The sequence below is a fragment of the Manis javanica genome, chromosome 12 (genome assembly GCF_040802235.1).
Source record: "Manis javanica isolate MJ-LG chromosome 12, MJ_LKY, whole genome shotgun sequence".
In the NCBI taxonomy this organism is placed as follows: domain Eukaryota; kingdom Metazoa; phylum Chordata; class Mammalia; order Pholidota; family Manidae; genus Manis; species Manis javanica.
Window position 1 is genome coordinate 55,689,382 of NC_133167.1, and position 288,358 is coordinate 55,977,739.

General features: G+C 40.0%; 1 protein-coding gene across 8 annotated transcripts; it reads right to left on the reverse strand.

Annotated features, from left to right (window-relative positions):
- Nucleotides 1–2,872: 2,872 nt before the first annotated feature.
- On the reverse strand, nt 2,873–240,825 carry OSBPL6 (oxysterol binding protein like 6). 8 transcript variants are annotated; one of them, XM_073218653.1, is made up of 25 exons: nt 240,695–240,825; nt 86,480–86,696; nt 67,438–67,530; nt 61,302–61,424; nt 58,487–58,540; nt 57,285–57,398; nt 57,004–57,174; nt 54,375–54,507; nt 48,879–48,982; nt 48,218–48,310; nt 43,856–43,930; nt 38,481–38,646; nt 35,318–35,448; nt 24,077–24,184; nt 21,801–21,938; nt 18,187–18,274; nt 17,432–17,685; nt 16,527–16,664; nt 16,106–16,169; nt 14,564–14,642; nt 13,602–13,746; nt 11,564–11,708; nt 10,229–10,355; nt 7,460–7,582; nt 2,873–6,465 (listed from the first exon to the last, which is right to left on the reverse strand). In XM_073218653.1, exons 2-25 carry the CDS (start codon nt 86,681–86,683, stop codon nt 6,357–6,359), a joined length of 2,979 nt encoding a protein of 992 aa, XP_073074754.1. In that variant the 5' UTR covers nt 86,684–86,696; nt 240,695–240,825; the 3' UTR covers nt 2,873–6,356. The 8 variants fall into 8 exon arrangements, with proteins under 8 accessions (XP_073074754.1, XP_036856250.2, XP_036856252.2 ...); XM_037000355.2 differs by having other exon boundaries at nt 86,480–86,735; XM_037000357.2 differs by lacking the exon at nt 48,218–48,310 and having other exon boundaries at nt 86,480–86,735.
- Nucleotides 240,826–288,358: the final 47,533 nt, after the last annotated feature.

Here is a 288,358-nt window from a genome sequence, read left to right on the forward strand (position 1 = left end):
TTTAGGTGTCAGAGTTTTGCTCTCCCTACTCTTCACCTCCATATTGCAGCACTGGCACTGGGACAGAAGTCACCAAAGTGACAAGATACCATGCGTGGCAGTGTGAGTCACAGGTCGCTGAGCTCTAGCAGGTTTTCATTTCTTGAACTCGACTTTCTTGCCAACTACTGACTGTTACTATGAGGAAAAACAACAAACGAAATACTGGTGTTGAAGCAGGGGGGAGGGAGAGGACTATTAGGCCAGTGGGAACTCATGGAGGTTCCCATTGAGGCAGGTGGTAGTGGGACAAAGCCCTTATGTCTCAAAGAAAAACCCAAGCAAACTCAGCCACTTAGTTAGCTAGACCTCAGCTGTTCTGACTGGTTGGGCTCTAGGCAAATGAAGCATTGTACTTTCAGCCAATCAGGAGTGAGTTGTGATATCATCAGGGGGGTGGGACTTTCTTCTCTGAGGAGGCAATATAAACCCCAGACACCACAACTCTACCTGCTTCTGGTCTTGGAACCCCTCTTACTAGCAGGAGCTCTTGCTTTTTCACTTATTAAAAGCTTTGCTGGTTGCTGTGTACTGTGGTCTGCTGGCTTCATTCTTCATCGCCTGAGACACGGATCCTGGGCAAAAACAGCATTCTGGCTGCTAACATCATCTGCCTCAAAATTCCCTGGAGACCAAGGGTGCTTGTTAATAATGCTGATCTTTGGTCCACACCCTAGATCTTGGACTCAGAACCTTTAGAGAGACGCTGGGGAACTTGCCTGTAAACATTCAATATGACAACCCGGCCCCCTGAGATCCATTCACAGCCCCCAAGGAGCATGATACCCACCCCACTTAGAGAACCTATTTTTCTTTCCCAGATTCCATTTCTTTTATTCATGCTTTCCTTTTCATTGGTATTCAGTGGTCAGTTGTGCTTATCTGACAGTCTCTGGAAACTTCTACTTTTGAGCAACAAAGCTTTGGAGGGCAGGATTTAAGAATAAGCTTTCAACTTGTAAAGCTGCCAATGGCAGAAAGTTCACTGGATTTGGGACACTTCATTTCTTTTCCAAGTTTTGGTTTAGCAACTTTATTTCCTTATGGGGAGTAAGGGCATTAAAAGAGACTGAAACCACCTCTTCGAGCACTGAAAGTTTCAAATGTTTGTGACACAAAAGTGGGCTGGGGATGCAAATAAGTAGCTCAGCACAGCTGCTTCTTTGATCACTATGATCAAAATGACATTATTTCAGTCGCATTCTGGATTCCCATGGCTTTGTCAGTGACTCGTTCATTACAAACAAGAAAAAAAACACTTCCCAAGGCTTCTTCAGTGCTGCCAAATTCACTGTTACCATTATATTGAACACCGAAAAGATGGAAATGAGTTCATTAACTTACATGGCCATTTAGATATGAAAAATACTTTTCAAATCTAAAATTTTTACTGGGCTACCAGACCTAGAACTTCTTGTACATGTTACCATTTGATGGTGGGTCCTGGAGGAAGTGGCACGGGAGTGGTTTGCAGGCATACATCTACCCACTGCACACAGTCTTCCAGAAAAATCCCACATGCAATAAACACAAGAAAATATGCAGATTTGTAAAAATAACAAAAACAGATCAATGACTGCCCAGAGGTGGAGGATGGGGGCAGGAGAGAGGGATTATGAAGGGGCAGAGGAAAGGTTTGTTGGGGGTATGTTCACTGTTGTGATTGTGCTGATGGTGCTGAGAGTGTATGTCAAAACCTATCATGTTGCACAGCTCCAATGTGTAAAGTTTTTTGTGTCAATTATACCTCAAAAAGCTTTGAAAATAAGCTTGAAACGACTGAAAAAAAGTTCCTAGCAACCATATTATTTCCTAAAGAAGTAACTGGATGAAGATAATTAAGGAAGCTGGGGAGTGGGTGCTTAAGATAAAAGATAGCTTTAGCATTATTCTCTCTCTACGAGTATTAAGCTTTTGCTTACCTAATGAACTAAAAGGAACAGGTGGAACTCAGGATTATGCATTTTCTGAAAACTCACTATTCCTCTCTCCACAACTGCCCTAATTTATATTTAGAAGGAATGAGAGAAACAAAATTTGCAGAAAATAAACATTCTTGTTTTGTTTTTTTACTACCAATCTGGACAGACCAAGGAAACTAGTAATAATTATGATGTAACTTTTAATCCATGAGTATTTAGTATTGTTCCATAGGAGGCTAAATGCAGAGGTTTCAGTATGGATGTCACCTTGTAACTATGACGACACAGTGCAAAAGAACAGACCTGTATCTGTGCCCCTCACTGTGTCAGGAACAGAAGGAAGAACATAAATCAAGGCAGATACTTGTTTGGTAAAACAAAACACTGCATAGAACTGACACATAACTGCCACCTGTGAGCTACCTTGATCATGGGGCTTCGTTTGCTTCAAATGTTGGGCATGCGGTTGATCATAGCAATTTTTAAGTAATTCATATTCTTTAGATTTTCTTCTGGAAGAATTAAAAAGCTGAACCTTTCTTAATTTGCCATTTTCTCTAATAGTGAAGTCTGCAATAAAGGTCTTATAATTCAGTCACAAATGTATAGTCTCACAATTATGTCCTAAATAAAGTCAGGCTTAACCCAATGTACAGTTTAAATGTACCAATTTTACAAAAGAAATTCAATTATAGCTCAGAAGATCTAATCCTGGTTAGATAAAGAGTTTTTCTGAATTACTGGGAGGCTTTTCGAAAAAACAAAATGAAAAAAACCAATCACATTTTAATATTAGCCTCAATTATATTTTTTCCATCTTTCCCCCAAAAGAACATTTCTATAGAACAAAATAGATTCATAATTGTTTAATTAGATATTTTGTATATCCTGAACATAACGGTTCCCATAGAAATATTTTGTACACGAACTTTATTTAGTGTGCCACATTTATAATACACTGAGCAAAGTGCAAACATTTATCACAACAGCCCCTGGTGTGGGAGCTCTGCTCCCACGAACACCTCATAGGATGACAGAGAACAAGATTAGACAAGAAGGATAATTAAAGTCCACAAGGTAGTAACAAAAATGGACATTAGATTACGAACTCTTCTCCAGTCAGTTATAACCAGAACTAAGCCAGTTTTCCTGGTTTCCTCTTTAGCTCTGGCCCCCAGCGCTCTTTGGGGCAGGATCTAATGACTGATACTAGGACTGCTGCAAGGCGTGGGCCAGAATAAGGAGCAAAAGGTTTGGAGTATCAACAATCTAGCATCCCTTATATTGAAAACCTCTTGGTTTCTTTTACCCAGAAAATACATTTGTTAATCTTTGTGTTACATATAGTTGACATGTAGTATTAAAAGGTATCTGAAATGAGGTTTATTTTTACAATTGCCTGGAAATTATGGGGTATTTTAATGTAACCCAGGGAAAATAATGAGTTAATTTAAAATATAACGGCAAAATCTGAGAGTAAATTTGCACACTAGGTGGGAGTATATGGAAGCGTAAGGCTTTCTGGCCGGCCTCTACTCAAATGCTGGTGTGTGCCATTAATCTGTTCAGTGTAGCCACATCCACAGGACCATGGTCACTTATCAATGCTTTCCTTAATGACCAGCTCAAAAAGATGAGTGTGCTTATGAATAAATCATGGAGATGGTATAAGATATACTAGAGGATCTAGGATATCCTCCATCTTAGATTATTTTAGGGAAAAACAAGCAAGTGCCCTGAAATAAAAAGATTTATATAAAATTCTAAGAAGTCAGGTCTTATCAAGAATGATCTAATATTTATTTTATCCTTTTGCTGTTTAACATAGTTTCCAGTGCCCAAAATTATGCAGATGAAAATTCCCAACAGGATAAGCCTCACAATTCTATAGCCACCATGTCAATAAAAAATAAAAGGGAATGAGGGATAAAGCCATTGTATTTATAGGAATACTCTATTGGGAGATTTGTGAATCAGGTTTATGGCAGAATTATCTAAAACTTAATTGATCACTTGGAGTCTAATCATGATGCCTAAGTCTCAAAAGAGCTTCTAAATCTGGGATGTTATAAAATGTGGTGATTTTAATTAATTTGGCACTCTTTTCATTCTCCTCTTGAAATCCTAACCAGTTTCAGGTTAGCTCTGATCAACATTTACCTACCTGATTTGAAGCTTGAACTTATCAGCTAGCAGTTTCCTTCTTCTCAATCACAACCCAAATGCTAGGTACAGACAGAAGTTGCTTCTAAGATGCTTCCTCTATAAGCTGCCTGATAGTCACTTGACGCCTCACCTTCCTACTTCTCTTCCTGCAGTACCTTTACTTTGCAGAATTCTTATCTGTAGGCTAAGAATTTTGAGACCATTCAGGGAAGTTAGTTAAGTACAGAACTATTTAAAATGGTTCTGAAAGCTTTACCAATTGTAGGAGAACAGACATCTATGAGGAAGTCAATAGAATTCTAAGTTCCAATTTAAATTAAAGGCATGTATCTCAGGATGCAGATAAAAGGACATTACGATCAATGAGCAGATAAATGGTTAACTAGGGGAAATTTCAGCTACCACAGGGAAGCTGCCTGTAGATTTAAAATGGGAATGAAAGGCATTGAGAAGCCTAGGGAAGGTGAGGCTTAAGTGGAATATTTAGATCTGGCAATGGATTAGGGAGTTTACTTGAGAATGAAACTTCATTCTAAGCCCATGCATACTGTACAGACATACTATATGGACTCAGATAAAAATAAAAGGTTTGAGGTTCAGGATAGCTAAAATACTGCTCCACCTAGTGGAAACTGAGCTTTCCCTTATGCTCTTAGCAGTTTTGGTGTAAGTGTGGATTAGCCATTAGGAATGCTTTGCTGGGGAAAAATAACACTAAAGTCAACACCTCATAACAAATGTAAAAGATCAGTAACCTTGTTATCAGTCTAAAATAACACTTCAAATCTGATGGTAAGAAGCTAAGAATAAAAACAAGAATAAAATATATGTAATTTTATAATTGTCTAGGAAAATCTCTGAGTCTTTTTTTTAACTTAGAGGCATTTATAGTCATCTACGTGCAGAAACTCAGGGATACAATGCAAGTTTCCTACAAAAGCCTCTGTATAGTGGAGAAAAGAAACAAATCTTGAAGTATGCAAAAGACATACATTTCTGTCCACCCTCCAACCTTTTCGTTGGAATGGATAAATTACTTATTTTAACTTTTGTATCTCTGCTAATAGCAAGGTAAATACTTAATATGTGGTCATGTATCATACAGAATCATGTGATGAAAATACAAAATGCGATTTTGCATAGAACTCATTTACACAATGCAAATAAGCTAGTAGCATTCTTGCTTCTGTTCCCAGAGGGATTTCACTGGTGCCGATGGGTTAGCCATAGGATAGAGGTGTGGGTTACATTGTGCTGCACTCAAAAATAGTTATGTTTATAGTAACTCCTAAGCCTACACAGAAATTCCATGTGCTTTCTGTTATTTCCTTCCAAGGTTTTAACACTGATGCCAAGTGTTCAAATCAAATGCAGATACTGCCAAATAACAGGGCACACTGTGAGGTCAGGTGGAAGAGGGATGGTTTATTATCTGGACACAGGACAGGAACTTGATGAGCAATGTGAATACAAAGATCTACTCAGCACATCTTTTCTTTCTTGCCCTTTAGATATATGATACAGTAACCAATATATCAAAGCACATGTTGCTTACTTTTTAAAAATCCATTTAAGTCAGTCTCATAATTGTTCTGATCCCAGAAAGTGAATCATGCCATGATTCGAAAGAGCTGTCCTTCACATAAACCTATGAGCACACATTAAAAAAATGATTTATTATACATCTTTGCATTTCTTAAGGCATGAGCAATGGCGTACAGATGGAACAGGTTCAGAGAAGCATCACATTTTTTTTTGACAGGCCAGCACAAGTACACCACATCAAACAGACACATTCGACGTCTGAGCTGACCGACTGCCATGGCCAAGGAGCTCCTAAGATGAGGGGATGGTGCTTCCAGAAAAAGGACCAAATACATGGTTTACATGTCATGTTGCTTTAAACTCTCTGGATCAGCTTTAAGCACCAGTTGCAGTTTTTCTTTACAAACACTTCAGACTTTGGATTCTCTGCTCCTTTTATTCTGCTTTTTGAGGAGGGTGTGGATATTTTTTAAGGAATATGGTTGCAGCAAAACAGAAAGGATCCAAAAGTGGTTAGGGGCCTTGTCTAATGCACTTTTGAAAGTCCATTACAAAGATGAATAGAAAAGCAAATGGTTGGCTTTCGGTCGACCCAGAAACCACGTGGAACTCTAAGAAACATAATTGTGCATAGTTATTTATTCATTCAGAGCATGATATGTTGGCTAGCTCTACATTCTTGGTTTACCAAAGAACAGGGCTGTCTACTTTGCTAAACCCAGGGTCCTTTCGCAGCTCCCAGTAGGTGTCATTGGAAACCCAGGCTTCTCTTTGATTGGCATCAATGACTTTTCTGTGAAAATATAAAAATCAACATTAGACACAAATCATGTCCAGGAGACCTGATAACTGGATCCTCTCCTGTAGATCAGACGTATACATATAAGCAGTACTTTGTAAGCCAGTTAGTGTCATATCTGTTTATTGATGAACTATTTTTTTAAATCAGAAACAAACTCATTTTTGTTGTTAAATGTTTGAGAGAAAAGTGGGTGGGGTCATAGTGAGAGGGGCTGAGGGCAGGAATAAATCAGTTCCAGGCAAGGCAGGAAAGTGAAGGGCCCCAAAGTACACACAACTACTGTAACTAGCAGCTTCAGGCCCCAGGCCCACAGGAATAATCTCTGCTTCACCTGTGGGGAGAAGTATGCAACCTCAGCTCTATGAGCCTCTGCAGGGTCCAAGACCAGGGTGCACTTTCAACATCTAATGGGCAAGGCTGCTCTCCCCAGGGCAGTCATGAGATGGAAACTATAAAGGATATAAGGTTATTCTGGGCTGATTTGTCCTGCGCAACAGATGGATCTGAAAAATACAGCTCAATCTGTGTGATGTATATATGATCCTGCAAATAATCCTGTAACAATCACCCACAGTCACACAACAGAGTGACCAAATCAGAACAGACCAAGCTCCGTGTGTCAGAGAGAAAATGAAATACTAATGAGTGAGGGAATGGGAACATGTTCTCACTGTCCTGAAGGGTGCAGAGGAAGGGCAAGGAACATTCTGGATGAGACCCTCACCTATTTTTTCTTGCTGTTCACGAAAAGAAAAGAGCTGTCAAGGGGAATTTATTTTTATGGTTACAGACTTTCATGAGTGAGAAATCTGATGCAGCATTTTCACTGCCAAAACAAAAGTTACCAAAATGAGTTCAATTTTTAACCACCTTTCAGTTCCTGGGACATGAAACTATCCCTCAATTTTTTTCTACCTGAAATTTCTCATTGCTCGGGGCAGCCATCCACAACTCATGAACTTGTTATGGGAAGGGACTGACTTACTTAAAAAATTTTGGTATATGTTCAAGGTTGTTTTCTTCCATATAGCGTCTTCGAGATCTCTGGAGTTCTTCTACTCGTTGCTTCTGTGCTGCTGCAGCTTCTAAATTTCCTTCTTCCAAAAATCTAAGGAAAAAAGCAGTTACTCTTTTAACATATTATCCTTTTTCTCTCTGAAAAAATCTCATTTGCATAGATTTACATTCTGGTTGCTGTGAACATAACATAGTGAACAGTACCACTCAGTTAATGTCCCCTCACCCCCACCCCAGGACACACTACCTCTGTCTGCCCACCAGTTAGCATATGTTCTGTGTATGTGAACTGAATTACTGTGTGGCAATGTAATGGTAGGAGGGCAAGGTAAGTGGTTTGACCTGGAAGACTTCTCTGTGTTGCAGTCTAAGGTCCTATAACTTGAGATTTTCAGGATGACTGGGGAGACCAGGGTTAGAACATTAAGTCCCAGGTTGTGCTCCTTTTCCATAGTCAGAAAACACTTGTTAAGGGCCATACAATGGAGGATGGTAATCGGCTGTTCCCCACCTACTTTTCAATGACATTGAGAGGGAAGGAGTTTCCCTGTTTGGTTGGAGAGAGTAAAACTGATGAAAAAAGAAAAGATAATAGTTGGGAAAATTACAAAAAGGCTATAGAAAGGAAAGAAATAGTAAGTGAACTGGAGAGGAATATTGGAAGAGAACTGAGAAAAAAAGCAGATTCAATGGTGACTTGCAAATATTTAAATTTCAAAATAAGAGCAAAGAACAGGGATTCAACATAATACATACTGTACAGGAAGTTGATTGATACATTTGAATGTCAAACAGTAAAGCTGTATATTCTAGATTGGGATTGGATATAAGAGAATGGAAGAGTAGAACATTCAGTATCAGGAACATTTTGGCAGAAAGGCAGATAAAGCCATAACTATGCTGGAAATAAAATGGTCTTGGAGGGAATCTGTACAGCACATAGAATTTTGGGAACAGTAAAATTAATTCTGTAGGAATGGACAACGTGAGTAAAGAATTACATAAGGATAATAAAAAAATAAGAATTAGAAGATATTAAAGGTACTATTTGTTGGGTACATCTCATACCATGTGGGATCAAAACCCATTTCGGGTCAACTCCAAACGCTAGACTCAAAGCATTTCTGGGTTCTCCTGTAACTTACCCTCTTATTCTTTAGCTTAAAAGATAATGCATGTTACATAGTAGTGGAAACAATGGAATAAAAACACTGAGTGAGACTATCTACTGTTAAAAGAACATATGGGATGTGAACAGTTCCCAGGAATGTGTTGTTTTAATTTGTCTGATTTTTCTCAAAATATTCAAATTCAGTTAGACAATATCCATCATATCATTAATAAGTTTTCACAAATGCCTAGGGTGCCTAACTGGTTTTCTTGGTTTCACTGGATATGGCTGGTAATTGTAGGTCTGCTTTGGTTATGTAGCTGTATTCCTATTATGTTAATGTGTGCATGCAATTTAATTAGTAATTTAAAACCTATACACGCTTATGTTACACTGCAAGAAGATATGTCAAAGAAATAATCAATCTTCCCATGTTTTCTTCTGTCTGCTACTTCTATAGCTTCTCTTCTTCCTTCATAATTACAACCCCTAAGTAGAATTCGTGCCTCATATAGAAATTACCGAGTATCATAATTCCTCCAGGTGGTAAAGATACCTCAAGACAAATGCTGGGCATAGAAGCCACAGGGCATAAATCTGCAAAGAAGTAAAAAGCTAACCTTTTCAAACAATATTGCTTCTCTCTCACTTACCAACTTTACATTTCCCTGTATGGCCCCAGAAGATGACTGGTTAGCCAGAGATGGGTAAGATTCCTCAAGGGAGGAACAACCTAAGACAGGCACAGTTGCAGGGGGGCCATCAGGTGAGAAATTGGGGATCAACAGAGGTGAGGCTTAGAACCTCACCCCCCCTGTTTTGAGAGAAATCTTCTGCATCCGTGGATGTTTTGCTGCCCTTGTCTAGCTTGGATTAATACTTAGTCTACAGGCACACACCTGATCATCTACATTTGCCCTCTTACAGCACTAAACTATGTTCTCTACCTTTATCTTGCATCTACCTACCACTTCAGCATTTTATTAAAAATAATAATAATAATAAGGGAGAAATGTGGGATTCACATATAAATCAAGTAAAAAAATCAAACAAATAATCATAATTGACCTGATTGTTTATAGTTCATGATGTGTGATCAAAACTGAAAGTTTCTGTGATGACTGCCCTTGCACTGTTCACCATGTAAAAACTTGTTCATTATGCTTCAGAAGATTGGAGACTGTTGAGAATTAGGCTTGGGGTTGATTAATGATTGTGCATTGAGTCCCCTATACAGAATTTTATTGTTGTTAATAACCATATGATCAATAAATATGAGAGATGCCCTCTCAAAAAAAAAAGAAAAAACACTGAGTGAGGAGTGATTCTGTATTTAGTGGAGAGAGTCCTTGAATTTGCAGACATTGGGTAGATTTTGGGCTGGGGCCGCGGGGGAAGGCAGAAACTTTTTGTAAAAAAACATCTGTGTTATCTTCTGCAGGGAACATTTGTTGAGCTAATTTTCTATTATGGTCATCCTCTGAATACTGTTCTACCCTGGGGTGGTCTCAAATATTGCTGAGTGAAGAAGGGACTGACAAATGATTCAGTGAATAAATAAGTGATGGTGTCTGTAGTGCTATGCCATGATCTAGTGTCCATTTCAAATGCCTTTGCCATGCTTACCTCTGATCTGGCCGGAATCGGGCATCCGTCGGTGGAAGGAGATCTTTTAGTACAGGATCTAACTCGTTGAGCTCAATGGCAAACCTTGTGAAGCCATAGTAGAGCTCATAGTTGGTTGGCATGGAACCTGGAATGAGGCCAAAGAACCACTGAGAGGCAAAGAGGTTTAAGGAATGTGCAGAAGTTGACTTAACCCAGGTGCTATACTATATTAATACTATACTAATACCCATACTAACAACCAATTCATAGCTATAAACATTAGATTATGACTTTTTTTTAAATGAATGAAATTGGTTATTTTTTGCTAGATGGGTAACTTTATGTTGATTATCAGAACTGACAGATTCATATACTTCATAAAATTAGCCTTTAAAATAAAACTTGGCACATATTAGTATAGTCTTTACTGGCTAAACTATGCCATAACTTTTCTCTCAAATATTTAATTGTTAACTAAATGCCAGGGTGAGTAACTATGAACATTAAGATTTCATCAGAAACATAATTTACTTTCTTTTAGAAAAGAAAATGATGCAGATCTAAATTAATATTTATCTTGGTGCATTTAAACAGAACTCAAAGACAGGATCTTTGTATACTTTGCTCACTGATGTATTCCAAGCTCAGAGCAAAGCCTGCTGCAGAGTTAGTGCTCAATAAATAAATGCTGAATGAATGAACAAATCACTCTACTAGCAGGAAATTTAAATACTCATTGAGGTCTCTTAGGAAACCAACAGCTAAGTTTAAAGTTCAGCCTTAACTGACAAAATTCCAATGAACAGAAATGCCATGTGGAGATTTGTTCTATTTATTCTTGATATTCAATTACATGCTAGTGTACTACCAGAACGCTCTTGAAGTCTTTTATTAAATGTTAACATACAGCAGCTTCTTGCTGCTTCAGTGAAAAGATCACTTATTTCAGTGAATCATTGAATTTGAGGTTTGCAGGCTCTCTTTTGTTTTATTAAAGCAGAGAGTAAATAACGAGAGTAAGGATTTAAGTTTGTATAAATCAGTTATCTAAACTCTTTAATAAATACACCTAGGTTTTAAAGGTAGCCATTGCACTTAGAGTAGCTTTACATGAGGTTCAACCTGACCACAGGTCAGATTTGGCCTAAATTTTACAACTCTTTATTATCAAACATTGGGACTTATATAATTTATATGTTAAGTATAAAGGAAACTATACTTGCCTTCTGCATCTGTATTTTTAATTTCACTATTAAAGATAACAGAAGGTGAATTGCATACGATGGTCTCTCATTCCTTTCCTTCTGTCACTCCTGGCACTGTGTGGAGGCAACACACTCATGCCCATCTCACCTGGCCTCCAGATGCACTTTGCAGAAGGGGCCACACCACAGTAGAGCCCTTCATGCCACTTTCCAAACAGCCGGTGCACCACCTTCCCCTCCTGGTCCATCACAACTCCCTGGACTTCATTCACATTAGAGTTCCAGTAATTCACCTGGAAACACCAAACCCCAATTAAAACACACAATCTCTTTAATAACACCAACCCATATTATTTCTGTATGTATGGAAAATGAACTTCGGAATTCCTCAATCGAACCGTTGTCAGAAGTCTATCTCAAAATGTTTTATATGGGAATGGGGGCTTTCTAAGTGTCAGTTGGTTTAACTTTTAAGAAAGGGATGACCTCCACTCCCTGCTATCGCATGGAAGCACAACACAGAGAAGGCTCAGATCCCATCCTAATAGTGTAACTATTCTTAATTAATTACTACTTAATTAGTAATTATCATTAATTTATAGGTTAGTAATTTCTTCCTTAGATCCTCCTGTCTCAAATTTTCCTTTTACTTATGGATTTTTAATGAACTTCAATGGGCAATAGTGTAGAAGTAGTTTGTGAAATAATTTTCACATTATTTGTCAATGGCTAGATTTGATCGCGAAGACCCTGCTCTGACACTCTTCCAACCGTGCTCCTCCCGGGGGGTGAGAAGTCTGGGCCAGATGCCCTGTCCAATGGCGCTAAGCTTACTTCATGGCCTGCAGAGGCTTTGCCTTGGACTCATCCACCCAAGGGCAGGCCACCCACCAGTGTGTGAATCCTTAGGCCGATGGGGTGGCATGAGGTGCTGTTTGAGGTGGGTGGGGACGTGACTTGGATGTGTGGGCTGGGCTGCCTATGTGTGCGTGTGTGAGGCCCCGTGATGTGCATCACAGAGGAAGAAGTGGGGAGAAAGCACGAAGGTCGTGGGCCAGGACTGGCTTTCCTGCAGGGCCAGGTTTCAGCTCAGAGTTCTGAAGCATTCAAGCTGGCCATGCGAATTGTGTTATAAAAGGTGTATTTGTCTAAGTGAAAGGACAGCACATATTTGACAGTTTGTAGGCTTGATTTACATATTTTAAATATTTACACATTCGTACAAACTGCCATTTGTACTCTTGCCCTGAGCTCTGCAAGTATTAGGAGCGGGCCTGAATCGAAGCTTCTATCAAGCTCAATGTACACCTCTGCTGTCATTGCCCAGTCAGAGCAAATAATGGTCCTGGCTCTTCAGTTTTGAGCCACTAGGTGAGATTATAAGAAAAAATGAAAAAAGAAAAACATCTTGAGTTCAATTAAAGATATTCAATTAAAACTAACAATCTTTCAGTATGGCTTAGAAGGATTTAAGTAAGTACAGAAAATTTTGAGTTTAAGACTCCAATATCTTACCTGTTTCTACCGCATTAGAATGAGATCAGGAGTAGAATAGATAGAGGGGAGGTTTGTGTATCGTGATGCATTCTTTAGCACACGTAAACAGACGTGGGGATGATACTGTGCTCCACGTCAGACAGAGGCTGAGGGAGAATGCTGTTCTGTGCGCATTTCTCTCTCTGACATCTTTTCTTGTTAATAAAAGGTAATGCTTTTTGTTGAACTTATTTGGGTTAAATAATGGCAGAGTTAGATAAGCCTGTAGTGACTGGGAGCTATCATCTGCATGCATCCTCAGAAAAGAACAACTGCACTATAATTAGCTCCCTGAAAGAAGATCACTTGAATATGTTGCAATCAAGCAGGAATAGAAATAGAAATAGAAACCAGAAGACTTGTTATAGGCAAGAAGTGTTTTCTGGAATTTTCCTTAATGAACTACTGACTGGCTGCTTAAAAAGGAAACTCTTTAATTTTTTTTCTGCTTTCAGAGGTTGCCTTTTCTGACCTCCACACATTCAGAAGTCTGCATGCCTTAGTAACTCCTCCAGTTGGTTCTGTTTTTTATCCAATATGTCCCTAAGGATCAACAATACAGGACAGACTCACTTGCTGCTGTTTAAGGCAATGGTTTCATGTCTTCCTTAGGAAGCAATTTTTCATTACCATTGTGAGATATCACTTACCTTGATAAATGTGAGTTTGCAAATGCAAACACTGCTTTTAGTATTTCTAATGGTTATTTCTCCATAATGCTCTATCCATCTCCTCCCACTGAGAATGTTGTGTATGCATGTGGTGACTTTATTCCACACGTAGAAATCTCCATACCTAGTGAAGAATACAGTACTGATTAAAAACAATTAAGGTCACAAATATTTATTATTGTTTCTACCAATGAGAATATTCTTGGGCCAAAGTTTCCTTTTCCCTCATTTTCCTCTCTTTGTTGAAAGTTCCTATGTGGCCAAGGACATTTATGACATGATTCATTCCTTTAAGGAAGATTTCAGTGCTTTCTATGGGCCATGTGCTAAAGCTTCCAAGTTGAATAGAGGCCACTGCTTTCTTTCCTGGAGCCAAGCTGGAGCCTTTCGTAGGGGTAAACGTATCAACAAATATTTAAAATAAAGTATGATGAGTAAGTGTTATGAGAACATAGAAGGGGAGTCCTTGGTCTTTAGATCAGCCTGGAATATGGGTCAATGTCAAGGACGACCTGCTAGAGGAGGCTGGGTTTGGCTTAAGTGTGGAAGATGGATAGGAGGTCACTGCAGTGTGGGGAAGAGCACGAATAGTCCCTGGATCTATGATGAACTTAAAAGTGAAATTATAATTTGCATGGAAAAGAAGTGGGTAAAAAGAGACTCTTTCATATAAAATGCAAACTCATACAGTGACTGGGACAGACAGGTACCTGATGTGGATGGATGAATGCAGGATGTGAAGAGATAAACAAGAATCTTTGATACATATGTGTTAAAGTTCTCATTAGCTTTTGTGGGAGTCCATTTTCAAACTTTGGTTAAGTTAACAGAAGCCTTAGCATACAGGGGAATGTATGCTTGGCACTTTCTAGAGTTTCAAATACCCAATTCTGATTTGCAAATGCTGATAAGAGACCAGGAAGATGATGAGAGCAACCTACTTTGGAAGCATGACATTCAGGGTTCCAACAGGCAGGATTTCCATCGACTTCCCCCAGAACTTGTTTTTCCATCTGATATCTAAATGATGTAGGCAGAGGACAAGAACTATATACTCCACATCTAAGCATTTATTCTTTAAAAACTGTTTGTATTGCACTTTACATTTTACAAAGAATTTTGGTAGCAATACTGATTCTATAATAGGCATTTGACACATTAGATGAACAAGTATGGCTCAAGTGAAAAGATTAACTGTGAACTAAAAAAAAAATCCACTATCTATTTTTCTCTATAATACATGTGCCACACTTGTTTTCAACTAATAAAACTGTGAAAAGTCAGGAATGACATGTATGTGTGTGTGCGTATTCATATACACATGTACACAGACTCTACTATGCTTTAATATCTAGATGAAAGTTGTTCTATGTTTTAACTAAGTGGTGAAAACAGTTAACATATGCATTAAAAAAAGTGTGTAGTAAAAATAATTGCAGTATGACAATACCACTGATTTACATACACATTTATTTGAAGAGTTATATGATTTGGGAGGACAGTAAGAAAACAAAATCTCTAAATATAGATAGGGTAAGATTTATAAGAAAGTGGGATTAACTTAATGAACATGTTCCTACAGTGGTTATTAGGATATAGCCCAGCACCCAGTGCTTTATCTCACATAATGACTATGGTTTCTGTGTGGATGCTCAGGTTTACCTGTGCATTTATAATAACCACCTGGTTCCATTTTGATGAACTAAGGGAATTTAGGGCTGTCCATGAAATTTCTGACTCTCTGATATGACCAAGAAATTAATTACTCTGCAATAAGGTCCAGTCACAGTGCTCTATCATGCTGTGTGCTTGCAGGTTGAGGAAGTACATATGAGAAGAGTCTTTTTGTGAGTGATGAAGCACCCTTCCAAACAAGAAGGAACAATTTATACTTAATAGTCAAATACACAAATATATATTTTTCTTTCTTAAGGGATTTTGAAAACCTTTATTTTGGCAAGTCTGTAACATTCTGACTGAATAATGGGCGGGCAATGATTAAGTAGAGACTTTAATCCAAACCCCTGAGCCTCAGTGGGTTAAAGACCGGAAATCACTGCAATGTTTACATATCTAATCAGACTGTGACTACAGATGACATCCATGGAGCCTGCTTTTGGGGGTTGAGATCTCTTTGCACACCCTCAAGAAGCTAGAAGGCAGCAGCTCTAACCTCCACGTTACATGAGGTACGTACGTATCTGAGGCACAACGGGCTAGTGATAGCCCTGAGCCCGCAGTCAGCAACGCTCTGCTGTCCCACAGGGCTTTGCTTCTTAGGTAAACAGCCTCATCTCCTGGATGATACGGTTTCATACTTAAACCAGGAAATATAATTTCTCAAACTGCACTCCACACCAATTACTAACATTCTCTGAATTACAAAGGTAAACATCTAACCTGAGTACAGTGTACCTTTGCACACTCGAAACTCTTTCATCAGCTCATCAATTGGACTTTTAGGTTATAATTGAAATACACACCTTGCCAAAACACAAAATTCTTGGATTCACAGTGACAGGCAGAAATGGGTGGATGATGGCTAACCTAGTAATTAAAAACAAAGGAGGCAATGTCATCAGTGTTAAAACTTCCATAAGTGGTCATTTTATTACAACATATATTGGCTACTCCCTAGTACCAACTAGTCAACTCATCCATCTCTATTAGTAAATTATTCTCAAAATGTATAAGTAAATTATTGAATCTTTAACTTTTGAGACTTCAGAGTTAAACACAGAAAATTTATATATTTAGACGGGGCAACTTTATAGATAAGTCAAGTGAGTCTTCTGTTAAAATTTTATATTCTTCTCCAGAGGTTTTATCAAAAAGCTGTTTTCATGGTCAATGTCTTCCCTACAGTGTCTACATAGAAACTTCACTGAGTCTACTGGGACTTACCTGTTCTGAGAAAAATCGGAATCCCTTGTCCTCTCTAATGCATTCATAAGTCTCCCCAAGGACAGGGTTGAATGGCTTACTTCCTGCTCTGAAATAGGTGGAGCAATATCCTGAAACTGCAAATGCAGCAATAAGAACCTGTTAAAACATTTAAGAAAGGAAAATAATATAGGAGAGACTACTTCCAGGTCTGTTTGTCCCTTACTCCTCTAGGTTTTACACACCCCTGCCAAACAGGTGCTGATTTGATGGTATTTCCATTTTCTATTACTTGCACAGACTCTTTATAAACTCATGGTGAAAACAAAGTGAAAATGAAGCTAACATCCTCCCCTGGGAACTAGCAGGCAACTGAGGCCAGTATTTTTCAGTCATCTGTCTCCCAATTTCCTGACCATCATAGAGTCCAAAGGTTCTGAAATGCAGCTTATAGGTTACATCATTTGTGTAACTTAGCTCCATGTGCAGGAGGGCTGGGGCTACTGGTGCTTTTCAGAGGGCAGATCAAGTTTTGCACGGTCCTATGGAGAAGGTAGCGGTGTGGGAAAAGCACAAACAGGAGTTACTGTCTGAGACCTACGTTCCTAAACAAACGGGCTCTCCTGGTATCCAGGAAAAACAGACAAAGCAAATCCAGGCAAGTCTTAAACCTGTAAGGAGGGCAAGACCCTTACATCTTAAGTTAGAAACACTCGGAACTGAGGATAAGCCACAAAGCATGTCTTCCGGCAGGGGTATCTGGAACTTCCTGGCCCTGCCCAATTTCTGCAGATGGACTGATTCCTCTCTTACCTACACAGTGAGAATGTTATGCCAAGACCAAGTGTGCCATCATAATGAATTCTGCCTTAGCCTGGGTCTGGGGTGGACAAGTCCCCGAAGGCTGCTGCTCTGTTATTTATTACCATGCGCTCATGCGGGTTGTCGGTTTCTGATGCCTTGTCCAGAAGCTCACTGTATTCCATCTCCTCACACAGATGCTGTAGGGTGTTGAGTGGTTCATTTAGCTCCACAGGCATGGAGACTTTAGAGAGGTCTTTACCAATGTTGTTTCTTAAGATATTCCACAGGTTAATGTTACTGGTGTCGGGACACGGAGCTGGCAGACACGTGCGACGTCCATTTCGGAAAGCCCCTCCTGTAAGCTCCCCATTCAAGACTGGAAGAGGGAGAAAGACGAGAATCACAATAAAGGATACTTTGCTTTTTTGATTTCATAAAACCCAGGAGGGAAATAGCCCTTTCAAATAATTCTGATTGTGCTTCATTTCTTAAGCCTTCATTATACTCTCTCATGAGTGAATGGAATTATTTTCAATACAAGGGTTGCTAATAAGTGCACAAATGTCAGTGTATAGTTTTTTAAACAAGATGTCAAATACACTCAAATATTACTCAGGATTGTACAAATCAAATTTTTAAAAATTAAACATATTTAGTATGAAGGAATCAAACTTTTGGTTTAAGCAAGAAGTAAAACTTCACTTAATCATCTACCTAACAGATTTGTCAACCATTTACCTCAGCAGATTAAACAAACATAACATTTATTAAACAATCAGTTGTAAAAGGAATCAATGAGCGGAAAAGGATTAACTGATTCACCAGTGTTCTAATTTGGGTGTTGACAGAATAACCTGGAAGCTCAAAGGATGCATACTTTGCCGAGAAATGTTGTCTGCAACGCTGGTGTTGTCTTCAGATATATTATCACTCACATCACTGATGTAAGACTCATCATCTGAAGCCTAAGGAGGCAGAAAGAATTCTTATTCAGTCTTAAAAGTTCAGAAAAATCAAATGAGTAAAAACAACAAATTATTGCCTAAATGAGAAGCACAGGTCATGGTGAAAAATATGTGCACGAAATACTTGAGGGTCTCCCATGAGCCAGAAGATAGGACTATTCGAAAGCAGCCCTTACCTCTCAGTAGCTCCTTGTCTTAGCTGGGCTGGGAGGCTGGTGCAGGCCAGTACGTAACCACAAGTATTTCCGAATAGTATATACAGTAAGGATGTGCAAACAAGTAGGCTCTATCCCTCCCGCTGGAGGAGTCGGGAGAGGTTGCCTGGAGGAAAGTACTTGGGCTGAATGTTGGAGAAGTTGTCAGAGGGGGAGAAGCACAGGAGGAAGGGAGAGTGTGCAAAGGTAGAACCCCGAGGGGCACCTTCGTTCTAGGGATGCCATGGAGTTGACGGGCTGTGACAGAGTGTGGGGTGAACAGAAGAGGATCCCAATGTGAAGGATTTTTCATATCAACATTAACGTTTCACATATAATCCTGTGAGGATGCAAGGGAATGATACTTAGTTTTCAGGAAGATACTTGGCTGCTTGCCCTAGGGAGGTCAGATAATAGGGTACTACACAAACCTGGGTAAGAACTACTGCCAGCTTAGATTAAGATGGCCACAAGGAGGATCTGGAGGTAAAGCTGCTTTAAGAGCCATGTCTGAAGTGTAATGGACAAAATATGGCAGGATATTTGGGAGTGGGGCAAGTAGGGGCAGGAAGAAATCAACAATTAATCCACTTTCTACGTGAAAAAAAACACAGAACTAAAATGAAACTAAAGGTAGCATGAGAATAAAGTTAAGGGGCAACATATACACTAAAGAGAGTGAGAAATGAAGTGAGAAGAGGGATATGAAAGGTCAGGGGAGAGGAGGAAATGGGAGCTCTGAAATGTAGCTTGTACAGCCAGGACAGGCTTCTCAGAAGGTGACTTCTGAGCGGACTGAAGCAAGTGAGGGCTCTGAACATGACGCTCTTGGGGAGAAGTGCTCCAGCCAGCGGAACAGCACATGCAGAAGCCCGATCTCTCCCGGCTGCTGCAGTGCAGAACATGCAGCTTGAACCTACTCTGTGGCTGTGGCAGGGAGTCACACATGTCACTGAAGTAACCCAGTGGGTTAGCCAAGTCTGTTGATGTGAAGACTCGAGGAGCCTTCTGAGATCTCATCCCAAGGGAATTCAGAAACTCGGATGGAGGAGGCTGACTCTGTGGCAAAGTCTTAGCCGAAGTGAGGAACAACTCTGAGACTGTCACAGCGTCTGCCCCCTGGGTGTAGCTCCTGGTCTACCGTCCTCAAATGCTTAAGACTGAAGGACCAAATCATTCGATGCTGGCTTAGAGCCCAGATAACATAATGAAGTTTGACTGTGACCTGACTTAAGGACAAGAAAGGACTGATCATCAGGGAAATTTTAAGTAAAAACAGTCATTTAGGAAGACCTGTAAGATTCAGGAACAAGCAAGAGGTGGGCATTTCAGTTTTTCTAATGTAGGTCATAGCACAGTCACTCTCCTTGTTTCAGTAAGGGTCATGGAGTGTCTCTAGCTAATTGACAACTCCAATAATCAGTCTGTTGGGCCCTGGAAGGCTCCAGGAGAATAGAGGTTGCAAAGGGCTGCAGCTGAGAGCACAGATCAGATTCTAAGGGTCTTTGATACCTAAGGAGTTAAGAAATTATCCTAAGGACTCTGGGGAATAGGGACATGATGAGATTTGCATTTCAGAAAAATGAATCAGGCTATCCAGTGGAAAATGGATTAGAGGTGCAAGAAGGGAAGCAGGAAAACCAGTTACAGGAATTGACACTAGGTGCATTCTTCCCCAGGGGTGGCAGCACTGTTTTGCTTGGACTTGTGCAGTAACCTGCTTCACATCCTCTTTGTTTCTGAATTGCCAGTGTCTGCTGCAGGTGGCACCTGGATATTCAGTTGGGGGTGTCCCCCAAACTCCAAACCTGGACATAAGGAAATCTGGCTGTTCTCAGAGAAATGAACTCTAAAGCCATCAGATGATTGGTCAGAGCCCAGACAGCATAGTGAAGTTTGACTGTAACCTGACTGCAAGGAAGGCCTGGTTAGTAATGGGAGCTCGGAAATGGGAGAGTCAGAAAAGAAAATGCTGGAAGCATATCTCCAGCGTGGTAGTTTCCCTGGGTTAGCAGAGTGGCTCACAGACAAAAATACCCTGTCCTTGTGGCAGAGTATTCCTATAATGGAGATACTACATTCTGGCCTTCCCAACCTTTAGTTCATTCAATTCACTTCTTTTGCTACCATTCCTTGCTCTCCCAAGAGCTCCCTAACTCAAAAGTAGTCTTCCTGTGCAGATTTGCCATCTGCCAGCATCCATTATCATGAATAGTTAAAATAGTATTTGGGCTTATGAATAGGAGTCTCAGTGACTCTGATGATGTATTACTTGAGATCTGACTGGTAGGTGCACGGCTTGGGGTGTTAACAAACTCAGAACCTGACGCAAGAATTCTATCTGACCCTCCCCCCATTCTAAAAGTGATGGGCTCACTATTCTTTCTCTATTCCACTTATTTTTATTTCTAAAAATCACTCATCAAAAACAACTACGACTATTTGTCAGGATATCTCCTTCTAATCTATTTTCTATGCATATGGAAATAAATTTTATCAACTATTTAATTTCCTTCTTTGTAAAAAATGCAGTACAGATTTGTAATCTCAAATGACAAAATTCCTAATCAACTGTGTGGGAAAGAGTTTTAGCTACTTCTCCCATCCAAAATAATAATAATCATTATAAAATAAAAAGTTAAAGTGTACCTGACTAAAATTCAGTAAAAGAATTAATTTCTACAACCTAAGGAAGATACAACCAGAGTCTATGACCTTGCCAAGCCTCACAAGCATAAAGAACAATCTAAAATATATTGTACACTTGCAATTAATATAATGTTGTATGTCAATTACCTCTGCAAAAACTCAAACCAAACCAAGCCAAAAGCTTTTATGGTAGCCACTGCTGGCCTCCAAAAGCCTTATTACCCAACTTGATAATGAAGCCAGCATCCTTCTAAGCTCAAATTCATGTTTCAGGTAAAGAGTGTGTGTGTGTGTGTGTGTGTGTGTGTGTGTGTGTGTGTGTGTGCGCACATAAATGGTGATCTCCTAATTCTCTCATTCATTCCATACTCATTAGCTAGTCTTTCTATGAATAACTCTGTTACCAACTTTTTGATTACCCTGAAATATGAATTATACAAGAGAGTCAAAATAATGCTTAATTATTTTCTTCCACTAATCAAATTTAAGAGTAATAAGCTAGAGCCCAGAAGTGTTAAGTGACCAGTAAAATGGTAGCCAATAGAGTTTGCATGTTTTCAGCTTTGCTACAATTTGGACACCATCCTATGACGTCAAAAAAAAAAGTTCCATGGTCTTATTACTTTCTTTAACCCAAACTTACAGTCAGAAGCAGTGGGGATTGACCAGTCGAAGAACCTTACCTCATTCTCTGACGAGCTTGCAGAGAGGAGCACCTCCTGGGCATCGAAGAACTCAGAGACAGACTCTGACATGGAGAGGCGGCTCTCATTGGCTACTTGCTGTGACACGGGGAGATTGACATGTATTTGCTCACCAGCCTACAGAAGAGAGAAGCATATGGTGTAGTAATTTTTCCCTGTGAGAAAAGCTATTTGTTAAAATTTGACTGTGATGTGCCAGCCAGATTTCTAGAGAAATTCACAGCATAGGTTAAAAGAGTGGTGACCACAAGTAATTTTGTCTTGCAATGCATAAGTTCCTCCTAATACGTCTAAAGAATCCAAAGGCACACATAAGAAGACAAATCCTACCATTTGCAACAACATGGATGGAGCTGGAGAGTATTATGCTCAGTGAAATAAGCCAGGTGGAGAAAGACAAGTGCCAAACGATTTCCTCATTTGTGGAGTATAACAATGAAGCAAAACTGAAGAAACAAAACAGCAGCAGACTCACAGACTCCAAGAAGGGACTAGAGGTTACCAAAGGGGAGGGGTGGGAAGGGAGGGAGAAGGGGACTAAGGGGCATTATGATTAGCATACATAATGCAGGGGGAAATTGTAGCACAGGGAAGACAGTGTAGCACAGAGAAGACAAGTGGTGACTCTGTGGCATCTTACCACGCTGATGGACAGTGACTTACATGGGGAATGGGGGGGGACTTGATAATATGGGTGAATGTAATAACCATAGTGTTGTTCATGTGAAACCTTTATAAGATTGTATTTCAGTGATAGCTTATTTAAAAAAAAAAAAGAATCCAAAGGCATAGTTGAAAGGTATTGGTGTCATGACTTAATTTTAAATCTATGCTGTTTTGTATTAAGTGGAATTTAACAGATGGAGCCCCTACTAATACCCTCAATTGACTGTGGAGACAAGTTCATTCTCATATACTTACACTGTCAGTCATATTCTAACAAGTACACTAAACCTCAAGAATTATTTGTAGAAACTATTAAAGATATGCTAAGGAAAAAATCTACAAAACAATTTTTTGAGACAGAATATACAAGTCATTTTTCCAATTTTAATTTTACCCAATGAAATATATGACTAGAGTACTGAACTTTACTTCAAACTGTATTTTTGTTCATTAAGTGCAGTTTTATTCAGTAAATACTGTTTTCAATGAGGCTATTTAAGCTTCAACCAGAAAATATGTAAGAAAACTGTAATATATATATCCTAGTGCACATTTCAGGTTAAAAAGAAGACTCCAACTGGGACTGTTAACTGATTTTTGAGTGACAAAGTTTTAAAAATATTTCCAGATTCTGGGCATAAGTGTCATCAGAGATCAGGGAACCCACGGAGGGGAACCCACACAGCATGAACTGCATAATCACAGAGAAGCTGTCTTGGGATGGTATTTCCTAAGCAATTAGATGGTATAACCGTTGTACCCATAGGTTTCTAGTAAAATGTATATTTTTGTGCAAATATGACCTTAGTATTAGTTAAAACTTTCACCTTGCTACATGTACCACTGTATATAAAGTTCTAATATCACTGTTGAAAAGTGTAAATTCTCATGGTCAGAATAGTTTTATAAAGGGTTACAAGCAGAATTACAGGCTTAAGTCTAGCCCAAATACTAAATGTTCTTCTACCCTCTTACTATTTCTTCAAAAATTCTTCTGAAAAATGGAATAAGAGCACTACTTCAGAGGATCATTGGGAATGTCAAGTGAGATAACACATGGCAAGTGGTTAGCATGCTTAGCACAGAGTAAGCATTTACTTGACACATCGGGTACTAATTATTATCATCAGTAGCAGCTATAGCAGCAACATTCGTGGTATCTTGGCAAGGTCAGGGGACTTCTAAGATAAAGCTTTCAAAACAAACTTTAAGAAATCTTTCATTTAGCACCTTCTCAGCTAAAAATGTTTTTTTTCCCAGCATTTCATGGGCCATTTGATGATAATGAACATATTTAATGAAGACTGAGACTGACACAGAAGATTCACAAGCTGAAGTAGATATATGAACTTAATATTCAGTGCTATCAGGTGAACACAGGAATAAATTAAACACTGATCACCAAGAATAAATGATGTCAAGCTCATGTACATCCTTCACACTGAAGAACACTGGAGTGTCAGTAATACAAATCTTTATGCAGGGAATCTTATTAACAGTGAAAGAACTGTATAAAAATACCCCAAACAATACAGTAGATTTAGATGCAAAAAATTAAGTACTCTCCATCTATTAAAGCTAAGTCTTACCTCATCAGGGCTAGGGATAATATTTACACTGACAACCTGATCACAAATGATAGATTCTGAATGTATTCTGTTCAACCGACTCCTTAGTTCAGCATTCTGGTTGAGCGCCTTAAAATACAAAAATTGCACATGTAATTTCCAATTAATAAGCAAGCATAAAACAGAACAAGCACACAGGTACTCTTTAGACAACAAAGTCTATGATGTTCTTAGCTATAACTTTTGGAGTTATCATAGGCCAGATCCTATTGGTAAGAAGGAAATAGGCTCAGAATTAAGGTATTCATTTTTTTTTTTGTAAAATAAGACTACTACTTAAAGGTTAGTGCATTTAAAGAGTTCACAGATTTCATAAAAATGATTCATGGTGTTTTTCTCCCTTAGAGTAAGGCTCATTACATCCAAGTCCAATCTACCACCACATACATATTACATTTTACAGCTTTGGATGAAAATTATTGATTCTTTCAATTTTTGTTGTGGTTTCTAAAATTTGGGAGTTGTTTCAAAGCCAGATACTTATTTAAAACTTTTTTTTTGGAAATGAATGACCAATGAACTGGCTTTAATTTATGGAATTATATTTTATTGCAGGGAAAGAAAATAGTTCTATTTTCATTTTCTAAGAGCACACAATTAATAGATACGATAGTGCAGCAGAACTAACTCAAATGCAGATCAAAAGGTGCCTTCACTGGCAGTGCAGACACTGAGAAGCATAGTAAAGAACACAGCCCTGGAAGGCAACTAACTCTAAGTCATCTGCAACATACTGCTTTCAACGTACCTTAAGTTCCCACCAGCAAAATACTATCTATTATATAACAAGGGTTAGTATATGCAGTGAGAAGAGAATAGCTCCATAACCGTCATCTCCCCACCCAGGCCCTGTGGATGAAGCCACATGCCTTACATCTATGCATGGGAACATGTTCCACATACATAAGACCCATGTAGCTATCTGAGGTGACATCAAGTCTCAAGTAAGAGACCTGTGTGAGGTCAAGACCCAGTGAAAAACTGGACAGCTCCTTTCCTTCCTATTAAAATCAGCAATTAGAAGATGGAGGTGGATGCTTTTAGAGAACAGAAGATAAATGCCACCAGAACTTAAGAGGGCATCTGCCCTGGGAATGGGCATTCTGCTTTTCTTCATATGGAGTCAATGAGTATAGTAAACAAAACACATACGCAAATTTAATATCATAATGATAACTCTGTATTAAAATGCCCAGGATAAACTACACACTTGCATTGAGTTCTGCATAGTCCTTGAGCATGGAGCATAGAACAGCTTCTCCTTTCTACGCTCCATGCTCAAGGTTTCTCCATTCAACCCAGCTTGTAAAATATCTGTAAAATATAACACCCTTGGTCTGGTGGGCTGTCAAGAATTGATGGATTAAAGGTGGACATAGATCCTACAGTCATTACATTTGTGGATAAGAGGTATGTGTCTAGCTTTCCAAGAAAACAGGATGTGTTAGACTGAAGGTGATTACTTTTTTAGCACACAAACCATATGCTTCAAAGAAAGAATCTTAGTATCTTTACATTCTACAAAGGCGCTGGGGATCATTTTTCCTGGAGGAAAACCTCAAATACTTGGAATGTGAGACAAAAACAGTGTCTTACTCCTATGCTTTATTCCTACTATACATATATTCATTGTATCATTCTCTCTCTGCCCTCCAGTATACTGAAAGTTGTCCTAGTAAATTATTTGCAACCAGATATATTTCACCGTCTTATAAGGGGGGCTCTGGTATATTGTTTGATGGTTTTAATTGCAGAATCACAGCCTTGACCTGACCATTTCATGCAAAGCTCAACTACAAGTTTCTTCTGAGTGACTGCTCCTTCTATTACTGAACAGTTCATCAAACAACTCCCACAAAATCTAGCGCCAGGACAAATAATGGTTTTCCTCAGAGTAGGAGTTTTAAACACAGGCTTGCCACTTACAAGGAAAGTTGTACTGTTGTTTGCTCCAGATATTTTAAAGAGTTAAATTCTCATTTAAGCTCTCATCTTGTCCAATATTCATTAAATGTGGTCCTGCCTACAGCTGAATGTGAAGGCGTAAGAAGGAACGTCTACCGTGAGTATCAGCAGGGAATTAGCTAAACATTAGAAGGAGCATTCTGTTAATTAATATATATGCAGTGGTGGAAAGAAAGTTGTTACACAGTGCAAAAAATTTGGAAATAAGTACTCTTCCGACTCTGGCAAGCCCGATGGCAGGAAGGGCGAGCAGACAGCTGATGGAGCAGCAGTCCGCAGCTAGCCGTCCTGCCTGCCAGCCCCTCCTTTTGCCTTGATCACAGGCTGCCTTTGAACTTGGCTGCAACCGAGTGCCATGAGCTTGGGGTGCGGCACTCTCAGGACCATTACTTCCCGCCCTGACACTCGACTGTTTTCTCTGTGATGGTATAAAAACCGTGCGAATTTTGAGGGATACAGGTATTTTCAGTGACATGATGCTACTGGTGGTCATTAAGGCAGAAGAGCCCAGATGATGGCAGAAACGATGCCCGGGCCACACCCAAGGAGGAGGAACAACGGAGAAGCAAGGGAAAAGGAGGTAGGCCGGCAGCTGCGTGTGCCAGACAAAAGCGGGGGCAGCTATGGAGAACCTGTCAGAACCTCAGCGCTCTCTGTCCATGGCACACAGGGCCAGCGGCCCGACAGGGCGGAGGCGCCTCGAGGCTCGGGAGCTCTGCCGAGCTTCTTCACCAGGCAGGTTCTGGGCTCAGCCTCATGACTTGTCTTGTTAGTGAGCTGGGACTGCAAAAACTCTCGACAAAGATGCTCATTTCCCCACCCCTCATATCCATTTCCAACTAATATATCCGAGAAACACACCATTCCTTCCCAATCTATAAAAGAAGTCAGTTCTTATCTTGAGGTTCTGAGCCAGAATCAATTGTCCAAATCCCTGTCTCCTTGGCTGTAACTACCACCCATCCACCTTGGCAGACAACGGGTGAGGATTCACCCCAGACCGGGGGAGACTCTGGCATAAACATCTCCCGAATGCCGCTGTGGGTTCTGGTGGGGAACATGGAGCCTGATGGAGGAGGACAGGAGACACACGGCGGGGCGGGGCCGCCAAGGCTCAAACCCTGTGGCCGCCGCAAGACTGGCCCGAAGGGGTGAGAAAACGAGTATGGGCCCGTCATAACGAGAGCTTTCAAGAACCAAATCCTGAGTATCTCTTTAAAAAAATCACTGTTTTTAAAATAAATATATATTATTATATATTTGGGAAATGTAAAAAGTAGAAAAATATTTAAGAAAATTTGTACCTTACTGCCCGATCAACCAACTGCTGGTAGCTTGGTATATTTCTAGATTTTTTCCTACACATTTTCACATTATTTAATGGGTATGTATTCTATGTAAAGTACCTAGGCTGCCACTTATTCTTTGAACATAAACATTTTTTTTTATGTTGTAAATTTTTCAGAAATACTATTTTAATAGCTGTATAATAAGCAATTATTTTCTATTATTGGGCACTTACGGTGCTACTGATATTTACCAGAATAAATAATACTGCGGTGAATGCTTATGTGCATAATGGTTTCCTACTTCCTAAGCATTACTTCCTTAGACCAGACCTATAAACCATGGACCAAAGGGTCAAAGGATAAAGTCTTAAGGTTGTAATAAGTATTGCTAAATTATGTCCCAAATGACATCAACTTAAACTTACTGGATTGTTTTAAAAAAAAAGATATAAAGGCTTCTATGAAGAACTATTTTCATACACATCAAATCTGGACAAGTTTCAGGGAACTTTGGAATTCAGAAATAAATACTCTTGGAATTTTTTTTTCCAGATTCATCCTTTATTCTATTAATATGGCATATTACATTGATTGACATATGTTTGATTGACATATATATATTGAACCAACCTTGCATTCCAAGGGTAAATCCCACTTGGGCATGCTGTATAATACGTTTTATATGTTGCTGGATTAGATTAACTCGTATTTTGTTAAGGAGTTTTCATCTATATTTATGAGGGATATTGGCCTGTAGTTATCTTTTTTTGTGATATTTTTGTCTGGTTTTGGTATCAGAGTAATATACTGTCCTCACAGAATGAGTTGGGAAGTATTCTCTTCACTTCTGTTTTTGGAAGAGTTTGTGAAAGACTGGTGTTCATTATTCTTCAAACATTTGGTAGAATTTGCCAGTGAGGTACTCTTGGAATTTTTATCCTAATAAAGATCCAAGAATTTGTTTTGGGTATGTGAAATGTTGTAGATAGGAAGGATGGTAAATACTATGGGATTTTAATTGTGCCTTAAGTCAATTTTTTGCTTGCATTCTAATACATACTATATTTCATTGATTTTAAGATAGATACTTCCCCCTACATTTAACACCTCTGAAGTACTGTCAGTTTAATTGACAACAGTATGTTTTTTTTTCAACTAATGAACAAAATGATGATACATCTAACAATTGATGGCCTATCGATTTAATGAAATTAGTAACTCTAGCTGGAGTACAAGGATCATATTTTTCTGCCCACATTTGTACCCCACTGCATTTAGCATAAGCTGTTCACAAATTGTGGAGCCAGAAATCAAACCAGTAACAGTGAAAAAGTATAATGTATTAAAGATAGACTCAAGTCAAATCTTTTATTATTATAGTAAGGTGAGAGGCTGAGGTTACTTTAGCCATATATACTACTTGATTTTGGTGTTTAGGGTACTACATTAGAGGGGACATGAAATTATAGCTGTTGTGAAAGAAAGTCATTGTGATATACAGAGTTGTAAGAAATACATATTTGGTCATTCAGGTGACCAAATGTTATTTCCCAAGTGTATTTGTTCTTCATCTACAGTTCCTGAAAACACTGAACTTCTAAAGGTGAAACAGTGTATTGTCATGTTAATGAGATTTCTGGACCCCCACCCAAGGGCAGGGGCTGGAGGCTGAGTCAGGCAATGGCCAATAATTTAGTCAATCGTGACTATGCAATGAAGCCCTCACAAAAACCTCTGAGAAAAATTTTTTGCTCTCTTTCCCTGCTCTGCTCCGCTCTGTTGGATCCTGCTGCTCAGTCGGAGAGAGCTTCTATGCTTTGGGAACCAAAACCCCTCACGGGCCACCGAGCCAGACCTGGAGCTCCATGAGGACAGAAGCTCCTTTATGTGGGACCTTGCCCTCTGTTGCTCTTCATCTGGCTGTTAGCTTGTATCCTTTATTAACTGGTAAATGTTAAGCGTTTTCCTTAGTTCTGTGAGCCGCTCTAGCAAATTAATCCAACCTAAGGGGGAGATCATGGGAACCTTCAATCAGTAGCCAGTGGGTCAGAAGCACAGGGAGCTGTCTGGGGCTTGCCACTGGTGTCTGGAGGGGTTAGTGGAGGGCAGTCATGTAGGATGGAACCCTTAACCTGGAAATCTGGTGCTGTCTCTAGTCAGATAGCATCAGAACTGAGTTCTCGGACATCCTGCTGGTGTTCAAGAATTTCTTAGTATTAGTATATGTGGGAAGACCCCCTCCCACATACTTACACACAGTGGAGTCGAGTCTGGGAACCCGAATGGAGTTACACTACTATTACTGCTGTGTATAACTTTGTTATTGTTATACATCTATGCAAAGAAAGACACCATTGCATTTGGCATCGGACAAGTGGGAATAACATTTGGTATCAGAGGAGTGGGACTTACAATCATTTATAAGGACAGATGCCATATAAAATGCGGTGCCCTACAGGCTTGAATCTAACATCTATGCTGCCTCTCAGATGTGAAAGTTACTTTTAAAGTTTCATGGAGGTCAAGTAACGGAATTATGTATGTCTTTGTGTACACATAGATCAGGAAAGAAATAGAACTTTAGAAGAGGAATTCATTATACTGTTAAGCCTTGCAAATTTTTACATGCCTAAGGCAGGTAACAATCTATGCTGAGCATGTAGTGAGGAATGCTAATTTCACATATTTTATGCTTTGTGCCCTCTAAAAGGATGATGGAATTTGCCAAGTTGATAAGAGCTTTATTGAAAAGCAGCATTTTAATCATTACACATATATCAAATAGACTTGTGTCAAATAAAAATATGCTTTAAAAATGTTAGACCAATTTGGGGAACTTTCCTACACTGCTGGTGGGAATGTAAATTAGTTCAACTATTGTGGAAAGCAGTATGGAGGTTCCTCAAAAAACTCAAAATAGAAATACCATTTGACCCAGGAATTCCACTCCTAGGAATTCACCCTAAGAATGCAGCAGCCCAGTTTGAAAATGACATATGCACCCTTATGTTTATCCCAGCACTATTTACAATTGCCAAGAAATGGAAGCAATCTAAGTGTCCATCAGTAGATGAATGGATAAAGAAGACGTGGTACATATACACAGTGGAATATTATTCAGCCATAAGAAGAAAACAAATCCTACCATTTGCAACAACATGGATGGAGCTAGGGGATATTATGCTCAGTGAAATAAGCCAGGCAGAAAAAGACAAGTATCAAATGATTTCACTCATCTGTGGAGTATAAGAACAAAGAAAAAAACTGAAGGAACAAAACAGCAGCAGATTCACAGAACCCAAGAATGGACTAATAGTTACCAAAGGGGAAGGGACTGGGGAGGGTGGGTGGGAAGGGAGGGACAAGGGGGAAGAAAAAGGGGCACAGGGAGGGCTGTACAACACGGAGAAGACAAGTAGTGATTCTATAGCATCTTACTATGCTGATGGACAGTGACTATAATGGGGAATGTGGAGGGGACTTGATGATGGGGGGAGTCTAGTAGACATAATGTTACTTATGTAATTGTAGATTAATGACACCAAAAAAAAATTAGACCAATTTAAGAAGGTATTGAAACATGGTGCCTCTTCTCCTGCCCTCTGAGGGGAGGCTTGGATTGGTAACTGGTAATAAGAAAAATACCTGGAGGTTTAAATGATGACATTTGAATATGGATCAAAGATGTGTTTAGGCTACCTAAAATCACTCCATAATGTGAAGTTATACTAATATAAACATACAACAATTGACTCAATTTTCTTAGCTATTTAGAATCTTGTTCATTCTCAAGTGCTGTGTTAAAAGAGGGGCAGTGAAAATAGAGTTGGCTAACCAGGATGACTCTGTCCGTGAACTGTCTTCCACCTTTGATATCTGCTTAGCTGCTAATTCCTTCTCTTGATGATACAAACAGGCTGAGATGACGGCTCAATTCCAAGGCTGACTTTCAGGCCAAACATTATTTGCTGATTAAGTCAGATTTTTCTTGGACACTCTCCTTCTTGAGACTATGAGAACTCTACTCTTGATCTCAATGGTTATCACTATCTAAATTCTTTGGCTGCTTCTCCTGAGTCTCCATCAAAGGAGCCTCTTTTTTTCTTTTTAGCTTCTTCTTTAAATATTAATGTCCTCTATGGCAGCACCATTGATTCTCTTTTATGCTCACTGAAAACACAATTTATCACCATTGGTAAAGTCACCAATATACTGGGGTATCCACATCTTTCTCTCTAGCCCAGACCTCTCTCCTATGTCCTAGGTCTGTACAGTTCACCCTTGAACAACACTTGTTTGGACTGTGTGGATCCACTTACACACAGATTTTTTTCAATAAACATATTGAAAAACTTTTTGAAGATTTTTGACAATTTAAGAAACTCACAGATAAACTGTATGGCCTAGAAATATTGAAAAATTAAGAAAAAGGTATGTCATGAATGCATAAAATATATGTAGATACCAGTCTATTTAATCATTTACTACCATAAAATCAACAGTAGGTTATTAATAGTTAAGTTTTTGAGGAGTCAAAATTATATGTGGATTTTTGACTGCACAGGGGGTCACTGCCCCAACCCTGCATTGTTCAAGGGTCACCTGTATATCCATTTGCTTGTTAGATGTCCCATAGACACCTTAGTCTCCATAAAAACCACTCATTATTTATGTCTGATAAATCAGTTCCTCCAGTATTTCCTCTCTTGAGAAAAAGAACTACCACCACTCCATTAAGTGAGTAGTTTTAGCTCTGTCTCCTTATCCCTCTCTGATACTCAGCTGATCTCTGAGCAATGCTGACTCTCCTCCTTCAGTGACCTTGAAACCTATCCCCTCCTTCTACTAATCCTGGCACTTCCTTAGTTCAGTCCTGCATTCTCTCTAATATCTTTAGAATCTTCCAACTAGTTTTACCTTCATTCCATTCATCCTCCAAACTTTACCAGAATAATCTGTCTAACGTGCAGAAATACACAGTAATATTTCCAATTTCTGGCATTATCACTTACTAGTTAAAATTCTGCAAGGTCTCCCCAGCATGGCCAAGCTAAATCTCTACTCTTTTGTGTTGTTCTTGGTGAAATGTTTCCCACCTTCTAACTAACTACTCCTAGATTATTAACTGTCCCTTGCTCACCCCATGTTTCAGCCACTGTGAATTAACTGCCACAGCTGAGCCATGGATAGTGATCCTGTAGAAAGGAGTGAACTGTCAGTCAACTTAATTGCCTTAACAGACGCAATGGTGAGTTCAGCCTCAGAGGTGATGGGCGCAGATGGCCGCTTTGGGCCACCGGGAAGGTATGGACAGACGGAGCCAAAATGCCACAATGACACACCACTGGGGCACTGACTTCTCTACTGGATGGTGCATAACTATCTTTAAAGTACCAATTTATTTGTACATATTTAGAGTATAAAATACAGTTTTTGGTTAAAACAACCAAAAAAATAAACAACCCAACAAAAATCTCTTGGGGCTCTCAGACTAGAGGCAAGTAATGTTTTGACAAGGAAATATTTAACCCAAAGGATGTGAAGTTGATCTAGTTCTGCATTATTTTACTGTTATCATGTTAGTATCAGGTCTTCCCTTGTGAGTTGCTGCTGCCTCCTCAGGCCCAATCCAAGGCTTGGGTCCTCCTGATCTGTGGCTCTGCTCACAGATCTCCTACTCTGAACAACCGGAGCCTGGGAAATCTGTACCACCCCTGCACTGCTCTGCATGGACTACAGCATCATGGTCCACTTCACTGTTTCCTTAGTAAATACTGCTCATCTCACTAATCAGATCGTGAGCTCCCTGGGAACAGGGCAAGGCTACTTTTTTACCTTGGCATTCCATACCTTGCCCTGCACCTAATATATAGTCAGCTGAATGAAATACAATGAGTAAATGAATGAACAAATGAATAACTTAAAATTTTCACTTCACCCTGTATGGCCCCGGAAGATGACTGGTTAGCCAGAGACGGGTAAGATTCCTCAAGGGAGGAACAACCTAAGACAGGCACAGTCGCAGGGGGGCCATCAGGTGAGAATTTGGGGATCAACAGAGGTGAGGCTCAGAACCTCACCCCCCCTGCTTTGAGAGAAATCTTCTGCATCCGTGGATGTCTTGCTGCCCTTGTCTAGCCTGGATTAATACTTAGTCCATAGGCACACACCTGATCATCTGATCATCTATATTTGCCTTCTTACAGCACTAAACTATGTTTTCTACCTTTATCTTGCATCTACCTACCACTTCAGCATTTTATTAAAAATAAAAATAATAATAATAATAGGAGAAATGTGGGATCAACATATAAATCAAGTACAAAAATCAAATGAATATTCATATTTGACCTGATGGTTTATAGGTCATATTGCATGATCAAAACCGAAAGTTTCTGTGATGAATGCCCTTGTACTGTTCACCATGTAAGAATTTATTCACTCTGTAAGAATTCGTTCACCATGTAAGAACTTGTTTGTTATGCTTCAGAAGATTGGAGACTGACGAGAATTAGGCTTGAGATGGATTAATGATTGTACATTGAGCATTGACCCCCCTATACTGAATTTTATTGTTGTTAACAACCATTTGATCAATAAATATGAGAGATGCCCTCTCAAAAAAAAAAAAAAAAAAAATTTTCACTTCATCATCATTTCTAATCTCATCTGATGTCCCAAGCCAGATCTCTATTTAAGATTCTCTGCCTCACCAACAAGAAAATAAAAGCAAGTCAGCAAGCCAGCAAGAAACAAAGATATTTCCTTATTTTTCTTAGTACAAGTTTGTCTTAGACCACTTAGCCCCCATCATTAAATACACATGAAGAAAACACTGCAACATTTCAGGGGACAAGAGTGTACTTGACATGTTTACAAGATGACGTTTGCACATTTACCTAACCATTATTTTGATCTTTCTGATTCATGATACTTTCAGAATAATGACTCAGAAGATCAAATAGCATGGGTTAAGTATTCAACAGATACATGACATGAGAATAGTCCAGGGCAAACCGTTACATGTGCTTAGGAATTAAGCCCTCTGCAGATGGGCACAACAGTTGCAGCTTGGAATGATGGTGCTCCCGAGTCCCCTTGTTTTTCCCTGGAAGCACTATATGCACCTTAACTGACAGTGTTACACAGTGAGCACAGAAAGTGTGGCCCAGGTAGGTAACTGCAATCAGTAACTTAACATTGAAACAACATTGAAAATAAGCTGACAGTTCAGGTACATAAAACATGGCGAGACAGTTTAAGTCTGATTTTCAGGGACTGACGCAAACTATTCAAGCAGGAGCTGATCCACATGGAAAACCACTTACCCAGGATTTGCTTGCTCCTTCACTCTGATCCAAGGCACAAGGAAGTGAACAATATTTTATGTAAACATTGAGTTCTCACACAAAATCATGCAACAATACTGAATTCACAAAGGAATTTTTTAAAGTGCACTTAGAGACTTACTGAAAATATTTCAGAGGAAGCACTCAGTGTAAAAAGTATAATTGCAGTTTTAAAGGATTTTTATCAGAAATTTCAACTTTGATTATTATTAATACGATCAATATAGTATGTACTGAATAATGTATAACACATATTGAATATATTATAATGCATGATATATATTGATATATAAGAGCCTAGCTTCAGGGAGCATAACTTTAGATATGAAGAAAATCCTAAGAGTGCCAACCAGAAAAGAAAAAAAAATAGGTAACAGTAATCAGTAGTTTTCAACAGATAAAATTTATTGAATGTGGGGGTAAATACTAAGTGTGGAAGACCCAACAGATTTTGTTCTATTAATATTTACTCCTGACATTGCAGTGTCTTGGGAGAATTTCAGATGAATGTGCCCTTTCTGTGTTGGGCTGCCTCTACCCCCATCTTTTGCCTCACTGGGTTGGGGATGGGTCAGAGTAAAACAAATCCTCTCATTTACCTGAGCCAGTGACTGTCGGAGCCGTGCCATCTGCTTTTGGCCTTTATTGTGCTCCTGCTCAGAAACCATCTGCTTCAGCTTCTCCTTCTCTATAGCTATGCTATTAAATGCAGACTTCAAAAGAGAATGCACTGGATGGGGGGTGGAGAGCAAGAAACAAAACATCAAATGGGTCTGGAAAGAATATACAGAGTTATAAACTTCTCAGCACTTTAATTCTTGCACAGACATTTTTCTGGAAGGGTTATGTTATAGTCTAATTAAAAGTCAATCTTAAAGTAGAATCTATCAGAATATTTAAACACAAAACGAATCTGGTAATTAATCAGTGTGAAAATTTCAGCATTTTATACTAGACAAGCCAACAAAGATTTCAGAAGCAGCATATAAAATATCAAAATTGATTCTAAAAAATCAGTATTTTGAAAATTAACCTATAATTCCTAGAAAAAATGGAACAAATTTTACTCTCCATAGTTGATGAGAATATCTGAGCAGTTCTGTGTACAATGAAGTCTCATGCAAACCATTTAGAACTATCCAAAATTTATTTCCCAAAAGCATGAACCCAAAAAAACAGCACTTTTATAAAACCTGCCAACATAAAAGAGGCAGCTAAATTAGAAGTTCTACATAGTTCTCTTTGAGGCAGCAAATGATTTGGTTTTAAGAATAGCACTTGCATTACTTTCTCAGCCAGGAACATGCTGATGTCAAGAGTGCTTTCAGAGTACAAACTTCCAGTTATAATAGGAATAAGGTCTGGGAATCTAATGTACAGTAGTATGATGATTATAGCTAATAATACTGCATTATACACTTGGAGGTTGCTGAAAGAGTAGATCTTAAATGTTCTTACCACAAAACATTGGCAATTATGTGACACTATGGAGGTATTAGCTAATGCTATGGTGGCAATCGTTTTGCAATATATAAGTGGATCAAATTAACACGTTGTGTACCTTGAATTTACACAATGTTACTTGGCAATTGTATCTCGATAAAGCTAGAAATAAAATAAAACAAAATAAAGCAAATTACCCTCCCCCCATTTCTGCATACCTAACATACATCAGTAGAGGCTGAGACAGTCTTTAACTATGAAACATAAAAAGGTTGCATTTCCAACTCCTATCTTTGTAAGAAAGTTTCTGTAATAAGTCGTCTTCCAAAATAGGAATTTCCTTATTTAAGAAAGGTTATTTTTAATAGAAGTTGAAGATTTTAGTGCACAACAGTGGCCTGAATTAAAAGTAAAAATGGTGGGACCACAAGGGACTCACAATTACTGTTTTATGTGCTACTTCCTGTCATCATCAATTTAACAGTAATAACTTGATAGCTGGAATACTGGCAGCTCTAAAAGTGGGCTCTCACTAACTTCAAAATCCAGAATTCTTTCTAAAGAGTTCACTCAATAGTCATAGGAAAAAAAAAAGTCATAGAAAAGTCCCTTTTTTCCCTAACTCAGTTTAAAAGAAAACATGTTGTTTTAACAGAGCTTTTAAAATTCTGTTGAAATTTGGATTTCCTAAAAGCCTCAGGATTGCAACCAAGTACACAGAGCTTTCCTGGAACTACCTTCAAATTTATTCATCTCGCCGAAGAAGCTGTGCTATACTAAACTCACACATTTGTTGTCTCATCCTACATGCTCCTACAACTTTTAGAAATAAAAGTTACTGGCTTTACTGTCCATAAATCTATGCCAGTGTATCAACAAAACAACACTGCTCTGGTCTAATGGCTCAATCAGCACCCAGCAAAGAAACGTAATAAAATGTGCTAGGGGTAAAATAGCATGTTATAGTTGGCCTTGAGGAACCAATTGAGAATTCTATAGAAGAAAAGGGGGGAGATAATTTAGCTTAACTGTTTTAGGTATGGAATTAAAGAAGTACCTATCTAATGGCATATCTTTACTGATGGTTTGTTGAGTATAAATTTTTGTTAACTTCAGCAATCCCAGAGATGCCCTTGAATGTGCCTATTTTCCTGAGCCACCAGGCTCTTGAGTATTACGGGGGGCACTTGAGATGTCCATTTAATACACATTTTCAAGAATATTTTATAGTTTATTACCAGCAGCCTGTGGGGACATATATGTGGTTAATTCACCATAAGGTGTTACTGACTGAAAACAATATAATGTGTATCTACCTCCAAAAGATCATGTATTTTAAAAGACATTGCCTGGGGAGGTATATGTCAAAAAATGAATTTCAGCGGCTGAAATTTAAATACTAGAGCAATAAGGGCAGGAGTTAATTTAAGAGCTGAGGCTTTTCCTAGTAAACACACGACAGCTCAGTGTACCTACATTCTACTATTCTGCTTATTTATTGTATCTTACACCCTGTGGCTGATGATAGTAATTGAACTTATGCAACATGCCTTATTGAACATTACACATTAAAAAAGACACTCCAAGGTGGGGTTGATTAACCCTTCCCTCAGATCTGGACTGGCCTGTGAAGCTCCGACCAGCAGAATGCAGAATTTCTGTGCCAATCCAGAGTTGGCTTTGAATAGCAATAGAATCTTCCACTCCAGTCCATTCAATTCTCTTGGAGCCCTGAGCTGCCATGGAGGGGTAGAGGGACATGACTGTACCCATCCCCTGGGTACCAGGTACATGGGTGGCACCTCTCAGCTGCCAGCCGAATACCACCGAGTGAGCCTAGTCAATGCTACATGGTGCAGAACTGCCTACCCGAGCCCTGCCTCAACTCCTGCCCACAGACTGTAAAGTACAATGAGTTTTGCTTGTTAAAAAAAAAAAAAAAGATTCACACAGAATCTATTTTTCTTTTTCCTTGCTAAGGACAACCTACAAGTATGTATTAAATGACTACAAAAAGATACTGGAAAAAAAAAAAAAAACCCCACTGAGTAGTAGTGTCTGCTGGCCTGTTTAGGATAACTATGTCTTTCTTCTTTTTACCCCTTCCATGACACCTTCTTTATTCAGTCAAACTGTAAACCTATGATGTATGCTCTCCCAGGAGGTAGGCATCATGTCCCCATGCATTTTGTGTGTAGAACTCCAACCAGAATAAAACCACTTAATTTTCCTACCATGACCCTAGACAAGGATGAGAGTAAATGGCAACCTTTCCCCAAAGAAGAGAGCTTCCGAAGGGCACATTATATTCATTGTTACCTTTCTGTGCAATGAGACAAAATTCTTCCTGAAGCTTTGTGTAATCCGTTGAGCTTTCCAGAGGGTCAGTGAGGTGGCTAGGGGGAGTCTGAAATTCAATATCTGCACAAAGGTTGGGGTTGGAGGAATGCAAGCGAACTGGAGACATGGTAGCACTGAAAGGGACCTGAGAGGGGAAGGCACCAGTTATTAAAACGCAATAGTGCACGGACCACATTCACTCATAGAAAAGATCTCTTCACTTTTTCAAAATAACAGATTCCTCTGTGATGACACACTTTGAGACACTTATTTATTCATTTATTTTGCAGGTGGTTAGGGTAGGATGGAGTCTCATTGCCTATTACTGACATAGTACTGCCACTGTTCACTGGCTTTTCACTTTTTACAGGGAGAAATGACTACAGAATGACATGAGCAAAAGGCATAATCCCAGAGAAGCTTCAGCTCTGAACTCACAGTTGGATCTAAGAAATTACTGACAGAAAATGGTAGCCTGAACTGTGACATAACTGACCTGCTCTTACAAAGTCTGGGCACTTGTGTCAGAGGGCTGTTCATGCTCATTTCTTTCTGAGCCTGGAGCAGAAGCTTACTGGACAGGTAAAAATTCTAAAGGGAATCTATACAGAAAGATTCCCTTGCTCCATGGCCATTAAATAAACAAGCTTAATAGTAAAGATAATAATGGCTTAGTGAGACTCACAATTAAATCTGAAATCGATTTATTAAAATGTTAATGAATGTGTTTATGTAAATTACTAGTTTACCTTTGTATGTTACATACATGAACATGGCTTATGAACCAGCCAGTATTGAAAAGCATTAAATAAAAAAAGTCATATTACTATAGATTTTTCCAGATGGCTAGCGGTACTTTTCCTGCTCAGGCTGGATCTGGACTAGGCTTACTGAAGGGTAAAGGCGAAGCACTTTCCCTCTCCTCCAAAGTTCTACCTGACCATTCCAAATGCTGTCAGCCAAATGCTCTTGAAAAATGAGAATACCAGTTCCTCTTGCAGATCAGATCACCGGTAACCTGCCCTAATTCTTAGTGCACAGATGTTCATTTAATTATTCCATGAATCAGACTCAGACTCCTCCACACACTGAATTTTGTATAAATTAAAGGATAATTCACACTCTCTAGCTAACAGGAATATGCTATTAGAGGAAGGAACCAGTATTTTGTCTGATGTGTATGTGTACCAGAACCACTTCCTTTGTTTTCATTTTTTGGTTTAGCTTTAAACTTCCTGACAGAAAAAAAGAATAGGAGGTAAGGAGGGAGTGGGGAAGGGGAGAGAGGGGTGGGGGAGAACGAGCACGTGTGTGCACCTGAGGATATGGAAGGAGAGCGAGAGAGAAACACAAATCTAGCCTGAGCTGCAGTTTGTGGATCTGGGTGAGGACAGCTGAGACTAGAGAGGGTCCTTTGGATGTAGCTTTGCCCTAGTAAGCAGTAATTTATCCTAGAAGACATTCAAGTATCCAAAGCTTACTGGGGAAGGAAGTGAGCATGAAGCTTACCCCCTGGATTCAGCTAAGCTAAGCCTATCCAAAGCATTTGGTATCTGGAGTTATCAAAGTAACTTTACTTCATCCTCCATGAGGACCTTGGTTATACTGGGCTGGAAGATGTCAACAGCTTGTTTATATCATCAGGATCAGAATTTCCAGCTATTCCAGAGAACAGACACAAAAGTGGCAGTTAAGCCATTTGAGAAAATGGAGTTCTTGAGTTCAATACTTTGCTGGAATCCTGTCCTGGTAACTTTTAGAACCTGGTGTGGTGATACTAATGACTGAGGTCTTTGGGAATGCCTATAAAGGGGATTTATGTGGAAGACTATTTGAAGATAGATACAGGAAAATCCTGGCCTTAACTGTGGTGATGCTCAGTCTAGGAGGGCAACTTGCTGGGAAAGTCCTAAGAGGGAGACAGAATCCACGGGAAGGTTGTGGAGATTAGGAGGTCATGGGAGAGTCTGTGACTTGAAATGCATAGATCAGGGAGTCTTCAGATTTAAGGTATGGTTTTCTGGTACAAGGAACTGGAAGAGGATTTAAGAAAAAGGAATGTGGCTGTTTGGTGATGGAAATATAAAGTGTTGAGGATCATGAAAAGTGTTTTATCTATACTCAGGTGCTCCCCGCGCTTCACCTAGGCATAGGATGAGAGGTCCCTTCCCTTCAGCAGGTGTGGAGGCTGGGGTACAGCTTGCAACAGGAGATCGGGGTGCAGTGGAGGCCCAGAGGATCAAGTAAGGACCTAGATTTGTCCCTGAGATAATGGCCATTCTATTTGAAAGTTGGAATCAGACACTAAGAAGAAAAACATAAGTTACAGATTTATATTTTGACCATAATGGAAGTTTAAATTGGCAGTTAAAAAATGATCTTGTATATAATCCACAGGGAAAGGGACTCAAAATGCTCCATTCAAACCACAATCAGACTCTTTCCTGGGAAGGTGAAAGCTAATTTTTATATACTCTGGACTAAAAGTGTTTATATTGAGATTTTTTTTGTTGTTAAAAATGTATATGGAATGGGTCATTTTAATTGAAGAATTCATGAAATGAAATTGAGAATACAAATTGAGATACATTATTACTCTAACTGCAAATTGAATCTCTCTTTAGCCTGGGGAGATATTTACTCAGATTTTTATGCATTACTTTGGTGTTATAGGATTCAAAAATTCCAGTGGCAACTAGACTCCCTGCCATTACGGTTGGAGTGGGAGCTGTCCATAGCTCTCAATGTCTGTACCCAAGCATGTAACCTCCATGCTGGATGCAGCCTTCCGCTGCTCAGGGAAGAAATCCAAGGTTCCTGTGAGACCCTGTAACAGGGAGGAAGCCTGATCCTGGAACATTCTTGTACCACTAACTGCAGTTTGGACTGGGGATGTTAGGAGGTACTTTTAACACCTGCCTATAAAGAAGTCAAAAGGGAAATGGATTGACAGTGGAATGTCTGGCACCCAAATTTAGCAATGGTTCGCTAAAACTGCATTAAACATAAATGAAATGGGAACACACAATAGCAGGTCTAAGACAGACAGCCTACACAACTCATGGAGCCAAAGTAAAGAGTCTCCTGCTGTTGTTAGTCCACATCATGGCACGGCTGTCCTCGTGAGGAGTGTGGAGGGTGCTGCCTCTCCAGGTGTGTTTCACGGGGGGGCCAGGGCTGCCCTTTCTCCAAACCCCTAATCTGTTGGGTCTGGCTGACATTGTAAGTGGGCCATTCTGGGTTCTAGTGCTGAGAATCAACCAGAGTAAATCTCTGGCACATCTCCTTGGAGTGCTCTTTTCTTTGGGAGCAATTTCCACTGCCCCAGATGCCTGAGTGGATCCACTCACTGCAGGAGAACAAGGACTAGGAGTCATTCGGAAAAATTCTAGGTAAAAGGCACACAGCAGGGTAGGCTAGGCTCAAACTGAGTGGCATAACTTTAGCATTGGGAAGAGGAGGGACTGGGAATTAAGGGGAACCACTGTACTAAGAGAAATAGTGGGGCTGAGTCATCAGTGTCAGGTGGCAGTGTGTGTATGAGGGGTCAGGGCTGCCAGCTGAGGATGCTGCTAGACTGGGCTCTATAGGTGGCCTGTGAAGTTAAAGCTGTAAATCCTAGAGGGTTTGGAGTAACCTTGCCCTCTACTTATTTCTGAACGCATTACTAAATGTTGTCAGCTTTTCTCATTAGGTACATCTAAGTTATTTCTTAACTGCTGTGGTCACAGCTACCTTGGGAAGTGGACACTAACACTTCCTCTTTTAAAAGCTTTTTCTCTTCCACTTTCAACTTAAAAAAATAAAAACCCATTCTGTTTAAGTAGGTTTTAATCCCTATTTTATTGTAGTCACTGTATGTATCTGCAATTAAAAAATGAACAGAGTAGAAACAGTCACTTCTCTGCATGCCATCTCAGAAATACCTTATTTCAAGAAACATTAATATTTTCACAAAATGATTGACCTTTCCTTGCCATACTCTCTCAAATCATCATTAGAGTTTCTGAATGTTATAAATGAAAGATTACATTTAAGAATGATTTAACTGATCTTACACGTATCTATTTTCAGAATCTGTTACCACATCAGGGTCAAGTACTTCATTTATCTGCATTTGAATCTATGAGTGAGATATACATTAGCAGTGAAATCAAGTTCAATAATTTGTCTCAAATGTTCACAAAACTGTGAATCACTTGCCTAATAAATTCCAAGTCATTAGTTCATCATAATCAAAAACGATTCTGTCTAGCCAACAATCTAGCCAAAAGCACCCAGATGTAAAGGAAGAGTCAGCGACTGACCAAAATGCAGAAAGCCAACAATCTTCACACCAGTATCCATTCTCCTACAGCACAACCAAAACCTTTTATTTTCAGCAATTCTAATCCTAAAATATATTCGATCATTAGCAAGAGCAAGACTTTTGTTTAGCCAGGAAATACTATGTAATAGCCAAAAAAACCCTAACACCCACAATTGCTATGAATTCAGTAGGCTGTATTAAAAAAAAATGTGATAGGATGTCATGATTAAGCAAATATTATGATTTACTTTTATCTGGCAAAGGATTCTTGTATTTACATATTCTATTTTATATTTTGCATTACAATTCACTGTTCTGAACACCTTCTACTCAATTTTAATTTTTAGTTATTTCCCTTATCTCAACATTTCCTCTATTCCCCTTCTATCTTATTTTCTCTTAAAAAAAAACAACAACAAACCAACCTCTAGCTATGGATTAAACACCATTCTGTGTTTTTCTCCTTCTCACATGCTAGTTTCTGATTTTCAGCTCAATATTCTTTCCAGAAAACAACTTTCCCTTGCTAAGTGTACCTTGGGTAGCCATTTAGAGATGACATCAAAATTTACCTTTCCTTTCTCATTTCTTTATTCTCACATCCTTTTCAAACAGTCATATCGCTACAAGGAAAAAAAATAATTTATGTCTGTAGTAACATGACTTTTCTTAGAAAAACAAATCAGTTACCAAAGGTTCCAATATCAGTATGGCAAAAAACAAAAACAACAAAAACAAAAAAACAGTGTAATTTAAGGAAATTCCACAGCACAGGGAGCTGTACTGTTTTACACCCTTGAGTTGACACTGTTTCTTACACTGAGAGTAGAAATAGAGAACTGGGTTGTAGTTTGCCATTGGCACCACCAATACCCGTGTGCGACTCTCGCCATGCAAGTACAGATCGAGAGCACGTGAAACCTATGCCAACACGGGAGGGGGCCATGGTTGAGGAGGCTGTGGCACCCGTAGAACTGGGGAGGTGACACCCGTACATGGTTTCTCATTCTTATTAAATGTCCACTCGAGATTGAAATCCACTCACTGTTGTAGCCACTGCTGCCGCTAGCCTCTGCCGGCGCCGAGTTGTGCTGAACTGGCCCTTCGCAGATGGCCCTTCCTGACAGTGAATGAGAGAACAGGAGGGAGGAGGACACACAGGACGGGGCAGGAAGAGGACAGGATATGGGAGACGGAAGATAAGCAGACAAGGGAAAGGAAGAGTTTTTAACTGGAGTTGACTTTTCCTAAATTGTAGCATTGAAAAGAGCTCCAAGGGGCATTCATGCTGTGAGAACAGTGCATCACTCTCACTGCATAATACCCAAATGCTTAAGTCTATTTGCTGAAAATAACCCCAGCCCAAAAGGAGATGGAAAGTTATGAACTGATGGATATCTTTAAGGTAAAATAAATGTGCATACTGTTTCATCAATGCAAAGTCAAAGGTATTCAATAAATGGAAGCAAAGAAAACATAAGTTCAGGAAAAAGTGATTAAATCAATAGTGGGCAAAGGCTGAAATGAACAGGTTGTAATGAGAGAGCCTCTTGCTGGCCAGGCAGAATTTTTTTTGGTTTGTTGTTGGGAGGAAACCATAAGGTGGGAGGGGGCCAGGAATCTTCAACTCTCCATTTATTCCCTACTATAAAGCTCTCTGGGATTCAACATTAGTGATTTTCATGTTGAATATTCTTCCAAGGAGGAAGCCAGTCCTCATAGCATAAAAAAAAAATCTCTATTTCTTCGGTGTGTTGGAAAAATGAACAATAAAACTCTGAAAGCATAGGTTTCATTTAGTGATGTGCACCTATGCATAAACCAGCAGAGGAATTCTACAGCCTTCTTTCCTTTCTCTCTTTTTGGAGGATGGGGATGAACAGTTAATGACATTTCCTTCTAACCACTCAACTCTACATCCATTTGACAGACCCCGACTTTTCAAGGTTGTAAGCAATAATTTTAATTCCAATCAACTAAGATATACTTAGAATCACATAACAGTCCAGACTGAGAAAAAAACAGCAAGACTGCTTTAGTCTTTTTTGGAACAAGATAAATATTTTAAATTCTTTTATCTCCAATTCTCTGTAAAGTCTCCAAATTACATTCACATTTTCTCTTCCATTTTCATAAATCTCCTACATACATTATATATGTTTATTACATAGTATATGTAATATGTTTTCCATGAAGTTTTCTGTACAAAACCTGTTTATGTTTAATGTAGTAAATAAAATGACGAAGAACTTATTTTCACCATTTAGTGTAATTTCAGCAACTGTGTGATCTAGAATAGCTACACAGGAATGACATCTGGTCATTTTTCTGCTACTCCATACTTCCCTATTCTTTCCAACATGTAGGGACCAATGTTTAATTCATGCTAATAATCACAGAGGAAACCTACCAGCTCTCTCTTCTGTAGCAACCCTTTTAAAGTCATTCCATTCTTGGCCTCTTCTATCTCATTGAAAACACAGCCAAACTGTTACTGCTTAAAGATGATGCTGAGACTTTTATCTGACTGAGCCAGAAATTTAAAGTTTGGGAGAGAGGAAGTCCTTTTTCTAAAAGATAATCTGCACACAGCCTTCCAGGACACATGCTGCCTTCAGCGAGTCGCACAGTGGATTATTCCTGAGGCTAGCTTTCCAGTGGCCTCTAGCAGAAATAAGGCCATACAAGTCCAAATGTAACCTTCACCTTCGAATCAAGAGAATGGTTTAAACTACATAACAATAAGCTGTCAAATGTCCAGTACAAATGTTCTTCATTTTTACTTTCCTCAGTCAGTTAAAAAATGATCTATTTTGTAATTATTTCAAAGGGACCACAACTACAGATGCTGAGTGCAAAGGTCAGTGAAACACCACGAGCACCAACACTGACTACCGTGAGCAATACCAGGCAGTCCAGGTTCCTCACACACGACCAGAGAACCAGATGCTATCAACAGAAGGGATGAAAAGTGAGCCACTCACTACAAAGCCTTCCAAGCAGGCTGCATCCAGGACCATCAGAGAAAGCTGTTCAAGGAGTGAGATAATTATAGGCTCAAGAAAAATAACTGGCATTAATAGATGGGACTCCCATGATCAAGAAACACTTAAAACCAGAGGGAAAAACCTACATATTAGGGTGGGAGAAGGTGGTGGGTATGTTTAATCCATTATCATAAAGATAAAAGCTGTGCCTTTCTGTAGGTAAAATGATGAGAGTAGTGACATTTATATTGGTCACAGATCATCATCCTTGGTTGATTGTATGGTTCCCCAGCCAAGTGTGCTTGTTGAAGAAACTGCTAAGTAACTTCCCAGTAACACAGAATGAGAACCCGGAGGGCTCCCGGAAGCCTTGTTGGTTTGCCTGAGCAGAAAAGGTCTAGCGATGCAGCCTTCACCCTAAGACAGCTTTTGTTCTACCAGTCCAAGTGGAAGTGGGGTTTCACTGGGAGTGATTAATAGCTTACTACCAGACCAGGTCTATTTATTTTCATTTGGAATTGGACTAAATATCCTACTTTTGAAAGTTTAAAGTTTCCTTGGAGTATGGGAATGAATTGATTTTAATGTTCCTCAAAAATAATTAAACTAGAATCACAGCACCATTTTGTTACTCTTTGGTAAAATAAAAACAATGCAGCATAAATAGGAATTTAAAAACAAACCACCCAAAGATGTGAACAGGAGTATGAATGAAGACTATTTTCCTGCTATTGGAACGATTTCTTCTGACGACCTTAAAACGTCTTCATAAACTCTCCACTGAAAAGCACAGCCTGTGACTGGGAGGACTATTCAGAGCTGGATTCTGTTTCCTTCAGGCGGAACTGAGCGATGGGGCGCCTATGCCAGTGGCCACGGCAGGGTTGCCACGGGCATTCTGCTCAGACTCTTTGAGGACCTGTCTATTCAAGACGGCAGCTGTGAATGGTAATCTGTTCAATGGCACACCTTCTAAAAGCAAGACTGAAGTAATATCTGCCCACAAATGCAGATGTTCCTATGATGCTGGCCTCCTTCAATTATTTTACTTCTTAATGGCCTATTTTTCCCCCAGGCTATGATAACCCTAGATACCATATGCTTTTAAAAAGCCCTGCAAAAGTAGACAATCGCAAGCTCAAAACAAACGAAGCTGCCAAAAGCAATTTTTGGTAATTTTCTTGTGAAGGTGTTTGGCACATTTATTGTTACAGCATTAATTTCTTGAATAGAAGGGAAAACCCACAAAAACATTGTGTTCACAGAGTGTGGACATTCCAAATTAAGTAACATGGATCTCTGGTGCTTATGAAAATTTATTTTCAAATACATCAGATTAGCAAGCAGAGCAACAGTTTGTTATTTATGCATTCAGAATATCATACAGTGTCAGTACAATGAGAATTAAAGAAGAATAATTGTTATTTATTCAGAAGACTTTGAAGAATTCTGAAAAGTGGTTCCTTTTACCTTTAGAGTATAAACTGATTCATAGTGTAATAAAAAACAAAAGCAAAATCTCAAGTCTGATTTTGATTGTGCAGGGCAAGAGTTCTTTTATAATATACAGCTAGGACTGGAATAGTTGAGATTGTAGTTTGAAGATATGAAAGTAGTAAGATTTATGTTATAAGAGGTTTTAGGCATTTATCATATTTTGTATCTTTGCAATGCACTAACATAAGATAATCTTACTTGAAAAATTTAAAACTACTCATTTCAAATAAATAACTTATTTAAAATAAATTTCAAGGAAATTTACCATGAGTCATTAAGATTTTAATGATTCAGATTTTAAAAGTAGTTGTTGATGGCCAAATAATATCTATTTTTGTAGAATCATAGAATTTGAGTTGAAAAGGAATTCAGAGGTTATTAACTCCATCACTTTATCCAGGAGCAAATAGAAGCCCAGGAAATTGAACAGAATGCACAAGCTTATGCCAGGAAATCACAGTGATCAGAGGAGAAGCCAGGTTTGTTAATTTCCAATCTTTTGCAACCTCCCTCCCTTTTTACTGTTAGATAAAAGTTTAGACAAAGAAAATAACACATAAAAGGTTAATTTAAGATCTAGTATATATAAATGAGTGTTCATTACATCCCATGGGACTTTTAGTGTAGACTTTCAAGGTGAATTTTTGTTAAAATACATTTTAATGGCTCAAAGGGCATACCTGAGAATGATAATACCACTTTGCAGCCATATTAAATAATTTTAACTTTACTTTTGAATTCATTTCACTTTGCCAGAATAAGCAGCATAGACTTCCCACTATTTTAGATCATATAACTCAGTTTGAAAAGCACTGCCTTTAAAGCAGTTAAGCTGCTTTAGACTTTTACCTTCCATGAACTGACATATAAAGACTACTATTTAAACAGTATATAGAAATATGAATGAAGAAAAAGGTCTGTACCTGCAGTTGTAACTTTGTATCTTTGCTGACACTTTTTGTTCTCCAACGTCTTGTGACCCGCTTGTCTTTCTTTGAAATATCTACACAGTTAGCCTACATTACACAAATAGTTAAAAGCAACAAAATATTATTAAGTTCACACAGATGATACAGAGAGCAGACGTGTTAGTAATGAGTCAGTGTGAGACACTGAAGCAAACCAGCCAAGACAGAAAGGCCTAGCTGATGCACAGTGGGCATTAAGAGCGGAGAGAGGAACTTAATCAAAAAATACATTTGTCTGATACACAAAAGGAAAACAGGAGTAAAGAGCTTAAGCATTCTTTTTTCTACATGAAAAGATGGTAATAATTCTAAGAGTATCTAAGGTATATCTTCAAAGGTATCATTTCTAATGCAACACAGACATGGAAGGGTAATTCAGATATTTATTTCTTCTTCTTAGTTTATATTTCAATATAAAATTTTTCAAAATACACATCTTCATTAACATAGTGACACCAAGATTCAAAATTACTTAAGAATAACTCCAGAATATGAACTAATCTGTGTTGTACTTACTCCTTCTTTAAATGTTACCTTATATATTCATAGAACAATCCAATAAGAAGGCTAAATTAATATCCTGAAGTCCTTTTACCAGCAGCAGTAATATGTTTACCTGCATGTCAGTAAAGTTAGGTGCTGACTGAGTTCTCTGAAGTATTTCCAAATTTTGTAGGAGTTTGCTTAGTTCCACAAGGTTTGACTGGCAGTGTGCAAGGTCTAATCAAAATCAGAAATAAAGATATGTTAGAACTGGGTAGGAGTAGTGATAATGGTAATAAAAGGGAGTCAATCCAAATTATATAATAATGATACTGGCAAATGAAAAAAAATGGACCCTTCTCTACTTTAGAACTTTAAAGCAATTATTAGATGAGTTGAAAGCCCACTCTGATAAGTTAACAGTATTAGTGCAGCACATCACTACAATCCCAGTGATATCATGTGCTTGTTGTGTGATGGTGCCGCCTGTCACACAGGCGCACACTCAAGGGCACTTCAGCAGCTCTGTGGTGTTATTATTAAGAACCATGATTTACAATACAGCTGCTTGGAGTTGGGTGGAGTCAAAGTCAAGTTCAGAAAAATAAGATGGAACACAAAGCTAAATAAACATACTCATCTATAGTTTAGCTCACCGACAATAATGAATGACTTCTTTAAAAGCTATCAGAGACATTATATTAAACAAAACCACGGTTATCAGTGTGTCCCTGGTTCAGCAACGACAGCACCAGCTGGGCATGAAACTCATTTTGTTGGAATTAATGTTTAGAATAAAGAAAAATAACTTTCAATCTTATTTTAAAATTTTGGCTGTATTTGAACAAGAGAGCATTTTTAGAAGATCTGTGTAACAAAATATCACTCTTAAAAAATTGACTTTTAGCATGTGAAATTAAATACAGTCACGATTAGTGAGTTTTCAGTAACACTCAATTAAAAAATATTGAGAACATGCCTCCCAATTGTATGATTACTTTTGTATGTGTACTGTTTATGAAGTGACTGCAATAGGGTACATCTATAAATCTGTTACATTAAATGATTGTTCCTTTTTCTAACTTAATGGAAAGAGAACTTTGTGAATGACCTCGACTGAAGGCAAAGGACCCAAAACTAGGCATCAAGAGACATCAGTTGACTTTTATGCTTCTCAGTTGCAATTCCCTCACCTGTCAAGTGGTGATAGTAATACTACCTTCCCAATTTAGAGTAGCAACTGAGATCGTAGATGAGAAAGTTCTATGCAAAGCAGAAATGGTTTTTTTGCCATATTGCTCACACTATGTATAATTGTACTGCCAGGGCTTTATCTTGGAACAAACCACACACCATTCCTCGCTACCTCTCTCATTTGAAATATGGGAGAAATAAAATCCCTGGCAGAATTTCATTGTTTGCCTAAGTGTCTGGATATATATGTAAGAATTACAAAGATTTACTCAACACAATTTGCCCAAGACAACTAAAATCTGCCTAAGACAATAAAATAAAATTTGCCAAGACAATAAAAATACTTTTTGAAAAATAAATATCTATAATTTTGTTAAATTACCATTAAATCTAATTTTGGAATCTGGGGAAAAGGAGAAATTATACCAAGAAATGGCTGCTGAGATGGTTTATAATAGTGAAAAATTTTAAATTAAAAATATCTAGCAGTTTACTTATATTCCCATCATGCCTTGTTCCAAAAAGAAACATGTCATCCAACTGTGGAATGGTTAAATCAATTGAGGTATATCGAAAGTTGTCCATTTATTATTTCATTTATGTACTAGTGCCAGGGAAGACACTGTGTACCCTGCACAGTTCTTAGCACAGGGAAAATAGCAATCAAGTAATATTAATTCAATTTACATTCTGGTTAAAAAAAAAAGCACCCAATAAACAATCTGTATGTTAAGTATTATGTACCCATTTTTAACAATGGCATATATACTGATATATAAACATGGCATATAAAATACTAAATTAACATTTTGTTTCTATGGGGAAAAAAACGCTCTCTAAGAGCCAAGCAATTCCTTTACACACTTGAGAAGCTTTGGATTGGAATGAGTCAGATCAATGAATAGCTTATCACTCTTAAGTATTAACACTATAAATCAGATATAGTATGGGTTTGAGAAGATGTTACATGATGAACTGTTGAAATACAACTAACCTCAATATTGGGACTCTCTATGAAACTGATCAGGGTAGATTTTTAAAAAGTGCTGTGGTAGCTGGGAAAGTTACTGTGGTTTGAAGTCATCAGGGCAGACTTAAAAGAGAGAGTGGAATCTTTTCTGGGACTGGAGAATTTGATGGAAAGGATTCAGCAAAACAGGAAGATGGCAGAGGGCAGAGAGGGTCCCCTAGGTTAGGCAGAACCACCTGTGCAAAGGCATGGGGTGGGAGTATCTGAACATGTTCAGGAAACAGAAAGTAAGTACAGTTGGGCCTGTGGAGAAAGCAAGGTTGAAAGGTTAGGCAGGGCCAGAAGACTGAAAGTTGGATGTTAAATTCTAAGCTAAGAAGTTTGAATTAAAGTCCTGGACCCCATGTAGGGATTTTGGGTTTTGCATGAAGGCTATTTTAAGAAATATCAGTCTTGAGGGAGCACTACATAGTGGACAAAGAGTTAACTTTGAGGTTAGTCAAACATGGGGTTGGCTGGAGTCCCAGCCTTTTCCCCAGGGCTGCTGTGTAATCTTGGGCAAATTCCTTAACCTCTGAGCGTTTCACTTTCCTCATCTGCAAAGTAGAGACAGCAGCATGCCTACATCTCATGACTGAATGCAGTGGAATAATGCCTGCCCAGTGCTGGCCCATGGATGCAAACATGTTTGAGAAGAGTAATTTCCCATGAGTCTCTGAGAGAGATGGGGCAGCAGAGCAAGGGACTGAGGGTGGGAACAGTGGTCAGGAGGCTTAGGACTGACGGGACAGTGGGTGATCGGGCCTGGGTTAGGAAAGCAGAAATGGGATTTGAGAGGAAGTGTGAGGACCAGCAAGAGGGAGCAAGTTTTCAAACAAATAGCACCACCATCAGGGCTGGATGAACAGGTTTGGGGATTACAGGTGATGCTGAAGTCTCAGGGGTGGTTATGGCTACAGCGCTGTGGAAAATGGAAGCCCAGGAGCTGGGGCCATTTTCAAGGAAGAGACTGAGAGTTGGTCTCTGACAGGCTGAGAAGAGGGTGAGAGAGGGAGTATAGAAAGAAAGGGCCAATAGCGAGGCAAAGCAATGGGAATACAGCACAGGCTGGATACAGAGATCTGAGGTTTAAAAAGAGTTTTCAGCCCGTTGGAGGAATATGGTGTCATGATTAAGCACATACTCTGGAGTCAGACCGCCACAGTCTGAACCCCAGTTCCACTGTGCTGAGCTGTGTGAGCCTGGTCAAAGTGAGCTACCTTCTCTAGGCCTAAGTGTTCTCATTTGTAAAATGCATTTGAAAGGATTAAATGAGTTAATGCATATAAAATGCCGAGAACAATGCCTGATACAGAGGAAGTGCCCACACCTATCAGCTGCCACCAGCACCATTATCATCATCAACATAGAGATTTCAGGTGAAACTATAAGCATGCCAGTCACCGCCAAAGCACAGAGCACAGTCCCCAGAATCCAGCTGGCCTTGGTTAGCCTTCTGGCTCTGCCCTGCAAGAACTTGGATAAACACAGACAAGTTACTTGACCTCTCTGAGACTGGTTTCTCTATACAAATATGGTTCATACTTCCTACCTGGCACTGTTTACATACAATCATGTATGGGAAGTACTCTCAGGTCAGCGCCTGGCCCATAAAGAGCACCCAACAAACCAAGGGTATGATTATTGAAGCTGAAAGCAGAGGACTAAATCTTGATCATCCCCACTACAAATGCTGGCCAGAGGAGAATCCAGTGAAACAGGAGAATGAGTGGGAGAAAAAGGAACACCTCGTGTAGCTGAGGGAGGAAGCTCACTAGAGAAGGTCCTGCAGGGCAGGTCAGAGGATGAGGCCTGAGAACAGGGCATAAACCAGATGGCCTCCTGCCACCTCCAGGGCTTTTCCCATTGAGCAAACAGAGCAAAGGTCAAATTACGGGAAAGAAGCTGGAGTCCATGGATAGAGAGCAGGAAGGAATGAAGCAAAGAAGATGAGCCTGTCCCCAAGAGATAATTATTGCACTAAAAGCTGAAAGGAAACAGCAAGGCAGGATGGTGGACGCAGGCAGGGCAGTCAGGATGCAGAGGAGGAGCACCCACAGGCTGGTGAAGGGTGCGCGCGTAGAACTGGGGAGCGCCCCTCCTCTCAGCCAGGCGCTTCTTGGTGTCAAAGCCATGGTCTATTCAGTTTGCTCAGATGAACAGATTTTGTCCAAAGGGTTGGTTCTCAATCTTTTCAGCGATGTAGATGGCCAGGTTAAAGGCTGTGAGCATGTGTAAGGCATAGGGGAGCCTGGGGGAGAGGCTGAAACATCTGGAACTGCTGCTGAGGAGAACATGCGGTATTCCAGGAAAGTCAGGCTTGGCCCCTTTCCCCAACCTGATGCTCATATACTCAAATTCACAGCTGTGTATTTTATGAATACATTCAAGTAAAACCTTTTTAATGGAATGTTAGCTGGACATGCCTTATGAATACAACATCTCTCTTAAAATCATATTTTCACATAAAGATTGAGCTTGGGATGTATAGAGGGCTAAGAAAAATGCTGCAGACTTTGAGTTCACATATGTGTAGAGCAAAAAAAAATGTTTTTGGTTGGGGTACCAACACCAATTGCCAAATTTTCTAAGTGAGTACATGAACCTAGTATCTACTTGCACCATATCATAAAAGAAAAAAATTTAATATTAAAAAAGTTAGGTCTGCCATCATCTCAAAATAATCTAAAAAATCAAATCAATTTAAACTTCATTAAATACTTTGTTATCCTTGTTTTTCTCATTTTTGAAGGACAAATGAGGACAAACTATCTCACAGAATGGAAATGGCCTGTGCACTCAGTTTGGATCAATATGTTCAGGCCAATGACAAGGGAGGAGAAAGTTTCCGGAGATTTCAGAGGCTCAAAGATGGCAAAGTGAGGGCACTGTGCAGAAGGTCAGAATATTTATTAACTGACCCAGAGTGCAATACCACTAACAGGTCTGCAGCTGTAGGATGCAGTACAGTTCGGTTGTTGACTGCCAGATCACCAGGAAATGTGCACTTGTTCCCTGGGTGAGACGGAGCAGCAGAGAAGGCAGCTACGGACAGGACCTCACAGACGGTCAGGAGCGAGGGCAGGGGTTGGAGGCTGCCCTGAAGGCTGCACCCACCGTGTGACTGCCCCCAGGGTTCACGCGGGAGGCTAATGAAGCCGGGAGGCAACTGGCAGTGAGAGGAGGTGAGAAGGGTGAGGCGGATGGAAGTCAGGATAAGGACAAACCAAATTAGCAGTTGTGAGGGCGCAGGGGAATGGACACGTAAGAAGCTGGGGTCATGAGTGGAGGAGGATCCGAATACATGAGTCAGGAAAAGGAAAGGTAGAGGCCATCGAGGGGTTGGGGGTGAAACTGCAGCACTCATGACTCATCCCTTCTGTTTTTTTTTTCTCATCCTGATAGCCCATCCGGGCAAGAACTGACCTTCTGCACACCTGTCCATTTCTTCCGAGTCCTGCAACCAGGCTGCCACTTTACTTTGGCCGGTTGTGCAGGTGGCAGGGAGGCTGTTGCTGCAGGGCAAAGGCGACTGCCAGGGGAAACTGTTCGCTTGCACCTGCAATGGACGAAACCGAAGTGTGGCTAAGCAGGAACAATACCCGTAAGTGCTTAAAAAATCCATGTTATCTTTGAAGCAACATTTAAAAAGGGAGGAAGAAAGGGCACACTAAAAATAGGGAAGAAGCCTCTCAGCTGACTGTGGTCTGTGCTCAGTGAAGACCAAATTCTTAAAGAATAGCAACACTCTCATTAAGCTGCTATCTCCGCCTTACAATGAAGGGGACAACAGCTGTATCTCATACTCACAAGCACTCACCAACTCAAATTCTCAATAATTTGTAATTGCTAGCAAGTTGTATCTGATACAGTATTCTCATTGCTGTACTCTTAACTCATGTCTGAAGGCCTTTCCTTCCATAATCTCTCTGTACCCTATGATTAGCTCAAGGTTTCAACAGCCACATGGGATTCCTAAATACATTAACCACCAGCAAGCAGTTTGCAATGCTTTGAATGCATACTGAAAATTATAACATGTAAAAAGGCAGTCTTGGCAAGGTATTATTATTTATAGCTGATAGGCTCTCCATTAAAGGGATTTTATGTGGAATAAAGTTGTATGAAGCATGTAGATATTAAAGTGAGAGCAGTAAACCTTCTGTGAAAAAAATTATTTCCCCAAAATCTGAGACAAATTTAAAACCCCATATTTGACTTTAATATTCTATTGCAACTGCTGTGTCTCTTCTAAATCATTATGAAGTCAATGTTGCACACACACAGCCAACCCAGACTTATTTATTACCCACACAGGGCCACAAACCAATTAACATTCAGGAGTCTTGTAATTTGATACTTAGAATGCAAACAGTGATAAGAAGCTCTTTTCACTCTTTACTGCACTTTGATAAATGTAATGGAAATCTTTCACTGAGTTCGATCTTAGAGGTACATCATTTGTAATGAGAGCAATACATTGTCTGTGAAAGCCAGAGTTGAAGAGTATTTTAACCAAGGCAAACAGTGGGGAGGATTTGGCTCAGTTCTCCATTCTGGAGTATCACCCAAGTTATTTAATAGGTAACACAAGGGATTAAAAGAATACAGCTTTTCTCAACACTGTGCCAAAGACACAGGTAGAAACTGGAAGAACCAAAGGAGTAAACATTTATATCTTTAAAATATCCATCTGGGATACATTTCTTGTTTAATTTGGACTAACTCGAGGATTCATTCTCTTCTGTGCTGAGAACACAGGTGCCCCAGAGAAACACGCGGACTGTCTCAAGCATCTTGGCTTGGGCCGCTGAGGAAGTGCCCGATGCCCTAGCCCCCTGACCTCCTGGTCGGTTCTCCTGCCTCTCATACCTGGTCAGTGTTAGGGTGAACCCAGCACCCTGCTCCTAGGAGAAAGATGATGACACAGTTCCTGGCAAGGTTCCAACACAATGAAATAAGGTTTGAGAGCTTTGGGAAATACGATTAATGGATTCAACAAAAATTCTCAGTAATTTCCATTGAAAGAGCAAAAATTCAACACAGTAGTATTTCATCTGATTTGATTAGCCTTGCAGTTACTCTCTCAATACTTTGCAAAGGAAATCTGGATATATGTATTACATATGTGCCTATATAAGAAAACAGAAACAAGCAGAATCTTCACAGAAATGTTCTTGAATCCAGCTCCTTGTGGCAGCCAGTCATTCACAGAGTCTCTGCACTCAGTATCATGAGAGGTGGGGGCAGCCCTGGGCAGTGCACTGTGGCTGTGGTTCAGGAAACTTAATTATTGAATCAAAGGCGGAAACAGCTGTCTGTCTCCCTGTTGTCTTAACCTTGATTTTTAACAGGCAACATCTCTAGATTTTCAGCAACATAGATGATGAACTCTTAATGCAGCACAAAGAACAACTTCAGCCTCCCTTATTCTGATATCTGGTGCAGTGGAAAGGGCACTGATTTTGGTAACAGAGAGGGGGATTCAGATCCTGGCTCAGCTGTTTAATGGCTATGTAACTTCTGGAGAAATTCTCTATGTCTCTGAGCTTTGGCTGTATTAGACATTAGATATGAATTAGATATAAATGCTTAATATAGTGCCTAGTCACTCAAGTGGGCTACTACTTATATTACTGCCAGCCTGCTTGCATTAACTTCACAGAGAAATTCACTGGTCTCTCTTAGGGTCATGTATATATAACAGCTTAAGGCAGGAAAGCAACTTTCATTTTCAAAATTTTGTGGTCTTCTTATTGCCACCCAGAAGGACACCAGTTTCTAGTGCTGATTAACCAAATGTTCACTCTACATCATAATATTCCTACAAAGTCATATAGAATTCAGATGTAGACCATTCACAGAAAGGAGAAGTAACTGTTAATTCTCTTGGAGATCTACATTTCCACCTAATGTATACTTATGATAAACTTTGATGCCAAATGTCACTGTTGCCGTCTGAGTGTCTTTTTGGTTTGTGAAATGTGACTCAGTTATATGTTTGCATAACTTCCCAAGCAATTTCTGGGCTGATTTTTAAATAACAAACTCATACCTTTCCATCCACAACAGAAACATTAGCAGCTGGTGAGGATTCAGCTGTGGAGGTTGAAGGAAATATGTGAAAACCAGCATCTCTAGGTGATCTCACAATTTCATTCTGCCGATACAATCGATGATGGCGTAGTTTGGAGACCCATGCATCAAACCAATCCTGGGATTTCACCTGCAACAATGAATAAGAGGAGAAGTTAATGATGAAACCAATCTCCTGTTTGAAAAAGGAAAATGATTTTCCCTGATAATGGCAGAGAAACTGCTGAAAAGTGACATGACCTTCAAGTGATAGATGTGCTCTTCTGTGTCAAGGTCTATTCTCCGTGCTTTCTTTTTAATTGACATGACCGACAGTCCAACATCGATGCTCCCATGGACCTTCCCTTTTTGAATCTGAAATCAAAAGACTAGTAAGTAGCCTGGAAGGATATATGATTTGGTGTGTTTTGTATTGAGTTTAAGGTAATCTTTAACATACATATGGGAAATGGAATGCCACACCTTCTTTACAAAGAGAAAACAGCTAAGGTTCTAAGATTAAGGTCCTTAATCTGAAGACAGTTGAAATTGCAGCAACTTCACACTAATTTCAAAAAGTAAGACTACTCATCTCTTATTCCTATTTTTGGCATAACATGTAATGTCAATTCTTCATAATTCTAGATTGCACAGCATATATCCCCTGAAAGATATCTTTAGTAGTTCCTAAAATAACTATGGTCAGTCTTTGACCTACAACCCAGAACGTCCCCAAGTAATCAGCTAGAAGACATCTGCTGGGCTGCACTGGGAAGCTGGTGCCAGAAAGCATATAGCAATCAGCTCTTCTTCCTGGCTGCCCTGGTCTGATCAAGGACACACAGCTGACTCAACGGAAGATGTGGGGACAAAACTGAATCTGAGCCCTCTATTATTTCCCCTCCACCACAGTGATAGGAAGAGGGGAGTTTTCCAGTTTTGCATGCAAACAAGTATGTTTTATATTAAAGAAAAATAATTTTGAATAATTTTAGTGTTGAGATTCCTAAGACAAAAGCATGTATGAAACAGAAATGAAATTCATAAGACAGGTTTTAAAAGGATATTGGCAAGAACAAAGGTTGCTTTAAATCTCAAAAAAGCACATAAAGCATATTTCATTGAGAGGTGCTGAAGGCAGCCTATTTGGGTTTTTTCTCTCCAAGACATAAATGGTGATTTTTATTAGTGTGTCGCTTTTAGGTTGAAGCCTTTGTTTTCAACAACACGTATCACAATTGTTAAATCTTCATGCACTGGTTTGAGATGTTTGTGTTAGCTTGAGCAGAAACATAAAACATACCTTCCATGGAACATGGAAGTTTGGTAGCTTGTTAAATCTTACAGGCACAGAAATGCACAAAGGTGGTAACTATGGCACAAGGCTTAAACAAATGCGGTATTTACTCACTTTAAGCAGAATTCTAAGTCAATCTTGGAAACATGTCCTGTGTGCTACTTACATCAAGTGGTGCCTTTGAATACTTTAACATTCCATTATCCAGGACAAAAAAACGCTGCAAGGACCAGACAATTCCCAGTTAGTGTCTGTATTCCAAATTATATAAAACATTCACAAGCGTGGGTCTGATGTTGCTTGGCATTTAGTAATCACTACATTTGATCATTCTGATGTATCTGGACTCAGTATACCTGGCCAGTCAGTTACACCAAATGGTGAGGAAATCTGAGCTTAAGTTCCATCCACACTATGAATCTTCTAGGGTCCTTTTATACATAATCCAATGGGAATGACTTAGTCTTTTCACCATGGTTTTTCTTAACAGTGGGTGAGAGGCGTGGGGAAGTCTCAAAGCCTGCGGCTAACACTTTCTGAATGAATCATATAGGGTTGTTTTTAAAAGTGGGAAATAAGAATAACCTGGGTTGGGTCACATCAATTCTCTGAAGAGTTTACCTACAGGGAAGTTTTCACCATAGAAGTAAACTCCTGCATTTCCCTGGATACTGGAAAATTCCTGAAAATGCTAATCTGTTACAGAAGTGGAACTATGAATAATGGATTCATCTGCAAAGTTTAAGCAAAATGCTTGCATTTCACTATTAGTAAAAGGGATTAAAAATTATCTCTGAACTACATTAAGGGCTAAAAAAAAAAAAGAGAGAGAGAGAAAGAGAAAGATTTTTGGTTCCTGGTCTAGTTCAAAGGAATCTAGCCATTCTTGCTCCACAAACACACAGGAATTCTCTGCTGCTGATGTCCTTTCCACAGGCAATTCACAAGGGAACAAACAGCCCTCAGGACGCCATCAAACAATGGGTCCAGTGGGCTCCTCAAGTCTCCACAAATGCAGGGAGTCTATCTGTTGCTGGAGAATGACCCTGCTGGCAAGTTTTTATGTGATACCGGAACTCCTGGCTGCCAAGGCGGCAGGTGGCCAGGCGTGGGGGCACTCCGCCCAGAGCTCACGGAAGGCCACTGGAGCCCTTTGTTACAGGTTCTGGAGGGTGATGTGAGCGCCAGGAGAAAATCTCTAAGGCTGAAAAACACTTGATGGCTCAATTGCCCTGGACTTGGGTGATCAAATGGGCTGATGCTTGAATGAATATCTGATGGCATTAGAGACTAGGAGAACCTTCTACTATTTATATAGTAAATTGTTCAAAGGCATAGTCCAGGAAGAGTTGCTCTTGAACCACAGCCAGTCTTGGTGAAACATGGACTGAGAATGTTAAAGTTAACAACTCATAAAATTTGTTTCTTTGGCCTCTTCTTTTGATTTTTTCTATTTCTGTCTACCAAAGAATTTCAGCAGGGATAAACTACAGCATGGTCATGGGGAAGACATTAGCAAGGCCATGGATTTGAGGAATTACAAAGGTGTAAGGTCAGAATGAAGGGCAAAAGGTGATTCTAAGAAGAAGCATGCCTAGTTGGCCAGAATCCAAGGGAGAACAAGGGTGGTGAGAAATTCTTGGCAATGATAGTACTATGGGTTCAGGGGAGAAAGAGGTTTCTGACAAGCAAGAGGGAACATTAGTCAGAAGTCTATTTAACCTGTTTTTATTTCACCCTCAGAGACAAGGGATAGGGGCAACATTTCCCATCTGTTAGTTTCAAGTATTTGCCTTAAACTGAAAAGATGTGTTTCTTCAAGGATGTTATAATCCATAACATCCCTGCTTTGGGCCAATGGGGAGCCACCACATGGCCATTTGGGCCAACAAATCCATAGCCCTGAGATGAAATCCGCTGGCAGATGTGGAATGTGGGTGAACCTGTTCTTCCAGTGATTTCAGAGCAGATACTGGTGGTCTAGCAAAGGGCTTATATTGAAAATGGAGGGCAGTTTTCTCTGCCTTAGCATCACAGAATTCTTGTTACTCAGCTAATTGCAATGATGTAGTACAAAATTTTTCTCCTTAACCAAAACTGGATGATGACAAAAGGATGTGGAGTCTGAGAGGAATAAACCACACACTTTAAAGGGCAGGTTTTCCATCTGCTAATATAATTCTAGGAATTTACCCCAAGGTCTTAAATAGAAATTTGTATGTAAGGATGTTCATCACAATATAATAAAAAACTAGACAGACCTTACTTATCTAAAAATAGGAAATTGGTTCAACAATGGAGGGACATATAGTGAACCCTTGAACAATGTGGGGGTTAGGGTTTCTGATACCCTGCACAGTTGAAAATCCACATATAACTTTTGATTCCCCAAAAACTTAGTTACTAATAGTCTACTTTCTGTTAACTGGAAGACTTCCCAATAACATAAACAGTTGATTAATATATATTTTGTACATTATATGTATTATATGTGGTATTCTTACAATAAAGCAAGCTGCAGAAAACATTAAGAAAATCATAAGGAAGAGAAAATACATATACAGTATGTCTGAATTTATTGAAAAAAATTCATGTATAAGAGGACTTGTACAGTTCAAATTGTGTTGTTCAAGGGTCAACTATAATATAAACCACCCAATGAAATAAGTGCATGCATTTTTAAAACACCTCATATTCTGAAGAATGTTTAATAACAACATATTCATGCTAATATAATTGAAAAAAGCAGAGTAGACAACAATATGTACAAGCTGGATTTTAAATATCACATAAAATATTTTTTCCCTGCATGCAGGTAATACTTAAATGGGTACAACAGGATGGAGTCAATATAATTAAAAGAAGGCCCTGAAAGCTAGTTAGACACACACAAGCACTCAGTTGATTTCCCACCTAATGACACAGATAAGATCCTTTCTATTGATGAAGATGATCTACAGATCCCTATGATGAAATGGTACCTTGTGCCAGCCTTTTAAAGGCCATTTTCTTTTCTTCAGCATAAAGCCTTCATGTTTGTCTGGTCTCTGGACATTAGTCTGGCCTATTTTCAGCCCTTCTATAATTTCCCAGCTGTCAGCTTCCTGAAATAAAAGAAGAAAAACAAATCACATGTTTCCCAGTGCTTGATGTCACACTGAGAGCAGACGGTTAATATAAGTTGTTTTTTGAAGCAACTCTTGATCCACAGCATTCTGGAGCCAATTCTAACATGAGATACAGCTGTATCTCATATATATAAAAATGGAAGTGAAAACGAGTGTCCAGGTAGGCCTGGGGGTATGTGCGTCCATCAGAAAGGAGATGGAGTTTGGGGCAGATGGAATTCCTCTCACTAGTAAAGTTTAAAAGGCATTTTTTCCAGATAGTTCATCTCTGGCACTTTAAGGTTTTAAAAGAAGACTGTTTTTGATGACAAATGTTCGATTCACATATGAACACGGCTTTCTGTGTGGAAATGGAAAGGCCGACGTGGTCTAAGTGGCTCATGCCCACCAGCTGAAGAGCACTGCCGTGGGTATCTTTCCCCCTCAGTGAGGCCGTGTGCATTTCAGAGAGCACCTACAACACCCTGCTCGCCACACACACACACACCGAGAAGTCCACGCTTTCGAAGACACTCATTCCGAGACACACATAGTCTTGGGAACCCATAGAAAGAACACGAGACTGCAAGGCCCGAAATCTGGGACCCCGAAGTGTACACTGTCACCCTCTGCTATTAACAGTGGATGAAATCATGATTTCCTCTTCTGAAAGACATGTTTTGTTTGTCTATGGTGTCTGCAGTTTTTAAAATGAGCTGTCAACACTTCAAAACCAGAAGATTTCAGAATCTTAACAAATCTAGATTTCTAGACTTTTGTGAAAGCCTCGAAGGTCTGGCAACATTTTGCTTTCCCTGAGGGATGGACGCCCTACTTTGGTTTGCCACACTCCCCCTTGGGCCTGCCTCCATGTTAGATACCTGGCCCTCAGCAACACCCTGGATTTTAGAATCCCTGGACCAGGTGACTTCTAAGGGCCCAAGCAGCTCTAAAGTAATACTTGGCTCTCAGATTCCTGATCTCAGGCATGTGCCACAAAAAGGTACAGAGGCAGGAACAACAAAGTTATAGCCCACGCACATTTTGCAGGGAAGCAAACTCTCTCTGTGATCTGTTCTACCGCCTTAGCTTCATGAAGCCAGACACAGCTCCACAGATCACGGCAGGCCCCTCTGAAGAACGCCCTGGCCCAAACTGACTTGGGAAGTTGCCTTCGATTCCACCAGAAACACCCTTCAACCACAGAACCAAGATTTCAACAGGATCGGCCGGTGGGTTCCACCTCAGGGCAGCCGGACTTGCTGGCTCCAGTGTCCGCGTGGTGGCTGCCCAGAACTGGAAGGGCTGGGAGGCTCGATGAAGCCCAGTGGCAAAGGTGCCACAGTTAGGTGCTGACAGTGGCTGTGGCGATGGCAAGGGGGAGGGCTGCGTATCTGTCATCCCTCCCCCTTTCCCTTTCTGCCTCCTTTCATCCTAGAAGCTGCTTGCCCTATGGCCAAGTCAAATCTATGTTTAAGTCCAAATATGTGTAAACAGGGTGGGATAGTCACAGAAAGTTATGTTTCTAGGAAATATGGCTGAACACTGCTTCTTCCTAATATCACTAAACCTAGGAGATACTCCTGGCTTATGAAAAGCCCTCTAACACCAGCATCATGCCTCTGTCCTCCCTAAGCCCAGCCCTACAACGCCCTCAAGCCTACAAGGAAAACCAATCTGAGACCAGAGTCATTTCTTCATCTTCTTGGCCATCCCTGTGGGGTCCCTTGTGATGAACTACATACTCCAAAGAAACACACCTGCCTGTGTTCACTTTGCAACACTGGAAACCCCTGAAAGGATGTGTAACAATTTCCCCTTCCTTACCTAAGAAAACAACCCAAGAAGTGATGTTCTACTTTAAGATAATTCTGTCAGAAATCATGATTGAGCTGGCCAAATTGTTAGATACAGTGATTGTTATAAAATGTTTCTGATGAGACAATTTCAGGTTCTATGCATATTTGGGGGACAAGTGCAGGTGGCATTATCATCCCGAGTAAAGAGCACGATGCTCTGGAATTCCCATTTTTCAATACTGAACTGCATGCAGTTACACAAGCAAGCGCTGCTTATGAACCATGTCAGGAGAACAGGAGAAAAGGCTGGGTTCTTATGCAATGTCCTATCTTTGGCATTCTACTCTTACCAGAAACGTTGATAAAAATTTCCTTAAAAATGATGATTTCAACAGATTTCATTTTTAAAATTTTATGTAATCAAGAAAATTAAGAATAACTATATTTATGTATGTATATATTAAATAGATTGATTAGCGCTCTCTCTGTTCTTAGGGATCAGCTGTTTTTAATGACATTTCTGTGTTAAGTAGCCCCATCATGGGCAGCATCTCTAGAAGAAAAGCATTTTTCTCTTTGACTTATTTGAAAGCTAAGGTTCATCTTTGATTTAGTCCCTGTAAGTATATGTGTATGTGAAGAATACTCTATACAACTTGTAAAAATGAAACATTTAAAAATAAGGACAAACGCTTTTTCTCATTAAACTCATTAAACAATTTGTCCCTGTGGAGCTATGGCTACTGATTTCTTTCAGAGCAGTTTTTTTCTTCTTCAGAAGTTTAACTGCAGGGGACAAAAAAGAAAGGGGGATAAGATGGGAGAGGCAAAAAATTTAAATGTATTTCTTAAACATAAATATATCAGCTCTGAACAAATAACTCCATTTACTCTGATGCAATATCACGAACTAAAAGAAATTGAAAGAAAAAATTGCAGTAGTTCATAAAGTTAAACAAGCTGTCAACTTGATAGAGGCAAAACGTAAAGCAGGAACAAACAATATTCTATTTCAATTATAAATGTTGTTGATAATATCCTAAATAAGTTATGTAAGAAAGGAAACAACTCCTCTCAGTACTTAATATTATCCATCTCGATGCTTAGTAGACTAGATCTTCCTTAAGAAAGCTAAAATTACTTTCTGAAAATTGAATAACTTCTCTTTATATTGTAATTTCAATTGATACTAATTTTCTGCTTGTTAAGCCTGCAACTTCCTAGGTTAATATAATATAAACAGACTTTACAAAATAAAAATGTTAAATATAATATAAATTCTGTTTATTATGGAAAGAGAGTCAAGGCCCTATTGTGATCACATCAGGACTCAGATATGCAAGCTTTTTTGCTATTGCAGAAATTTAAAAAATACTTTAAATCTAATAAAAATTGCTAAAACCAAAATAATGTAACAGCCCTAGTATGTTCATCTGAGACATTTCCTTAGTCAAGGATATATACTCTGTATGTGCAAATGCTGGGAGGGGTGGGATGTGAAGCTTTAGGAGGTGAAAGCACCCAGCAAAGAATTTCAACAAATCCTGTTGGGACAATGTGTACTTCAAACAACATTCTTCCATCACTACCAGTGCCCCAGAAGCCCATCTTTTCTCAAGAGGGCTGAGGATGGTGTGAGGCTATGGTATCTGGATTGGATGGGACCCTCTGATATCATAGGGCCCCAAGAGGTGTGGTATCTATTAATATAAAAACATAACAAGCAGGTGCCTCATTAGCGCAGTAGGTAGCGTGTCAGTCTCATAAAAACATAACAAACAGCAAGAGTGCCCGTCATACAGCAAGATTCAAGCAGGCAACAGCATGGGACATGGTGTGGGCACTGTGAACTGCCAGGGCCACCAGCTCCCTCCTTTACTGCAACTTCTGTTTGGCCAGGCTGGGGCCTTTGCGCCTGGGCATCAGCCTCCCTCCTCCATGGTTCTCAGCTACTGAAGGACACAAGGTACAAAGGGCTGAGGGAACAGAAAGTCCTCCTTGCTCAGGGTGAGAGCAACCCTGGTGGAGTTCATGCTCCAGGCGCACCAAGGGCTCAGGCTGAAGGTGGCCTCCAGCTGAAGCCCCTGCTTGCTGAGCACCACCCCTGCCCTAACCCTTGCCCTTCCTCCTCCTTTCTCCTGGGGGCTCCTCTCAGTAAAGCACAAGCACCTGAAACCCCATCTCAGGTTGTCCTTCTAGAGAACCTGACATAAGAAGAGTGTAAAATAAAGTAATAAATGTGGTCCATACAGAGATAGGCTACACAAGCCATTCTGGGGCTGAGGGTGGACTGGGCAGGAAGGTGATGAACAGCATTTGAAAAAAGATTCCTGTGGGTCTAACTTAACAGAAGAGTAGGAGTTTTTGCAAGGTGCAGGAAGGGCAATGGAGTGGGCAAACCAAGGAAGGAGCAGACACCCAGCAGTGGAGGGAAGAGCACGGCCAGTGCACGGGCCTGTGTGCAGGTGGCTATAGCTGGAGCATAAAGTGAGATGCCTAAGAGGCTGGCAATGGTGCTGGAAAGAGAGGACAGGCCACAGCAAGTCCTGTGTGCCCATTGCTCCTTATCTGTTGCTTTAATACGACCATCTGTCCTTTGCATTTCTATGTATCCTTTCTGAGTTCTCCAAGTTTCCCTTTCTCTATGTGCCTCTCCTGATCACAGTCAGTTTCCTTCTGCTCTGTTATACACTCCCAGCTATCTGACTCTGGGCAACTGACTTATTCTCCAAGTCTCCATTTCCTTATCAGTAAAATGAGAATAATTATCAGTACCCACTTCATCGAGTTGGGGGCTGATTAGGTGAAAGAATATATGTAACAATTCAGTGGCTGGGACAACGCAGGTGCTCAATAAATGTGAGGTGTTTTTCCCATTGCTCCTATATTTACTTACTCTCTCTCTCTCCTTTAGCTGCCTCTAAGAGAGAACTGATGTTTTCAGAGATTACTGGTTATATTTTCCAAGTAGACATTCTCTCTTTGCTATCCAAATAGAAATCAGATCACTTTTTATTCCTCATTAAATTATTTAAGTTTAATAACCAACTCCTCCTTTCTTTAGTGTAGCAGTCTTCTGATGTAATAAACTCTACAGCTTGTAATATCTTTAAGGTATAAAAAGGTACAAACATATATATTCTAAAACAATAAGGTGTATTCTTTTCCCAAAGAATTCTGCTTATTATAGGAAAAGCATAGTGGAAGGATCAGTTTATGCATATTTAGAACTTTTTTTGGAAATAAAGGGTTGTTTTTATTATTTGAATTCAAAGTCCCCATGCATTCTATTTGGAATGCCAGCTTACTGAAAATCTCAGGGAGCTGAACAAGGAATGGGGATGAATAGGATGGTGTCTCCTCAATTTTTCTTTATGATTTCTGCATTGTTAACATAAAGGGATTTAGATGTTTCCCTAGTCCAAGAAAGAGAAGGATAAAGGGAGGGAGAAAACACTGGCTTCCATGAAATGGAAAAGGTATCAATCAGTAATGTGCAGTGTTCTCCTAGGAGCTCACAGCTAGGAAGGCCAAACGTAGGAAGGAGAACGGAATGCTGAGTGTTCAGCAGTCCCTCTGCACAGGCACTATTTTACCTGCAAGTGGGGTAGAGCTTAAATATGTCTAAGTTTGAATTCCCACTCTGTTTTTAGCAGCTATTTCTGACTTCTAGCAAGTTACTAACTCTTGGTTTCCATACTTGTAAACGTAGTAAATACACTGCATAGAGTGTATTTATAAGATATTAAGAGTGTATATATAGAGTGGTTCTTAAGAATTATAGTAAATGGGATAATGTTTTTAAGCACTTTGCATAGTGCTTGGTATGCAGAGCATGGGCAATTAATAGTAGCTGTTGTTATTGTATCATCATTATTGTTAGACTCAGTAATTGTTTTCTTTTAGCTTAGCACAGAAATATTTGCTTCTCTCTCCAAAAGAGAATTATAGTAGTCCCTCTTCCTTTAACATCAAGAGAATTCTGGATTTTTCTATGTAACCCTGCAAATCCCAACAAAATATTCTTTCATCTACTCCTCCCTTAAGCAGGGAAGAAAAACTCTACGTACTGGAGGCAGAAAGATGTGGGAGATCAGCCCTAAGTGGGCATCACAGCTGCCTCAGGGGACCAGGTGTAAGAACTGGGTGCAACTCCGCTGGCCCCGGGGCAGGCATCACGCATCCGACAAAGCACCAATTCGGTCACTGACCTTGGAGAGGGGCACAGGCTCCGGTTCTAGCAGCTGCCGACTTACAGAGGGTTCGGTGCTGGAGGAAGCAGTCCTCTCCAGGACGTGGAGACTCTGAAAGTAAACGGAAGCACAGCCGGGGCTTAGACAACGCATTTCTCTTGTGGAGGGACATCGGGGAGAGATCATACAGATCGCTGTAAAATCGGTGAGCCATGCTACAAATGGCAGGTTCCTGAGGAGACCAAGGGAACATCGAGTCAGAAAAATGCCAGCAGAGGAGTTTGTTTTCCCCTCCGACAGGTCTGCTCCTGAACTGCTGCTTTCAGTGTTGAGAGAGTGTCAGAGGTCACACAAATTTAAAGAGACACAGAGTACAGCTCAACATTTTTACAACCTTATGTCAAGGGGACACTGACTATTTAGACAATTAGCCTCATATAAAAAGATTTGCTTACCTCTCTGACAGCAATAGAGAAAATGAAAGGTCTACATCAAAAAGCCCAAAACCTTAATGTCCTCCAGTCCCTAGAATTTCTTATAATCCTCATGAGATAATAATATAATAATTATAATTCTTTTTTATAATAATTCTTAAATGCACAGAGAAGAAAACTTATCAAATACGATAGACAGTAAATGTCTTTTACCATGACTGCAGAGAACCTCATAGATACACACGATGACATTCCGGTGGAAAAACAGGTGGAGCACAGGAACGGGAACTTACGCAGAACATTTGAAAAGATGTTCATCCTCAACGTCAGAAGTATTCAAAGATGAAAACCAAAATAATATGACATTTTTAATCCCAGTTTCAAGAATGTTGGGGGAAAGGGAGTATAAACTGGGAAAAATCTTTCTTAAAAAGAAGTTTTGCTATTTTATCAAAAAGTCTTTGGAAAAAGAGCAAAGTGCCCCATTGGCCCAGCAATCCCACAGCTGCCTTCACTGCAAGGATATGACCAGATTTGCATGCAAAGATGTGTGTTTACTAAAGCATTATTTTATTATAGTAAAAAAATATCTAATATATGAGAACAGTACAGACTTACAAGGAAATACCATGCAGTGATTCAAAAATGGCAATACGGATGTATGTTTATTGATATGGAAAAAATACCATCATGAAAAATCAGGCTGTAAATAGTATTACAATATGATAATGCTACTATACATATAATCAAAAATATATCCCAAAATGTTAACAGAAGCTATACAAAGGTGAAGGGGTTATAGTTGATATTTAATTTTTCTTAATATTAAAATATTTTTAATGAAAAATGTAGATACTGCTTGCATATTTGGAAAAAGTTAAGTATTTTCTATAGGTGATAAATTTGAAAGATACCAAAGAAATAACTCAAGGGAGTTAATATTTAGATATACACTGGAAATGAAATGTAGCATTTTTACTCTAGTTACAGTATTTGATTGTTGCAATAGACAAGACTGGTATTTTATTTACTTATTGAGGTCTCTATTTCTGATGTGCCACAGGAAAATGATTAGATTAATAGTTGCCCTTTTCTCCCACAGTGAAAAAAATTACACTTTGACCTAAGCCAAATTATTCTGATTTCTTTGTAAGTTTTCAAGCTTTTGGTTATTTCTATTACCCTGAAAGCAAGGTGTCTGTCTGATCACAGATATTTAAAATCCTATCTGAATGCATTTTAAGTACTTAATGAGAAAGAGAAAAATTAAGTAAAAGACATGAATTGCTCCTATATCTCCAATTTGTAAGGAAGCAGAAGAAGTAAGAAAAGTTACTTGGGGGCCAAAAATAAAGTTGGGCAGGGATTAGTAAGGATTCCTAATCTGACAGCTATAGTGTCCAACGACAGTTACAGCATTAAGTGGTACTCTGCTCTTTCCAAACCCAGATTTACTTGAATCAGCAGAGAAAAATCATAAAGGTGGTTTCATATCCCCAACCATGCCAGGGCTTCCTGTGGGAGCGTCAAAAGCAAAGGTGCCCTCTGGACTGAGAAACTGGCGGTGGGTGTTCAGACCTTCAACACACAAGATGGGAACTAAGGACCTGGCGCTTGCATTATTTGCTTGTTCATGTTCCTACTTTGGATAGGATCCTATGTAAAACACACTGGTTAAATTTGAAATTTAGATGCATTCTGGGACCATATAATTAGAAACTAAAATGAGAATTTTTGTTGTTGAAACAAAAACTTTATCACCTTCTTTTGAGACTTAATCATCTTTCCCCCCACAGTCTTTCATTTTGTTTTTTGTGTTGTAAACAGACAAAAGTAATATATGCTCATTATAAAAAATTCAACTACAACATAGAAACAGATAAAAGAAAAGGTCAAACAAGCTTCTGGAACAGTGGTTCTCAAAAGGTGGCCCATGAACCCTGGGGTTCGCAGGGAGTCTGTAGGGTGAAAACTATTTTTATCGTAACACCATGTATTAGTCTCATTCCCTCACTAACGTACATTGTAATTTTTCAGAGAATAGATGTTATTAGTATTGTAAGATGTTAAAACAGAGGCAGATGTGAGAATCCAGATGTGTTTTACTAAGCCAGAGAGATTTTTGCAAACATTTAAAACAGTTATTGTTCTTTTCACTAGAATTTGTTTTGGAAATCTTTGTTTTTCAAAATAAAAAATACCATTTAGACGGGCATGTGATGTGTTTATTCTTACTTTAAAAAAATAATAAAATTTTTAATCCATTTTGTTTTCTAATACACTAAATACAGATAGATATAACCCACATTAACAAAAGCTCTTTAAAGTCTCCAATAATTTTTAAGAGTATAAAGGGTTCCTGAGGCCAAAACATTTGAAACTGCTGTTCTAGAACTACTATTAAGCTGTTGTGCTTATACCAAAATGGAGAACTCTGACTTGAACATTAAGTTATTCTCTTTTTCATAATTCTTCTGAGGAAAAGCTTTTTTAAAAAGAGCAGACACGCTTCAAATCTCTTTACAACTACTTAATCCACCTTAGGCTAAATTATATAAACCTACTCAGAAACACTGACACATTACACAAACTATCCTGACATATCCACAAACCTATAAGAAGAAAATAAACCTTATTCCATACTCTTCAAATACAGTATGAACAAAACTTCCCTAATTGTAAATTCTATGAAGATAAACATAAAAGTAGTTTTCTAATGCATGAGTTGATTTATCTTACCAAAAAAATAAATAACCTAACAAAACCATGGAAAATAAAGACATATATAGGTGTTGCTGTATTAGAGAGATATAACATGCTTCCACACTGCCCACAACTAACAAATGACTATAATTTGAGATAATCTCCTACAGGAAAAGTTTCCAATGTATCACTTATTTAAAGAATCAAGAATTAGAATCATTTAGAAACTACATGAGTTAGTACCAGCTTTCCCTTCACCATTTAAGAATATCAACCAAAAAGTTCACTATAGTAAATATAATAAAGTGGAAGACCAGAAACTGCAGTGAACTGTGTCATTCATTCATTCATGCATTCATTCATTCAGCCATTGGTTCAATGAATCAACAAATCATTATCAAGCAACTATATTGTGCCAGGCACAGATGACAGGGTTACAGAGAACAAAACAGACAAGAGAAATTAATTGCTCCTAGAAAAAGGTCTTATCATTACCAAAGACCACATGAGACTGAACAAATTTTTTAAACCCACACATTAGCCTTGTTCACGTGGCTACTGTTTTTACTTTAATTTTTTCAGTAAAATCTCTTTGGCCTGAGCTTCTCTTTAAGGGCCTTTCTCTATCCTCATCCTTGCAGGCTGCTGGGCAATAAACCAACTCAACATACATCGTCTTCCTGCTCACTCTGACAGATAAATATGGTAAGTAAAGCAAAGCTTGGAAAGAAACTGGACTGCAGCAACTCTGTAGTCAGGAAATAAAGGATTAACTCAGGAATTTAGCCAGGGGAAGGAAACTTAATCTCCTAATTTCCAAATCAAACCACAAACATAGAAATCAATTCAGGATATTTAAAGTGTGACAGAAATTAGCTTTGTCTCTATAGATACCTGGGGATGATTAAAATGTTGCTAGGATTTTGCAGATCAGAAGGGTTAGGGACTAAACAAACTAGGCAAGAATCTGTAAAACGCCTAGGACAGTATCTGTCACAAGTAACACCGTGTTAGTTTCTTCTCCATCTCACTTCACAGAACAGCTTATATTATGGGAAAAAAGCAAGAGATTCATTCATTTCAAGCATAGTACAATACAGTACACCATCAGCTGAGTAAAAAATATCCAAACATCAAATTGTGTTGATTTGCCAAGTCCCAGAAAATCATTAAAACATTTACTAAGAAATAATAAGTGAATATTTTTATTACCACAAATGTATGTATATATTTTCACTTAAAAATTAAAGCATATATAGAAAACTACCAGTTCACATCATACCTATTATTATGAATGCAATTTCTTTAAAAAATAACATTTCATTTTGCCTCCATAATGATAATGAAGAACCAAAAGCTCTTAAACTTGCACCTTCTTATGTCTGTATATTATTAGGACCTACCTATCACTGTCTATCCAATAATAAAATACCAATCCACTATCTTAAGAATAGCCTTCAAATTTGTGGTTTTCAAAGCCAAAAGCATATCTTCGAAGTTATATGATTGCACACACAACCATTCATTATTTTTAATGAGATATCTGAGTACTTGAATGCCAAATGTTTAATATTAGCGGATATGAAGAAGAAAGTTTTCAAACTTACCATATTCAGTCTTGGACTCTAGTTAGATTGGGTTCCTTGAAGGTAGGGACCAGCTCATCTTCTTCTTGGTATCCCACCTCCTCTACCCCTAGAGCACCCCATCCAGCACACTGCAGCCAAAGATTTCTGGAATTTTCAGTGCTCTCGGGTTAATTTGCACAGAGCAGTCCCTCAGCAATCATTAACACATAATGAGGCATAAAATTGACTTATAGCTTCAACTTGGAATAAAATCACAGCTCCAGTAGGATAGAACTTTTGAAAACATTTAAAGCACTAAACTTTTCTTTTTTTTTTGCTATCATTAATGTACAATTACTTGTACAACATTATGGTTAGTAGACTCTCCCTATTATCAAGTCCCCCCCACATACCCCAATTCAGTCACTGTCCATGAGCGTAGTAAGATGATAATCATTCCTTGTCTTCTCTGCATATACTGCCTTTCCTGTGTGCCTCCCCCACTACATTATGTGTGTAAAGCACTAAACTTTTAAAACTGAAACATCTAGTGGATAAGTCAGAGGGTTCTTGTTTATTGGATTTAAAGCTACAGACCAGTCAAAGGGGAACACATCAAATCCAATGTCATTAACATCTTCAATAACAAAAAATTCTTTTCATAAAGTTTCCTTTGAGATCATAATTTGAACTATAATTTTGTATACTTTTCTTCACAAGCTGGCTATTTTCAGATTCTTCCACAGTGACTTATAAACACATGCCACATACCTTCAAGGTGTTATACACAGTGTATAAGTAGGTTAAATAAAGGGTAACAAGTTTCCTTTCAAACAGTAAAATTACAACTTAATTTCCAGGTCAGTGTTTTTTAAGAACATTTTTAACTTCACAGCAAAATTCAGAGAAAGGTACAGAGATTTCCTGCATACCGCTTGCCTAGGCTCCCACATTATCCCTATCTGCTATATCCATACATTTGTGACAACTCTTGAACCTACTCATTCCCGGTTAGTTTTTTAAGGAACTTAAGAGCGCACAGAGAAGGTGTAAGTACTACCTACTCCTTGTTTCCCCTGCTCTGAGAGAATTGATGAGTATTTAGCTTAAAACCAGGAGTCCAGAACACATATTTCACTGCAGCCCTTTATTTTGGTAGTTTGTTAGGGCAGCTCCTGCAGAGAGGAACACGACTCCCAAATGGAGAGTACACAAGAGCTGCTGGGGGTCTCTGGGTTTGTTTGGCCTGCCTTTTACTTCAATTTCATTTCAAAGAAGTAAAGGCAATGCTGGAAATGTTTTAGGCTGTGGTTGCATGTTTCTGTATAGACTCACTTTTCACATGAATTTAGGACAGTAATAAGGAGAATTGGGCCATTGTTTTCTAAATGCTAATGCCACTGAAACTGTCTGATTATCTTAGTTAGTTTTCTATTCATTAATTATATAAAATACTTCCAAAGAAAAATATCTGAAATAATTTATAAACTTCTAGACTATTTTCTTCTTCAAGCATTTGACTGTTACGCTTGCCTCTCTTCTAGTTATATCTGATTTGAATACAGCAACACTATTTCAGCAACACTAGTAACCTTCACATGAGTATTGATGATAATGGTGGTGGTGGTAGCTAACAGTAAGTGCTTTCTCTATGCCTGATTCTATGCTCTACATGGATTGTTTCATCCCATATTCACAAAAAGTCTTTGAATAACGACTATTAAATTTATTTTATGATGGACTGAACACAGAGAGGTGGAATTAATGACACAGAATCAGTAAGTTTTGGAGTTGCAATGTGAATCAAGATTTTGCCCTGCAGGCCACGCTTTTAAATACTCCCTCCCACTGAAGCTAAAGCTAATGTTAAATGACAAAAATTACCACAATTTCAAGTGGTATATTCCCTCAAGACTAACTAAACACATCAAAACCAACTTCTATCACAGCCTTCCATGGAAACAGAGAAGCAGAAATGAGTAAAACAGAAAAGATTACATCACTCCTAAACATGGTGCAACCTTAAGCTTCATTTACAGGTTCCAAGAACTAAGAGCAAGCCAGCAAAGTTTCTTCGGTGCAGCGTCGGATGCAGAGAAAAGAACACAGATTTTGCAGTTACACAGGCAAACGTACCAACCTTCAGGCTGCTATTCACCATGTAACTTGGGCGAATTGTGAACCTTTGTCCGTCTCAAGTGTATTCTATCCATAAAATGTGGATTAATGTCTACCTTAAAAGACATTGCAAGTCACAGAGTTGGCACCCAGCGTATACACAGGGCTGCCCAGGGCTGGCACACAGTAGGCATTCCAATAAAATAAATTAATGTTAGGGTAGCTAACATTTCAGTGTTAAATACTTTAAGAATAAATGTTTAAGAATTTCATGCATTCTTATTGCCATAGAAAGTTGTGCCCAGACACCCTGTAGGCATATGACAACCTTTTGAAGGTGAAGAATCCATAACTGACATGACCATGTTACCCGGTCAACCTAGCAACCACAGTTGACACCACACCTCATGACTGGAGCGCCATGGTTATTAGGAAAGCTGACACAAGGGACCCAGACATCTGCCAGCGGTAAAGCAAAGGCAGCAAATGGCAGTGAGATGCTGCATCCTCCAGAATGCCTGCAGGAGGAGAGGTGCATGGGCCTGCCTGCTATCTTCTTAATAGTTTCCTTCAAGGAATTACCATTGTTAGTTAGTTACTGAGTAGCATAAAATATTTAAGTCACCAAAGCCAGAAGGCCATGATGGAAGAGGTAGCGATTCTGCTCCGTTCTCTGTTGTAACAACTGTCTTACTCTCACTGAGAGATGGCAGAATTGCATTAATAATACATCTCCACATAAGCGCCACGAAGTGAATAAAAGGAGAAAATTTCAGAAATAGTGGCTGGAAAAATTCCACAGAGCACACCTGGGAAGCCCTGAAGGGAGAACGCCCAGCGATCACAGCCCTGACTTCCCGCACAGAAACATGGAATTCAGTAGAAACTGACAGCTACGGCCCCACACTGAATCAGTCTGCTGTTAGAAACACTGCATTGCAAGACGTGACATCAGGACTCATCAAGCGGTCCATTCACAGTGGACAGCTCCTCTGCGATCTTGACTCGTGGTAAAAGGCTTATGAGTAAAGGGTTTTTTTGTTTTTTTTTTTGAGAGGGCATCTCTCATATTTATTGATCAAATGGTTGTTAACAACAATAAAATTCAGTATGGGGGGTCAATGCTCAATGTACAATCATTAATCCATCTCAAGCCTAATTCTCGTCAGTCTCCAATCTTCTGAAGCATAACGAACAAGTTCTTACATGGTGAACGAATTCGAGTAAAGGGTTTTTTTTAATTCCCACAGTTGCCTTTAAGTAGCACTAGAACCAGAACTTACTGGTGGTCTTGCTTCTTGCCTGTACTCAACACGCACAAACACAAACGTGTAACAAAATCATCAAAACCCCAGCAACTTTGGTCATACTTCATTACGGCAACTAAAATCAAATGACAAATAACAGTGACAAATACTAAGCCACTTCAAGAGCAAAGGCTCTGGAATGTGTGAGTTAAGTGAAAAGGCAGGAGAACAGTTACTCGAAAAGAACACTAAAGTCAAGTTAATTTTTGACAAGGCTATTAATAACCCAGAACAGACACAGGTTTTCAGTATGTCATTTTGTTACCATTACAAGTAAAAAACCCAATAACCTATGTATCTATTTAACATTTACATGTACATTTGAGGCAAAATTAGTTTGTTTTGATCAGCATGGTAAACTCAGAGCCAATAATCTATGATTTGCCTATATGTACTTATCAGTATTTGCTGAATGAAAAAATGAATAAGTATTTGTTTTAAAAATAAACAAATATTTGTAATACATATAGAACCAAAGTTTCCATTCTCTGGCTAACATGCTTAAATTACTATGAGATAAATACAGGTAGTTAAGATGAATGGCTCAGCTCCTGCCTCACCATCTCAAAGGTGGTTTTAAAAACTTGCTCAAAGTGTCCCATGTGGCGTATCCTTCCTATTAAGTTAATTTTAAATCTTATATTTATGGGGTTAAAGCTTACTATTTTATTATTAAACTAGCTGACACATCATATTTACTATATTCCAAATCTGTTTTAAACCTACACATGAATGCACATTAACTCACAAAATATAACCTTAGAAAAAAATTTTTTTTTTACTATAGAAGCAATACACATTCACTGTAGAAATTTGGTGGGGAGAGGGAGCAGAGAAGAAAAAAAGAAATTAAAACCACCCACCACCAACAATAAACTCTTTCAATATCTTCTTATATTTGCTTTCAGTTTTTTAATGCATATATATATATATATATAAATACTCAATTCTTTTTTTAAAATTAAGGTGTCATTGATATACAATCTTATGCTCAGATTTCACATGAGCAACATTGTGGTTACAACATTCCCCCTATTATCAAGTCTCCACCACATACATACCCCATTACAGTCACTGTCCATCAGCACAGTAAGATGATACAGAGTCACTACTTATCTTCTCTGTGCTATACTGCCTTCCCTGTGCCCCCCTATATTATGTGTGCTAATCATAATGCCCCTTAATCCTCTTATCCCTCCCCTCCCTCCCACCCTCTCCAGTCCCTTTCCCTTTGGTAACTGTTAGTCCATTCTTGGGTTCTGTGATTCTGCTGCTGTTTTGTTCCTTCAGTTTTTGCTTTGTTCTTATACTCCACAGATGAGTGAAATCATTTGATACTTGTCTTTTTCTAACCTGGCTTATTTCACTGAGCATAATACCCTTTCCATCCATGTTGTTGCAAATGGTAGGATTTGTTTTCTTCTTATGGCTGAATAATATTCCATTGTGTATATCTACCACATCTTCTTTATCCATTCATCTACTGCTTTCCACAATGCTTGAACTAATTTACATTCCCACCAGTAGTGTGGGAGGGTTCCCCTTTCTCCACATCCTCGCCAACATTTGTTGTGAGTTGATATCTCATTGTGGTTTTAATTTGCATTTCTCTGATGGTTAGTGATGTGGAGTATCTTTTCATGTGCCTGTTGGCCATCTGAATATCTCTGGAGAAGTTTTTGTTCAGCTGCTCTGCCCATTTTTTAATTGGATTATTTGCTTTTGGTTTGTTGAGGTATGTGAGCTCTTTATATATTTTGGATATCAACCCGTTATCGGATATATCATTTATGAATATACTCTCCCATATGGTAGGATGCCTTTTTATTCTACTGATGGTGTCCTTTGCTGTATAGAAGGTTTTTAGTTTGATATCGTCACACTTGTTCATTTTTGCTTTTGTTTCCCTTGCCCGAGGAGATGCATTCAGTAAAAAGTTGCTCATGTTTATATTCAAGTTTTGCCTGTTTTTTTCTAAGAGTTTTATGGTTTCATGACTTACATTCATGTCTTTGATCCATTTTGAGTTAACTTTTGGGTATGGAGTTAGATAGTAATCCAGTTTCTTTCTCTTGCATGTAGCTGTACAGTTTTGCTGACACCAGTTATTGAAGAGGCTGTCTTTTCCCCATTGTATGTCCATGGCTTCTTTATTATATATTAGTTGGCCACATATGTGTGGGTTTATATCTGGGATTTCTATTCGATTCCATTGATCTATGGTCCTGTTCTTGTGCCAGTTCTAAATTGTCTTGATTACTTTGACTTTGTAGTAGAGCTGAAGTTGGGGAGCGTAATCCCCCACCCCACTTTATTTTTCCTTTTAAGAATTGTTTTGGCTATCCGGGGTCTTTTGTGGTTCCATATGAATTTTAGAACTCTTTGTTCTAGTTTGTTGAAGAATGCTGTTGGTATTTTGATAGGGATTGCATTGAATCTGTAGATTGCTTTAGGCAGGATGGCCATTTTGACAACATTACGTCGTTCTACCCAAGAGCATGGGATGTAGTTCCATTTATTAGTGTCCTCTATAATTTCTCTCAAGTATCTTGTAGTTTTCAGGGTATAGGTATTTCACCTCCTTGGTTAGGTTTATTCCTAGGTATTCTATTCTTTTTGATGCAATTGTGAATGGCATTTCTAATTTTTTAATACTACAAAATACTTTGATAAACATCTTTGCTCAAAAATCTTTACATGTATCTTTAGTTGTTTCCTTAGAATACATTTCTTAGAAAATTAGTTACTGGGACCTATGATATGATCTTTTAAAAGGCTTTATATACATATTGCAAAATTTCCCTCCAGAAAAGTTGAATTGATCAAAGTGCTTAGCAGTAGCACATGGCAGTGTCCATTTCCCTAAAATGGCTGTTATCACTGTTACAGAATCAGCTCTCAATTATGTTTTGAAGTCAAGGAGTCTGGCACTTGAAAGCATACAATATGCATAGGGCTTTCCTTTACCTTTGTGACAGTATTTTACTTGCAGCCTGACAGAGTTACAGTGGCGGAGGGATTGTAAAACTTTCAATTTGTCTGAGTGGAAAATCAAATAAAGCAGTTTTGTAGACTTATAGTCCTTCAGGATGATGTTTTTATAGTCCTAATGAAACACCTAAAAATGTATTCTATAAGAGCAGTGCCTTCCAAACCAAAGTGAATAAAGTCTTCCTGGGGAAGCATCTCTAAATGGCAGATTTCCAGGCTTCCTCAGCCATGTACGAATGAGATCCTTTGGGGTTCCTGATTATGCTGTGGCTTTCTTTCTCTGGTGTTCTGCCTAAGAACCAAACAAGCAAGGTTCATCTTGGGTCTAAGAGACGAATCTGCTGCTATAAAAATGCTATCCCAAACCAGCCAGCACAAAGTCACAAGAGAGAATTTCTTAAGTGAGAAGCTAATAAGGTAGGCCTAAAGTATCAAAGGGTTCTGGCAAACCCACCACTGAAAGCAGTGAACAGATTCCTTCTTGAATAGTGCCAGATTCTGAATCACTCGCGGACAATGAGCATGTGAGTGGCAGGTGGCAAATTTCTTTCCAGCGGTCTCAATTTTGGCACATTTGAAGTGGACTGAACACATGCCATAAATACTGAGTAGCAGCAACAATGATCTCCAAATGGTGGGGACAGCAAGAAAGCTGGGGGGCTGTTCACTTCGTTGCATGGGAAAAGCTAATTACAACTTTCAATGAACAGATGATCAAAACTTTTCATTCTAAAAGCAGTTTGTGTACTGAAAACACAGAGAATTCAGGAAAGCACAAAGAACATGAAATTTACCTTTGATACCAGTACTTTATGATAGTACTTATTAACATTTTGGTCTATGAATGATTTGGTTTACTGTTTTTCAGGAAAATGAGAATGTGACAAATGACTATTACCGCTGAGGGAAAAAGTAAAGAGGCAATACATAACTCAAAAATATTTGACAAATGCTGCCTATCTTAGATGTGTACAGAAGTCCCCTCCCCTGGACATTCAGCTGGTCAAGTCTTACAACAAAGCAAAAAGGTGGAGTGGCCAAGGAGAGGGGCTCCAGAATGGGCTCGCAGGGAGCAAATCCTACGGTCGTTGCTCATTAGCTGTGGGCAAGACATGGCACCACTTTATACTATAACTTAGTTCACTGCAAAAGGTGATGATTGTTCCAACCTTCCATAGTGAGGACTCATGATAGCCATTAGCTGGTGCTGTAAAATTAGATTATTCATGAAGTTTGCCTAGTATGTAGACTTTTCAGAATACCCAATTTACAAAATGCATCTAAATCACAAAAGTTGGTCATGGTGTGAATTTTTGCAAGCAAAATATTATTTTCCCATTAATATTGGTTTTAAGTCCTAAAAGTTAGGCTTGACGGGATGAGTGTAACCCCCAAAAGGCTAAATTGTAAGCAATTCAAAAATTTAAATATACCTAGCACTGAAGGCCTTATTCACCAGGATCCCTCTAGTGAGGACATTGCAGATTTTCATAGCAAGTTAGGATTTCTTCCTGAACTACGAGTTCAGTTCCAGGATCATCCTGCAAACTTTTGGACCCACTGAATTTTACACAGAGCTAAGAATCTTCTATTCAGATATTAGTAGGTTTCAAGTTATATGCATCCTTACTGATAAGACCAAAGATGATTGAAACTGGAGGTTAGGTATTAAACCAGGAATGCTTGATTTTTTTCCTCCAAAAATTAGAACATTTTTGTTGGATGGAACATTTTATTTTTCACAACTCAAACGTAGAAATAGGTTTCATATTCAGAAGATAGAGACACTATATTTCAAAGCTGTGTTTTGGTTCTTTCTATTTGAAGAAGATGCTTCATAGGTTCAACTGGAAGAGACATATTCAAATCCAATTCATGTATCTGCTGGGGATATTTTTATCTCCTTGTTTGTCCAGGAAGAAAACTCACTATGAAAGGTATACTTGAAGTATAGACACTAATGAGAAACATTTTTCCTTTCTGGTTTTCTGTGCACTTTTTCACTTACACTGAAAGTTGCATGAATAGCAGATGTTGCTAATATCAGAATGGGTGGTTATGTCACCCATGGCTGCATGAGCCCCACTGAATCACTGTTGGGGATGGCCTTCACATGTCATCAGCAGACATTAACTGAATGGGCCATGGGTGGTTTTGAAATGTATTGCTGTTGCTAACATATAGGGAACATTTTTAGATACCAGTGTTAAATGAAATATTCTACTAATTGATAAAAAAGATTAACGATGATATTGAATATATATTTTATAAAAACTGGCAGGAGACTAACAACCAGCTCCTTATGACTTATTTGTAAGATACTTTTTTCCTTTAAAAGTTCTTTATGATCTTTGTGTTTCAGCCAGCTTTAAATTATTTTAAGGAGTGGCTGATATTTTATTCTTTGATTTTTCATTAAACAAAAAAGACTGACTCATTTAAGCATTTACAATATCTAACTGCTCATTCTGATAATAGGCACTATCACCTGGTAATTATGTAGCCCAAGTCCTAAGTTCTTAGAGCAATAGTGCCTGATTTTCTGAATTGATTTGATAATGACATAAATAAAGATAATGGCTCCAAACTGAGTCCTCAGTTTAAAAAATGCAGATCCTTGGGCCTGATTCCACAACTACTGCAACTGTCTCTACAGAGTGGTCTCACTCCTGTATAATGAAAATAATTCCTAAAAAAAAAATGTAGACATAAGGGTAATTATCAAAACAAACCAACAAAATTCACTCAGCTGTTCAGAAACATAAGTAATTCTTGCTTTAAAATAAACAGTCACCTCCCACCCCCACCAGTATTTTTCACCTCTGTGCAGAATGCTCTCAAGGCTTTGCTTTTGTCTGATATCATTTCCTTCATAATCGTCAAGCCAGTTATTCCACCACACAGTCATTGTCAGCAGCAAGCAAAAGGGTCCGTGCTCCCCTAGCTTCCTGCTGCCACCTTTGGAGCCATCCTCCTCCACTCTCAAAATCCCCTCGTCTTGGGAGACTCAGCACTCCTGACTCCACTACTTTCTCTCCTCATTGTCATCTTCCACTCTCATGACTCTTCCTGCACAGCCATTGAGGCCTCTGGAACCTGAAAACAATCATCTTCTCTGTGCCAACTCTTCATTCATTTATTCATTCAAATATATTCTGAGCCATACCCTATGCAAGGTACTGTATGAGGCGCTAGGGGTACATTATTGAACAAAATAAAATATCTATTTTCAGGAAGCTTATGTGTCAGGAGCAGGGAATACAGGAAGAGGATACAGACATAAACAGATAAATCTGTAATCTGACAGGTGGTGGTTTATGCTTTGAAGACAAATACAGTGATGTGGATAATGAGTGATGAGGACATGCAGGGGAGGTCAGAAAAAGCTACCCCAAAAGAGTAGATTTGGAGAATGAGCCAAATGTGTGAGCAACGCCTGGAGGAAAAGCAAGGTAGGGTGAGGGGACAAATGCAGGCCTGAGATAATTAAGTGGAGGGGAACATGCTAGGGGATGGGATCAGAGCGGCAGGCAGAACCAGATTAGAGGGACCGTTAGACAACAGTCAGCAATTCAAATATTATTTGGAGACAGATGGGAAAGCACGGAAGGCTTGAAGCAGAGGATTGGCTTGACTAGGGTTTGAAGGAATCAGTCTGACTGCTCTGTAAAAAAAGACCTGTGTTTTGGGCAATGATAGAAGCAGGGAGACCAGTTTGAAGACTACGGCCATAGTCTGGGTGAGAAACGATGACCTGGTTGGAGAGGGAGGAGGGGGTATAAGCAGTGGTCAGATTCCAGGCACGTCCTAACGGTAGTACCAACAAGATCCCTGAAGTGTGATGTGAGAAAAAGTCAAGGATGACTCCTGGGAAGGCTTTTGGCCTCACCAGATCAAGGGACAGAGTTGAATTTTACTGAGATAAGGATGCCTGGAATGGAGGCGATTTGAGAGGGAAATTAAGAGTTCAGTTTTGGACAAGTTAAGTTTGAGACGAGATGTAAGAGATCACCCTTGGTAACTTAAATATTACTGTGGTTGACTTCCTATCTAGGATCAGGGTTGGTAATTCAAACACTTACAGGGGACAAGTAGGAAACATAAATAAGTACTGAAATACAATAAGGAGGGGTAGGGACTGTGGCTAATTAGAAAGTAAATGCTCCATCTAAAGGGGAAGCCACTCCTGAGCCCAGTCTATGATACCATTTGGAATCTGGGACCAGTGTTCCCAGATACTCCAATTTCTTAATAGAAAGAAAAATCTGGATTTTTAACAATCAACTCCTAGGGAAATGAAAGGCTAACTGCCTTATCAATGTCCTTAATTTATTAATGTACACTGCAAAAAGAAATTGTGTTTAGTCTCTAACCTAACCTCTTTCATGCAGTATCTCAAGGGACAAACATTTCTTGGCACATACTTTGAGAAATGCTGATTTATGCATAAATCCTAGATGTTTGATCAATCCACTTATTTCTCTGTTAAAAATTTTAAGGCATACATTCCTTGCAGCTTATGAGTCACAGCAGATCACACACACACACACACACAGCCAGTTTTGTTAGATGGTTTAACATCTACTATCAGCCTTGAACAAAATGTAAATGGAGCAATTACTAACATCTTCCAACCTGTTAGATACTAGGTGGCACCTTGACCCTCTTATGTTGGTAAAGAAACACGGAGTGAAATCACAGGGGTGCTGGGTCACTTCATGCCCCAACTCCTCCTGCTCCTTCACTTGCTGTCTATATAATGTCGGGTCAGGAAGGACAGCCAGTCACCGCTGTGCACCTGGCAGGTGTTCTCTGTTTGACTCATCTGTGAGGAAGGAAGAAGGGAGAGGACAAATAAACCTGGAATGGGAAATTTGTAATCAAAAGACAAGACCAATATTGCTGCAGGTCTTTAAAAAGATTCCCTAGGGTAGTTAAAATACTCAAGTGCAAGGCTTGTCTCTGAAGAACTGGAGTGTATAGTCTGTTTAAAAGAGCTCACAAGTACACTGGAGGAGAGCAGTACATGAAAAGATAAACACTATAAAATTGTCAAATATTATCATAAAGTTTTTTAAAAAGTCAGAGAAGGGACAGTATCAAATGGGTCTGAGGGATCAGTGAAATTGTCACATGAGCCAGTCCTGGGAGAACAGGGAGGTATCAGGTCCAGAGGAGGGTGGTGGGAATTCCATGCAGCAAAGATAAGGATGGAGACGGAGATAATGCAGTTTGAGGAGACATGTGCAGACAAGATTGCTTATACAGATTGTGTGGAAAATGGGACACTGAGGCTGGATCAGATCACGGTGGTCACTGGACACCAAGTAAAGAAATATGGCCTTCATCATGTAGATAACCACGAGTCCTCGAAGGGCTGTAAGCACAAATCTACCATATTAGGGCGATTCGATCTGGTGCGGCCCTAAGGGAGATGGTGAGGCAAGAGCCTGCGGCAAGGTCCCAGGTGGAGATGGTGAGAGTCTGGGCTAGGGAACAGTGGGAAGAGAAAGAAATTTTGGTATTAAGAAGGAAGAAACAGTCAGTAGGATTTTTAACCTACTGAATGTGACACAGGCAAAGGAGAATGCCATGGCTTTGACTCCGGGTCCAAGAGAGAACCATTATCCTGACAGCAAACTGGTTTATCCATACTGATTTAAGGTGACGGTGGTACATCTAAGGTAGAAACACTCACTTAATTAGTGATCTAGGACCAGAACATGGGAGACCAGCAAATAATGCACAGTAGGGTTCCACTGTATTCTCAGTTATGTGCTAGATCCTTTACCCATATGATCAAGGTAGGAGAGAAATAGGGGTGGATTTTGCAATTTGGCACCATGTGCATATAGATGGCAGTCGAATCAGGGGAATGGTAATGTTCAGTGAAGACCAATTTTTCACACTTTCTCTATGTCCCTTCACTCTGAAAACAGTCATCATACAAAAGTATGATGCATATAAAAAAAACTGCATCATATTCTATCACAGGATCACTCAAAATTTTGATTTCCACAGGTTAATACAGGATTCTCGGAAGGAAAAAAGAACTGTAATTAGTCATTATCCTTTTATCCCTTGAGGGAGATGAGCAGACATAAATAGGAGGCAGGAAGGAGCCAGAGGAGAAATTATTTGGGAGAGTTCCCACCTGCTGAGATAAGCAGGAATGAAAATAAACTCGCTCCTTAAAAAATAATAACCATCTCTTAGCTTTCTAGAATTCATTATCAATTTACAGACATGCTACTTTATTCCTATCATAAAACTTTCCATTCACAAACCAGCCGGGACTCACATGTGCCATCTTGAAATTCCCTCTGACAGACCAGGGTCCCAGTTTGCCCCTGTTTTTTTTCACACTAGCCCTGGAGCTCAGGTGCAGCATGCAGATCAACCATGTGTGGCGGACACTTCCATGGCAGTTATCAGTCTTTTTCATTTGCCACAATTCTCCAGGGTTAGCTGGGTTGATCCCTTCTTTCCCTCAGCATCCAGGATGGCCATGCTCCTTAAAGTGTCTTTCAATTCAAACGCCCATGGTGAGGAAAAAATGGAGAAGCCACAACAAAAATGGACAGAGGGGCAGGTAAAGGGTAGACTGAAACTGCAAACTTAAAAAGCAGCTCAGAATGCTGGGGTTATGTAATATAAATGTATTTTCATTCATGGTTCTCTTGACTTCTTTTACTCTATCACAGCAATGCAAGAAATACTATAACTGTGTTATCACAGCTTTTGTTCACATAACTGCTTCTTTTGAATAGAAATTAGATATTCTCCTTGAATGTTGTAAGAAAGGGACACCAATGTCAAAAATTTCCCAAAACCCATAGTTCAAATGTCTGCCTCAGAATCTGTGAAAGTTACACACATTAAGCATCTTATGATTCTTACAGAGTCCCTGTTATCTCTTGCTAGAAGTAGAGAGGGAGATCTGAGAGGGCTTATAGACTGACGGTTCCCTAAGGAACACCCTTAAAAGTACATTCCCACCATGCACAGTAGTGAATTCATATCTAGAACTCACTCTCTCCAGACCCAAGTCTATACTGTGGATTTGCAAATAACTGATGCTTATATTTCTTGAAACCAGGCAATATAACCTTGAGCTCATAATATCGGGAGGAAAACCCTGAGAGAATGTTCATTAATTGAATGTCCCCCAACAGGAAAGTTTTTATAATGAGTTAACACCACCTGTTTATTTTGAGTATCTAGTTACACAACAAAAAATCCTATCACAAGATATTATAATGGCAAATAGCAATATTTAGATAGGTACCGGGCAACACAACCACCGCTTTTGACAATGAAAATAATTCATATGACTAATCCCCACACAACTCTGGCAGAATAACCACTGAAAGTAGTAACAAAGTAACTCTGTAAACAAAAATGATTTATAGAACTGCTCAGTGGGATAGTTAAGCAACAATAAACTACTTTTTTCATTCATTTTAAACATCATCTGAGTTCCCACTGCCCTTAATTCCCTGATACTACAGTTTTATTTGTATCCTAATTCCTGAATCTGACTGTTGGCAGACTCCATAAAACACCAAACAGCAGTCAATGCATGGCAGGCCAGTGAGAGACTTGTAGGAAGAAGACCTTTGCATGTTCAGATCCCTTTCCTCCTCCACGAATGAAGACAGGAAGAGCAGAACATTCAAGTTCCTGCAGCTGGCTCCCCTCTCTAGGTACAGACAGTGCAGAGGAAACCGCAGTGCTTTTCCTAACTGCCCTTCCTGTGGTCTGCACTCTAAGAAAGGGTCCTAAATAGCATTGTCACAACATCATCCAGTAGATCTACAGAAAATGTGGGTTTTCCTGTAGAATAAAAAGCTTCACAACAAAATTTCAGATACTGTCATATCTTAATGGGGCTGTATTTGCATAACATAGTAAAATGCACTTTCTACTCTTCTCTTACCTGCCGACTGTCCCTTTGGGAGGATGTTGAAGAAGAGGCACTTCTATGGGTTGGAGTGGATGTTTTATGAGCAGGGGATATGCCCTTCTCGTCTGAACTCATAGCTGCAGGTACAGTCAGTTGTAAGCACTTAAGATCATCCCAGTTGTGTCTCAAATTCACAGACAAAGAAGTAGATGACTTTTCAGCTTCAGTCCATTTCATAAATCATGTCTGACTAGAAAAGACAGGCAAATATTGAAGGTGTCCCAAACACCTAAAAGCAAAACAAACCAAACACCTCATGTTAAATAATTAGAACACAAGTGAAAAATTATTATGTTTAGGAAAAAAATCCCTAAAATGTTAGTGACAGAAGAACTCTGACACATAAGGAAATATTATTTCTTCCTCTAAATTTTAAGATGGAGGCTAACATGTGACAAAGGTCTATCAGCAAGAAAGAAGAGACCACACACTAAAGTCATAGTCTTCCCTTATATTCTCTTTGTTTTAAAGCAGATTACAATACTATGTTCTAGACCCTCATGCCAAACTAGCAGTTTCTTTCCCCAAGTTAAATGCCCAGTGGATTATAAGAGCTAAGGCCATGTTTGTCTTCTGTTTAGTTCAGCTATGTCATGTATATATGATGGTTAGATCCAACATAAACAGTCAGCAGACACAAAAGGATTTATGCACTTAGTGCATCACATGATCCAGCCTTTAGGAAGGATTGAGGAATACACACACTAACAGTTATCTGCACCTCAAGACCAGAGCTCACCTAATATGATTCTCAACTCAACAATCAACGGGCTCTCAAGCATCTACAGACTGACAGGATTGTTTTGGAACCTGGGTAATGCTTAGTGTTGCTTCACTTACACACAACCAAGAGCCACTTCATTTTTCACTTGGATTCATAAAACAAAAACCTCCATTAGTACTCTGGCCAAAAACTTGTGCCTGAGAAAGGCATTGTTCAATTGGCAACAGAGGTTGCTAAAAAAATTTTTTTAAGGTAAGCAGGATAGTGTAAGATGAAAAGCTTACCCCACAATCCATGACCCAAAAGACTGACCACTAAAGTGAACTTTATCTTATAAGAAAACAGAAGACCAAGCTGTAGCCTCCATCTTAATGATCATATGCTTAGAAGGAAGCCCTGAGCATCTGGTAAGTACTTCAGCACAGTTTGGAAGAGAAAGCTGACGATGATGATGATCAGAAATCAATCTTTAGGCCAAAGAAAAGTGAGACCTGAACTTTGGTCCAGAGGGACAGTCAATCAAAAAATAAAAAACGGAATAAGATGTTGGAGGACACCGGCAAGGGCGACTAATGGTCTGGTGGCCAGAGGCATCCCTGAGCAAGTGGGTTGGAGCTGAGACCAGAAGGATGAGCGGGATTAGTCCAGTGCCTGGGTGTCCAGCCTGGCGTGACCAAGGAATCAGTGCTGGCCAGTATGATGAGGGCAGAGGGATGGTGACATGAAGGTCTCAGAAAGGCAGAGGCCAGTCCCTGCAGGGCCTTGTTAGCCATGCTCAGCATTTTGGATTTTATCGTAAGCCCAAGAAGCCCTCCAGGAGTGGTATAACAAGATTTGTGTGCTTGAAAGGATACTTTGGTAGCCATGAGGATAACCAAATGGGGAAACAAGAATGACGGAGGCCCAGTGAGGAAGCACAATGGACTAGAGAGGTGGTAAGCAATTCAGCACCTTGTCCTGTGGGTTGGGACAGGATGTGGAGGAGGAGGAAAAGAGAGGGGTGGGGGTGACTCTTAGGTTTCTGGCGTTCTGAGTATGGGCTGACAGAGGTCCTGAGTATGATTTCAGAAAGGAGTTTCCAGTACAAATGAGGCACTCAAATGGTGACAACTCTTAGAAAGGTAGGTCGGATGCTCACAGAACTTTAGGCTGCAGACAAATGTTAATAGATTATGCTAACGGTACAAAGTATCAAGTGATTTATATACAGACCGTGTCAACTCTGTGAGTGCAAGCAAATTTAATACAGTGCTACAGTTCTATTTTTTAAATGTGCAAGATTACGTTAATGGTTATGTGACCCCAAATGTGCTCATTAGGATTTTAATGGTCACGTGGTTATAGAGAATATTCAGTAATCAAAAGGCAAATTATCGTAAGTTGGGAAAATGGACTCTCTAGTGACTATGTCACTACCACTTATCCCAAACACTGGAAGGCTTTTCTTGAAACAAAACTAGTCTTTGAGCTAACAGAAATGTAGAGCGGTAGAGCTCTTTCCTTGGCTCAAGATCAGGTTTCATTCAGTACTGGCAAAAAGTAGTAGCGAGCTGCTACTTGATAGGTGACCATCTCATCTTTTTTGTTTCATGAAGGTTGTCTAATTAAAGTGTGAGTAAAATTTCTGAAGCCAACCTCTTGCCAGCAAACAGAAAGAAAGGGCAGTGCTCAGATCCTTGACTGGAAGTACTCTTCTCTCTGGTCCAAGATGCTGATACTTGAGCTAAAGGTATGGAGCTTCTGCGATGTATGTGCTCAAGTGGCCTCAAAGGATGAGGCTGAGACAACCAAATTCATTAAACTGTTACCCATCTGGAAGTCAGGTCAATCCAAGCTACCTCAAAGGCTAGCATTTCCTCTTTTGGATTTTTTTTTTCTTTTCTTTACTGCACTCATTAACACCAATGCTAACACCTTGATTTTCGTTTTAATTTAAAATGACATTTTCAGAGTAACTTGTCTATGATGAAAGGGTAACATTTTGGTTGAATTACAATTATGAGTATCTTGAATAATATCAAGGCTGAACTGAAGTTGAGTAAGAGAATTTAATTCATTCCAAGAATCATTTTGGGGGGTTACCATTGTTGTTTTTATTAATTTTTTAATTTTTTTAAAACAAAGCTTGCACCTACTTATTTTTTATTCCTAAAGTATAAAAATTACTGAGACACTTAAAACAATTATTTCCTTTTTATCAAAGCACACTTTCAGAAACTGCCTACAAATCTAAACCAAAGACCACAGATTTTAAAGTCAACACTAACATAATTCCTGACCTCAATGAAAAAGGTAATGTGGCTGAACATAACAGCAATATGAAAGCTGAACATCTAATTTTCCTGTCTCGTTCCCTGTTCATATCAGTGGGATCACTAAAATTGTTTCTAAGTGCAGTAACATGCATTTACACTGTGACAAAAAAATTCAGATTTATGACCCAGAGACTTAACTAAAAGCAAAAGGTGGCAGGGAAGATGTCTAGAACTCGCTATTCACAGGCATCATAAATTGTATGTGTTCAGAAAAATATCTGAAATTGGACCCTACATAACCCAGTCTAAGTTGTGATGTGATAACATACAACCCCAAAGTCTCAAGGGCTTACAAGGTTTATTTCTTACTCATTTACACATCCTTGAGAAGAGCTGCAGTCCTATTGTGTATCATTCCAGGCTGGAGGAGCAAGCCCTGAGTGGTGAAAGCAGAAAAGGTACTGCAGAACCAGGACACAGTTCTTAAAGTTTTTGCTTTTTGGTGGCACATGCCACTTTCACTCACATTTATCGGTCAAAACAAGTCACATGGCCAAATTGAGGCGAATGATGGATGAAGGGTAATGCTCCTAGAGGGAGAGGCTGTGAACACTAATATAACCTACTATATTCACCACAGGAAAAGTTCAGATGAAAATATTCAAATTGACTCTAGTTTTATCACCTAGAAATAACCCTGTTTTAACATCTTGATTCCACTTTAACCAAAGTAGGAAGATAATACCTGCAATCTACTTTATTCAATCCACAGAATATTGGTAACAGCCTTCCTTTTGGACACAGACACTTCCAAATTGCCACTCTTCAGCCCTACATACAAGGCCACCACACAGATATACCACAACACCCTGCACCATTCTTTTGTCGGGACACTTATTGTATTCAGTTTATCTGGGAACAGAGTGATTTATCATGGAGGTTCATTATAATTCTATATTCACTTTTGATCATTACAAAAATGGCCCATTTTTTTCATTTTAGTACTTTTTTGCTGTGTTTGATATCACCTGCTCTCTTTTCTGTTTCCAAGTGATTAATGAAATTTGTCCATCCTTTAACACTTAAACTTTCTGTATCATTTTGTACTATCATGTCCTTTAGTAATAATGATCATGTTGGGTTATTTCTTAAAAAAATCAAATTTTAGTGAAGTTTTTCCCATTTTCATTTAATGTTATAAATGATAGCTGATGTATCATTTTACACTTTTTTTTGGCAGAGGTGCTTCTTTGCTTCCTTTAATGCTTGATGGCTTTTCCTTTATAATCTGCCTTTCTATATAATATGGATTTTGATATGGTTTCAATGGATTTATATTTGCCATTAATTTGAAAGATATAATTCCCTTTTTAAAGTTCTACTGCTGTTTCCCATCAAGTCTCTCTCAATAATGCTGGAACCTACAGTCTGTAAGGAACAGAGCCTCCTTACTTAAGAGTAAAGAGTAGAGACAGTGAGGTGTCAAAGGAAGAAAGTGTGGCAAATTCCACTCGTTTCCTCCAAACTGGACAGACAGGTAATAGGCTCACCACAGATTAATAGTGTTCTGAGGCCATCAGTGCTCTCCTGGCAGGACAAGTAAATGGCCTTTCCTTGCCCTCTGCAGGTTTCTTCAGTCTTGGCTTCTGAACAGCATCATGGACATGTTCCAACACACCCCCAAGCATAGCCTCCCCTCCCCAAGCTGGCTTCTGGGCAGTCACTTACAAAAGTAAGGAGGCAAAAGTATACAAAGAAACAAAGTCTCTAATTATGACTGACTAATTATGACTCTACAACCACTGAATGGGAGAATATATTTGCAGATGATATATCCAACAAGTGGTTAATATACAAAACACATAAATAATTCATACAACTTAACATCAACCCCCCCCCACAAATAATCCAATTAAAATAATGGGCAGAGGACCTGAAACGACATTTTCCAAAGAAAATATATAGATGGCTAATAGATGCATGAAGACTCTAATCCCTCCCTACTCTCCTCAAGCTCTTTACTAAGTAAATGAATATGACAAACCTACAATCTTCATCACCCAGACCTCCACAGTGAATTTTAAGAGAATCTGAATGCTAACCAAGTAAACATGAAGGATGCCAAGGATAAATGGCACAAATAATCTTTTGACAAAGAGTAGATCTCTTTGTCAAAGAAAAAAAAGAAAGTGTGTGTGTATAAAACACTACAAAAAAGTATTCCTCAACAGGAGACAAAATTATTAGATGCAAGAGATAGAAGGCTTATTTGGAATGTTAATCCTAGCAAAGAGAGGAGTAGCTTTAGAGAACAACTACTTTACACTTACACTTTTTTTTTAAATGGAGTCTCTGAATAGGACATGAGACGGGCTCAAATGCAGTGAGAACTAGTAAAGGTGAAGAAATTGAGGAAACAAATAAGGATACATAATTCAAATGTAATTAAAATGATATTAACAAAACAGAATGATTCTGCAGAGAAATCTAGTCAATAGGTTAGAAAGGAAAAATTGAGGAAATCATCTTGTAAATGGAAAAAAGGGAAAGGAAAAAGTTAACAGATATGGAACCTGAATCTACAGATACTAATGGTCCTGAAGATAATAATCAAAAGAGAAACAATGTTAAAACAAAAAAACAAAAAAACAAAAGAAGACTTCAGCATGGAAAATAAAATCTTCATTAATAAAAGTAAATTTATTCTTTATCTGGCAAATAAAAAATCTTTATCCAGCAAAGTTAATAAAAAGTAAATCAAAAAAAGGTAGGTCTTCCTGAAATTGTCAAATTTAGCTCACATTCTCTGAAGCAATTCAGTAAATTAAATATAAAAAGCAGAAATAGAAGTTAATTCTAGAAAATTTTGAAAATATACTCTTCTAAGTTTGTCTTGGGTTGAAGAAAAAATCAAACTGATATTGCAGAATATTTGAAAACAGACAAAGTAGAAACCAAAAGCACTTACTCCTGTCCCTCTTCCTCCCTTCCCATTCTGTCTTTCTCTCTGGGTGATGAAGTGAATTCTCCAACTAACCCAAGGGTGAAAGACTAATGATAAAAGCAATCAAAGAAAATACAAAATAATGCAATGAAATATCACATATTTAGAAATGTAGGAAGGACAGAGCTAAAGCCATAATGAAAGGAAAATTCATGGTCTTAATCATTTCCATGACTAAACATTAACATTTATAACTTATGAAATTAGAAAGATAAATATTTATTTGAAGAAACAGTTCTTGAATTTATCAATTTCTTTATTTATTTCTACTTTTATTCTAAATATGTAGAAAAACAGGAACCACAAATATAGAAATAAGGTTATAAAAAGTATATAACCAAGTAACAGAAGATACTGAATTATGAGATAATGGTTGCAATCTATAATAAACAACTAAAGCTAATAATAGATCAATGGCAAAATATTCTATAATCATCCTATCTTAAAAATGTCATCTACAACCACTGAATGGGAGAATATATTTGCAGATGATATATCCAACAAGTGGTTAATATACAAAACACATAAATAATTCATACAACTTAACATCAACCCCCCCCCACCACGCCAGAAATAATCCAATTAAAATAATGGGCAGAGGACCTGAAAAGACATTTTCCAAAGAAATATATAGATGGCTAATAGATGCATGAAAAGACACTCAACATCACTAATAACAATGTGAATACAACCAAAACCACAATGAGGTATCACTTCACACCAATCAGAAGGGCTAACATCAAAAAGAAATAACAAGGGCTGGCAAAGATGTGGAGAAAAGGAAATCCTTGTGCACTGTTGGTGGGAATGTAAATTGGTACAACTATTATGGAAAATAGTATGAAGGTGCCTCAAAAAATTTAAAATACAAATACCATATGACCCAGTAATTCCACTTCTGGTTATTTATCCAAAGAAAATAAAGACTAATTCAAAACGATATATGCATTCCCTTATGTTTATTGCAGCATTATTTAAAATAGCCAAGATATGGAAGCAACCTAAGTGTCCACTGATAGATTAATGGATAAAGGTGTGGTACATATATACAATGGAATATTACTTAGCCATAAAAAATAACAAAATCTTGACATTTATGACAATATGGATGGACCTAGAGAGTATTATGCACAGAAGAGGATAGCAGGGCTTAGAAAGTTTATTAAATAGAACCCTCAGTTCAGTTTCTAAATCTATTTAACTTCAAAACAAGTGCAAAAAATTCTTTCATTGCTGTTGACCATTAATTTATTAATAAATCAATGAATAAACTAAGCAACAAACCAAGTATGTTACAGTATGGTACATTTCTGATGGCATACAGTACAAATTTATACAGGCTCTTCACCTGGGCTTCATGAATAGGTTTAGCACCTTCTTCAAACCCTAGAAATGATCTTAAACCTACTAGATATACATGCATTTTACTTTTCCAAGGAGATATTCAACAGCTTTGAGTAGACTATAAAAAGACTAAAACAGTACATCCTTGAAAATTCACATATCTAAAAGGACTGTTATCAGAATAAGTTAAAAAAAAATCCATGGCTGTACAAAAGCTGTATAACATATTTAATATAATGAGATCACAGAACATTTTATCTCAGTGAGACCATGTGCCATGGACATCCTTGACAAGACCATTTTGAAACCACTATGTGATAATTTTACCAGCATTGATTTTCAAAATTTGTCAGCCACTTTTTCATAAATCATTTGGTTTCTAATGCTTACTAACATGCTTTGAAGGGTAGCTTTGTGTGTCATAATTTCAATTTTTTTTATTAAGGTGTATCATTGATATACAATCTTATGCTCAGATTTTACATGAGCAACATTGTGGTTATTACTACACTCACCCTATTATCAAGTCTCCGCCATATACCCCATAACAGTCACTGTTCATCAGCATAGTAAGATGCTATAGAGTCACTACTTGTGTTCTCTGTGCTTCCCATATTGCCTTCCCATGCCTTCCCTACATTACGTATACTAATCATAATACCTGTTAATCCCCTTATCCTCACCCACCCTCCCCAACCCCTTTCCCTTTGCATAATTTCTATTTTAACAGTAAAAATAATATTGGGAAAATATGGTTCCCATGGCTGCTAATAGGTACTGACTGTCAGCAAAGTGCAGACTTTTTGGCAGTAACAGGAAATATCAAAGATTTTGCCTCTGCTTTGTGACCTTAAGCAATGATTCATAAATCCATGTTGAGTATGTGTAAACTCTTACTGAGGTACCAGTGACTTGAGCAGCAGCACATGTCCTGTTCTCTAGAGGAATTTCTGGTCAAAATGACAGTTTCTGTACTGAGCTGAAGTATGCTGAAGAGCTGGCTAAAGCAGACAAAATGGCTTAGGTTAAAAAAGTTCCTGAATTAACTGGTGCATTGCTGCTGAGAATGTAAAATGGTGCAACTGCTACAAAAAAATGGTATGGCAGTTCCTAAAAAAATTTTAAATAGAATTACCACAGTTCAGGCAACTCTAATTCTGGGTATATACCCAAAAGAACTGAAAGCAGGGACTTGGACAGATATGTGTATATGCACATATATAACAGCATTATTCATAACAACCAAAATGTGGTAGCAATCAAAGTGTCCATCAACATATAAATGGGTAAATAAATGTTGGAAATTCATACAACGGAATATTAGTTGGCCTAAAAAAAGGATGGAAATTCTGAAACATGCTACAACATGGGTGAACGTGGAAGACATAAGCTAAGTGAAATAAACCAGACGCAAGAGGACAAATATGATTCTATTACATGAAGTACCTAGAGTAGTCAAATTTATAGAGACAGAAAGTGGAAGGGTGGTTGGTTGCCAGGGTTTGTAAGGACAGAGAAATGGAGTTAGTGTTTAATAGGTACAGAGGGGCAGATTGGAAGATGAAATCTTGAGACAGAACCAGTTGTCTTAGGCTATTCAGGCTTCTATAACAAAATACTACAGAGTGGGTGATAAGCATTTATTTCTCACAGGAAGCTGATAAATCCAGGATCATGGCACAGCAGATTTGGTGTCTGGTAAGGACCTACTTCGTGGTTCATAGATGGCTGTCTTTTAGCTGTATTTTTATGCATATTTTACAACAATAAAAAAGTTCCTGTATTATCAGCTATAATGTCATTTATAACTTGTTCAATTGCATTTTATGCTCAGGTTTTATCTTCTTTATAAAATATTTCCTAAACTATTAGACAGAATTGTTACTTCAGTCGGTATCACCTCTATACTTACGCATAAATATATTACTGAACATGCACTAAACAGTGTTTGTTTGTATTGATACTGTACAATCTTTGAGGGTGGGAACTATGTCACTTTCATCGTTGTACTCTGATGTCATGGGGCCATGAATACCACTCAGATTGTTTACTGGGCTTATAATTTTAGTTAAGACTTAAGTTCTCCATTATTTCCTTTAAGTACAGTTGATTGTGCTCACAGACTGCCTGTAGACAAAAACCCTCATGTCAGTTTTTGATTTTATTATATTTACCCAAAGATAACCCAAAATAATTCAAATGACTTGCAGGCTGGAGTTCTCTACCTGTTCAGTAGTGAGCTAGACAGAGACTGTACAAAGTTCAACATTCCCAAGAGAAAACCTCTTGGCTGTCCCAAGAAAAGCCCACCCCCAGCCCAGGCTGCTAATGGTGCTCTAGAGGCCTGTGGTATTATTAGGTTCTGTTCTCCGTGGTGCTGAGTTGTACATTAGGAATGGGAATAAAGGCAGCAACATAATTCTCTCAAAACACTGCTGATGGGTGAGCCTGGCTGTGCAGAGTGGCTGCACCTGCCACCTACTTAATTTACCTATTTATCTATTACAGATATTTCATGGTCAAGAACCTTCAGCAGAATTTTTAGAAACTGTCACCACTCCAGGATAGCCATATTTATGCAGACCTTTATTCACATGAGGATGTTCATAATTCTATTTGTGTTAGGCATTTAGCTGAGTGTTGGTTTCAATTATTGCTCATTCATTGCTATAATACAGAATGAACAGCTAACAGTAACTGAGGATTTACTGTCAGGTGCCAGGTTCTTCAGCTTCAGGAGCTTATTTAATTGGGGTATGGTAAGTTTTGCACAAATCTAGTAGTAGCTTACACTGGCTTAGGAGCCAATTGTGTGCATCTCTCCTCAGCTCAGCCTTCAGAGAAGTCCCCTTGAGAATCTGCAATTGGCCATGGTGGGGGCATATATACCATACAAATCAGCACACTCTTTTTCTTTTTTTTTAAAAGCTGATTTTTAAACATCAATATACCACTATATATCCTGTATCACTTTTTACTTTTATCTTTACACAAAAAAAATTCTATGGATGGCCTGGGTTTAAAAACAATCCCAACTCTGCCATTTCCCAACTCTGTATGAAACCTCAGGCAATTTACTTAATTTCTGTGCCTCCATTTCCTCATCTAAAAAAAGGGATAATAATATTTACTTCATGACATTGTGACAAAGTAAATGCAATAATCTATGCAAAATACTAGCTATTATTAAGCATCCTCTCTGAGCCCCTCCTCCAAATGAATCTGTGAGGGGAAGGAGACTTAAGGACATATTGTGCATCCATGACAGCATCAACTTCCTCCATGAGCAAGTTCAGGACATTTAAGTCTCAAGAGTTCCATTTGAGACTTAATTGATTTATGACACTATTTTATTAACAGTCCCTATGAAGAAGTTGGCTCATTTGGCATCAAATACAAGGAGTATTTGGGGTGGTTGTGTAATGCATAATTTAACAAAAATCCACAAAATGGAAACTAGTGTGCCAGTTTATGTCTTTAAGTGGATTTTGTGGCATATCCTATTAAAAATTAGCCACATAATGAAATGGCAATATGCAATCTACCTGATAAAGAATTCAAAGTAATGGTTATAAAGATTCTTACTGAAATCAGAAGAATGGATGAATGCAGTGATAACTTCAACAAAGGGATTTAAAGAAATATTAGAAATTACCAAACCGAAGTCACAGAGACGAAGAATATAATAACTGAACTGAAAGAAGAATTATATGGGTTCAAGAGCAAACAGAATGAAGCAGAAGAACAGACGAGTGACCTGGAAGACAGGGGAGTGGAACTCACCCAAACAGAGGAACAAAAAGAACAAAGAATTTTAAAAGTAAAGATAGTGTAAGAGACCCATAGGACAATATCAAGCAGAATAATATTTGCATTATAGGGTTCACATTAGGAAAAGAGAGAGAGGAAGGGATAGAAAACTTATTTTAAGAAATGATGGATGGGCTTAGCCTCCAGAGTAAGTCTAAGCTCTCTGTATTAAACATCATTCTAAATTGGTTTCTCATTTTCATGGTCCTGGACTGCAACATCTGGCACCAACATGGGGCTCGAAAGTGAGATAGGCTTCAATTGACTTCAGACTGGTCAGAATTGAAAGGGAATTGTGCACTCCGAGGGATGACATTTTAATTGCTCATAAAACTTTGCCCACCAGATTGGATTAAAGATGGTGGCATGAGAGGTAAGACAGAGACCTCCTCCTAAAACCACATATACTATGAAAATATAATTAATACAACTAATCCTGACAGAGCAACAGGAAAGAAGACTTCACCAGACTGCATACACCTGTAGAAAAGAGCAGAACTCATGGAACAGGGTAACATACCAAAGCTGTAACTGGCAGGACCATAGCACTTCCCCCACCACAGCTCACCAGCAGGAGGAAGAGAAACAGACTGGGGAGGGAGTGCAGGCCTGGGACTTCTGAACACCTAGCCCTGAAGATGTACTATGGGAGCACGAATCTACATTGCATGGTGCTGTGGTGATTAGTGGGGTTGGAAAGCTAAGACAGGTGGAATACCAGGAGAGACTGAGATTCCAGCTGTTTGTGGAAAACAGGAATTCATATCTGGCAGATCTGGGCGGGCAGTCTGAGAGACTCCTTAACAGTGAGAGGGCTGCTAAAAGGGCAAGGATTGCAAATAGTTTACTGCTCAGAAGAAAGGACAGGTAGGCAAAATTGTCTGGGTGCACTCTGCCCAGCAGTATGGGAACATAAAACAATCTTCACACGCTCCATCCCCCTGGCTGGATATGCAGCTCCATGGCCCCCCACTGTGATATGCAGCCTGCTGTATCTTCCTCCCGGCTGGCCTGCACCTGGCTCACAAACCGGCAGCTGCTGCCCTGGTGTCAGACCAGCCAGAGGGAAGCCCCACCTATGGCAGTTACAAACACAAAGAATAGAGGCTTAAACCTGTGTGTTTGGCCCACTGGTTCTGGCAGTGGAGACAAGCATAACAGCCAGGAAACAGGAAAAATCTCTTCCGTTCCGACAGGCACCAGCAACACTCCACTGAGACCCCTGAAATTGCTCCGGGAACTGATCAGCTCCAGAGAGTAGAGCTTCTGAGCACTAGAGGGTGCCACATACAAATATGAAATGTCAAAGGAACCTGGTTCAAAGCAAAAATCTCAACACCAGAGAAAGGACCAACTGAGACTGAATTAATAAATCTTCCTGAAAGAGATTTCAAAATAAAAATCATAAACATGCTAATGGAGGTACAGAAAAATACTCAAGAACTCAGGAATGAATTTAGGATGGAGATCCAATCGTTGAAGAGCACAATGGAGGGTATTAAAAGCAGATTAGATATGGTGGAGGAGACAATAAAAGAAATAGAAACTATAGAAGAGGAATACAAAGAAGCTGAGGCACAGAGAGAAAAAAGGATCTCTAGGAGTAAAAGAATACTGAGAGAACTGTGTGACTAATCCAAATGGAACAATATTCGTATTACACGGGTACAAGAAGAAGAAGAAGAGAGAAAAATGGATAGAAAGTGTCTTTGAGGAAGTAATTGCTGAAAACTTCCCCAAACTGGGGAAGGAGTTAGTCTCTCAGGCCATGGAGGTGCACAGATCACTCAACACAAGGGACCCAGGGAAGACAACAGCAAGACATATAATTAAAATGGCAAAGATCAAGGATAAGGACAGGCTATTAAAAGCAGCCAGAGAGAGAAATAAGATCACATACAAAGGAAAACCCATCAGGCTATCATCAGACTTCTCAGCAGAAACCATACAGGCCAGAAGGGAGTGGCGTGATGTATTTAATGCAATGAAGCAGAAGGGCCTACAATCAAGATTACTTTATCTGGCAAGATTATCATTTAAATTTGAAGAAGGGATTAAACAATTAACAGATAAGTAATAGCTGAGAGAATTTAGTCCCACAAACCATCTCCAGAGTATATTTTGGAAGGACTGCTATAGATGGAAATGTTCCTAAGGTTAGATAGGTGTCACCAGATAATCAAAAGGGATAGACAAAGAGTACAGAATATGATACCTAATATATAAAGAATGGAGGAGGAAAAAAAGTGTGTGTAGGGGGGAAGAACCTTTAGATTGTGTTTGCAATAGCACACTAACTGTGTTAAGTTAGACTCTTAGATAGTAAGGAAGTTACCTTAGAACCTTTGGGAACCACGAATCTAAAGTCTGCAATGGCAATAAATACATGACTATCAATAATCACTCTAAATGTAAATGGTCTGAATGGACCAATCAAAGGACACAGAGTCACTGAATGGATGAAAAAACAAAGACACAACTATATGCTGCCTATAAGAGACTCACTTCAAACCGAAAGATACACACAGACTAAAAGGGAAGGGATGGGAAAAGATATTACATGCAACTAACAGGCAGAAAAAAGCAGGTCCTGCAGTACTTGTATCAGACAAAATAGCCTTTAGAACAAAGAAAGTCACAAGAGACAAAACAGACATTATGTAATGATAAAGTGTTCAATCCAACAAGAGGATATAACCACTTTAAATATTTATGCACCCAACACAGGGGCACCTACATATGTGAAACAAATACTAACAGAATTAAAAGGGGTAATAGAATGCAATGCATTCATTCTAGAAGACTTCAACACTCCACTTACTCTGAAGGACAGATCAACCAGACAGAAAATAAGTAAGGACACAGAGGCACTGAACAACACATTAGAACAGATGGATCTAACAGACATCTACAGAACTCTCCACCCAAAAGCAGCAGGATACACATTCTTCTCAAATGCATATAAGAAGATGCAAATGCATCTTCTCAAATGCATACTAGGCCACAAAAAGAGCCTCAGTACATTCAAAAAGATTGAAATTGTACCAACCAGCTTCTCAGAGCACAAGGGTATGAAACTAGACATAAATTCTGCAATGAAAATGAAAAAGCCTACAAACACATGGAGGCTTCACAACATGCTCCTAAATAATCAATGGGTCAATGACCAAATAAAAACAGAGATCAAGCAATATAGAGAGACAAATGACAACAATAATTCAACAACACAAAATCTATGGGACGCTGTGAAGGCAGTGCTAAGAGGGAAGTATGCTGCAATAGAGGCCTACCTCAGGAAAGAAGAACAATCCCATATAAGCAGTCTAAACTCACAAACAAACAAAACTAGGAAAAGAAGAACAAATGAGGCCCAAAGTCAGTAGAAGGAGGGACATAATAAAGATTAGAGCAGAAATAAATAAAATCAAGAAGAATAAAACAATAGAAAGAATCAATGAAAAAAGAGCTGGTTCTTTGAGAAAATAAACAAAATAGATACACCCTTAGCCAGACTTATCAAGAAAAAAAGAGAGTCTACACACATAAACAGAATCAGAAATGAGAAAGGGAAAATCACTATGGATACCACAGAAATACAAAGCATTGTTAGAGAATACTATGAAAAATTATATGCTAACAACCTGGATAACCTAGAAGAAATGGACAACTTTCTAGAAAAATACAACAGTCCAAGACTGACACACAAAGAAAAAGAAAATCTGAACAGACCAATTACTAGCAATTAAATTGAATTGGTAATCAAAAACCTACCTAAGAACAAAATTCCTGGACCAGATGGCTTCACTGCTAAATTGTTTCAAACATTTAGTGAAGCCTTAATACCCAGCCTCCTTAAAGTTTTCCAAAAAGCAGAAGATGAAGGAATACTTCCAAACTCATTCCATGAGGCCAGAATCACTCTTAATACAAAAACCAGGCACTGAAACCACAAAAACAGAAAATTACAGACCAATATCCCTGATGAACATAGATGTAGAAATACTCAACAAAATATTAGCAAACCGAATTAAAAAATACATAAAAAAGATTATCCATCATGACCTTGTAGGATTTATTCCAGAGATGCAAGGATGGTACAATATTAGAAATTCCATCAACATCATCCACCACCACAACAAAAAGGACAAAAACCATATGATCATCTCCATACATACCGAAAAAGCATTCAACAAAATTCAACATCCATTCATGATAAAAACTCTCAACAAAATGGGTATAGACGGCAAGGACCTCAACATAATAAAGGCCATATATGACAAACCCACAGCCAACATCATACTTAACAGTGAGAAGGTGAAAGCTGATCCCCAAAATCGGGAACAAGACAAGGATGCCCACTCTCCCCACTTCTATTCAACATGGTACTGGAGGTCCTAGCCATGGCAATCAGACAACACAAAGAACTAAAAGGCATACAGACTGGTAAAGAAGAAGTTAAACTGTCCCTGTTTGCAGATGACATGACATTATACGTAAAAAACCCTAAAGAATCCACTCCAGAACTACTAGATCTAATAACTGAGTTCAGCAAAGTTACAGGATACAAAATACACAGAAATCTGTGGCACTCCTATATACTAATGATGAACTAGCAGAAAGATAAATCAGGAAAACAATTCCATTCACAGGTGCGTAAAAAAGAATAAAATACCCAAGAATAAATCTAACCAAGGAAGGGAAAGACATATACTTTGAGAACTACAAGAGACTCATGAGAGAAATTAAAGATACCAATAAACAGAAACACATCCCCTGCTCATGGACAGGTAAAATTAATATTGTCAAAATCACTATCCTGCCTAAAGCAATCTACAGATTCAATGCAATCCCTTTCAAAATACCAATAGCATTCTTCAATGAAGTAGAGAAAATAATTCTAAAATTCATATGGAACCACAAAAGACCCTGAATAGCCAAAGCAATCCTGACAAGGAAGAATAAAGCTGGGGGGATTATGCTCCCTGACTTCAAGGTCTACTACAAAGCCACAGTAATCAAGACAATTTGGTATTGGCACAAGAACAGACCCAGAGACCAATGGAACAGACTAGAGAGCCCATATATAAACCAAAGTATATATGGTCAATTAATATATGATAAAGGAGTCATGGACACAGAATGGAGAAATGACAGCCTCCTCAACAACTGGTGCTGGCAAAACTGGACAGATATATGCAAGAGAATGAAATTGGATTATTATCTATCCCCATACACAAAAGTAAACTCAAAATGGATCAAAGATCTGAATGTAAGTCATGAAACCATAAAACTCTTAGAAGATAACAAGCAAAAATCTCCTGAATATAAACATGAGCAAGTTTTTTCTGAATGCATCTCCTCGAGCAAGGGAAACAAAAGAAAAAATGAACATATGGCACTACATTAAACTTTGAAGTTTCTGTACAGCAAAGGACATTATCAACAGAAAAAAAAGGCATCCTACAGTATGGGAGAATATATTTGTAAATGACATATCTGTCAAGGGGTTAACATCCAAAATACATATCAAACTCACATGCCTCAACACCCAAAAAGCAAATAACCTGATTAAAAAATAGGTGTAGAATATGAACGGACAATTCTCCAAAGAAGAAATTCAGATGGCCAACAGACACATGAAAAGATGCTCCAAATCACTAATTATCAGGGAAATGCAAATAAAAACCATAATAAGATATCGCCTAACACCAGTTAGGATGGCCAGTATTGAAAAGACTAAGAACAACTAATGCTGGTGAGGATTAGTTGGGGAACCCTCCTACACTGCTGGTGGGAATGTAAGCTAGTTGAACCATTGTGGAAACCACTATGGAGGTTCCTCAAAAAAACTAAAAATAGAAATGCCATTTGACCCGGGAATTCCACTCCTAGGAATTTACCCAAAGAATATAATTTCTCAGATTCAAAAAGACATATGCACCCCTATGTTTATTGCAGCACTATTTACAATAGCCAAGATATAGAAGCAACCTAAGCATCCATCAGTAGATGAATGGATAAAGAAGAGGTGATACATATACACAATGGAATACTACTCAGCCATAAGAAAGAAAGAAATTCTACACTTTGCAACAACATAGATGGAGCTGGAGGATATTACACTCAGTGAAATAAGCCAAGTGGAGAAAGACAAGAACCAAATAATCTTCCTCATTTGTGTAGTATAACAACGAAGCAAAACTGAAGGAACCAAACAGCAACAGACTCACAGATGCTAAGGGAGTAGTGGTTACCAAAGGGGAGGGGTGTCAGAGGATGGGTAGGGAGGGAGGGAGAAGGGGATTGAGGGGTATTATGATTGGCACACATGGTGTGGGCGAGATCATAGGGAAGACAGTGCAGCACAGAGAAGGCAAATAGTGACTCTCTTGCATCTTAGTACACTGATGATGGGCAGTGACTGCAATGGGGTATGGGAGGGACATGATAACAGGGATGAAGTAGTAACCACACTTATAAAACCTTCATAAGAGTGTATATCAGTAATACCTTAATAAAAAAAAAGAAATGATGGATGAAGACTTCTTTAAATTTGGGAAAGAAGCAGACATCCAGATCCTGGAAAATCAGGGAGTAAAAGAAATATGAACCCAAAGAGATCCACACCAAAATATTTATAATTAAAATGTCAAAACATAAAGAGAGAATCTTAAAAGAAGGAAAAGGGAAAAATAACTTGTTATGTACCAGGGAACCCCCATAGGACTATTAGCTGATTTTTCAGTAAAAACTGTTCAGGCAAGAAGGGAGAGGCATGATATATTTAAGATGATAAAAGGACAAAAATTTCCAACCAAGAATACTCTACCCAGCAATGCTATCATTCAGAAGTGAAGGAGAAATAATGTTTCCAGACAAGCAATAGGAGTTCATTAGGATGAAACAAGCCTTAGAAGAAATGCTAAAGGGGCCTCTTTAAGCAGAAAAGAGATGGCACTTAAGAAACAAAAGTACTAAAACCAAGAAAAGTATAAAAGTAAAAATCTCACTGGTAAAGATGGTTATGTAGTAAAGGTAGTGGATTAACAACTAGGAAACCTAGTATGAAGGTTAAAAGACCAAAGTAGTAAAATTATAAGTACAATAATTAGCTAAGGGAATACACAAAATAAAAAGATGTAAAATATGACATCAAAAACATAAAATAGGGTGGTGCTTAAAAATATAGAGGTTTTAAATGCATTCAAATTTAACTTGTTATTAACTTGAAATAGACTATTATATATATAGGCTGTTATACACGAACCTTCTGTTAACCACAAAGCAAAAGCCTATAGTAGTCACATAAAAGATAATGAGACAGGACTCTAAACATAACACTAAAGAAACTTATCAAAACCACAAGGGAAGATAGCAAGGGAGAGGAAAGGAACAGACAAGAACTACAAAAACCACCAGAAAATAATTAACAAATGGCAGTAAGCACATACTATCAAAAATTACTTGAAATGTAAATGGACTGAGTTCTCAAATAAAAAGAAATAGAGTGGCTGAGTGGATAAAACAAAAAGTAGGATTTATCTATATATTGCTGACAAGAGACTCACCTCAATCTTAATAATAAACAGATTGAAAGTGAAGGGATGGAGTTAGTTCATGCAAGAGAAAACCAAAAGAAAGCTGGTATTCAGAAGTGAAGGAGAAATAATGTTTTCAGACCAGGAATAGGAGTTCATTAAGACTTATACTGACAAAACAGACTTTAAAACAAAAACTAATAAAAGATAAAGAAGGGCATTTCATAATGATAAAAGGGTGAACCCAAAAAGAGGATATACTATGGAAATATTTCTGCACCTAACATAGGAGCACCTAAATATATCAAGAAAATATTAACAGATCTACAGGGAGACTGACAGCAATACAATAACAGTACAGGACTTTAATAACCCACCTACATCAATTATTAAATCATACAGATAGAAAATCAAAAAGGAAACATTAGTCTTAAATGACACATTAGAAAAGATGCACTTTCCACATATATACAGAATATTCCATCCAAAAATAGCTGAGTATAAGTGCATATGGAATGTTCTCCAGGATAGATCACAGGTTAAGCTACAAAACAGATCTAAATAAATTTAAGAAGACTGAAACCATATGAAGCATCTTTTCTGACCACAGTCGTATGACATTAGAAATCATTTGCAAGAAGAAGACTGGAAAAATTACAAATATGTGGAGATTGAACAACATGCTATGAATAACAAAAGGGCCAAAAAAAAGAAATCAAATGGAAAATAAAACTGTACCTTGAAACGAATGCAAATGGAACTACAACCCAAAATCTTTATCATGTAGAAATAGCTGTTCTAAGAGGGGAAGTTCATTGTGATAAGTCCTAAATCAAGAAACAAGAAAAATCTCAAACAATCTAAATTTACACCTAAAGTAACCAGAAAAAGAACAGAGGCCCCAAGTTCATAGGAAGAAGTTAATAATAAAGATGTGAGCAGAAATAAATGAAATAGACTAAAAAAATTAGATACTAACAGCCAGTTCTTTGAAAGGTTAAACAAAATTGACAAACCTTTACCTAGACTCACCAAAAAAAAGGAGAAAACTCAAATAAATAAAATCAAAAATGAAAGAGACATTACATCTGATACCACATACACGAAAGAACTAAAACAATATAGACAATATTATAGGAAATAGATAAATTCTTAGAAACATACAAACTTCCAAGATTGAATCATAAAGACAGAAAATCTTAATAGACCAATTATTAGTAAGGAGACTGAATCAGTAATCACAAACCTCCCACCAAACAAAAGGCCAGAATCAGATGGCATCACTGGTGAATTCTACTTAATATTCAAAGAAAACTTAATACGTATCCTTCTCAAAAACTTGAAAGGAGGGAAAACTTCCAAACTCATTTTATGAGCTGGCATTACTTTGATACCTAAACCAGAGAAGGATACCACACATACACACACACACACACACACACAAATTACAGGCCAATATCCCTGACAAACACAGATGCAAAAACCCTCAACAAAATATTAAACTGAATTCAAAAATATATTAAAAGCATCACTGACCACCACCAAGTGGGATTATTCCAGGTATGCAAGAGTGGTTCACCATCTACCAATCAATAAATGGAATAGACCACATCAACTAAATAAAGGATAAAAATCTTTTGATCATCTCAAGAAACAAAAGCACTTGAGAAAATTCAACATCCATTATGATAAAAACACTCAACAAAGTAAGTACAGAGGGGAACATATATCAACATAATGAAGGCCAGATAGGACAAAACTACAGCTAATATCATACTCAAAGGTGAAAACTAAAAGCTGTTCCTCTAAGATCAGGAACCAGAAAAGGATACCCACTCTTACCACTTTTATTCAGCATGTTATTGGAAGTCTTAGCCATGGAAATTAGGCAAGAAAAGTAAATAAAAGGCATCCAAATTGGAAAGGAAGAATTAAAATTATTACTACAATAATATAACATGACACCATAAATAGAAAAACCTGAAGAATCCACTAAAAAAACTGTTAGAACTAATAAATGAACTCAGTAAAGTCACAGGATATAAAATCAACATACAGGAGTCTATTGCATTTCTATAAACTAATAACAAACTACCAGGAAGAGAAATAAGAAAACAATCTCATTTATAATTGTACCAAAAAGAATAAAATACCTAGGAAAAAACTGAACTAAGGATGTGAAAGACTTGCACACTGAAACTATAAGACATTCATGAAAGAAATTTAAGAAGATACAAATAAATGGAAAAATACTGTGTTCATGGATTGGGAAAAAATAGTATTACCAAAACGTCCATACGACCCAAAGCAATCTACAGATTCAATACAATCCCTATCAAAATTCCAATGGCATTTTTCACAGAACTAGAATAATTCTAAAATCTGTTTGGAACCACAGAAGACCCTGAATAGCCAAAGCAACCTTCAGAAAGAACAAAGCTAGAGTTAATCACAATCACTTATTTCAAACTATATTATGAAGCTCTGGTAATAAAAGCAGTATGGCGTTGGCATTAAAAATAGACTCATAGATCAATAGAACAGAATAGAGAGCTCAGAAATAAACACATGCATTATATGGTCATTAATTTATGACAAAGGAGCCAAGAACATGCAATGGGGAAAGAACAGTCTCTTCAATAAATAGTGTCCTGATCATTCAACAAACTATTATTTGTTGTCCTGGTACAGTGTCAGACTTGCAGTACTTTATAAATTAACAAGAAAATGGGTGTCAAAAAGCCTGGGCTTGAGCCTTCCTTTTTCAGCTGATCATGAAATTTTGTGTCTCAGTGTCTTTGCTTCCCTTACACAGAGAAGATACTTCTGTGCCACTTACCTCATGGGATTTTGTGGGAAATCTAGAAAGAAAAAGAAGTACTTCAAAATACACACATAGATAACTGGGATGAAGCTGGCAGACTGAATACAGGATCTGTTTCACTCTAAAACCACTCAAAACACCAAGAAAAAGACTTTAAAAAAAAGTAAACCCAAGAAGAGTGAGAACAGGATACAACAGCAACACAATTTGGGGACTGAAAAATAGATAAGGGAGGTAAAATGATACCTAGGCCATTAGTGAGTCCTGTCACAAAGATGGTAAGTAGACATTTAAGAAACCCAGGGGAAGGCTTAAAATGTTACTTTATATTAAACTAAGATGAAAAAACTTACTTTTCCCCAAACCTAAACTTGGGAAATGCCAGAGCTAACTATTTACTACAGAGGTTCTAAAAGGTAGACCAACATGTCACTTGGAAACTAACTCTAAATGTCAATTCTTGAGCTCATCCATACAAGAGAACACACGACTGCAAGGCCCAACACTCTGCTTTGACAAGCCTGGCTCTGGGCAGCAGGGGGGAAGGGTTACCCGGTGGGCCCTGCTCGTCACTGATCTGACACCACCTCTAGGGAACAATAACATGCTGGTAGACAGAATCACTCTCAACTAACAGACCTAAAGACTTTAAAATAAAGGAATTGTGAAGGTTTTTTCTCAGAAATAAAAAAAAAATTTAAGAATTTTAAGTGATAACTAAAGCAGTGAGCATTTAGCACTTATATAAATGGACTTCTTACCTCAAAATTTGTTCTCAAAACTTCAGAAAGCTCATGAAAAACTAGTTTTACTATAAATACAGCACCTCCATTTACAAATGAAGAAAATAAAGCAAAAAGCTCTATCATGAACTAATAGGACATTGTTGTATCCTTGCAAGTAAAAAATTTCCTGGATCTGGCTTCAGAATCAGAAACAGATAATCCAGCCACTGTCTTTTGACTCAACAGGAGGTCAGCGAACATTTTACGTGAAGGGCAGAAAGAAAATATTTTAGGCTTTTTGTGAGCCATACACTCTTCTCACAGCTCCCCAACACTGCTGTTGTAGTGGAAAAGCAGCTGTTGACAATTGCACATGAATAAATATGGTTATGTTCCAATAAAACTTTATTTACAAAACCAGGCTACAAGCCAGATTTTCTTCCCAGAGGGCTATAATTTGGTGACCTCTGAACTAGAGCATGAAAGATTAGAAAGCATTTTTAGGACCAGATATTAGAAAGCACTTTCAAAGATTTTAGATTACCAATCAGTTTCTCATGGCAGATCTAAACTGCACTGCAGTTGGCAAAGCATTTACAAAGGAGATTCTATATTTAATGGCTTCTTGCCAACTTCAGATTTCTCTAGCCCCTCTAAGGTGTGAAAGAAGATACTGTATGCTTAGAAATACACTAATTGAAAAATACTAATAAAACCAAGGGTAAAGAGGATTGTTTGGATCAGAGTAAACTTTTACCTATGATACCAGTTTATTAAAAGTCCGATTTGAAAAAGATTTGCTTTTTCCACCTGAAGGATAACACCCTAAGTAGTCCAAGGATATTTAAAGAAAATGCACTATTTTTCTTTTTTTTTTGAGAGGGCATCTCTCATATTTATTGATCAAATGGTTGTTAACAAAAATAACATTCTGTACAGGGGAGTCAATGCTCAATGCACAATCATTAATCCACCCCAAACCTAATTCTCGTCAGTCTCCAATCTTCAGAAGCATAATGAAAAAGTTCTTACATGGTGAACAAATTCTTACATAGTGAATAAGTTCTTACATGGTGAAGAGTACAAGGGCAGTCATCACAGAAACTTTCAGTTTTGATCATGCATCATGAACCAATGAGGTCAAATATGAATATTCCTTTGATTTTTATATTTGACTTATAAGTGGATCCCACATTTCTCCCTTTATATTATTATTATTATTATTTTAATAAAATGCTGAAGTGGCAGGCAGATGCAAGATAAACGTAGAAAACATAGTTGAGTGTTCTAAGAGAGCAATTGTAGATGATCAGGTGTGTGCCTGTAGACTATGTGTTAATCCAGGCAAGACAAGGGCAATAAAACATCCATGGATGCAGAAGACTTCTCTCCAAACAGGGGGGATGAGGTTCTAAGTCTCACCTCTGTTGATCCCCAATTTCTCACCTGATGGCCCCCCTGTGACTGTGCCTGTCTTAGGTTGTTCCTTCCTTGAGGAATCTTACCTGTCTCTGGTTAACCAGTCATCTCCCGTGGCCATACAGGGAAATGTAAAGTTGGTAAGTGAGAGAGAAGCCATATTGTCTGAAAAGGTTAGCTTTTTACTTCTTTGCAGATTATGCCCTGTGGCTTCTATGCCCAGCACTTGTCTCAAGGTATCTTTACCACCTGGAGGAATTATGATACTCGGTAAATTCGATATGAGGCACGAATTCTATTTAAGGGTTGTAATTAAGAAGGAAGAAGAAAAGCTATAGAGGTAGCACACGGAAGAAAACATGGGAAGATTGATTATTTCTTTGACATATCTTCTTGTAGAGTAACTTAAGCATGTATAAGTTTTAAACTACTAATTAAATTGCGCACACACATTAACATAATAGGAATACAGTTACATAACCAAAGCAGATCTATAATTACCAGCCATCTTCAATGAAACCAAGAAAACCAGTTAGGCACCCTGGGCATTTGTGAAAATTTGACTATGATACGATGGATATTATCCAACTGTACTTGAACAGTCTGAGAGAAATCAGACAAATTAAAACAACCCATTCCTGGGAACTGTTCACATCCCATATGTTCTTTTAACACTAGATAGTCTGTAGTTGTAAGATTTTGGAGCGCTACAACTTGCATTTCTCCTAATTCTTGGTTGAGTTCCAACAGTATAGATCCAGTCAAATTTGTTGTTTTACTGTATACACAGGCCAGCTTAGATATCTTCTTCTTCATTCCAATGGCAAGTCCAAGAACCAGTGAGATGAATGCAGCTAAAACTGCAGCATCGCCTGGATCATTGTTGAGGTATTTGATGATCATCTTCTGGTATGACTCTTCCAGAGAGTGCTGATGATGGAAGTTCTTCTTCATATCATATGTATCGTAGTTCATTTTCTGGGTAGCCAAATTAGGCTTTGATCCTCTGTATAAACACAAACAGACCCTTTGCCCACACTTTGATATGCCCTTTATACGACTGTGTAGAACTCATTGGAGGTCACCACAGAGGAACTGCTTATTTTTTTTTAAGAGAAAGGAATATTATCAGAAAAGTGTACCTCCATCGCCAATCATCTGACACCCTTTAAGTGATCAAAATTAAGGATATTTAAAGCATGCATTAATCATTGATTTACAGTTAGTTTTATCCTATCAGGGAGTAATCCATCCTTCCTTCCTTCCTTCCTTCCTTCCTTCCTTCCTTCCTTCCTTCCTTCCTTCCTTCCTTCCTTCCTTCCTTCCTTCCTTCCTTCCTTCCTTCCTTCCTCCCTCCCTCTTTCTTTCTTCCTTCCTTTGTTCCTTCTTCTTTCTTTCTTCCTTTTTTTCTTGTTATCTTTAATCTACACTTACATGAAGAATATTATGTTTACTAGGCTCTCCCCTATACCAGGTCCCTGCTATAAACCCCTTTACAGTCACTGTCAATCAGCATAGCAAAATGTTGTAGAATCACGACTCGTCTTCTCTGTGTTGTACAGCCCTCCCCTTTCTCCCACAACCCCATATGCATGCTAATCTTAATACCCGCCTTCTTCTCCCTCACCCTTATCCCTCTCTACCCACCCATCCTCCCCAGTGCCTTTCCCTTTGGTACCTCTTAGTCCATTCTTGAGTTCTGTGATTCTGCTGCTGTCTTGTTCCTGCAGTTTTTCCTTTGTTCTTATACACCACAGATGAGTGAAATCATTTGGTATTTCTCTTTCTCTGCTTGGCTTATTTCACTGAGCATAATACCCTCCAGCTCCATCCATGTTGCTGTAATTGGTAGGATTTGCCCTCTTCTTATGGCTGAGTAGTATTCCATTGTGTATATGTACCACATCTTCTTCATTCATTCATTTACCAATGGACATTTAGGTTGCTTCCAATTCTTGGCTATTGTAAATAGTGCTGTGATAAACACAGGGGTGCATCTGTCTTTCTCAAACTTGATTGCTGCGTTCTTAGGGTAAATTCCTAGGAGTGGAATTCCTGGGCCAAATGGTAAGTCTGTTTTGAGCATTTTGATGAACCTCCATACTGCTTTCCACAATGGCTGAACTAATTTACATTCCCACCAGCTGTATAGGAGGGTTCCCCTTTCTCCACATCCTCGCCAACATTTGTTGTTTGTCTTTTCAATGGCAGCCATCCTTACTGGTGTGAGGTGATACCTCATTGTAGTTTTAATTTGCATTTCTCTGATAATTAGCAATGTGGAGCATCTTTTCATGTGTCTGTTGGCCATCTGTATTTCTTTTTTGGAGAACTGTCTGTTCAGTTCCTCTGCCCATTTTTAAATTGGATTATTTGTTTTTTGTTTGTTGAGGCGTGTGAGCTCTTTATATATTCTGGATGTCAAGCCTTTATCGGATCTGTCATTCACAAATATATTCTCCCATACTGTAGGGTTCCTTTTTGTTCTATTGATGGTGTCTTTTGTTGTACAGAAGCTTTTCAGCTTAATATAGTCCCACTTGTTCATTTTTGCTGTTGCTTTCCTAGCCAGGGGAGATATGTTCAAGGTCACTCATGTTTATATCTAAGAGGTTTTTGCCTATGTTTTCTTCCACTAGTTTAATGGTTTCATGACTTACATTCAGGTCTTTGATCCATTTTGAATTTACTCTTGTATATGGGGTTAGACAATGGTCCAGTTTCATTCTCCTACATGTAGCTGTCCAGTTTTGCCAGCACCATCTGTTGAAGAGACTGTCATTTCCCCATTGTATGTCCATGGCTCCGTTATCAAATAAATTGACCATATATGTTTGGGTTAATGTCTGGAGTCTCTAGTCTGTTCCACTGGTCTGTAGCTCTGTTCTTGTGCCAGTACCAAATTGTCTTGATTACTATGGCTTTATAGTAGAGCTTGAAGTTGGGGAGTGAGATTCCCCCCTACTTTATTCTTCTTTTTCAGGATTGCTTTGGCTATTCGGGGTCTTTGGTGTTTCCATATGAATTTTTGATTTATTTGTTTCAGTTCATTGAAGAATGTTGCTGGTAATTTGATAGAGATTGCATCAAATCTGTATATTGCTTTGGGCAGGATGGTCATTTTGATGATATTAATTCTTCCTAGCCACTAGCATGGGATGAGTTTCCATTTGTTAGTGTCCCCTTTAATTTCTCTTAAGAGTGACTTGTAGTTTTCAGAGTATAGGTCATTCACTTCTTTGGTTAGATTTATTCCTAGGTATTTTATTCTTTTTGATGCAATTGTGAATGGAATTGTTTTCCTGATTTCTCTTTCTATTGGTTCATTGTTAGTGTATAGGAAAGCCACAGATTTCTCTGTGTTAATTTCGTATCCTGCAACTTTGCTGTATTCCGATATCAGTTCTAGTAGTTTTGTAGTGGAGTCTTTAGGGTTTTTATGTACAATATCATGTCAACTGCAAATAGTGACAGTTTAACTTCTTCTTTACCAATCTGGATTAATTGTATTTCTCTGTTTTGTCTGATTGCCATAGCTAGGACCTTCAGTACTATGTTAAATAGCAGTGGGGAGAGTCAGCATCCTTATCTAGTTCCTGATCTCAGAGGAAAAGCTTTCAGCTTCTCGCTGTTCAGTATAATGTTGGCTGTGGGTTTACGATATATGGCCTTTATTATGCTGAGGTACTTGCCCTCTATTCCCATTTTGCTGAGAGTTTTTATCATGAATGGATGTTGGATTTTGTCAAATGCTTTTTCAGCATCTATGGAGATGATCATGTGGTTTTTGTCTTTCTTTTTGTTGATGTGGTGGATGATGTGGATGGATTTTCGAATGTTGTACCGTCTTTGCATCCCTGGGATGAATCCCACTTGGTCATGGTGTATGATCCTTTTGATATACTTTTGAATTCGGTTTGCTAATATTTTATTAAGTATTTTTGCATCTACATTCATCAGGGATATTGGTCTGTAATTTTCTTTTTTCGTGGGGTCTTAGCCTGGTTTTGGTATTAGGGTGATGCTGGCTTTATAGAATGAGTTTGGGAGTATTCCCTCCTCTTCTATTTTTTGGAAAACTTTAAGGAGAATGGGTATTATGTCTTCTCTGTGTGTCTGATAAAATTCCGAGGTAAATCCGTCTGGCCCGGGTGTTTTGTTCTTGGGTAGTTTTTTGATTACCGTTTCAATTTCTTTGCTCGTAATTGGTTTGTTTAGCTTTTGTGTTTCTTCCTTGGTCAGTCTTGGAAGGTTGTATTTTTCTAGGAAGTTGTCCATTTCTTCTAGGTTTTCCAGCTTGTTGGCATATAGGTTTTCATAGTAGTCTTTAATAATTCTTTATATTTCTGTGGAGTCTGTCGTGATTTTTCCGTTCTCATTTCTGATTCTGTTGATTTGTGTTGATTCTCTTTTCCTCTTAATAAGTTTGGCTAGAGGCTTATCTATTTTGTTTATTTTCTCAAAGAACCAGCTCTTGGTTTCATTGATTTTTGCTATTGTTTTATTCTTCTCAATTTTGTTTATTTCTTCTCTGATCTTTATTATGTCCCTGCTTCTGCTGACTTTAGGCCTCATTTGTTGTTCTTTTTCCAGTTTCGATAATTGTGATGTTAGACTATTCATTTGGGATTGTTCTTCCTTCTTTCAAGTGTGCCTGGATCGCTATATACTTTCCTCTTAAGACTGCTTTTGCTGCATCCCACAGAAGTTGGGGCTTTGTGTTGTTGTTGTCATTTGTTTCTATATATTCCTTGATCTCTATTTTAATTTGTTCATTGATCCATTGATTATTTAGCAGTATGTTGTTAAGCCTCCATGTGTTTGTGAGCTGTTTAGTTTTCTTTGTAGAATTTACTTCTAGTTTTATACCTTTTTGGTCTGAAAAACTGGTTGATAAAATTTCAATATTTTGGATTTTGCTGTGGCTCTTTTTGTGGGCTAGTATGTGGTCTATTCTGGAGAATGTTCCATGTGCACTTGAGAAGAATGTATATCCTGTTGTTTTTGGATGTAGAGTTCTATAGATGTCTATTAGGTCCATCTGCTCTACTGTGTTGTACTGTGCCTCTGTGTCCTTACTTATTTTCTGCCCGGTGGATCTATCCTTCGGGGGTGAGTGGTGTGTTGAAGTCTCCTAAAATGAATGCATTGCAGTCTATTTCCCCCTTTAGTTCTGTTAGTATTTGTTTCACATATGCTGGTGCTCCTGTGTTGGGTGCATATATATTTAGAATGGTTATATCTTCTTGTTGGACTGAGCCCTTTATCATTATGTAGTGTTCTTCTTTATCTCTTGTTACTTTGTTCGTTTTGAATTCTATTTTGTCTGAAATTAGTACTGCAACCCCTGCTTTCTTCTCGCTGTTGTTTGCCTGAAATATGTTTTTCCATCCCTTGACTTTGAGTCTGTACATGTCTTTGGGTTTGAGGTGAGTTTCTTTTAAGCAGCATATAGATGGGTCTTGCTTTTTTATCCATTCTATTACTCTGTGTCTTTTGATTGGTGCATTAAATCCATTTACATTTAGGTTCACTATTGAAAGATATGTACTTATTGCCATTGCAGGCTTTAAATTCGTGGTTACCAAAGGTTCAAGGTTAGCCTCTTTAGTATCTTACCACCTAACTTAGCTCACTTATTGAGCTCTTATATACACTGTGTGGAGATTCTTTTCTTCTCTCCCTTCTTATTCCTCCTCCTCCATTTTTCATATGTTGGGTGTTTTGTTCTGTGGTCTTTCTAGGAGTGCTCCCATCTAGAGCAGTCCCTGTAAGATGCCCTGTAGAGGTGGTTTGTGGGAAGCAAATTCCCTCAGCTTTTGTTTGTCTGGGAATTGTTTAATCCCGCCATCATATTCAAATGATAGTCATGCTGGATACAGTATTCTTGGTTCAAGGCCCTTTTGTTTCATTGCATGAAATATATCATACCATTCTCTTCTGGCCTGTAGGGTTTCTGTTGAGAAGTCTGATGTTAGCCTGATGGGTTTTCCTTTATAGGTGACCTTTTTCTCTCTAGCTGCCTTTAAAACTCTTTCCTTATCCTTGATCTTTGCCATTTTAATTATTATGTGTCTTGGTGTTGTCCTCCTTGGATCCTTTCTGTTGGGGGTTCTGTGTATTTCCGTGGTCTGTTCGAAAATTTCCTCCCCCAGATTGGGGAAGTTTTCAGCAATTATTTCTTCCAAGATACTTTCCATTCCCTTTTCCTCTCTCTTCTTCTTCTGATACCCCTATAATACGGATATTGTTCCTTTTGGATTGGTCACACAGTTCTCTTAATATTGTTTCATTCCTGGAAATCCTTTTGTCTCTCTCTATGTCAGCTTCTATGCGTTCCTGTTCTCTGGTTTCAATTCCATCAGTGGCCTCTTGCATCTTATCCATTCTGCTTATAAATCCTTCCAGAGTTTGTTTCATTTCTGTAATCTCCTTTCTGGCATCTGTGATCTCCCTCCGGACTTCATACCATTTCTTTTGCGTATTTCTCTGCATCTTAGTCAGCATGTTTATGATTTTTATTTGAATTCTTTGTCAGGAAGAGTGGTTAGGTCTGTCTCCTTTTCTGGTGTCTCTGTGATCTTGGTTTGCCTGTAATTTTGTCTTTTCATGGTGATAGGAATAGTTTGCAGAGCTGGGATGAGTGATGGCTGGAAGAACTTCCCTTCTTGTTGGTTTGTGGCCTTCCTCTCCCCCTTTGCGAGGCCCTTGGTTCTTGCAGGTGTGGATGTGGTCTGGATGTTGTCCTGTGTCCTCTGGTCCTTATTCTAGGAAGAGTTGTCTTTGTTATATTTTCATAGATATATGTGATTTTGGGAGGAGATTTCCACTGCTCTACTCACCCCGCCATCTTGGCTCCTCCCCGCACTATTTTTTTTAAGAAAGGAAAACTGTAACTATATTTTCAAGTTTTGTTAAGTTTCTGAAATGCAAGAAGGTCAAAAAAAGCTTTAAAAATGGGCAAAATTTTTTTAAGAGAAAGCTCTGGAGAACCAAGATGGTGGTGTGAGTAGAGTAGCGGAAATCTCCTCCCAAAACCAAATATATTTTTGAAAATACAACAAATACAACTAATCCTAAAAGAGAGACCAGAAGACACAGGAGAACAGCTAGACTACATGCACACCTGCGAGAACCCAGCGCCTCACGAAGGGGGTAGGATACAAGCCGCAGCCTGGCAGGAACGGAGGCCCCTCCCCCAGCTCCGAGCGGGAGGAGAGGAGTTGGCGCAGGGAGTGAGAGGGAGCCCAGGACTGCTAAACACCCAGCCCCAGCCATCTGGGCCAGAGCGCAGACACAGTGCATGTGTGGGGTGCTGGATACTAGGAAGCAGGACAGTAAGACCTGTGAGGGGGTCCTGCAGCCGGCGCACATGGGACAAAGAAAAGCAAGTGCTTTTTGAAAGTCTTAAAGGGACAGGGATCCCACAGCTGGATGGAAGCGCCCTATGACACTTCGCCCAGCAGCTGCGAACCTCAGGGAGCTCTGGTTGCCTGAACCCCCGCAGCACAGCTTGGAGGCCCCTCACCACAATAAACAGCCTCCTGCCTGTTCCCCCTCCGATGCAGCTCCGCCATATTGGAGCAGCAGCCTGAGGCTGGCCACACCCACAAGAACTGCAGAGCTTAATAAACTCCATAGCGGCCAGGCAAGATCAGAAGCCCTGTCTGCACACAGCTGCCCAGCACAAGCCACTAGAGGCTGCTGTTCTCCCAGGAGAGGAAGGCCATAAACTGGCAAGAAGGGACTCTCTCTTACCCAACAGACATGCCAGCTCCCCACAAATATATCTATCGCCATGAAAAGACAGAAGAAATTGATACAGACCAAGATCACAGAGGCAAACCCTGAGAAGGAGATAGACCTAACCAATCTTCCTGAAAAAGAATTAAAAATAAAGCTCATAACCACACTGATGGAGATGCAGAGAAATATGCAAGAGGTAAGCGATGAAGTCCGGAGGGAGATTACAGACGTCCAGAGGGAGATTACAGAAATGAAACAATCTCTGGAAGGATTTATAAACAGAATGGATAAGATGCAAGAGGCCATTGATGGAACAGAAATCAGAGAACAGGAACAAATAGAAGCTGATGCAGAGAGAGATAGAAGGATCTTCAGGAATGAAACAATATTAAGAGAACTGTGTGACCAAGCCAAAAGGAACAATATCCGTATTATAGGGGTACCAGAAGAAGAAGAGAGAGAAAAAGGAATAGAAAGAGTATTTGAAGAAATAATTGCTGAAAACTTCCCCAAACTGGGGGAGGAAATAATCAATCAGACCATGGAGGTATACAGAACTCCCAACAGAAAGGATCCAAGGAGAACAACACCAAGACACATAATAATTAAAATGGCAAAGATCAAGAACAAGGACAGAGTTTTAAAGGTAGCTAGAGAGAGGAAAAAGGTCACCTACAAAGGAAAACCCATCAGGCTATTATCAGACTTCTCAACAGAAACCTTACAGGCCAGAAGAGAATGGCATGATATATTTAATGCAATGAAAGAGAAGGGCCTTGAACCAAGAATACTGTATCCAGCACAACTATCATTTAAATATGAAGGAGGGATTTAACAATTCCCAAACAAGCAAAAGTTGAGGGTATTTGTCTCCCACAAACCACCTCTACAGGGCATTTTAGAGGGACTGCTCTAGATGGGAGCACTTCTAAAACTAAATAGATGTCACCAGAGAAAATAAAATCACAGCAAAGAAAGCAGACCAACCAAATACTAAGTAAAGGCAAAAAATAAAATCAACTACCCACAAAAGCAGTTAAACGAAGTACAAAAGAGCACAGAATAAAACAACCAACATATAAAGAACAGAGGAGGAGGTATAGGAAGGGAGAAAAATAAAGAATGACCAGACAGTGTCTAAAATAGCTCAATAAGTGAGTTAAGTTAGACAGTAAGACACTAAAGAAGCTAACCTTGAACCTTTGGCAACCATGAATCTAAAGCCTGCAATGGCAATAAGTAAATATCTTTCAATAATCACCCTAAATGTAAATGGACTGAATGCACCAATCAAAAGACAGAATAATAGAATGGAAAGAAAAGCGAGACCCATCTCTATGCTGCTTAGAAGAGACCTCAAACCCAAAGACTATAGGAACAAAGAAAGACTGAAGGAACAAAACAGCAGCAGAATCATAGAACCTAAGAATGGACTAATAGTTACCAAAGGGAAAGGGACTGGGGAGAAAGGGAGGGAAGGGAGGGATAAGGATGGGGAAAAAGAAAGGGGACATTACGATTAGCATGTATAATATGGGGGGGCATGGGGAGGGCTGTGCAACACAAAGACAAGTAGTGATTCTACAGCATCTTACTACACTGATGCACAGTACTGTAATGGGTTTTATGGGGGGATTTGGTGAAGGGGAGACCCTAGTAAACATAATATTCTTCATGTAATTATAGATTAATGACAACAAAATAAATTTTTAAAAAATGGGCAAGATTTGTCTAGTCCAAAAATGAGTAATGGCATAAAAGTCTAGATAGAGTACAAGAGCATTCAAGTAATAAATTCTCAACAACCACCATTTCCCCCCCAGCCTCTTCCTGGGTAAGGTGGCTTCCTCATCTTTGCAAATCTAAGCAGCACTGTACTTGATGAAGTATAAATTTTTGTGTTTCTTCATCAGTTTTTTCATTTACATCTTTTATTTTGAAAAATTTTTCAGAAAAGTTACAAACATATTACACTGAGTTCCCATATACTCTTCATCCAGGACTTCTTCCAGTTTTCAGAAGTTGACAACACAAGAGATTTTATCTTAAAGTGACAATTGAAAAAAAATCAGATGTTTGGAAATAAATTCATATGCCAAATTTGTAGTTATTGTTTGAGTAAACTGCATAGTACTTTCATTAGTGTTCTAAATATGAAAATGTAGTCAGCAAGTCACCCCTCAGTTCTCAGCCCGTGTCATCTTGAAATAGGCAAACACCCTGTCACTTTCTAGCAGGATATTCTCTTCATTTCCTTCACAGCACTTACTTCTCTCAGTAGTTATATTATTTGTTTAGTGTCTATTCCTGGAGACTTGTTCTATTTCCTGTTCTCTTTGTTATCACCCCTGGGCCCAGAATATGCCCGGTGCACACAGTAGATAGACACCCAGTAGACTTTGTTGGATGAATGATTGACGGGTGAATGAATGCCTACATGTTATAAGCAAGCGTATAGTGATATGATATAAGGCACAGGATAAAGGACACATCTATTTAAGTTGTCACTGTTTATGAAATCTCAAACCTTTAAAAGTCTACCACAAGCTATGCACAATTGAAGTTTTGTGGAGCCTATGTTTGTTCATCTCTTTGTAACCACCTCTTACTGAAGCAAAGTTAGAATTGCTACTCCCAATATATTTTGGTTCTCTGAAAGCCAAGCCCTTCAAAGTAGATATGTATTGTTGGTTCACTGCACACAGTACCTCCTGGCATTATTCATTAGATGTGGGAAATAAAGAAAAATTGTAACTCATCCTTAAAGTTAGGCTAAAGTATTATTCAGCCTTCTGTATGTCAAAATATATTTTAAGAAGATTCACAAATACCGGAGTCAAAGAATCAGGGTCAAGGAATTACCTGGTTGTAGGAAAAATAAAGAAATGACAGATAGATGGCAGGAAGGAAGAGAGGGAGGGAAGAAGAGAAAACTCTCTATGAATACCTTCATTTCTCCCAGGGTCAGACATTACAAATGTGTCGAAAAATCAAAGCACTCCAGCACCTAACCAACCAAGGGAAAAAGAAAGTCATTCCAAAATGAGCACCATCAACATCTCCATGTATGAAGTAAAGAGAAGCCAGAAGACAAACATGCTGGGGCATTTTCAGACTCTTGCTTCATTTAGAGCATTTATCTTCCTTCTGTCTCTGGATCTGCACTGTGATGAAGGGTGGTCACTAATAAATGCAATCAGTGCAGCACCAACTGCACCTCCATCCAAAAGAACTCAAATTCCACCATCACTTTCGGAGCATCTGCTGCTTATGATGTAATGAGTTGCAAATAACTCAAATGATCTGAATCTCACTGCCAAGGAACATTATCAACACTAATACTAAAAATGGAGTTGAAGGAAAAATTCATCTTTGGTCCTCATGCATAAATACTGAAAGACCAAAAATAATGATAAAATAAGATGTAAATAAAATTCTGCATTTCTTCCCTAATAAAAATAGAATAATAATTAGTAGTAGTAATGCTGAGATAATTCAACTGAAGCTATTTCATGTACTTTAAGGATAAAGCAGTAAGTTTGTAAAGTTATTTCAAACCAGATTTTCAGTAGTTTTCAGTAAAAGAGATATAAATATAAAATCAAATAATATTAAAATTCCATAAAGTTACCTTGGGAAAATCAGTACGAACTCCTATTTTTCTATTTAAAAATATATTTACTTCCTATCCTGTCCCCTGAAAAAGCCTGGAAACACTGGAATTTATAAGAATGAGCCCCACTCATGCTCAGACTATAGTTTCTAAATTCCATCGCCTAGTAAAAGGAACCATGGTTCCTTGGAAGGGCTGATTTTCAGACTGTGATAGGAAAAGTACAAAAAGTGCTTGGGACATCCTATTGTACCAAAAAGTGAGGTCAAAAAAATCTAACGGAATAGTGGTGTTTCTGGGATATTCTGTATCTTGATCTGTGTGCTGATTATACGGCAATGTTCGGTTTATGAAAATTCACTGTGATTCACTTATGCCAGGTCCTCTTTCCTGAACGTCTACACAAGAGACAACTTGAAAGGCATCCCCATGACCGAGAAGGTTTTATTTGAGTATCTGAAAAAAAAAGCAACTAGTTAAAACATAACAAATATTTTTAAAATCCATGAATTTGCAATGATACTCCAGAAAAAGGGCAACTCTTCCCCTGAAAAAGACAAAGAAACATCTTTGATCACCTTTTGAAGAAACTAAAGTACTAACTCTGAAACTGTCTATTAAAGCACTTATTTACTCTGCCTGTCCTCTATGAACTGTATTTTAGGGTTATCAAATTACTGGCTGATCAGCAAAAGCTCCTTACAAAAGAATTCTAGCTAATAAATGTAAAAGGTATGATAGGATAATGGGGGTAGAAATCATCATTTTACAATCCCTAGTGAAATAATGTATCCAGGCAATGGTTACTGATGGATAAGATCATTAGATGGAAAAAACTGGTGGAAGAAATTCACAATAGAGGGCCCAGGATGTTACCTGAGACAACCACTACAGCCACTATCCAATCTTAGCATCATTAGAAATGGGGAAACCAGACCATGTGAGCCTGCTGAAATGATGCCACCTGAAGTGCACAGCACAACAGAGGCAGAATTCTTGCCAAAAAAGCCGAATCTGAATCCATTCAAGCCTCCAGGTCTAACTTCCAGTATCCAGTAATTTGGCTGATAGAGAAAAATGTAAAATTATAACAATCAGCCACAAACCCAGCATGTGGAATGTTCTATTGCCCAAGTGCTTAGTTTCTTCAACACATAAATGACTTGAAGAAAGGAGGAATATTCTAGATAAAAGAGACTTAGGAAACCCAATAACCAAATGAAATGTATATACTACTCTGGATTTGATACAAATAAACCAACTAGAAAAAAGACAATTTTGAGAAATCTGATAGTAAAACTTGAATACAGAATGAGTAGTCAATGGTATCAAATAATCTTTTAGTTTTGCAATGGCACAATGGTTTGTAGGAAAATATGCACATCAAGAGATGTATACTGAAGAATGTAGGGTGGATATGACATGATGTCTATCTCTAGTAACTTCAGAATATAAGGGAAAAGGGATAGGTGAATCTGGATGTATGCATATGGGGGTTCACTATACTATTCTCTTTACTTTTGTGTAAGTTTGAAATTCTTCCAAATGAAAGGTATTTTTTAAAAATAGAAAAAACCCAACAAAACACAAATGAAGAAAGTTAAAATTTCCCTCTTCCCTATTATTTACATATGAAACCTGTGACATTGACAGTATACTCTTTTTTCTTCTTCATTTTTTAATTACTTCATTCCCACTTTTACTAAATACATATTTACATGACTTATTTTTCAAAGCTGGTCTAACTTTTTCAGATTTTGGCATGGCGATGTTTCTTAAACCTCACCTACCTGAATGAAAAAGACAATGTGCAGGGGTGGGCTGGTCTAGTGCGCAGCCTTTACCTCCAGACAGGATTCTTCTCTGGTCTCTTGTTCCCACTCTTTTCAACTGGGCAAAGAAGAAAGTTTGAGGTCTTTTCACTCATCTTCCCTGGAGAGAAGAGTGGGCTACCTCTCTGCTGATCCCTCAGCTCTTCAGAATTAGGTGCCTCTTGAACAGAAGAGACCACCTTCAACATGAGAGACACAAATGGAAGGAAAGCCAAGGAGAGGAAGAAAGAGGCTGTAAAAGACCACCAGCATCGCCTGTTCTCAGTGGATTTCTCTCCAGGTCCACTAGTCTCATGATCCTCAAAACAGATAAAAGGGAGTGAACATCAGCTTTCTTATCCTGCCATGGTTGACTGCTCTTTCTCCTCTTCCAGTATTCGCCTAGCCATGTTATACTGGCTGACTGGTTAGCTGATTGACTGACTGTACCTTTTCACTCCATCTTGACCTGTTTTATATATCAGTAATGGCTTCCAAACATGCCCCACCTTGTTTCTATTTTTTCAGTCCTGGTCATCCTTTTCTCAATGAGTTATGTGAAAGGGAATTCTGAGCTGATAATAGGAACACCAGGAAAAAGAAACAAAGGTGCTTTTTGAAAGCTTTTCAGAATATTCAAGCATAGAAACTAATTCCTATGACAAAAGAACAACTAAAAAAACACATTATGTTAAGGAAATGAATTGTCAATCACCTGCCATTTCCTTTTAAAGGAAAGTTTAATTTCTTTCTCATAAAGTGAAGTCACAACTCAGCAAATGTGTGGAAACAAATTTCTAGTTACTTTATTTTCATGAACTGAAACCTGAGAACAAAGGGACTCATGTACATTTCATCTTTGCATGGCCAAGTATCAAGGAATCCTAGGGAATACTGACCTACGAGACTGCATGAGCTGGAGCAAAGTAATGCAGCCAGAAGGACCTAAAATAAACCTTCAAAGCAGCCAGCCTTCTTGCATGCTTGCCTCAACATTAAAAATGGATATCCTGAGACCTGAAAGCTGCTTAAGTAACAGTCACTCCCCCATGTGAAGTTAAATGGATTGTTGGGATAAGAACCACTATTTGGGGATCAAGCCAGTTTCCGCTGCATCTGTACGCTACAGTCAAATAATAAAAGTGTGAGTTTAGCAGACAGAGAAGGACCCTACGATTTGAAATGCTTTCATGATTTAAACTCTTCATTACCATATAAAAGTTTGAATATCAAATGAACAGGAACATCATTGTGAGAAGTCCAGCTCCCAACAAAAGACAATGATCAAAAAAAATGGGGAGGTTTGTGATTAACTACAACACACTGTGTGTGAAGATACGTCTGATTCTGATGGCAAGATATCTCAATGTCAGAAGTTCTGCACATGTAGATGCCACAGCATATTGCTCACTGAATCACTATGGTGTCCAGAGTAAGGGAGTAGTAAATGTTGTCTTAAGTCCCTACAGGAGACATTAGAAAAGAAGCCAATTCAATACATCAGTTTTCTATCTCCCTAGGACCAAAACCATCAGATAAGCCATGGAACCCAGAGGTCATGGACTATCAGACTCCGAGATGACTACCTCAAGGTTTGGAAAGAATGAGTCTCACCTTATCACTATGCAAAACAGATTCTCCAAACTAAGAACAATGGACTATCTGATTTTGGGAAAACCTTCTTCTTAGGCACTTCTGGCAGGTGTTAGGCTTAACCTCAGAAAGCCATCTGGCTCATAACACGCACACTGTATATAAAATAATAAAATGTCAAAAGAGAATAAACACTAACAGAGTATTGTGTGTAAAGTACATGGGAGAGACTTCATGTAAGGAAAGGAGAAGAAATTGATGCTTAAAGCAAGGATCTGGACTGCAAACTCCTACAGGTGCCAGGTAGTGACATAAAACCTTGTGAGGCCGTTGGGTTAAGCACTTAGGGAATGGTCAAAACCAGCAAACTTTAGCCCTTGGAGAGTAAAAACCCAGATTTTTGATCTTCCAAGAGGAGACACGTATCTGATGTTTTTATGTAAAGTTTCCAGATTTCGAATGTAGGCAATGAACTCAATTAAAAAAAGCTTTTCATAAGAAAATTGAAGAATTCTAGGCAAATATAAAAAAAGAAATAAAATAAAATGTTTACAGCTTAAAAAAATTATTTTAAACTAATATTTGGCCAGTGAGCCATCAGTTTGCAAGCTCTGCTCTAAAACATAATTTTAAATAATGCATTAATAAACAGAAAGCTTCTCACATAATGATTACACTAAAGTATCAAGCCTTGGTTTTTGCTCTACCATGAGGCACCAGCCCGTGCACGGAAAGGGTAGGAATGGCATCAGAATATTGGGTAGTGTCTTCCAAATTACAGATGTCTGAACTATCTCCATCACCAACACCACCCCACAGCAAATAAGAAAGTATTTGAGTGGAAGACACACAGCTTGCAAAAGCTCCCAAAGAGGGGGTCACAGATCACAAGAAAGTGAAAAGCTTTGTGTAACTGGGAAGGATGTGTCCAAATTGTGAAGAACAAAATCACTGAGCCTAAGATCTCAAATAGCGTATGTAGAGTGGCTCTGAAAATACAAACTGCAGATATCAAAGATGACAAGGACCCCATAGTGAGTATTGCTGCTATCATATTAGTTATTTCAGTCTCATGGGCAAAAGAAAACAACTGTTTACCTGTTTACTATGAAAGACTATAAAAAATGGATGCATTTTAAGAATGCATATATGCCTGCACATGTGGGTTTGTGTGCATATGCATGCATAATGGAAGCCAGGATAACATTTTAGCTATTTTTAGGCTTAGGTCTCCGCAAGTTCATTACTCAAGAAGAGGAAGGGGAGTGTCTTATTTCCACATGATACCAGACTGCAGATAGAAAAAAGGTGACACATATTTTGGCATGTTTTTCTACTTCCTATCCTTCAAAAAGTTACAGCAGAATTTTTTATTAACATGGCTAAACAGTTGGGATTACTACATATTATTTTTAGATCTGATATACACATTTTTTTAAAAAGCCTTCCTATGATTTGATAATGTCTCACTAATCTTTTGTTATTAAGCACAGCCTAATCCAACCCTGCTTTTGATTTCAGGCTTGTACTCTCCTAACTCACCTTGTACCTGGGAGTCAGTCTCCCAAATCAGGTTCAAGGTAAAAGCTGTTCAAAGCAGTTTATCCTCAGATGACTGCAGCTTTTCTCCTGGGAACGTGGATTATCTATTGACCCCCCACCTCCCCCGCAGGGGGTTATCTGGTAAATTATAGTAGTGGCTCCTTGATTTCCTTCTCTTGCTGTTTTATAGAAGGGCAGAAGCTGAAAAAGAGAGATTACCATTATATATACAGATCCACAGAACTTTCACGAGCCTCTCTGGCAGACTGCCTAAGGCTAATCAGAAAATTCCTTCCAATTTATTTCTTGAGGGGAAAGTTCATAAGGGATAGTATCTCAGCTTTTTTATCTCCTTTGCTCAATCTTACATAATCTCTAAAATGTAACCATTGAACTTCTCAGCAAATAGTAACAGTCATAATTTACATTTTACCCAGAATTTGGAGTAAGAAAACTCTCAATTTATATAGCCAATATTTTCTAAAAGGGGACAAAGTATATTTTCCAGAAACAAATTTAACCCTCCAATTAAATGTAAACCTCCGTTTTTAAGAACAGTAAGCACCAAGTGCTTTCATCACATATGCACCTAAGTGTACAATCCCAGCGCCCTGATAAAGACCTATTAATTGTCTCCAATTTGCCTTAACAGAGTAGAACTGTGGCCGAACTCCTAGAATAATCCTCTAGCAGAAAGAGCAATTTCTCATAAAGGAAAGAAACAATATTTTATGAGAAGATAATATATGTTGAATTTAAGGGAAAAAAAAGAAAAACCTGACAAGTAATCCAAAGTACAAGCTAAATTAGTTCCTCTGTGATCCTCAACTGCAACAACAGTTTTTTTCCTTCAAGACATAAACCTCTCTAGCAGGCTTGTTTGTTCACAAGGTAGATTTAAAAATCACTTTGTAGGTTTGATTATTTTTCAAGCTTACTCTTTCACTTTGTTTTATTTTTTTCTTTTTACTTATGGAGAAGGGGAAAAAATGTGCACATACACATATTCTTAAAGGCTGCGACTCAGTGAAAGTGCAAAAGATTGATGTCTACCCAGCATCCTATGCCAGGACTGAGCCTTTAAGTATCTTCTTTCTGCAAAAAAAAAAAAAAGTTTTCTAAATCCCTCTACCCTTCAAAAAGATATTTTTAAAAATCTCTGCTATGTTGTAAGACAATTCCATACAGCCTGTAGGTCCTAAGTAAAATGTACTTGGTGACTATGATGATGACATGGAAGAACTAAGGTTAGGGTCCTTCAAGATTATTTTTGTATGCTCAGCATGATAGCTGTTTATTTTCTGCAAACACGACTCAGTGCTCTTTAATCCCATATAACTATAAGCAGACTGAATATGAACGGTCAGCCTCAGGTATTTCCCTGCACACCTTTTCCTTGCTCCGTCCTATGCTGGACTCTGCCATGCTTTGGAAAAGGAGAGAACACTAAGGAAGGAAAGCAAAGAAAAACAGGGTAAAGAGCCCCTTGCACTCCACTGCAGTTCGGATCCATCCCTTTTCCTTAGTCTTATTATTCTTCATAACTTCCTACCAGCCTGTAATGGCAAGTGGAAAAGTAAAGGAAAAGAGAGGACCACAGGTTAAAAATCAAGGTTTCCTCTTGTCTCTACTTCTACCAGTCCAGCAGCAGAGGCAAGGAAGAAGGCAGGGTGAATCTTACTAAACAGACCCAAGGAACTGCCCCTCCCTCCCACATCAGACGCTGCGCACCTGTCCGTCTCCCGCCTGTGTAGATCAGACCTTAGCCTGAGGGGCATTTTTCTACTTCACTCATCCATTCCCCATAGTCTTTGCCTATACATCTTCAAATTCCAACTCAAAACCACAACTCCCAACTCCTTCACTGATCTTCCCAGCTAGAGAAATGGCTTCTCATTGTACCTGGTACTTGGGTCAATTCTATTCTACTGGTGTGAGGCTGTCCTGTCTTACATGCTGCTTACGACTCTTACCCCCCCCACTACCAGACTGTTGACTGGGAACCAGAGACCAGACCTTAGCTCCCTGCACACAAGAAGTGTGAAGGTTAAAAACTGAAATTTACAAGGTTTCTATTTATATGTATTTTGTGAGAAATTACTCTACTGAGGCAGGGAAGGGACATGGGACACACATCATGATGAACTTCTCCTGCCTATGATTAAAAATGCTGAGATATAAACAGCATTGTAAGAACAGGAGGGGCTCCATCTTAAAGGTAAGATCCCATTTTAAAAACCGGGGATTTAGGAGGTAAGATCCCTAACATATTTTATGGTAATCAGTCAACAACTGACTCTGTCTTAAGGCGGGGCAAGTAGTCCTAAATGTTATGCTCCCAATGCTTGATGGTAACCACTATCTTGGAGAAGAACAGGATCAAGGAGTTCCTTGTGTTAAGTTTATCTTACAGAATATCTAGAGGACAGACTATGAATGGTGACACAATGCCTTTCACTGGAGAAAGGCATGAGACCACATGTCAAGCCTATGCACCCCCACCCTCCACCCTCTGTCCCCTTCTTAAAGCCTTATTATAGGACAGCATCCTAAGCCCTTAAGTGTGCCTCCTCTCTGAGGCTGCCCCCACTCCCCTTTCTTCAAGTGTGTACTTTCTGCCTTAAATAAAGACTTCTCACTGCTCAGCTTACTGCGTTTTGTCTCTGCGCTGTTCTATTAATGCAATAATGTCTTTGTCACTTTGCTATTTCATTCAATTTTCTAGACTTCTTAAGCACAAGTCTTCACTCTCTCTGTCCTACTTCAGACAAATAGGGAAGGGCTAGTGAGATCTCTGATTTAGGCTTGCAAGTTGCCGTCACCTAAGTGACCTGGACAGGATTTTAGCTGGATGATCATGCTCTTTAGTGGCCTGCCCCAAAATCTCCTTTCTTTGTCTTTGGAAAGTTCTCAGGACATAGTCTCACTCCATCCAGTGCTCTTCAGGTGCCCCAAATCCTGGGGTGGTAGAGGCTTAGTTCTCATGCCTTGAAGATTCAAGGAGACATCAGGACCCCAGGTGACTCTGGCTGTAGGTGTTAACAAGGGATTTGCCCTACACTGAGCAGTTCAATGAGCTTCCCTTTCCTCCCTGTCTTTCCTTGCTCTCTGCTGCCTGCAAGGCAACCACCATACCCTGCTACCCTAGCTTAATGAATTCCTTCCTTACTTACATTTGTCCAACCTGCTTGAGAATTCTTTCTTGTTCAGAGTCAAGAACCCTCTCTCGTCCAGGGTGAGGTTTTACCCAGTGAGCAGGGACAGACCTCCTCAGATACAGCTGCCCGACAACAGTACTACATCCATTTTTGCACAAAAGATTGTGTTTTCACACAGTGTGTATGCAATGTTTTCGATTGATTTGAGACTATAATTAGTGTTCATGTGGACATTCTCTGCAACTTTGAAAATGGCAACAACCACGATAAAGTGTAGTGCTTTTAACCTTCAGGAGGGCTGATTACTACGCATTAAAAATTCCAACTCTATCAATACATGGTTCAGATACAATCAATCACCCCCTGACAGCTACTGAAGCCAGAAACATTAGGAATATTTTTGTTAATTCAGCTTCAAAAACTTGAGTAGGGCAGAAAGATTTACATTGCCATGTTCAATTCCAAATTTCCAGGTGACTAATATATTAAGTTTTATTAAAAAATCAGTAAGTTAACCAAGGAGCAACTAAACTTTATTTTAATTAAGAAACTGTACAGGGTCTGGTTTTACCTTGTACATAAACTGCGTGTGGGACAGAAATCCAAAGGTGCTAAGATTATAAAGTTCAAGTCTGATTATTCCAAGTCCGATTACTCCTTGTGATGACACACATTGAAGATTAATTCTTAAAGCTCTTGTGAGCTCTTGTGAAGAAATAAACTCAGAAAATGGAAGAGGTTGCTTCTATTTAAAATTATAACCAAAATTGATGCTTAAAAAAAGTGTCTGGTTTTTATCAATAGACTAAAAGGAATCATAATTAACAATACCCTCTGCAGACCAAAAAGGCTCCTGACATCCTCCTCCCCGGCAATTAATAAATTTAAACGTTGGAATAAAGGCTGATTCCAACAAGGTCTCCTATGCCAACCAGCACCTGGGTAGGAGTCTCTGCTGGAGCACCTCATCAGGGGAGCTTAGAGATTTGGCAAAGGTTCTTTTGGAATGGCTCATTCAGGAAGCAAATGCTCCATTATCTCTGCAACAGAATTTTTCCTGTAAGTTGTGTGACTCATCCTCCCACAGCCTAAATTTTGCCTTTACACCATGTTCTCGTCCAGCATACTCCCCACACATTCCACTCATTTCTTACTCAAGCTCCTCAGAGCACATGAGCAATCTTACCAAAGACAAGACTATCTCATATGGCTACTCAGTTATTGCATAGAATGCAAAATGGAGACAAGGTAAAGCAAGCTCCATCACTCTGTAAATACTTAAGATTTTAAAAATAGTAGGCACAGTACAGACAACCGTAATAACCAGAAGAGTATTTACACACAGTCAGCCATCTGCATAGCAAAGCCCATGACAAAAATAGGAGATGAGATACTTTTGACTAGTAGGTCTGAGTGTTACGTGGCCCATGACTTTGGTTCAATGGCCACATCATTTCCACAAAGGACTGGTCTGCGTTAGGGTTAAACATCTTAAATTGCTTTCCCAGAAAACCATAGCCCAAGATGTGCTACAAGACCTTTCTTCATTAATATACTTTGCCTACTGTCTCCAACATATCTTAGCTGGTGAAAAGATAATTATTTTACTTTTTTCACTGGCAGCAATGTTTAGACAAGAAATTGATTTTCTCTTCCTACCCCTGACAATCCCAAGTACACTGAGGATTTCTACACAGTGTCTAATTCCCTGGAGAATACAGTTTTGGTGCTACAACCCAAGAGAGTTTATTTTATGTAAGCAGGTTGTGCTGAGGAGACTTTCTGCAGATGGAAAACACAAACTCTGCTCACTTTCACCCAGCAACTGCTGTGGCTCTCTGAGGGCAGGGCAAGTGTTACATTTCTCCAAATCCCAGACTGTTAATTTGGGAATTTCTCTAATCTCAGTAGTGCTACCATCTAGCAAAGAAGTTAAAAAGCACCAGCTGAAATCACATAACAAAGTTTTGGTATCTGCAATGAAGTACTGATTGATTCATCCACTCCACAGTAAGTCAACCATGCAGTTTTATACAAGCATTAAAATCAGACACCAAAGAAGATACAGGAATGTCACAATCACCAAAAACAAAGCTCCCTCCCTTAAGAAATTTAAGGTTTAGGCATAGACAACGGGAAAAGGTATGTGAATAATCTTTTTAAGTTACAAAAGGGGAAAATGTGCTATGGATGTTCCTGGCAAGAAAATATCACCTCTGCTTTGGAGTTTGTGCGACGGTGGGAAGCAGAGATCAGAGGAAGTTGCTCAGAAGATGGAGGGCATTTTAAAGATGAGTAGAGTAAGGCAAGAAATGGAGAAAAGCAGAGATGGATAAAGGATATTCCTACTAGTGAGGAAAAGTATGTGAAAGTCTAGCGATGGGGAAGTGTAGCCTGTAGTTCCAGTATTCAGAGTTTAGAGTACAAACAGGACGGCGAGGGAAGGAGAGGCAGGGAGGAGGTTTGGAAGAGTGCAGAAGGTCTTAAATGTGGTGAAGGACCCAGTGTCACAGCGCAGGCTACAGAGAGCAGCAGCGGGATGCAGAGGGGAGTCACGTGATCAAGCTGCAGCGAGGCTGTCCAGGAGCGCCACCTGGGGAAGGAGAGCCTAGGGGTAGGGGAGGGGTAGGGGAAGGGCAGCCCACAGGGAGGGTGGCGCTACCTGGGCGAGTGCGCGACTAGTAGGCACAAGGGAATAACTTTTATCTGACGGAAATTGATCCTATTTGGCATCACGTATTTCCTGCCCTATGAAAATAATGAGAAATAAAGTACATCCATTTTTTCCAGAAAGATGATAAAGTACTGTAAGATACGGTCAACACACTAATAAACTAAAATAATTTACTCAACACAATATATTTTTCTCAGTCTGTTATACTTATGATTAGGCCAATTCTTGCAGAGTTTTGTTTGCTTGTATCCAACTTCGTTCAAATTGACACGTATTTCTCTGAGGGCAGGGCAAGTGTTACATTTCTCCAAATCCCAAAGCCACGCACGAGGAAGGACCTGGCACCTATTAAGTGTTCGAAGAAAATTTTTCTTCCGAATCAAAAACAGTTTTGTTACTACTGACAGAAATTCAGATGACTGATTATACAGATAAGAAGAGTTCTGGTTATAGATTACTTAACAGAGTCCTCAATTTTATTATTCCCTTGACAATCTCTGTTTTATATCCAATGAACCAACAGTATTGAAACCACTCAATGCTTCAATTACTCAGTTGAAATTTATTCAAATTTTATTTAAATTTTAATTTAAAAAAGGCTCACATTTTACTGTAAAGCACTATAAATATGTTCTGGACATATCCTAATCTTCCGAAAGCAGAAGGCTATAGAGCAAGAGTCAGCACTTTCTCTGCAAAGGTAGAGATCTGCAAACATTTTAGGCTTTGTGGATTATGCAGTTTCAAACTTAATGCAACTACTTAACTCCAGCATCCTAGCAAGAAAGCAGCCCCAGGTGATACGTAAACAAATGAGCATGCCTGTATTCCAATAAATCTTTATTTTTTAAAAAATGGTGACCCACATTTGTCCCCTTGGACTGTAGTTCACTGGCTCCTGTCTAGCCCATAGCCCAGCTGTGGTGACTTTGGTGTGGTTTCATTGGTATTTGTTCCACAATGTGCATAAATCCAATGAAGTGATAAAAAATTAAAGAAAATAGGCTCCAAAGAAAATCTCCACTGCTAGTGTACCAATTAAAGGGAAAATAAAATGAAGAGGTTCTAAGGAAGTGATACATTCAAAGAGATGAGAAGTTTTGGGTAAATTACAAAGAGAATGTAGAGCTTGGTGATGTCTCTGATTACTGCTAAAAGTCCAACCTATATTCTAAGTGCAGACATGAAAATGTGACTCATGAAACCATTTCAGGAAGTGCGTCCACTAAGGCCAAAAACACTCATTAGCCAGGAGAAAACTTCAAAGAAAGCTTAAACTATTAAATAAAAATATGTTTAAGAAGTGCATGATCAACAAAATGGGTATACAGGGCAAGTACCTCAACATAATAAAGGCCATATATGACAAATCCATAGCCAACATCATATTTAACAGTGAGAAGCTGAAAGCTTTTCCTCTAAGATCAGGAACAAGACAAGGATGCCCACTCTCCCCACTATTATTCAACATAGTACTAGAGGTCCTAGCCACAGCAATCAGGCAAAACAAAGAAATACAAGGCATCCAGATTGGTAAGGAAGAAGTCAAACTGTCACTATTTGCAGATGACATGATATTGTACATAAAAATCCCTAAAGACTCCATTCCAAAACAACTAGAACTAATATCTGAATTCAGCAAAGTTGCAGGATACAAAATTAATACACAGAAATCTGTGGCTTTCCTATACACTCACAATAAACTAACAGAAAGAGAAGTCAGGAAAACAATTCCATTCACAATTGCATCAAAAAGAATAAAATACCTAGGAGTAAACCTAACCAAGGATGTAAAAGACCTATACCCTGAAAACTACAAGACACTCTTAAGAGAAATTAAAGAGGACACTAGCAAATGGAAACTCATCCTATGCTCTTGGCTAGGAAGAATTAATATCGTCAAAATAGCCATCCTGCTCAAAGCAATATACAGATTTGATGCAATCCCTATCAAAATACCATCAGCCCTCTTCAAAGAACTAGAAGAAATAGTTCCAAAATTCATATGGAACTATGAAGGATCCCTAATAGCCAAAGCACTCCTGAGAAGGAAGAATAAAGCAGGGGACATCTCACTTCCCAACTTCAAGCTCTACTACAGAGCCACAGTAATCAAGACAATTTGGTACTGGCACAAGAACAGACCCACACACCATTGGAACAGAATAGAGAGTCCAGATATTAACCCAAACATATACGGTCAATTAATACATGCTAAAGAAGCCATGGACATACAAGGGGGAAATGACAGCCTCTTCAACAGATGGTGTTGACAAAACTGGATGGCTACATGTAAGAGAATGAGACTGGATCATTGTCTAACCCCATACACAAAAGTAAATTTGAAATGAATCAAAGACCTGAATGTAAGCCATGAAATCATAGAACTCTTAGGAAAAATCATAGGCAAAAATCTCTTGGACATAAACATGAGCGACCTCTTCATTAACCTATATCCCCAGGCAAGGGAAACAAAAGCAAAAATGAACAAGTGGGACTATATCAAGCTGAAAAGCTTCTGTACAGCAAAGGACACCATCAATAGAACGAAATGACATCCTACAGTGTGGGAGAATATATTCATAAATGAAAGATCCAGTAAAGGGTTGACATCCTAAATATATACAGAGCTCACGCACCTCAACAAACAAAAAGCAAATAATCCAATTAAAAAATGGGCAGAGGAACTGAACAGACACTTCTCCAAAGAAGAAATCCAGATGGCCAACAGACACATGAAAAGATGCTCCACACCGCTACTCATCAGAGAAATGCAAATTAAAACCAAAATGAGATATCACCTCACACCAATAAGGATCACCACTATCCAAAAGACAAATAACAACAAATGTTGTTGGTAAGGATGTGAGGAAAGGGGAACCCTCCTACACTGCTGGTGGGAATGTAAATTAGTTCAACCATTGTGGAAAGCAGTATGGAGATTCCTCAAAAAACTCAAAATAGAAATACCATTTGACCCAGGAATTCCACTCCTAGGAATTTACCCTAAGAATGCAGCAATCAAGTTTGAGAAAGACAGATGCACCCCTATGTTTATCGCAGCACTATTTACAACAGCCAAGAAATGGAAGCAACCTAAGTCTTCTTCAGTAGATGAATGGATAAAGAAGATGTGGTACATATACACGATCGAATATTATTCAGCCATAAGAAGAAAACAAATCCTACCATTTGCAACAACATGGATGGAGCTAGAGGTTATTATGCTCAGTGAAATAAGCCAGGCAGAGAAAGACAAGTGTCAAATGATTTCACTCATATGTGGAGTATAAGAACAAAGAAGAAACTGAAGGAGCAAAACAGCAGCAGACTCACAGAACCCCAAAATGGACTAACACTTACCAAAGGGAAAGGGACTGGGGAGGGTGTGTGGGAAGGGAGGGAAAAGAGGGGGGCAGAAAGGGGGCATTACGATTAGCATGCATAATGTTGGGGGGTGCACAGGGAAGGCTGTACAGCACAGAGAGGACAGGTAGTGATTCTACAGCATCTTACTATGCTGATGGACAGTGACTACAATGGGGTATGTTGGGGGGACTTGGTGATGGGGTGAGTCTAGTAAACATAATGTTCCTCATGTAATTGTAGATAAATGATACCAAAATTAAAAAAAAAAAAAGAAGTGCATGTATTTTGTCAGACTATTCATGGAAGGGAAAGCCAGGCCATCTGGAAATTCATGAACATCTCAGATCATACTTCCTTCATGAATTCTGATGATCATACTGTATTTACTTGATAAAGTAGGGGGAAAAGTAAGGAAATACTCTCATCAAAGCTTAGCAATCTATACTTAAATCTATAAGAGAATTATGCAAAAACAATCTTAATTCTATTACATAAGCTTAATGATGCTGCCACTAATTTACCACTGCAAGTGACTTACTAGCTCTGAGACTTGGTGCAGTTACTTTACCTTTCTGTGTCTCAGAGTCCTCATGTGTGAAATGGGGCTCTTTCACAGAGGTGACTGAAGACTAAGCAAGTCAATGCACAGAAAATGTTCAGAACAGTCCCAGGACACAGCAAACATCCAAATGCTGTAACGGTAATGCTGCTGCTCTTTCCGAGTCTCTTCTCCCCCACCAGCCTTACAGGTACCCTCCTTTGCCTTGTCTTCTACTTGCAGCCCCCGACACACCACCCCCCTGGTGGCCCTGTCTCACTCTGTGGGCTTTAACCTACCATTTTCTAGAGAGGGCTAAATCTCTCTCTCCAATGCTGACTTCTTTGCTAGACTGCACTTCCGACTGTCTACTGGACACTTCCACTGGAATATATCATGGGCACCTGAAACTCAGTGAGTCTAAAAATCAAGTGCACTGCACTTTTCTCTGCTTGTCTTCTGTGTTAGTTAACAGCATCACTGTTTATCCTTAAACCAGGCTGGAAACTACAGTTTCTTTACCATTTCATTTGCAACCTTCCCTTTTAACTCACCCGAAGTCCTGTCACTTCTAACTCCCAAAAATCTTTCACAGACAAAACTCTTTCTGCCATCCCAGCTGTCTCTGGCCTAGATTATTTATATCTGCCTCTTGATTTCTCTGCTTCTAATCACTCTCTCCTCCACACCACCTTTCACTGTCATCAGAATCATCTTTCTTAAAACATATATTTGGCCATGTTATTCTCTATTCTCAATTTTTCTCTGTTGCTTGAAGGAATGGGATCTGTGGACCTTAAGGTGAGTTTCAAAGCACTTGGGAACCGTCTGGAATTGGATACAAAGATTTGTGAGTCTTTGATCAAAAAAGATCACTGTTTGAGAGGACAATTTTTAAACTGCTCAGCAGGGTACACTCTGCAACTAAACTGCACCTTACCACTCTCATCTTCTACTCTCTGCTTCAGATACAGCAAATACCATTTTCCTCCAAACATGCACATCGAATGCCATTTCACCTTTCTGAGCCTTTGCATGTGCTGTTCCCTCTACTTGTGATGCTCTTCTTTGCATTTTGAACACTTGAACATCCTTTAGGTCCTGGTTCAGGTCTCAAATGTCACCTCTGTGAAGCCTTGCCCCAGTGTTCAACTATGTGCAGACAACAAAAGAGATGAATAAACAGATTTCTGATGTCTGTACATCGTAACACTGGTCTGAAGTTTCTTACAGTCAAAGCTTTATTCTATACAAAATATATTGCCTTAAATACCTGGAAATACACTGTGTTTACTAAGTCTAGGGACGTACTTACAGTGTCCTTGTATTCTAATTAGCTGGGGAGTAAAGCCCATGGAGCCTAAGGGCCTGGGTTGGAATCCCGGCTCAGCCAACTGCCAGTAAGGGGACCCCAGGCAAGTTACACAGCTTTTCCTGCCTCAGTTTCATGATCTGTAAAGATGGAGACAGTAAAGTAACTACCGTTTAGGATTGCTGAGGCTTAAATGAGTTTCTATCTATAGCACTTAAAACCATGTAAATGCTTACTATTATTATAATTTATTGAAATTAGTGGCCAGAACAAGAGGTCCCAAGAGATAATCACAGAGCAAAAATAACTGACCTTGCCACTTAAACCTCAAGTTTTAGTCAGCTGAGTTAATTAGCCAGATAATACTATACAAGTTGCCCTTTTCACTCATGCTTTTATCAACTGAAGAGTGTTTCAAACCTATCTGATAAAACTCAGACTTTTCTCCTATTAACCTCCAATAGCCAAAAATTTTAGTTCAGAGTATTTCCAAGGCACACCGTGTAATAGTAATTCCTTTGAATATAACAAAAAACCCAGAGCTGCTCTTTCCTGGGCAGCAAGTCAGTGAGTCACCTCATTGCTTACGAAGTGCCCAGTATGAAGGGAAAATACTCAGAAGGGAATTGGGAAGAAAGACAAAGGAGCTCAGGGACTCGGCTGTCAAACAGACAAGCTTGTTTGCCAGAGAAGAGGGGTTTAGGCTAAAGCACTACCCACCTGGCCAGAAAACATCTGTGAAGGAAAGATCCTAACACTACGGAACCGAAGGAGGAATCAAAGCGAGCCCATGCTCTGTGACGCAGCTGTCACCTGAGTGACAGGATTATGCCGCAGCCTCGGCACTGCCTCTGTGGAAAATTTTCACCTCTCCCCGCTGGCCTCCCAAAAAGCCATTTTGATCCACACCACAAATAATGCAGTTGTGTAAAAGACAAGACTGGATGTTTTTTTTGAGGACAGTGTCCACTCCTCTCCACCTTTGTTCCCCAGAAAACCACCAAGGGATCACTTTACTCTTCATTAATAACCCTACTCAATAATCAGACCTTAAGGTAAAATACTTGAGTTAATATTTGAAATGAAGGAGAGAAGAAAGCCCAAATTCCTTATCCTAGTATTAAAGGTCCTCCATGATCTAACTCCAGCTAACTTTCCAAGACAGGTTTCTGGAAATCTTTAGCCAAACAAAATTCCTTGCAATTTCACCATACCTAGTCTTTGCCCCTTCTGTGCATTCCCTCTAACTAAAATAGTCTTCTCTTTGCATCTCCAAAGTCTAAATCCCATCCTTCCTTTAAGTTCTGTATGGATGACATGAAGCCATTATTTATGGCTCAGCCAGAACTAATTCTCCAGGTCCTTAACTTTCACATCCCTGATCAGCAATTCTTGGACTTCCCTCATATTTTTGACACATGCGTTTTTTCTTCCTAAGACGGGATGCTTTTTGAGGGCAGTGTCAGTTCCTCTCCATCTTTGTGAGCCCAACTCCTCCATGGGCTCATATGCACATGGCAGGGGCTCCTACTGTTTGCTAAAGTATGCAAGAAGTGTGCTGAAGGGTGCTAACCCTCATTGTGACTGATCACTGAAACAAAATGGACAGGAACATGCACTCAGACAAGCTTTGCAGAAGGAAGGCTTCAGTTTGAACGATATGCAATAAGACTAGACTTCTGGTGAAGCAAGTTGAGAACTGAGAATTTTAACACAATTCCTGGGGCAAAGAAACCACCATTTACATTTATCATCTAGGGATTTGCCAACGACTACTAACATCAGTGCATTAAAAGCTTCCCTCCCACTCATGTAACTGTTAAGACATTTTCAAGTTAGAGAAATCATACAATGGCTGGTCCTGTGTTTACCTACTATAGGCTAAAAAACACTGCTCGCCTTTGGGCTTTGGACAAGGAGCTCTCAAGACCTGTTTACATAGTGATAATTTCAATCATCAGGTCTAATATGCCTTAAACTCTAAGCCCAGGCAATCTGATAGTGCTCAGGCGGAAGTTCATTAGTCCTCACAGGCCACTCGGATGGCACTCAGAAACAGTTGAGGGACCGTGAAGGAGAGGCTGACTTCTCTCGGGGGGAGGCTCAGGTCGGTATGGTCTATTCAGACCACTGGACAGCTGCTCAATATATCTGGTCCTGCGTTTGCAGACGACATTTCTCTACCTTCTTAGTTCATAAATGCATTTTTATATGCATTCCTAAGTATAAGTAGTTTTTCTAAGCCCCAAATGCTGAAGAATAGATGAGTCACGTCCCAAACCCAGATGAAAGAATGCTCTTACAGGGATGCTTGGCTCAGAGTCGTGTTAGTGGGAAGTTTTCTGTTGAGTGGTCTGCCTGATAGGCCTTTCAGATCAATGACATTCAGAACAGTCAGCCTCCAGTATCACGTGGCTGGTGCCTAGAATTACTGAATGGCAACTGAATCCTTGGGGCAGGTAGCAGGAGACTGTTTTAACTTACTTGCCTTTAAAATAACTATTATATATGTTCTTTTAAAGTATAAATGTAGCCACCACATGCAAATTATGGTCAAAATAAAATTGTAACTGCTTAAAAATTAGGTAAACATTGTCAGTGGCATGAATATGAATTACACAGTGGTTTGGAATGACAGAATAGACCCTAAGCAAGCATAAGGTTTGTGTAATTTTTTTTTCTCACATATGGTTTAACTGAGTAACCTGGCTTAATTTCTCTTTGAGCCAGTCTCTTTTACCTCCTATGCTACTTTGATGGAATTATTTCAAGCTGCCCCGTTTACATAGATGGCATTGGCAGTAAAATCAGAATAAATTTTTAAATGTTGAGACAAGACAGTGAACTATGCCATCCATTACAATTTGAAACTGTTGTCCTGGAAATTCAATTTGATGTCACAGACTGATTTTTTAAAAAATGAATGGGGAAAGCAGGATAGGCTATGTATCATGTAACAGCAATTTCCTTGAAATAGTGCTTCATTTGGGCACAAGTGGAAGCACGTGGTCTCACAGAAAGAGCATGGGCCTTGGATTTAAACAGGCTTAGTTAAAATCCCAGTGATGATATTTTCTAGCTATGAATCTGGGCAGCTTACTCAGTCCAGCTGATCCCCAGTGTCCTCATCTGAAGAAATGGGGATTTGGGGCCCTAATAAAACCTAGTTCAAGTTGCTTTGGAGATTATAGATAACATTAGTACTACACACACCACAGGTGCTCAAACGGCAAACTGAACATGCAGTTTTTTAGCTACTGAACTTTCAGACTTCAGAGTCATTCTTTAGTTCTAGTGCCATACACATACAGTTTTTGTAAAAATACACAAAGATAACTGAGTAGTGTGTTTGGCTGCCAATTTACAGACTTTCAGATACAGACCAATGGATATTAGGTTAAAGTTTTTCTTTTTAAAAAGCTGAGCTCTGTGGATTATTCTAATACCCCTATATGTCATACTTTCTGTGGATTACAAACCTGCCATTGCAGGGATTACTACATGAAAAAATTACTGGAATGTTTGTATCAAATATCCAACTTTTATAAGGCTCATAGAAATAAACACCATGAATTTAAAAGTTCAAAGAACCACAACTAATATGCAGCTAGTGTGCAGCGAGTGACTAGGAGTCCTGCCTCGGGAAGCATCTAGGTTCAAAGTCCTCCTCTGCCATTGTAGCTACACGACCTTGCGAGAGGTTCAGCCTTCTCACTCTGTTCCTTGGTATCCTTACCTGTGAAACAGGCTCCTAAGAGTACCCATTTCATAGGGTTGTAATGAGGATTCTGGGCACAAAGGACATGCCCAATGTGAGCTTTCAAAGCAGCTTTGCCCAGCAGTCACACTGTACAAGTTTCTGTACTCCAATGACTCTCACGGCTATGCTTTCTGATTCTCCCTGTTCATCGCTTTCCTCACAAAAGGATGAGATCTTCCTTGATAAAAGAGCCAAATCATAGAATTTGTTGGAAAGCATTCATTGTCTGACACCTGTCCTACTTGGTGCAGAGCTGACATAAGCCCACCTCACCTCTACTGCAGGGCCCCATCACGGGCCCCCCTTACCATGGGGCAGTGCACAAACCCGTCCCACTCACGGACTGGAGGGAAGCTTCCATTGCAAATCCATTCCTAGCCTAGCTGCTGTGTCAATATGGGCCTTGCCCAACATCTTCATTTTATTCAGCAGCAACAGTATGGTAAGAGTTCGTAGCACAGAGCAGACTCTCAATTAGCATTGTGGAATGAATGCCATCATGAAACTGGCAAGATACAGAGCTGAGAGACTTGAAATATGTAAGGGTCAGAATTCAATAATTGGTTGCCACTATGCTCTGTTGTCTATTCACCCTCCTTCCTGAACTACAGACCTATTTCAGGATCTACTCAAATACTGACTGAATGCCTACATTGTACCAGGCCCTATGGGTTCACTGTCTAGAAATATAAGCAATATTTACATTGAAAAAATTAATTGCCTCCTTTCTAGGTTGTAAGGACCAGTATCTCTATACATTTTGAATGAACTTTACTGAAACCTATAAAACAATTTAGAATCCATATTTAAATTCTCTTACACTGCTGTGGGAATATAAATTGGTAAGACCACCTCAGAAAAACATTTGACAGTATTTGTTAAAGGTAATAACAGTCTGTGACACAACAATTCCACTCTTGGATGCATGCCCTAAAGAAGTGAGTGCTTATGTTCATCAAAAGACAGATCTGAGAATGTTCATAGCTTTATTTGTATTAGACCCAAACTTGAAATAATCCAAATGTCCATTAAGGACAATAATCAGAAAAGAAAAGGAATGAACTACTTATGTACGCAATAGCAAGCAACAGCCTGGATGAATCTCAACACGAAGAGGACCGTTGTTTAATTCTATTTATAAAAAGTTCAAAGTCAGGCTAAATTAAAGTACAGTAAAGGCAGTCAAAGTGGTGGTCACCATTGGGTGGGACAATCTCTGAGAGGGATGACTGAGCCTTTCAGTATGCTAGGAATGTTCTGTATCTTCTTCTGGAGGTGGTTTTGTACAAGAATATAGATATAGAAAAGTCTACATTTAAGATTTGTGTACTTTACTATACATAAGCTACACCTTATAAAAAAATAAGCAAAAAACTACATGTTAACTTTACAACATTTAGTGTTCCCCAGCCTTGGGTAATTCATTCATTCACCCATTTATCCCAATGAGCACCTACCACTATACTAAGCATTGTAAGCATGCCACACACGGTCCTCACGGTTATAGAGTTTGGATGCTAGTGGAGAAAATCACTTGTCAGGAGCCAGTCCGAGCCACCAGCCTGATGACGCAGTCCGGGCAGTCAGAGGGAAGGGACAGCACAGCGGCCTTCCCAGAGGAGCAACCCCGATATCCCTCCTGCTCAGAATACCCCTCCTAATAAATTTGCTTATTTCGGTTTCAATTCAAGATGCCCCTTCAGGGAAGAGGTCATATCCAATTCTCCCTGAAAATTTTAGGTACTGGCCCTAAAGGAAATTGGAAAACACCACTATTGTCCCTGTGACTACCCCCGATGATAGGAAAGTGAGGCCCCATGAGTATTGGATCCAAGCTTATGGGAAAAAAGATATGGGAAATTTACCTGGGTCGAGGTTCCTTTCTCCGCCCCTACTTGGCCTCCAAATAACATATTCAATGATTAATGGCAACAGGTGGATACAGACAACAAATGCTATTCTTTGGTTAGCCAGCCAGAGAAGAGCCTGGCAAACTATAAAACAAATGAGAACAGGGCATTACCTAACTCCAGATCAGAAAAATCTCCATTGTAAGTCTTACTGAAAATGGATCCAAGGCACAGTTCATAAAATTTTTCCCTGCGTGCCAAAAGGTCATCATGTTCTTTTAGAGAGGGCCTCCTTCTTTGCTACGGAGATGAAGAATGGGAGTATAGCTATGAAAGAATGAGGGCCCAACAAAAAATTATGGAACAGTGAACTTTAGATAGTCATCTGTAAGGAAACCAAGAGTCTGGCACCTACCTAACCTTTGTAAGATTTTATGGCTGCAATCACTAAGAAAAAGCTTATTTAGAAACAAGTAAACCGCTAAGACCTGCCAAATAACTTAATCTTATTCTCCAAAATCATGTAACCATGCTATGTGTCAATTAAATGATTAATATCTGTACTTTATGTAATCAAAGAGTATATATCCAAGCTGCTACTTTTCATTAAATGCCAGGCTCAGCTTTTGCTAGTGTCCGTGTCCTCATTCACTTCGGTTAGTCACCAACGCCGTCCATCCTTCAGGAATCCTGGACTCGCTGGAGTTGGACTCCGGCAATCACTTCACCGGTAGCACTATTCATCTGGCAATAAATCATATGCCACCTTCTGACATCTCATCTGTATTTTCATTCAAGTACTTGACATTTTATATTTTGCTTAAATTTATAGCTGGTCTAACTTAAAATGAAAATTCTTTGGTTGTTTCTCATCTTTCTATGCCCTTAAATGCCCCGCACACTGTCTCATACACTGCAAGCATTCAATAATTTCTTGTTTATTAACCTAGCATACTACAGAACTTCTCATGGCCTTGGGTTTCCTGGCCAATGTCCTTTTCTCCAGGTTTTCACTTTTTTTCTGCCACCTCTGAAGCCTACAAATCTGTTAAGACACTTAGGACAGTGCACAGTTATATTAACATATAGTGTACCTACCAGTAAAGTGTAGGGTGTGACTGTTATTCTAGTTTTCTTTCATTAATCTTATAACAGAATGAAATCACCCTATATAACTTCATCCTTTCATAGAATCGTATAGTCAGAATATGGAAGAGGTAGACTGGGGAAAGCACAGACATAATTGATAGACTCATGTCACTGAGGAGAAAATGATAAACCTTGCTTTGATAGCGTGTGATGCGCTGGCAAAAACTAACATAGCCCGCCGCCTTTCTGGCCCCCCTTCTTGGAGTGCTCATGGCCCTGCCAACATCATGTGTATCAACACGCCCAGAAAATACATGTGGGATGATGTGCTTATTCACTTCCCCGGTATTTTTTTCTTTAATGTGACTCTAAGAGTCACTAATGCAACAGTGCCAGGAAAAAGCAAGAATCCAATAGCTGAATGTAGTTAATAAGTTACCACTGCTCTCACAAAACGAGCAAGAACTATGGATTGCTTTAGTTTCATAATTCATTTCTCTGTGGTTTTGTTACAGACAGCAGACCTCCTGTGATTCTTAAAACTACCTGTTATCACCTGAAGTCACAAGACTCTAAGGGCTGCCTCTGGAAGTCCCAGCCTCTCTCCATGTTCGAAAGCATCATGTTGGCTTTCCTGCTAACCTGCAGCTTCCCAGCAACTGACCGCCATTTGCCCCTTGCAGGAGCTATGCCCACTTTGGAGCGGGAGCAAGATGCTTACCCACTAGCCCTGTGGTTTCCCTGACGGAGCATGCTAACTTGGCAGCTAACTCATTTCTGTTCAGTTCTTTCCCAGGCATTCAAAGGGAGAAAACAAACATGGCAGGACTGTACTTCCTGTCCTTTCCTGGGGTATCTGGCCCTGTGAGCATGATGAACTGCCCTGAGCACGGCCATCAGAAGCCATGCTCCAGGTCTTGGAGGTCAGGTTACGTGCTGAACTGTATCTCACAAAATTCCTATGTTGAAACTCCAACCCCCAATGTGACTGTATTTGGAGACGGGGACTTTAGGGAGGTAATTCAGGTTAAATGAGGTCATAAAGGTGGGTCCTAACCCGACAGGACTAGTGTCCTTACAGGAAGAAGATACTAGAGTTCTATTTCTCTGCCCCTTGCCTTCCACCCCAGGCACACAGAGAAGCCACATGGGCACACAGGGAGATCTGTGAGAAAATAAATTTCTGTTGCTTAAGCCACCCAGTCTGTGGTATTCTGTTATGGCAGCCCTAGCAGGCTAATACAGTCTGTAAATTGCTGTATGGTTAGCATTACCCCATGAAAGTCGGACAACATATATACACTAGTTCACTGGGCTCAGTGTAGTCCCTGGATCATCTGGGCACAAAAAAGCATAAGAAGGCCCATTCTTAGGATTGAGACCAGTTCTGAATAGGCAAGCCCTAGAAACCTTGGTGTGATTTGCTCTTGCCTTATTCCATACCATGTTGTTCTTCCTTTTAATTTTTAAAACACATTGTTTCTTCTGCCTGGAAAACACTTCTTTTCCTTTATCACTTAATTATTCTAATTCAACCCAACTGTCAGTGTCTCAGGGAAGCATTCTCTGATCCCGCAGATGGGGTGCATCTCTCTGTCATACAGTCTCATACATCAGTGTTTTTGCTTCAGCACTTATCACAGTTTGTAATTCAAGATTTCTGTGACTTCTTTTTATGCACATTTTTTTGTTTTTTTTATTAAGGTATCATTGATATACAATCTTATGCTCAGTTGCACATGAGCAACATTGTGGTTACTACATTCCCCACTATTATCAAGTCTGCACCATATGCCCCATTACAGTCTCTGTCCTTCAGCATAGTAAGCTTCTCTGTACTATACTTCCTTCCCCATAGGCACATGTTTTAATCATTAGATTATAAGCTTCCCAAGGCTATGCAGTGCTCAAATATCTGTAGAACAAAGTGGGGCAGGAAGGCAAAAAGGAAAGGAAAATGATAGAGGAGGAAGGAAAGCAAGAGAAAAAGAAAATGAAAGAGAAAGGTTTAAGAATGCAGCACATGGTCCTAGTCCACTTGGGCTGCTATAACAAAACACCACAGCCCAGGTGGCTTAAACACAGTTCTAGAGGCTGCAAAGTCCAAGATCAAGGTTCAGGCAGATCTGGTGTCTCAAGAGAATCCACTTCCTAGTTCACAGCTGGCCGCCTTCCCACTGTGTCCTCAGAATGTGGAAGGGGTGAGGGGTCTCTGCGGCATCTCTCATAAGGGCACTAATCCCATTCATGAGGGCTCCACCCTCATTACCTAATCACCTCCCAAAGGCCCCACTCCAAACACCATCACCTTGTAGTTAGGATTTCAATATATGAATTTAGGGAGTAACAAACATTCAATACGCTGCATACACACTTGAGTTTTGTCATATTTGAGCCAGTGGTAGGTGGGAGCATGCTGAGCTACCTCACACTTGCCACCAAAATGTTGCTATGCTTCCAAGAGCTGCCCTCAATTTTCTAAGTCAAAGCCACCAGGAAAGATTCAATGACCTCAAACATACCTGTGGGACAATTATTCAATCCTGGCACTTGAAAACAGCACGAACTAAATTAATGTGTCTTGTGCAAACTTTTTGGGCTATGCTTAGTCATTTTATACACACATACACATACACACACACTTTTTAAATGAAAACAAATAGTAAGTAAAAAAAAAAAAGCCCTCCAAAATAGTACGAATTAAAAAGCTCCATGTTCCCCCGAGTTTTCACACTCACCTTGAATTCTGCACCAATGATTCCCAACCTAAGGCCCAGGGACCCCTTGGAGATGATGCACTCATTGTGAAGACCTCACAAATTTACCCACAGAGTAAATGCTGCCTGCAGATTAAATACATTAAACCCAATTATTACCATGTTGAAAACTATGAAAGTGGGGGCTCCTCATACTCCATGTAGTTCAAAGTCCCAGAGTTTGGAAATTAGTTATAGTCCAACCTGTTTCCCACAGCACAGAGAGACAAGGTCCGCCTGTAATACGGGCCCTCATTACTCTGCCCCAAACTGTTTCCAGTTGCCTTTGGGAATTCACGGAACACGTAAAGGGCTGCAGTGCCTGATCCTGTGGCTGGAGGAATATGGTCAGCATTCATTAATCAATGTTTGTGAATTGCTGTAAGGTCTTTAAAGGAGATGATGCCTTATAAATCCATAGTACTGGTGTGGTGATCAGTTTGGGCATTTTTATGAGAAAATTATGCTTCCAATCAAGTAATTACAGAAGACTATTTTTTTCATGCCTATGGATTTTGCTTTTCCCTGGTTTAGATAATTTTCAGAATTCAAGAGTAACTAAAAGATCTTACTGAACAAAGCAACTGGCATTCACAAGTTAGAACAGTGTTAGAATAGTGTCCCATGCAGAGCGAACTGTGGGCCCCAATGAAAAGGCACCTGCCCTGGAGAGCTCCCTGAGCATCAGGTTTCTATGCCACAGGCCCCTGCCAACACCCCTCCGTCAGGCCCTGGAAACTACTAATCTTTTCACTGTCTCCATAAATATTTTGCTTTTTCCAAAATGTCAAATAGTTGGAATCTTACAAAATGTAGCCATTTCAAATTGACTTCTTCAACTTAGCAATGTGCATTTAAGGTTTCTCCATGTCTTTTCATGATCTGAGAACTCACCATTTTTTAGCACTGAATAATCTTCCACTGTCTTGATGTACCACAGTTTATTGATCCATTCACCTACTGACTGACATCTTGAGTGCTTCCAAGTTTTGTTGCTTCAAGGTTTTGACAAGATTAAGAATAAAGCTGCTATAAACATCCCTGTTTATAGGTTTTTGGGTAGACATTAAGTTTTCAACTTCTTTGGGTAAATACTAAGGAGTGTGACTGCTGGATTGTATAGAAAGAATATGTTTAGTTTGGTAAGAAACTGCCAATCTGTCTTTCGAAGTGGCCAGTACCAATCTGCATTCCCGCCAGCAATGAGTATGAGTCCCTGTTGCCCCACAGCCTTGCCGTAACCTTTGGTGCTATGGGTTTTCTGGGTTTTGGCCAGTCTAATAGGAGTGCAGTGGGATCTCATGTTGTTGCAATTGCATTCCCCTGATGGCATAGGATGTGCAGCATCTTTTCATATGCTTACTTGCTATATCTATGTTTTCTTTGGTGAGGTGTCTGTTATTAAGGTCTTTGGCCCATTTTAAAATCAGGCTGTTTGTTTTCTTTTTGTTGAGTTTTAAGAATTCTTTGTATATTTAGGATAACAGTCCATTAGCATATGTCTTTTACAAATATTGTCTCCCAGTCTGTGGCTTGTCCTCTCATTCTCTTGGCATTGTCTTTTTGCAGAGTAGAAGTTTTTAATTTTAGTGAAGGCCAGCCTCTTCCATATTTAATCCATCATACCACAGTCTTAGAGAAGGAGGGTATTAAGCTATTTTCTGTTGCAATATCAAAAGGAAACTTGTCCTTATAGCATTTCATTTTACTGATGTATATTTTAAAATATTAATATTTCCTCTTTAAAAATGAATGTTGAACAGAGAAGACAAGTAGTGATTTTACATCTTACTATGCTGATGGACAGTGACTGTAATGGGGTTTGTGCGGGGGGACTTAGGGTGGGGAGAGGATAGTAAACATAATGTTCTTCAAAAAAATATAAATAAATAAATAAATTATTTTTAGAAAAATGAATGTTGAATTTAAATAAACACAGTGACACTTCACTTATTTATCTTGATTCATGACACGCTCCCCTTGGAGACAGATTCTAAACAATAATAATAAAGTGGAGTTTCACTACCATTTTGATACTAACTTAAAAGCTGTTGAGTGCATTTTCCCAATCAAAAACGATTCTCTTTTGCAAAACACATCACAGAAAATTTAATATTCAAGCAATAAGCAATTGGGGATATTTAACATATTTACTTCATTTATTGTAGATATTCAATTTGAAAACAGACATACTTCTCACACCAGCATTTTAAACCTGTAAGGACAGAGTTTATCTAGTAAAGAAAACAACAGCAACAAAAATTACCCCTGCATTTAATTCTGACTCTCCCTATGGAGTAAGTAAAATAATTCAAATTTGCATCTCTATGGTAACACAAATACACTTAACGTTTTGCCTTAGACACTGACTGTCTCAGAACATATGCGCCTTACAGACTAACCAAGGACACTGATGCTTGGGCCTCCTGACTCCACCCTGTGTGATACAAAATACCAGTCAAAATGTCTTACATTCTCATTAAATAATAATAACAGCAGTAAAGTTAAAAGCAGCGGGAGAAATCTGACAGAAGTGATGACACAGAGCTCTCTAGACCATAAAGGAAAACCAGACCCCCTCAGGTCTGAGGGGCCTTGTTTTCACACAGCAAATTTCTTGTTTTCAGAGATAAAAAGCCATTTCCCAAGAAAAAGTTCAAAGTGAGAAAACAGTTGAAGGAGGGTCAAGCAAAGTTGAAATTTGTTCAATACAAAATTCTCCATTTGAACTTCCATAATCTGTTTTCTGATCTCTTCACTCGACATTAATCACTTCACATCAAGGCCTCCAGCCATTTCCGAACGACTGAAGCCAGTGACTAATATTTGAGCCTCACCTTCTTGAACCTCTTTTTTATTCAGACACTTTCAACTGTAGCTTTTGTGAAAAGGCAAAGGAATAGGCAGAAAAACAGACCATAAAATATTTTAAGATCCCTCTGCAGTTCTATTTTCTGTGATTTCATACTTATTTCCTTATCCCCTTCTACATAACCTTACAGTCCTTTGTTATTTACCCCATACTTTTCTAAGAATCACATTTTTCAGTACTCTTCAATTTGAAGTATTAGTATGAACTCATGAAACAGCTTATGTGAAGGCAAAATTTCCCAACTTTATTCTCTGAAAAGGCCTAGAAATAATAACTAGCCAAGTAGGAGGGTCGTGTTCATACTGTGTCTTGAAATACCATCTCCATCAAAAGGAACTAGAGCTCCTTGGAGAAATGGCCAATTCCAGGTCTGGAAACAAAAAGGTACAATGAGACTGGAACGTCTTGTCTATCAAAGACTAGGAACGTCTTGTCTATCAAAGATTAGTAGGACCATGTTACAAATAACTAGAAAGATAAATGGACAATTGATTAATACCCATATACATTAACATACACATATAAATAGTTCCAATTAGATGCCAATTAGAAGAAGCTACCCTGCCCAGAAATTTGATCATCAAATAGAATAATGACTTCAAATGGACTGAAATATATCAAATGTGTTTAAATCCATAAGCTTATGAAGGTCTTTTCAAAAAACAAAATTATTGGTCACCTTTAGAGGCACACAGCTAAACAATTCATTTTGAAAATGGTAAATAAAGGGAAAGAATCACCATTTATCCTGCTTTTCCATTACAAGCCATACCATAAGGTAAATGGGACTTGATACAGAACAGTTTCTCTTTATAGAAGCATTCCAACTAATAACTGAAGAGAACATTAGAATTAGAAGATTACAATTCTGCATCTCCTAATGAACGAATGGGATCTCAGCCATGATCATCAATGGTTGCTGATTACCAGAGACCAGTCATGTCCTTCAAAAGTTTAATATGGGGAAATGAATCATCATCCAGTATTAACTCAATGCAAACAGCAAAGGGAATGAAGTCCAAGTTTTACTTTTTATGCTAATTTTACCTTTCGATCAGGCTCGTTTCTTCCCAAACAGTTAAAAAAAACTATGAGTAATTCAGCAACATCAGTATGTGAACTTTGGGAAAGAACCTGCTTGCCAGTAAAAGGAGTTAGAGGCTCCTATCAATGAGTTCATCCTTGGGTTCACTGCTCTACTTATGAGCCTATAAATTCTTGTACATTTATTCTCTACAAGCAGAAAGTAAGAATAATTCTGCCTCTTTTTTGTGTGTGTCTATGTTGTCCTTCTGTAACCTAAAATACAGATAATTAAGTTAAAGAATTCAAAGGAAATTCCCTACAGAAGAAAAACACATTTGGATCTAATTCTGCTGTTTAGTCCTCACTGATTTTTTTAAAAATGAAATGAAATTAAATGCAAGCTCTGGGTACAGTAACTTAACCACTGTTTTTATCATTTCCCTTCTACTTAATTAGCAAAACTGAACCATTAAGTAATCCCATTAAAAATTATGAGACAGAGGTAAATGGCTTTCTGGATCTTAACAATTATCACTACTTGACCTTACAAAATCAGCACAACCTCAAATGGAATTTGATCGAGAGGCATCCAAAAACATACAGGCAGATACATGAGGGGAAATTAGTCGGGGGCCTGAGGAGTGAGGAGGCATCTCTTGTCAGCAAATGACTCAGCTGGCTATAGGCAAATTATTTCATGGTGTGGCACCTCCTCCACCACCACCCTTCTAAACAGAATCAGTTCTGCTCCTGGAGGGAATGATGGATCCTTCCCACGTAAAGAAAAACTGCTCACCCCTCTACATGAGCTTAAGCAACGCTGAGAAGAGGCTATACCCTGGTTTTCTCAAAGTCTTAACCACGGAATCATCTTTCTGTAACTATGAGATGGGGTTCTAGCTCTAGTCTCAAAACAAATACCATCTAACTCTGGCTCAAGATCAGAGCCTCACAGCACGATGCTGAATGGAAGAAGCCAGATGCAAGAATATGTACTGAGAGCTTCCACTCCTATGAAGTTCAAGCACAAACAAAACTAATCTCAAGTGGAAAAAATACCAGAACAGAACAGCAGATGGGGAGATGACTGAGAAGGGGCATGAGAGAACTTTCTAGGAGGTGGAATTGTTCCTACAGGGGGCGTAGGTCACACAGGTTTATCATCTGTCAAAACTGTACAGCTATGATTAGTGCTTTTCATAAATGTATGTATACTTTGAGAAACTATCAAAACCATCATCATCATCATGTGAGGGGTGTGCGTTGGTGAAGGTACAGATGATACACATGGCAGAATACTGATAACTGTAGTTGGGTGATGGATGGGTACATGGAGGTTCACCATACTACTTTATTTTGTACATGCTTGACATTTTCCACACCAAAGATCTTTTAAAAAGACTACAGCTTTAGTACCCTCTCTGCTACTTAACAGCTGCTGCGTCTCTGGGAAAATTTCAACCTTTCTGAAGCTCATTTTGTCCATCTCTAAACGGGAGATAATGGTCTCTGCATAGCTCACTCAAAATAACCCTGGTCTTTGCTAAGTATCAAGTGAGACAATGGATAGAAAAGCAACTGCTAAAACTGTGAAGAAGTATGTAAATATAGAAAAGTAATAATAACAAAAATTTGTAATTACTAATAGACTATGCTCCACCTTGGAGTGTTTGAAGAGACCATTGATAAACATCTTTCAACAGAAGCATGAGGTATATATATTTGTTTTTCAATAATTCCTGCTTGAAAAAAATACTGGTAGAACTGATAAACCAGAAGTGTGGATAACACATCACACCCCCTGATTTCAAACTACTATAAAGTTACAATAATCAAAAGAGTATGGTACTGACAAAAAAACAGACACACAGATGAATGGACTGAACAGAGAGCCCAGAAACAACCCGCACTTACACAGTCAACTAATTTACAACAAAGGAGACAAGAACACACAACAGAGAAAGGACAGTCTCTTGAATAAATGGTGCCTGGAAAACTGGACAACCACATGCAAAAGATGAAACTGGATCAAGTTCTTACACCATACACACACAGAAAAACTTGAAATGGATTAAAACCTAAATGTAAGACCTGAAGTCATAAAACTCCAAACAGGAAACATAGGCAGTAAACTCTTGGACATCAGCCTTAGCAATTCTTTTCTGGATATGCCTCTCCAGGCAAGGGAAGCAAAAGCAAAAATAAACAAGTGGGATTACATCAAAGTAAAAAGCTTCTGCATAACAAAGGAAATCATCCACAAAATGAAAAGGCAACCAACTGAACTGGGGAATATATTTTCAAATGATATATCTGACAAGGCGTTAATATCCAAAATTCATCAAGCCCCCTATAAGTCCACACCAAACAAACAAATAATCTGATTAAAAAATGGGTAAAGGAACTGGCATTTTTCCAGATGACATACAGATGGCCAACAGGCACACCAAGATACTCAGTTTCACTAATCATCAGGGAAATGCAACTTAAATTAAAAGCACAATGAAATAATCACCAGTCAGTATAGCTAGTATCAAAAAGTCAAGAAAAAGCAAGTATTGGCAAGGATGGGAGAAAAGGGAACCGTTGTGGGAATGTAAACTGGTACAGCCACTATGGGAAATAAAATGGAGTTTCCTCAAAAAAATTAAAAATTTAAATACCATACAATCCTATAATTCTACTTCTGAGTATTTACCCAAAGGAAAAAAAACCCAATAATACAAAAAGATATATGCACTCCTAGAACAAATACAGATGGCTAACAGGCATATGAAAAGATGCGCCATGTCACTAATCACCAGCGAAATGTACATCAAAACCACAATGAGGTATCACCTCCACCAGTTAGAATGGCTACTATTCAAAATACAAGAAATAACAGTGTTGGTGAGGATGTGGAGAAATGGGAACCCTCCTACACTGTTGGTGGGAATGGTAATTGGTGTAGCCACTGTGGAAAGCAGTATGGAGGTTCCTCAAAAAACAAACTAGAAATACCATATGACCCAGTAATTCCACTTCTAGGAATTTATACAACTATACATCTATTTTAAAATAGTTTTGATGACACAAATATTTATATTTGACTACAAAATATACTATATGATTTATTTTGCATAGCTTCCTAATGATGCAAAAATTTAGCCTTTAGAAAAAGTTTGAGTGCCTTGTGCATACATCAACTTGATTACAGAGAGAAGATGCCTAAAAGCAAAATCCAGAAGGAAGTTGGTTTAGGATTTTACATGATGGAGATAATTCACATGTTCAAAATTGAGAATTAACTATTATAAAACCTACTGAAGCTTGGCCATCCAAAATTATGTTCATGAGTTCATATAAAATCACAACATTAGGGATAAGAAACATTCGATTCTTAATGTGAATTGATTATACTCGGAAACTAGAAAGCTCTACATCTAAACATTTGGCTCCCTGATGTTAAGGCACATAAATATTCAACTCATGAAGCCCAGTGGACATATGGGCCATTCCTTAATTTTATTTTTTTTAAACTTGTCTGTTAGGCTAACTTTAGTCAGTTACAACTATCACAAAACACATTTGCACTGAGGAAATATTGCAGGTGTAATCCTACTGTGATATCTCAGACTAGTCTCCATAAACCAGGGTATCCCCTGAAAATGGGTTAGTCTGAAGTGGTGGTGAGGGTTCAAGTCTCAGAGTAAATAAGCATGCTTATGTTTAAGCAAGTGCATTCTATTTCAAAAGCATACTCACAAGAAGGTCACTTGGATAAATTCCTTTAAACTTATCTTCAAATAATAGATGTATCCACAAACTGCCTGCTTGCAATGTGCCAACATTTCTTAAGATCCAGTTCAGGGAACATGTTCCTTTCATTTCAGCTTTCAGTCCCGGCCCTTCAGCTCTGCATGAAATGACCTGGTGCACTCCTCTGCAGGCAGCTAGCTTCACATGCCATGTCCATTTCTTTCCACATAACTCCACCAAACAGCATCAGCTAACCCTGCCAACTGCTGGGTTTTAGGATGGCCTGGAGAAGACTATCTGAGCTTCTGTTTATGAAATGACTAACAAAAACATGACTAAAACTGCCTACCTCTAATTCCTTTCTTGTGGTAAGGCACATTATAAAATACTGCAGAGAAAGGGGCACTCACTTCAATAAATCAAGGCTATAAGCTAAAACCCCTACTCCAGCCATCACCCTGTTAGCAAAACCTTCACACACAATCTAATTGAAGTTAGGTTCCAAGTTTGTATTTCCGCTTACAGACTAACATCTCTGTTCCATAGAAGGGTCTTGCTGCTTTCTCTGAACACTTACTCTTTGCCTTTTTTCTCCTTTCATACATCACAGAGCTGTACAGCTTTTCTGCCATCAGAGAGGAATGTTTCCTATGCCCACAAAACCACATAGATGCCCACACGATCCAAGTCAAGGAGCTGAGCTTCTGGACTACTTATCTGGGACTCTGACTGCCCCTTCCTATGGCAGAGAAATCACAGGCATCAAGATCAAACCACAGGAGGGTGTGAACACTATGGCCTGAATGGATTCCAAGCATTCTGGACCAGATGACTTCTTCCAATGTCACTTTTAACTCTGAAGTCCTACCTTTTAGAAAGAAACACTAAAAAGCGCAAGAACAGAGGAATTAATGAGAACAGAGAGTTTGAAAGAAGCTCTGCAGAATTTCGGGCCGAACCATTCCTCTGTCATCTGGTTCCTCAAATCAGTTCACTTTGTTGAACTTGTTTCAATCCCACTTTTTCTCTAAACCGAGGCCCTGATGTCACATTATGATATGAAGGAAGGGAAGGTGAGGAGCTGGGTAATTGCTAAGCAGGGTTCAAGACAACCACTATAGTACCCAACCTCCCAATCACTGGAGAGGAACTCTTACAGACTCAGGTAGTGGGGGGCGGTGGTGCCCATACCAGGGAGGTACTTCCTTGAAAATTCTTCTAGAGAGTCCCAGAAAGTGAACATTACAAAACAGCAGACCCCAAAGCTTCTCACAATCACTGGGGGTGGGGCAGCCTGTTTAGAAATACTAATACCTGAGCTTCACCCCAATCCTACTGGTTCAGACTCTCTGGCATGGGCCTGGAAATTGCAATATTTAATAAGCTCCCCAGTGAGTGCTACGGTTTGCAAACTAGAATATTCTAGTTGCCACTACTGTCTAATCTTTCTCAGTTTTCACCTTGTGTGCCCCCAGTACAGTTGTCAAATAAAATATAGGACATCTAGTTAAATCTGAATGTCAAAGAAACAAGGAATCTTTTCATATAAGTATGTCTCAAATATTGCATTTTACACAAAAGAAATGAAGTGATAACATTCAGGGCTCCAGTCCTTTTTGGCAATCATTTCAGCAAAGGGATGGTGGCTTTACAATCCAGGAACTAGCAATCACCCACTCAGCCCCTGAATCTCCAAGTGCCCAGGGAGCATTTTTGGTACAGTAACTCATATGGCCACATGTAGTTTCAACAGAACACCAATCTTCAGCCTTAGGTATTAAGAATGCAAAGGATAAACACACAAGCATGGAAATATGAGCACTTCTTTCTGTGCAATGTCCAGCATTTCAGCAGGTGAAATTATACAACAAGTACACACCTAGAATGACTGCGGCCACTGTCACCTGTAGTCTGAGGAGGAATGGGCAGTAGAGCAGGAATACAGAAATTGTCCCCCTTTGGTACCAGTGCCTACGAGGATATTATCATTGTTACAGGAATTCAGAATTTCAATCAACATAGTTCTTCTGGGGCTTCATGGTTTCAGGCAGGAAGAGTGCGTGATCAGAAAGAACAATGGCCTTCAAAGCTGAAACCAACTGTGAGCCTTAAAAGATCTCAAAAGAGGTGCCTCAGAGGACAGATGAGATTGCCAGAATGACATATCCCGGTTTCTGGAGGCTCCGCTGAATACTGCCTCCTCTGCAGTCCTCAAGCATGAAGAGCCCCTTGCAACCTTTCTGTTCCCACGGAAAGCCCTTGCAAACAGAAATGGCACACTCATAGTTAATGAAATTTTATGCCATAGAAAAGTAAACAGAGATATTCCTCTAGTTGAGAGGAGCAGGAAGAGGGGGGAAGAAACATAGTAACTGTTGCTAAGTTTGACTTCACAATATTGACAGAGTACATGGCTAACCAAATAAAAACTTCAATAACTGGTACTAATTGAATCCTTCAAGCCCTCTTAGCGATTACAATGAGCTCTCCCACTGAAGCACAGCTGTGGCTCTTTGGACCTTCCTTTGAGTCTTACTTTTCTGTTATGTGTCACCTTCCATTCCCCAAGCCCTCCAACTCCCTTGTTTGCCTAAAAGTGAGTCCTTTGCCTGAAGCCCTGAGGCTCCTGGTGGACACAAACAGAGAATCAAACACCCACACCCCTGGACAGGAGAAAGGGACATCATCTCATATCCAGGTGCAGCCAGAGCTCAATGTGTTTATACTTTCATTTTTCATTCAGATATTTGATGAATGTTGAGTATGTGCCAGGGAGTGTGCTTAGGGTTAGGTTCAAGGGTGAACAGAACTGACACAGCTCCAGTGTGCTCAGACCCTGACAGGCCAGGGCAGGGAACAGCTGTCAGACAAATAATCTCACGAAGGCTAAGATTACATTATGAATGAGTGTACATCTATAAGATCATGAATCTGTAAACTCTGTTCAGTGATCTGAAGGTGAAAAGCAGGGGTCTGAGCATATAAGGGGGACTCTTCACTTACAGCACAGGATCTGAGAAGGCTTCTGCTCAGTGGAAGTGACTTTTAAAAGGAACCCAGAAGGAGGAGCAGGCACCATGCAGACGAGCACTGGGCCTGAGTATTTCAGGAAGCAGGAAGAGCAGGCGCAGAAGCCCAGAGGAACACAACGTGTGGCCTAGTCCTGGGTGGGGAGTGGAGATGGGGAGAAAAGCAGTGGCTTTCTAAATCACACAGCAGTGACTTTCATTCATTCTAAGTACAAAGGGAGGCTGCCAAGAGACAAGTGAAAGATTAGATTAGCGTTTTTGAAAGACCACTGTGTGTGACGGCAGGTCCCACGGAGCAAGGACAGAAGTGCGGGTTAGGAATTGTTGAGGCAGGAGAAGATGGTGGGGGGACTGAGGGAGGTGGGCACACAGTGGCATCATTCAAGATACGTTTGGAAGAAAGGGCCAACAGGAGATACCGACAAATGAGGAAATGAGAAATGAGGTGTTAAGGATGTCTCCCAATTTTCTGGCATGAGCTCCTGGGTAAACAGTGCACCATTTATAGAGATCAAGAAATCCTTGGGGAAGACACTGTAGGGGAGAATATGGATTCCATTTTGTAAACCCACAGCATATCTGAAAAGAGCACAGTCAGATTTACTAGCTTCTATGTAAGCTTTTATGCTTCTGTTTTCAAATCATTTGTAAAATGGGAACTATGGTAGAACCTACATGACTGTCATGATAAAAAAAGCTAAGGCATGTAAAACACTTGGCATAATTCCCGGCACACAGTAATCTCAATAAAGTATTACTAGTTGTGGTTATTATTTGGCCCCTGAAGTCTGAAGTATCTATTGGTGACCTCAGTGAAGATGCCCAGTAAGCAGTCAGGTAACTGGGCTCTGCTGCTAGGAACTCCCCCTACTGAGGGAGAGAGAGAAGGGTGCTCAATGTTCAGGGTTGGAGGGTGCTGTGAGATTATGAACCAAACATCTATTTAGAGGTTTATAATAGCAAGTGAAGATTTACTTCCAAATTGGCTAAAAGGTCAGTGTCTGGGTGTCAACAGCATACAGACAGCATCTGAAATGGTAGAAAATATAATAACTTGATGTAAAAGTGAGCCCTGAAGGAGAAAAACTGAGGGATCAAGAAGTGAGTCTGTGGGGAGTTCTTTAAACTCAAACACAAAACAAAGATGGAAAGGTGTAGGAAAATAGACATTAAAAAGGTCCTGTACATTTATTCCATTCCTCCAAAAAAAGAAAAATGGCAATCAATCTTAAAAGGAGAGTAACGCCTCATATATCAAAAGCATATATAAAGAAATATTTGGAAGAATATTCACAGTAAAACTATACTTGTAAAAACATCCTAAAGCAACCTAAATCAAGAACAGCAGATTAGATAAAGTATGGCACATCTATCTAAAGGAATAAATGTATAGCTATTAAATAGCTATACCAGAGGTGATTTATTGGTACATCAAAAAGTAGGCTACAAACTAGCATGCACAATATAATACTTTGTCTAAAAACTATATAATGTGGGGAAAAAACACCAACAGGGCAAACAATACCAGAAAATTAACAATAGTTAATTTTGAATAATAAGATTTCAGATGATTTTTTTCTTTCTTTGTACTTTGTTTTTCAAAATACCAGCATGAGGATCGAGGATGCTTTGAGATTACCACAATATGTTACTTGTATAAGCAGAAAATGAAATAAACCAGAGAACTTTCATCTCCTCTAAAATACCTGCCTCAGTTGCTCAACCCAAAAACTCAAGAGAAACACTGAGACTGAAGACTTGACACAAATGTCTCCATCCTCACCCTCACAGGAAAAGGAATCTGACGCTGTTGCCTGCAGACAGTGAGCTTCCTGATCCTTCCTTAATGAAACAGAACCATGTTCTCCAGCAGTGGCTGTCCTTTTTAACCCCAGAACAACTAAACTCAGGGTTACAAATTGAATTACATTCTTTGTTTACTCATCTTCAACAATATGCATCAAAAGAAAATCATAGATAAAATTCCATTTATTGCAAAAAGATAAAGCCACACAAACTTCAGTTTGTACATATTTATTTACATACCATCACATCCACAACAAAACCTAAAATGTCTTTTAAAGAAACATTTTCAGAGGACCTTCCCCACAGTACTTTTAAGAGTTATCAAGAAAAAAATGTACGTTGCCCCTCTGCTAAACCATAAATAAGTTTCATAATAAAAGGTTGAACTTTCTCTGATATAAGCAAAAAAACAGGTTCTCCTTGTATCTTGGTACTTAGTATCTGTACAATCTTGGTCAAGTTATTTGGCTTTTCTGAGTCTTGGTTTTCTCATCTAAAAGTGGGGAGAATATCTTTCCTTGCAGAAGTGTTCAGGTTTGGAGGACAACAGAGTCTGCATGGATCCAGATCTTTGTATACATCCTCCCTAAAGGACCACAGAATCAAGGAAGAGGGCAATATCCTCACAAGACCTGAGCCATTCAACACTATTATGGAACAGAATACCACAAACTTCAAATTACCTCTAATTAGAGAAATAAACAATTTCCAATAGAGCTCCTGGCGCTGCTGAAAACCAGTGGGTGTAAAGAGTGGGTCCCCCCAAAAGAGGGACAGTCCACACTCAGGCTCAGGGCCTGGTCATTCAGCAGCAGGCACATCAGGACAGAGACTACAGGGTTGCTTCTAGGAGATGGAAATACAGAGGAGTGGTACTACAGAAGGCAGGGAAGGGAGAGGGAGACATTAAGGACACTGCAACACACCGTATCTTCTCCATCCACCACCACCATCTTCCATTAAAGAAACAGTACCTCTGACAGAAATGAGAGCACCTAAGCCAGGGAAAGCAAACACCTAAGCACAGCAAAATTGCAGAACAAAACCAAATGGCTGCTGAAAACTCTAACCCAAAACCATGATATAGAGGAAAATTGTAACACCACACCCCAAACTGACAAATACCCTCACACATGCACTTGGAGAATAAAAAATCAGAAATACAAAAATTAACAGAAGTGGATAAGAACAAAAAAATGGAAGAAATGCAATGAAAGTTGATTGAATTCAACAAAGAAAATGAAGAAAAAGGATTTTTTTCCTTTGGGACTAAAGAATAAGTGACCAGGTACCCTGGAAAAAACAGGTTTCAGCTGAAATGCAGACACAGAAGAAAAGTATAAAAACAACAAAAGCAGGAAATAGTGAAAACCTGGAGATGCTTGGGAAATGGTGAGAGGCTGGGTACATGTGGCATGGGGGCAGATCACAAGATGAAGTTGACCAGAGAGATTGGAACCAGATTTATTTATTCAACAAGTATTTTTTTGGTGTCTACTGCATGCAGGGTGCGCTTGCTAGTGCCTGTGAACGGAGCTGGCTCTCACCCTGTAGGGAAGACAGAGGCAGAGGGAACCTTTAACAAGGAGAGCGATATAATCAGACTAATTTGAGAGGGATGTAACTCTAGAAGCGGAATGGAAGACTTTCTGGAGTGGGAAGACACTGAAAAGGAGGCTAATGAGGAAGCCATAATAAATAATTCGGAGATAAACGCACCATGGATTCCTGATGACCCCATATGAAGAGGACACCAAGGCTCTATTTTGGGAAGCTGGAGAACGGCTCCCTAGTGGATGGAAAGAATTTCTGCTCCATCTGGGGCATGGCATGACATGACACAGAGGGATTGGGACCTCGGGGGAGACTGGAACCTGAGGTCCTGGGGGTGGTCATCTCTGTGGTGGCAGGGGAGATGGCCCGAGGGTAATCCAGTTCTCGTGCCTCCAAGCACCACGGAACAGCTCTAGGAGCTACAATACTTAAAGTGCAGACGAGGCGGAAGGTCACTGGGAGGCAGAGCGCAGCAGAATGCGGCTAAGGGAGAAGGCGCCCAGGGGCCACAGAGGAGGAATCCCGGAAATGGTGGCTTGTCCACAGCAGACTGCATGGAGGCCGAGGGGAGTAAGGACCTAAGGCGGGAGCCTCAGATGCCCCTGCTGATCTTACTGACAAGCCGCATCAGGTGGAAGAGTGAACGACATTCATGAAGGACAAACAGGAAATGCTCTCACAGTGAAGGAAGAAAGGAGATCGAGAATGGTGACGCAAAAGGGAGGCTGCACCAAGGGAAAAACTGGGTGTGGCAAGACAGGTGAGGGCAGAAATGCCTTAGAGGATATAGTGGAGCAAGAGAAGGTGCCCGAGTCTGGATGGAGGCTAGGGTCCACGTTCAGGGTCTCTTCCAAAACTGTGAGCAAGGAATACAGGATGCGTGTAAGTGCCGCTTCAGCCAGCTTCCCAGTGGTACATGACCATTCTTTTTCTCTGAATCCCTGTAGGGTGTGTGAAATTGAGGACTAGAGTCTAAGGCGCAGCTCTGTGAGCCAGTTCTCCCGTTTACCACTATACCCCTGAACACATCATAACTCATCTGAACTCAGTTCTGCTATCAGTAAATTAGGTTTAAGAATACACCCACACCTATCTGATAGGGTTGCTGGCAGGCCCCAAAACACAGTGTGTATGTGTATGCACCGTGAAGAAAGAATAGCCCTAGGCATAAATTATTCCATACATATTTGTTTCTACCAGAGGTAGTACTTGCTCAATCTGCATGCATCCCACACCTGGTCTGACACTATTTCGTGCAAGTGTTTACCACGCCCTGACCTGGACTAAGTGCCAGCCCCCTGTTCTGGAAGGGTGTGCAACTGAATTGTTTTCTATATCCTACATCACGATATAGTGAAACCATCAAACTCAAACTTGGAGTAAATTCCCAGCTTGAGATTTTAGTAATACTCCTAGCAAAAAACAGTGTTCAACTATATACACTTTGTAACAGAGTTTTTATAATAGCAGAAGTGCATTTAGGAAGAGGTTGTCATGTTGCAGTCAAAGACAGTTTTTAAATTAAGAAGAAAACAGTAAGAAATCACGTTTCAAGTGCAGTCAGCCATTGGATCTAGAATGTGCATCTAGAAAAAAACCAACCACGACATTCCAGCCAAGCAAGGAGGCAGGCCCTCCCCACTCAGCCATCATACAGTTCTATAGACATTCAGTAGCAAGGGAAGGCGTGCTGAATTCTGTTGAATCATCAGGAAGTTGCTGCAGCCAAATCTATCATGTCATTTCACATTTGCATCCCTCTTACCCCTGAAATGGAGCATATGCTGGAAAAGTACATTTTAATATAGCTGCTACAGCCTTACCTACCATTCAGTCAAGACCTTTTTATTACAGAGATAATATTACATCTGTAACTTAGCACTTTGTAGGAGAAAAAAATAACATTTGTGGAGAAAACACATTTTTTACTACCAGAGCAGCAAATTATTTTTGCTGTTCTACACAGTACAGTAAGACTCATACATTTTAAACAACCTACCTACGTTCTTTTTTCCATTTGAGGGAAGTCTCAGTAGTTATTTAAAATTAAATTGTTAACCAGGTGTCAGAAACCATGAAATAAGCCTAAGCGGTAGTCTCCCTTGAATAGCGAACACCAGAATACTCAGAATCACATCAAACTATAAAAGCACATCAAAGTAGCACCATCTACTGAACACCTTCAACTCAAGAAAGTTATCTACTACCTTTAATACCCAAGGGGAAATGTTAGGAATGTGACAGCATGCTCTTTTTATAAAAATACATCCATTTATTCATTCATACAATACCCTGAGTCCCTATTATGTGCCAGACATGATGCCAGGAGCTGGGAGTATGGCCTTAAACCACAGACATGTCCTTGTTCTCAGGGACTAGCAGTCTAATGAGAGAGAGAGAAATTAAATAAGCAGCTAAGCATACAATTACAAGTATAAAATGCTGGAAGGGAAAGAACACAGCACTATGAGAAAAAAAATCAAGAAACAGACTTGAGAGGAAGAAAGGGCTTCTCAGAGGACCAACGCTTAAGCTAAGACTGAGGCCAAAAGGGGAAGGGACACTCCAGACAGAAGGAACAGCATGTGCAGAGCATCTGAGGCACTTAAGAGTGGGGCCTAGGAAGGACCTGAACAAAGAGCAGCAGTGGCCTTTGGGTGGAGTGCGCGAGGGAGAGGAAGGCATGAGATGACATGGTAGTTGTAGTAGAAGCCAGATAATTTGCAGCCAAATAAGGATTTGGGCTTTGTTTTGATATTCTAAGTGCAGTGGGAGGTGGTGAAAGACTTTAAACAGAAGAGAGACAGGATCAGATCTGTATTTTTAAAAGAATAAATGGAGGAGGACAAGAAAAGGGAAAGCAATGGCAATAGAGATGGGAACGCAAGAGGATGAGTTTGGGATACATTGGGAGGATGGCTAGATAGGGCTGTTCAGTGTGGGCGAGGAGTCAATGAGGGAGTGAGACCTCAGAGGTGATCCCGCGTTTCTGGCTGGAACAACGGCTGAATGAAGGTGTCTAAAACAGACAGGGACACAGCAGGAGGCACAGGCTTAGCTGGTAAGTGGGGGATCAAAAGAGTGGTTTTGACCAAAATGTTAAGAAGTTAAAGATGTCTTTGAGACCTCCACATGGAAATGTCAAGTAAGAGGACTTAACTTAAAACAGAAATGTAATGCACATACATGTCACTCTCACGACTTAGATTAGTAGCTCAGCCAGGTATGGGTTGTCCAGCCTTCTTTGAAAGAGTCATTTCACCCTCTCATTCCCCTCTGGATACAGTCCATTCCCATGCCAAAGAGCAGGCCAATGAAATAGGAATACAGGTCTTCCCCGAGAATTGTGAACAGTGTTCACTCTCAGCTATAGCTATTTATATTCTAAAGAAAGCAGAAGTCTTTGTAATAAACCAACAACACAGGATTATAGATTTAAAAATTTTCATAAATGCCATCAATTTTATATCTTTTTATATGCTAATATTAATACAATATATAAATATAGTAATATCCTTATGTAAATGTTATATAAGAAAGTACAAGTACATTTTTGAAGGTTTTATGTGTATATATATTGTGTATATTGTTTCAACTAGTAAGAAAAATCTTAAAATTACAATTTCTCACTGTTTAAGACAGAATTTAGATGATTAACTAAGTTCATCTACCATTTCTTGGATAAAAACTTAAAGTGTTTCTCAATATCCTACTCACATTTTAGACAACTGGTAGTGTTTTGAAAAGCACCACAAGCTGGTATGAAATCACTTCATCACCATGAGTCACGGTTTCAGGCTGTAAGGGACTCCTAACCCATATCTGATCCCTGGGTTGATTTCTCTTTTTTAAAAACAAATTGCTGTGATTAAAAATTCTTTTTTTACTCAAAACTTCTACGAGTCAATAACAGCAAAAAACTGCAGAAGCAGGCTTACCACGCCTGACTTCTGGCAGAGCGACATTTAACACCAGGGAGACCGCCAAATAAAAAGATGACATCATCTGCATCTGCTGATCACGGGAGTGGAGGGGGGGAATAGGAGGGGAGACAGTGAAGCCAAGAGAGATGTGGGAATTGTAATTACATTTTACTGGAAAGTAGGCTGCCGAGCTAGACAACTGCTCAAAAAAGGTTACAGTAGCCAGTGACGAGAGAGAAGGCAGCTATTCTGTGAACTATTAGAAGAGTTAAATAATATTAGTTAAGCAGTCAAGTAAAGGGCAGAGTTTTCACTGTGAAAGATTGAGTCCACTGTGACGGATTGAAACTGCTTCTGCAGTCTTTGCTGCTACATAAACTGGTAAAAGTTTTGAATGAACAAATAATTTTTAATCATAACAATTTGTTTTTTAAAAAATAAAAATCAACCCACAGATCTAACCCACATAAAAAATATAGCTTCTCAATCACACTTGCACAAGATATACTTTATAATCATCTTAAAGCCACTCTTGTCCAAGGCAATCATGTTAACTTGGAATCACTGTATGAGGCAGCTTCTTAAAAGTAACAAATTAAAACTTTAAAAATGTGGCCCATATACAATATGTGGCAATATAATTTCTAGACTAAAAAGTGTATCTGTGCTATGTATGCCTCACTGCCTTAAATATGAACTTCTACCATGAACATGCATCCATTCCATTAGCACATCAAATCAAAATAAATTAAACAATCATAAGCAATGCCATTTACATAGAACCAAAGAGAAAGAAAGGCAAAAAATGACTGTAATCTATTGTTGCCACATCATTTATTCATTGTTTGTTTCTTAAGTATTTACTATGTATTAGGAACTATGTGAGATACAATAAGGTAGTTAGTTATTGAACAAAATCAGGGCATTGTCTGAGAAGTATGAATGGGCCCAGGGGGACAATTAGAAAAGACAGTGGTATAGAAATAATAATAGCTATTATTAACATTAGCTTTTATTAGGCCATTATTATGTGATTGGTTCTCTGCTAAGCACTTTTTAGATTATTTTTGTATTGTGAGAAAATATACATCACATAAAATTTACCACCTAAGTAATTTTTAAGTGTACAGTACACTTACATTGTTTGGCAACCATTACCACCATCCACCTCCAGACCCTTTTCATGTTGTAAAACCAAAACTCGGTACCCATTAAACAACAACTCCCCATTCCCACCTCCCTCCAACCACCGACAACCACCATACTACTTAAGAATTATTATTTCGTAAGTCTAGCCAACAATATACTGCTGTTTGAATCCACATATGTTTGTGGGGTATCTTTTCAATGAAGACAACATTGGAATCAAAATAAACTGTAGTTATATGGTGTGTGTGTGGGGTCATGGGGAAGGCGGTGTAGCACAGAGAAGACAAGTAGTGACTCTGTGGCATCTTACTACACTGAGGGACAGTGACTGGAATGGGGTATGGGGGGGACTTGGTAATATGAGTGAATATAGTAGCCACAATATTTTTCATGTGAAACCTTCATAAGAGTGTATATCAATGATACCTTAATAAATATATATATATGTATATATAAATAGACAAAGTGTATTTGGATTTCTGTACAACAAAGTACTAAATCTGGATTTTTAAAAGTGAAGTATATTAAAATAATATTTTAGAGGACAAAATTTCTCCTGTTAACATTTAAATGTCAATTTAATTTTCCCTAATATTTGTAAAATGTGTAATCATGTTTTATAACTTAATATTGTAGTACCTATATAAAAATTTATTAATATCATATTTTGGATATAACACATGCAAAAACTTTTTACTCATCTGGTGTACACCAGAAACGCATGGGAAACCACTGATATAAAGGCCTGTGGTCCCATTAATGGGGATCAATGAAAGGAGGGGAGGTGAGGAATCTGTTTTTGAATATGTTAGAATCATGGAGTTGAATGTGTCATGTAGAAGGTCAAGCTGAGATATCCAAAAGGTGAAAGGACATGTAGGCTTAGAGTTCAGCCAGACACAGACTCTGTATTTAGAACTTATCTACATGGTGGCGACAGGAAGAGACATGAGAGTGGATGAGAACCACCACAACAAAGACGACAGAGGCCTACACGGAAGACAGTCTCTATATTTAGAAAGCCTAGGAGAAAGGAGATCTAGAGGAGACAGGGAGATAGGAGGAAAACCAAAATAATACAAAAAAGGGATTCCAGAGAATGAGGCTACAGTGTCAAAAGTTTCGGAAAATTAAGGAACTGAGAAAAGGCCACTCACTGGACTTGGCTTCCAGGAGATCATCGGTCCTCCGAGAGCATTTTCAGTAACAGAGAGTGTCAGAGGCCTGACTGGGGACCGACTGAAGCTTGGAGGTGGAGATGAGGCATGTGAGTGGTCCCCAGGGAGACTCAGTGGTGATGGGCATCAGAAGAAAAGAAAGGTGATGGATGGAATGGCTTGGTTGCAAGGAGAATTTGTAAAGTACTGGTTCTCAACTGGGGACAATTTTGCCCCTCAGGAGACATTTGGTAATATCTGGAAACATTTTTGGTTGTTACAACTCTAGGGTGCTACTGGCATCTGGAGAACAAGCAGGGTCGCTGCTTGACATTTTGCAACACACAGGACATCGCCTTGCAACAAAGAACTACCCAGCACAAAATGGCAGTTGAAAGTTGAGAAATTCTACTCTCAAGGATCCAAAAGATCTGAACATTTTGATAATGTGACAAGTCATCAAATTTAAGTTATAAAAAAGGAAAGGTTCATGTAATTGTACATTAATGATACCAAAATGAAAAATATATAAATAAAAAGGAAAGGTGTAATGACAAATCAGGCACTCACAAGAGTGGGAAGGTATGACTCAGAGCAGACGCAGGTGGGTAAATATTGGAAAAGAAAGGACCTTTTCAAATTGTTTGCAACAGGGAGAATGGAAGCTGAGATGATAATAAATATAGAGAATTGGAGATCAAAAGGATGAATGTGGAGAGAACTCACACCTGACAGCCTTAATCAATATATCTCCTTGGAAGAGTAGGCAGCAGGAATTCTGCAGAGATATGGGGGTTGAAGTAGGGTCTTAAGAGGGAAAAACACTTGGAACACCCCCTGTGCAGGTGGGGTCAATTAGAGACATGAAAAGCTTACCGAGTAGCCATGAAGGCCCAGTGAGACAGAAAAAAAAATCAACTCAATTTCCCAAATATCTACAAGCAAAAATGTTATCTATCCTCAAAGCAAAAGTTGAGAGAATGACATAAGGGTTTTCTGAAAGTCAGGATTGGCCAGATGAATCAGAGGACAGCAAGAGACAAGAAAAACTAGACAGCCCTGCTGAATCACCTACCAGAGGTCCAAGCTAAGATGATGCAACCAGAACCAGGTGAACTGAAAGACAGAAAGGGGCCTGGGTATCATAAGGGGACAAATACCAGGTTGGGGAGGAGAAAGAATGATGGGGAAAACAGTGACAGGAAGCCAAGGTCAAAGATGCTGATTCTGGGGTCTCAAATCTTGGAGGATAAATTGCTTCAAATTATGATGAGGTTCAAGACAAAGCCTTGCCTGTAAATGGCTGCAGACTAATTCTGACACCCAAGGAAAGCAGGGAGGAAGCAAGCTTCCTGAATTGCCCCATCCTTCATATATTCCTACCAGTGTCTGTCTTTGGAGACCACTGCCTTGTCAGTATGTCTCTGTTTAGGTGTATTAATAGCAATTTGACTAGATCCCCTTGTTATATCCCACAGCACACGGTGACATGGCCATCTGAATTTAGTGCAGACTGTGTCACCAGGGCTAGCTGGTGCACATGCAAATCAAACCCCTCCAACATTAAATTCTTCTGAGAGTTGGACATGTTGAAAGATGGTGTCATGATGGAGTAGCACTTAATATTCATTATTAAGGATGGACATCATGACCCACAGCTATCAATATTCTCTACTCTTGTAAATAAATGAATCCAACGTTACAACCAAGACAAAATTAACTTTCCTTTCTTGCCTTCTGAACTCTAACTGAATGCACTGTCTCAAGATACAAATACCATTAAACACTATTTCCTCAACTTATAATTTTTTTTCCAAGATCAAGATATAAGAAACACAGTTTGTTTCATCATTTTAGTTGCTACCTTTTATCTAGCACAAGGCACATTCCATCATGTTCTATTACCTTAAAGGGACAATTTAGTTTTTAAGGGACTGGAGCAGCTAGAAACATGGACTGAGTGGAGCAAATGACTCAGGAGAATACACAAAATGAAAATTCCACTTGTAAAAAACTAAAAGTAGCCTCACAGTTCAAACAAATGATATAAAATTAACATCCTAACATTGATATTTTAATAAATGTTCTGATTACATTCCAATATCAAAATACCCAGATATGAAACTATCATTTCTCAGAGGACTGTTGAAAGAACCCAAGGAATAGTTCTTTATACTAATGAAAAAACACTTAAAATTTTTTAAGAGAGCAATCAAGCATCTAAATATTAGGTTGCTAAGCCACAGGAATACTGATATCCTTCAAGTGCTGTGGATTTTCTCCAAAGAGAGATTGTATCAAATTATCTGTTCCAATGAAGGGGAAAAGAGGTACAAATAAGACCAAAAAAGAAATAGATAAACCCCAAGACTTTCCTATGACTAGACCCCCACTCCACAAAATATTACACAATTAAGTAATTTCAAGCAGGAGCCTCAATGCCTGGCCTTTTTGATGGACAATCTATAAGTCATAACTAGATGGTTCTTATTCTACTACATTATATTCACAGGGTTCCAGAAAAGTAACATCTAGCCAAAATTCAATTAAAGACTTACTCTGAATAGTAGCAGAGAGTATCCAGTGAGGCAGCTTTTCTAGAGCCCATCAGAGAGGTTGTATAGATATTATCTGCACATATTTGGTAAGACAAGTGGTAGGAATGAATGGGATGACTCAAAACAAGGTAGAGCAAGAAGACAAAGACCTGAGGCCAATCTGTCTGAATCACCAGGTTCTCAAGGAGCTTCTTAAATAACAGACTACCAGACCCCACCCTAAGAATCTGAGACAGAAAGTTTGGGCTGGGGTCCAAGCAAACGGGCTTTGTAACAAGCACTTGAGAGATTCCAAAGCAGGTGCTCTGTGAACCAGCTTTCAAGAAATATGACCATAGAGGATAAAAAAGAAAAATTGATATACTGGATCTTATAAAACTTTTGCTGTACAAAAGATCCCCTGAAGAAGGTGAAAGGACAAGTTATAGACTGGGAAAAAATATGTGCATATCTGCATAAACTCTGTGGATTGTACAAATGCCAATTTCTTGGTTGTCCTGTAGTTACACAAGACGTTACCTTTGGGGAAAACTGAAAGAAGGATACATGGGACATCTGTACATTTTCTGGTAACTTCCTACAAATCTATAATTATCTCAAATCAAAAAAGTAAAAAAAATAACTACCTGTCTGTCTAGCTATCTATCACACCGGTAACAAGCTGGTGGGCTATACTACCACCTGAAATATTATTTATTTAAAAGGGCTGAAGTCCAGCAGAAGCTGACAATTCACAACTTGTGAAACCTGAACTGGAAGAGGCACACTCTCCAACTCCACACTAACTCAGATGTCGTGCAAAAGTTGTTACCGCTGTCCTTGTCATGACTATTTCACTTTCTAAAGGAGAGCTCTGACATGTCCCACAGAAACTGGGTACATGATATGACTTCAGACAGACATACATTATAATTAACATTAAGAACTGTTTTGAAAATATTTCCATTTTCCTCCTATGAATATAATACTGAGCGAGCATCAGTTTTTAAGACTGTATTTGGGTAAAATTGCAATATTTCCAGAATCTCTCACCTGGCTTTAGTGCATCTCCATATCAATAGGTGTTTCCAAGGGGTGGAGAGTACCATCTCCATATCAGTAGATAATTACTAGGGCAAGCTAGGGCGTATCTGGACCAGAGAGGCTGAGTTGGGCCCCTTCTGCAGCTGGGCTGTGAGAGACTGGGAGAACAGAAATGGATGACTGCTTGTAAGAAATTAACAGGTTTCTCCCACTTTATTTCTCCCTTTGACTGACTTCAGTTTCAAAGGTATTTTGCCCTGGGATTCCCCCCCACCCCCCGGAGTTTCACTATACAATTAGCATTATTCAAAAACTAATAAGGTAAGTTATAGAGAAAAGGAGAAAAACTGGTACTAGAGAGCTATTATTGTTTTAATACACAAAGTGTACCAACAAGAGTATTTTCAGTGTCTTTAGAGCTGCTCCTACTGTGCATATTAATACTAATTGCTAGTGCTTATGAGAAAGGGACTGTGGGTGTAGTCACAGTAGGGTGAGGGCCTCCAGAAAAAGCAAGACAGGATATTCACAGTCAGAGCAATGTAACAATGTTTAAAGAAGTCCCTATCGAAACTCTGTTAAGCATTATGCAAAGTCAAGGTCACACTAATTCTCTAGGGTAAAGATACCAGACTAGGAATATAGACATCTTCAGTGAGATCAGTTTAAAGGTCAAAAGGCCAGGAGCAACTTGCCTGGAATGTTTGAGTGTTCCCCAAATAAAGAAGGGTATCTCAGCATAACCCGTGACTTCACTGTAAACAGACCTAGCAAACAGACAACAACCCAGCCCACCTTAGGGGCAGGGCAGGTGGTACAAGTCCACACCCTAAGCCCTTTATCAGTCCCCAAATCCTCAGCTGCCTATAAATCCCCTAGACAACGCACCACCCTGGGCTCTCTTGTCCCCTCCTGGTGTGAGCCAGGAGCTCTATCCTCTCACTTTATCTCTAAATAAAAGCCTCTAACCTGGCTCTTCTACCTTGAGTGTTTGTGAAGATCATTCTTCGGCTGCATGAACAAGAACCCCAGCATCACTTATATGGGAATTACTATGTGCCAGAGACCATGCTAAGCTCATCATTAGTAGGTCATCTTACTTAATACTCACAACAACCCATGAGGTAAGTATTGCTATGAAAGATGGGAAAATAAATTAAATGGCTTGTTCAGGGTCAGATCTGTTATGAAGCCAAAGCTCACACTACAACTAGGGACCACCCAACCCCCATCACCACTCCCACATGTCCTTAATTCCCAGCAGATGAGGGATCCCCTAGGGCTGCTTTGAAAATGTGAGAAAAATTATGAGCCATGGCTTCTTGATGAGGTTTTAAATCTGACACTAAACAGTATGGACCAACTAGAGTGAGCAATAATACCCATGGTAATTCCAGTTATTGTGGGTAAATTAACATCAAGAACAAAACTGCCAGAAGTGAAGGACTCCCACTCGTTGCCCACTGGGAAGCCTCATCCAATCCAGAGGAAGTGGCCATGATAAGGCCACGCAAAACTGACGGAAATGGCCTCAAGTTTCAAGAGAATAAGGCCATTTTAGAGGAAATTCATCAACGGAAGCAGATTTATCTGATTTCTAATTTCACTTTTACTATGTATTTCATTTCTGAAGCAACTGAAGGATTCCTTTTAAGTATTTTCTCATCTTTTTTTTTTACAGGGTAGGCTCTGACTCTATAAACTATCCAAAGGCTAAAGAAGCAACACTTCCATTTCTACACTCATAATATTAAATGTTTTTTGAATCAGCTGTTTTGCAAGTGAAAGAATTGTAAAAAGTGAAAAATGATAATTTATAGTTCCCAATATGAAGAAAATGAATACATTCCAGGGAGTACACCATGGACTGTTTCTTTCTAAGCCATTAGGAAATCTCTTTATATAATTATTTGTTATCCAATGTCAGTGACTATTACATGTTATCCCACAGATTTTAAAAAATCACACAAGCTGGATCATTGTGAACTGTTTCGAGCAAGAACAGCTAAACACCACCTGAGGCCCAGGACAAGGTCCCTCCTCCACTACAGACAATGGAAAAGGCCTGAGGAGGGGTGCTGTTCTTGCTATGTTTGGACGATGAATATGGGGTCCTTAATCCAGAAAAAAGTACTGGACTGAGTGGAAACTCAGTGTTCTGGGAATAAAGAACAACACCCCAAGTGATTTCAAGACAATAGAAAAACAAGCAAAATGTAACATATTATTGAAACCCTGAGATTAATGAGCTAGGTAACTCCATTAATGGTTATTACCACTGTAATGTGAAATTGGGACCGCCATATACTTTTCTTTTGAACAATCTCACCTAGGGTAAAATCTTCCTTCCAAACAATGCTCCGCACATAGCCTTCTCTGGTTCAAAGGAGGATGATCAGCGATGATCTCAGTGACTCAAATTTTCTCTGGTACCTTTCAAGTTTAGACATTTTTCATGGCACTGCTAAGACTTCCTTAGGCATTACATGCATCCACATTCCATTTATTTGACTTTTCCAAGGAACCCAATATGCCAAAGAAGATCAAATAGTGTGAAATAATAAAACCAAGGCTAAACTCCAGGTTATAAATTAAATCAAACTGTACCCACCTGTTGTGGTGAGACTGCAAACAGATTCAGTGTCCATGCGCCACTTCTCTTTCAGGAATGTTCCTCCATGGCAACGCCTCTACATTTTTTCTTGGCTATATGTGCTTCCTTGTCTGTATCTATAAAACACCCATTCATATCCTTTGCCCATTTTTCTAGTGGGTTGTTCATGCTTTTCTTGATTGATAGGACTTCTTTGTATAGTCCATGAGTCCTCTCATCTGAGTGCCTAGTGTAATGAACCCTGCACACCCATCACCTAGTTTCAAGAATGATCAGCTCATGGCCAGTCATCTTTCATCTGTAGCCCTATTTCCTCTATTCCTCCATGAATCATACTGAGGCAAATCTCAACCATCATGTAATTTCAAGAAGTCTTCTTTAGATGAACAGAATTCTTGATTTTATTACATTTTTTTGTCAATCTTTCTTTCATATTAAATGTCTGTGTCTTAAGAAATCTTCTTCTCTAAAAACAAAGTATTTAAAAAACTTAGGAAGTCTTCCTGCCCTGAAGTTTTAAAGAATTAAAGTTTTCTTTCTGGCATTTAAGATACTTTGATCCTTCTAGAGTTCATTTGATTGGTATTCAGTATGAAGTAAGGATCTATTTTCATCTTTTCTCCTAAGATAATCACTTACTCTCAGCTCCATTTATGGAACAGTTCTTCTTTGTCCTACTGATCTGGCATATACCAAGTTCTATACAGGTACAGGCATGTGTTATGGACAGAACTGTATGCTTCCAAAATTAATATGTTGGAAGTCCTAATTCCCAGTGTGACTATAATTAGATAAAGTGCCTTTTAGGAGATGATTAAAGTTAAATGAGCTCATGAGGGTGGGGCCCTAATCCAATAGGACTGGTGTGCCCCTAAGAGGAAGAGACACAGGGGACGCATGCACAGAGAAGCCATGTGAGGACGCAATAAGAAAGAAGTCACCTGCAAGCCAAGGAGGAATCAACCCCTCTGGCACTTTATCATGGATGTCCAGCCTCCAGAACTGAAAGAAAATAAATTCTGCTGTTTAAGCCACCCAGTCTGTGGTATTCAGTTATGGCTGCCCAAGAAGACTTATATATCATGTTTCTGGGCTTTTTATTTTGTTTCACTGGTCAAATTATCCATACCAGTGGCAGCACTACACTAATAACTGTCTTGATATTCAGTAGGGCAAGTCCATCCCCCTGACTCCACCCTCATAAATAGTTTTAAGGTCAAGCTCAGATTTAACGTAACCTACAAAAGAACATGTCTAAGCACTTCTCTTCAAACTTGCTGCATGTGACTGGCACCATGATGCTCCATTCTCATCAAGTTTTAGACTGCCTTATACACACATTTCACCTAGAATAAGGACCAGTAAACATGCTGGTCACAGAGGAGACACTCAGTGAAACTGTTGCTTTGGGGCTCATAATGAGAGCAGAAGTCTCTACTATTTCTGGCCACTAATAGTTTTGCTGGTAGGGAACTGAAATGCATGACTCCTCTCTACTCTTTACTGAAAAATAACAGTGCGTAGGACCCCAGCACCGGAGAATGATGGTTCACTGTTTCATTATGAAATTACAGGTATACCTCACTTTATTGCAAATTGCAGGTACTACAATTTTTACAAAGTGAAGGTCTGAGGCAATCCTGTGTTGAGCAAGTCTATTGGTACCATTTTTCTAACAGCTCTTGCTCATTTCGTGTCACATTTTGGCAACTGTCACAGCAGTTCAATTTTTTCATTATTATTATATTTCTTATGGTAATCCATGATCAGTGATCTCTGATGTTACTATTGTGGTTGTTTTGGAGAACCACAAACTGTGCCGATATAAAAGGGTGAACTTAATTAATAAACATTGATTTCTGACTGCTCTACCAACAGGCTGTTCTCATATCTCTCTCTCTCTCTCTTAGGCCTCCCCATTCCCTGAGACACAACAATATTAAAACTAGGCCAGTTAATTACCCTACAGTGGCCTCTAAGTATTCAAGTGACAGGACACTTACACATCTCTTGCTGTAAACTGAAAGTTAGAAATAACTAAGCTTAGTGAGGAGATAGGCTGAAAGCTGGCCTCTTGCACAAAACAGTGAGCCAAGTTGTGAATGCAATGGAAAAAGGTTTGAAGGAAATGAAAAGTGTTACCCCAGTCAACACACAAATGATAATGTAGCAAAACAACCTTGTTGCTGATATGGAGAAAGTATGAATGGTTTGGAGAGAAGATCAAACCAGCCACAACATTCCCTTCAGCCAAAACCTAATCCAGAGCAAGGCCCTAACTCTCTTCAATTCTATGAAGGATGAGAGAGGTGAGGAAGCTACAGAAGAAAAGTTTGAAGCCAGCAAAGACGTTGGTTCATGAGGTTTAAGGAAAGAAGCTGCCTTCATAAGATCAAAGTGCAAGGCAAACCAGCAAGTGCTGATGGAGAAGCTGCAGCAAGAAATCCAGAAGACTGGCTGAGATAATCAGTGAAGGTGGCTACACTAAACAAGTTTTCAATGTAAAAGAAATAGCCCTCTGTTGGAAGAAGATGCCATCTAGTGCTTTCCTAGCTAGAGAGGAGAAAGTCAGTGCCTGCATTCCAAGCTTCAAAGGACAGGTTGACTCTCTTGTGAGGGTCAGCCTAGCAGCTGGTGACTTTGAGTTGAAGCCCATGCTCACTGACCATTCTGAAAATTCTAGGGCGCTTAAGAATTATGCTAAATCTCCTCTGCCTCTACTCTATAAATGGAACCACAAAACCCGGATGATAGCACATCTATTCATGACATGGTTTATGAAATAGTTTAAGCCGACTGTTGAGACCTATTGCTCAAAAAAGAATTCTTTTCAAAATATTCTTCTCATTGACAATGCATCTGGTCACCCAAGAGCTCCGATGGAGATGTGCAACGAGATTATTGCTGTTTTCACACCTGCTAACACAACATCCATTCTGCAGCCCAAGGATCAAGAAGCAATTTTGAGTTTCAAGTATTTTTATTTAAGAAATACATTTTGAAAGGCTATAGCTGCCACAAATAGTGATTCTTCTGATGGAGCTGAGCAAAGCAAATTGAAAACCTGGAAAGGATTCACTACTCTGGATGCCATTAAGAACTTCTTGATTCTATGCAGAGATCAAAATATCAAAATTCACAGGAGCTGAGAAGTTGATTCCAACCCTCATGAGCAACTCAATGGAGGCAAATGCAGACGTGGTGGAAATAGCAAAAGAACTAGAATTGAAGTGGAGCTTGAAGTGGGGTCTAAACTGCTGCAATCTCATGATAAAACTTGTACAGATAAAAAGTGCTCCTTATGGATGAACAAAGAAAGTGGTTTCTTGAAATGAAATCTATTCCTGGTGAAGATGTTACGAAGATTGTTGATATGACAACAGAGGTTTTAGAATATTACATAAACTTAGTTGATTAAGCAGTGGCAGGGTTGGAAAGGACTGACTCCAATTTTGAAAGAAGTTCCACTGTGGGAACTATCAAACAGTCACATACTTTATAGACATCATTTGTACTGATGCAGCAACAACACTGTTGTCTTATTTTTAAAAATTGCCACAGCCATCCCAGACTTCAGCAACCATCACCCTGATCAGTCAGCAACCATCAACATCAGCAAGACCCTCCACCAGAAAGAAGATTACAAGTCACTGAAAGCTCAGTGGATGGTTAGCGTTTTTTAGCAACAGAAGTATTTACTAATTAAGGTATGTACTTTGTTACCTGGACATAATGCTATTGATGCCGGGGTTCTTGTTTGCGGAGCCAAAGAATGAGCTTCACAAACAGTCAAGGTAGGAGAGCAAGGTACAGGCTTTTATTTATAGATAAAGTGAAGGGACAGACCTCCCGGCTCATACCAGGAGGGGACAAGAGAGTCCGTGGTGGTGCATTGTCTAGGGGTTTTATAGGTAGTTGAGGATATTTGGGAACGTGAAAAAAGCTTAGGGGTGTGGACTTGTTAAGTGGTGTCTGAATATTTAGAATTAACTTAACACAAGCAACTTCCTCTGATGACTTCTCCTTGGGATACCAGCATCTTAGTCTGGGGGCATATGAAACAAAGCCACCTGCTCAGCCCCCAAGGTGGGCAGAGGTATTGTTTGCTAAAGAGTAAGTTAAGAATTTCTAACATCTTAACTTCTTGGGTATTAAAATGCAATCTTATCTTTAAGGTGGAATCCTCTTGCCTTTTATTGTGTTGTTTATGCCTGGGCTTACTTGCTAAATTAGTTGCCCAGTTTGCAAAATCACTTCATCAGATCTGAAGGAGGAAAGACAGCACATAGGCCTGGGCCTTTTAGTATGCTAAAGTGAACCTTACACATGATTATAAATGGTTAGCATAATAAAACATGTGCTACTCTTTTTTATCTGGGGAACATTAACTGATTTTACTGAAGAATGATTCTAGAGCTCAATGTTTAACATAGAATTTTAGCAGGGGGGGGTTTCCTTGCATGTAGTTACATTGCTCTGACTGCAAATATCTCGCCCTGCCCCCTCCGGAGGCCCTCACCCTACTCTGATTACACCGACAGTCCCTGTCTCACTATGGCACACCTAATAGACTACAGTATAGTCTAAACATAACTTTCATATGCACTGGCAAGCCAAAAAATTCATTTGACTTGCTTTATTGCAATATTCACTTCATTGCAATTGTCTGGAATGAAACCCACAATATCTCCAAAGTCTGCCTGTACATTATGAAGTCAAATTTCTCCATGTAAGAGCTAGGAACCAGTCATTCCATCAAATACTCAAGACATAAGTTTCTACTAAATGCCAGGCACCAGACTAGATGCTGGAGAGACCAAGACAAATAAAAAAATCTAAAAGACCTGCAGTCTAGAGGAGGGAGACACACATGTAAAGAAATAAAACATTTATAGAATATGCACTAGACTCAGTGGAGCACCAACAAGGGAGTAACCAACTGGGAAAATCCTAAGGCTGACTTGTGTCCCTATTCTGCTACCCAGCTCCTATGAAGGGCATTTTATAAATAACTGCTCTCTCAAACGCTTATGCTTACAAAGGGCCTTAGACAACAGGAGATTGCGCAGCAAGTTATTATTCTGCGTTTGCCCCACCTGCCCCAGATTCATTATACCAGCTTCTCTGCCCTTCTCAGGGATCAAGGAAACTGACCTCTATTGATTGCAACACCAGGGATCCTTACTCTAGGTCCAGATGGCTTTGGCTATCAGAAGACACCAGCAGGATGGAGTAGAGGTATTTGCACACCTGCATCAGCCTGTCTGCCCCATCCTACAACAGTAGCTGCAGCTCCATGGCTGGAGCGCTCACTGGGTCACAGGAAGTCTCCTCCCTTGTTCCTTCAGGCCTAGAGATGGTCTCAGCTCCCACTGTTGCTAGCTCTGGGTGCTTCACCACCAATCTGGGGGTTCCCTGAATCTTAAGTTTTTACCTCTTCAAATCACTCTTTCCTGAAATGTTCATCAGGTCATCCCTTACTTGCCAGGACTCTAACTGACACCATGGTCTTCTGGATCTACAAAGTCCAATCTCTAGAAAATATCTGAGTAAAGTTTGTATTTTCAAAGGGTTCACAACCTGGATGACAGCATCAATGTCCAACATTTACTAAATAACACCTTTGATGGTGCATTTTATCAAGCGCTAGATATGCCAGTTTTGACTATAGCAAAATTTGCATCTCTGCTGGACCTGGTTTGAATCTGCAAAAGAAAGGAGTCTTAAGAGCAGTTCTGAGTATTTCAGGAGTGAGTTACACACTTTTTTTTGGTTTAATGGGATGCAATGAACTTGTCAACTGAGGGTTCTGAGGGTAGAGACTGGCTCACTGATGTCCCCACATAGGCTTTCATCTCAGGGCAACACAATGCCTTTCTGCCCAAGTCCACATTCCACTCCTGTGAGCAGCTAACACACATGCACACTGCCATCCTCATAACAGCCATCCTGGTATACTGTAGAACTGTGTGGTTAGCAAAACCAAAAAATGGATTTTATACCAGTTTAAAATCTGTAATGGTTCTGATTCATAGAAGTAACAAGTAGAAGTGTGTCCATGATTCTGAGTGGTATTCTGATGTCAGAAAAATCACTCATGATTTGCTCAGGCTACTATGAAGAGTAAAGGAAGAAAACAATGTCAGTTCCTTAGACCAGAGTAGATCAAACATATTACACAGACAGGTTGCAGTGAAATATTTTGACTGTGTACTTTTCAGAAGTCTCCACCATTCTTTATCCCTCCCAAGATATTCACTTATTGGCTGCTGATTTTTTTTTTTTGTAAGCATAACTTTTTGGTCTTCATTCATACTCACTCTGTGCTACAGCATTTTCTTTGTGTGAACCACTGAATCATGTTTATTATTTTGATTTCCACTACTTACTTCAGTGCAACCTCTCCTCCTTCCTGCCTCTCTGCTATCCCTGCTCTCTTGACGTCTTTTCCTTCATCTTCTCCCTTCCCTGAGTTCATTGTCAGATCATGGCATAACCTTGCCTCCCCCACAACATTAGCAAAGCATCCTAAAATTGACAAGCATACTTCCAGGGCTATCCTAAGGACAGAACTCCGCTTCAGATGAGGCGCTCCACTGGGACCTGGGGTATCCTTTGGGTATTTGATTAGAAGCAAGTGAGGTTGCCCAGGCAACGACTCCAAATTGTCCTAGGATGCCTAGCAAGCATGTTTCATGCAGCCTGATGTGAAGGTCACACTAGCCAACCATGTGACAGTTAAAGGCGCAGTCTGTGCAGTCAGCCAAGGGCTCAGGGAACATCCATCAAGATGAGCTCAATAACATTTGCATAATCATAAAATTGTCAAGACTTCCAAAGCCATAAGGACACATGTAAACAGACTATTTTAAAGAGCCAAAGATACAAGCTTAGAAAAGGAATAACAATAGGTAAGTGTGCTAAAATCATTACAAAGAACACTTTAAAAACCAAACAGATGGAACCCAATTACTTAGCTCATGAAAACACGTTAGCTACTCAGTTTTCTCAAATGATTTGGGAACGGTTCTGCCCTGAGGCAAGGCAATACACTGTAGGGCTGGGAAGAAGTCACTCCCTTTTACTTTATGTAATTTCCTTAGATAAGAAGTGTAGTAATAAAAATATTATTAATCGGAATAATAACAACATTTTTTTCAAATAGCATGACCCAACAAATAACTACTAAATTAATGGTACATTTGACTAAATCTTAATAAAAATTCCACTGTAAGAGGGCAAAATACCTACAATGTAGAGAGGAAATCCATGTCCCTAAGACATGAAATGCTCTCACAAAACAGAACTACCCTTATAGAAAAATAGTAAAAGAACACCACTGGTCAATCTACCACAATATTCAAAAGGCCAACACATTACAGAGACTGAAAAACAAAGCTACAATCTAAAACAATTAGAAACCACCTTTCACATAATAAATTTTGATAAAGAATCAGAATAAATTTTTGGGAAAGTACCCTAGTAACACATTTCACAAGCCTTTAATGCATGTTCTGCTTTGATTCAAAACATTCTACATTTAAGAGTTTATCCTAAGTATGTGCCCAAATGTGTACTAAGATGTTCATCACACTATTGTTTATTATAGCAAAAAATCAGGACACAACCTATGTGCCTAGCAAGTCTCTGCAGCCATTCTAAATGATGATGTAAATACATAGTCACCAATATGGAAAAGTGATTCCAGTATTTTCTTTGGTAGGGGAAGGGGATAAAGAAAGGGAGAGGTTTATAAAGTACAATGTGAAATGTCCAATTTTGTGAAATACACATATTTTGTAAAAAAAATATATATATATATATATGTAATATATATATGTATGTATGTATACACACATAAAATAAATCACTTATAAGAATACAAATCCTAGGGAAGAAAAACTGGGTATTTAACACCAAATGCTATTTACTTCTGGATACTAGGATTATGGGTGATTTATATTTCTTGGGGAATACTCTCAATCTTTCTACTGCTATGAAGATTTACTAATTCCCATAACAACATGTAGTTTTAAAATGTTAAAAGGAATTGTAGTTAATTTTCATGCATAAAAAGATTGTTTCATTTTTTCAGCAAACTTTTGCATTAGGCCAAGATTATTAAATCTCTCTGCAATATCTGAGTCTTTATGAATTAGAATATAGAGAAGGTACTTATACATCTATGGATTTTAGGTGGATGAACAAGAAATTAAAATGAGTCACCATAAGCAAGTCAAGTAATCATGGAAGCCCAGCCAAGCATCCAGGAAAGCTTTAGCCTAGGGTTTCTCCTGATAGAACCACAGAATCAGAACTTTCTACCCTAAAAAACCAGATGGGTTGACTGAATCAATTATCCTGTTAGTATCATGCTGCAAACCATAACTGGTTGCAGACTCTGTAAGGGTGATTTCTTTAGCAGATGGTTTCCCTCCTTCCCTACTCTTTTAAGGCAGCCCACAGAAAAACAGACAAAAGCCAACAGTACAACAGAGAGCACGGGATTAAGAGTGTGTGCTCTTTCAAATGCAGAGCTCTGTGGTGGTTCACTCCAGCAGGGGTGACTTAAATGCTGAGTCTGTGACAGTCATTTGACAGTACAGATCTGAGATCAGGAAAGCCAAACGATTCATTTCTATCTGTTCTGCCAAATAGAAGTATCGAAAACTTGCTACTTCACATACCATCGATTGTGAAATCAGACCCCCTTCATATCCTAAAAAACCAGATAGGTTGACTGAATCAATTATCCTGTTAGTATCATTAATCAAAGCCACACCTTTGCAAACTCAATCTATATCTCCATAAGAATAGTATGTAGTTGACCGATGAACAGTGCTAACTTCTATTCTTAAGCTGAGGATCACCTAATATCATTGTGGGATATTTGCAAGTTTATTACTTGGGAAAGACAAGTGAAAATTTTATCACACACACACATACCCTCAACAAACAGGTTTAGACTAAATAATATTAGAATTTAACTTACCTTTCCCAAAAATCATGTTCACAGCTTCACCTGCCCTTGCAGGGTGCTTTCCTTCATTTTCACAAAACAATGACACACTTATTTACTAAAAGGCTGTATATTTACAATGTATTTCTTCCTTCAAGCAGTACTGTGTGCCTATCAGGTGTTCTCTACGGACATTTCTATCCTACACTGAAAGAATTAACAACCCTATGCCCACCCCAATGTAACCAAATGCCCCTTAAATTATTTTTATTCATATTTACATTTCTTCTTTCTTTCCTTTTTCTTTTCTTTCTTTTAAGGCATGTGCTAAGTGGCATCTCTAAGCTGTGCACAATTGGGACTTCCAGAGATTGTTTTACACTGGTTAGAATTTATACTCAATATGAATAGTTTAGGCAAAATAGCTAAGCCCCACAATGGAGGTGGAAACGAAGAGGTTCTTTACCATGGAGAGTCTTTGAGCAGCCTCTGTGGGCTGAAGAGTCAATTACTTCAGAGCTAAGCCCATAACAGAGCCAGCATTCTGGGGAAGAACTTGGCTTAATGGACACAGTTCAGTTCTCCCACAAGGCCAATTTTAGGGGATGCTTTCACTGCTTAGCGACATGCTAGCAAACTCCTATTACTGCACTTTTGACAATACAGTGTCTCAGCAACACACTAAGAATCCAAAATCAACAGGCAAATCCCACTTCAGGAGATAATCTGCAACAGAATCAGAGTCACAAGTGCAGAGGAGGCTGTGTATACACCTCAAGTGACGACACGTCTGAAAACATACTTTACTTCCAAAAGAAAAATACATTTTAATTTCTGTGTTTTCCTATGAGATATATTTTATAAACAAAAATTTGAAATTCCAATTAGAAGTCTGTTCATTTTTAAGCTTAAAAAAAAAAACGTAGAGGACATACTTCCTACTAAGCTGAGGTAGCCAATGAGCACATTAGAACTTGCCTTTTTAACCAAACGTGTTTCACATCCCAGCATTTGGTTATGCACAGGCCCAGGGTCCATCAGCACATAGCAGTTCCTGTTGGAATTGCACCAGAGCAGTGCCTCCAATCAGCTCATAGACTGGACAGCAGGGTTTCATCCTCTGTCCAACACCTCCACCCCTTTCCTAGGCACTCAAAATATAAAAGCTTTCAGAATTAACTGTATTCTCCTGTTTCTGAAATATTCAAATACTAGTTAGGAGAATGTTCTGAATTTCTTGCTTTGAAATAGAATTGCTCAGATGGCACTGAGTAGATGGTGGCGGTGGTTATTTAAAACTACCCATCCTGCTAGGATTTGTTGTCCACAGTTTAGCATATTGAAACTGACATGTCAGATGTCACTAATTGATCCTGACATGTGAGGTTTACCACTGGAACCTCTGAATATGAAACTGGTCTTGGATTTAACAGCACAGAATTCGTTCCTATTACACTTCAAAAGGAGAACCTTGATGGAAAGGGGTCCAATGGGATGGCTTTCAGCAGCAACATTTGCTGATTATAAATACTTATTTGCCTTCTTCTCAAATGCACATGGAACACTAAATAGATCATATACTAGGTCACAAAAAGAGCCTCAGTAAATTCAGAAGGACTGAAAATGTACAAACCAGCTTCTCAGACCAGAAGTGTATGAAACTAGAAATAAATTATGCAAGGAAAACAAAAAAGCCCCCAAATACATGGAGGCTTAACATGCTCCTAAATAATCAATGGATCAAAAACCAAATTAAAACTGAGATCAAGCAATATATGGAGACAAATGAAAACAATAACACTGCAAAATCTTTGGAATGCAGGGAAGGCTGTGCTAAGAGAGAAGTATATTGCAATGCTTATCTCAAGAAAGAATATATGAACAGTCTACACTCACAGTTAATGAAACTAGAAAAAGAATAATAAATGAGGCCCAAAGTCAGTAGAAGGAGGGACATAATAAAGATCAAAGCAGAAATAAATAAAATAGAGAAGACTAAAACAATAGCAAGAATCAATGAAACTAGAAGCTGGTTCTTTGAGAAAATAAGCAAAATAGATAAACCCCTAGCCAGACTTATCAAGAAAAGAAGAGTATACACACATAAACAGAATCAGAAATGAGAAAGGAAAAAATCATTAGACACCACAGAAATACAAAGAATTATTAGAGTACACTATGAAAAATTATATGATAACAAACTAGACAACCTAGAAGAAATAGAAAACTTTCCAAAAAAATACAATCTTCCAAGACTGACCCAGGAAGAAACAGAAAATCTGAACAGCAGCCAGCAACGATATTGAATTGGTAATCAAAAAACTACCTAAGAACAAAATTCCTGAACCAGATGGCTTCACCACTGAATTTTACCAAACATTTAGTGACAACTGGATACACAACCTCCTTAAAGTTTTCCAAAATGTAGAAGAGGAGGGAATACTTACGAACTCATTCTATGAGGCCAACATCACTCTAACACCAAAACCAGGTAAGCACACCAAACACAAAACAAATTACAGACAAATACCCCTGATGAATAGAGATGCAAAAATACTCAACAAAATACAGCAAACCGAATTCAAAAATACATCAAAAAGATCATCCATCATGATCAAGTAGGATTTATTCCAGGGATGCAAAGATGGTACAACATTCAAAAATCCATCAACATCATCCACCACATCAACAAAAAGAAGGACAAAAACCACATGATCATCTCCATAGATGCTGAAAAGTCATTCAACAAAATTCAACATCCCTTCATGATAAGAACTCTCAACAAAGTGGGTATAAAGGGCAAGTACCTCAACATAATAAAGGCCATATATGACAAGCCCACGGCCAACAACATTCACAGTGAAAAGCTGAAAGCTTTTCTTTTAAGATCGGAAACAAGACACAGATACTCACTCTCCCCACTGTTATTCAACATAGTACTGGAGGTCCTAGCCACAGCAATCAGACAACACAAAGAAATAAAAGGCATACAGACTGGTAAGGAAGAAGTTAAACTGTCACTGTTTGGAGATGACATGATATTGTATGTAAAAAAACCTAAGGAATCCACTCCAAAACTACTAGAACTAATAACTGAATTCAGCAAAGTTTCAGGATGCAAAATTAATACACAGAAACCTGGTGCATTCCTATATACTAATGAGGAACTAGCAGAAAGAGAAATCAGGAAAACATTCCATTAACAACTGCATCAAAAAGAATAAAATACCCAGTAATAAACCTAACCAAGGAAATGAAAGACCTGTACCCTGAAAACTATAAGACACTCATGAGAGAAATTAAAAAAGACACCAATAAATGGAAATATATCCTGTGCTCATGGATAGGAAGAATTAATATTGTCAAAATGGACATCCTGCCTAAAGCAATCTACAATTCAATGCAATACCTATCAATATACCAACAGCATTCTATAACAAACTAGAATACTTCTAAAATACAAATGAAACCACAAAAAAAACCCAAATAGCCAAAGCAATTCTGAAAAGGAAGAATAAAGCAGGGGGATTACACTCCCTGATTTCAAGCTCTACTACAAAGCCACAGTAATGAAGACAATTTGGTACTGGCAATGGAACAGAATAGAGAGCCCAGATATAAATTCAAGCTTATATGGTCAATTAATATATAATAAAGGAGCCATGGATATACAATGGGGAAATGACAGCCTCTTCAACAACTGGTGTTGGCAAAACTGGGCAGCTACATGTAAGAGAATGAAAATGGATTATTGTCTAACTCCATACACAAAAGTAAACTCAAATGGATAATAAAAGACCTGAATGTAAGTCATGAAACCATAAAACTCTTAGAAGAAAACACAGGCAAAATCTCTTGAATATAAACATGAGCAACTTCTTCCTGAACACATCTCCTCGGGCAAGGGAAACAAAAGCAAAAATGAACAAATAGGACTACATCAAGCTAAAAAGCTTCTGAACAGCAAAGGACACCATCAGTAGAACAAAAAGGCATCCTACAGTATGGAAGAATATATTCATAAATGACATATCCGAACTCACACACCTGAATTCATACACCTGAACACCCAAAAAGCAAATAACCCTATTAAAAAAAATGGGCGGAGGATATGAAGAGACAATTATCCAAAGAAGAAATTCAGATGGCCAACAGACACATGAATAGATGCTCCACATCACTAATTATCAGGGAAATGTAAATTAAAACCACAATGAGGTATCACCTCACACCAGTTAGGATGGCCAACATCGAAAAGACTAAGGACAACAAATGCTGGTGAGGATGCGGAGAAAGGGGAACCCTCCTACACTGCTGGTGGGAATGTAAACTAGTTCAACCATTGTGGAAAGCAATATGGAGGTTCCTCAAAAAGCTACAAATAGAAATACCATTAGGCCTGGAAATTTCACTCTGAGGAATTTACCCAAAGAAAACAAGTTCTCAGATTCAAAAAGACATCTGCACGCCTATGTTTATTGCAGCACTATTTACAATAGCCAAGATATGGAAGTAACCTAAGTGTCCATCAGTAGATGAATGGATAAAGAAGAAGTGGTACATACACACAATGGAATATTATTCAGCCATAAGAAAGAAACAAATCCTACCATTTGCAACAACATGGATGAAGTTAGAGGGTATTAGGCTCAGTGAAATAAGCCAGTTAAGAGAAAGACAAGTACAAAATGATTTTCCTCATTTGCAGAGTATAACAATGAATCAAAACTGAACAAAACAGTAGCAGACTCACAGACTCCAAGAAGGGACTAGCAGTTATCAAAGGGTGGGGAGTGGGGGAAGGTAGAGGGGGAGAGAAAAAGGAATTAAGGGGCACTATAATTCACAATCATAACACAGGTAGGTCACTGGGACAGTTGTACACATAAAATACAATTAATGACTCTGTAACATCTTACTACGTTAATAGACAGTGACCACAATGGAGGGGGTGAGGTCTTGATAATATGGATGAATGTTCAACCACTGTTTTGTGTATGTTAAACCATCATAAGATTGTATATCGATGATACTTTTAAAAAGTTTTAAAAAAAGAATACCGTGACAATGATGCTGTGCTCTTCATTGCATATTGTTCAGGACACACAGGACATCAGAACGTCCCAACACCGATGTTGCTTAGCCTTCATCACCTGGACAAGTTTGTTTCTACCAGTCTTCAGCAAAAAAATCACTATTTCCTTCTTTTTAATCAATGAATATTTTGTGGAAAAAAGCTAAGAGACATGCCAATACTCTGTTTTTCATGAAACTGCCACCCACCCATTGGCAACCGCTATCTTCAGCTATCACTGTGATGTTTGCCAAAGGTGATTTTTGTATTTTCTATCCTCCTTCTGCATTTATTGGTTGACATTCTCCTACAAGGAAGAATTTTTCCTTCCCAAATCCCATTTTTTTATTGATCAATATAGATTCATTGAATCTTATTTCATTTAATGGTTTATAATACACTACTATCATTTATTTTGAGGCTCCAATTTTTTTTCTCACAGATTTGATCAGTGAGAGCCCTCTGCACTTACTTTTTTTGGAAAGCAGATTTAGCAAATACAATTTCATGTATCAGGAGTTATGTTCAAGACCAAAAAACTGCTTTTCAGTCTGCTGGAACACACCTGGAAACCATTCATGAAAGTTCAGCTTTTTTTTCCTTTCTCAATACCTACTAGCTGATATTCATTCTTTATAAACAGACTTCCTCTTAGAATCAACTCTCAGGTAATTTTCAGAATGGAATACCTATATAATTCTTTATAGAAAGATGGAAGACCTACCCGGGGAAGGCAGCACATCACAGAGAAGACAAGTAGTGACTCTAATGTGTCTTACTGTGCTGATGGGCAGTGACTGCGATCGGTGTGTGGGGGGACCTGATAATATGGTGACTGTAGTAACCACAATACTGCTCAGGTGAAACCTTCATAAGATTGTTTATCAATGATACCTTAGTGTAAAAAAGATGTAAGACCTAAAAAAGAACCTTCGACACCAGGCATTTCCCTCAAACGTCTCCCAGGGTTCAGGACACTCTAGGTGATGCCATACTGACGTGAGATAATATCTGTGACATACCAGACCCAATGTAGATGCTCAGTAAATGCCAGCTTGTACCTTTTGTCTTTTTACCTGCTTCAGAACTTAACACCCATTCCTCCCACCTCCATTACTGGTCTTGTCATTCTTGTCATAGTTCCCGTCTCTCAAGTAATAATCCCCAAAGTCATCTTCAAATCGTCTCTCTCCAAACTCAACTGCTAAACTCTACCAGTGCTAGAACCCAGCCTCTAAGTCAGACTCCTGCTATTAACACTCCCTCTTTCCCTCACTTCACCATCCACACCAGATTCTTCTTCCTAAAAAGAATGGACATGGGACTCCCTAATAGAAAGGACCTCCTCTCTCCCTGCAGAATAGGATCCCCAAGCTTGGCCCTTAGGCACTACTCTGGTACTAAACCACATCTCCCTTGCATTCTACACTTACCCCCACTAACCTCCATGCCTGCAATTGCTTGTTTATTTATTAGTCTACTTAAATCCACTGCAAAGCCTCAAAACAAAGTGTGGTGTTCTGGCTCATATTGTATCTCCACTGCCCAGCTCTATGTTCAGTAAATGTTTGCTATGTTGTTAAATAAAAATACACAGTTTTCCAGTTATTAGAAGCACTACAACTGTTGTGGGTAAAACTGCAGTATTTCCAGAATGTCTCGCCTGGCCCTAGTCCATCTCCTTATCCACAGGTGCTTACAAGGGGCAGGGGAAGAGCAAGCGCACACACATGGACCAGAGAGGGCTTTTTGGGTGCTTCCCAGCCACGACGGGGAGAGACACAGGCATGGGAGAGTAGGAGTAGATGACTTCTTGTAAGCAATAAACAGGTTTCTCCCACTTTATTTTTCCCTTTGACTGATTTTAGCTTCAAAGGTTTGTTTGCCCCAGGGTGGGAACACATTTTCTCCCCCCAGAGTTAGAGCTGTGGAAAACACAGTTATCCAGTTATTAGAAGTATTACACATAAAAGAGCCAATTTTCCTGTAATTTTATTATGTATTCACATTTGAAGTAGTCACACATTTGTTTTGGATAGCAGAGTAATGAGGTTATTTGGCATAATTCAATAGTACAGGTTTAAAAATATTTTTGAAATTGACATTATTTCTATAGCTATTAAGAAACCCACTGAGCAAATGTTTATTCTCAGTCCCATTCTCAAATCCAGAAGTGCCATGGTGATTTTGTTTTAAAGGTTAGTTTTGCTTTTAAATTGGTTTTCTAAATCAAAAGTTTACTTGATGGAAAACTTTACATGTCAGCTTGAGTACAGGCTAGTCTCCAGTTATTCAATCAAACACTAACTTAGGTGTTATAAGTTATTTTGTAGATGTGATTGAAGTCCTAAGCAGTTGACTCTAAGTATGAAAGATTATCCTAGGTAATCTGGGTGGGCCTGCTTCAATCAGTTGAAAGGCCTGAAGTATGGAGCTGGGGTTTCCATGAAGAAGAAATTCCACCTGTGAACAGCAGCTTTGCCCTCCCTATGGTCACGAGTTCGAGCCTGCCTTTCTTAACCTCCTGCCCTACAGATTTTCTGTTTGCCTAGGCAGCCCCCTCAATCACATAAGCTGATTCCTGCAATAAATCTTCTCTTTCCTACTGGTCCTCTTTCTCTAATAGAACCCTGACTGGTATAGTCTACTTCCAGAATAAAGGGGGAAAGAGGATGCAACAGATAAACAGTTAAGAAGATCCAAATAAGGCTTTCACAGTGTTACTTCATTATGGAATGGGAAGTGTTCAAGTCCTGGAACATCAGATACTCCATATTCAAACATAAGTACAGATACACATAACATGCCACAGCTTCTGCCCAACTGCATTCATTATACATTCATTTGTAAAATATTTGTTGAGAAAGGCACTGGGGAGAGAACGGAGAGCCAGACAGGCATGGTGCCTGCTCTCAAGGAGCTTACAGGCAAATAGGACCATCAGGCACCAAGACAGTAATTATACAAATATTCATTTAACTCTAATTATGATGAGTGCTAAGAAATACAAGATGCTGTTGGCATTTAGTAGGAGAATCTGACCAACAGGGGAGGGCTTTTGGAAACATTACTAAGGAATGATAATGAAGCTAAGAGAAGAAGGGTAAGCAGGCAGTAGCCAGGCAAGCATAAGAGGGAGAGCACCGCAGGCCCAGGAACCATCTGCACTAAGGCCTTGCACAGGGAAGGATCTAGATAAATTCAAGTACCTGAAAGACAGCCAGTGAGTCTGATCTGTTATGAATTAGGGACACAGAGCATACATGATTCAAATGGCCCCACTAATAAAAGATACTGATTCTCAGCAATGGGTAATTACTGCATAATTTAAGACAATGACATGGTCGGATTCATGCTTTAATACTTCTCTAGCAGCCATGTATAATTTGGAAGGAGGCAAAATGGATTTGGGGAGATCATTTACAAGGCTTTTGCCAGAGTCCAGGAAGGAGACAAAGGGGGCATGGACAGGGACAGAGTGAGGGGGATAGAGAGAAATGACTGGAAGGGAACCAACAGTATATGGAGTTGCACTGGATCACTTCCCAAGTTGAGGAGCCAGGGAAGGTGGGAGAGGGCAGATTTGGGAAAGAGGATAACGGTTTGGTTTTGGACACGCACAAGTTTGCAGTTCCGGTAAGACATACACATGCCTGTGTGTAATCAGGCAGATACCTGGATTCAGAAGATAACTGGTCCAGATAAATAAATGTGGGATTTGCTGACACAGAGTCACAACTTGATAAGGTCAAACAGGGAAGAAATATAGTTTGAGAAGACCTAGAATAGAGCCTTGGGGCACAGACGTTCCAGTGGGTGGACCAAGATCCTAAGTGGAGCAATCAAGAAGAGCCATGTCCATAGAGAGCATGTTCATTTATGCAAAAAAGTGTTTCCATGAGCTACTTCAGTTCAACCTCCACATTCAAAAGGGAGCACATCTTCACTGATAAGGAAATAACCAAGTGTCAGAGTAACAAATCAGGGAAAACCAAATTGGAATGGACCTGAAAATTTTCCAGCTGAAGTATTGTATGCAATGATACTACCTCATTGATTATTGTTTGCAACAGTTATTCAGTCTTTGGGTCAAGCTGTTCTTTCCATGTCACTTCTTATTAACACTAATGGCTCGGTCCTTTATGTATAATTAGTTCAGGCAATAGTTATAAGGCTCACATTAGGACACACTGCTTTAATCTTTTGAAAATCACTATGCATCACATTACTCTTAAAGTGCCTCACTTGAAAGAAAACACTGAACTGAAAGGACACACTGATTTTTAAAAACTCTAGGAAGAGTATCCCAGCCCCCCAAAGAATCCCACAAATCAGTGCAAGCTCAGTGACTAAAAGAACAGGCTCCAGAAAAGGACACAAGTAAATTAAAATTACACTTTCTCAGCTAGGAACATTTCTTGCCTTAATCCTCCCCATTAGTACAAGTTATGTCAGAGAAAGCTCTACGACATGCTGGGGTTCAGAGGGTAATTTGTGAGGCAGGCTTCTTAGAGCTCATAAAAACAGGCCCAGCAGAGGCCCACAGATCCTAGTACACAATGCACAAGGGGAGCTAAACGAAAAGTTGGTATTTCTCCTCCTTTGCGTGCCATTACAACGCAGCCCCGAACTTATCAATAGGTCTTATGCCAAAAAGTTGGTGCTTCATGTCTATTACCTGGAACTCGAAACACATTTTTCCTTTAAAATTACGTTTTAAGTGGTAGCACAGGCCATGCGCTAAACCATAATAGAATTTAACTAGAGTTCCTAACTACAATGTATAACGATACTTTTGTGAATAAAATACATTGAGCACAGTTTAGTATTCCTAAGATGTTTCTTTCCTCAGCAATAGTTGCAGAATGGACAAAAATGTCACTCCTCCTAGCACTAGGAAAAGGACCAATGTGGCTCCAAGCTGGGAATCTGGCAGGGGGGTAACAAAGGGACAGCAGTTGGGAGTTGGGACAAGTGGCTACCATATGACAGGTCCAAATCCCAAATGAGAATGTGGGGGGCACTTCAGAGTGGGGTGGGGCAAAGATTCAAGCCCTGACAGGGCTGAAGGAGCAGAGGAGGTCCTCGGGTTAGGGACTCCCCACCAAAACGACCTCAGGTGTGGTCAGAGGCGGGAAGCAGCATGTGTGGGAAGCAACCGTGATCTGGCAGGGGCCCTGAGGGAAAAGGTGGTGCCGGGGACAGAGACAGCCTGGAAGGTGAGTTCTAGGCAGGATTCGGTATTAATCAAAGACTGAAGGTCCTTGGGCCTCCAGGACACACTGTTATTAATTATCCAAGGTCACCGAAGCCGTATCAAAAGCCAAGCAGCTGCTCCCCTATTTGTACACAGGTGGCTCCTCCAGCTGACCTTCCTAGCATTGGCCAGGTGGTTCAGGACCTCCCTGACTTCCTATCTTCATCTATCCATGTAGTCACACCCTGTTTGGACTTGGTAGCTTGGCTTCTGCTGACTGTCTTCACCCCAGGAGAGAGAGTGGTCCTCTATACATCCAGTGTACATAAGGCACATTGCATCTACACTGGTCACCCGACATCGATATGCAAACTTGAAAAGCCATCAAGTCATAACATTCAAAAGATGCCCATCAAATAATATCCTCAGGCTGAATCACCCACCTAACAGTAAAACACGTATCTGCCCTAGCTGCACAGGACGGTCAGTTGGAAAATTTGTGTTGATGTTTTTAATTTTTAAATTTGCTTACAGCTTTTAGTTTTAATACAGACTATTTTACTTTTCAGAATACATACAGCAATAATATGGACAAGGACAAAAGAGGGAAAAGGTGTTATATCTTAAAAAGCCTACTAAATTATTTAGTAGGTAAGAAAAATGGCAGCCAGGCCTATAGACCTCAGGCAGAAGCTTGGGAGATTGTTGTCTGTGAAATCTGCCCTGACCATCAGGAGAAAACCAAAGGGACTGCTGTGGTTGGGATGGGGGCAGGCTTCCTCAGGGAACTGGCCCTGTCTGTGGGGCCCTACAGCTTGGAAGCCCCACTTGAGCACTCAAGGCTTCCAAATCAGCTCCCTGGGCACTTGCTCTGAAACAGAAATAAACGATCAAGGATCACCAGACATCTCAGGAAAACCTCCAGCATGAAAGACCAAAATGAACCAGTGTAAGGGAACAACATGTAGGAAACAGAGGTTACACAAGGAACAGAAAGTATCACTATCCTTAGAGGTGCAGGGGAAGATGTACCCATAAACCAAGAAAGGAACACTAAAAAAAAAAAAAATCCAGACGTGAAACACCAAGAGAAAGGCTGGAAAATAAAGCTCAGGAAATCTCCCAGAAATGAAGACAAAAAGATGAAAAATCAAGAAATAGGAGAAAATATTTTTTTTTAAGTTAGAGAACCAGTGAATCCTGCAAGTCCAATACTCAGAGAATTCCAGAAAAAGGGAATAGAGAAAAGTAAGGGGAGAAGATAATCAACAAAACTATAGATGTTTCAGGTCTTAAGGACCTGAATTTTCCAGACTGGACTGGCCCACCAAACACCCAGAAAAAAAACGGATTTAAAAAAAGAAAATACCGCTATCAAAGAGAAAGCAAACATGGGCTATATTTAAAGGATAAAGCTTTAGAATAGCTTTGGTCTTAACAGAAACACTGTAAGCTAGGAGACAGTGGACTAATGCTTTAATCCTTTAAAGGAAAATTATTTCCAACCTAGAATTTTATACACAGTCAAACCATCAATCAAGAATAAGAATAGTGTAAAAATATTTATAGACATAAAACGTCTCGAAAACTTTACCTCAGGAAGCTAATGAAGGATGTCCTGCATTTAAAAGAATGGGAGAAAGGGGGAAATGGAAAAATTAAAAAATACTAGATTAATGAAGAAGAGGCTAGAGAGGAGAGAAAAAAGACACAGAAGTTGATTTAATCCCCAATACATCAGTAGTCACCTGAAATGTAAATGGATTAAATATACAAACTAATAGAAAATGATTTTTGGACTAATAAAGAAACTTTATGCTGCTTTCAAGGGACATCATGTAAATACAGAAAGATTGAAAGCAAAACCCTGGCTAAAGAAAGATGGATTAGCTTGCACAATATACAAAATGGACTTTATGGCAAAATCATGAATAGCAATTTTTTAAATATATCTCTTACTGATAAAGGGGTCAATCCACTAGAAAGGCAGCACAATTATAAATTGTATGCACCCAGTAATATCACTTTAAAATTTATAAGAGCAAAGATTTATAGAACTAGAAGGAGAAATTGAGAAATGTGGAATTATATTTGGAAGGTCTAACATACCTCTTTCAGAGGCAGAAAACAAGCAAATTTACAAAGAATATATACCCAAGCAATAAAATGCAGACATCTGTATCCTTTTGGCACTAGATTTGACTGTCTTTACATTGTGGGAAATGGTTCTTTATACAACACCTGTTAAATGTGTTGGAAGAGGAAAAAAATGGAAGGAGGGAGGAGAGAGAGAAAGAAAGGCAGAGGGAGAGAGAAGGAGGGAAGCCCCTGCACGACGCTAAAGATGCGAGAAGACAGATGTGCATCACTGAGCAGAGGGCGGCCCACAGGGGGGTAAAAGCCAGCAGGCTCTGGTGATGCGAATGAGTGTGCAGAGGAAATTTACACCAGGTTTCTTATGCTTTAATGTGCTTATGAATCACTCGGTGACCCCATTAAAATGCATGTTCTGATGGAGATGGTCAGGCTGGCCCCTGAGTTCCTGCATTTCTCATCTGCTCCCAGGTGATGCCAAACCTGCTGAGCCAAGAATCACAACTTGAGTAGCAAAGAATTAGACGACTGATGAAGCACTGAGGTTAAATTGATGACAAATACATAGAAAACTAAGCAAACCAAAAACAAAAGACAATTATAAACTAAAGGAAGGCAAAAATTTGGCAGAAGAAAAAACTAATCACGGTCTACTCCATGGCTCAGTGGTGAAGAGTGTTTTTATAGTCACAAGTACTGTAAATACTGAATACTGATCTATCCAAAATATAACTGCACAGAAATGAAGGAGAATGAGAAGGGTAAGTTTAAGTTGGTGGTGGGGAGGACACATTAGGAAAGAACTTAATTCTAATGGTCCACGGTAAGATATTAGTATATAATCCTAACAACTAAAAATTAATAAATTAGTAATATAGTTAACTTAGAGATACAGAGGTAAGTATCAAAATAACTAACTAAAAGGTGTGACATGTTCTTTGTGAAGAGGAGGTAAAGGCTGGAGGAGGGTAGGAACTAGTTGGCTTTGTTTTGGGTCAAACTACATAAGTAAGTGCTCAAAAAAGGAAAGAGCTCCCAGTAGCCAAAATTTCAACACTTTGAGCAACAAAGTAATATTAGAATTTAAGTATAACCTATGTAATCATGTAAATATCCATGAGTCCATACTGACATAAATACTTAAATGAGGGAGAAGGGACAGCTCTTTCTCACAGAAGACTTAATAAAAACTAATAAATAAATAGAGAAAAAGAGTATCACCATTAGGGAAACACCTCAGTTAACAGTAATTACAGTCAAGATCCACTGATGGATACTAAACATAATGTGCAAAAAGTTGAGGAGAACCAGGATATGCACTACTCTCAAACTGTCTCCCCAACCTACTTGTTAAATACGAAGGGGAAAACAGTACCGTCACAGTGGAGACACCCAGCACACACCACTCTGACCTAGTAATCCAGGTCAGCACTATCCATAAGAAGGCATACTGACATCATGCACCTCCTGATATGAAGCTTAGAGAAAGAAAATACAATGTCACCTATATGGTATTCTTGTCAAGTATTCATTACCTCCTTATAATCACCAGAAAACATCAGGTCAGCCTTAATTGAAGGGCATCCTACAAATTATTTGAGCACCACTCTTCAGAAATGTCAAGGTCACAAGTGAGAAGGAAAACCCAGAGAGCTGTCACAGACGGGAGGAAAATCGGGAGACACAGCCACTGAATGCAACATGAGATGATCCTGGATTGGGTCCTTGAATAGAAAGAGCTGCATTTTTTTAAAAAAAGGTGAAATTCAAAAAAGGTGTATAGTTTAGTTAATAGCATTAGATCAATATCATTTTAATGAACATGCCATGGTTATGCAAGATGACATTAGGGGAAGCAGGAAAAAAGTTGACCAGGAACTCTTTGTTGTACATTTGCAATTTTTCTCTAAATCTAAAGTTATTTGAAAACACAAAATTAAAACAAACAAAAAACATCTCCGTATAGTTCTGAGGCTGTAAACTAGGGACTAGAGGCCAAAGCTGGCTCACTACCTAGTTTAGTGAATAAGGTTCTACGGGAACACAGCCACATCCATTCACTTACACGTGATCTACGGCTGCTTTACTGCCACAACAACAGAGCTGAGTAGCCGCAGTAGAAACTCTATGGCCTGCTAAGTCTAAAATAATTATCATCGGGCTGTTTGTAAAAAAGGTTTGCCAACCCCTGGTAAACAGTTAAGGGTGTAGGCTGGGAGTTCAGATCCTGATAATCCATTATTAACTGTGTGACCATGAGCAAGTAACTTCTCAGTGCCTCAGTTTCTTTACTGATGAGTCTGTAAAGCAGCAATAACAGATATTGATCTAGGGCTGTATGAACTTTTAAAATGTAAGGAAATAAAATGTAATAAATGTAAAATTTAATTAATATATGCAAAAAGTGCTCAGAACAAAGTCTGCATTTTTTAAAGTGCATGTTGGAAATAAAATATGTTTAAGACCAACCTGTGAGCAGTAACAATAAGAGTATTCTACTGGACAATGCTTTGTTTCTAATAAAATTTGGATAATCATCATATTGACACACAAGTTCTCTAAACTCAACCTCTGTAATTTGGACAATATTTGTTAATCATCAAATACATGAGGAGAAAATACTCTCAATATTAGCTGGAAGTCATTATCCCTTAAATTGAACTTTCTCAAACCAGTTACTCTTTAGCTTTAGAAAGGTCTCTAAACTTTGATATCTTTTCTCAAGATTCCTTCAAAATTCTCCATCTCAATCTCTCCCCCTCTTCTCTCCCTTTCCTCGGACACACCCAGGAGCTAAAACTTCAGCCCTGAACTCCTGGGGCTCTTACAGGTGACTTCCTCTGCATACTTATGGCATCCAGATGTTCACTAACGTACCTCTGCAGGCATCTCCCAATGGCAGATGTATTCACAGCCAGGAAAACCAACTGTGGTAGGCTGAAGAATCCCCCCCCACCCAGCCCCTTCACCAAGAGACGTTCATTTCCTAATTCCCAGAACTCTAGAACTCGTAAATTTACTTTATATGGTCAAAGAGAGAATATTATTTTATATGGCAACATGATTAAGTTAAGGATATTGAGAAGAGGTGCTTATCCTGGATTATCTAGGTGGTCCTATATGTAATTACATGTGTCCTTATGAGAGAGGCAGAGAGTTTGGACACAGACAGAAAAGGAGAAGGGCACAGAACAAAGGGCAATGTAAAGATGAGACAGATCCAGGGAGGCATGGCCACAAGCCAAGGAATACCACAGAATGCTGGCAGTCTGCGAGCAGGAAGGGGCAAGGATACATTCTCCCATAGGGCCTCTGGAGGGACAGTGGCCCTGCTCACCCCATGATTCCAGCCACTGAAACTAATTCTGGACTTCTGGCTTAAAGAAGTGGGAAAGAATAAATCCACATTGTTTTAAACCACCAAATCTGTGGTAATCTGCAACAGTAGCCATAGGAAGCTAATATACCATCCCACTATGCCAGGATACACAGGCATGTAGGGCCACCTTTACAAGCAAGGACCCACCAGTTATACCACTTTCTCATTAAAAAAAACAAAATAAAAAAAAACAACCTAACACCTCTAAGGGAGAATTGGTAGAAGCTACTAAAGCCTTTGGTAACTGACTTATATCATTTTGTGATTCAACATCAATCAAATTCCCTAATTCTCCCCTCACCTTGAAAACCAAAGCAGGTATAACAACGTCAGTGAGTGTGAAGTTACACTGCTACGGTCTCGCAGTTTTTGTTCTGACTTTAAGAGGACAGCTATCAAGTAGTAACACTGACTCCCACATGCAGCTTGTGGACTCACTGCATTGCTATGCCTTACGTCGTATGCCTGATGCACAGTATTACATAATCTGTGGATTCTCACTCTCCTTTGTGTTGAGATAATATGCAATAAGTTTTTACCCATACAAGAACCTAAGAAGGATCCTTTTTTGTTTCATCTGCCTATTGGAAAACACTTTAATCCTTCAGACAAGACAGACATTAGATGCTGATTTCCTCAAAATAGCCAATAAGATAAATTCTAATTGCAGGGCATTTACATATTATATTAATAAAAGAATTGTGTGGAAAAATTAGATGCATAATTTGATTAACCAGCATATTGAACAGGCTTAAAGAGTTGAAGGTTGTATGTTGACTTAATTGTGACTAGTTTTAACAGTTTGGAATGTAACTTTAACGGATGGCAGAATTCATACTTTTTTGCTCAGCCTTTGATACTTCTACAGCCAAGAGCCAAAGGCTTCTTCAAGTGTGACAAATGATCATCCTAATTAAACGGATCAAACACAGCCTAGCTGCTTAGTGGTACAATGCACCTAAGAAGATTAAACAAACTTCTGCAAATATTCAAAGCCATCGTGTTTGTTAATGAATTTCTGATAGAAAGAATAAAACATCTTAGTATTTCAGTAAGTGACACCCTGCAATTTCTCCAAAGTGACTAACCTAAAAATGATGTGGATATATATATATTGGAAATGCCTCCTCCTACTCTGTTGCTTGCTTTTTTGCTCTCTGCAGTGGTTTTGATGAAAAGAACTTTAATACAGTCTAAGTGATCAATGTTTTCCTTTATGATGAGCACTCTTTATGTCTTTTTTTTTTTTTAATCTTTGCTTATTTTTTCTAGTAGTTTTGTTTTACCTTTTTTTTACACTGTTCTTTTACACTCTATCTGGAAAGGTTACTGGAGATCCAGGATTAATGAGAAGATCAGTCAAATTCTGGAGACTTCTTTCTTCCATGCCACTTTCATTGTCATCATCCAAGGCTTGTTCTACTACAGCCACAGTCGACACTACAGTAACCTTAAGGCCTCTGAAAATTTTTTCTTCCTCTCCATCAACCATATTTGACTCCCTCCTTTCCTGATACAGTCAGCTGCCATGTCAACCTCTCCCTTTTTAGCACTCTCAATTCCCTAATCACACACTCAACAGAAATCTCAATTTTGGCAAGTAGAAAGTAAGTGGTACAGGCCAATTGATTTTGAAGCTGCAAGGAACTGGGTTTGAAATCTTATTATACAGTTTACAGGCTGCAGGACTTTGGCAATCACTGAACATTTCTATCTTCTCATCTGTGATACTGAGAAGGCCTGGGACTGAGTATGAGGTATAAAGAAGGATTAGCTAAGACTAAGAACAACAAATGTTGGCGAGGATGTGGAGAAAGGGGAACCCTTGTACACTGCTGGTGGGAATGTAAGCTAGTTCAAGCATTGTGGAAAGCAATATGGAGATTCCTCAAAAAAACTAAAAATAAAAATATCATTTGACCCAGGAATCCCACTCCTTGGAATTTACCCAAAGAGTACAACTTCTCAGATTCAAAAACACACATGCACCCCTACATTTATTGCAGCACTTTTTATAATAGCCAAGATATAGAAGCAACCTAAGTGTCCATCAGTAGGTGAATGGATAAAGAAGAGGTGGTACATATACACAATGGAATATTATTCAGCCATAAGAAAGAAACAAATCCTACCATTTGCAACAACATGGATGGAGCTGGAGGACATTATGCTCAGTGAAATAAGCCAGGCAGAGAAGGACAAACGCCAAATGATTTCCCTCATTTGTGGAGTATAACAATGAAGCAAAACTGAAGGAACAAAATAGCAGCAGGCTCAGAGACGCCAAGAAGGAACTAGTGGTTACCAAGGAGAGGAGTGTGGGAGGGCAGGTGGGGAACGAGGGAGAAGGGGATTGAGGGGTATTATGCTTAGTACACATGGTGTGGGGGATCACGGGGAAAACAGTGTAGCACAGAGAAGGCAGATAGTGAATCTGACTCTATGGCATCTTACTACACTGATGGGCAGTGACTGCATTGGGATATGGGTGGGGACTTGATAAAAAGGGGTAAATGTAGTAATCACATTGTTTTTTCATGCAAAACCTTCATGAGAGTGTATATCAATAATACCTTAATAAAAAATAATTTTAAAAAAGACAACTGTTAAAAAATGATTACAATGTAATATGGGACTTAAAATATATAAAGTTGAACATATGATAACAATAGCACTAAGGCTGGGAGTAGAGAAGTGGAAGTGTAGCATTATAGCACACCGCAGTGTCACACTGTAAGGTTAATTAGTAACCTGACCCAAAGTGTACCTGGATTCTGCCATTCCCAAATCCTGCTTTTTCTAAATGGCTCATTCCTTCACTCAAGAAGTTTTACTAAGGAGCAATGCAATGGGCTAAAAGTTTGTTTCTGCCCTAAATTCATATGTTGAAATTCTAACTCTCAAGGGGATGGTACTAGGAGACAGGGCCTTTGGGAAATAATCAGGTAATGAGGGTGAGGTCCTCATGAATGAGACCCTCATAAAAAGGAACCCGGAGACTTCTCTCCCCCTCCTTCCACCACAGGAAGATACGAAGAGTCTGCAACTCAGAAGAGGGCCCGCACCAGAACCCAACCACAATGGCACCCTATGTCAGACGTTCAGCCTGCAGAACTGCGAGAAACATAAGCTACTCAGTCTATGGCACTCTATTACAGCAGTCCACACCGACCAAGAAAACATCTCTTAGTGACTTGACGTTAAAGTTAACATCATATCTGAAAAGGCACTATAACTGCAATAACAAACAAATATAAGAACAGCCATGCACCCTAATCTGCAGACTGACTTCCCAGGATGAAAAAGAATGCCAGTGGCCCCATCAGCATTTTCTCTACACCTGTATACATTTTTACAAATCAACCCTAATGAGTATCATGCACCAAGTCAGGATGTTTTAGCAGACAGGCATGATCAGTACAACACTGGCAACTGGCTTGGACACCTTCTCAACCTCTCAGAACCTCAGTTTCCTCGTCTACAAATGAGAGACGTAGACCAGATGATTTCTAAGATCCTTTCTGTGATTCAGGTAATGCCGGAAAGGCTAATGTGCTAGTTAAGTAACAAGATTCTTAAGAAAATATAATTACAGATACTTTGGGCATCTGTTTTTGTCATAAAATATGACCAATGTAATCCTAAATGAACCGTTATTCTGAAGGATGGTCATTCTTTCTCTCTCAAGTTGTCATTCTGATTTTATGAAAGTCAGTTGCTTACCAACTGCCATCTCCCAACAGTGCCCACCAATATTTTCTTTAGACTATCTCCAAATCAGAGAGTTGAATGTGACCTTAATTCTCAAAAAGTAGTAACATATATTTGTAAAGCATACAATTTTAGGAATATTCTCTCAAGTTCTTTGGAATTCCTAACGAAAATTCATTTTAGAAAATTCCAAGGAATTACAGAAAAAAGCATAAAAATTATCAAGGAACACCCTCTCCCCTACAACACATAGTAATACATTCTGGCACAAAACACTTTTAGATATAATATTATCATCTGAGTCACATATTTAAATTAAAACTTGGGGCAGATGTGAACTAATTTGTCAAGGACAACATTCTATCACCACCCTGAAAAAGAGATTACTGATTTCCTATCTTAACTACAATCATCATACCTATGCCAGCAGAAAAGAAAGGAAGAAAGCTACATCATGATTTGTGGGTAGTTTTTTAATGAGTTTGAAGAAACAGAATCCTACTTGCATTTAACTCGTTAAGTTATTGATTTGCAGAGATACCAAATGGCCTGTTTTAAACCAAAAAGCTCCAGCATTTCTAATTTAAAGAAATGCATTTATCCTTTGTTTATTTTCTTGTTGGCTTTGAAAAATGTCATCCCTAGACCTCGTCATTTCTGATTAACTAGCCTGCTTGAAAAGAACAATGAGGCATTCTTCTCAAAGTATTTTAAAAATATTTCTTACATAGAGAAACAAATAATTGTCAGTTGGCTATCCTATAATGGATATTTGAGAATAGAAATACAGCAATGCTTTTTATCCAAATATGTGTTTTCCTTTAAAGTTTAAAGTTAAAACTAAATGTCTTTTCTTCAGTGCTCCCTAAGATTAGAATGTAAATACAAACTAAACAAACCTAATTAGCATTCCTAATAGCAAACAATGTACAGTGTGATTTTATATGAATCAATTAAGAAAAATCATATATTCAACAACACTTCAGGAAATGCTCCCTATGTACAAGGCTCTGTGATGTGGGAGTCAAAAAGGTGACCAGACAGAACTTTCTATTTCAGTGAGAAGCCCTTCAACAGCAGGAGTTTGGGGGATTTAATGGTTCAGTCCCACTGAAGCTCCCCATGACATCTGAGCAGTCACTCAAAGGCAGCTAAAGGTTGGAGACAACATCTCAGTGAGCCAGGGACCCACAGGATACAGCCTCAAACCCAGGCAGTAAAAAAATCAGTCTGCCTTCTAAAAAGACCCAAAAAGAAACTTAGCAGCAAACACACAAGCATATCCTCAGGAGCAAATCAACAGAAACATTGCATGTGCAGAAGGGGTAATGGTTGGGCCTTGGGGATGAACAGTGGAGAGGAGGAAAAAGAATGTTGATTTCTATTTGTATAAGCAGAATTTCCACAGTAAAGCCAAAAATTAAAATGCTGCATTTACATGGAAAGCAGAGAAGCTCTCATTTGATTTTTAAAAAGTGGGTTTCATGTTTATGTTTCTTTTCATTACCATTTGGGATTAGTAATCTTAGTTCATATCTTACTATCTGCCAGAGAGTATTTATACAACGAGAATAGCAAAGCCTGAGTTAAGAAGCCAAAGTATTCAACGTTGACGACAGTGACTGCAATGGGGTGTGTGTTTTGGGGGAGGGAAGACTTGATAATATGGGTGAATGTGGTGGCCACAGTGTTGCTCATGTGAAACCTTCATAAGAGTGCGTATCAATGACACCTTAATAAAAAATAATAATAATAATGAGACAACCATGGGATCACTTACAAAAAAAAAATCCAAAGTATCCAATGGACATCCAATTTCCTCTCAGAAAGTAAATAAATTCACAAATTGTCATTAACAGGTACATAACACCAACAATGTCCTAAATGCCAAGTGAGTTAGACAAAGTTGAATTTGATGGGAATTTCTTTTTGAATATTTATCCATTAGCTGAAAAACTAAGGGCCAATTAAATTCTCTGTGACTCTACAGCTTCCATCCTAATACTCCCGGTGACATTGGGTGAGTTTTAAAATATGGGCCAGAAGAGCACACAACACTTGACACAATAACCCCCAAGTTAGGTCCTAATAGTATCTCCACATTACAGCTAAGGGAACCCCTCGGGCAAGTTACTGAACCCTCTGTGCCTCAGTGTTCTCATCTTTAAAATGGAGCTAGTAGTAGTACTAACCAATAGCATTATTGTGAGGATTTAATGGGTGAATTCAAGGAATGCACTTAAAACAATGCCTGACACACTGTAAACTGCACATACATCAGCTATTATTATTGTGTTTATATTTTCACAATAGGACATTCTTTTTACTAAGTCCTCTCATACATTGTTAATGGGAGTGAAAAATAGTTTTTAAAAAATGTCTGCAGGGCTGAGCTGTTAGAGGATACATAACAAATGCCTTAGATTGTTCACACCTTTAATCCTTAATCTGGCCATTCTAGGGAATAATCAAAGTTCTAAACAAAATCTGTATGCAAAACCACCCTTCAGACTATTTATAATGCAAGAAAACCACCTAACTGTCCAATTATAATTAAGCAAAACATGGCATGTGCATAAAATGGAATATTTTGCACCCATTAAAAATTAAGTTTAGCTATAGAGAAAAGTAAAAGGATCACTGTTGAGGGGAGGGGTGAAAAGATGGAGCACAGAGGATTTTTAGGGCAGTGAAACTACTTTGTATGATATTATGTATAATAGTGGACACGTGTAATTATACACTTGTCAAAACCCATAGAATATACAACACCAAGAGTGGGCCCATAGTGAGTAAATTATGGACTTTGGGTGATGACGATGTGTCAGTAGAGGTTCATCCACTGTAACACATGTGCCACTCAGATGCAGGGTGTTGATGGTCAAGGCTGGGCTTGTTTGGGGGAAGGAGGCATATTGGAACTCTCTGTACTTTATGGTCAATTGTGCTGTGAACCTAGAACAGCTCTAAAAAATAAAGTCTACTTTAAAAATTAAGTTTAGGGGAATAATGAATGACACAAGAAATATTCCTGATACACTGTTGGGTAAAAGAAAGCAATTTGTGAAGATCTGAAGGAATATATCCAAATGTTAAAGTTTAGCTTCTAGAAGTAGTATTTTAGGTGATTTTAAAATGTACTTTCCTGTGTTTGCAAATTTTTTACTTGTATCACTTTAAATACAGCAGAAATTTTTAGTACTTTCCTTTAAAATGTCACCCAGCTTTCCATTCAAAGTTTTTGGAAAAAAAGCACATATATTAAATAAGAAAAAAACAATCACTGAGATGAACTGACATTCCTAATACCCCTACAAATCTGAAAAATCTCACCAATTACTTAAAATCTTTTATCGCTGAGATAGCATGCATTCCTTCATTCCACAAATATTAGCACCAATCCTGAACGAGGTCCTGGGAATACAGCGGTAACCAAGTTAGACACTGAAAACTGGAAGCCAAAACAAGACAATGCTAAGGAGGAAATGTTCTCAGACTGGGATGCACTGAGGGTGTGAGGGGCATAGCTCAGAGGCATGCCGGGATGCCAGGAGGCCCCTCTGATATTCAAGCTGGCCTGGGAAAGTGAGGAGCCCGAGGCAAAGCAGGGGCAAAGGGTGTTCTAAAGAAAGAAAAGAACAGGGGCCAAGGTCCTGACATGGGAATAACCCAGGCTTATATTAAGAACAGCAAGGAGGCCAGTTTGGCTGGTCACCAGTGACAGCTGGGTCTTAACTGGTTCTTAAAAACTCTGCAGGAGGGAGCCAAGATGGCGGCGTGAGTAGAGCAGTGGAAATCTCCTCCCAAAAACACATAGAGCTATGAAAATATAACAAAGAAAAATCTTCCTAAAATAGAGACCACAGGACACAGGACAACATCCAGACCACATCCACACCTGCAAGAACCCAGCGCCTTGTGAAGGGGGTAAGATACAAGCCCCAGCCCGGCGGGACCCGAGCGCCCCTCCCCCCGGCTCCCGGCGGGTGGAGAGAAACCGGAGCAGTTTTTTTTTTGGCGAGCGCTTTTTGGAAGCCTTAGAGGGACGGGCCCCCGTTGCTGGGGAGGCGGGGTGGCGGGACCGGTGAGGAGGTGCCTGGGAACGGCGCCGGAGGACAAAGAATATCCCGCGTTTCTCCCTGCGAGACCTGGGGGCGGGTGCCTGAGACCGGTGCCTGAGGACGGAGGAGGTCGCGCGTTTTTCCCCTTTTTTTTTTTTCTCTTTTTGGCAAGCGCTTTTTGGAAGCCTTGAAGGGACGGGGACCCCAGTGCTAGGGAGGCACGGTGGCGGGACTGGTGAGCGGGTGGCTGGGACCGGCGCCTGAGGACAAAGAATATCCCCCGTTTTTCCCTGCGGGACCGGTGGGCGGGTGCCTGAGACCGGCACTTGAGGACAGAGGAAATCGCGCGTTTTTCCCCTTTTTTTTTTCTCTTTTCTGCGAGTGCTTTTTGGAAGCCTAAAAGGGACAGGGACCCCGGTGCTAGGGAGGCAGGGCGGCGGGACTGGTGAGCGGGTGCCTGGGACCGGCACCTGAGGACAAAGAATATCCCGCATTTTTCCCTGTGGGACCGGTGGGTGGGTGCCTGAGACCAGCACCTGAGGACGGAAGAAATCGCGCGTTTTTCCCCTTTTTTTTCTCTCTTTTTGCCAAGTGCTTTTTGGAAGCCTTGAAGGGACAGGGACCCCGGTGCTAGGGAGGCAGGGCGGCGGGACTGGTGAGCGGGTGGGTGGGACCAGTGCCTGAGGACCAAGAATATTGAGCGTTCCTTCCCTGCGGGACCGGTGGGTGGGTGCTTTTTGGAAGCCTTGAAAGGACAGGGACCCTGGTGCTAGGGAGACAGGGCAGCAGGACCAGTGCGCGGGTGCCTGGGAACGGCACCTGAGGAAAAAAAAAAAAAAAAATCGCGTGTTTTTTCTTTTTTTTTTCCTTTTTGTTCCCTCTCTCATTGTTGCTGTTGTTGTTTTGGTTTGGAGAGTGCTTTTTGGAAATCTTAAAGGGGCAGGACAGGTCACTTAGACCAGAAGCAGGGAATCTGGGGATCTCTGGGCACTCTAACCCCCTGGGCAGCAGGGAGCACAGAGGCCCCTTACGGAGATAAATAGTCTCCCGGCTGCTCCCCCTCCAACGGGGCTCCACCATTTTGGAGGAACAGCCCCAGCCAGGCCAAGCCCACAGCAACAGTGGAGATAAACCCCAAAGCAACTGGGCAGGAAGCAGAAGCCCTGTCTGCGCACAGCTGCCCAGCACAAGCCACTAGAGGTCGCTATTCTCCCAGGAAAAGGCTACAAACCAACAAGAAGGGAAGCTCTTCCAGCGGTCACTTGTACCAGCTCTGCAGACTATCTCTATCACCATGAAAAGGCAAAACTACAGGCAGACAAAGATCACAGAGACAACACCTGAGAAGGAGACAGACCTAACTAGTCCTCCTGAAAAAGAATTCAAAATAAAAATCATGAACATGCTGACAGAGATGCAGAAAAAAATGCAAGAGCAATGGGATGAGATGCAGAGAAAAATGCAAGAGCAGTGGGATGAGATGCAGAGAAAAATGCAAGAGCAGTGGGATGAAGTCCGGAAGGAGATCACAGATGTCAGGAAAGAGATCACAGAAGTGAAACAATCCCTGGAAGGATTTATAAGCAGAATGGATAAGATGCAAGAGGCCATTGAAGGAATAGAAGCCAGAGAACAGGAACGTATAGAAGCTGACATAGAGAGAGATAAAAGGATCTCCAGGAATGAAACAACACTAAGAGAAATATGTGACCAATACAAAAGGAAAAACATTCGTATTATAGGGATACCAGAAGAGGAAGAAAGAGGAAAAGGGATAGAAAGTGTCTTTGAAGAAATAATTGCTGAAAACTTCCCCAAACTGGGGGAGGAAATAATCGAACAGACCATGGAATTATACAGAACCCCCAACAGAAAGGATCCAAGGAGGACAACACCAAGACACATAATAATTAAAATGGCAAGGATCAAGGACAAGGAAAGAGTTTTAAAGGCAGCTAGAGAGAAAAAGGTCACCTATAAAGGAAAACCAATCAGGCTAACATCAGACTTCTCAACAGAAACCCTACAGGCCAGAAGAGAATGGCATGATATACTTAATGCAATGAAACAGAAGGGCCTTGAACCAAGGATACTGTATCCAGCACGACTATCATTTAAATATGATGGTGGGATCAAACAATTCCCAGACAAGCAAAAGCTGAGGGAATTTGCTTCCCACAAACCACCTCTACAGGGCATCCTACAGGGACTGCTCTAGATGGGAGCACCCCTAAAAAGAGCACAGAACAAAACACACAACATATGAAGAAGGGAGGAGGAGGAATAAGAAGGGAGAGAAGAAAAGACTCTCCAGACAGTGTATATAACAGCTCAATAAGCGAGCTAAGTTAGGCAGTAAGATACTAAAGAAGCTAACCTTGAACCTTTGGTAACCACGAATCTAAAGCCTGCAATGGCAATAAGTACATATCTTTCAATAGTCACCCTAAATGTAAATGGACTTAATGCACCAATCAAAAGACATAGAGTAATAGAATGGATAAAAAAGCAAGACCCATCTATATGCTGCTTACAAGAAACTCACCTTAAACCCAAAGATAAGCATAGACTAAAAGTCAAGGGATGGAAAAACATATTTCAGGCAAACAACAGTGAGAAGAAAGCAGGGGTTGCAGTACTAATATCAGACAAAATAGACTTCAAAACAAAGAAAGTAACAAGAGATAAAGAAGGCCACTACATAATGATAAAGGGCTTAGTCCAACAAGAGGATATAACCATTCTAAATATATATGCACCCAATACAGGAGCACCAGCATATGTGAAGCAAATACTAACAGAACTAAAGAGGGAAATAGACTGCAATGCATTCATTGTAGGAGACTTCAACACACCACTCACCCCAAAGGATAGATCCACCGGGCAGAAAATAAGTAAAGACACACAGGCACTGAACAACACACTAGAACAGATGGACCTAATAGACATCTATAGAACTTTACATCCAAAAGCAACAGGATATACATTCTTCTCAAGTGCACATGGAACATTCTCCAGAATAGACCACATACTAGCTCACAAAAAGAGCCTCAGTAAATTCCACAATATTGAAATTCTACCAACCAATTTTTCAGACCACAAAGGTATGAAAGTAGAAATAAATTCTACAAAGAAAACAAAAAGGCTCACAAACACATGGAGGCTTAACAACATGCTACTAAATAATCAATGGATCAATGAACAAATCAAAATAGAGATCAAGGAATATATAGAAACAAATGACAACAACAACACTAAGCCCCAACTTCTGTGGGATGCAGCGAAAGCAGTCTTAAGAGGAAAGTATATAGCAATCCAGGCACACTTGAAGAAGGAAGAACAATCCCAAATGAATAGTCTAACATCACAATTATTAAAACTGGAAAAAGAAGAACAAATGAGGCCTAAAGTCAGCAGAAGGAGGGACATAATAAAGATCAGAGAAGAAATAAACAAAATTGAGAAGAATAAAACAATAGCAAAAATCAACGAAACCAAGAGCTGGTTCTTTGAGAAAATAAACAAAATAGATAAGCCTCTAGCCCAACTTATTAAGAGAAAAAGAGAGTCAACACAAATCAACATAATCAGAAATGAGAATGGAAAAATCACGACAGACCCCACAGAAATACAAAGAATTATTAAAGACTACTATGAAAACCTATATGCCAACAAGCTGGAAAACCTAGAAGAAATGGACAACTTCCTAGAAAAATACAACCTCCCAAGACTGACCAAGGAAGAAACACAAAAGTTAAACAAACCAATTACAAGCAAAGAAATTGAAACAGTAATCAAAAAACTACCCAAGAACAAAACCCCAGGGCCGGACGGATTTACCTCGGAATTTTATCAGACACACAGAGAAGACATAATACCCATTCTCCTTAAAGTGTTCCACAAAATAGAAGAAGAGGGAATACTCCCAAACTCATTCTATGAAGCCAACATCACCCTAATACCAAAACCAGGCAAAGACCCCACCAAAAAAGAAAATTACAGACCAATATCCCTGATGAACGTAGATGCAAAAATACTCAATAAAATATTAGCAAACAGAATTCAACAGTATATCAAAAGGATCATACACCATGACCAAGTGGGGTTCATCCCAGGGATGCAAGGATGGTACAACATTCGAAAATCCATCAACATCATCCACCACATCAACAAAAAGAAAGACAAAAACCACATGATCATCTCCATAGATGCTGAAAAAGCATTTGACAAAATTCAACATCCATTCATGATAAAAACTCTCAGCAAAATGGGAATAGAGGGCAAGTACCTCAACATAATAAAGGCCATATATGATAAACCCACAGCCAGCATTATACTGAACAGCGAGAAGCTGAAAGCATTTCCACTGAGATCGGGAACCAGACAGGGATGCCCACTCTCCCCACTGTTATTTAACATAGTACTGGAGGTCCTAGCCACGGCAATCAGACAAAACAAAGAAATACAAGGAATCCAGATTGGTAAAGAAGAAGTTAAACTGTCACTATTTGCAGATGATATGATACTGTACATAAAAAACCCTAAAGACTCCACTCCAAAACTACTAGAACTGATATCGGAATACAGCAAAGTTGCAGGATACAAAATCAACACACAGAAATCTGTAGCTTTCCTATACACTAACAACGAATCAATAGAAAGAGAAATCAGGAAAACAATTCCATTCACCATTGCATCAAAAAGAATAAAATACCTAGGAATAAACCTAACCAAGGAAGTGAAAGACTTATACTCTGAAAACTACAAGTCACTCTTAAGAGAAATTAAAGGGGACACTAATAAATGGAAACTCATCCCATGCTCATGGCTAGGAAGAATTAATATCGTCAAAATGGCCATCCTGCCGAAAGCAATATACAAATTTGATGCAATCCCTCTCAAATTACCAGCAACATTCTTCAATGAATTGGAACAAATAATTCAAAAATTCATATGGAAACACCAAAGACCCCGAATAGCCAAAGCAATCCTGAAAAAGAAGAATAAAGTAGGGGGGATCTCACTCCCCAACTTCAAGCTCTACTACAAAGCCATAGTAATCAAGACAGTTTGGTACTGGCACAAGAACAGAGCCACAGACCAGTGGAACAGATTAGAGACCCCAGAAATTAACCCAAACATATATGGTCAATTAATATTTGATAAAGGAGCCATGGACATACAATGGCAAAATGACAGTCTCTTCAACAGATGGTGCTGGCAAAACTGGACAGCTACATGTAGGAGAATGAAACTGGACCATTGTCTAACCCCATATACAAAGGTAAACTCAAAATGGATCAAAGACCTGAATGTAAGTCACGAAACCATTAAACTCTTGGAAAAAAACATAGGCAAAAACCTCTTAGACATAAACATGAGTGATCTCTTCTTGAACATATCTCCCCGGGCAAGGAAAACAACAGCAAAAATGAGCAAGTGGGACTACATTAAGCTGAAAAGCTTCTGTACAGCGAAAGACACCATCAATAGAACAAAAAGGAACCCTACAGTATGGGAGAATATATTTGAAAATGACAGATCTGATAAAGGCTTGACGTCCAGAATATATAAAGAGCTCACACGCCTCAACAAACAAAAAACAAATAACCCAATTAAAAAATGGGCAGAGGAACTGAACAGACAGTTCTCCAAAAAAGAAATACAGATGGCCAAGAGACACATGAAAAGATGCTCCACATCGCTAATTATCAGAGAAATGCAAATTAAAACTACAATGAGGTATCACCTCACACCAGTAAGGATAGCTGCCATCCAAAAGACAAACAACAACAAATGTTGGCGAGGCTGTGGAGAAAGGGGAACCCTCCTACACTGCTGGTGGGAATGTAAATTAGTTCAACCATTGTGGAAAGCAGTATGGAGGTGCATCAAAATGCTCAAAACAGACCTACCATTTGACCCAGGAATTCCACTCCTAGGAATTTACCCTAAGAACGCAGCAATCAAGTTTGAGAAAGACAGATGCACTCCTATGTTTATCGCAGCACTATTTACAATAGCCAAGAATTGGAAGCAACCTAAATGTCCATCTGTAGATGAATGGATAAAGAAGATGTGGTACATATACACAATGGAATACTACTCAGCCATAAGAAGTGGAAAAATCCAACCATTTGCAGCAACATGGATGGAGCTGGAGAGTATTATGCTCAGTGAAATAAGCCAAGCGGAGAAAGAGAAATACCAAATGATTTCACTCATCTGAGGAGTATAGGAACAAAGGAAAAACTGAAGGAACAAAACAGCAGCAGAATTACAGAACCCAAAAATGGACTAACAGGTACCAAAGGGAAAGGAACTGGGGAGGATGGGTGGGCAGGGAGGGATAAGGGGGGGGAAGAAGAAGGGGAGTATTAAGATTAGCATGCATGGGGGGGAGGGAGAAAGGGGAGGGTGGGCTGCACAACACAGAGAGGACAAGTAGTGACTCTACCACATTTTGCTAAGCTGATGGACAGTAACCGTAATGTGGTTGTTAGGGGGGACCTGATATAGGGGAGAGCATAGTAAACATAGTATTCTTCAGGTAAGTGTAGATTAAAAATTTAAAAAAAAAAAAAGAAAGAAAGAAAGAAAAGGGGGATTACTCCTTAACAGGATAAAACTATTGGTAAATCAAAGATCAACGCATGCTTTAAATATCCTTAATGTTGATCACTTAAAGGGTGTCAGATGATCAGCTATGGAGGTACTCTTTTCTGATAATATTCCTTTCTCTTAATTAAAAAAAAAAAAAAAAAAGCAGTTACTGTGTGCTGACCTCCAATGAGTTCTGCACAGTGGTATAGAGGGCATGTCAAAGTGTGGGCAAAGGGTCTGTTTGTTTCTACGCAGAAGATCAAGGCCTAGCTTGGATACCCAGAAAATGAACTAAGATACGATATGAGGAGGAGCTTCCGGCATCAGCACTCTCTGGAGGACTCGTGCCGGGGGATGATCATCAAAAAGCCTCCACAGGGATCCGGACGATGCTGCGGTTGTGGCTGCATCCAGCCCACCGTCTCCTGGACTTGCCATAAGAAGGAGGAGGGAGATGTCTAGGCTGGCATGTGCATACAGTGAGACAACGAATTTGACTGGATCTGTACTGTTGGAACTCAACCAGGAGTTGGGAGGGGTGCAAGTTGTAGCACCCCAAAATCTCATGACTATAGACTATCTATGGTTAAAAGAACATATGGGATGTGAACAGATCCCAGAAATGGGCTGCTATAATTTGTCTGATGGTTCAAGTACAGTTGGAAAATATCCATCATATCATAGATAAATTTTCACAAATGCCTAGGGTGCCTAAATGGTTTTCTTGGCTTCACTGGAGATGGCTGGTAATTATAGATTTGCTTTGTTTATGTCACCGTATTCCTATTATGTTAATATGTGTGTGCAAATTAGTTAGTAGTTTAAAACCTATACATACTTAAGGTACTCTACAAGAAGATATGTCAAAGAAATAATCAATCCTCCCAAGTTTCCTTCATATGCTACATCTATAGCTTTTCTTCTTCCTTCCTAATTACAAACCTTAAATAGAATTCGTGCCTCATATCGAATTTACCGAGTATCATAATTCCTCCAGGTGGTAAAGATACCTCGAGACAAGTGCTGGGCATAGAAGCCACAGGGCATAAATCTGCAAAGAAGTAAAAAGCTAACCTTTGCAAACAATATGGCTTCTCTCTCACTTACCAACTTTACATTTCCCTGTATGGCCCCGGAAGATGACTGGTTAGCCAGAGACGGGTAAGATTCCTCAAGGGAGGAACAACCTAAGACAGGCACAGTCGCAGGGGGGCCATCAGGTGAGAATTTGGGGATCAACAGAGGTGAGGCTCAGAACCTCACCCCCCCTGCTTTGAGAGAAATCTTCTGCATCCGTGGATGTCTTGCTGCCCTTGTCTAGCCTGGATTAATACTTAGTCCATAGGCACACACCTGATCATCTGATCATCTACATTTGCCTTCTTACAGCACTAAACTATGTTTTCTACCTTTATCTTGCATCTACCTACCACTTCAGCATTTTATTAAAAATAAAAATAATAATAATAATAGGAGAAATGTGGGATCAACATATAAATCAAGTACAAAAATCAAATGAATATTCATATTTGACCTGATGGTTTATAGGTCATATTGCATGATCAAAACCGAAAGTTTCTGTGATGACTGCCCTTGTACTGTTCACCATGTAAGAATTTATTCACTCTGTAAGAATTCGTTCACCATGTAAGAACTTGTTCGTTATGCTTCAGAAGATTGGAGACTGACGAGAATTAGGCTTGAGATGGATTAATGATTGTACATTGAGCATTGACCCCCCTATACTGAATTTTATTGTTGTTAACAACCATTTGATCAATAAATATGAGAGATGCCCTCTCAAAAAAAAAAAAAAAAAAAAAAAATGACAGAGAAATTATGCAAATTCAAAAGAAGTTTCCTTACTTGCCATTCCACAGAAAAAAACTAATGGGGGCTGAGGGAGTAAAGTAATCTCCCCTACAAAATGGTATGGTATGATATGACACCTCTTTTGGTTATTATCTATTCCTTGAGAACTCCAGTCTGCAGGCTTCTTCAGCATCCATTTTTTTAATCCCTAAAGTAAATATTGACTTAAAAAGCAGCTGACCTTACAGACCAAGAAAACTAAGCTCTAAGGTCATTGGAATTTCTTAAATTTGTTGTACTCATTCTCTAAATACTATAACTGTCCTTTAAAATATATAAATAAATGGTGTTGACGGCCTAAAAAAAAAAAAAATAATAATAATAATAATAATAATAATAATAATAATAAAGAGAGAAATGTGGTATCCACACATAAATCAAGTATAAAAATCAAATGAATATTCATATTTGAACTGATTGTTTATAGTTCATAATGCATGATCAAAACCGAAAGTTTCTGTGATGACTGCCCTTGTACTGTTCACCATGTAACTTATTCACTATGTAAGAATTTGTTCTCCATGTAAGAACTTGTTCATTATGCTTCAGAAGATTGGAGACTGACGAAAATTAGGCTTGGGGTGGATTAATGATTGTGCATTGAGCATTGACTCCCCTATACAGAATTTTATTGTTGTTAACAACCATTTGATCAATAAATATGAGAGATGCCCTCTCAAAAAACAAACAAAAAAAAAAGTACAAACTTCTAATTGTAAAATAAATAAGTAACCGGGATGTAATGTATAGCATAAGGAATATAGTCAAAATATTGTAACAACTTTGTATGGTGATAGCTGGTAGCTAGAATTATCATGTATATAAATGTTGAATCACTGTGTTGTACACCTGAAACTAATGTAATACTGTGTGTCAACTACCTGTCAATAAAAATAAATAAAAATAAATAAAAATAAAAAAAAAAAAAAAAAAACAAAAAAAAACTCTGCATCCTAAAATGCTTTGGGGTTACTACACAATTGTTATCTAAAATTGGTTAAGAGTTTTCAAGCTTTGGGGCCAGACAAGCTGGGTTTGAATCCAGCTTGGTCACCACAGATGGACTGTAGCTGCCCATCTCCTCTCTGGACCATGGCTTCTGCATCTGTAGGAGGGGAGTAACAGTATCTGCTTCACAAGCATCTGCACCATGAGAGGTTAATGTACATGTACAGGAGACTGCTTGGCAGACAAAAGATGCCAACCAAATGGTAGCTAGTCTTAAAGTGCTCTTTAAGGAATTAAAAAAAAAAAAACCCTAGAAATTTCACTCTATTTGAATCACATCAACATAAATAAGCTATATCTTACCTGACCTGAGGATTTTTCAGTTATATGCCATGTCCCAGAAATTTTATTACATGTAATTTTCCCAAGAATAGCCAATGAATCCCTAGCTAAATCCTACCAGCCCTCAGGAGGCTCATAGAGAGGTGTGTTTTTCATGGCCTTTCTTCAATCCTCACTCTCCTTGGACGCTTCTGTAATATTTGTGACAGCCCACTTCTCTTCCTAGAAATTCTTCCCTCTCTTGACTCGGGATCATGATTCTCAGTCTTCTAGCTGACCATCTAACTGTTGCTCCTCTACCTGAGATGTCGTCTGTTCTTCCCATCCCCTAAGAATGTCATCAGTCCCTAAATTTTTATCCATGCCCCTCTTACCCACAAGACCCCCCTCAGATTTTCACAGCCTCCAGACGTACTCATAGCACTAAATCACATTCTTGGCATAACAATTACCTCATTACACCTCATATTATACTAAATTATGCATTATCTTCCCAGTTAGATGGGAGGGTCTTATAAGCAGGATCACAGCTTAATCATCTTTCTTTTTCCCTTAAGATCTAACAAAATCTCTTGAACCCAGTGATTGCACTAAGTAACTAAGTGGGTAGGCATATAAAATACTTTTAATAGATTACTAACGTTAAAACAGAGGCTTACAAATACTGTTGACAATTTTCTTCTCTCTCTCAAAATAGCTTTGGGTTAATAAGGCATAAGAGACATTATGACTGTATTTACATTTTACATAATAAATTTTCCAATTAATGAATATTAATAGTTTTTTCAATTAACATGCTAAAAATAATAGCTAGCACTTACGCAGCACTTACTATGTCCTGTTCTAAGAAATGTATGTGCATTAAGTTATTCTATCATCAACACAATCTTATGTTTGACACTATTTTTACAGTTCCCATTTTAAGAATGAGGTAGCTAACGCAGTGAAGAGTTAAATGACCTATTTGTACAACTGGACAAAGCCAAGCCAGGATTTGAATCCTGGCCATTTTGGCCCAATGTATGCCTATAATCCTAAACTTTACCTAAGTAGCCATTCTCTATAAAAATCTAATTTTACACAAGCACTTTTTAACTCATTTATTTTTCACAGAAGTTTGTTATTCATAAGTAATATTTTTTCTATAATATAAACAAATACATCTGCATAATTACATCAAAGCTCTGGCTACAATATACATATGCAATATACTAATGCATATTTTATAACATCAAATTTGAATTAAATATTACATTATTTTAACTTCCTTTATCCTACTTCCGTATGCTAAAAGGTGTTACTAGTGCAACATGGAATCTTCTTGATGAACTACCCTGAGAAAAGTATATTTCCACATAGATTTTTCTGTATTCTGTACTGACTTTTAAATTCAAGAAAACTAAGAATTTTCATAAAAAATGTAACATGAACTCACACTAGTGCTATTTAGCACTGGGTGTCATGGAGAACTGTAATAATGCTATAATCTTGTTGAAAATGACAATTTAATCTTTGTTGTTAGGTTTTTAAAGGTTATACTTAGCCTTATTTAATTTCTTGCCACTAGAAAATAATTTGCTATTACAAAGTCTGCTTAATTCTTGGATGTTGTTATACTTAAAGCTTTTATTAGGTTAATAAACCCAAAAATAGTAACAGAGAATTCTACTATTAAAATGTAAAGCAAATTTTAATCAACAAAATTCTTAAAATGTGATTAGCCACTGCTGGTAGGCCTAATTTCTCAGCAATTTTTAAAGAACGATTGTTTCAGTCTTTGTCTCACCAAAAGTAAGAACATCCAAGAGTGTTCAAAAGTGCAATCCTGTCGACTTCTGCCATAAAAGTAACATGCCCAAACCAGACCTTTCTGTTTTTCTTTGCTCTTTTTCATTGTGTGAAACCTATTATACAGATCTTAGACTCCAACAGCCTCACCCCTAGGTCCTTGCACTTGCTGTCCCCTCTCCCAGGAAAAGATTTATACCCAGATTTTTGTCACAACCTGCTCCTTCCCATCATTCAGGCTCAGCTCAAATGTCTCCACTTTGCAGGTCTTTTGCCTGGCTGTCTACCCAAAGGATCCACTGTTATCAGTTGTCACGTCCCCCCACAAAGTATGTTGAAGTGCTCATCCCCAACACCTCAGCACGTGACCTTATTTGGAAATAACGTTGTTGCAAGGTAGTTGATTAAGATAAGGTGATACTGGAGTAGGGTCGGCCCTTAATCCATTGACTGTCCTTATGTGAAAAGGAGACACACAGACACAGAGACACAGAAAAGAAGGTCTGGTGACAAAGGAGGCAGAAATTGGAGTTGTGATATCACAAGCCAAGGAGCGCCTAGAGCTACCAGAGGCTGCGAGGCAAGAAAGGATCCACCTTGGTTTTGGAATTGTAGCCTCCAACACCGCGAGAAATGACATTTCTATTGCTTTAAGCCACCGAGTTCGCAGTACATTGTTAGGCAGCTCTAAATTAATACACTCACCACCATCACCAACTGCCCTCTGCTTCTCTGTCATCTACTGTCTCATAGTGCTTCACAAAATCTAAAACAGCAGTGTACTTTTATTGACTGTCTCCGTTCATTAGAATGTCAATTTCATGAGCATGCAGAGGAAGGGGGGTGCTTTTCTGACCTCACAGCAAAGAGCCTGGCACATAGTAAGTGCTCAAGAAATATTTCATCAAATAAATTAATGATCCTGAGAGATGACAGGATTAAAGAATGTCAGAATGACCATTCATTTCCGATACTCTGAACAAGATGAAGCCTCCTATAATCTAATAACAAAGTTTAATAATGGATTTATCTAGCACTGAGGAGGACTTCATACCATCTTAACTATCTGGAACTACCTGAAAAATAAACCTCTTAGCAAAAGAAAAACAGCCTCAGCAAAATGAGAAGCAAGAAGCATTCCTTACATACTACTTCAAAGATGTGGCTAAAATATAATTACTTTCTGGACCAACGTTTCCCTATGTATCAGGAGAAAAAGCTCATCTCGTGCAAGGGCAGCACACACAGGGTCAGAGGTCTGATGGCTAATGGAAGGATAAAGCAAAAGATCTCCAAGAAGAGTGTCAGTTAAGGGTCGAAGGAGAAGAATTCTGGGGTAATGGGTAGAGGAGCAATGAGAGGAGTCCTACAGCCCTAGTCCCCTCTCTTGCAGGCATGAACGATAATGGGCATTCTTAGTCTTGAGTCATTAGCATCAATTTAAGAGGCTCTCTGTTGTTGGGACCTCTATGTGCAGTTTTTCAAAGAGAAGTATATAAAACATTCAAAACATTCCAGAGATTTCCATTCTTTAAAGAGTTAACATTAATTGGGGAGAAGATTCATGTTTAATAGGAATAAATGGTAACTTGTGGGCAACCCTTCTTTCCTTGAAGATACCAGAAAAATGAGGAGCCACAGAGCAGGTAAGTCCACCGTGAGGGAAGCAACCGGATGCCCAGCACAGTGGACACCTAAGCGGCTTCAGAGGCGAGAGAAACAGTAAAGGGCCTGGCCCGAGAAAAGAAGCTCCCCCTCTGCTTGGGAAGGCAAGAGGTACACAGGGGCAACCAAAGGGAGACTCACAGTGGAACAGGGAACAAGAAGCTGTGGAGCTGTAAGGGACCCATGACTGCCCGGGGGCTTCATGAGTGATCAGGTGAGAGGGGCTGGAAGAAGTATGAGGGAGAAGCAGACCCCTGGAAGCGGGAAGGGCAGCAGTCAGCAAAGGGGCCTGGGGGAGACAGAAAGCTGCTGGGCAGGGAGAGGGGACGGGAGGACAGCAGCCTTGAGACAGCCAGAGATGGGCTGGCCCTGGTGACTGACACCTGCATTACCCCAAATTGGTCAGAAATTGGAGTTTTTCTACTTAGATTTTCCACATATGATAAATTTTCAAAGAACCATCATGTTGACCATTAAAAAAAAAACCCCACTGGAACCCTCATACACTGCTGGTGGGAATGTAAGCTACTTCAACCACTGTGGAAAGCAGTATGGAGGTTCCTCAAAAAACTAAAAACAGAAATACCATTTGACCCGGGAATACCACTCCTTGGAATTTTCCCAAAGAATACAACCTCTCAGATTCAAAAAGAAACATGCACCCCTATGTTTATTGCAGCACTTTTTACAATAGCCAATATATGGAAGCAACCTAAGTGTCCATCAGTAGATGAATGGATAAAGAAGAGGTGGTACATATACACAATGGAATATTATTCAGCCATAAGAAGAAAACAAATCCTACCATTTGCAACAACATGGATGGGGCTGGAGGACATTATGCTCAGTGAAAGAAGCCAGGTGGCGAAAGACAAGTGCCAAATGATTTCCCTCATTTGCGGAGTAAAACAATGAAGCAAAACTGAAGGAACAAAATAGCAACAGACTCAGAGACTCTAAGAAGGAACTAGTGGATACCAAAGGGGAGGAGTGTGGGAGGGTGAGTGGGGAGGGAGGGAGAAGGGGATTGAGGGGTATTATGTTTAGTACATGTGGTGTGAGGGATCACAGGGAGAACAGTGTAGCACAGAGAAGGCACATAGTGGATCTGTGGCATCTTGCTGCACTGATGGACAGCATTGCGGTATGGGTGGGGACTTGATAATATGGGTAAATGAAGTAACCACATTGTTTTTTTATGTGAAAACTTCATAAGAGTGTATATCATTAATAAAAATATTTTTGGGGGGCGGAGTCAGTATGGTGGCGTGAGTACAGCAGTGGAAATCTCCTCCCCAAAACACATAGAGCTATGAAAATGTAACAAAGAAAAATCTTCCTAAAATAGAGACCAGAGGACACAGGACAACATCCAGACCACATCCACACCTGCAAGAACCCAGTGACTTGCAAAGGGGGTAAGATACAAGCCCTGGCCCAGTGGGACCCGAGCGCCCATCCCCCCGGCTTCCAGCGGGTGGAAAGAAACCGGAGCGGTTTTTTTTTTTGGTGAGTGCTTTTTGGAAGCCTTAAAGGGACAGGGACCCCACTGCTAGGGAGGCAGGGTGGTGGGATTGGTGAGCGGGAGCCTGGGACCGGCGCCTGAGAACAAAGAATATCGCGCGTTTTTCCCTACGGGACCGGTGGGCGGGTGCCTGAGACCGGCGCCTGAGGACGGAGTAAATCGTGCGTTTTTCCCCTTTTTTTTTCTCTTTTTGGTGAGTGCTTTTTGGAAGCCTTAAAGGACACGGACCCCAGTGCTAGGGAGGCAGAGCAGCGGGATGGGTGAACAGGTGCCTGGGACCGGCACCTGAGGACAAAGAATATCCCATGTTTTCCCCTGCGGGATCAGAGGGCGGGTGCCTGAGACTGGCGCCTGAGGAAAAAAAAAAAAAATCGCGTGTTTTTTCCTTATTTTTTCTTTTTTTTTTCTGTTCCCTCTCTCATTGTTGCTGTTGTTGTTTTGGTTTGGAGAGTGCTTTTTGGAAGTCTTAAAGGGGCAGGACAGGTCACTTAGACCACAGGCAGGGAATCTGGGGATCTCTGGGCACCCTAACCCCCTGGGCAACAGGGAGCACAGAGGCCCCTTACAGAGATAAATAGCCTCCCGGCTGCTCCCCCTCCAATGGGGCTCCACCATTTTGGAGGAGCAGCCCCAGCCAGGCCACGCCCACAGGAACAGCGGAGATAAACCTCACAGAAACCGGGCAGGAAGCAGAAGCACTGCCTGCGCACAGCTGCCCAGCATAAGCCACTAGAGGTCGCTATTCTCCCAGGAGAGGAAGGCCACAAACCAACAAGAAGGGAAGCTCTTCCAGCGGTCACTTGTACCAGCTCTGCAAACTATCTCTATCACCATGAAAAGGCAAAACTACAGGCAGACAAAGATCACAGAGACAACACCTGAGGAGGAGACAGACCTAACCAGTCCTCCTGAAAAAGAATTCAAAATAAAAATCATGAACATGCTGACAGAGATGCAGAGAAAAATGCAAGAGCAATGGGATGAAGTCTGGAGGGAGATCACAGATGTCAGGAAGGAGATCACAGAAGTGAAACAATCCCTGGAAGGATTTATAAGCAGAATGGATAAGATGCAAGAGGCCATTGAAGGAATAGAAGCCACAGAACAGGAACGTATAGAAGCTGACAAAGAGAGAGATAAAAGGATCTCCAGGAATGAAACAACACTAAGAGAACTATGTGACCAATCCAAAAGGAATAACATTCGTATTATAGGGATACCAGAAGAAGAAAGAGAGGAAAAGGGATAGAAAGTCTCTTTGAAGAAATAATTGCTGAAAACTTCCCCAAACTGGGGGAGAAAATAATCAAACAGACCATGGAATTACACAGAACCCCCAACAGAAAGGATCCAAGGAGGACAACACCAAGACACATAGTAATTAAAATGGCAAGGATCAAGGACAAGGAAAGAGTTTTAAAGGCAGCTAGAGAGAAAAAGGTCACCTATAAAGGAAAACCCATCAGGCTAACATCAGACTTCCCGACAGAAACCCTACAGGCCAGAAGAGAATGGCATGATATACTTAATGCAATGAAACAGAAGGGCCTTGAACCAAGGATACTGTATCCAGCATGACTATCATTTAAATATGATGGTGGGATCAAACAATTCCCAGACAAGCAAAAGCTGAGGGAATTTGCTTCCCACAAACCACCTCTACAGGGCATCCTACAGGGACTGCTCTAGATGGGAGCACCCCTAAAAAGAGCACAGAACAAAACACACAACATATGAAGAATGGAGGAGGAGGAATAAGAAGGGAGAGAAGAAAAGAATCTCCAGACAGTGTATATAACAGCTCAATAAGCGAGCTAAGTAAGGCAGTAAGATGCTAAAGAAGCTAACCTTGAACCTTTGGTAACCACGAATCTAAAGCCTGCAATGGCAATAAGTACATATATCTCAATAGTCACCCTAAATGTAAATGGACTTAATGCACCAATCAAAAGACACAGAGTAATAGAATAGATTAAAAAGCAACACCCATCTATATGCTGCTTACAAGAAACTCACCTTAAACCCAAAGACAAGCATAGACTAAAAGCCAAGGGATGGAAAATCATATTTTAGGCAAACAACAGTGAGAAGAAAGCAGGGGTTACAGTACTAATATCAGACAAAATAGACTTCAAAACAAAGAAAGTAACAAGAGATAAAGAAGGATACTACATAATGATAAAAGGCTCAGTCCAACAAGAGGATATAACCATTCTAAACATATATGCACCCAATACAGGAGCACCAGCATATGTGAAGCAAATACTAACAGAACTAAAGAGGGAAATAGACTGCAATGCATTCATTCTAGGAGACTTCAACACACCACTCACCCCAAAGGATAGATCCACCAGGCAGAAAATAAGTAAGGTCACACAGGCACTAAACAACACACTAGAACAGATGGACCTAATAGACATCTATAGAACTCTACATCCAAAAGCAACAGGATATACATTCTTCTCAAGTGCACATGGAACATTCTCCAGAATAGACCACATACTAGCTCACAAAAAGAGCCTCAGTAAATTCCAAAATATTGAAATTCTACCAACCAATTTTTCAGACCACAAAGGTATGAAACAAGAAATAAATTGTACAAAGAAAACAAAAAGGAACTCACAAACACATGGAGGCTTAACAACATGCTACTAAATAATCAATGGATCAATGAACAAATCAAAATAGAGATCAAGGAATATATAGAAACTAATGACAACAACACAAAGCCCCAACTTCTGTGGGACGCAGCGAAAGCAGTCCTAAGAGGAAAGTATATAGCAATCCAGGCACACTTGAAGAAGGAAGAACAATCCCAAATGAATAGTCTAACATCACAATTATCGAAACTGGAAAAAGAAGAACAAATGAAGCCTAAAGTCAGCAGAAGGAGGGACATAATAAAGATCAGAGAAGAAATAAACAAAATTGAGAAGAATAAAAGAATAGCAAAAATCAACGAAACCAAGAGCTGGTTCTTTGAGAAAATAAACAAAACAGATAAGCCTCTAGCCCAACTTATTAAGAGAAAAAGAGAATCAACACAAATCAACATAATCAGAAATGAGAATGGAAAAATCATGACAGACACCACAGAAATACAAAGAATTATTAAAGACTACCATGAAAACCTATATGCCAACAAGCTGGAAAACCTAGAAGAAATGGACAACTTCCTAGAAAAATAAAACCTCCCAAGACTGACCAAGGAAGAAACACAAAAGTTCAACAAACCAATTACGAGCAAGGAAATTGAAACGGTAATCAAAAAACTACCCAAGACCAAAACCCCGGGGCCGGACGGATTTACCTTGTAATTTTATCAGACACACAAAGACATAATACCCATTCTCCTTAAAGTGTTCCAAAAAATAGAAGAGGGAATACTCCCAAACTCATTCTATGAAGCCAACAGCACCCTAATACCAAAACCAGGAAAAGACCCCACCAAAAAAGAAAAATTACAGACCAATATCCCTGATGAATGTAGATGCAAAAATACTCAATAAAAAATTAGCAAACAGAATTCAACAGTATATCAAAAGGATCATACACCATGACCAAGTGGGATTCATCCCAGGGATGCAAGGATGGTACAACATTCGAAAATCCATCAACATCATCCACCACATCAACAAAAAGAAAGACAAAAAACACATGATCATCTCCATAGATGCTGAAAAAGCATTTGACAAAATTCAACATCCATTCATGATAAAAACTCTCAGCAAAATGGGAATAGAGGGCAAGTACCTCAACATAATAAAGCCCATATATGATTAACCCACAGCCAGCATTATACTGAACAGCGAGAAGCTGAAAGCATTTCCTCTGAGATCGGGATCCAGACAGGGATGCTCACTCTCCCCACTGTTTTTTAACATAGTACTGGAGGTCCTAGCCACGGCAATGAGACAAAACAAAGAAATACAAGGAATCCAGATTGGTAAAGAAGAAGTTAAACTGTCACTATTTGCAGATGATATGATACTGTACATAAAAAACCCTAAAGACTCCACTCCAAAACTACTAGAACTGATATCAGAATACAGCAAAGTTGCAGGATACAAAATTAACACACAAAAATCTGTAGCTTTCCTATACACTAACAATGAATCAATAGAAAGAGAAATCAGGAAAACAATTCCATTCACCATTGCATCAAAAAGAATAAAATACCTAGGAATAAACCTAACCAAAGAAGTGAAAGACTTATACTCTGAAAACTACAAGTCACTCTTAAGAGAAATTAAAGAGGACACGAATAAATGGAAACTCATCCCATGCTCATGGCTAGGAAGAATTAATATCGTCAAAATGGCCATCCTGCCCAAAGCAATATACAGATTTGATGCAATCCCTCTCAAATTACCAGCAACATTCTTTAATGAATTGGAACAAATAATTCAAAAATTCATATGGAAACACCAAAAAACACCAAAGACCCTGAATAGCCAAAGCAATCCTGAAAAAGAAGAATAAAGTAGGGGGGAATCTCACTCCCCAACTTCAAGCTCTACTACAAAGCCATAGTAATCAAGAAAATTTGGTACTGGCACAAGAACATAGCCACAGACCAGTGGAACAGATTAGAGACCCCAGACATTAACCCAAACAAATATGGTCAATTAATATTTGATAAAGGAGCCAAGGACATACAATGGCAAAATGACACTCTCTTCATCAGATGGTGCTGGCAAAACTGGACAGCTACATGTAGGAGAATGAAACTGGACCATTGTCTAACCCCATATACAAAGGTAAACTCAAAATGGATCAAAGACCTGAATGTAAGTCACGAAACCATTAAACTCTTGGAAAAAAACATAGGCAAAAACCTCTTAGACATAAACATGAGTGATCTCTTCTTGAACATATCTCCCTGGGCAAGGAAAACAACAGCAAAAATGAGCAAGTGGGACTACATTAAGCTGAAAAGCTTCTGTACAGCGAAAGACACCATCAATAGAACAAAAAGGAACCTTACAGTATGGGAGAATATATTTGAAAATGACAGATCCGATAAAGGCTTGACGTCTAGAATATATAAAGAGCTCACACACCTCAAAAAACAAAAAACAAATAACCCAATTAAAATATGGGCAGAAGAAGTGAACAGACAGTTCTCTAAAAAAGAAATACAGATGGCTAAGAGACACATGAAAAGATGCTCCACATCGCTAATTATCAGAGAAATGCAAATTAAAACTACAATGAGGTATCACCTCACACCAGTAAGGACAGCTGCCATCCAAAAGACAAACAACAAATAGTGGCGAGGCTGTGGAGAAAGGGGAACCCTCCTACACTGCTGGTGGGAATGTAAATTAGTTCAACCATTGTGGAAAGCAGTATGGAGGTTCATCAAAATGCTCAAAACAGACCTACCATTTGACCCAGGAATTCCACTTCTAGGAATTTACCCTAAGAACGCAGCAATCAAGTTTGAGAAAGACAGATGCAGCCCTATGTTTGTCGCAGCACTATTTACAATAAGCCAAGAATTGGAAGCAACCTAAATGTCCATCGGTAGATGAATGGATAAAGAAGATGTGGTACATATACACAATGGAATACTACTCAGCCATAAGAAGTGGAAAAATCCAACCATTTGCAGCAACATGGATGGAGCTGGAGAGTATTATGCTCAGTGAAATAAGCCAAGCGGAGAAAGAGAAATACCAAATGATTTCATTCATCTGAGGAGTATAGGAACAAAGGAAAAACTGAAGGAACAAAACAGCAGTGGAATTACAGAACCCAAAAATGGACTAACAGGTACCAAAGGGAAAGGAACTGGGGAGGATGGGTGGGCAGGGAGGGATAAGTGGGGGGAAGAAGGGGAGTATTAAGATTAGCATGCATGGGGGGGAGGGAGAAAGGGGAGGGTGGGCTGCACAACATAGAGAAGACAAGTAGTGACTCTACAACATTTTGGTAAGCTGATGGATAGTAACTGTAATGTGGTTGTTAGGGGGGACCTGATATAGGGGAGAGCATAGTAAACATAGTACTCTTCATGTAAGTGTAGATTAAAAATTAAAAAAAAAAAGAAAGAAAAGGGAGATTATTCCTTGATAGGATAAAACTATTGGTAAATCAAAGATCAACACATGCTTTAAATATCCTTAATGTTGATCACTTAAAGGGTGTCAGATGATCAGTTATGGAGGTACTCTTTTCTGATAATATTCCTTTCTCTTAATTATAAAAAAAAAAAAAAGCAGTTACTGTGTGCTGACCTCCAATGAGTTCTGCACAGTGGTATAGAGGGCATGTCAAAGTGTGGGCAAAGGGTCTGTTTGTTTCTATGCAGAAGATCAAGGCCTAGCTTGGCTACCCAGAAAATGAACTAAGATACGATATGAGGAGGAGCTTCCGGCATCAGCACTCTCTGGAGGACTCGTGCCGGGGGATGATCATCAAAAAGCCTCCACAGGGATCCGGGCGATGCTGCGGTTGTGGCTGCGTCCACCCCACCATTTCCTGGACTTGCCATTGGAATGATGAGGGAGATGTCTAGGCTGGCATGTGCATACAGTGAGACAACGAATTTGACCGGATCTGTACTGTTGGAACTCAACCAGGAGTTGGGTGGGGTGCAGGTTGTAGCACTCCAAAATCTCATGACTATAGACTATCTACGGTTATAAGAACATATGGGATGTGAACAGATCCCAGAAATGGGCTGCTTTAATTTGTCTGATTTCTCTCAGACTGTTCAAGTACAGTTGGACAATATCCATCATATCATAGACAAATTTTCACAAATGCCTAGGGTGCCTAAATGGTTTTCTTGGCTTCACTGGAGATGGATGGTAATTATAGATTTGCTTTGTTTATGTCACCGTATTCCTATTATGTTAATATGTGTGTGCAAATTAGTTAGTAGTTTAAAACCTATACATACTTAAGGTACTCTACAAGAAGATATGTCAAAGAAATAATCAATCCTCCCATGTTTTCGTCCATATGCTACCTCTATAGCTTTTCTTCTTCCTTCCTAATTACAACCCTTAAATAGAATTCGTGCCTCATATCGAATTTACCGAGTATCATAATTCCTCCAGGTGGTAAAGATACGTTGAGACAAGTGCTGGGCATAGAAGTCACAGGGCATAAATCTGCAATGAAGTAAAAAGCTAACCTTTTCAAACAATATGGCTTCTCTTTCACTTACCAACTTTACATTTCCCTGTATGGCCCCGGAAGATGACTGGTTAGCCAGAGACGGGTAAGATTCCTCAAGGGAGGAACAACCTAAGACAGGCACAGTTGCAGGGGGGCCATCAGGTGAGAAATTGGGGATCAACAGAGGTGAGGCTCAGAACCTCACCCCCCCTGCTTTGAGAGAAATCTTCTGCATCCATGGATGTTTTGCTGCCCTTGTCTAGCTTGGATTAATACTTAGTCCATAGGCACACACCTGATCATCTGATCATCTACATTTGCCCTCTTACAGCAGTAAACTATGTTTTCTACCTTTATCTTGCATCTACCTACCACTTCAGTATTTTATTAAAAATAAAAATAATAATAATAATAAAGGGAGAAATGTGGGATCAACATATAAATCAAGTACAAAAATCAAACGAATATTCATATTTTACCAGATTGTTTATAGGTCATAATGCCTGATCAAAACCGAAAGTTTCTGTTATGAATGCCCTTGTACTGTTCACCATGTAAGAACTTATTCACTATGTAAGAATTCGTTCACCATGTAAGAACTTGTTCATTATGCTTCAGAAGATTGGAGACTGACGAGAATTAGGCTTGAGATGGATTAATGATTGTACATTGAGCATTGACCCCCCTATACTGAATTTTATTGTTGTTAACAACAATTTGATCAATAAATATGAGAGATGCCCTCTCAAAAAATATATATATACATATATATTTTTAAAAGACACTGAATGTGATAAAATTATAATTTGTATTTGAGTTCCTAGTCACCTCTGAATTGTATAGCACCACAGGCAGGTTAGCATGAAATCAGTTATCACTGGGCAAGTCTACAGAAAAAAATATAGTTGTTTTGGTTTTCTTATTGTTTGGATTGTAAGTAACTGGGAATTTAATGTAATGATTAATAACCATACTTTCCTATGTACATAGGACTTAAAAGTTCCCTAAACGTTCACACATTCTAATGTGAAATGTGATCATTCCAATGATCACCCTTTTACTTTCACTATCAGATGAGGCTCCAATGTTACTTGTCCAGGGTCAGCTGCTGAACAAGTAGATAAGCTGGGAAGAGAACTTGGGTACCCATGATATTGACTCAAGGATTCTTCCTGTCAAATATATACTGCTCTCTGAAAAGACTACATTGTGATTTAAAAAAAACACCACAAGATAGCAGGCTATTTCCATGGAAGAGTGTATTGAAAAAAAGAAGTTGAATGTGAGGCAAGGAGAAGCAGCACTTCAGCAAAATACCGTATTCACATGTATTGAATATCTTAAACAAATGTAGTTAAATGGTCATTCATATCAGAGCAACCTGCTCCCAAAATTCTTTGAGAAATCAGATATACTAGATATGCAAGTTAAGGATCAAATGCATCCTGAAATTTCAACAGCCCTGGAGAGATATTGAAAGGATCTTTCAGATACTTCCACAACATCCTCCTAAAGCATTCCAGTGCCTTCTCCTGTGATATTCAGCTTCTCTAGCCTTTCCTCATCCACCTCTATTACCCTTTGCTCTTCAAATCACCCTGCTTTGACACCTAAAGATGACAGTCTACTATGCAGCTGCCACCTATTCCTCCTAGTGTCCAAATAAACTTTGTTTGAAAAAGAACATAGCTACTAAAACATCAGAACTTCCATAGAGAAAAGGAATGAGTTATTATTTACTTGATTCACTTGTTAGGATACATATTTAATCCTACCATTATGCCTACAGGTTAAAAGAAAGACTGATGTAACATTTTTTCCCCTGGTTTAATTTATCAGTCATTTCTGATACCAATTCCAAAGGAAGGGCTATGTCTATTAACTTTGCATAAATACATATTAATGATAATAATTAAGCTATTTTTTTTCTTCTCAGGAAATGTGTTTTGCAGCATATCTCTGATCTTCACCAAGCTTTCCTTTTCTTCCATATAACTCATCATTATTCATATTATTGCTCACCGAATTTATATTAACATGTAAATACTCTTCCCAAAGCTATGGCCCACTAACCATTAGCCACTAACCACTAGCCACCTCGGCTTTCTCTCTTACTATTCGATACCTTAATGTTCGGCACCCCTTTGTGGGCTCGAGGAGGGCAAAGTCGTGATGAAGCCATAACCCATGAAAGCATGAGTTTACAAGGAGACAACCATAAAAGGTTTTGGAATATTTAGAAAATGAATATTTTACTTTATAAAATGTTTATCCTGGTAAGACCAGTTAGCAGAGGGCACGGAGACACTGAGACAAGAGTAGGGCAACTGCAGACAACCAAGATATGCCAATTCTGTTCCAAAGGGCAACCCCTCCCAGTCTCCCTGCACTTTGGGCTTTTTAGACTGTCACAGTGGTAGTGGGGCTGAGTCTTCATGGCGACTACTACGCTCTTAGATCCACACAGAATGGGCCCCAAAGTTGCAAAGGAATGCTATTGCTTACAAGTAGTCAACATTCTTCATCAGGACAAGTGATCCTCAAGAAATTTTTTATTATTGAAGTATGATTGACACACAATAACATATTCATTCCAGATGTATATCATAAAGACTTGATATTTTTATACATTATAAAACTAAGTCGTTACCACCTACTATCATAGTTATTACAGTATCTTTGGCTTTATTCTCTATGCTATGCACTAAATCCCCATGACTTTTTACTTTATAACTGAAAGTTTGCTCTTGAGGAAGTTTTAAAGTTTTCTTGAATATATAATATGTTCACATTTTTAAAAATTCAAAAGGTAGTAAAGGGTATTCTAAATATGTGCATTAAGTAAATGCCCTTCCTATCACCCCCCAACCACCCAGTTTCTTCCCCCATGGCAATCACTGTTACCAGTTTCTGGTTTCACCTTCCAGAGTTGGTGTTTACAGTTACAAGCATAAACACATGTTTATAAACTAATATTCAACACCAATGGACATATACCGCTCTGCACCATGATAATTGTATCTTAGAGATCATTCTCATCAGCAAGTATAGAATGATTTCATTCTTTCAAACATCTACCTAGTTTTGTTTCTGTTCCTGATTTATTTGAACAATTCCATACTTACAGATAGGTTCTCTCTAACCCTTTAGTCATTATGGACAATGCTGCTATGGATGTCTTTGCGCAAATTTGTTTTGCAATGCAAAATATCTGCAGAAAAATTTCTTAGATATCCTGGGGTGAGAAGGTAGGTGAATTATAAATTTGAAAAATATTGCCAAAGTGCTATCTGTAGATGCTGTATCATTTTGTACCTCTACCAATAATGTGTGAGCCTGTCAGTTTCCAACCAAACACTTGCCACCATAAGGTATTAATGAATGTCAAGATATCTGTCATTTCCATGAGTTAAATCATTTCAAATTGCATTTCTCTTACCATGAGTTGGGCATAATTTCCTATTTATAAGTGCCATTTATAATTCATTTTTTATGAACTGTTCATTTCCTTTGCTCCCTTATTTATTAGATGAACACTCATCTTATTGATCCATAGGAGCTCTTTGGATATTAAGGAGTTAAACCTTATCTATGGCACATGCTATAAATAGTCTCTTCCCCCATGTAGGGATGTTTATCTTCTGCCTGTTACACAGACTATCTTTTCTTAAATGAAGTTTAATTAGTCAATCTTTTACCTTACTCCTGTATTCTTTGAGATGTTTAAGAGTTTTGGTGTTTTTTTTTTTTGTAAGCACAGAGACAGATGTCTTCCCTAATATCTGATCATTGTAAGCCTTCAGATTCACAGTTTTACTTTTTCTGTTGGCACTTTTTGAAATGAGACTGGAAGACAAGCTGGGACATAATATCTACTTCCTTGCCTGACCTTCGTTATTTCATTATCCTGAGTTCTTGTGGATTTTGCCCTCTCCTTCTCCCTTGCTTTCTTCAAGGAGTTTCACATAAACTTGATATTTGCTTGGCCTACCTTTGGAGATCATTCTATTTTCATAGTTCTTACTTCAATTTGAAGTTTTTCTGAGATCAAAAAGAATTTCATTAATGTCTTTTCATAATCAACATGCCATTCAAACTGTGCTACTTTTTCTATTTTTGGGAAATTATACAACAAAAACTGTTCAGATTGTTGCCTGATGGGGTGAGAATATGTGAAAGATTGTCTAGCTGCTACAGATAAATGGGAAGAAAGGATGTTATCTTAATTTAAAATAAATCAGACTTTTGGTTTGATCTCCAGAAATGATATGTAACAATGTTTTTTTCTTATTTTAGTGTTCTTTTAAATATCTTATTCTTCAAACTTTAGTCACTGATAATTTGTTACTTGGGGCAACACTGTATGATGTATAAAAAACATTAAGGTAATTTACTGAACTTACAGACCTTAGGCACTGGTATAGGAGATGTGAAATAAAGCTACTGCTGGAAATTGAGGCCAGGTTTATTTTAGGTTTGACTTTTGAGAAAAAGATTCTAAAAATACACCACTGTTGTTCTCCCTTCTACTTCCATACTCTTTTCGAATGATGGTTAGGTCTATCTCAGGAACTACAATGAAAATTGCCTCGATAAGATGCAAGATGAAAAAGTAAAAGTTAATGTTCTATTCCTGACTCAATCCCCTCTCTACTCAGATTTTTTCTTATATTAGCATACGGGAAGGGAATGACCAAGGAAAAGAGTCTAACACCAGATCATTTAACTTTTTCTGTCCTTCCCTGTCCATCAAGTTTAAAGACAAAGTTGCACATACGAAAATAGCAGACACCAAAAAATTTTAAGTTATGATATTTGTAATGTTTATTCCTCTCATCATATCCTCCACAACAAAGCCTTTCCTTTAAAAACCCTAAAAATTTTTTAAAATATATGTATGATTTCATTTTCTGTACCAGCCACTTAAAAAAGAGAATGATAGAAAGGAAGCTAGAAATCCCACTGTAGAGGTTGCTATTGGTTCATTTTCTCACTCACCTACCTCTAATTTAGGGAAAAGCTTGATTTCCTGTTAACCACCAACAGAAGTAAATTATTTGGCATATTATCTCTTAGCTGTATTTGCACACAGAGCTAGCACCTCACTGGACAAGTCTCTGGGCCTTAGTTTTCCCCCCTGGAAAATGGGGGAGGTCAGAACAGATTTTTTTTAAACCCTTTTCAAGTCTAACAACTTATGAATCTGAGTCATTCACACATCAGCACATCAAGCAAATATGAATATTTCCAGTTGTCTGAATGTTTTCTTCATATATTTTATAAGTTCACATTTCTTGAAAAGAAAACCATAACCCACCATCTCTAAGAAGATAATTTTTGATATGGTAATTATGAATTCTTTATATTTGTGTCTCATAACACTGGTGAAACATATTCAAATGATGATACCCATTTGTATTTAAATGTTATTTGCTTAAACTTATTTTTCAGTTAAATCTATTTACTTTTTTAAATTTATTTTAAATTTAAGAGTTAAGTTATATACTTAACCCTCTTTCTAACCAGTTATCCCTCACATAGTCTGGGATATTAAGGTATTTGGGTTGGCCTCCTTTCTAGCTCCATCAGGTTACAATTGACTTTTTGAGACACTAGCCCTGTTAGATGGAATTCCCTCACAAAAAAATTTGAAAGTAGTTTTTACTTTCAAGTTATCTGCCTAACCACTGTCAGAAAGTCATTGACTTTTCTGCTTTCCATAATTCACCACCTCATTAACAAAATTCTTACAATTTACAGATAATTAACATTTACATTATCATTTATTTTAATATAAGAATACACTCATACACAAAGTAAGTGAACACAAAGTAAAAGAACGGGTTCATATAACCTACCAGGAGCCTCGTCCTGAGGCCACTGGGACTCCATATACTCAATTCCCTGTAATACCCAAGTTGGACCTTTTAATAACCATTCATCTTTGTCTATTTTCTATTTTTCCCTTTCAAGGTCAACTCGACACTAAATCATATTCCATTCCTAACAAATCTGAATTCACCCATCCAACTATCCCTTCCCAGACCTCCTTCTCCTATGTGATAACATTAGTGATCTCCCCGACAGAAGGACACCCCATGACTTTAAAGTCTTCTGCTTTTAAAAAGCCAATAAAGTAGAACTACCTTTAAAGTAAACGTTCTTCACAAGGGTTGCCTTTTTTTCCCACAGCAGTCTCAAATCAAGGAAACATAAATCTGGAAAAAGTTTAGGAAACAAAAAAAACAATAGATACTTCATGCAATTTCTAAAACCAAGCCAGATCCACCACACACACATGCATACAAATTCAACAGTGGTTCATTTTGGTGGCTTCTGACTTGGGTAGACCCTGGAGGGCAGACATGTTTATGACCATCATTTAATATACTGCCTGACACCTAGTAGGTGTTCAAACATGCTGGCTGAGTAAGAAGAAAGGGTGTGCCTATGTCACCTTCACATAAGATCCTCAGTCATCGGTCCCCTCTCTGTGAAAGTGATCAGCCGGGCTTGGTAACTGAATGGGCAGGTGCCACACTGCCTCCAAAGGTCATGAAGACTCAGAACCACGCTACCAGTTTTAGTAACTGAGATGTACATGATATCAATTCTCCCTAAAATTTATTTTAGTTTATTGTCTTGACCAAAACTACTAAGTCCACTCCAGAATTCAAATCACGAAACACTGTATCTACTTAGGGCATGCAAGGAATGTGTAGCTGAAGTGAAGGAATAATCATTCCTGAATAACAGAGGCTTATTGAAAGAGTCCTCTACTCTCTTTATGACCTTTTTGGTACCTTCTGACTATTGATAAGCAACAAGCTTCTCTTCAGGAAGTCTTTTTGTTGTTGTTAAAGATAGTACCACATTTTCATTCAACTGCCCTAGAAAGAAAAGCCTTATGCTTGTCCCCATAGAAATGCTTTATTATAATGAAGAGACTTAATGGATTGGAAAACCTTATCTTTTTCAAGGGGAATGCACGTGCCATTATCTTGCAACATTTTAGATGGGAAACTGTACGAAAGCAAACATCGTCCCTAAAGGTTCTAGTCCCTCCATCATATCTTGAACCCATGTGAAATGGCTGTTTCATGGGATCAGTGGAAAAGGAACTTAGGCGTTTCTCTAGTTGGGCTAAATCTCCTAAGGAGAAAGGGATGTGACCGTGCACGATGCCTTCGGATCTTGCTACTTCCCAGAGGGGGGCGATAATTTTGGGAGGCCCTCGGGACTGAGTCTGAGGGGGACTGAAGGGTTCTGGCTCAGTCTGTGGGGGAGTGACGTGGTCTAGCCATGCCTAGTTGAGCAGGTCCTTCCGAGATAGTCCCCATATTTTTAGACAGGTCCCAGCTCAGGACCTCAAACAGTTTCATCATGATCACTCCAAGTCCACCTTATAATACATAGACAATCTTCTACTCTGCAGTCTCTCGTGGGAACAGTCTCAACTTGACACTGCCTCCCTACTTAACCTTCTAGCTTCCAGAAGTTACCGAGTATCCCCCGTCAAAGCTCAAATCTCTTCCCCTTCTGTCACTTACCTCAGATTCCTTCTATCTCAACAAAGAAAGTCCATTACCTTAGACAGAAAATAGCTCCTCTCTGACCTGCCCATTCCCAAAACCAAGACAGAAATCCTTTCCTTTCTAAGCCTAGCTAGATATTTTAGAGCATAGATCCCTAACTTCTCCCTGCTCCCTGTTGGCAAGACCCCTATACGACCTCAGCAAGAGCCCCCTTAAAAAACCATTATCCTCCTCACCCCGACACTCCTTCATTAAGCTCCGTCAAGCCCTTGTGGAAGCCCCAGCTCTCCATCTTCCTGATTTGTCGAAGCCCTTCTCATTATACATTCATGAGAGGTCCAGTCAAGCTCTAAGAGTCCTAGGCAAATATTATGGCCCATCCTTTGCCCCAGTAGCTTATCTCTCCAAGCAATTAGACCCCACAGTTCAGAGATGGGCCCCCTGCCTACGAGCATTAGCCGCTAGACAGCTCTTGCAGAAAGAAGCTCATAAACTGACATTCAAGGCGCCCATTATCATTCTGTCCCCACAGCACCTAAAAGATCTCTTAACCTACAAAAGTTTACAGACTCTCCCTCCCTCCAGACTCCTCACCTTACTGTCCTCTTTCCTCCAAAATCCCATTCACCCCCTTTGCCATCCATACCCGAATAATGACTTTTTCCTCCTTTACTGCTCTCTTGCTTTTTTCCTCATTCTTATTGTCTTCCCCGCCACCCCAGCCTCCTTTGTATAGAGATTCAAAGTCAGACAGACTTACACACAGCATCAAACAAAAGTTACTGCCCTCATTGCCACACCAGACTGCCCTCTGAAAAGCTGCTCTGAGCCTTTATACCTCCACTTTCCTCCCTCCACCGAAGTGTTCACTAGCAGCTACCCTTATTCTCCCTACCTCTGCTTCCTCTATGACCAAAAACAAGCCTATTGCAGGCGATAGCCAGACACCTACAAGAGATGTCCCTACTGGTCTTGTGCAATTCACTACATGAGTAACTTCCAGTACCCACAGTATTACTCCTCCCACCGTTTCATGAAATATCCCAACGGCTCATTCTCCTTATCAATCCCAGATCCCTGAGACTCTTAATGAGCTGCCAGAGTCACAGCCTCAGTTTACTATGGGGGGGGGTCCTCAACCCCCCACAGTACCCTTCATATCTCTCAAAAGTATGTTCCCTCTCATTCCCAGATCTCTCAAGTTGCATCAGATAGCAGACATTCCGAAAAAGTCATTATCCAAACTCTTGACGGCGCCTCTTCATCTTCTTATCCCCACCCCTCTTCCCATTTCTCCTACTCTTCATTACAGCTCATTCAAGACACCACCATCTTTCTCAACCACACCCTTAACACATCCAATTGCTTCTTGTGTGCATCACTACAGCGCCCACTGCTGGCCGCCGTGCCCCTTAATATTTCCAACTACTCCTTCCATGCAGAAAGACAACCCCTCTGCCCCCTGGCAGACATACCCCTATGGGAACCAGAATACGCAGATAATCTCACCATCCACCACTGTGTAAGCCCAACTCCACCCCCCTCCAGTGCACTTCACTGCCTCTCTATCTACACCCCTACCTCCAGCTCTAAGACTTTTACGCAACCGAGACACTTCTTTTAGTGTAATGGCAGTCTTTTCAACTCACTGCCTCTCAACTCCGATACACCCTGCATTCTCATCACCCTAATCCCACAGTTTACACTTTACAGCATGGCAGAATTCCTTGAGCTCCAACCTCCCTTGCCCTCGCGCACAAAAGAGCTGCTTTCCTTCCCATCATGGTCGGTATCTCTTAGATCACCTCAGCCATTGGAGCAGGGTTTTCCGGAGAAGCCTTGGGTCACTCTCTATAGGCAGTTAGAGATCTCAATGCCAAACTTGAGGGAGCCCTGCCATCCACTGCCGATTCCCTAGCCTCTCTCCAGACAGGTCACTTCACTAGCTAAAGTCACCCTTCAAAACCGGCGGGCCCTAAATCTGCTTACAGCCGAGAAGGGCGGCACCTGCGTCTTCCTCTGGGAAGAGTGCTGCTATTACATCAACGAATCCAGCATTGTAGAAACTGACATTACCAAACTCACCGACCTTGCCTCCAGTCTCCACTCTGCTTCCAATTCCAACCCATTCTCGTCAATACTAACAAACCCCCTCCTCACCTGGCTCTGGCCCATTGCAGGCCCCATAATAATCATTCGTCTCGCCTGTCTCTTCTTACCCTGTATAATAAAGTTCATCAAATCCCAAGTCGGAAAAATCTCTAATCAAGCTTTCAACCAGCTTTTACTCAGGAACTACCAGCTTCTGGCCACAGAAGATCCCTCACCCTCACGTGACCTCCTCACCACACGCTGAGATGGACCCCTCTCTCCACTGGAAACTGTTCCTGGAAACAATGGCCGCAGACGCCTGGCTCCTGACACCCATATCCTCTTGGCACCTTGGAATCAACAGGTCCTCAACCTATAGTTACAGGGAACCTTCATTGATTTCCAAACGTGAAGAAGTCCACATCTACTCGTCCTTACTGTGGGGAGTCGTATCAACCCTTTCCTCCCAATCCTCAAGCCCTCACTCCCTTCTCCGCCCCTGTTCAGCAGGAAGCAGCCAGAGAGAAAGCAACGTCCACAAACCCGTAGAGGAGAAAGCGGGGAATGAAGGGTCCCCACCAGTAAGATGGCAAACTTCCGGCTTCTCTTCGGGGTCCTCAGTTCCCGCCGGCGCCACCTGAAGCCCAATCACCTCTCGCCCCCCTCCCAATCCCAGCACCTAGCCAACAGCCAACAGCCCCGTAGAAGTGACACCTCAATCAATTCATGCCCCTTCCTATATAACCCAGCACCTTTCCCTAATAAAGCGGAACTATCCGGTGAATTGCTGCTATGTGTCGCTCCTTTCCTTTCAGTGTGTCCCAGGAAACATGAATGATCAGAGCAGCACTATGCAATTTTTTTTAACTGAAGAAAAAAAAAAGGCCATTTTTTAACTGAAAAAAAAAGGGAGACACATGTTATAGATACATAATGCAATATTGCACAGCACTGAAAGCCAATGAAGTACAGCGTGTAGAACATGGATGAGTCCTAGTGACACAATGTTGAGTGGAAAAATTAAACACAGTTTGAGACCTTTTTCCAAGATGAAAAAACAAACTTAAAAAAGTACTATAATTATTTAACCTTTGCAGTTAAAAAAAAATTCCTTTTTCAGAATTCATGCCATATCTTCCCAAAAAGAGTACAAACTCTTGAGGCAGGGACATCTTTTTATTTTTATTTGTATCTCCTAGAGTGCCTAGACAAGTACCTGAACAGATGGGTGCTCAAAAATAATTATCCATTGAATGGTTCCTGAGTGCTACCTAACTAAGGCTTTTTAATGAAATTTAAATCTTCCCCCAAGTCAAACAGTTTCTTGAATAAAGTCACATAAAACTTTTATTTTAACCTAATTCTATTTCTGCAGTGGTACTACAGACACTCAACCAAAAACATTCCATCTTGGAAGGACTTCCCCTTTCTTTTTGGAGTAAAGTTAACATAAGGGTAACACAATCTAGAGAAAAAGAAAACGTATCACGTGATCCTGTAAAAACCAACATAATCACATCGTACGACTCCATGAGACATCTGATAAGCCATGGGTTTGAAACTGAGCAATCACAAAAGTAACTCATCCACCGCATGTATAAGTGAGTTGCCAAGATCAAAACTGAAAATAGGAGCAAAAACAGTATTTTCAGGCTTTCTTAAAGCAAAGATTTTAATTTAAAATATTTTGTTTTTACTTGGAGAAAAAAAATTATTTTAAGGGGAAACACATGAAACCCAGGGGTAGAAGAGTAGAATAATATTCCGCCAATCAGGGCCTTCCTTTTAACCCAGTGAGGGCTACGCGTGTTAACTGTAGGTGATCATAGTGAAGTTACACTGCAGCTTCCCTCCGACCTTGGGAACTCTGCTCGCTCTCAGTTACTGTGAGCTCTTCTGTTTCATTTATTATTAGTCTTTGTATCTGCAATGCTGTAGCACTGGAAAGGAGTATCAACACTATGAGCTGGCAGTACCTAAAACTGTACAAATGCCTCCAAAAAAACAAAGGGGGAGAGGGAGAAAAAATACAACCAAAAGGAAAAACAAAGTTAATGATATTAAGATGGGGTATTTAAAATTTTTACATTTGAAGGAAGAATACGTTTACTAATCAGCTCTATGATATACAACTGTCCATTAGCACGCAATTTTTAAATTTAAGATGTTCAAGAAAAATTATTTTGTCATTTGGAAAAAATATCACAACTGAACATAACATACAATTTGTTAAAAACTAGTCCAGCGATTTAAAACAGAGTGAATTGTTACAGAGAAAAGGCCAATAGAACTTTGTGTCCGGGAGGAAGAAAAAATCTGGCAACCCACTGGGTTCACTTAGTTTCGTGTCATTTGCTTTACGTCCATTATGTAATGCTTTCCCCGCTTTAGGTCTCATGCGTAAGCTAGCGTTCAGATATATCACAGAACTGCCACGAAATCCGTATCTGTCATAACTTCCAAAAACATTTTAGAAGATGTCACGTAGATACGTGTAGTAGAGGCTTTTTAAAAATCTGCTGGTGTCATTACTTCTTCCAGGCTTCCTCCTCCCCAGGTCTCCCCACACCTCCTCCCCCAGCATCCCCGGCGAAACGATCTGCGGGCAGCTCTCGGCTGGATGCAGGGGAAGCACGTCTTGACTGCAATGCAAACCCTGTCCCGGTCTGAACCGGGGAAGGCAGACTCGGCCCTGGCCGGGGATGTGGACGGAGGCTGCAGAGGAGCCAGCGGCGGGTGGGCAGTGGTGCCCCGCGAGGGCAGTCCGCAGTGCACGCGCACAATAAAACCCAATGCACAACTTCCCCAGCCGCTCCTCTCGCCTCCCGGGATTCGCTGAAAGGTGCGGCGTAGGCGTTAGCTGGAGCGGACGCCGGCGCTCTCACCCGCGCGGGTTCGGTTCTCCGCTGACAATTACATCAGTCCTTCCCCCTAACCCAGCTCCAATCCCCAGAAGCCTAGGGGAGCGGGGGTGCCCGGCAGCGCGGAGGAATGCGGCCGCGAGCCGGGCAGTCGAATTCCCCGACAACGAGGGGGAAGGGAGGCGGCGAGCGGGGACTGTGACCCAGACGCCCCCTCCCACCTCGCTGCCGGGCTGCACTGGCCCCGCCGCTCTCCAGCCTCCCTGCCGCCCGGGCGATCCTGCCAGGGGAGCCCCCGGGGAGCGGGGATGCCTGGAGGGCCCAAAGCAGGGCTGCCCACCCGCGCGTGCCCGGAGCCCTCGGCCCTTCAGACGCGCACAATGCCCCCAGCCGCGGCGCGGACACCGGCGTGTCGGCTCCGTAGGTCCCTCTGCAGCGAGGACACCTACCTGGAGCGAGCAGCGGCACGGCCGACTCTGCGGCGCGAGGCGGGAGGAGGCCCGGCGGGCAGACGGGCGCGCGGGCTGGCCTGGGAGCGGAGGCGCGGGCGCCGCCTGCGCGGAGCCGCGGTCTCCAGCACCGACAGCAGTGGCGGCGGCGGTGCTGCGCCTCCAGTGGTCCGCCGCGCCGCAGCCCCTCCTCTCCCACGGGCGGGGCGCGCTGGCGGGGCGGTGCTCCAGGCTCCCCGCCCCCGGCATCCCGCACGCCCGTCTGGCGGGAGTGGAACCGCGGGTGGCGGGCGCTCCCGTGGCGCTCCCGCCCTGCCTGGGTACCCCTCCTGTACGGGGAGAGCCGAGCTTCGGAAGCGCGGGTTCCCGCTGCCTGGGCGCACCCCGGTCCGGCCCCGGTGGGAGCCCCTGGTGTCCGGAGACCACCGCGCGCAGACCCTGACCGGCATCCCCGGGCTGAGAGCCGTGAAGCGCCCTGCTTGTCCAAACCAGCGGAGGTGGGCGGGCCCGGTTCTCAAGGAGGGGCCCCGAATAGCCCCCGCGCTCGGGACCGGCAGCGCAGCGGCTCCGAGCCCCGCGGATGAGCGGATTCGGGAGGCGGCAGCCCGGTGGCCTCCCTGGAGGCTCTGCCAACGCCCCGTCTCAGGGGGCCATCAAGGCTGGTCTTAAACACACTGAACTGTGTGCGCTGCCCCCCTTCTCCCCTACCCCGTCTCTGGCACTGCGGAGCAAAACTTCCCAGGCCCAGAGAAATCCCTGGGTTTTGTGAAAGGACCAGTTGTAAAAAGCCCCACCTCACCCTTCTCACCCCTCTTGAAACTCTTCCACCCTTAAACCTTTCCCAGTTGAGGCCTTAGAGCAGATTAATCTGAAGGCAAATTTGCTGGAAAGGACGTGGTAATTTAAATATTTGCACAGATGTTTCTTCTATAAATGGTGTCTGAGGAAATGTCAAAAGTATTTCAAGACATTTCCGTCATCACTATCTTCAGGTGAAAACATTCCAAAGAACACTGAGAGCCCAGCAGAAACTATCACGGAAACAGCGCTAGAGGTCTTAGCGGGCTGCCCAGGTATCGGGGGTGGATCACCGGGGAAGGAGGGGTGCCTTCAAAAATTGAAGATATTGCTACCACGGAGGCAATTCGGGTGGCATTTCATGTTCTCTGTGCCGATAAAATCCTGATTTACTATGAAATATAGTCAATTATATGCATTCTTTTCCCACATACAACTTCTCTTAAATCTCCAATCTCACCATTTGGATTAGCTTCTTCCACCTTAGCTAGTAATGTTCTCACATTGTCCTGTCATAAAATAATAGATTCCAGACCCTGGGACGCATCGCGGTTCTGCCTTAACTCCTTCCCCTGCGAAGACAGTCTCCGCGCTTGGTGGTCACCTTTTTACTCCTTCCATCTGGGCTGCACTGACAGAAACTACCGAAACCACTCTGTCAATTAAAAAAAAATAAATAAATAAAAGGCCAAACCCCATATATAAGAAAATACAAAAATGTGAAAGGACAAGGGATAGAGCACATACGGAGTGCTTAACTTAAAGAAGTAATTCTCAAAATTTCTCAACATGTAATAACAGAAAACCGTAAACTATCGGGGAGGCAGAGAGGAGCTACCATAACCTACATCTGTCTTATGCTAAGAATGCTTGCACACTTTCCACTCTATTCCATTGTATCTCTGTGTTTTTATGACTTAAAAAATTGGTTTAAATATCAGGAAAAAAGTCTTCTACCTGACCCATTGATTCATGATCAAATGAGATGTGATGGTTCTATGCCCCATCCATTGGGGAAATGGGCAAATTAAAGAGAGCTTACATTGCATATCAAGGCAGTTTCTCTACTCCATTTGTGCATCACAATATTTTGAAAACGCAGGCTGGCATAGATATGTAAATGTGAATAACAGGCTTTTCACTGCTTATTGAGCTATGGCAGGGTTATTGTTCAGAAGTCACTAGAGAGCATTGTTTACATTAAGTGTGGATTCTTGCTGAGAATTTAGTTCACAAGTTATATGTTAGCTAAAAGGATCTCTGCTCCCTGATCCATTCCTTTTATTTGTCTCAGAGAAATACTTGTTCATGGACTTTTTCAGTAACGGAAGATAATGATATTCTTAAAATACCATGAATGCTACAATTTCATCACACACAGTGAACTGAGCCTCACATGCATCACAGTCCCCACCATCAGTTCTTTTCATACAACTCTCAAACTTCATTTTATTGCAATTTTTCTATGGGCACTATTTTAGCTGGGGTTTCTTAGGAAGGCTGAAATGCTAATGATTCATTGAAAGATTAAATCCCAAGGCATCAAGAGTGAGGGAAAGAGGACATGCAACAGGGAACAATGGGAAACAAATACATGGTGATATGTTACCAATCTGCTGCACGGACCTGAAAAGACACAGCCAGTTGCTTGGCCATGTGAACTATTTGTGGACAGGCTCTGTGGAAAACCGCACAGGAACAGTCTATCAAAGCAAGGACAGAGAAAAAATTTACCTGTAAGCTCCCTCCCATCTCCTGTCTCACATTGGCCAAAATCTACCCCACTGGTCGTTAACTTCCCCAGCTTCCAGGCTGAGTCATTTGACCCCTTTGGCAGCTACTAGGGAAACATGCCACGCTCTGCAGCCCATGGTATGTGTGCTGGATTGTTCTATAGGCAACTTGGTTATGCTGGAAACTATGGTTCCCAGAATCACCTTTCCTATGTGTTTACAGGTCTGTATTTGTCCGATGGAAAAACTGAAGTTGCTTGAGATTTGGGAGGCAAAAATGAAGCAATAGTCATTACACTCTGAAAGTGACAAAAGACAAATACCTGGATGATGGAGGGCTCTTGTTCTCTCACTCTTCCCTGCTGTGTCCTCCCCTGCCGAGTAACTGTGAGCTTGGTAGGGCTAACAGACTCTTTACAGAAACTCACCAAGGCTCACAACCTTCCACAGGCTTGTATACCAGCCCTCCCTGTGGCCCCGCTACAGCCTAGCTTCCAGATTTCCTGGCAAGTTCAGACTCCTTTGCCTGTATCAGGACTGGTCTCTGATCCTTCAAAAATCCCTTTTCAGACTCTTATTCCTCATCTCCTCCCACAAATGGGAAGGAGGTCTAATTCCTGTAATAAATTCCTTATGCAGTGTGATCATTATGGTTCAGCTTCCCTGATTGAACCCTGTCTGCTGGGGGCTTAAGCCTGGGGCTGATCTGCTTCAGGGCACTCACACTGCCAGCGGCACCTGAAGGCAGCTGAGGCAGGGCAAGTAGCTCAGAGTCCTGAAGAAATATGAGGCCAAGAGAATCTGAGAAATCTCACCCTCTAGCTGTGCCCTATACAAGTAACAAAAATATTCATAGTTTTGCTTTGTGTTTGTTCATTGAGAGTATTCAGCCTTTAAAATATTTTTATTATTACTATATTAACCTACTTTGATGAATTACCTTCATATTAAAAGTAAACAATGGCTTATTTTACCTTTGTTGAGATGTCATTTTGGCTTCCTGAGTGGAAAACAATAAACTAAATCTCAGTTGGAAAATTGTGACCAGTATCTTCCCCCAGTGATGGAAGCATCTCGAGTTTCCCATTTTTGTTATAAATTTGAACATTCCCTTTGTAGGTTTTTTTTTTAACAAATTGACCACTTTTATGGTACTAAAGGAACCCAATGAGAAAATCAAAAGGCAAATTCTTTGAAGCAATGAGTTCTAGCAGGAAGGGAGAGATGTTACCCAGTGCTTCTAGGGTAAGACTCTTTGTCCAGCTTGGTGCTGACTTTGAATTTGTGCATCCATTTTCCCCCGATTTCTACAATGCTTTCTAAAATGTACGTATATTCTTGAAACTTTCCTTACCAAGAATATTGCCGTCAAGAACTCCTAGGTTAGCTCAGAAGCCTAACCTCCAAATCCCAAACTCCATTTAGTCCTAAATCCTTTATTCCCACAACTGTCATGATCTTCCCAGATGACTTGCTGATCCAACCCAGACAATATGGTTTTATCCAATTCAGAGTCAACCTTTCATTCAGAGTGCTTATCAGAGTGGCTAAAAAGATAGAAAATTGGGATTTTTTGAGTTCATAGGTTTTAGGGTTTTTTAAAGTTTTTGGTACCTGTTTCATTCGTTGAATCCAATAAATATTTATTGAATGTTTGCTATGTGTTAGGCATTATTCTGGGTGCTTGAGATATCAATGGACCAAACATGGAGCTTACCCTCACAGAGAGTACATTCCAGCAGGGGGAGACAGACAATAAACAATAGGCCCAAGAGATAAGTAAATTAACAGTTAATTAAAAGTCGTAAGTGATACGGTAAATTTTTAAAGTTGAGCAACTTAAGAGGAATAGAGGTAGGTTGCCAAACTACAATATTAAATAAAGTGATCAGTCTGAGCTGCCCTGAGAACATAACACTTGAGCGAAGATTCGAAGGAAATGAGGAAGTCAGGCCGATGTTTTGGAGTGAGAGTTTCCCATTTCAGCCAGAGAGGCCAGCAGCTGCAGAGCCCACAGAGAAGCATGCTTGGTGTGTTTCAGGAAGGTTAAGGAGGCCACAGTGCCAGGAACAGAATGAGCAGGGGAGACTGGTGTGAGGAGAGAGAGGAAATGGGGCCCAGATCATGTAGGGCCTGTAGGCCATTGTGAAGACTCAGAATTTTATCCCCGAATGAGATGGGCGGGCATCAACCACAGGTTCATGCAGTGGAGTGAAATGATTGGACTTAATGTTTTAAAAGAGCTACTCTGCTGTTGTGTGAAAAATAGCCTCTAGGAGAGCAAGGATGGAAGCAGGGAGGCTTAAAGGTACCTCAAGGCCAGGTGGTAGAGTGCAGGTAGTAAGAAGTGGTTGAATTCAGCATACATTTTAAAGGTAGAGCCAACTGGATTTTCCTGGTGGACTGGATTGTACTTGCTGATAAACATTTGTATGAGTTTTATTGAGACATACTTTCATCATATTCTTCACTTGTTGGTGAGATTGTGGGGAGGAAATGCAGGGCCCTGCTGCCTCCAGATACCAGGGAATGCTGATCACTGGCAAAGATCCTAAGTAAGTGCTGACCATTGTAAGTGCTGATACCATTTTCTGCCCAGCAACACTGTAGTGCTCCATGACTTGAGCTTTCATAAAATACACACACATACACACACATTCAGACACACACATTTTCTTAGAAGAAATTTTATGGTTTCAGGACTTGCATTCAGGTCTTTGATCCATTTTGAATTTACTTTTGTGTATGGAGTTAGACAGTAATCCAGTTTCTTCTCTTACATGTAGCTGTCCAGTTTTGCCAACACCAGCTGTTGAAGAGGCTGTCATTTACCCATTGTATATTCATGGCTCCTTTATCATATACTAATTGTTCATACATGCATGGGTTTATACCTGGGCTCTCTGTTCTGTTCCATTGCTCTATGAGTCTGTTCTTGTACCAGTACCAAATTGTTTTGATTACTGTAGCTTTATAGTTGAGTTTGAAGTCAGGGAGTATAATCCCTCCAGCTTTGTTCTTCTTCATCAGGATTGCTTTGGCTATTTGGCGTCCTTTGTAGTTCCATATGAATTTTAGAACTATTTGTTCTAGTTCATTGAAGAATGCTGTTGGTATTTTGATAGGGATTGCACTGAATCTGTAAATTGCTTTGCCAGGATGGCCAGTTTGACTATATTAATTCTTCCTATCCACAAGCATGGGTGGATTTCTATTTATTGGTGTCTTCTTTAATTTCTTTCATGAGTGTCTTGTAGTTTTCAGAGTCAAGGTCATCCACCTCCTTGGTTAAGTTTATTCCTAGATATTTTATGTTTTTTGATGCAATTATAAATGGAGTTGTTTTACTGATTTCTCTTTCTGCTAGTTCATTGTTACTATATAGGAATGCAACAGATTTCTGTGTATTAATTTTGTATCCTGAAACTTTGCTGAACTCAGTTATTAGTTCTAGTAGTTTTTTGGTGGATTCTTTTGGGTTTTCTATATATAACATCATGTCATCTGCAAATAGTGAAAGTTAAACTTCTTCCTTTACCAATTTGGTTGGCTTTTATCACTTTGTGTTGTCTGATTGCCATGGCTAGGAACTCCAGTACTATGTGGAATAAAAGTGGTAAGAGTGAAAATCCTTGTCTTATTCCTAATCTTAGAGGAAAAGCTTTGAGCTTTTCACTATTGAGTATGATTTTGGCTGTGGGTACATGGCCTTTATTATGTTGAGGTATGTACCCTCTATACCCATTTTGTTAAGAATTTTTATCATGAATGGATGTTGAATTTTGTCAAATGATTTTTCAGCATATATTGAGATGATCGTGTAGTGTTTACACTTTTTTGTTAACGTGATGCATGATATTGAATGATTTATGAATATTGTACCATCCTTGCACCTCTGGAATAAATCCTTCTTGGTCATGATGAATGATCTTTTCATATATTTTTGGATTCAGTTTGCTAATATTTTGTTGAGGATTTTTGCATCTGTGATCATCAGGGATATTAGTCTGTAATTTTCTTTTTTTTTTTTTTGTGGTGTCTTTGTCTGGTTTTGGTATTAGAGTGATGCTGGCCTCATAGAATGAGTTTGGAAGTATTCCCTCCAAAGAAGGGATGGGTATTAGCTTTTCTTTAAGTGTTTGGTAAAATTCAGCTGTGAAGCTGTCTGGACCTGAAGTTTTGTTTTGGGGGAGTTTTTTGATTAGCAGTTTGATTTCATTTGCTGGTAACTGTTCTGTTCAGATTTTCTGTTTCTTCCTGGGTCAGTCTTGGAAGGCTGTATTTTTCTAGGAAGTTGTCCAATTCATTGGCATAATAATGAAAATTTGAATACTTCTGAAAATCTGTAATCATTTTGAGATCTTATCAAGAGGATTGGTGATCTCTGTTTCATTTAACCATCTTTCTGGAGTTCTGTCTTGCAGTTTTGTTTGGATCATATTCCTCTGTCTACTCATTTTGTTACAGTTACTGTGTTTCTTCCTTTGTATTAGATGGTTCTGCTATGCTTTCTGGCTTATAGAGTAATAGCTTTATGAAAAAGGTATCCTATGGTGCCCAGGAGCTCAAGATTCTTTACTCTCTAGTGCCTGGTTCTATTTTGTGGGGTCCCAGCTGTTGGCATGCTATGGGCAGGACCACCTTTCTGTCTGGCGTCTGTAGTGGTCTAAGTCTGGGCTGGAAGATTGCTTCAGCTGCTGCCTTTGTGACCAGCTCATGAGTCTTTGTTGAGCTTGCTGCCTGGCCTGCAGCAGTGGTGGGGCTGCAGGGTTAATGGAGTGGGCAGACCGATGTTCCTCAGCCAGATGCACATCAATGGGTTTGGACACCTGCAGGGAGGAAGAAGCTCTTGGGGCTGACTCTTCTAGGCACCTCTCTGGTTAGGCTGAAATGGAGCCAAGAAAGCTGGAAGAGTCTCCCTCTACCTGCCAGGAAGCAAAGAATGATGCTGCCACTGGACCAAGTGGGTTGGCAGTGCACAGGGAGGTGCCTCGGGGCTCTATTGCCAGCAAGGGGGATGGAACATCTGGAGCTCCTCAGAGTTCCTGAACTGTTGGGCTGAGGAAGGGCTGGGGAGGTACCCTCCACCCGTCCTTCTCCTGAAGAAGGAGTTCTGTCCAACCCTCATCACCTCTGGTTCCCCTCCCACTTCTGGCAAGTCTTTCCTCTGCTTTGGGTCTCAGGACTGGTAGAATGTACCTGCCCTCCGTACTGGCTGGAGTGTCAGCCTCCCAGAGTGTTCTGCCTGCCCCTGGGGTCCAGCGCCACTAATCACCAGAACCCAAAGTAATTTGGGCTCATGCTCTGGGAGCAGATCTCCAGGGACAAGTGTGCAGTGCTCCTGGTCTCCTACCCCTTCCCCACTCCATTCCTCTTTCCTCTGCCTGTAGGGCAGGTTGTGGGGAGGGCCTGGGTCCTGCTCATTCTCAGCTTTGCCAGTTTACCCTTTTCTGTGTGGTCTTCTCTACTTCCTCAGGTGTAGGTGATCTGTTCTACAGTCTTCAGGTCATTTTCAGGTTTAGTAGTATTTGCTGTATTTTCTTTTATGTGTTTTTGGGAGAACGTTTCTGCCTTGCTTTCCTATTCTGCCATTTTTTTCTGGAAGTCCTCCACTATTCCATCCATCCTGTTGTTTTTATCAGTAGTTTTAGACATTGCCTTGTTCCTTCCTCCTGATTAAAAACTTCATGAGGACAGCTCTTTGTCCAAAGTGTTGTGTATCATAGGTGATTGGTACACATCTAAATAGCTTAACTCAATTAATCGCTTATTCAGTGATAAATTTGTACCCAACTCATATACCTTAAATCAGCAGTTGTTTGCTGATAACCACTGGGAGGTCTTGGACTCATCAGTGCATGGCCTGAGAATCTATACACACAGAACAAATCACTGTCTGACACATAATCTGACCTAAACTTTTTCAAACGTATGTAGATCCTATTGATACTAATAAAGAACAATTTACTTAAAAGTATGGCTAAATTCATAGTAGCCATGTTTTTTCTCAATTGATCCTCTTGCCAATGAGTCCACAAAGTTTTGTCTGTCTTCTTCTAATATTATGGGTCTTTACACTGAAAGTGGTTGGGCAACACTAGATTAGGTGGCACTCCACAGTATTATACTGCCCTTGGCCTACACTGTCAATGCTGGTGTCAGGTTTAGGTCGCTAAATTTCTTTAGATTATACCATAATATCAAAATAGTTCATGAGATATAAGTATGCCTGTCTAACATACACTCTAGAGAAAATAGGCTATGTTCTAGTGGTAGGTATATGGGTAAAACCAAAGGCAGCAACAGTATGTATTGTTACATAAATCACAAATTGCATGTGGCATTATTAGGTATAATATCTCAAATTCATTTTCTCACTTTATCATGTGGCCACTTTGTGAAAAACACAGGTAACATTTTCATTTGATGTAAGAGGAAACTGAGGCACTGAGAAGTTTATGAATTGCTCATGGTCACACTGATTAATGGAAGTAATAGAACTCTGTTCTCGGTTTCAAGCATTTTTTCATTCCCTAGACAATGTACACTGCCCTGGAGACATTAGCAGGTAGATGAATGGAGGCCCACAGGACTTAGGCATAAATATTCAAAAGTTATAAATCAAGCAAACAAATTGTTTAATAAAATAAATAACTGTCCTTCCACGACAGCTATATTTCTATCATGACCTGGAAGGTATTCAGAGTTTTCAAACTATAGTTCTATCCAGATGACTTGGCAGTGCAGAAAGACATGACCCTGGCTCCTGCCTGTGTCCTGCACATCCTCTTTCCATAATTTCAGCTCTGAAGCATCCTAAGAGAGGTGTTGTGCTCACACATGAGTAAAGTACAGCTCCCACATGTCCATATTTCTCTCAAAAAGCTGCCTTTGGCACCAGGGTCCTGATTATGCAGAGCGTGGTGCAGAAGAGGGGCAGGTGCTGTGGTGGGCATACCACCCAACTGCTGCAGAGCTTGGGTCTGAAGGGAGGTGTGTGACTGGAGGAGACTGGAGAGGCCCTCTAAAGCACAGAGCCAAGAGCAATAGCACCCTCATCTGGTGTCTACTTACTTCACTGTTATAACTTCTGTGTTTCCTGAGAAGAAAAATCCATTAAACCAGCTGCCTCATAGACATAAAACCTCACAGTCTTCCTATGTTATTATTAAACTCCAATCCGTCATTAAAGAAATATAAAAATAATCAAGTGACTCTGTGTATCTCAGCTTCTAAAACAAATACTATTGCTTTAAAATGATTTAGAGAGAGGCTTTTCTCAAGATGGCAGTGTGAGTAGGGCAGCGGAAATCTCCTCCCAAAACCACATGTATTTTGAAAATACAGCAAACACAAATATTCATAAAAGAGAGACCAGAAGATATAGTACAACAGCCAGGCTACATCTATATCTGTAGGAACTCAGCATGTCACGAAAAGGGTAAGATACAAAGCTGTGACCCTGTGGGACCTGAGCACTCCCTCCACCCCAGCTCACCGGCAGAAGGGAAAGAATCAGAATGCGGAGGGAGTGGAAGCACAGGACTGCTAAATAACCAGCCCTACTAATCTGCACTGGGAGCACAGACACACATTGCATGGTGTACTGGATATTAGAGAAACGGAAAAGTAAAACCCGAGATGGAGACTGAGAGCAGGTCCCCACAGCCGGCTCCCTTGGAACAAAAGAAAAGCAGGCACTTTAAAGTCTTAAAGGGACAAGGGTTTAACAGGAGTACAAAATCGTCCTGGCACACTCAGCCCAGCATGCTGGGAAATTTAAGGAACTTCAGGTACACTGACCCCGTGGGTAGGAACGCAGCTTCAAAGGCCCTCACGGTGATAAGCAGCCTGCCATTCATTCTCCCTGCCAGCACTGCAAGCAAACTGGCTTACCTGCCATTACTGTGGACCAGCTGGGGAGCAGCCCTGCTGAGAGTCTTCTCCCAACACGCAGCTAACAGGGCCAAAACCAGAGGCTGCCTCCTGCGCACAGCTGCCCTGCACAGGCAAATGAGGGTGGCGCAAAGTCTGGAAGGCATGAAGGGGCACCATTCTCACAGAAGAACACACGCCATGTGCCTGTGACCCCTGGCAGTGCCCTAGGCCACCCCAAGGGCTGCCCCACCCACGGCAGCTCAAGGGATTAACCCAGAGACTGCTCCCTTTGTGCGGTTAACTGGCACAGGCAGCGGAGAAGGGCAAGATGAGCACCAAGCAGGAAGGGACTTTGTTTCCCAGATAACACATGCGGCATTTGCCGGTGATCACTTCTATCACCATGGAAAGGCAAAAGTACTTGGTCCAGTGAAAAATCACTCAAATGCCAGAGAGAGGGCCAGGTGAGACCAATATAAACAATCTTCCTGAAAAACAATTCAAAATAAAAGTCATAATCACACTGACAGAGCTGCAGAGAAATATACAAGAGCTAAGGGATGAAGTCCGGAGGGAGAAAACAGAAATGAAACAATCAATAGGAGGACTTAAGAGCAGACTGTATGAGGGCAAAAGACTGTTAATAGAATAGAAATCAGAGAACATGAATACAGAGAAGCTGAGACAGAGAGAGATAAAAGGATCTCTAGGGATGAAAGAATATTAAGAGAACTGTGTGACCAACCAAAATGGAACAATATTTGCATAATAGGGGTACCAGAAGAAGAAGAGAGAAAAAGGGATAGAAAGTGTCTTTGAAGAAATAATTGCTGAAAACTTCCCCAAGCTGGGGATGGAAATAGTCTTTCAGACCATGGAAGCCCACAGGTTTCCCAACACAAGGGACCCAAGGAGGACAACACCAAGACATGTAATAATTAAAATGGCAAAGATCAAAGACAAGTACAGAGTATTAAAGGCAGTCAGAGAGAGAAAAAGATCACCTACAAAGGGAAACCCATCAGGCTATAATCAGATGTCTCAACAGAAATCTTACAGGCCAGAAAAGAATGGCATGATATATTTAATGCAATGAAACAGAAGGGCCTTGAACCAAGAATACTGTATCCAGCAAGATTATCATTTAAATTTGAAGGAGGGATTAAACAATTTCCACATAAACAAAAGTTGAAGGAATTTGCCTCCCACGAATGATCTCTACAGGGTATTTAAAAGGGACTTATCGCGTCCCGCCACCTAGGGCGACGGCAGGAGAACAATCACCAAAGGCCTAGTTCGTTAGGAATCTTTATTATGGGTGTCCGAGCATCCATCTAGCGAAAGGCAAAAGCAAAAAACAACAACCACACCACTTCCTCCAGGGCAGCAGCTTATATAGCATATCCCAACCAATTAGCTGACTGATCACGCGCCAGGTTCAGTCTTATTGGAAATATGTGAAAAGCATGCTATGAGCACGAGCACGGAAATGGGGACAAGCCAATCATGGAGACTTCCTTATGCGCTGAGCTGTAGGGCCAGGAAGGGTGGTGTCTAAGAAGCAGGCGCCATCTTTAGGGCGTTGTCCAGCTAGAGTGGGGCTCAGCCTCGGCCGTAGGCCGGGCCCCCACATCTCCCCCTTTATTGTTTTATAACCAAAGGGCTGTCGGGATCATGCCTGTCTTAGGTCTTCCGGAGTCTGCAGCATTCTTACCCGTCCTCAGGCAACAGACAACTTAGGTCTGTGCCCTGTCTTAGGTTGATATGCGCAGCTCCCGATCTTACCCGTCCTTGACTACTGATCCAGCATATTAAGCCATACTCTAGGGGAGATGCCTTCCTCTAGCGCTGCCATGGCCTACAACAGGACCTTCCGTTCTCCCCGTTGCTGTTTTTGTATGGAACAGACTTTCCTTCCAACCAGGAGGAGGCCCACAATTAGCAATATTCCTATGACACCTACACCTGACCAGGCTTTGGTGGCATTTAACACAGCTTCAGCTATTTGAGCTATGGAGAGCATCTCTACCTTCTTGGAGCTAACATTCAAAATTTCTAACCGTAGCTGAGTGGTGAGCTCATTGAGCTCACTGGACCAATTTGTGGTTAACATCTTGCCTAACTGTCTGGACAAGTTGGCAGCTTTAGAATAATTATGAAAAGGAATACCAGTAATACACCCCCATATAAGAATGGATGCAGCCCACAGACAAAACCTCCCCCAAGAGGTCCAATTGTTCTTGAAGAAGGTTCATGCGTTGGTTGACCAAGGCCATCCCATTCTTAAAATGGCCGTTGATGACGTTCTGTGTTGTCATTGCCGAGGCAGTGGCCTGGGACAGACCATTCAGCGTCTCTGCTGTAGGAATGGTGATAGTGCGGTGGTGGCTGCAGCTGCAGCTCGGCTCCGCCGTCGCCTGCTGTAGGATCCACGGCAGGAGCAGAAGCAGTGCGATCATCTTGTACCTCCGCTCCGGGGTTTTCCACTCTGTGTATCAGACATCCAGGCACCCAAACGGGGTTCTGCTGGTCCTGTGGAAAAACACAAACTGAGCCTCGGGTCCAGATTATCACTGGGTCCGGGCCTTTCCATGTTCCTTCCAACACATCCTTCCACAAAACTTTAGGCATGTGTTTTGGACTGGATTGTTGGCCATGCCACTCTGCTGCACTGCGGCCATTTTTGTCCAGTGTTAAAAAGTTTAAAATGAATAATATGATGTTTAATTTGTCTCTGGGGGATCTAAAGTCTTCTCCTATTCCCCCTTTTTGTTTATATAAGGCATTCTTGAGGGTGAGGTGGGTGCGTTCCACCATACCCTGACCCTGAGGGTTGTAGGGAATGCCAGTAGTATTGCGGTAATACTCTCCATTCATAGTGCTCATCTGGGCGGTCATGGTTAATGGCAGGTATGGTAAAGGCAAATTTGGCACAATCTTCGGGGTGAAGGGGGATGGAAAAGAAACAGTCTTTGATATCCACAACTATCGTTTCCCAATCCTTAGGCAGGGCCATGGGCAGTGGCAAACCCAGTTGTATTGAGCCCATAAGCACCATCTGCTTATTTACAGCTCTAAGGTCATGTAAAACCCTCCACTTCCCTGTTTTCTTTCTTATCACAAAAATAGGTGTGTTCCAGGGGGAGGTAGAGGCCTGAATATGCTTGGCAGCAAGCTGCTCCTGTACTAAAGTGTGGGCTGCTTCCTTCTTCTCTTTAGTAAGGGGCCACTGAGGAACCTACACAGGATTCTCAGATCGCCACTGAATCTTTATTTGCTGTTCTCCTTGAGTGGCCCCGAGGAAAAACCCAGCCCGGGCCCTCCAAATCGACTGGGCGTAATGTTAGACAAAGGAATGGGCTTTTCTCGACCCGAAAAGTTCTTCCCAAGTCCACCTGTCCCAGGGTAGCCCTGTCTTTTCAGAATGCAGTTAGACTGTTCGCTGTAGAAAGTTTCCGTGGTCAATTTGAGATTCATTTGGGTTAGTACATCTCTTTCCCAGAGGGACACGGGTATGTTTAGCACGAAGGGTTGAATTATCCCCTCGTGCCCTTCTTGGTCCATCCAAGACAGTGAAGCAGCGCTACATAGGGGCGCTTGGGCTATCCCGAGTCCTCTTAAGGTTTGTGCAGCTCGATTTAAAGGCCATTCCTTCGGCCATTCATCTTCCTTTATGATACTATGGTCTGCTCCTGTGTCCAGCAATCCTGAGAAATGCCTACCTCTGATCTCTAAGGTGTGCATGGTCCTGGTTCCCAAATCCAATGTAAGACAAGCCAGCGGAGCCCCAGAAGACCCAAACCCTTGCTGTCCTCGAACAGCATTTTTATGAGCATACAAATCATGTTTGCTAGGAAGCATAAGAATTTGAGCAATGCGATCTCCTGGGCTAATAGCCATGATTCCTCGTGGGGAGGAGACCATAATTTTAACTATTCCTTCATAGTCTATATAACTCCTGGGTGTACTATTAACCCTGCTTTAGTAGTGGAGCTCTGGCCCAATAAGAGACCCACTACTCCTTTTGCCAAAGGTCCCTTAAAATCTGACTCTACAACTTGAACTCCCATCTCAAGGGTCAATACGAGTCTGGTGGCGGCACAGATGTCCACTCCTGTGCTTCCTGCTGTTGCTCTCCGTGATCCCTCAGTGCTGGGTGAACTCCCTGATCTGTCAAAGGGTGGTGAGTTCTGGGTGTCTGTTGAACCACCCCATACATTTGCGGGCCCTGAGGTGGAGGGCCCCTCCTCCCGTTTTTTGGCTCTTGAGGGGGCAGTGGTTGGCCTTCCACATCCACCACTGACCTACACTCACTGGCCCAGTGATTTCCTTTCCTACATCTCGGGCATAATCTTGGTTTAGGCCTGCTAGCAAGTTCGTTGGCTTCCTTCAACTTGGGACAATCTCTTTTCAAATGACCCATTTGTTTGCAGTAGAAACAGGCCCCAGGAGGGGTTGACCTGCCATGAGCATCTCTCAATCCCTGAGTTATGGCTGCGGCCATAACCTGTCCTTGCACCACGCTGTCATTAATGTCCCTACAAACCTTAATATAAGTACTCAGATCTTTGTTCTTCCAGGGTCGTATGGCCTCCCTACACCATTTGTTGGCCTGCTCATAGGCTAGCTGCTTCACAAGGGGCATAGCAGTATCAACATCACCAAATATGTGACAGGCTGTTTGCATCAGTCTGGCTAGAAAGTCCTCATATGGCTCATGAGATCCTTGCAACACCTTTGACAGCTGACCCTGTAGGTCACCTGTGCTTTGCAGTGTCTTCCAGGCCCTCACTGCTGCCATGGCTATATACCGCTGGGGGGAATCCTACCTGATTCTGTTGACCCAAATAAGGACCCGTGCCCATCAACATGTCTAAGTTCCATTGATGATTACCTGCTGCAGCATTACGCCGAGCTGTGTCCTGTGAAAATTCTTGCCAGGCTGTCTTAAATGTCAGGTACTGACCTCCAGAGAGGGCTGCTCTTGCTACATTGGCCCAATCATCCAGCGTCAGATTGAGAGAAGCTACTGACTCCACTAAAGAAACAGTGAAAGCTGCCTGGGGGCCATACGTTGTGGATGCTTCCTTCAGACTTTTAATGACCTTGAAATCTAGGGCTTGATGATACCTCTGTTGTGTATTAGGGTCTTCAAATACAGGGAAAGCGGCACTTCCTTGTTCTCTCAGCCACTCCCTCCACCCCCCTCTTTCTAGTCCTTGATTGCAATCACATGTACGACAACAGGGCTGTACGTGATACGGGGGCGGTTCTGCAAATGAAGCCGGAGGAAGAGGGGGGGCTGATGGCACAATTTTCAAGGATGGTTTCAGGATTGTTGAGAGGGGGGTGTCCTCCGACTCCTCTTCCTCTTTCTGTTGCCTCAGCTGCGTTAGGGAGGGATAACTGCGGGGGATAGGGCGTTCCTTCCTCTGGGCGATTCTAAGTCTCCTTATATGTTTTTCTAATTCCTCCCCTGATAGCTCCCCTTCCTCATCTGTAGATCCTCCTCGCTTGGACCCCCTCTCTGAGGTTCTAGCGGAGGATCTTTCCTCCCGGACATCTTCCAGGACTTCCTACCCCTCTCTTATAGCCTCTCTGCAGCTTGGCTTATCCTCCTTAAGGCACCCCCTGACTAGACTCCATCTAGGAATCGTCCCTACCAGGAGCCGTTCCGCTTGATCTGCTTTGCGCAGATCATTCCCTAGTCTTTCCCACAAGGGGGCAGTGATCCTTCCCTCAACCAAAAACCACTGTGCATGCTTCTCAACAGTATGTAAGAAAGCCCTCGCGGTTTTAGCCTTTAATGGAGTTCCATTAGCCCTTAGGAGTGCCCGGAGTGGTTCCTCCACCCACATCCTAGACACCTCTGAACCCATAGTGTGGAGGAAAGGAGGTTGACTCTATTCTAAGTTGAGGTTACGTGTGCCCGCGCTCGTACCCCTGAATTGAGTCTCCTTACAGCCTGAGAGTCCTCGCTAACTGGTTTTCGTCGCTTCCCGCGAACTTTAGTCTACGTCGCTTTACCTGCAAACTTTCCACAGCGCTCTTATTCTTTCGTGAGGAAACGCAGAAACATATACAGACTAAGACAGAACAAGACAAGGAACACAAAGGCTAAACACACACACCACAATTGCTTGCATTCGCACAACCTGATGTTGCTTTCACTTTGTCCCTGACCATACTCACCACTCTCCAAAATGTCAGTCACTCGTATAACTCTTCCAAAGGATGTCCACTCGGATTGCCACAGGGTGAGAAGTTCCACTCCGTCCTCGGATGCCAGGTTTTCATCCCGGGTTTCGGCACCAGCTATCGTGTCCCGCCACCTAGGGCGACGGCAGGAGAACGATCACTGAAGGCCTGGTTCGTTAGGAATCTTTATTATGGGCATCCGAGCATCCATCTAGCGAAAGGCAAAAGCAAAAAACAACAACCACACCATTTCCTCCAGGGCAGCAGCTTATACAGCATATTCGAACCAATCAGCTGACTGATCACGTGCCAGGTTCAGTTTTATTGGAAACATGTGAAAAGCATGCTATGAGTACGAGCACGGAAATGGGGACAAGCCAATCATGGAGACTTCCTTATGCACTGAGCTGTAGGGCCAGGAAGGGTGGTGTCTAGGAAGCAGGCACCATCTTTAGGGCATTGTCCAGCTAGAGTGGGGCTCAGCCTCAGCCGTAGGCCGGGCCCCCACAGGACTGATCTTGATGGAAGTACTACTAAGGCTAAATAGATGTCACCAGAAAAAGTAAAATCATAGCAAAGAAAGCAGACCAACCAAATACTAACAAAAGGCAAAAAACAAAACTAGCTATCCACAAAAGCAGTGAAGGGAAACACAGAAGAGTACAGAATACAACATTTAACATACAAAGAGTGGAGAAGGAAGAATATAAAGGGATAGAAATAAAGAAACATCAGACTCTGTTTTTTTTTTTTTTTTGAGAGGCATCTCTCATATTTATTAATCAAATGGTTGTTAACAATAATAAAATTCTGTATAGGGGGGTCAATGCTCAATGCACAATCATTAATCCATCTCAAGCCTAGTTCTCTTCAGTCTCCAATCTTCTGAAGCATAATGAACAAGTTCTTACATGGTGAACGAATTCTTACATAGTGAATAAGTTCTTACATGGTGAACAGTACAAGGGCATTCATCACAGAAACTTTCGGTTTTGATCACGCATTATGAACTATAAACAATCAGGTCAAATATGAATATTCGTTTGATTTTTATACTTGATTTATATGTGGATCCCACATTTCTCCCTTTATTATTATTATTTTTATTTTTAATAAACTGCTGAAGTGGTAGGTAGATGCAAGATAAAGGTAGAAAACATAGTTTAGTGCTGTAAGAGGGCAAATGTAGATGATCAGATGATCAGGTGTGTGCCTATGGACTAAGTATTAATCCAAGCTAGACAAGGGCAGCAAAACATCCACGGATGCAGAAGATTTCTCTCAAAGCAGGGGGGGTGAGGTTCTGAGCCTCACCTCTGTTGATCCCCAATTTCTCACCTGATGGCCCCCCTGCGACTGTGCCTGTCTTAGGTTGTTCCTCCCTTGAGGAATCTTACCCGTCTCTGGCTAACCAGTCATCTTCTGGGGCCATACAGGGAAATGTAAAGTTGGTAAGTGAGAGAGAAGCCATATTGTTTGAAAAGGTTAGCTTTTTACTTCTTTGCAGATTTATGCCCTGTGGCTTCTATGCACAGCACTTCTCTCGAGGTATCTTTACCACCTGGAGGAATTATGATACTCGGTAATTTAGATATTAGGCACGAATTCTATTTAAGGGTTGTAATTAGGAAGGAAGAAGAAAAGCTATAGAGGTAGCATATGGAAGAAAACATGGGAGGATTGATTATTTCTTTGACATATCTTCTTGTAGAGTACCTTAAGTATGTATAGGTTTTAAACTACTAACTAATTTGCACACACATATTAACATAATAGGAATACGGTGACATAAACAAAGCAAATCTATAATTACCATCCATCTCCAGTGAAGCCAAGAAAACCATTTAGGCACCCTAGGCATTTGTGAAAATTTGTCTATGATATGATGGATATTGTCCAACTGTCCTTGAACAGTCTGAGAAAAATCAGACAAATTAAAGCAGCCCATTTCTGGGTTCTGTTCACCTCCCATATGTCCTTTTAACCGTAGATAGTCTATAGTCATAAGATTTTGGAGTGCTACACCTTGCACCCCTCCCAACTCCTGGTTGAGTTCCAACAGTACAGATCCGGTCAAATTCGTTGTCTCACTGTATGCACATGCCAGCCTAGACATCTCCCTCATCATTCCAATGGCAAGTCCAGGAAATGGAGGGGTGGACGCAGCCACAACCGCAGCATCGCCCGGATCCCTGTGGAGGCTTTTTGATGATCATCCCCCGGCACGAGTCCTCCAGAGAGTGCTGATGCCGGAAGCTCCTCCTCATATCGTATCTTAGTTCATTTTCTGGGTAGCCAAGCTAGGCCTTGATCTTCTGCATAGAAACAAACAGACCCTTTGCCCACACTTTGACATGCCCTCTATACCACTGTGAAGAACTCATTGGAGGTCAGCACACAGGGACAGCTTTTTTTTTTTATTAAGAGAAAGGAATATTATCAGAAAAGAGTACCTCCATAGCTGATCATCTGACACCCTTTAAGTGATCAACATTAAGGATATTTAAAGCATGCGTTGATCTTTGATTTACCAATAGTTTTATCCTATCAAGGAGTAATCCGCCTTTTCTTTCTTTCTTTCTTTCTTTCTTTTTTTTTAAACTTTAATCTACACTTACATGAAGAGTACTATGTTTGCTATGCTCTCCCCTATATCAGGTCCCCCCTAACAACCACATTACGGTTACTGTCCATCAGCTTAGCAAAATGTTGTAGAATCCCTACTTGTCCTCTCTGTGTTGTGCAGCCCACCCTCCCCTTTCTCCCTCCCCCACCATGCATGCTAATCTTAATACCCCCCTTCTTCTTCCCACCCCCCTTATCCCTCACTGCCCACCCATCCTCCCCAGTTCCTTTCCCTTTGGTAACTGTTAGTCCATTTTTGGGTTCTGTAATTCCGCTGCTGTTTTGTTCCTTCAGTTTTTCCTTTGTTCTTATACTCCTCAGATGAGTGAAATCATTTGGTATTTCTCTTTCTCCGCTTGGCTTATTTCACTGAGCATAATACTCTCCAGCTCCATCCATGTTGCTGCAAATGGTTGGATTTTTCCACTTCTTATGGCTGAGTAGTATTCCATTGTGTATATGTACCACATCTTCTTTATCCATTCATCTACCGATGGACATTTAGGTTGCTTCCAATTCTTGGCTATTGTAAATAGTGCTGCAATAAACATAGGGCTGCATCTGTCTTTCTCAAACTTGATTGCTGCATTCTTAGGGTAAATTCCTAGGAGTGGAATTCCTGGGTCAAATGGTAGGTCTGTTTTGAGCATTTTGATGAACCTCAAAACTGCTTTCCACAGTGGTTGAACTAATTTACATTCCCACCAGCAGTGTAGGAGGGTTCCCCTTTCTCCACAGCCTCGCCACTATTTGTTGTTTGTCTTTTGGATGGCAGCTATCCTTACTGGTGTGAGGTGATACCTCATTGTAGTTTTAATTTGCATTTCTCTGATAATTAGCGATGTGGAGCATCTTTTCATGTGTCTCTTGGCCATCAGTATTTCTTTTTTAGAGAACTGTCTGTTCAGTTCTTCTGCCCATTTTTTAATTGGGTTATTTGTTTTTTGTTTGTTGAGGCATGTGAGCTCGTTATATATTCTGGACGTCAAGCCTTTATCGGATCTGTCATTTTCAAATATATTCTCCCATACTGTAGGGTTCCTTTTTGTTCTATTGATGGTGTCTTTCGCTGTACAGAAGCTTTTCAGCTTAATGTAGTCGCACTTGCTCATTTTTGCTGTTGTTTTCCTTGCCCGGGGAGATATGTTCAGGAAGAGGTCATTCATGTTTATGTCTAAGAGGTTTTTGCCTTTGTTTTTTTCCAAGAGTTTAATGGTTTCATGACTTACATTCAGGTCTTTGATCCATTTTGAGTTTACCTTTGTATATGGGGTTAGACAATGGTCCAGTTTCATTCTCCTACATGTAGCTGTCCAGTTTTGCCAGCACCATCTGATGAAGAGAGTGTCATTTCGCCATTGTATGTCCTTGGCTCCTTTATCAAATATTAATTGACCATATTTGTTTGGGTTAATGTCTGGAGTCTCTAATCTGTTCCACTGGTCTGTGGCTCTGTTCTTGTGCCAGTACCAAATTGTCTTGATTACTATGGCTTTGTAGTAGAGCTTGAAGTTGGGGAGTGAGATCCCCCCTACTTTATTCTTCTTCTTCAGGATTGCTTTGGCTATTCAGGGTCTTTGGTGTTTCCATATGAATTTTTGAATTATTTGTTCCAATTCATTGAAGAATGTTGCTGGTAATTTGAGAGGGATTGTATCAAATCTGTATATTGCCTTGGGAAGGATGGCCATTTTGATGATATTAATTCTTCCTAGCCATGAGCATGGATGAGTTTCCATTTATTAGTGTCCCCTTTAGTTCTCTTAAGAGTGACTTGTAGTTTTCAGAGTATAAGTCTTTCACTTCTTTGGTTAGGTTTATTCCTAGGTATTTTATTCTTTTTGATGCAATGGTGAATGGAATTGTTTTCCTGATTTCTCTTTCTATTGATTCATTGTTAGTGTATAGGAAAGCTACAGATTTCTGTGTGTTAATTTTGTATCCTGCAACTTTGCTGTATTCTGATATCAGTTCTAGTAGTTTTGGAGTGGAGTCTTTAGGGTTTTTTATGTACAGTATCATATCATCTGCAAATAGTGACAGTTTAACTTCTTCTTTACCAATCTGGATTCCTTGTATTTCTTTGTTTTGTCTGATTGCCGTGGCTATGACCTCCAGTACTATGTTAAATAACAGTGGGGAGAGTGGGCATCCCTGTCTGGTTCCCGATTTCAGAGGAAATGCTTTCAGCTTCTCGCTGTTCAGTATAATGCTGGCTGTGGGTTTATCATATATGGCTTTTATTATGTTGAGGTACTTGCCCTCTATTCCTATTTTGCTGAGAGTTTTTATCATGAATGGATGTTGGATTTTGTCAAATGCTTTTTCAGCATCTATAGAGATGATCATGTGGTTTTTGTCTTTCTTTTTGTTGATGTGGTGGATGATGTTGATGGATTTTCGAATGTTGTAACATCCTTGTGTCCCTGGGATGAATTCCACTTGGTCATGGTATATGATCCTTTTGATAAACTGTTGAATTCTGTTTGCTAATATTTTATTGAGTATTTTTGCGTCTACATTCATCAGGGATAGTGGTCTGTAATTTTCTTTTTTGGTGGGGTCTTTGCCTGGTTTTGGTATTAGGGTGATGTTGGCTTCATAGAATGAGTTTGGGAGTATTCCCTCTTCTTCTGTTTTTTGGAACACTTTAAGGATAATGGGTATTATGTCTTCTCTGGGTGTCTGATAAAATTCCGAGGTAAATCCGTCCGGCCCCGGGGTTTTGTTCTTGGGTAGTTTTTTGATTACCGTTTCAATTTCTTTGCTCGTAATTGGTTTGTTTAACTTTTGTGTTTCTTGCTTGGTCAGTCTTGGGAGGTTGTATTTTTCTAGGAAGTTGTCCATTTCTTCTAGGTTTTCCAGCTTGTTGGCATATAGCTTTTCATGGTAGTCTTTAATAATTATTTGTATTTCTGTGGAGTCTGTCGTGATTTTTCCATTCTCATTTCTGATTATGTTGATTTGTGTTGATTCTCTTTTTCTCTTAATAAGTTGGGCTAGAGGCTTATCTATTTTGTTTATTTTCTCAAAGAACCAGCTCTTGGTTTCATTGATTTTTGCTATTGTTTTATTCTTCTCAGTTTGGTTTATTTTTTCTCTGATCTTCATTATGTCCCTCCTTCTGCTGACTTTAGGCCTCATTTGTTCTTCTTTTTCCAGTTTCGATAATTGTGAAGTTAGACTATTCATTTGGGATTGTTCTTCCTTCTTCAAGTGTGCCTGGATTGCTATATACTTTCCTCTTAAGACTGCTTTCACTGCGTCCCACAGAAGTTGGGGCTTAGTGTTGTTGTTGTCATTAGTTTCTATATATTCCTTGATCTCTATTTTGATTTGTTCATTGATGCATTGATTATTTAGTAGCATGTTGTTAAGCCTCCATGTGTTTGTGAGCCTTTTTGTTTTCTTTGTAGAATTTGTTTCTTGTTTCATACCTTTGTGGTCTGAACAATTGGTTGGTAGAATTTCAATATTTTGGAATATTACTGAGGCTCTTTTTGTGAGCTAGTATGTGGTCTATTCTGGAGAATGTTCCATGTGCACTTGAGAAGAATGTATATCCTGTTGCTTTTGGATGTAGAGTTCTATAGATGTCTATTAGGTCCATCTGTTCTAGTGTGTTGTTCAGTGCCTGTGTGTCCTTACTTATTTTCTGCCTGGTGGATCTATCCTTTGGGGTGAGTGGTGTGTTGAAGTCTCCTAGAATGAATGCATTGCAGTCTATTTCCCTCTTTAGTTCTGTTAGTATTTGCTTCACATATGCTGGTGCTCCTGTATTGGGTGCATATATATTTAGAATGGTTATATCCTCTTGTTGGACTGAGCCCTTTATCATTATGTAGTATCCTTCTTTATCTCTTGTTACTTTCTTTGTTTTGAAGTCTATTTTGTCTGATATTAGTACTGCAACCCCTGCTTTCTTCTCACTGTTGTTTGCCTGAAATATGTTTTTCCATCCCTTGGCTTTTAGTCTATGCTTGTCTTTGGGTTTAAGGTGAGTTTCTTGTAAGCAGCATATAGATGGGTCTTGCTTTTTTATCCATTCTATTACTCTGTGTCTTTCGATTGGTGCATTAAGTCCATTTACATTAAGGGTGACTATTGAGAGATATGTACTCACTGCCATTGCAGGCTTCAGACTCATGGCTACCAAAGGTTCAAGGCTAGCTTCCCTAGTATCCTACTGCCCAACTTAGCTCGCTTATTGAGCTGTTATATACACTGTCTGGAGATTCTTTTCTTCTCTCCCTTCTTATTCCTCCTCCTCCATTCTTCACATGTTGTGTGTTTAGTTCTGTGCTCTTTTTAGGAGTGCTCCCATCTAGAGTAGTCCCTGTAGGATGCCCTGTAGAGGTGGTTTGTGGGAAGCAAAATACCTCAGCTTTTGTTTGTCTGGGAATTGTTTAATCCCGCCATCATATTTAAATTATAGCCTTGCTGGATACAGTATCCTTGGTTCAAGGCGCTTCTGTTTCATTGCATTTAGTATATCATGCCATTCTCTTCTGGCCTATAGGGTTTCCGTTGAGAAGTCTGATGTCAGCCTGATGGATTTTCCTTTATAGGTGACCTTTTTCTCTCTAGCTGCGTTTAAAACTCTTTTCTTGTCCTTGATCCTTGCCATTTTAATTACTATGTGTCTTGGTGTTGACCTCCCTGGATCCCTCCTGTTGGGGGTTCTGTGTAATTCTATGGTCTGTTCCACTATTTCCTCCCCCAGTTTGGGGATGTTTTCAGCAATGATTTCTTCAAAGAGATTTTCTATCCCTTTTCCTCTTTCTTCTTCTTCTGGTACCCCTATAATACGAATATTATTCCTTTGGTTTGGTCACATAGTTCTCTTAGTGTTGTTTCATTCCTGGAGATCCTTTTATCTCTCTCTTTGTCAGCTTCTATACATTCCTGTTCTCTGGCTTCTATTCCTTCAATGGCCTCTTGCATCTTATCCATTCTGCTTATAAGTCCTTCCAGGGATTGTTTCACTTCTGTGATCTCCTTTCTGACATCTGTGATCTCCCTGTGGACTTCATCCCATTGCTCTTGCATTTTTCTCTGCATCTCATCCCATTGCTCTTGCATTTTTCTCTGCATCTCTGTCAGCATGTTCATAATTTTTATTTTGAATTCTTTTTCAGAAGGACTGGTTAGGTCTGTCTCCTTCACAGGTGTTGTCTCTGTTGTCTTTGTTTGCCTGTAGTTTTGCCTTTTCATAGTGATAGAGATAATTTGCAGACCTGGTACGAGTGACCGCTGGAAGAGCTTCCCTTCTTGTTGGTTTGTGGCCTTCCTCTCCTGGGAGAATAGCAACCTCTAGTGGCTTATGCTTGTCAGCTGTGCACAGACAGGGCTTCTGCTACCCGCCCGTTTGCTATGGATTTTATCTCCGCTGTTGCTGTGGGCATGGCCTGGCTGGGGCTGCTCCTCCAATTCGGTGGAGCCCCGTTGGAGGGGGAGCGGCTGGGAGGCTATTTTTCTCCGTAAGGGGCCTCTGTGCTCCCTGTTGCCCAGGGGGTTAGAGTGCCCAGAGATCCCCAGATTCCCTGCCTCTGGTCTAAGTGTCCTGTCCTGCCCCTTTAAGACTTCCAAAAAGCACTCTCCAAACCAAAACAACAACAGCAACAATGAGAGAGGGAACAGAAGAAAAAAAAAAAAAAGGAAAAAACAGGCGATTTTTTTTTTTTCCTCAGGCGCCGGTCCCAGGCACCCGCTCACTGGTCCTGCTGCCCTGCCTCCCTATCACTGGGGTCCCTGTCCCTTCAAGGCTTCCAAAAAGCACCCGCCCACCGATCCCACAGGGAAAAACGTGCGATATTGTTTGTCCTCAGGTGCCAGTCCCAGGCACCCGCTCACCGGTCCCGCCACCCTGCCTCCCTAGCACCGGGGTCCCTGTCCCTTTAAGGCTTCCAAAAAGCACTCGCCAAAAAGAGAAATAAAAGGGGAAAAGCACGCGATTTCCTCCGTCCTCAGGCGACGGTCTCAGGCACCCGCCCATAGGTCCCATAGGGAAAAACACGCGGTAATCTTTGTCCTCAGGCGCTGGTCCCAGGCACCTCCTCTCTGGTCCTGCCACCCTGCCTCCCTAGCAATGGGGTCCCTGTCCCTTTAGGCTTCCAAAAAGCACTCGCCAAAAAGAGAGAGAAAAAAAAAGGGGAAAAACGCGCGATTTCCTCCGTCCTCAGGCACCAGTCTCAGGCACCCGCCCACCAGTCCTGTAGGGAAAAAACACGTGATCTTTGTCCTCTGGCGCCGTTCCCAGGCACCGCTCACCGGTCTTGCCGCCCTGCCTCCCTAGCAATGGGGTTCCTGTCCCTTTAAGGCTTCCAAAAAGCACTCGCCAAAAAAAAAAAAAAAAACGGTCCGGTTTCTTTCCACCCGCCGGGAGCCGGGGGGAGGGGCGCTCGGGTTCCTCCGGGCCGGGGCTTGTATCTTACCCCTTTCGCAAGGTGCTGGGTTCAATGTGGTCTGGATGTTGTCCTGTGCCCTCTGGTCTCCATTTTAGGAAGAGTTTTGTTTGTTATATTTCATAGCTCTATGTGTTTTTGGGAGGAGATTTCTACTGCTCTACTCATGCCGCCATCTTGGCTCCGCCTCCCAGACTCTGTTTACAATAGCATAATAAGTGATTTAAAGGTAGATGGTTAGATAGTAAAGAAGCTACCCTTGAACCTTTGGTAACCATGAACTGAAAGCCTGTAATGGCAATAAGTACATATCTATCGATAATCACCCCAAATATAAATGTACTGAATGCACCAATCAAAAGACACAGAGTAATAGAATGGATAAAAAAGCAAGACCCAACTATATGCTGCCTACAAGAGACTCACTTCAAACCCAAAGACATACACAGATCAAAAGTGAAGGGATGAAAAAGATATTACATGCAAACAATAGGGAGTAAAAAGCAGGTGTTGCAGTACTTGTATCAGACAAAATGGACTTCAAAACAAAGAAAGTAACAAGAGACAAAGAAGGACATTACATAATGATAAAAAGGTCAGTCCCACAAGAGGATACAACCATTATAAAAATCTGCACCCATAATAGGAGCACCTACATATGTGAAACAAATATTAACAAAATTAAAGGAGGAAATATAATGCAATGCATTCATTTTGAGAGACGTCACAACACCACTTACTCCAAAGGACTAATTAACCAGTCAGAAGATAAGTAAGGACACAGAGGCAGTGAACAACACACTAGAACAGATGGACCAACCAGACATCTACAGAACTCTACACCCAAAAGCAGCAGGATACACATTCTTCTCAAGTGCACATAGAACATTTTCAAGAATACACCACATACTAGGCCACAAAAAGAGCCTCTGTAAATTTAAAAAGATTGAAATTCCACCAACCAAATTCTCAGATCATAAAGTTATAAAACTAGAAGCAAATTGTACAAAGAAAACAAAAAGGCTCACAAACACATGGAGGCTTAACAATGTGCTCCTAAAGAATCAGTGGATCAATGACCAAATAAAAACAGAGAGCAAGCAATAAATGGAGACAAATGAAAACAACAGCACAATGCCCAAACTTCTGTGTGACTCAGTGAAAGCTGTTCTAAGAGGAAAGCATATAACAATTTGGGCCTATTTAAAGAAGGAATCTAATGAATGAATAATCTAAAGTCACAATTTTTGAAACTGTAAAAAGAAGAACAAATGAGGCCCAAAGTCAGCAGAAGGAGGGACATAATAAAGATCAGAGAAGAAGTAAGTAAAATTGAGAAGAATAAAACAATAGGGAAAAAATAACTGAAACCAAGAGCTGGTTCTTTGAGAAAATAAACAAAATATATAAAACCCCACCAAGGCACATTAAGAGAAAAAGTTTTATGCACATAAACAGAATCAGAGATGAGAAAGGAAAAATCACAATGGAGACAACAGAAATACAAAGAATGATTACAGAGTACTATGAAAATTTATATGCTAACAAACTGGATAACCTAGAAGAAAAGGACAACTTTCTAGAAAAATAGAACCTTCCAAGACTGAACAAGAAAGAAAGAGAAAATGTAAATAGACCAAATAACAGCAATTAAATTGAATCAGTAGTCAAAAAACTACTCAAGAACAAAACTCCCAGACCAGATGGCTTCACTCCTGAATTTTATCAGAGATTTAGAAAATCTAAATACCCATTCTCTTTAAAGTTCTCCAAAAAATAGAAAAAGAGGGAATACTTCCAAACTCATTCTATGAAGCCAGGATCACTCTAGTACCAAAACCTGGCAAAGACTCCACCAGAAAAGAAAATTAAACACCAATATTCCTGATGAACATAGATGTAAAAACACTCAACAAAATATTAGCAAACTGAATTCAAAAAGACAAGAAGAATGATGGCGGCATGAGAGGAGAGACAGAGGCTTCCTCCTAAAACTGGATACAATTAGAAAATTTAATTGGCGCAACTAATCCTGAGAGAGCAACAGGAAAGAGGACGGTGTCAGACTGCACACACCTGGAGAAAAGAGCAGACCTCACCGAAAGGGGTAACATACCAGAGCTGTGGCTCCACGGGACCCAAGCCTCTTCCCACCCCAGCTCACCGGTGGGAGGAAGACAAACAGAGCAGGGAGGGAGTGGAGGCCTGGGACTGATGAATACCTAGCTCTGGAGATCTGCTCTGGGAGCACAAACCTACATTTCATGGTACTTTCATGAGACTTGCATGACTACTGGGTGGGAAAGTTATACAGGCAGAGTTCCTGGGAGACTGGGATTCTGGCTGCTTGTGGAAAGCAAGGATCCATATCTGGCTGCTCTGGGACAGAAACATACCTGTGTGACCAGCCCACTGGCTCAGGCAGTGGAGAGAGGCACAGCAGCCAGGAGGCGGGGAATAAGCTCTTTCCTACCCCCAAGCACCAGTACCACTCCCCTGCGACCCCCAACATTGCTTCCGGGGCTGAGCAGCTCCAGAATAGAGCTTCTGGACACTAGAGGGCGCCATATACAAACATGAAACGCCAAAGGAACCTTCTCCAGAGTAAAATTGTTAATACAACTCCCGAGAAAGATTTAAATGATATGGACCTCATGACTCTTCCTGAAAGGGAGTTCAAAATAAAAATCATCAACATCCTAATGGAGGTATGGAAAGACATCCAAGAACTCAGGAATGAATTCAGGTCAGAGATCAAATCATTGAAGAACATGATGGAGGGTATTAAAAGCAGGTTGGATACAGTGGAGGAGACAATAAATGAAATAGAAACTAGAGAAGAGGAATACAAAGAAGCTGAGGCACAGAGAGAAAAAAGGATCTCTAAAAATGAAAGAATATTGAGAGAACTGTGTGACCAATCCAAGCAGAACAATATTTGCATTATAAGGATACCAGAAGAAGAAGAGAGAATGGGATAGAAAGTGTCTTTGAGGAGGTAGTTGCTGAAAACTTCCCCAATCTGGGGAAGGAGATAGTCTCTCAGGCCATGGAGATCCACAGATCTCCCAACACAAGGTAAGCAAGGAAGACAACACCAAGACACATCGTAATTAAAATGGGAAAGATCAAGGATAAAGACTGTTAAAAGCAGCCAAAGGCAGAAGTAAGATCACATACAAAGGAAAGCCCATCAGACTAACATCATACATCTCAGCAGAAACCTTACAGGCCAGAAGGGAGTGGCATGATGTATTTAATGCAATGAAGCAGAAGGGCCTGGAACCAAGATTACTTTATCCGGCAACATTATCATTTAAATTTGAAGGAGGGATTAAATAATTTCCAGATAAGCAAAAGCTGAGAGAATTTACCTCCCACAAACCATCTCTACAGTCTATTTTGGAGGGACTGCTATAGATGGAAGTGTTCCTAGGGTTGGACAGCTGTCACCAGAGGTAGTAAAACATGTTAGGGAGGGTGGAGCAGCTGATTGCGAGGCAAATGGAAAATTAAATTGACTATCCCCAAAGTCAATCAAGGGATAGACAAAAAGTACAGAATTTGATACCTAATATATAAAGAATGAAGGAGGAAGAAAAAGGAGGAGAAATAGAAAAGAACCTTTAGATTGTGTTTGTAACAGCATACTAAGTGAGTTAAGTTAGACTCTTAGATAGTAAGAAAAGTAACCTGGAACCTTTGGTAACCATGAATCTAAAGCTAAAATGGCAATAAGTACATACCTATCAATGATCACCCTAAATGTTAATGGACTGAATGCACCAATCAAAAGACATAGAGTCACTGAATGGATAAAAAACAGACCCATCTATATGCTGCTTACAAGAGACTCACCTCAAACCCAAAGACATGCACAGACTAAAAGTCAAGGGATGGAAAAAGATATTTCATGCAAACAATAGGGAGAAAAAAGCAGGTGTTACAGTACTAGTATCAGACAAAATAGACTTCAAAACAAAGAAAGTAACAAGAGATAAAGAAGGACATTACATAATGATAATGTGGTCAGTCCAACAAGAGGATATAACCATTATAAACATATATGCACCCAACACAGGAGCACCAGCATGTGAAACAAATACTAACAGAACTAAACGAGGAAATAGAATGCAATGCATTCATTTTAGGAGACTTCAATACACCATTCACTCCAAAGGACAGATCCACCAGACAGAAAATAAGTAAGGACACAGAGGCACTGAACAACACACTAGAACAGATGGACCTAATAGACATCTATAGAACTCTACATCCAAAAGTAACAGGATACACATTCTTCTCAAGTGCACATGGAACATTCTCCAGAATAGACACATACTAGCCCACAAAAAGAGCCTCAGTAAATTCAAAAAGATTGAAATTCTACCAACCAATTTTTCAGACCACAAAGGTATAAAACTAGAAATAAAGCGTACAAAAAACCCCAAAAAGGCTCACAAACACATGGAAGCTTAACAACATGCTTCTAAATAGTCAATGTATCAAAGACCAAATTAAAATGGAGATCCAGCAATATATGGAAATAAATGACAACAACAACACAAAGCCCCAACTTCTGTGGGACGCAGCGAAAGCAGTCTTAAGAGGAAAGTATATAGCAATCCAGGCATATTTAAAGAAGGAAGAACAAACCCAAATGAACAGTCTAATGTCACAATTATCAAAATTGGAAAAAGAAGAACAAATGAGGCCTAAAGTCAGCAGAAGGAGGGACATACTAAAGATCAGAGAAGAAATAAACCAAATTGAGCAGAATAAAACAATAGAAAAAATCAATGAAACTAAGAGCTGGTTCTTTGAGAAAATAAACAAAATAGATAAGCCTCTAGCCAAACTTATTAAGAGAAAAAGAGAATCAACACACATCAACAGAATCAGAAACGAGAAAGGAAACATCACGATGGACCCAACAGAAATACAAAGAATTATCAGAGACTACTATGAAAACCTATATGCTAAGAAGCTGGAAGCCCTAGAAGAAATGGACAACTTCCTAGAAAAAAACAACCTCCCAAGACTGACCAAGGAAGAAACACAAAATCTAAACAAACCAATTACCAGCAAAGAAATGAAGTGGTAATCAAAAAACTACCCAAGAAAAAAAACCACGGGCCAGATGGATTTACCTCGGAATTTGATCAGACATACAGAGAAGATATAATACCCATTCTCTTTAAAGTTTTCCAAAAAATAGAAGAGGAGGGAATACTCCCAAACTCATTTTATGAAGCCAAAATTACCCTAATACCAAAACCAGGCAAAGACCCCATCAAAAAAGAAAATTACCAAAAAAGAAAATTACAGACTAATATCCCTGATGAATGTAGATGCAAAAATATTCAATAAAATATTAGCAAACCGAATTCAAAAATTTATCAAAAATATCATACACCACGATCAAGTGGGATTCATCCCAGGGATGCAAGGATGGTACAACATTCGAAAATCCATCAACATCATCCACCACATCAACAAAAAGAAAGACAAAAACCACATGATCATCTCCATAGATGCTGAAAAAACATTCGACAAAATTCAACATCTATTCATGATAAAAACTCAGCAAAATGGGTATAGAGGGCAAGTACCTCAACATAATAAAGGCCATATTTGATAAACCCACAGCCAATATCATACTAAACAGAGAGAAGCTGAAAGCTTTTCCTCTGAGATTGGGAACAAGACATGGATGCCCACTCTCCCCACTGTTATTTAGTACTGGAGGTCCTAGCCATGGCAATTAGACAAAACAAAGAAATACAAGGAATCCAGATTGGTAAAGAAGAAGTTATACTGTCACTATTTGCAGATGACATGATATTGTATATAAAAAACCCTACTGATTCCACTCCGAAACTACTAGAACTAATATCGGAATTCAGTAAAGTTGCAGGATACAAAATTAATACACAGAAATCTGTGGCTTTCCTATACAATCAAAATAAACTAATAGAAAGAGAAATCAGGAAGGCAATTCCATTCACAACTGCATCAAAAAGAATAAAATACCTAGGAATAAACCTAACCAAGGAAGTGAAAGACCTATACCCTGAAAACTTTAAAACACTCTTAAGAGAAATTAAAGAGGTCACTAACAAATGGAAACTCATCCCATGCTCCTGGCTAGTAAGAATTAATATTGTCAAAATGGCTATCCTTCCCAAAACAATATACAGATTCGTTGGAGTCCCTATCAAATTACCAACAGCATTCCTCAATGAACTGGAACAAATAGTTCAAAAATTCATATGGAAACACCAAAGACCCCAAATAGCTAAAGCAATCCTGAGAAGGAAGAATAAAGTGGGGGGAATCTCACTTCCCAACTTCAAGCTCTACTATAAAGTCACAGTAATCAAGACAATTTGGTACTGGCACAAGAACAGACCCACACACCATTGGAACAGAATAGAGACTCCAGACATTAACCCAAACATATATAGTCAACTAATATTCAATAAAGGAGCAATGGACATACAATGGGGAAATGAGAGTCTCTTCAACAGATGGTGCTGGTGAAACTGGACAGCTACATGTAAGAGAATGAAACTGGATCATTGTCTAACCCCATACACAAAAGTAAATTCAAAATGGATCAAAGACCTGAATTTAAGTCATGAAACCATAAAATTCTTAGAAAAAATCATAGGAAAAAATCTCATGGACATAAACATTAGCAACTTCTTCATGAACATATCTCCCCGGGCAAGGAAAACAAAGCAAAAATGAACAAGTGGGACTATATGAAGCTGAAAAGCTTCTGTACAGCAAAGGACACCATTAATAGAACAAAAAGGTACCCTACAGTATAGGAGAATATATTTGTAAATAACAGACCCGATAAAGGCTTGACATCCAAAATATATAAAGAGCTCATGCACCTCAACAAACAAAAAGCAAATAATCCAATTAAAAAATGGGCAGAGGAGCTGAACAGACAGTTCTCCAAAGAAGAAATTCAGATGGCCAACAGACACATGAAAAGATGCTCCACATCACTAGTTATCAGAGAAATGTAAATTAAAACCACAATGAGATATCACCTTACACCAGTAAGGATGGCTACCATCCAAAAGACAACAACAAATGTTGGCAAGGTTGTGGAGGAAGGGGAACCCTCCTACAGTGCTGGTCGGAATGTAAATTAGTTCAACTATTGTGGACAGCAATATGGATGTTCCTCAAAATGCTCAAAATAGACTTACCATTTGACCCAGGAATTCCACTTCTAGGAATTTACCTAAGGATGCAGCACTCCAGTTTGAAAAAGACAGATGCACCCCTATGTTTATCGCAGCACTATTTACAATAGCCAAGATATGGAAGCAACCTAAGTGTCCATCAGTAGATGAATGAAGAAGATGTGGTACATATACACAATGGAATATTATTCAGCCATAAACAGAAAACAAATCCTACCATTTGCAACAACATGGATGGAGCTAGAGGGTATTATGCTCAGTTAAATAAGCCAAGCGGAGAAAGACAAATACCAAATGATTTCACTCATCTGTGGAGTATAAGAACAAAAGAAAAACTGAAGGAATGAAACAGCAGCAGAATCACAGAACCCAAGAATGGACTAACAGTTACCAAAGGGAAAGAGACTGGGGAGAATGGGAGGGTAGGGAGGGATAAGGGCGGTGGAAAAGAAAGGGGATATTATAATTAGTTGTATAACGTGGGGGGTGGGGGCACGGGGAGGGCTGTGTCACACAGAGAAGAGAAGTAGTGATTCTACAACATCTTACTATGCTGATGGACAGTGACTGTAATGGGGTTTGTGGGGGGGACTTGGGGTAGGGGAGAGCCTAGTAAACACAATGTTCTTCAAGTAATTGTAGATTAATGATAAAATGAAAAAAAGACATCAAGAGGATCATACACCATGATCAAGTGGGATTCATCCCAGGGATGCAAGGATAGTACAACATCGAAAATCCAACAGCATCGTCCACCACATCAACAAAAAGGAGGACAAACACCACATGATAATCTCCATAGTTGCTGAAAAAGCATTTGACAAAATTCAACATCCATTCATGATAAAAACTCTCAACAAAATGGGTAGAGAGGGCAAGTACCTCAATGTTATAAATGCCATATATGACAAACCCACAGCCAACATTATACTTAACAGTGAGAAGCTGAAATCTTTTCCTCTAAGATAGGGAATAAGACAAGGATGCCCACTCTCCCCACTTTTATTCAACATAGCACGGGAGGTCCCAGTTATGGCAATCAGACAAAACAAAGATATAAAAAGCATCCAGATTGGTAGTAAGGAAGAAGTCAAACTGTCACTGTTTCCAGATGACACCTTTTTAAAATTGTTTATTGAGGTATTATTGATATACTCTTATGAAGGTTTCACATGAAAAAACAATGTGGTTACTACATTTACCCATATTATCACGTCCCCACCCATACCCCAAAGCAGTCACTGTCCATCAGTGAAGCAAGATAGCACAGATCCACTATCTGCCTTCTCTGTACTATACTGTTCTCCCCTGGATCCCCCACACCAAGTATACTAAACATAATACCCCTCAATCCCCTTCTCCCTCCCTCCGCACACGCCCTCCCACACCCCTCCCCTTTGGTAAACACTAGTTCCTTCTTGGAGTCTCTGAGCCTGATGCTATTTCACACCTTCAGTTTTGCTTCGTTGTTATATGTCACAAATGAGGGAAATCATTTGGCACTTCTCTTTCTCCACCTGGCTTCTTTCACTGAGCATAATGTCCTCCAGCTCCATCCATGTTGTTGCAAATGGTAGGATTTGTTTCTTATGGCTGAATAGTAGCATTCCATTGTGTATATGTACCACCTCTTCTTTATCAACTCATCTACTGATGGACAGTTAGGTTGCTTCCATTTCTCAGCTATTTAAAAAGTGCTCCAATAAACATAAAGGTACATGTGTCTTTTTGAATCCAAGAAGTTGTATTCATTGGGTAAATTCCTAGGAGTGGGATTCCTGGGTCAAATGGTATTTCTATTTTTAGTTTTTTGAGGAACCTCCACATTGCTTTCCACAATGATTGAATTAGCTTACATTCCCAGCAGTAGTGTACGAGGGTTTCCCTTTTTCTGCATCCTTGCCAGCATTTGTCATTTTTAGTCTTTCCAAAGCTAGCCATCCTTATTGGTGTGAGGTGATATCTCATTGTGGTTTTAATTTGCATTTCCCCGATGATTAGTGCTGTGGAGCATTTTTTTCATGATCTGTTGTCCATCTGAATATCTTCTTTAGAGAACTGTCTCTTCATACCCTCTGCCCATTTGTTAATCAGATTATTTGCTTTTTGGATGTTGAGGCATGTAAGTTCTTTATATATATTGGATGTTAGGCCCATATCAGATATGTCAATTAAAAATATATTCTCCCTTACTGAAGGATAACTTTTTGTTCTGTTGATGGTGTCCTATGCCATACAGAAACTTTTTGGTTTGATGTAGTCCCATGAGTTCATTTTTGCTTTTGTTACCCTTGCTTGAAAAGATGCATTCAGGAAGAAGTTGCTCATGCTTATATTCAGGAGATTTTTGCCTATGTTGTCTTCTGAGAGTGTTATGGTTTCATGGCTTCCATTCAGGTCTTTGACCCATATAGAGTTTACTTTTGTTTATGGAGTTAAACAATAATTCAGTTTCATTCTCTTGCATGTAGCTGTCCAGTTTTGCCAACACCAGCTATTGAAGAGGCTGTCATTTCCCCATTGTATGTCCATGACTCCTTTATCATGTATTACTTGACTATATATTCTTGGGTTTACATCAGGGCTCTCTACTCTGTTTCATTGGCCTATGGGTCTGTTTTTGTGCCAGGACCAAATTTTCTTGATTCCTGAGGCTTTGTAGTAGAGTGTAAAGTTGGGGAGCTTAAACCCACCCCCCTTTATTCTTCCTGTTCAGGATTGCTTTGGCTATTCGGGTTCTTTTGTGGTTCCATATGAATTTTAGAACAAATTTCTCTAGTTCTTTGAAGAATGCTGTTGGTATTTTGATAGGGATTGCATTGAATCTGTAGATTGCTTTAGGCAGGATGGCCATTTTGACAGTATTAATTCTTTCTATCCATGAGCATGGGATGTGTTTCCATTTATTGGTATCTTCTTTAATTTATCTCATGAGTGTCTTATAGTTTTCAGAGTATAGGTCTTTCACTTCCTTGGTTAGGTTTATTCCTAGGTATTTTATTCTTTTTGATGCAATTGTGAATGGAATTGTTTTCCTGATTTCTCTTTCTGCTAGTTTATTGTTAGTGTGTGGGAATGCCACAGATTTCTGTGTATTAATATTGTATCCTGCAACTTTGCTGAATTTAGATAGTAGGTCTCATAGTTCTGGAGTGTATTCTTTAGAGTTTTTTATATACAATATTATGTCATCTGTAAGCAGGGACAGTTTGACTTCTTCTTTGCCTATCTGTATGCCTTTTATTTCCCTGTGTTGTCTGATGCCGTGGCGACGATCTCCAGTACTATGTTGAATAGAAGTGGGGAGAGTGGGCATCCTTGTCTTGTTCTTGGTCTTAAAGGAAAAGCTTTCAGCTTCTTGCTGTTAGATATAATGTTAGCTGTGGGTTTGTCATATATGGCCTTTATTACATTGAAGTACTTGCCCTCTATACCCATTTTGTTGAGAGGTTTTATCATGAATGGATGTTGAATTTTGTCAAATGCTTTTTCAGCAACTATAGAGATGATCATATGGTTTTTGTCCTTTTTGTTGATGTGGTGGATGAAGTTGATGGATTTTCGAATAGTGTACCATCCTTGCATCCCTGAGATGAATCTCACTTGATCATGGTGTATGATCCTCTTGATGTATTTTTAAATTCAGTTTGCTAATATTTTCTTGAGTATTTGTACATCTATGTTCATTAGGGATATTGGTCTGTAATTTTCTTATTTTGTGGTGTCTTTGCCTGGTTTTGGTATTCGAGTGATGCTGGCCTCATAGAATGAGTTTGGAAGTATTTCCTCTTTTCCTAGTCTTTGGAAAACTTTAAGGAGGATAAGTATTAGGTCTTCACTAAATGTTTGGTGAAATTCAGCAGTGAAATCATCTGGTCCAGAGATTTTGTTCTTTGGTAGGTTTTTGATTACCAGTTCAATTTTGTTTCTGGTACTTGGTCTGTTCAGATTTTCTGTTTCTTTCTGGGTAATCCTTGGAAGGTTGTATTTTTCTAGGAAGTTGTCCATTTCTTATAGGTTATCCAGTTTGTTAGCATATGATTTTTCATAGCATTCTCTCATAATTCTTTGTATTTCTGTGGTGTCCATAATGATTTTTACTTTCTCATTTCTTATTCTATTTATGTGAGTAGATTCTCCTTTTTATTTTGATAAGTTTGGCTATGGGTTTATCTGTTTCATTTATTTTCTTGAAGAACCAGCTGTTGTTTTCATTGATTCTTTCTATTGTTTTATTTATTTATGCTCTAATCTTTATTATGTCCCTCTTTTTACTGACTTTGGTCCTCCTTTACTCTTCTTTTTCTAGTTTCATTAATTGTGAGTTTAGACTGCTCATATGGGATTGTTCTTGTTTCCTGAGCTAGGCCTGTATTGCAACATACTTTCCTCTCTTTTTGGCCTTTGCTGTGTCCCACAGATTTTGCAGTGTTGAGTTATTGTTATATTTCTCCATATATTGCTTGATCACTGTTCTTATTTCATCATTGATCCATTGGTTATTTAGGAGCATGTTGTTAAGCCTCCACGTGTTGTGGGATTTTTCATTTTCTTTGCATAATTTATTTCTAGTTTCATACCTTTGTGGTCTGAGAAACTGGTTGGTACAATTTTAATCTTTTTGAATTTACTGAGGCTTTTTTTGTGGCCTAGTATATGATCTATTCTTTTAGTCTATGTATGTCTTTGGGTATAAAGTGAGTCTCTTGTAGGCAGCATATTGATGGGTCTTGTTTTTTATGCATTCAGTGACTCTATGTCTTTTGATCAGTGCCTTCAGTCCATTTACATTTAGGGTGATTATTGATAGGTATGTACTTATTGCCATTGCAGGCTTTAGATATTCGTGGTTACCAAACATTCAAGGTCACTTCCTTACTATCTAAGAGTCTAACTTAACTCACTTAGTATGCTATTACAAACACAATCTAAAGATTGTTTTCTTTTTCCCCCCCTTTTTCTTCCTCCTCCATTCTTTAAATATTAGGTATCATATTCTGTACTCTTTATCCTTTTATTTACTTTGGGGATAGTTAATTTAATTTTGCATTTGCTTAGTAATTAGCTATTCTACTTTCTTTATTCTGGTTTTATTACCTCTGGTGAGAGCTATTAAACCTTAGAAATACTTCCATCTATAGCAGTCCCACCAGAATACACTGTAGAGATGGTCTGTGGGAGGTAAATTCTCTCAGCTTTTCCTTCCTTCAAATTTAAATGATAATCTTGCCAGATAAAGTAATCTTGGTTCAAGGCCCTTCTGCTTCATTGTGTTAAATACATCATGCCACTCCCTTCTGGCCTGTCAGGTTTCTTTTGAGAAGTCTGATGATAGCCTGATGGGCTTTCCTTTCTACATGATCTTTTTTCTCTCCCTGGCTGCTTTTAGTAGTCTGTCCTTATCCTAGATCTTTGACATTTTCATTACTATATCTTTGGGGTCATCTTCCTTGGGTCCCTTGTGTTGGGAGATCTGTGGATCTCCATCACCTGAGAGACTATCTCCTTCCCCAAATTGGGGAAGTTTTTAGAAATTACCTCCTCAATGATATTTTCTATCCCTTTTCCTCTCTCTTCTTTTCCTGGTATCCCTCTAATGCATATATTGTTCTGTTTGGATTGGTCACACAATTCTCTCAGTAGTCTTTCATTATTAGAGATCCTTTTTCCTCTCTGTGCCTCAGCTTCTTTGTATTCCTTATCTGTAGTTTCTATTTCATTTATTATCTTTGCCACTTTTAATACCCTCCATTGTGCCCTTCAATGATTGGATCTCCATCCTAAATTCGTTCCTGAGTTCTTGAATATGTTTCTGTACCTCCATGAGCATGTTGATGATTTTTATTTTGAACTCCCTTTCAGGAAGAGTTATGAGGTCAGTGTCATCTTTCTCAGGAGTTGTATTAATAATTTTACTCTGAACCAGGTTTCTTTGGCATTTCATATTTTTATATGGCTCCCTGTAATGTCCAGAGCTCTTCTCCCTGGAGCTGCTCAGCCCCTGAAGCAATGTTGGGGGCCTAGGGGAGTGGTATTGGTGCCTGCAGGGAGGAAAGAACTGTTTTCTGCTTCCAGGCTACTATTGTCTCCAATGCCTGAACCAGTGGGCCAAGTACACAGGTAAAAGTCTCTATGCTTTGCATTTGTAGTTGCTGTAGACAGATCTTCCCTCTGTCTGGCCTAATGCCAGGGTAGGTTTTGCCAGTTTGTGAGCCAGGTAGGGCTGGCCAGGAGAATGGCACAGTAGGCTGTGTATCATGGAGGGGGTCCTTGCAGCTGTGTAGCCAGCCAGGGATATGGAGCACCTGAAAATCTTGAAAGCTCCCAACTTGCTGGGCAGAGTGCACTGAGACAATTTTGTCTACATGTCCTTTCTTCTGAGCAGTAAGCTCTGTGCCATCTTTGCCCCTTTAGCAGCCCTCTTGCTAAGGGCTTCCTAGTTAGGAAGTCTCTCAGACTGCCTGCCTTTCTTTTGTCCCAGAGCAGCCTGATATGGATCCCTGCTTTCCACATCTGGCTGTAATCTCAGTCTCTCCAGGAATTCTGCCTGTCTTAGCTTTCCAATTCCCCTAATCATGAGAGTATCATGAAAGCACCATGAAATGTAGGTTTGTGCTACCAGAGAAGATTTCCGGAGTTGGTATTCAGCAGTTCCAGGCCTCCACTCCCTCTCTGCTCCCTTTGTCTTCCTCCCACTGGTTAGCTGGGGTGGGGGCAGGGCTTGGTATGTTACCCTGTTCTGTGAGGTCTGCTCTTTTCTCCAGATGTATGCAGTCTCATGCAATCCTCTTTCCTGTTGGTCTTTCAGGATTAGTTGTGTTAATTATATTTTTGTATTATATGTGGTTTTAGGAGAAGGTCTCTGTCTCACCTCTCACCCTGCTATCTTTAAACCCAGACTTCAGATGACATGATATTGTACATAAAAAACCCTAAAGAATCCACTTGAAAACTACTAGACCTAATATCTGAATTCAGCAAAGTTGCAGGATACAAAATTAATACACAGAAATCTTTTGCATTCCTATACACTAATGATGAACTATGAGAAAGAGAAATCAGGAAAACAATTCCATTCACAATTGCAACAAAATGAATAAAATACCTAGGAATAAACCTAACCAAGAAAGTGAAAGACCTATACCCTGAAAACTACAAGACACTCTTAAGAGAAATTACAGAGAACACTAACAAATGGATATCCATCCCATGCTCTTGGGTAGGAAGAATTAATATTGTCAAAATGGCCATCCAGCCTAAAGCAATATACAGATTCAATGCAATCTCTATCAAAATGCCAACAGCATTCTTCAATGAACTGTAACAAATAGTTTTAAATTCATATGGAACCACAAAAGACCCTGAATAGACAATGCAATACTGAGAAGGAAGAATGAAGCATGTGGGACCTCACTCCCAAACTTCAAGCTCTACGACAAAGCCACAGTAATCAAGACAATTTGGTACTGGCACATGAACACACCCACAGACCAGTGGAACAGAATAGAGAGTCCACATATTAACCCTAGCATATATGGTTAAGTAATATACAATAAAGGAGACATGAATATACAATGGGGAAATGACAACCTCTTCAACAGCTGGTGTTGGCAAAACTGGACAGCTACATGTAAGAGAATGAAACTAGATTACTGCCTAACCCCATACACAAAAGTAAACTCAAAGTGGATCAAAGATCTGAAGTAAGTCATGAAACTGTAAAACTCTTAGAAGAAAATATAGGCGAAACTCTCCTGAATATAAACATGAACAAATTCTTCATGAACTGTCGCGTGCCCTGTCCTCGCCGGCAAGAACAGCATGCAACAACAGCAGGATTCTTCTGCAGAAAGCTTTATTCTTCAGCTCTTTGTGAAACAAATGAGTTGGGCAGGACCCAGAGGGGAAGGAGAGGCTTGCTTATATAGTTCTCATGCTCTGACCTGGTTGGTGCGGCTCCATATGCCTTATTAGCATAACCATTTGGTGGGTCTCATTGGTCCTTATGCCAAGGCGCAATTAGCATGTAGTTTAGTGGTGTGGGATGATTTGTCATTAGGAAGTTCGGGGCCTTCCGGCTGCCCTGCATTGGGCGCTATTTTCTGAGCACGGCTGCCAACATCTCCCCCTTTTTTGTCTAACAGAAGCTCAAGGCGGAACTTGCCAGCAGAGGTGGAGACAGAGGCCTGACCTCCATCATACTTCCTGATGCCCCCTTTTTGGAGAGGGGTTCTGGGCATCTACTCCTATGCAGTCAGGCATGCCTCTCAGAGGGGTCCAAGACCTCTTGCAGTGCTTTGCCTCGCATCCTCTGGCTGGCGTTGGGACCGCTTGGTACAAAGGGTTTGGACCCTTTTTCTCAACCCTCTTGCACCATGAGCTTCTTAAAGAAAGCTGTGATTAAGCATTGAGGTACTCGGGCTTGGTGCAGTGCCACATGGGCTCAGGGTGCAAGAGCTACCTCAAGCTAAAGCCGAGCTTCCTTCTTAAGCATGTTGAGCCACACTTGGGGAGAGGCGCCAATGTCTATCGCCATTAGGGCTTGAGCAAGGATCACCTTGTCCTGCTTATGTTGGTTGCGGAGTATGCATAACAACCAGAGTAAGAGCATGAGACCTCCAAGCAGGAACACGCCCATCCCAGCCATGCCCGCCCACTCCTTGACGTGGGAGAGAGCTCTGAGGAACCAGGAAGAGAGTCCTTCCGCTACGGAGATATCTAGACGGGTGGAGTTGATGTGGATAATTTCTCGCCGCAGCTCTTCTAGTGTCCCATCGAAGTCTTGGGACCAGTTTCCTGAAAGATACTGGGACAGGTCTCGTGACAGATTAGCTGCCCGTGTAAAATTTTTATATTGAATGCTAGTGATGCAGAGGGCACGATATTTCCGCTCACATCCCAATTGGGCCATTTGCCAGAGCACCTCTATTTGTTCCTCTACGAGATCTATGCGTTGATTGAGGATCATTATTCCTCCTTTCAGTTTGCCATCAAGTGTGGACTGTTGGTCCAGGGCAGAAGCTACTGAGGCTGCAAGGTTATTGAGCTCTGTAGCCGATTTGATGGAGGTGTCTAAAGCTATACCAGCGGCGGTGGCTGCGACCGCGGTCGCGGAGATCAGGAGCACTATGGCGGCTGTAACACCGAAATCGCGCCTTTCTCGAAACAGAGTCATGGTGTTAGGGGCGTCTACGGGAACAGGGACCCAACGGGGGATGCGGACTACCAAAGCATTGGTAAAGTTACGCGCATCCCAACACTGAGACAGAAAGCAGGTTTCATTGGAGCAGGAGTCAAAGCTACTATTGGATAAGATAAACAGAAATGGGGGGTATACGCATACTGGAGAAGGTGGAAAAAGGGAATTAGGTGACTCTGGACCTGATTTTGCTGAACACGTGTAGTTCTCGTTGTTATGGGTCATGATCATGTTCCAGTGTGCGCGCATGTGGTTATTCTCGCACCAAAAGGTGATATTTTTTACACCGATTCCCCCACCCTGGAGGGCGGAAAAGGGGGAGAGGTCGGTACACGAGCCATTGACTCCACACAGCATCCATTTATGGAAGGGGTTCATGCTCAGCTGCTGATGAAACTCGCCTTTGAGCACCTTTACTGGCCACCAAGCCTCATTGGCTGGCCGTCCCTCCATATCTGGGGAGATGGTAAACTCCTGCCTCTCAGTTGCCCACGTTACTACAGTTGACTGACAGTCAGTCCAGGGCCACAGCTCTCCCTCATAGTCGCCCACACAATGGGAGGCATATTTGGGTTGACGAGGCCTGTCGGTGGAATTGTTCCTGGGAGAGTGTACAAATGTGCCATTGATCCAGAGAACCATCTGGTGGATAGTCATGTTCTTATAGGACGGGCTCCCTTCCTTATTAGGCCCTTCTAATTTAGCTGACATAACAGGGAGGCTACTGGCCTCTAGAATTATGTCACTGAACCATTCCTCCGTTTCAGGGAGATACAGCCAGCTAGATTCTGAGTGGTGAAGCATAATGACCCATTAGTTACGAAGGATCGGTTTTCTCCCAGGGGAGCTACTAGGGTGTCTTTAACTAGGTAGGGCAAGTTCATACTAGAGTTGGTGGTGAAAAAGCGGGGAAAAACGGCTGCATTGAAATGGACAGGCATAGGCTTAGGAAAGGCAGACAGGATTCCCCATCTCAATACTCCCTGAGTCAGGGTCTCCAGTGTCAGGAGCAGGGTCAGGAGGTACAGCGAAGTCATCTCCTTTGTTTAGGACTTTCCTCGTTAGGTGCTCCGGGATCCAGAAGGGATTTTCTTCACCCTGGGGGAAAACACACACAGCTCCCCTGGATCTGATTATGATTGGATCCGGGCCCTTCCATTGGTTAGATAACACGTCCTTCCATTTTACTAGTTCTTGTGGGTCTTTTGGCCACTGATTATGGCGATCCACTGCTGTATGGCCTTGAGCATCCAGATTCAAAAAATTTATAGTGAAAAGTGCTAGGGCTATGGCAGTTTTTGGTGTGGGGGGTATATCTTCAATTCCCCCTTTTTGTTTAAGTAAATAGGATTTGAGCGTGCGGTTCGTGCGTTCCACAATCCCTTGACCCTGTGGGTTGTAGGGAAGGCCAGTGATATGTTTTATCCCCATGTGATGACAAAATTGAGCAAATTTTGTAGAGGTATAGGCTGGGCCATTGTCTGTTTTCAGAATCTGCGGTAACCCCCATGCGCTCCAAGCTTCAAGGCAGTGCTGGATGACATGGGAAGCTTTCTCTCCTGACAATGGGGAGGCAAAGATGACTCCTGAACAAGTATCCACGGATACATGTACATATTTCAGTTTCCCAAAAGACGAAATATGCGTCACATCCATTTGCCAAACTTGTAAAGGCCTAATACCTCTGGGGTTGATCCCCACATGAGGTGCGGGAAGGAAGCTGCAGCAGTGTTGGCAGCTAAGGACAATGTTCTTAGCTTCGGCTCTGGTTATGCTAAACCGCCTGCGCAGCGTTTCGGCAGTGACATGAAACTGTGTGTGGAATTTTGAAGCTGTGGTGACAGGGTCTAGCAGGGGAAAGGCTATGCTTCTGGTTGCGAGGTCTGCCAGGTGGTTGCCTTGGGTCATAGGCCCGGGAAGGCCTGAATGTGCTCTGATATGAGTTATATACAAAGGAGATTGCCTATGAAGTAGTGCTGATTGTATCTGTTTGAACAAAGTGGCTACTGGGCTGGACGCTTTGATTAGCCCGGCCACTTCTAGAGATTTGACTGCATTAACTACATAACAGGAGTCAGACACAATATTTAAAGGTTCAGGAAAGATTTGTAGGACCTCTAAGACTATGCGACATTCCACTATTTGTGGAGTGTCAGGCGTGTAGCCTTTTGTCACAACTTTGCCATCATGGACATAGGCACCTGTGCCTGTCTTAGACCCGTCCGTGTAAACTGTTTTTCCATGAGGCAGCGGGGTTAGGCTAGTGACCCGAGGAAATACTAGGAGATGATTTTTGGCGAAGTTGATGAGGGGATGTTTAGGGAAATGATTATCAAAGGTTCCTGAGAAACTGTAAGCAAGTATGGCCCAATCATCGTTCATAGCACATAATACTTGTATCTGTTCTACGCTGTAAGGGGTTATAATTTTAGCTGGAGCCTCTCCGAAATGTGTCATGGAGGTTTTTACTCCTCTCAAAGCAAGTTTGGCCACGGCTGCTGGATAGTACTCTATTGTCCTAGCCTGAGAGGCTTGGGGATGAATCCAGATCAGTGGGCCGTGCTGCCATAAGACTGCTGTTGGCAGCTCCGGGGTGGGAAGCACACACAACTCAAAGGGTTCATTCGATTGCACTCTATTTAATTGTGCTGTCATCAAAGCCTGTTCTACTTTGCAAATGGCTTGTAATGCCTCAGGTGTGAGGGAGCGCGGTGACGTTAGTTGTGGGTCTCCTTCTAGGGTTTTAAATAGTGGAGTCAATTCAGTGGTGGGTATCTTTAAGTATGGGCGCAACTAATTAATATCCCCTAGGAGTTTTTGGAAGTCATTCAAATTTCGCAATTGATTATGTCTTATCTCAAGCTTTTGGGGGCAAATTACATCTGTGTAAATGGTTGCTCCTAGGAATTTGCTAACACTAGATTTTTGGACCTTCTCGCTTGCTATATTCAGTCTCCAATTTTCTAGGGATCTAGTGAGATCTATATATGCTTCTTCTATTTCCGCTGGTTGTGGGGAGCAAAGAAGGATGTCATCCATGTAATGGATGATCTTTAGCGTGGGATAGGTCTTACGAATTGGGTCTAGCGCTCGCTGAACGTACAGTTGACATATGGTGGGGCTATTTGCCATTCCTTGAGGGAGGACCTTCCACTGAAATCTGGCATCGGGTTGTTCATGGTTAATAGCTGGCAAAGTAAAAGCAAATCTTTCCCTGTCCTTGGAGCTTAGAGGTATAGAAAAGAAACAATCTTTAATATCTATTATGAGCACTTTCCATTCTTTGGGTAAGGCAGAGAGGAGTGGCAGTCCCTGTTGTACGGGTCCAAGCATTCTCATTTGAGCATTTACTGCTCTCAGATCATGAAGCAACCTCCATGATCCTGACTTTTTCCTGATTACAAATATGGGTGTGTTCCATGGGGACACAGAGGGTTCTAGGTGTCCCACTTGGAGCTGCTCTTGCACTAAGCAATGAGCTGCTTCTAATTTTTCAGAGGATAGGGGCCACTGAGGAACCCATACGGCCTCCTCTGTGAGCCAAGGTATGGGCATGGCATCTTCAATGGCCCCTATGAAAAACCCAGGCCGTGACGGTCATTCTTTACTTTGGGCAGGATGGGCTCTATGTGTCCCTGTTGGTGTTTCCCCAGCCCCTTGCCAGGGATGTATCCCATGTCCATCATCATGCCTTGGGCGGGGGTGGAGTATTCATTAATGAGTTTGAGGCCTAAGTCTCTCATGACATCCCTCCCCCATAAATTGACCGGTAGAGGGAGTACATAAGGAGTGACTGTACCCTCTTGTCCTTCAGGGGCTCGCCATTTCAATGGTTTGGCACTAATTGAAGGGCTTGACTCATATCCTAAACCTTGTAATGAATGTGAGGATTGGGTCACAGGCCACTTGGAGGGCCACCAGGTTGCAGAGATAATACTTTTATCTGCTCCAGTGTCTAGGATTCCCTCAAAGCTCTTTCCCTCTATTTGAAGAGTTAATTTTGGTCTGTCTGCTAAATCTAATACTATGAAGGCTGAATCCCAGTCAGAGGAGCCGAAGCCCCTTTCTCCCCTCTCCGTGTTGGTAGCAGGATAATTGGCGTGGAGACTAGGTAAAACTAAGAGCTGGGCTATGCGGTCTCCCGGAGATATAGGGTAGATTCCTCTAGGGGCCGAACACATGATTTTTACCTGTCCTTCATAATCTTGATCTATAACTCCGGGATGAACTACCAGGCCTTTCAATGCAGCAGAAGAGCGCCCTAGGAGTAACCCAATGGTATTTGGTGGTAGGGGGCCTTTAAAGTCTGAAGGGATAGGCTGAACTCCCATCTGTGGAGTCAACACTATTCTGGTGGTGGCACGGATGTCCAATCCCGCGGAACCTGAAGTGGCTCTCCTTGGGGGGCCTGGTTGTTCCCGAATGACACTTGCGTGCTGGTTGCCCCATATATTTGCGGGCCCTGGTGACAGGGGCCCCTCTGGGCGTTTTTTGGCAACTCTAAGGGTTTCCCTTCTATATCTTTAATAGACCGGCACTCATTAGCCCAATGCCTGCCTTTCTTACACTTAGGGCACAACTCAGGGGTCTTTTGGGTTGTTTGTTCTGAAGCTGGGCTCCTACACTCTCTCTTTATATGTCCTAATTTCCCGCATTGAAAGCATTTGATACTTCTGTTAGTGATCCTGGCTTGTTTGTGGCTCTGTAATATGGCCGTGGCTAGGCCCGCATTGGTGAGTGGCCCTCCTATTTCTCTACAGGCTTTCAACCAGGCATGTATCCCTTTTTGTTTCCAGGGTGTTATCGCCTGTCTGCATTCCTTGGTACATTGTTCAAATACTAATTGCTCCACTAGGGGCATTGCTTGTTCCTGATCTCCAAATATTCTGCCTGCGGCCTCCATCATACGAGCGACAAAGTCAGAAAATGGCTCGCTCAGCCCCTGAATAATTTTTGTCAAATTGCCTGATACTTCTCCTTTGTTGGTGAGGGCTTTCCATGCCTTGGCGGCGCACGTGTTTATTTGTGCGTATACCTGTAAGGGGAAGGCGGTCTGGTCAGCTACCCACTGTCCTTGGCCCGTCAGCATATCATATGACCACGCAGGCTGTCCTTCGGCCGTGTTTGCGCGTGCCTGGGTCATGCTGATATCATGCCACAATGCCTTCCATTCTATGTATTGCCCCATACTAGAAAGGCATGCCTTAGTTACATATTGCCAGTCTGCGGGTGTCATGGCTGTCTCTGTTAATCTCTCAACTTGTGCTATGGTATAGTTAGCACTGACTCCATAAGCCCGAACGGATTCTGCTAACTCCTTAACTTGTTTATGGCTCAGGGGCTGGTGAGAGCGTACGCCATTATCCTCAAATACAGGAAACATTTGTCTAATTGCCTGAAGAGTATCTGGGTGGCAAAAGGAGAGTGCGCCACTCACGTAAGGTGGCGGGGCAAAGGGCGTTGGGGGACACCCTGCTTTCATTTTTTCCTTGGTCCGCTTTTCAACTTTGCTGGTTCCCTTACTTCTACACTCTGTGGTTTTATTTTCTTCCCCTTCCTCTGCGGACGTTAATTCCTCCTCAGATTCCCTATTGGAGAGTTGG

Excerpts from the sequence above, each read along its gene's own strand:
- OSBPL6 (XM_073218653.1), bottom strand. The coding sequence starts at position 86,683 with ATGAAATGGACTGAAGCTGAAAAGTCATCTACTTCTTTGTCTGTGAAT. Across the intron at positions 48,311-48,878 it reads CTAACTTTACTGACATGCAG|GCTAACTGTGTAGATATTTC; the intron begins GTAAACATATTA and ends TGTGTAATGTAG. Across the intron at positions 7,583-10,228 it reads CGATTCCGGCCAGATCAGAG|ATTTTTGGAAGAAGGAAATT; the intron begins GTAAGCATGGCA and ends TTTTTTCCTTAG.